The 288,358-nt window shown below is 41.2% G+C and overlaps 3 protein-coding genes and 1 long non-coding RNA gene across 7 annotated transcripts; 1 reads left to right on the top strand and 3 right to left on the bottom strand.

Moving 5' to 3' along the window:
• Positions 1-5,159: 5,159 nt before the first annotated feature.
• Positions 5,160-41,740, bottom strand: LOC132385313 (V-set and immunoglobulin domain-containing protein 2-like). The gene is made up of 7 exons (XM_059957333.1): positions 41,630-41,740; positions 28,725-28,888; positions 24,368-24,575; positions 23,123-23,278; positions 20,330-20,455; positions 12,244-12,379; positions 5,160-5,591 (listed from the first exon to the last, which is right to left on the bottom strand). The coding sequence occupies exons 1-7, from the start codon at positions 41,682-41,684 to the stop codon at positions 5,477-5,479; spliced, it is 960 nt and encodes a 319-aa protein (XP_059813316.1). The 5' UTR covers positions 41,685-41,740; the 3' UTR covers positions 5,160-5,476.
• Positions 41,741-65,688: 23,948 nt separating this feature from the next.
• LOC132385262 (endothelial cell-selective adhesion molecule-like) lies at positions 65,689-187,651 on the bottom strand. 3 transcript variants are annotated; one of them, XM_059957280.1, is made up of 7 exons: positions 187,192-187,651; positions 94,556-94,704; positions 91,008-91,209; positions 87,969-88,124; positions 77,879-78,001; positions 77,139-77,280; positions 65,689-74,172 (listed from the first exon to the last, which is right to left on the bottom strand). In XM_059957280.1, exons 1-7 carry the CDS (start codon positions 187,244-187,246, stop codon positions 73,788-73,790), a joined length of 1,212 nt encoding a protein of 403 aa, XP_059813263.1. In that variant the 5' UTR covers positions 187,247-187,651; the 3' UTR covers positions 65,689-73,787. The 3 variants fall into 3 exon arrangements, with proteins under 3 accessions (XP_059813263.1, XP_059813262.1, XP_059813264.1); XM_059957279.1 differs by lacking the exon at positions 187,192-187,651 and adding an exon at positions 158,463-158,653; XM_059957281.1 differs by lacking the exon at positions 187,192-187,651 and adding an exon at positions 157,250-157,449.
• Positions 187,652-202,056: 14,405 nt separating this feature from the next.
• On the bottom strand, positions 202,057-249,543 carry LOC132385260 (myb/SANT-like DNA-binding domain-containing protein 2). Of its 2 annotated transcripts, none has more exons than XM_059957277.1 (4): positions 249,159-249,543; positions 233,008-233,356; positions 212,530-212,590; positions 202,057-208,869 (listed from the first exon to the last, which is right to left on the bottom strand). In XM_059957277.1, exons 1-4 carry the CDS (start codon positions 249,528-249,530, stop codon positions 208,002-208,004), a joined length of 1,650 nt encoding a protein of 549 aa, XP_059813260.1. In that variant the 5' UTR covers positions 249,531-249,543; the 3' UTR covers positions 202,057-208,001. The 2 variants fall into 2 exon arrangements, with proteins under 2 accessions (XP_059813260.1, XP_059813261.1); XM_059957278.1 differs by having other exon boundaries at positions 212,530-212,587.
• A 186-nt stretch (positions 249,544-249,729) lies between these two features.
• On the top strand, positions 249,730-266,672 carry LOC132385261 (uncharacterized). Its single transcript, XR_009509126.1, has 3 exons — positions 249,730-249,897; positions 256,605-256,694; positions 266,144-266,672. It is a non-coding gene; the product is annotated as an uncharacterized LOC132385261 (long non-coding RNA).
• The last annotated feature ends 21,686 nt before the right edge of the window (positions 266,673-288,358 follow it).

The following is a 288,358-nucleotide window of genomic DNA, read 5'->3' as shown; positions in this document are numbered from 1 at the left end:
ATTTGGCTTTGTACAATTTATTCCCTACAGGTCCATGTTGATGTTTGCATGTTTGTTCCTTCCTGTTGCACATTTGTTTATGTTAGCTCGATCACCGCCCAGTGTCATCATCACAAGCTTTCACGTTTTCCTCACTTCGAAGAAAGGTACCAGTTAGACCATCAAATCTATCCAACAGTCAGAGTAATCCAATCAATTCCTCTTGCTTCCCTCTTTTGCAGTGACCTGTTCTCTCTCACATGCCCATCAACTCTTCCTCTCTCCAGTTATCACCCACATACACTGTGGGTAATCCACGGGTAATTTTAACGTAGCCAGTTAATCTAAAGGGTTTGGGGATATGGGAGATATAAGAGGACCTAGAGAAAATGAACAGGGTGGCAGGGTGGGGATACGTCTCTTCCAAAGGAGGCGTAAGGCACTCCTTCCCTCCGCTAACATGCAGATCACTCTTGGGCAAGGTGTAGCACCTGCTTACCTCCCCCCCCACCCCGACCAGGGTCATGTAAAGCCATGGGACCAGCATGAGCAAATGGTGCATATCACAAGTCCTGGTTATGCAACCAATGACACATAATTGATAATGGCTAAGGTCACCCGTCTTGTAAAGACGCTGCCGAAACGAAGGCAACAGTAAACCACTTCTGTGGTTTGGTCTGAAAAATTTGCTAAGGACAATCATGGTCATGGAAAGACCATGATCGTCTGCATCATGCGATGCAGCACATAGTGAATGACCAAGAGGAAATGAGCACAGTCATAGAGAGACCATGCAAATTGCATACAGTTGACTCCCAAGGTTAAAGTTGAACTGGAGTCCCTGGAGCCTTGAGACAGCAGCACTAACCACTGTTACCTATCTCCACAACACTCTGTCCTCTGAGCCTACCTCATCATTATTTCATTTGAATACCTATCAGAATCAAAGGTTATGGATTTAGCCATCAAAGTGAATGGTATAGAAGTTCAGTCATCATCTTATTGTTGTGCCTTTCAGGTTTTTAGCATTTTTTGTCTGTGTTTTTTATGAGGCCAAGTTGCTAGCTTGATGCTCAACCCAGCTCGGATCAAAAGCATTTAAGGAGCCGGCCAGATTCGAACCTGAGTCCACTTGCCTCGAAATCTATTTGTGGGTGCCACTACGCTACTTGCCGACAAGTCATCGTCTTATTGAAAGGCAAAGTGGGCTCAACAGTCTATGTGACCTTCCAACTACATCAATTTCTTGCCTTTTAATATCACCAGCTTACGATATATGCTGCTCTTTCATACTTCATGTCGGCATTCATGATGCAACTGTCTTTAATAATATATTATGTCTTCTTCATTTCATTTAAAACTAGCTGAAAAATAAAACAAATCAGATGTTTTGGGAAAAGATAATCATGTGAGTCCATTAAAAAAAAATAAACACTAGCCTTCGGCCAATGGAACCAGCATCTGTTTGATTGAATCAATGACTTTGTTACTCAGCTCTTCTTTGTGTGTGGACAATGTAGATAGAACCAAATCAGCTCAAAATCACTGAGGTGGCTCAGCTGCAGTCAACTAAAATTGCATATATTATTAATATATACTATAAGATGCAAGCACACAAGCATTAAAAGAAATTAAGTGTAGGAAATATTGCACAATATACTTTTGTGAATGTTTTATATAGATTGTTTTCTTGTCATTCATGAAATTATATAATTTTCTCAAACTTATAGTGCTCCTTTTAGAGACAAAAGGATAAATAAAGATATGCATTAGCTCAGGATAGACTGTTCCATTTCTCTTCCTTGTAATAACTTAAGGGCATTCACTGTCTTAATTTGCTGAACTTTCCCTAGCCACTCACACATTTTCATTCTACTACATTATAAAGTATACTGTCTTGCCATACATCATGTTGGCATTAATGACACAGTGATAGAGTTAATTATTTCTTCTCATTTTAGGCCCAGCTAGATAATAAAAGGAAATATTTGGGTGAAAGAAATGCACGTAAATACAGTATTAGGTCAAAACATCTCACAGCCAAGAAACAGGCATATCTTTATCTTGACTGAGCGAATGATTTTATTGTCTGTCACTCTTTGAAGGCAAGCATCCAGTTACCTTTTGGCCTTTGTGATCGATTTGTTATTAACTTCCACATGTTAGACAACTCTACTTTGTGCATAAAATATGTCTTACATCTCTCAGTTGTTGTTGACAATAGACAAAAGCAGAAGACTTCACCTGTCCAAACTTTGAGGCTGATATCTGCCAGCCATCCCCTGGACAGAACCAAGATCTTGATGTGAGGTTCAGTACAATTGCAGTCCCACTGAAAGGAAGTGTAAGTACCTGTACTTTTTAGTATTTGAACTGTTGATTAACCTGTAGTTACCTGGGGCAAATTATATAAGCCACTTGTCAACCCATGCATAGACTGGCTTGTCGACTGATAGTGTGTTTCATTATATTATGAGTGAAGAATGGAGCTGAGAGCTCTGAAACTATCAGCTAGTGACCTACCTCTCACCATATAAAAGAACGGAGATCATTCATGAAATAGCTGAAGGCAGACGATTCAAGAGCATTTTCTTTTTTAATTTCTTCTTTCTCAGCAACTGTGTTGACAGCAAAGCCGGTCTTTCTTCCCTTTGGAGTCCATGTACGTTTCCCTATCATTCTATTACTGAAGATCTCTAAATTGGTTCCCAGTGCTACAGCAATGATGTGTCAAAATCAAAAATTTGTGTAGCCCAGTCTGCGGTAAAATATCTCCCACCCACATTGCCTACAATGAACACAAGGCCCTGCTTTTAACCAAATGAATGGTCACTTCTTACTGTGCCTAGTTGAACAGCACATTTACAACATGTGGTGTATATTAAATGACTGATATAGTTCATAACTCGGTCATGTTTAAGATCAATTTCAAATGGAAACACAAGGGAAAACTTTAGGGAGTATGGAGTAGTGAGTTACAGCTACAATTTTCTATCTCCCTTTTCGATCTCCATTATTTATAGTTTTCAATTAGAACCAACCGGCACAGTAGAGAAGCTGCTTCAGAATGTATGCAAGATACTTCTGATCAGAGGCCAGGATATAAAATAAAAGAGATGGGAGAACTGTGTGACATTCCAATCACCACATTATGGGAAAGATCTGATTAACTGGAGAAAGTGCAGAGGAGATTCACGAGGATGCTGGCTGATATGGAACACTTCAGATATGAGGAGGGAATGGATGGGCTAGTTTTATTCCTTTTCTTGGAGAAAAGAAGTTGGAGGGAAGACATGACTGAAGTATACAAAATTACGCAGCAGGAAAACCGTGGTATAAAAGGCGACAGCCCACTGTTGGAAAATGGGATTCGTACAGACAGGTACCTGATGGCTAACGGTTTTCTGATTTTGTGGTAATTTAGTTCTAACATTCACAGAAGGAATATATCTAAATACTAACTCCCCAAAAGTCGACCTGATCACTCCCTCAGTATCCCCAGGACAACCAATCTTAGCAAGGAGCAACCCATGACGTCATCAGATGTTTATGTGGAAATGTATTGGGTATATTACTAGGTCTGAAAACTGAGGCTTTCACTCAAAAAGATGTGGAATCACTGCTCTCATCTCTTCTTCCAGCTTGGTGCATTTTCATATCTTTGGTGGCATCCGTTAGTCTCGTGAGACCATGGATCTGTGCCTGGAAAGTCTACTGGAGTCTCTTCTCCAGGGCACAGGCCTGGGCAAGGTTGTATGAGAGACCGGCAGCTGCCCATGCTCCAAGTCTCCCCTCTCCACGACACCGATGTTGTCCAAGGGAAGGGTAAGGGCCGATACAGCTTGGCACCAGTGACATCGCAGGAGTTGCCTGAACGAGGTTGAAGACAACATCAGGCTGCCTTAGGGACTCCAGCTCCGGATTTGTCCTCAGAGTTTACTCCCGAAGCCTTTCCCATGAGCCTACCACAAGGCTACAAAGGTTTGAAATCAGAGTTTTCCCTCTCTTAATTGGGCTGCCTTCCCAGGCTGACGAGCTCCATCTACCCGAAGCACTGGTTTTAAGGCACCAGGACCTGCCTTTGCCCCTTCTCCTGTCAATAGAAACAGTTCCGCTGGGCTTAGAGGCTAAGCCACACGAGAAGGCCAGGGTATAATATCTTTATATCAGAGTTTAAATAAAATGTGCAAGTGCAACATAGAAATGTGGTTTATTGTGATATTAACAAAAGCTCAGGTCAAACATACAAAGTTCCAAGAGCATATCAGTTAATGCTATTTCAATGATCTGTAGTCAGTACTGTGAGCGTATGTGTTTATGAACAAGGAAGATTTATTAATTGAAACCACAGGCTTCATAAATCATTTCATGAATCATACCTCCTAAACTAATGCAGGCACACATGGAAACTACTGAACCATTTGTGGACGAAGCAGAAGGGCCCTGTGGGTGACAAGGCTTTCTCATTAAAATGGCTGTGCAATAAGACAGAAAGCTTTGCCCTGATATTTCTAATGCATGGAATAAGAAGGAGAGCAGCGAGGTGAGGGTCACAGAGCAAGCTGATGGAGTTCCTGAGGGAAGCACTGGGGCAGGATAGTGATGAGCATTGCTGGAGGATCCAATGGTGTTACAGAGAGGAAAGATCTTAAGCACGATAGGAATTAGTCATTGTTTTGTACTGGTAAGCATGACAGGATGAAGTACTTATATTTCCTTTCCCACAATCCTTGAAGGGTGCTGATCTTTTTCCTTGTTTTGCATTTGTCGGGGCATTTTCCCTCTTCTCAAGGAATGTTTAGTCAACAAAAGGCCCAGAGAGATGAAATGCAGGAAGAAGGCAAAGAAATGCAGATGTTGCTATCAGTTTGTCCTATAGAGCAGGAGCTATGAGCTGGAGTATTGTCTACCCATGTCTTCCTTTTCACATTCAGTGCCTTTGACTGAAGTGAGTGGAAGTGATTATTCGATGGTATTGATTATCGATTGGTGAATATATTCCTACACAGGTAGAGTAAGGGCCCAGAGATGAATACTACCTCCAAAACCACACCATAAACTTAATTTCCAGAAGTTTTGGTAGGTTATATTTTATTACAGAAGTAGACATTTAAATAAAATATTTGCTAACTCTAACCTCCTTCAAAATGCTCCATCCTGTATAACAATAATGAGCTGAGAGTTACCTTCATTACCTGAAAGGAATTATGATCCTAAAGCTGATCACATGCAGATTTGTACAGTAGCAGGCAAAGCAAAGGACAAGTTCACAGATGGGTGATTTTTGGCCTTCATTCCTTAAGCAATGTATATTTAAATAATTGAGCAATTGTTAAAATCGGAGTCAAAAATCAGTTTTATAACAAGAAAAACAATGTATATGAAGACATTTGGTGGTGCAAAAACAAATATAAAAAGGCAATTAAGATATTGTTAAAAATTTCAACATCTTCATTTCTCAGTTTTGTGAAGTACAGTGCTGGAATTTCGAAAGAAGTCACACAACAATATTGTACTTTGAGTTCATGCTGTTTGGCCTGGTTCCTTCGTTGGGTGCAGATGATTCCAGTAAATGGGTGTTTGTTTCGTTACCTGGAGCCACCGCATCCTCTCTGAAAACAACAAAAGATTCAAGTACCACATATTTACAATAAGTACGAATGTTTCACAATGCCGGCCACACTCACTCTAGAGCTCTGGTGTTGTCTGTGTGGTGTTTGCATGTTCTCTCTGTTTCCCCAAGTGTTTTGGATTCTTCCCAAAGATGTTAGCTAACAGGTTACTGCAAATTGCCCCTAGTTTAGGGGGGGGGGGGGTTAATGAATCCAAGTGGAGCTGTTGGGCATGTGAGGGGAAAAGGTTTATAAAGACGTAAATTGGGAATGAGACTAATTGGATAAAAAAAAAGTGAATCCAACTAGGATGATTTGTTCTATTAGTCAAAAATAAAAGTAACAAACATGCTGAAGATTTGCTGATTAAATCTAAAATCCTCTATTACTTTTGGCTATCCTTTAAATCTTGTTTTCAATTTGATCTCTCTTATTGACTCTTATCAGAACCATTATTAATTTTGAACAAATCAATGAAATCCCTCTAACATTCTTTGGTCTATGCAGCAAATCCAGTCCTTCAGTCACTGAGGTGAAGCCCCTCATTTTGATAGAGCCCTTGTACATGCCTTCCAATATCTTGTAAATGCAATGACATTCTTAGTAAAGTGAATTGAATGTAACATTCCAAATGGCGTTTGTTGATTATTTTCTGTAATGATTCCATAGAGCTTCCTGCTTTTATAATCTATACTCTGTCAACAAAGCCACAGATTCCATTTCCTGCTCCAGCTTTCTGCTCCCTTCAAACACTTGTGTGCATGTCTATCTGTTCCTGTATGGCCTTTAGAATGTAGCATTGTTCAGATCGGTTCTGCTCATTCTGCTACCGAAATATATTACCTGTATTGGCATTGGAGAAGGTCCAGAGGAGGTTCATGAGAATGATCCTGGGAATGGAAGGGTTAACGGATGAGGCTCTGGACCTATACCTACAGGAGTTTAGATAAAATGGGGAAGGGGAGGTTGAGTGGAATCTCATTGAAACCTATAAGATATTGAAATGCCTAGATAGAATGAACGTGGAGAGGGTATTTCCAATAGTGGGGCAGTCAAGGACTAGGGAGGCACAGCCTCAGAATACAAGGATCTCCCTTTGGAACAGAGGTGCAGTGCAATTTCTTTAGCCAGAGCATGGTGAATGTGTGGAATTCATTGTCACGAATGCCTGTGGGGTTCAAGTCACTGGGTATGCTTAAAGCAGAGGTTGATAGGTTCTTGATTAGTAATGGTGTATAAGGTTACGGGGAGGCAGGAGAATGGGGTTGAGAGGGAAAATAAACCAGTCATGATGGAATGTTGGAGCAGACTCGATTGGGTGAATGGCCTAATTCTATTCCTATGTCTTATGGCCTTTTATTTCTCTGCATTGCATTTCACCTTCTTATTTTACGGTTCCATTATCCTCATTTTTAAATACATTACCGAGTGTTCTGTCATTTGCAAACTTTGAACTGTAAACCGGTTCTAACAAAAAGGATCTGAGATAGGAAAGAGGACTGTTTATTAGGGAACGTGGCTTAAAGAGGAGTATGAACAAATATCCACAGGACAATTAAATTTGAATGCAAATTCCAAGCTGATGGCATGAATATAGATTTCTCCTCCCAGTTAAAAAAAAATTCCCACCCCCTCCCCTTTTCTTCTATTCCCCACTTGAGCCCCTTACCTCTTCACACCTGCCTATCACCTCCTCCTGGGTTCCCTCCTCCTTCCCTTTCCCCCATTGTCCACTCTCCTCTCCTATTAGAGAGGACTTAAATGATGAATAGTCTCTTCCCATTGTTTATTAGACCCCAACTTTTAAAATACTTCCATTTGATGGAAGAATATGGTGGCTGGAAGATAGCAACAATAGCTCAAGAGATTTAATGTGCTGAAGTGCCTCATCTTCCAGCTGTTAGAAAGAGGGGCATATAGCTTGATATACTGATGCCCACTGTCAGCTCCACAGTTACGCTTCTGGTGAATGATACTCCCTCTGGGAAACTGTCAGCTCCTCAGTTATGCTTCTGTTAAGGAACAGCTGTGCACAGTTTGGTTTGTTTCTATGCACACCTAAAACTTATTATAAATATACAACACAAATGAAAATTTGTGTCAAGTTCAAGAAATGCCTGACCCCCATTCTTTACAAAATGTGCCATTCCATTTTTTTTCCAGACTGGTATTGTTCCCAAACAGACACTAAACATTTTGCACCAAGTTTCTGCAATGGTTGTTACAGGACTAAACTAATTCATGATAGTGCTCAATGCATTCAAACCTCAAAAAAAAAACAGCTCAAGGTTCAGTAGTCTAAAACAAGTTGTTACATGGATGATTTGTCCTGGGCACTGCACAAAGATGAAATCACAAGAGTCTTTACCTTCTTACAAGGTTCAGGAGGTTTCCCCTGTTATCAAGCACTAACTTCCACAGGTGTACTATTAAATGTACCCTGACTGGTTGCATCGTGGTCTGGTATGGCTCTCTGAATACACAGGAAGACAAGAAACTGTATAGAGAGTGGTGGATTTTGTCCAATACATCATTGTTGCTCACCTCCCCACCATCAGCAGTATTTACATGAGGCAGGCACTCCCCAAATAGGCAAGGCCCTCCATCAAAGACGCCCACCACCCAGGTTCTGCCATCTTCTCACACCTATTCTCACAGCAAGTCTGTTGGGGTCATCTACTGTATCCAGTGCTCCCAGTGTGGCCTCCTGTATATCAGTGAGACCCAAAGTAGATTGGAAGACCTCTTCTCCAAGCACCTATGCTACATCTGCCAGAAAAAGTAGGATCTCCCAGTAGCCACCATTTCAATTCTATTTCCCATCCTACAATTCTATTTCTGACATGTCATTCCATGGCCTCCTCTACAGCTGCGATGAGGCCAGACTCAGGTTAGAGGAGCAACACTTCATATTCCGTCTGGTTAGCCTCCAACCTGATGGCATGAACATTGATTTCTCTAACTTCTGGTAATTGCCATCCCCCCATCCTCTCTTTCACCATTCCCCATTCATGTTTCCCCCTCACACGTATCTCCTTACCTGCTCATCACCTCCCTCTGGTGCTCCTCCTCCTTTCCTTTCTCCCATGGCCTTCTGTCCCCTCTTATCAGATTCCCCCTTCTCCAGACCTTTATCTCTTTCATTAATCAATTTCCTAGCTCTTTACTTCACTTCTCCCCTGTACCAGTTTCAACTATCACCTACTATCTTGTATTTCTTCCTCCCCGCCCCCCTCAACTTCTTATTCTGACTTCCCCTCTTTCTTTCCAGTCCTGATTAACAGTCTCAGCTGGAAACATCGGCTGTTTACTTTTTCCCATAGATGCTGCCTGGCCTGCTGAGTTCCTCCAGCAATTTGTGTGTGTTGTTTCTCACAGCTATCATTGGCAGGAAGAACAGAAGCCTAAAATTCCACACCACCAGGTTCAAGGACAGTTACTTCCTTTCAACCATTCAGTTTTTGAACCAACATGCACAACCCTAATCACTACCTTAGTAACAAAACACTTCGCACTACAAGGACTTTGTGAGTTTTATATATAATTGTGTTCTTTCTTGTATAATTCATTAAATGATGTAATTTATATTGTAATGTAAATGTTCTAGAGTGATGGTAAGGTTTATTTCTGCTGAAACAGTTTCAATTACTGTGTTCAGTCATACAAAAATAGTTCATAGATTTTATTCCCATACAGCTAAGCTGTCTGCCATCAGTTAAATAAAATAAATGAATCCATTGGCAGAGGCCTAAAGCTGTGTTGCTTTGACAACCAACCTTTGCACTGCCTTGTCCACAAATAAAGTATTAGTTTTAACATATGACATTATGATAGGATCACACTTCACAGTAGAAGCTCATGTATATTATTATAGCTTGGCCAATCCCTTCCAGCGGCCATGAAATTAATCTCATACCTCTGTTTTCTCTATGTTCCCATGACAGTGTCAATTATCTTTTGAAGGCTGGGATTAAATCTGCTTTTCAGACATTGCATTTCACATCACAACAGCTCAGAGTATAGAGAGATACAGGACAGAAACAGAGAGTGGTGAATCTGTGGAATTCTCTGCCACAGGAAACAGTTGAGGGTGGTTCATTGGCTATACTTAAGAGGAAGTTAGATATGGCCCTTGTGGCTAAAGGGATCAGGGGGTATGGAGAGAAAGCAGGTACAGGGTTCTGAGTTGGATGATCAGCCATGATCATACTGAATGGCGGTGCAGGCTCGAAGGGCCAAATGGCCTACTCCTGCAACTATTTTCTATGTTTCTATGTTTCTAAACAGGCCCTTCTTCCCAAGGAGTGTGCACCAATCATCAAGCACTGATCCTTACCCCAAGCCTATTCTGATCTATTTTATTCTCTCCATATTCCCATCATCTCTCCTCAGATGTTACCATGCACCTTCACACCAGGGTAACATACTGTGACCGATTAACATTGGCATATGGGAGGAAACCAGTGCACCTGGAAGATATCTATGTGCCCAAAGGGAGTTTGTGAAAATTCCACAAAGAAAACACCAGAGATTAGGATAGAGCTCATCTCACTGGTCCACGAGGCAGCAGTTCTGCTAACTGTGTCAATACGTCACTCAGCTCATAACATTAAAAATAACTCAGCATCTTTAAAAAAAAATTGTATCTGAACCCTCCAGTTACTAGCAATTCTACTGATTCCACTGATGTTTTTTTCATAATTATATCAAAACCTTTATTTTTTAAAGAGATCAAAAGAACTACAACTCTTGATATTTCATTGAATTTGGTATTCTTCATGTTGGTTGAGATAGTGAGCATAAAGAGTGATCATTATTGTTCAAAGTAGTTCCCCACACTTTTTCTGGATATCAATAAAAACATTTAATGTTCATTGGGCATAAATCCATCAAGTATCGTCTTAAAGTCCCTGTCAGTTTCAAACAATTCACTTGCTTTACTCCATATCAGATGAATGGTTGTGTAAATTACTCCAGAAAAGGATTAATGTAAATCTTTCAATGGGCCAAATTTGCTGGCACAATAACACTGAGTTAAAATGGTGCTGTGTAAAGTGTCTGGCAGGCAAGAGCATGTCTGTGAGTTGTGCGTCAGTACAATTTATACGATGATTGGTGGCACCTTGCTGTTATCCTCACAACACAAGGTTTCCCAGTGTGTTTGAAGAAGTTGCTGGCTTTGCACCAAAAAGCACAAGGTAAACTTCCTGCAGAAATTTAGGGCTGATGCTAAATAAATTGAGAACTGAACAATATATAATTTAGAACATCAGAAAGCTATAAAGAAAATAATTAAAACTACAGAGCCAAATTTCTAGACATAACATATTTTTAATGTTACTATTTAATTTCTTTCTTCCACTTTCTAGTTCCTCATCCTTTCATTCTTTCACTTTTCGTTCACTTTTTGTTTTTCTTCTTTTGAATCTACCTTGAATTTAATTCAGCCTACTTCTTTTTTATGCACAAGACTTTTAGTTCTGTAAGTCTCCAAGGTCCTAGACCAGGGGTTGGCAACCTTTACCACTGAAAGAGCCATTTGGACCCATTTCCCACAGAAAAGAAAACACTGGGAGCCACAAAACCCGTTTGACATTTAAAATGAAATAACACTGCATGCAATGTTTTTTTTTGCCTTTATGCTATGTATAACAAACTATAATGTGTTGCATTTATGAAATTGATGAACTCCTGCAGAGAAAACGAAATTACATTTCTGCATGCAACAAAATCATTTTGAAATCCGAAAAAAAGATGTTGGGTTGAAGATTACTCCATAGTTAGCCTACCTTGGATCGAAAAATTAAAAGAAATTGCGCACTGGCGGATGTCAGGCATTGGCAGTGGTGACGTATATTAATAGCGATAAAAAACAAGTTGTAGCGGTGTGCTACACGCAGGGCTAAAATAACGACACTGCAGTCAAAGATAACTTTATTCGAACTAAACAGCCTTGCTTTAAAGCCTCCTTCAACCCGTCCCCCATGGGGGCGGATGCTCCAAAAGACACGTACTCACAAACCCCCGTAGGCAATCTCCCTTAGCCGGAATGGTGGCTAATCGTGAGCCGGTTCGGATGTGCCAAGAAATGGGGTCGCCACAACGTTTTATTTAGATTGTACAAGATCACCATAATCTTCAAATTTTGAATTACATTTCAAAAACTAACAAACTACGGGGAGCCGCAGCACAGAGATGAAAGAGCCGCGGGTTGCCGACCCCTGTCCTAGACTGATGGACTAGATGTGGAGATGATGTTTCTCCTGGCTATGTTATCTAGAACCAGAGGTCACTGTCTCAAAATAGGTATCAGCCATTCAGAACAAAAGTAAAAAGTTTCTTCACCCAAGTAATAGTGAATACTTCAAAGTTTCCATGAGAGGATTCTCAGCCATGGATTACATTCAAGAAAAAGATCAATACATGTTTAGATATTAAGAGAATTGATGCAGATAAGTGATACTGAAGTGGAAGATCTGTCTTGATTTTATTCAATGGTAGAACAGACTCAAGGGGGTGAATGGCCAACTTATTTTTACAGAGTATGTCACATAATGCCTTGCTGCAGCAATACCCATTCTGGCCTAGAGCAGAGTGGCTGCTCTCCCCTTCCTTAGCCGGAACAACTGAGAGCAAACATAAATGTCCAAACCTCAACTCGTGTCCAATCTGTAATTCCTTGGTCTTCTTCCCATGATGAAGTAAATAGTATGCAACAATGGCAATCAGAATGAGAGCCACAAGAATACCAAACAGGGCTCCAACAATCACTCCAACCTCATTGTTCACTGTAAGGAAAAGTAATCATTGCTCAGAAAGGTAGATCAGATAGTATGTTACCCACAACAATATATATGGTTCGGTTTCATCTCTGTTTGATCAGATCCCAGTCTCTTTTCTCACAGCTGGTGGGATAGTTCATTTTCAGGTACTCTAAAGATCGCAATCTACTTACAACAGAAGGCAATCATTCAGCCCATTTTAGTGCATATCAGAGTTTCAACAACAATATGCATTGCTCTGATGTCCCTCGTGACAGAAAAACCAAAGGAAGTTCAGAAGAGCAATATCAAAGATTGGCAACAAATCAGATCGGGAGATTTTGGGGTACATAACCACAAATTTGTTCAAATATTCAATCTGCAAGAGGTACTTTAAAGAAGGAAAGAAAGAAAGATGAGCAGAGGTGGTTGGGGAAGAAACTCTAGGCCTTCAGCCCTTCACAGCTAAAGGCTTGGACAAATGGTGGAGGACTAAAATCTCTGATAGCCAAGAGGCCAAACTTGAACATGCACAGGCATCTCAAAGGGTTAAGGAGCTAAAAACATGGCAAACATGGTGGAGTTAAGGTCATAAAATGTTTTGAAAATAGGACTGTTTCATTGCTTCAGTAAACACATTATGATGGTGAGCAGGACTTGAGTTAATGACAGGATTCTGTGGAGCAGCATGGAGGGACAGAGAGATCTTGGGACCCATGTAAGTAGATCTCTCAAAGTTGCCTAGCGAGTTGATAGGGTGGTCAAGGAGGCCTATGATATGTTGCCCTTCATTAGTCAGAGGATTGTGTTCAAGAGCTGCAAGGTAATGTTGCAGATCTATAAAACTCTGGTTAGACCATGATTGGAGTATTGTGTACAGTTCTTGTCACCTCATCATAGGAAGGATGTAAAAGCTTTAGAGAGGGTGCAGGGGAGATTTATCAGGAATTTGCCTGGATTAAAGGAAAGGCTAGGGCTTTTCATTTTCAAATGAAGGAGGATGAGAGGTGATTTGATAAAGGTGTATAAGATGATAAGAGGGTTAGACTGAGCTGACAGCCAGTGCCTTTTTCCCAGGGTGGAAATGGCTAATGTGAGGAGAGTAATTTTAAGTGATTTGAGAAAAATATAGGAGGGATGTAGAGGTAGGTGCTTTGTTTTTACAGAGTGGTGAGTGTGTGGTACATACTGCCAGGTAGAGACAAATACATTAGGGAGATATAAATGACTCTTGGATAAGGACATGAATGAAAGAAAATTTGAGGGCTATGTAGGATGGAAGCATTAGGAAGCTCTTGGAGTAGGATAAAAGGTTGATGCAATATCATCTGTTGTGTGCTATGTTCTGTGTTGTATTGTCTGACAAGATGTGGGCTGTGGGGAGTAGAACAAGGGAAGCAAGTTGAAGCAACAAAGGTAGGTTTCAGGTGCATGTGGGTAGAGACAGAGATACAGCAGACTAGGATAAAAGTTACACAGTTGGGAGCAGGTCCGGAGTGATGGCACATGCATGTGTTCAGAGTTGGATATGACAATTTGAATAATGTTCACTCTTTGTAGTTGACAGGAATATATGACTAGTCAATAATTAGGGCCTTGGACCTGACGCCAAGGCTGACTGTCCCACTATTTAGCAGCAAATATCTCCTCATCCAGTACAGGCTGTTTCATTGTTTAAAGACTCCGTCTGTCCAGACTGGAGTAGTGGGATTGAGGGGGAGGGAGGGGGTGGCATTAAACAACATGTCAACAGCTGCAGGAAGTGGTAGATACAGCCCATCACAGGCAAAGTCCTCCCGCCTATAGAGCACACTTACAAGGAACATTGCCGCAAGAAAGCAGTATCCATCATTAAGGACCCCCACCATCCAGGCCATGTTCTCTTCTCGCTACTACCATCGGGCAGGAGGTATAGGAGTCCTAGGCCACACACCACTAGATTCAGGAACAGTTATTACCCTACAACCATCAGGCTCCTGAACCAGCGTGGATACCTTCACTCACCTCAACACTGAACTGATTCCACAAACTCTAGACTCACTATGAAGGACCCGACAGCTCATGTTCTCAGCATTATTTATTTATTTGCACAATTTGCCTACTTTTACCCATTGGTTGTTTGTCAGTCTTTGGTTATGCATAGTTTTCAAAAATTCTATATTTTCCTGTAAATGCCTGCAAGAAAATGAATCTCAGAGTAGTATATGGTAACATATAGGTATTTTGATAATAAATTTACTTTGACTTTGAATAAATCTTGTGGAGACTGATACTGTAGATTTCAATGCTGTTGCTGATGAGCTGCTTATAGTAGAAAAATGAACCACTGGCGACAGCGGAGACAAGATTCAAGGTGTGTCCTAAAATTGACCTTGAAATTCCACTAGTGTAATGGGATAATGATGGGAGAGGGCTGGAGCAGGATGGTGTTATTAATTAAAAACAGAAACTGATGATGGGTAGTTCACCTTTATCATAGCCACATAGTCTGCCATTTTTAAAAGCTCTTCTTCTGTCAATGTGACTGAGGTGTAAACTTAAATGGAGGGCATTGACTAAGGAGCTCTGAAATTTGGGAGGCTTCTACACATTCCAGAACTAACTTTAGAGAGTAAAGTCTGGAGTTGAGTAATAGTTTACAAGATATGGATGAAACACGCGGGGTATTTACAGAGGGCTAATGATGGAAGCATTCATGAATGGAGACTGAGAAACAGTTTGTCATAATGAGGATGAGATCAAAGGTGCAGGAGGATGAAAAATAGGTAGCATGATTTGTAGGTTTACAGGTGACACCAAAATTGGTGATGTCACGTTCAGTAAAGAAGGTTGTACAAGGTTACAATCAGATCTAGATTAAATAGGATGGCAAGAGGATGGTTGATGGAATTTAATTCGGACAAGTGCAAAGTGATGCATTTTGGGAAGTTAAACCAATGTGGTATATACAGTGAATGACAAGGATGTCAGGTTTTATTGAACAATAGAACTTTGGACTTCAAATACATGGTTCTTTGAAAGTGGCAATACGGTTAGACAGGATGCGTATGATATGCACTCAGCCATAGCATTAAGTGCAGGGGACGAGCTGTCACAATTATACAAGTCATTAAGGCACCATAGGAAGGAAGTTTTTAAGCTAGAGAGGGTGCAGAAAAGATTCACAGGCATGTTGCGTGGACTGGAGGGATTGATTTATAAGGAGAGTTTGGACCGGCTGAGACTGATTTCTCTGAGGCAAAGGAAGATGAGGGGTGACATTAGAGAAGATCATAAAATTATGAAGAACATTGATGGGGTAGATAATCCAAGCTTTTTTCATGGGGCGGGGGGGGGGAGGTTTCTAAAATGAGATGGGAAAGATTGAAAGGAGTTCTAAAATGCAAGGTTTTCACACAGAGGAATATACGGAATGAGCAACCAAAGAAGAGGGTAGCAGTAGCTACAATTACATTTTTAAAGACATTTGGTCATAGATAGAAAAGGTACCACCTGATATCAATCCCCAAATTCTCTATCTTTAGTTTGAATCTTGTAGATTAAATAATAATGAATTTCTAGATTAGCTTTTTCTTCACCTAAATTCTGTCAATTATATATGGGCACAATCGCCTGTCAAATGCCTCTTCTCCAAATCGAACAATATAACATCTTATTGCTTTAAAATGTCCCCAAGAGGTGCAATTAGATGAAAATAAATGCTAATTGAAAATGCTAAATAAATAGGTTTTAGGAAGAACATAGAAATGATAAATTTATGTAATTTCTGCCTACTGATAGCTTTGCATTGAAAACACCCAGCTATTATGATGAAATGTGCAGTTAAAAACCTTTTTGCTTCACAGAAGAGCTTGCTTCCTATTGTCAAAGGCTAAGAGCAATCTGGAGGAGTGTAATAAAAGAAGACTTCAATGCCAAACAAGTAAAGCAATATGGGAAAATTATAGTCGGTTTTATGATACATTATTTGTTGTATCTCTGAAGTAGTTCAGACATAGTAGAGATTCTCAGGAAAGAACCAAACAAGAGAAGATCTGCAGAAGCTGGAAATCCAAGCAACACACACAAAAGGCTGAAAGAACACAACAGGCCAGGCAGCATCGACGGAAAACAGTGCAGTCGATGCTGCCTGGCTTGCTAAGTTCCTCCAGCATTTTGTGTGTGATTCTCAGGAAAGGTTTAGTTTTCTGTGTTCCATCGATGCTTGGACTATTATTGACTATGAGCAGTTATGGTGCTAGTTTCAAAATTCGGGTAACCTCTGTGGAAAGGTACATAAATCAGTTTTTATTAATACAATTTTTATTATTATTATTTCTTTTTTCTTTCTTTTTGTATTTGCACAGTCTGTTGTTTTTTTTTGCACGTTGGTTGTTTGTCTGTCCTGTTGGATGTGGCCTTTCATTGATTCTATTGTTGTATTTACTGTAATTGCCCCCCAAAAAATATATCTTGGGGTTGTACATGGTGACATAACATAATGTATATGTACTTTGATAATACATTTACTTTGAACTTTCTAACTTTGACTGTGGACTGCTCAAACTCCTCCTAAAGGTACAAAGAATAGTACAACTAACAGGGAATATTTCATTCAGGTATTTCTGGGCAATTCATGCAGTGGTTACCTCTGTGGGATAGGGCTCAGAGCTCTGTTACGTAATGTTTTGGGGAAGGTATAACAGGCAACCCAAGAAGGTCTAGAACTTTGGGCCAATGGTACGCCTACCTCCGATGAAACTATTCTAAATGGGTCTTCAGGTACAATGCAGTGTTAACTGGGCTAACTGATGAGCAATTCCTTCATAGACTCCGATTTCCAAGCCCCTCATCACACAATATATGTGACATTGTATGGAAGAAATTCCATCATATTCTTTTGCCTGGGTTGACCTCTCCATGGAGGTTGAGATCACAGTGTTTCATGAGGTTCCTGTTCACTGGATCATTCCAGGCAGTTGAAACTGATTTACACTCTATTTTCTCAGTGTCTGATGGGTTACCAAGTTTCTTTGATCAGGAAGGAATGACTTCATCTTATATTTGCTTTCAGTTAGTTTCCCAGACATTAGGATTTGCCATCATTGATGGCTTACCCCAAGTAGGGGCAAACTTCCTCTCCCCTCTTTCTCTCTCTCATCCTCTCACTCCTTCACTCACTTTCTTTCCCTCTAATTTTCTGTTCACACTTTTGTTGATGTCATCATCACCCCAAATAAAATTTCTATATCAAAAAGTAGTATTTTTAGTGGCTTATAGCTCACCCTGTGTGTCATGACACTTTTTCCACTTTGCTCCTTCATGCATGTCTTCCCACTTTTGGAGAGAAACTCAAGCCACCATCTGTAGCCAGGATATTTTGATGTTGGCCTTGTAGAAATTCTTGACCTTCCTCCTAGTATTTATCTCCTTGATGAGTAGTTTGTCAAAGTCCTAAATCTCTCTCCCTCTCCTCTGCAGCTTGTCTCTCCTCCCTAGCAACCATATTAGATTATGCCACTGTTTGGCTATCTTTAAGGGCTATTGTTCTCTAAAACAGACTCGCAAAATATTGGCAACTGCGTTAAGTTCAGCCTGGTTCCATTAAGCAACCTATTAAGACTCTGGTGCTGCATTCTTGCCTTTGGCCTTCATCAATGCATTACTGGTGTGGAAAGAGAGAGGAACAACTAACTCCAAAGGGATCTTCTGACAAAATGCTTAGAACTTATCATAAGGGAAATCCTGATAATGAGATCAACAATTAGAAGACCTCATGTCAACCCTAATACCTATTGGCTCTATAATTGGCCAAGCAAGGGAAAGATGTCCAAAACCAGCAATGCCTTCTCAAAATCATAGAATCATAGAAATCTTCAGCACATTACAGGCCCTTCAGCCCACAATGTTGTGCCTAGAAACTGCCTAGAATTACCCTACTGCAAGGCCTTCACTAGTGGACTAACTACCATCTGATCTGCTCTATTATCTCATCAACATGGGACCAAGTTATCAACATCAACAGACACATTTCTGCAAGAAGATCAATATTGAAGATCTCAAGGACCCCACAAGACAGCACCTTAATGTATAGCTCTTATAGTCTTAACTTCACTGAAGCTTTGACATCACTGATCAGGACAGACTCTGAAACATCCTCTTTAAATTCAGCTCTAAATTCATCTCTACTTTACATCCATTTCATGGCAATTTGCAATCCATGGTGCAATCAATGGGTCTACAACAGAACCGGTCTCTGTGAAGATCAATGTCAGCTAAGGCTGTGTCATAGCCCAACATCTTTCTTGGTCTTTTTTACAATTAGGTATCTCACTTTCACAATATCTAGTCTTCAGAACTATTGAGAAATGGTTTAATCGACAGCAACTACACAGCAGAACCATTGTTTGTGTAAAGGGGGTTTCTTCTTTTATTTCTTCTTTTTCTTTGTTACCGTGTATGTAATCAAAATGGCTTCTTTGCTTTGTTAAAAGCAGGAATGCTTCTTTGCTGCGAGAGAGTGCTGGAAGCTTGTTTGGGTTAAAATTTACTGATAACGAGAATTGTATTCCTTTGTAAACCAATTGGGATTCTTCTGAGTCTGTAAGCTATTGTTGGCGGGCTTTTGGGGAGATTGGCGTGAGGGGTCGAGAGAGAGGACGGAATGCTGTAAGCTGGGCGAGGAACGGACCCCAAACGGGGGTCCGAGGCCAGGAGGTACTCCAAGGAGAGGAGATGAAGCTAGATGTGCTTGGTTGACCACTCGGAGGGTCCTGAGCTGCGAGTCGAGGAGTTCGGAGGGTCCTGAGCTGCGAGTCGAGGAGTTCGGAAGGGAACGAATGGTGGCCAGAAGACTTCAGTAATTGAGCTCCAACGGTTGTGCACAAAGTGGTTTGGACTTTGATAAGTTTGGCGCCTTTTCTTTATGTTTTTTCCTTCATATATACTGTATCGTTATTAATCACTTAGTTATAGTAACCTTTATAAATTGTACTCATTTAATTGCATACGGTGTACTGTCTGTTTTTGGGCGAGGCGGGGACATCACACAGCATCCACACCAGCTGATTACCCAGTTTGGCGGGGCCGAAGGCTGCTCCCCCTAGACAAGAACGAGCTGAGCGAGCCTGAGGTGACCCAGGGGGTTACATTTGCCTCCCTGATGGGAGTGGGACAAACAGTTCATGATCAGGGTGGATAAGATCCTTCATGATATTGCCTTTTTCGGCACCTTTCTGTATATATGTCCTTGACGGCTGGTAGGCTGGTGCACTGGGTGGTTTTGACTACCTATTGTAAAGGTTTCCCGTCAGCTACAATGCAGTTTCCGTACCATGCAGTGATGCAGCATGTTAGGATTCTCTCTACAGTATATCTGTAGAATGAAGTGAGTATAGATGTGGATTGTCCACTTCTCATCATTCTCCTCAGCAAGTAGATGGCATTGAGAATCTGAGTCCATTCACTGGCAACTCACAGAAACTCTGTGTTAGTGGTGGAAAGAGTGCACCACATCACAGTCTACCCTTTCATCCACCCAGTGACGTTCCACTTGCCCAAAGTGCAGAAGAGTTTGTAATTCCTACATAAATGAACTAAGTCATCCTCAATCCTGAGGGACTGCTGAAGAAGATAGGAAAGCTAAACCAGCTGCAATATTTTGAGGAGACCTCAGATGCACTAATGTTAAACACAATGATGATTTATCAATCAAAAAAGCAAGTACTACTTGATTTCTAGATCATTCTCTGTTGGTTTATTTATTTTAATTACTAAAATCAATTTCCTATAATTCTGCTACATTGTTACTGAATCCCACGCACGTCATTCACAAGATGACTCAGGGCAGTGAAGCAAAGTTTTTCAAAACAAAGCAGGAAAATAATGTTGTAAATAAGTATAGCTTAATGCCATCTGTTGGTGTTTGCTCATATTATAACTAGGTCTGTTTCTAATAAAAGTTGGTGTCCAGACTGGAGAAAAGATTTGTCCTGTTACCTGTTACTGACAAGTCCAGCTGGCATGATTGTTCTCCAAGGACGTTTGATGACACACATTTGTACACTCCTGAGTCCACCACTGTAAGGTTCTTCAGAATCAACGTGCCCTTTCTGGAATCTACAGCTAGAAAAGAAGATTGAAATCAAATTTAAGATGCTTCCAATCAAGAAGCAATTGTATGAAGTAAATCAGTAAGCCATTGTTAATTGAGTTCAATAGTTTCAACAATAAATCGTATGATCTCCAAGCATGCATTGTAGTCTGACTGGAACATGAAGGAAAGATTAGTTAAAGAAATAAATATTGTTGTTTATAGGTAAATTAAACCTTGTTACTCCGTTTTACTTGCAGGTGTGATGAACACTGTAATATTAATGAAAATCAAAAAAACTACTGATGTTTGAAGTCTGAGAAAAAATAAGGTGCTGGAAACACTCAAAAGGTCAGGCAGCATCAATGAAAACAGCAATAGCATTCACATTCATGCCAGAGACCATATATTAAAACTAAAATATTAATTCTTATTTCTCTGTCTTCTGAAGGCTTTTATCCCTGCTAGGATATAGATCAGTTAAGTGACTTTGGATGCAATTATTTCTGTTGGACTGCCTGCCTTTGTTAGTTCCATAGGTTCTCCTTCCATGTTCACCATAAGTAGTGGATGATATACAATGACATGCAATGGTCCCATGTTGTGGGCTATCTTTGAATGTTGTTAGATCAATTGACATTCTGGAGAGCAGTGGTGGTACTCTAAGCGCCACATGGCAAGGTAGCATATTTATCTGACATAATTCCAGTTTGGATTTACATTCAATGACTCTTATTAGATCATTGCTAGGTGAGGACAGGATCTGTTCATAAAGGATGTCTTTCACTATTATATAACATTGTACCTTCTTGAAATTACACTTCACACAGCCAGGCCTAGGAATCAACACCTGGGCCTCTGTGCCTCCCTCTGCAAATGCATCCTTGACATCTTTGCTTTCTGCAGTGGGTTGTAAGCTGAGCCAGCTCCATCATGAACTCAAACATCGCCACCATCGAGGACATCTTCAAAAGGCAATGCCTCAAGAAAGTGGCACACAACATTAAGGACAGCTGCTACCCAGGACATCCTTTTTCTCATTACTACCATCAGGGAGGAGGTACAGGAACTCAATATTTTAGGAACAGCTTCTTCCCCTCCGCCGTTAGATTTCTGAATGGTCAATGAACCCATGAACACTACCATCAATTTCTCGAACTTCCGGTAATGCCCCCACTTCTCCATCCCCCATTCCCATTTCCCTCTCTCACCTTATCTCCTTATCTGCTTCTGCTGCTTTTCCCCCTTTTCTTTCTTCCATGACCTTCTGTCGTCTCCTACCAGACTCCCCCTTCTCCAGTCTTGTGTGTCTTTCATCAAACAGCTTCCCAGCTCTTTATTTCACCCATCGCGGTTTCACCTATCATGTGGTATTTCTTCCTCCTGTACCCCCCCCCCCAAATTCTTATTCTGACTCTTCATCTTTTTTTTCTCCTGTCCTGTTGAAAGGTCTTGGCCCAAGACATGGACTGTACTCTTTTCCATAGATGCAGCCTGGCCTGCTGAATTCCTCCAGCATTTTGTGTGGCTCTGTATTTTAGATCTCTTTTTGCACTAATTATTAGTTCTTCATTTATACATATTTCTTATTAAATTTTACAGTCTGTTTTATGTATTACACTGTACTTCTGCCACAAAACAACAAGTCACATGACAAATTCAGTGTTAATAAACTTGATTCTTATATAGGGTCATGCACATAAAAACTGGAAAAAAAGTGTGTTTTAACTTTTGCGAACAAGTGGCACAATTTAGTTCTTTTGACTTTTGCTAAGAAAGTCTGTTATAACCTTTTGCTTATTTTATATATTTATTGAGATACAGCGCAGAATAGGCCCTTCAAGCCACATCGCAAGTAACCCCCAACTTAACCCTAACCTAATTATGGGATAATTTACAATGACCAATTAACCTACCAACTGGTATGTCTTTGTGAGAGGACACCAGAGCAGCTGGAGAAAACCCACGTATTCCACAGGGAGGATGTAGAAACTCTTTACAGAGGACGCCGGAATTGAACTCCAAACTCTGACACCCCGTGCTATAATAGTGTTGCACTAACCGCAACACTACCATCACACCCACAGCATCATTTTCTCCCTCTCTAAAAAATGAAGCAAAGTTGTTCTATAGCTCTATTGTTCAAACTTCTGATACCATTATTTACTATCGTGGCTATGAACAACCTATGTACACAATGCCTTGCCTACTGGTTGCTGAAACCAATTAGAATATTCATTTAATTCAACATGAATCATATGCCGAGAGAACTTGTAATCAAATAACTATGCATACTGAAGGAGGGTGTGACACCTACAGCTATTATGAGAAATTCATTAGATATTGATGAATAGACTAGTACGTCTACGTTCCAAACAAACTGCTGGATGAACTCAATGGGCCAAGCAGCAACTGTGGGTGTGGGAGGGGTGGGGGGGGGGGGGAGAGAGAAATAGTTGTTTTCTTTTCCTCCACATATAATATTCGACCCACTGAGTTCCTCCAGCCATTTGCTTTTGCTCCAGATCCCAGCATCTGCAGTCACTGGTGACTCATCCATCTCAGTTCAAAACGAGTTGCATAATAGACACAGGGAACTACAGACACAGTAGGTGCACTTCTGCACTTGCAACTTTCATCAACTTCAAGTGCTTTGGGATTCTCGATAAATGCTCAACGAGAAGTACCGTCAGAGATACCTTTTCCTGTGATCCTTGGTGCAGCAGTGTCAGAACTGACCTCTGACCATTTGTACAAGGGTGCAGGGCGACCCTCTGTTGAGCTGCAGGACAAGGTAACATTGTTTCCTATGTATGGTTTTCCGATCACCTTACACTTTGGAATCGATGGTGGTACTGTTGAATAGAAAGAAATGACACACATCAGTACTGCTAACAAACTAGATTGCTGGACCTAATAATGAACTTAAGCAGTAATTATTCAATTCAAGATTAATGAGCGTGGAAAAACACAGAAATTCAAAGGGTTCAATACACCAGGAAACTATGTTAAATTCTCAATTACCTTTGTATTCTCATCTAAGATACACTGTAATTTAATGCCAGTTAATCATCAGTGCTATGCACATAGACTACGCCATTCCACTGCATTTTAAAGTGGATAACATACCCCTTTTATGGACGTATAGGAGAAGACCAATTACTCTCTGTAATTAACATCTCAGCAATAGCCTGTATCATCTCCTGACACTTTCTTGTGGCCAATTACTAGCCAGAAGATTGTTGACATTACTGGAATTTGGCCCCTCAGTGTTCTGAATCAAGTGGGGATCAGAGTGACAGTCAGACCAGCAAGCTCTAACGACTCTGGTCCTATTAGAGGAAATGGGCAGGAGAGGGAATTTGCAAGATCTGTAGGTAATACAGACAATGGCACAAAGTCCTCTGGGCCATTACTGTTTTAATTAACTCCACTACAGTGGCATATATGCTGGACCTGAGGTATTGGAACAAAGAAAATTGCAAAGAGAGATGTTGCAATGACAAAGCCTGCCTAACTTCAGTCTATAGTACATTAGAACTAGATCTGTGATTAACTTCATTAGGATCATGACCCACATGTCAGCACGTAGTAGAAGAATAGCAGATTTCTGAAAACTGACAGATTTGAGAAAGATTCTTCATAATCGCCCTTGGTGATTTTTTTAAAATTTGAATTAGGCACTAGTATATGCAGTATACTGGCATAATGGTAACAAAGTCCAACAATGAATGAATCATTTATGTGAGAAAGAATCTTTCAATCATCATTAAACCTTTTGTATCTACTTATTAACATTTAGCCTTAATAGTTACTTTGGTGCAATTTTGGCATTTTTATGATCTGCACATTCTTATGAAGACATATCTGTCATCTTTAAGTCTCTCTGATATGGGGAACAATAGCTTAGAACCAACAAGAAGAAAATTATTTCTCCTCCTTACCTTGCACTATTAAATTGACAAATGCCTCACTGATTCCAGTGAAGTCTGGAGGATTGTTGATATCACAGGAATACCTGCCAGTATCAGATGACTTGGTGTTTTCAATTATAATAGATGCATCTCCCGTGGTCGGCTCCTGATCAACCAGTCTGATTCTCTTGGCTTGAGGCCCAAGTTTATAAGTTTCTCCAGCAGTATAGTAAAGAATCTAAGAAGATAAAATTATGTTAAATAGAATCATGAGCTAGGATAACACAACTGTGAAGAACTTTGTTCCTTACCATTCCTCATTTGAGACCATGAATCTCTCAAAGGCTTCTGATTCAATGAAGCAAGTAGCTCACTGCTTGTTAATCCTTTCCCTCTGTGTGGATTTCAGCATGCAACTCGCAGTGCTTCACTTTGTAAACGTGCTTATTTTAGTTTAATAGCTAGTTCCTTCAATACCGCGTTCCTTCTAGACAAATGGGGCACTGTAGTTCAAACCCAACAATAAAAAAATAGTTTCTTCACCTTACCTCATGCTATTAATTGTTTAATTTCTCTGCTATTTTCTTGCTGTTTATCATAGGTTCTCCTGTAGCAAAAAACAAACAAACTGCTGAAGCAAGGTATTGGGTCAAGCATTATCTGTGAAGACAAAGAAATAGATGACGCTGCAACAGGTGTCCACAGATACAGCTTGACCCATGGAGTTCCTCCAGCAGTTTATATTTTGCTCCATATTCCAACATCTGCAGTCTCTTGTAACTCTAAACTTCTCCCATCTCTGTCTGTATTTGCCATTGCTACAAGACTATTGAATGAATCACTTATACGATAAGATGGATTCTTGATCTTCCAATCTACATCGTTATGTCCTTGCAACTTATTGTAAAAGTTCAAAGCAAATTTTTATCAAAGTACATATATGTTACCACATACAACCCTGAGGTCCATTTTCTTACGGTCATTCTCAATAAATCCAAAACTCATAATCAAATCAATGATGAACTGCATCAACAGGGCGGGCAAGCAGTGTGCAAAAGACAACAAACTTTGCAAATACAAACAGAAAGATAAACAAAAGAAATAATCATAGTAATAATAACAAATAAGCAATAAGTGTCAGGAACATGAGATGAAGAGTCCTTGAAAGTGAGTTCATAGGTTATGGGAACAGTTCAGTGATGGGACAAGATATAATGAACACTGTGCTGCACTGAATACGGACTTCTGATTTTGTATTTTTATACCCTGCGTTTTTGCTCATTCTTTCTTGCTGCTGTTCGTGCAATTTGTTTTATTGTGCAAGGGGAGGTTGATGTTCTTATTTTTCTTTTGCTTAATTTGTCTTTTTACGCAAGGAGGAGGTTGATGTTCTTGTTGTCATTTGCGTGATTTTCCTTTTTATGCAAGGGGGAGATTGATGTTGTCATTTGCGCAATTTGTTTTTTTGTGCATGAGGGAGGTTGATGTTCTTGTTGTCGTTTGCGCAATTTGCTTTATTGTGCAAGGAGAGGTTGATGCTCTTGTTGTCTTTTGCTTAATTTGTTTTTTTTTGCGCAAGGAGGAGGTTGATGTTCTTGTCATTTGCGTGATTTGCTTTTTTGTGCAAGGGAGAGGTTGATGCTCTTGTCGTTTGCACAATTTTTTTTTTGCACAAGGGGGAGGTTGATGTTCTTGTTTCCATTTGTGGGATTTGTATTTTTTTGCATGGGAAGAAGATGTTTTTCTTTGAATGGATTCTATAATTTTCTTTGTTTTGTGGCTGTCTGTGGAGAAGACAAATCTCAGGGTTGTATACTGCTTACATACTTTGATAATAAAAGTACTTTGAACCTTTGAATTCTTTGAAGTGAAGTTGAGTGAAGTTATCACCTCTGGTTCAGAAGCCTAGTGGTTGAGGGGGTAATACCTGTTCCTGAACCTAGTGGAGTGAGTCCCAAGACTCCTGTACCTTCTTCCTGATAGTAGCAATGAGAAGAGTTGGGGGTGTCTGAAGATGGATGCTGCTTTCCTGCGACAACACTTCATGTAGATGTACTCAATGGCGGGGAGGACTTTACCAATAATAGACTGGGCAGTATCCACTACTTTTTGCAGGCTTTTCCATTCAAGGGCATTGGTGTTTCCAGACCAGGCTGTGACTCAGCCAGTCAATATGCACTCCACCACACATCTATAGAAGTTTGCCAAAGTTTTAGATGTCGTGCTGAACCTTTGCAAACTCTTAAGAAAGTAGAGTCATTGCTGTGCTTTCTTCATAATTGCACACATGCTGGGCCCAGAGTAGAAACTCTGAAATGATAACACTGAGGAATTTAAAGTTGCTGATCTTCTCCACCTTTGATCCCCCAATGAGGACTGGCTCATGGACTTCCAGTTTCCTCCTCCTGAGTCAATAATCAGCTTCTAGGTCTTTCTGACATTAATTAAGAGGGTATTGTTGTGGCACCACTCAACCAGATTTTCAATCTCTCTCCTATATGCTGATTCATCACTATTTTTGATTCGGCCTTGACAGTGGTGTCATCAGCAAACTTAATTATGGCATTGGAGCTTTGTCACCCAGTCATAAGTGTAAAGTGAATAAAGCAGAGGGCTGAGTACACAGCCATGTGGCGCACCTGTGCTGATGGAGATTGTGGAGAAGATGTTGCTAATCCAAACTGACTGGGGTCTGCAAGTCAGGAAATCCAGGATCCAATTGCACAAGGAGGTATCGAGACCAAAGACTTGAAACTTATGGATTAGATTTGTGAGGAAGATGGCATTAAATACTGAGCTGCAGTCAATAAAAAGCATCCTAGTTATGCATCTTTGTTGTCTGGAGTTCCAGGGTTGAATAAAGAGACAATGAGATGGCATCTGCTGTGGCCCTGTTGGGGTAGTGGACAAATTGGAGCGGATCCAAGGCACTTCTCAGGCAGAAGTTGATATGTTTTCTCACCAACATCTCAAAATACTTCATCACTATGCACTGCACTGCACTTTCTCTCTAACTGCAAAATTATATTCTGTATTCTGCTATTGCTTTACGCTCTGTACCAACTCATGCCGATGTGATGAAATGATCTTAAAAGATGGCATAAGAAACAAAGATCTTCACTGTACCTTGGTATATGTGACAATAATAAACCAATTACCAGTTAATCATTCTGTTTCTTTCATAAATAAAAAAGCTATTAAAGTTTATTTTTATGCTTCTCACCAGTCTACTTTCATATCCCATCTTGGCTCTCCCTGTCAATTATTTGGTTCTCCTTTGTTGAATTCTAAAATGCTCCCAATCTTCAAGCCCACTCCTATTTCAGGCAATGTTATCAGCCTTCTCCTTAGATTTAATGCTAACTTCAATTTCTCTTGTCAGTGATGGATGAATGACTATTCATTGTGGGTTTTCATGTCCAGAAGGATATTTTGCAACTTATGCATTATTTCCTTCAATGTTGAGCTTTGCATGTCCACTGCCATAACTATTGGTGTATTCTCTCAATCAAATGTGGCCAATTCTCCTTTCATCCCTTCACTGTTTTCTTTGCTTTATTAAATCCCTAGATTCACACTGAACTACAGCACGTCCAAACTCAAAGTAAAATTTAGTTGTCAGCTGCTTAAATTTCTGAAGATCTCCCAAACAGCTGCTATGTAGGGCATCACTGACCTTTCCTCATAAATCTGGCCCAGTACCATGGGATCTTTTCCTTCCATCTTGATTTAACATCTCACCTGAAAGACAGCAGCGATGTCGCAACCAAAGTTTCATGCTCAAGTCTCCAGAGCTGTATTGAAGTGTCATAGAGTCATACCACATAGAAAAGTGAATAATGAGTCCATTTTTGCATTTTCACTCATCCTATTTGCTCACATTAGGACTAGACATTTCTACACCATATCCTGTTTAATTTTTTTCTCTAAATGCCTCTTAACATAATAATTGCATCTGATTTCTCCACCTCTTCTAACAGAGCATTCCAAATATCAGCCATTCCTTCTGTAAAAGTCTTACCTCTCAGATACCCTTTAAAACTTCTTCCTCTAGCCTTAAACCAATGCCGTTTTGTTTTGAATGCCTCTACCATGGAAATAGGTTATCCTACCTGACCTTATACACTACAATAAGGTCTCCCCTGAGCCCTCTGTACTCTTCAATAACAAGTGTAGCCTAGCCAATCTCTTGGCATAACTAAACTCCTCCAATCCAGAATACAGTGGGGCTACATGTACTGATGCTGCTGTGAGAGGACTATCAGCTGGATAGTTACTTTTGAGGGAGGGTACAACATGGCATTCCATTTTTCCCAGTCGTTTGACTAATGGTTGTGAGCCGGAGACATCTTAAGATATAGAGAAATAGGGCAGAACTAAGTCTTACCTTCTCAGCTAATGCATTTTCATTTGGGCCTGGTGTAAATCGCCATTCAAGGGTGAACTGGGAATCAATGAATGTTTTGTAACTGCAGTGAAGGGTAGCATTGTTGCCAATGTTTACTACCACATACGGCTGACTTGTTGTGACATATATTGATTGCACTGCATCTGGAAAAGTAAATTTGAGAGAATTATTTCCACAGGACCATTCCCTTCCAAAATTAATCCTTTTGGAACTCACTCTTCATATTCTAAGTGACATACCATAGAGAAGGCTATTTAGCCCATTGAGTCCAATGCCAGTAGATATGGTGATCCCATTCCCCACAGTAATTACGCCTGTAAGCTAATCAACTCCTCCTAGTTTCTACTACTCAGCTACACACTAGTGGCAATTAACCTAACAACCCACACATCCTGGTTTGTGGGTGAAAACTGAAGTACCCAGGGAAATCCATCTAGCCACAAGGAGATTGTGCAAACTCCACACAGACAGCATTCGAGGTCAGGATTGAACATGGATCACTCGAATTGTGAGGCAAGGGATCCACTAGATGAGTCACTTGCCATTTATTACCAATTCAGCTCACTTGAGATAGTCTTGAATAGTCTTATTCTTTCACAGAAGTCAGTGGTCAAGATGACAAACTTCATAGCACAGTAAAGGGACTGACCCATGGTCTTTATTAACAGCTTTCACGATGTTGGGATATGTTGTCATGTGAACAAAGTCACCACAAAGACACTGAAGCTAGTGGATATAGAAGTGTTTATTCAACAAAAGTGAGCAGCAGGCATTATATTGAGATGCTGTGAGAGGAAGAGGCCTCCTGACCCAATATTACATGATATTTTTTATATGCTAAAGATTAAAGGTAACAGCAGGACAGTTCTCGAGTTGCAATGCATCTACAATGCTTCCTTTGAATTACATACTGTATAGCTTTCACACACCTCCTTCTTCACTCTCAGGACAAGGCTATTCATTTGAGAACTGATGAGAGATTCTCCTTCTTCAAAGAAAGGGGCTTTCCTTCCTCCACCATCAATGCTGTCCTCACCCACATCTCTCCCATTTCACGCATGTCTGTCCATCACCCTTCCAGGGATAGGGGTCCTCTTCGCCTACTACCCCAGTAGCCTCTATGTCCTGCACATAATTCTTCGAAACTTCCGCCATCTCCAATGGAATCCCACCACCAAGCATATCTTTCGCTCCCCCTACTCCCTTGTCCATTCATCCTTCTCCACTGATATCCATCCTGGAATGTATCCTAATGCCACACCTGCCCCTACACCTCCTCCCTCACTACTATTCTGGGCCCCAAACAGTTCTTCCAGGTGGGGCGACACTTCACCTGTGAGTCTGTTAGGGTCATCTACTGTATCCTGAGCTCCCGGTGTGGCCTCCTGTATATTGGTGAGTCCTGACGTAGATTGGGAGACCACTTATGCTCCATCTACCAGAAAACGCCTTTCCCTTTTCATCCATGGCTTTCTGTTCTCTCCTATCAGATTCTCCTTCTCCAGCCCTTTATCTCTTTTAACTACCAGCTTCTCAGTTCTTCACTTCACCCCCTCCTCCTCTCCCAGTTTCACCTGCCACCTTGTACTTCTTCCTCCAATCCCCCACCTCCTTACTCTAAATTCTCATCCTTTTCCCCCAGTCCTGATGAAGGGTCTCGGCCCAAAATGTTGACTGTGTAGTCTTTCGTGTGTGTCACTTGGATTTCCAATATCTGCAAATTTTCTCATCCTTCTTCACACCCATTCTGCCAACACCAAAGATGAATATTAATCAGCATTGTCTCATTTGCAATCAACTCCGGTTCACAGCTCCAGGAAAACTATTGTTCAAGGCTGCATTTTAAATTCAATCTACAATCCACGTTCATATCTGAAGATTTGTTGTCGGTGAGATTAATATTTGCTATATACCCTAACTCCAGAATAGGCCCGAACAGGATCCATTGCTTAAATGGGGAACATCAATTGATTTAGCAGCATAATGTCAACTACATCCTTTTCATTCACCATCCGTCATCATTTTGTTGCATTAGCCAGATCAGCCTCCACTCATTATTCAAAGATGGTTACCAGGAATCAGGCAAACAGTCCTGATGAAGGATTGCAGAGAGACATTGATAGGATGCAGAAGTGGGCTGAGAAGTGGCAGATGGAGTTCAACCCGGAGAAGTGCGAGGTGGTACACTTTGCAAGGACAAACTCCAAGGCTGAGTGTGTGTAGGCCGCCGTTAGTCTCAATAGAGACATGGATTTGCACCTTGGAAAGTTTTCAGGGCACAAGCCTGGGCAAGGTTTTTTTTTATGGAGGACCGGAAGTTGCCCAAGCTGCAAGTCTCCCCTCTCCACACCACCAATGTTGTCCAAGGGAAGGACAATAGGATCCATACAGCTTGGCATCGGTGTCGTCACAGAGCAATGTGTGGTTAAGTGCCTTGCTCAAGGACACACACACAAGCCTCAGCCAAGGATCAAACTATCAACCTTCAGATAGCTAGACGAATGCCTTAACCACTTGGCCATGCGCCAAGGCAGAGTACAAAGTAAATGACAGGATACTTGGTAGTGTGGAAGAGCAGAGGGATCTGGGGGTACATGTCCACAGACCCCTGAAAGTTGCCTCACAGGTAGATAAGGTAGTTAAGAAAGCTTATGGGGTGTTAGCTTTCATAAGTCAAGGGATAGAGTTTAAGAGTTGCGAGGTAATAATGCAGCTCTATAAAACTCTGGTTCGCCACACTTGGAGTACTGTGTCCAGTTCTCATCGCCTCTCTATAGGAAGCATTGGAAAGGGTACAGAGAAGATTTACCAGGATGCTGCCTGGTTTAGAGAGTATGCATTATGATCAGAGATTAAGCGAGCTAGGGCTTTACTCTTTGGAGAGAAGGAGGGTGAGAGGAGACAAGGTAGAGGTATACAAGATATTAAGAGGAATAGATAGAGTGGACAGCCAGCGCCTCTTCCCCAGGGCACCACTGCTCGATACAACAGAACATGGCTTTAAGGTAAGGGGGTGGGAAGTTCAAAGGGGATATGAGAGGAAGGTTTTTAATCAGAGAGTGGTTGGTGTGTGGAATGCTCTGCCTGAGTCAGTGGTGAAGGCAGATACACTAATGAAATTTAAGAGACTACTAGACAGGTATATGGAGGAAGTTAAGGTGGGGGGTTATATGGGAGGCAGGGTTTAAGGATTGGCAGATCATTGTGGGCTGAAGGGCCTGTAATGTGCTGTACTATTCTATGTTCTATCTTGGCTCGAAACATCAACTGTTTACTCTTTTCCATAAATCTTGTCTGGCCGGCTGAGTTCCTCCAGCATTTTGTATGTAAACACATATTCATCTACTTAATTACAAGATGCTCCAGTGCCAAATATCAGACAGTTAGATGGACCAATGATAAGGAGAGGGACTGGGCTCAGATTGAATGTGCACAACAGCAAGCAACTAAGTGGGCAAACCATGTGTTGGCCTTTATAACAACAAAAAAGAGAACAAACATCAAGATGTCTTGCTCTGGTTAGACCAGAAATGGAATTCTGTGAAAAGATCAGATCTCCCTATTTAAATCAGGGTAGAAGAATAAAGTAAATTTTCCTTGTCTTGTGATGCTGGGCTTATGAGATACAGAGTGGTGAAGGCCTTTGGGCTAATACTGCCTAGCACGTAGATAACTGAGAATTGATTTTTTTTTCCCCTGACTGAGAATCTAGGAGTCACAGATTCAGAATAAAAAGCTAGTCAGGACAGAAATGAAGAAATATTTTCTTGCCAAAAGGGTGGTGAATCCTTGAAATCCTCCATCTAAGAGGGCCTTGTAGGCTTAGATGCCTAGAATAATCCAAATTAATAGATTTTAGATGTTAAGGAAATGGAGGAATATTGCAAGAAATTGGCATTAAGATAACAGTCATCCATAAATGATGTAATAATCACAAAGCGTCTAGAGGCCTACTCCCGTTTCTGTTCTTTTTATGCTCTTTTGAAGCAGAAACTGTGGCTGATTTAGGTTATTTAACATAGATATCACAACAATTTGCCAGTTGCAAGAATCCACTGTTGTGCTTTCAGTCTTCTAATGCCAAGCATCATTCCATTCCTTAGCAATGATTACTCAGCTGAGCTCATGAATTTGTACTTAGTTTTCATCAAAGAACAGAGAGATGTTTATTCTTCCAAAAACGTTCAAAAGCAGTAAAACATTGTCTTGTGAGAGTAAAATGGTTGAAAACGTTCCTAGTTAAATTTATTTGATAGTTTGCAGAATGTATTTGCATATTCATTGTGTTTTTGTATCATGAGTTTGCAAGATCAGATGACGAATCTTGGTAAATGTTTGCTCTTCCTTTTCACACTGTGTACTATGCCCGTTCCTCGTTCAGTGACAGTGAGTCTCTTGAAGCATTAGAGCCCTGGGTTACTACCTTCCAGAATTCCAACCCTTTCAGATAATATCACATCCAGATGAAGATGAATCCATTTAACTAGTCAAGTGGTAAATAGGAACAATCAAGTTAACAATATTTGAAAAGAATCTGTGGGAGGAAAGGAATCGTTGATATATCAGGTTGAAATGTTATTTCAGAACCCCTTATTCTGATTCCCATTGTATTGTAAATCAGGTGATCAAACTGACTAGACTGGAGTAGAAAAAAGCAACCTTCATTCCTGAACTCTTGAAGTGATTAATTTAGTGATCTGTCTCAATATAAGTATTTCTATACCATAAAAGTCATGTGATAAGATTATGAGAGTCCTGTGTATCAGCACAATCCAGATTTTTAGTTGAACAGTGGAGACAATTAAAAGTTGTAGATGCTAAAATTGGAAACAACACACAAACTGCTGGAGGAACAACATTTGTGGGGTAAAAGGAATTGTCGGCGTTCCGGGTTAAAATCCTGCACTAGGACCAAGTGTGAAAAGGGAAGAAGCCAGTATAAAAAGGAGAGAGGTAGGGGTGAAAAAGGGCCAGTGGATGACTAGTGGACAAAGGAGAGGTGAAGGATAATGGACTGATGGAGCCAAGTAGGGTAGGGGGAGGAGTGGATTTGGGATTTGGAGGCAGGGAGTAAATGGTGGAAACAGACAAGGCAGAAAAAAAAGTGAGATGGAGCCAGGTGCAGGTACCCTCTCTTTCTGGTATCAGGTTCCAATTCCTTTTTTCTCCTTCTCTGTCTGCTTCTGCCTATCACTCACCAACTTCACCCCTCTCCCTCCCCTACCTCGCTCCAACTGCACATCATTCTTCAGCCTCCCTCGGCCCACCAATCACCAGCTCTGCTCCTTCTCATCAGTATCTTGGCTATCTACCCTCTTCATTCTCAGTACAGATGCAGGGTCTTGACCCACAAAGTCAGCAGCTCCTTTCTCCCACAGATGCTGCTTTATCCACTGAGTTCTTCCAACGATATTTTTAATAGTATTTGCTTTGTACTGTAACCTCCTAAGAGCCTCTAACATTCTGCTGAGCCGATTAATTCCTGTAGCTTTAATTGTCTACATGAGTTTGATAACGTAATAGATATTATATCATAGAAAGGCTGTGCAAGGAATTTGAGGCTTTGTGTGGATCTTTCTGTGATTTTACAACTGCTGAATTTGGTCTTATTCTTGGATCAGTTAATCTATGAATTTATAAGTATCAATAAAATATGATCAAATTAATCATGTAGAAATAGTATTATTGAATTTCTTAGAGAAGTGTGGCTGTAATCTTAGAGATGCAGTGATGATGAATTTTGATCCAAGTTTTTTTGCATTATTCAGTCCCCTCAGTTTTGCAAGTTTTTCTCAGCCAACAAATATTCTATGTCACTCACACATTGCTGTGAGCTCACTTCTTTACAGTTATATCAAATGACCTTCAGGACTAACATTGCAAGCTCACTTTACTGATAAGTATGTACATAAAGCCCTATTTATACAGCAGAAGCATGTGACTAGTTCCAAACAGTGATAGACTGTTAATCACTACTCTCAATCCTTTCTCCTTTCACAAACAGAACCTCCCTGCAAAGTGTTGCAAAAGGTCATGTAACCACAGCTTGCTACGACAACAGTTCTACCTGTGAGCACAAGAAGGTCCACAGAGTTGTGGACACAGTTCAGCACATCTTGAAAACCAGCCTCCCCTCTGATACGGCTTACTGTCCCAGTAAAGAATTCAACGTAATCAAAGACTCCCCCCTCCCATCTTGGGCATTCTCACCTTGCCACTGCCTATCAAGCAGATCAAAAAAAAGCTTGAAAGCATGAAACACCATGATCAAGGACAGCTTCTATCCCACTGTTGTAAGACTATTTATTGAAAGGGCACTTTGTATGATAAAGTGGACACTTGATCACACACTCTACCTTATCATGGCTTTGCATCTTATTCCCTATCTGCTCTGTAACTATAAAACTTAATTCTGCATTCTGTTATTGCTGCCTTAGTGCATATGATAATACCTCACCAATTTACCAATTTATCAAATTACCAAACCTGGATAAAGTTCTATAAAATGCTATTCCCTGTAAACGTAGTTTGTCTTCCGTATATTTCAGTGAAAAGAAAGCCTGGCACTTGCAAGGGATAAATGTTGGATCGATTTAGTCTTAAGCCCAAGCCTGGATGTTGTTGTGGTCTTACAGCAAGTGCACAAGACCTTCAAATGGAATTGAGAACTTGTCTCTATATACTGGATGGAAGCACTTAAAGAGTCTGAGGATGGTTGACCCTGAGATTCTGTCCTGAAGAACTTCTGCAAGGATATTAGGCTAAGATACTGGCCTCCTACAACCACAACTACCTTCCCCTGTGCCAGTCTTCCGGAAGAAATTTCCACTGATTCCCAACACCTTGTAATTTATCGGATCTCCCTGGTGTCATGTTCGCTCAAATTCTGCTTAATTGTCATGGTCAACAGTTCCCTGTGCATCTTCTGGGACCACCTGTACTTTACTCAACATCAAGGCTGAGCACTAGTGACATGCAGAATCTTACTTTCACTGTTAGTACAGTGAGATCCCTGCTGAAATTGTTTCACTGTGTTTAGATGTAGTCCTCTGGTTAAGTATTGCTGCAAAGCAAATAAAGAGCAGAGCTGCTATCGAAATGAAGTGAATATGTTCTGCTCTCCACGACAGGATGTGCCCCAGATCTGCCAGGCAACGTTTATGTAAGAATTATTTATAGCAGTTCTCATTAAGCAGCGATATTTCCAAACCTCGGGGTTTTGGTTAACCATCATCGTTAGTGCGCAGGTAAACAACTAATAGTTTCAGGGTCGGCATAGTAAGATCCCCGATTCCCCGGGCTTAATTCAGAATCAGAAAGCATGGGTCATGAAAGAGAATATGAAATCACTCATTGGGAATTCATATTCGATGATCTATCTTTACTTCTGTGACTGTGATTGTAAAGGAAATTGAGCTTTTGGCCAGGCTCAGGCTGAAAGCTGTCCAGGTCAGACTGGAGCCCGATAAAAAGCATATGTACAAAAACATGACATTCATTCAAATGTTCAGCGTACAAGACCCCTGCCACCATTCCTGCTAACACCTAGTAGTTCAATGAATGGCTGCTCCCACCTCCATCCATGAACCACAGTCTATCTTAGGGTGAGCAACAACAAAAGAGAAGGGAGACATTTACAAACTCAACATCACCCTTTTCTGAATGTTTTCTGAGAAAGTGGGGAGCGAAAGCTTCTTGGCAGCATGTGTTTGTTCATGTGTTTGAAAATGTAATAAAAATGAAAATGTTTGAAACACTCAGCAGGCAGCATCTCTGAAGGGCGAAATGTCTAGGGACTGGAATGCAAAATGCACTGTTTTTAAAGCTACATGATCCAAAACTGATGTAACTCAAAGTGAGCTGTATTAGAGATTGCTTACTGGGGAAATGCACCAATTGGGAATTGCGCTGGGAATTTCAAGTCAAAATCCACAGACCCATATCCAACATTTTCCCAATGTCATGCATTCCATATGACATCAGTATTGCGCAGTATTGTGCTTTCAGGTAGATGGAGCTCATCAGCCTGGGAAGCCAGTCCATCTAAGAGAGGGAAAACTCTGATTTCAAACCTCCACTGCCTTGCGGCCATACCCACTCATGGGAAAGGCTTAGGGAGTAAACCCTGAGGACAAATCCAGAGCTGGAGTCCCTAAGGCAGTCCAACATTACCTTCAATCTCATTTTTGGCAACTCCTGCGACATCACTGGTGCCAAGCTATATCGGCCCTTACCCTTCCCTTGGACAACATCGGTGACGTGGAGAGGGGAGACCTGCTGCATGGGCAACTGCCGGTCTTCCATACAACCTTGCCCAGGCCTGCGCCCTGGAGAGGAGACTCCAGCGTTGCCTCACCGCGACAGCATGACTGAAGCAAGACTTTCTAGGCGCAGATCCATGGTCTCGCGAGACTAATGGATGCCATCACCAGTATTGTGCTGTTGGGGCTTCCCCGAGATAAACCGGAGCTCCCAGATGCAGAAAAATGACTGCTCACATCTGGATACTTCACAAGGCAACTCCAAAACTCACAGGAGAGACATGCCCATACCTTCAAATGTGCTTAGACTCTCCTAAATGTAGTAACGAACATGGCTCCACACACAAAATGCTGGAGGAACTCAGCAGGTCAAGCAGCATCTCTGGAAGTGAATAAACAGTTGCTGAGACCCTTCATCGGGACTGGAAAGGAAGGAAGAAGATGCCAGAGTAAGAAGGTGGGGCATGGGTAGGAGTTGAGGGGAGGGGGAATGAAGTAAGAAGATGGGAGGTGATAGGTGAAAAAGGTAAAGGGCTAGAGAAGAAGGAAGCTCATAGGAGAAGAGAGTGGTCTTTAGGAGAAAGGGAAGGGGAAGGGCATCAGGGAGATATGATAGGCACTTGAGGAGAAGAGACAAGAGAAAGATCAGAGTGGGGAACTGAAGAAGAGGCAAGGGGAAGGGGGAAAAATCTATCCAAAGCTAGAGAGATCAATGTTCATGCCATCAGGTTGGAGGCTACCCAGACAAAGTATTCGGTTTTGTTTCTCCAACCTAAGAGCGGAGTGAATGCGCTCGACAAAGCAGCCCGCCGGTCTATGTTGGGTCTCACTAATGTAGAGGGGGCTGCATCAAGAGCACCTGATACAATAGATGACACCAACAGATTCACAGGTGAATCTGGAAAGACTGTTTGGGATTCTGAATGGAGGTGAGGGAGGAGGTGAATGGGCAGTTGGAACACTTTGTCCATTTGCAGGGGTAAGTGCCAGGAGGGAGATTAGTGGGGAGGAGCAAGTGGCTAAGAGAAACGCAGAGGGAGTGCTCCCTGCGGAAAGTGGAGAGTAGAGGAGGTGGAGATAAAAATGTCTTTGGAGGTAGGGTCTTTTTGAAGATGGTGGAAATTATCTTCCCCCTTTCTTTCCAGTCCTGATGAAGGGTCTTGGCCCAAAATGTCAGCTGTTTATTCATTTCCATAGATGCTCCCTGACCTGCAGAGTTCCTCCAGCATTTTGTGTGTGTTGCTCTGGATTTCCAACATCTGCTGAATATCTGATGCTAAACAACATATCTTGTAGGATTAACAACTGAGGAACTCATTTGGTTCCTGGTATAGCCATCGACATTCCCCAAGAGAAAGATGACCCTTTCCTTCAACCTGGTGAAATGGTAGCAGGATAAAGACTCTGTTATGGATGGCTTCTCTCATAACCCTGGCAGTTTCACCATTAATAGAAGACAATGTAAATAACCTTTCCTGTTATGAGTTTGCAAGACATTTATGGATAGGAGCTTAATGAAGACCAACTATCTATGGAGCTGAGTAGTAGGTAATGAAGCGTGTGTGAGAGAGATAGCACATTTACTTTGACATATCTAGCACAGTTGTGATATTATACTTAATTTCTCACTCCATTTGTGCATCTTATTCATCAGCACTGCAACATCTCTCTCAGAGAACACTGATGCTGTTTCTCCTCCCGTCCCTCAATGGGGATGTAGACTGTGTGCCTTTAAGGACCGATCCCCTGTCTCTGAACACTGCGGAGTGTTGACAGTTGCCATAATTGGGAGCACTCCTTTGGGTCTCCTACAGGTCACAGTATTTGGCTGGAATCCCTGCTTAAGCTATTGCCCACTTGTTTGAAGCCAATTTCACAATCATTTTGGGGGACATGATTTGGCATTCACAGACTATACAAAAAGTAAGCCTCTATTTCAGGCAAAAGAGTTAATATTTCAGGTCTTTGACCTTTACTATAATTGGGGTGATTAAGAGTGCAGGTTAAATGATTATCAATCAAAGTACACACAAAATTATTGCATCTGGACTGATAATCTTGAGAAGTTCACAATTTTCTTGTCTCCTCCCTGTCCTCACAATTCTGTTTCAAGACTGACTTGCCTTAAAGTTGGTTCCACTTTGGACATTTTACATAGAACAGAGAATCCTATGTTTTCATTGGTATTGCATTCTCTTCTCTCTCTCCCTTCTGAGCTTTCTTGCAGATGCAGTTCCTCAGACACTGTGTCACTGTTCTAGATCGTGGAGTAAGCAAGCTCCCTTGGCAACTAGAATGGGTAGGAAATTTGGGATCCAATTTATGCCGTGAGTTCAGGCGCCTATATTTCTGATGAGCAATTTCAAACAAGATGAAGTTATGCTATCAGCATGATCATCTCTATCCTTACACCCTGGGTCAAGGCATATTCTCACAAAAAATCTGAGCATGTAGCTACTGCTAAAATTGTAACAATGCTCCAAGCAGACCTTTCAGTTTGATTGCCCTCTTTTTTTTTGACAGTGGAGTCATATGTTCAATTGGCTTGGTATTTTTCAAATTCAAAACTTTTTTTCTTGCAATCCACATTTGTCCTCGGTTCCAAGCAATTACACTGCATCATACAAGGTGCTGTTGGTGGGGTTCTAAATGAGGTGTGGATAAGAAGTTTACGTGAAGACAACAAATGCAATCCCTTGAAATCTCACTGCGCTTTCCTTTGTTTTACCCTGGCGCAGCAGTCACCTTCAGTGACATTCCATAAGGAAACCTTGACCAGATTGGAGGGATTCAGGTTTGTTTATTGGCATTTTTTTATGTGGATGCCGGCAACTGAACCTGGATTTACTGATTATTGAATGTTAGGCGCAACGTCTATCAAATAGAATGCACAGAGACTTCTAGAAAGAGCAGTTCAGTACCAAAGTTTCTGGTAGGGACTCCATGTTATTAACTGGGTCTTACAATAACCCTAACAGCAATTCACCAACACACACCCTAACAGCAAGGCTCGCCCTAAAGCTAAACACCAAATAATGTAGTCTTCATAGACATTATGATGTCATTGTTAATCCAAGCCCGCAGCATCAGCAGTAGTTGTCTAGTTAAAGGAAAAGTGTAACATTCATGACATGTTAATATCATATCAATGAGCTTACATGGAATCAGACTGAAATTATAACAGGCATTGATCAATCTATTCAATGCACTTTTGATTGATATTTCATGTAATGAATGTAAATAAAACATGCAAGAGAAAAAGAGCATCTAAACCATTTATCAACAATCACCTAATCCAACATTCAGAAAGATCATGACTGATCCATCCTTCAGTGATAAAGACTAATTACTTTTCTGCATAAAAACTGAAATGTTTACAGCCCTTGGGTGGAACATTTCAAAAATCACAAGCCATTGTAGAGAAATCTGACTGACCTTTTTCTTCAAAGCTGTGATTCTGATTTCTAACCTTCCCAACACCTATCCTTCCTTGTCCGTCGAGAATTTTACACTTCAGTAGGATCTGCTCTCATTAATCTAAACTGTTAAGGACAAAACCTTTCTCCACACAATTGCAAAATAAATGAAATGTGATTTGTGTAAGATGGATAATATATGCGATATTTGATAAGCATGATTTATGTCACATGCTCTTTGTCTCATACATTTGAAAAATGAAATCTATGTTAGCACATCAACATGATTCTGACAGTAATTTAAAACTAAATATTGGAGCAACTGCTTTCACTATCAGAGTGAGGTGGCTGTAACCATGGCAACTCTCTTGTTGGTTCCATTCAAAATGCAATGACTTAGAGGATAACTTATTTCTTCATTACAAAATGGAGGAAGTAAAATCAGATGGACGAGTACAGAAAGACAACCAAAATTTATAGGACAAAATAGCAAATTTAGGGCAGATTTCCTGAGAGATCATTTTGGAATCAAAGCAGAGCAGTAGAAAGAAGGACTCTGGTTTATTTTAAGTAATACCTGGAAGCTGTTCTGGGGCAATGATTGTGTTGCCGTCTGGAACAGTGAGGTCAGGTAAATCAGGATACTGCCGTCATCCAAACCTTTCATGTACTCCAATCATTAGCAAGGCTTAATCAACAGTGCTTATAAAAACCCTGCAGTTGCCCCACATTCATTTATTAAAACTCCTCAAAAGATAAAAGTCAAGCACATGAAACTACTGCCTGATTAAAAACCACCCTCTTGTCGGAATCACTCTCCAACTGCCAGCTTACCGGCAATAAAAATTTGTGGGCATTAACCTTGGGCACACTAAAATACTTCCCCCAGATTGTTTCTTTAGATTATCTTACTTTTACAGTGGAAGTAGAGGTGAGAAGAAAGAAGCCACAGCACATTGTAACATTGATAATGACGAATGGGACTACATCCCAAATGCCCAACACAGCCGATTGTAATACCAACACTGACCAAAGGGTCTGTGTGCAAGTTGCCCAGCACAGTACAGTCCAACACAAATGCAAGCTACTACATCTGCATCTGACCAAATGCCCAGCTGAAAGTGTGGCCCTCTTAGCTCTGCTTCACATCTCAACAACACTGCGGCCTTGTTGCTTGAGACATCACAAGATCCCAAAAGCCACTCACCAAAATATGGAGTGAATAGGAGAGAAGAGATGACGAGAGTAAGTCTCCACAGCATTCTGAGGGCACGTTTGATCTGAAGAGGACCTGCTCGTAAGCCTTTCCCTCCCACAGCTGTCCAAGGCAAAAGAGTGTACGTGGTTTGTTCTGTGTTAATGGACTTTATCTCTCCCAGGCCCTGAACAAACACTGCACTCAATGTTTTCATTAGTCTAACACAGTAGTCAAACAAATTGGAACCAATAGAGAAGCCAGTTACTCAGTCATCTTCTCTCAGATTGCAGAACTTTCTATTTTAAGAAATTATATATTTTCACAGAAATCTTGATTGAAATTATCTCAAAACCTCTAAAAATATTTATCACTTAAAACTTGCAAATAACAAACACAGCCTGGCTATAGTTTAAGCTGTTGTAATTATTGTTTATGTGATATGATTAATCTTTGTAAACAACAGAAGTGAGTGGGACTGAAACTCCTTTTTAGAACTGGGTAAAACCCTTCAGTGATTGCATTATCAGAGAGCAAGTTGAGTTTCGCTTCACCAAATGGAAGGTCATGCATTTCTCTTCCATGAAGTAATCTAGTTAGCTGAAATGAAACCAGAAAGTGCTAGAAACACTTAGCAGGTCAGGTAGCATTTGTGGAAATAGAAACAGTTAATGTTTCTGGTTTGGGACCATTCATCAGCGTTAATTATTTCCATTTTTACAAATGCCGGGTGCTTCCAGCATTTTCTGGTTTTATTTTAGATTTCTAGTATTTGCATTTTTCAATTTGTTATCTATTTATCTTGTGAATATTTTTTTATTTAAAATATTATAGGTTTAAAAGACCTGGCCACCACTTACTCCTTCCCAAAACTGCATATAAGAAAATCCTCAACATGTTCTCCACCTCTTCTTTTGAAACATCCCTCTTTTCAGTGGTCTTGCTTTGACAGAGAGCCATTCACCCCTTACTCCCGAAGGAACTCCTTCTCCTGTTGCCAACCTCCTTCTTCGTACTTTAAGTGCAACTTTTATTTGTTCATTTGTTTGGTTGAAGATTCGGCGCGGTAACCAGCCCTCCTGGCCCAATGAGCTCATGTCACCCAATTACATCCATATGACGAATTAACCTACTAACCCATACATTTTTGGAATGTGGGAGGAAACCAGAACACTCAGAGAAAACTCATGTGGTCATGGGGAGAACGTACAAACTTCTTACAGACAGCAGCAGCATTGAACCTGGGTCGTACCAACGCCTATTGTCTCTTTTTCAATCATCTGTGAACGGATACTGAGGCTTCTGTTCCATAGTTCACAAATGTAAAAAAAAAGTTCTTGGTGTCTCCCTCGAGTCATGTCAAGTCATTAAGTCAAATTTATTGTCAAGTGCACAAGAGCAGTAAGATAGAGTTACAATGAAAAACTTGTTTGCAGCAGCAACACAGGCACACAGCTACAGACAACACACAGAATATACACAAAATACATACATATGTTATATAAGACTGTGATGAGAACATAAAAAGACTGCGCAAAAAACACTATCAGAAGCAAGTTCATAGTATTGCAAAAGGTGGTCCATAGTGTTAGATTGCATGAATATAATTCCCAGCTGTTCCCAGAAATAAGTCCTGGCTTGAACAGCAAACACAAGGAAATCTGCAGATGCTGGAAATTAAAGCAACACACACAAAATGCTGATGGAACGCAACGGGCCACTGTTGACTCTTGACTGTTGGCCTGCTGCGTTCCACCAGCATTTTGTGTGTCTGGCTTGAACAGAGCAGCTTCGCGAAGCTTAAAGCAACATAGATTGGATAAACTAAAGCTTTTCTTGCTCTCAGTTCAAAGAGTGGGGACTGGGGTAGCTTCCGGAAGAGCCTGTGTGAGATGATCGCACTACTATAGGGTCCTTAATCAACACCAAAACTACCTGGCCCTGAAACTCTGAACTGAGAAAGCCATGTTGAAGGTATGAAGCAGCATTCAACAGTGTGTGTGCTGTTTGCAAGGTCCAACTACTGAAAATATCTAAAGCACATGCGGCCCAAGTTTTCCTGCAAATCCAGTGGCTGAGGAGCTCGAAAGCAAGTGGAGGATATAACGGCCCATCAGTGATTCAAAGCATGAGAAGACGTAGTTCACTCAGGTTCGCCAACTAAGTACATAAGGCATCGATTCCATAAGACCATAAGATATTGGAGCAGAATTAGGCCATTTGGCACATCATGTCTGGCCAGCTGATCCAATTTTCCTCCCAGCCCCGATTTCTTGCCTTCTCCCCATATCCCTTCATGCCCTGACCAATCAAGAATCTGTTAACCTCTGCCTTAGATATACATAAAGACTTGGCCTCCACAGTACTTGCGGAAAAGAATTCTACAGATTTACCACTCTCTGGCTAAAGAAATTCCTCCTCATCTCCGTTCTAAAAGGATGTCCCTCTATTCTGAGACTGTGTCCTCTAGTTTTAGACTCTCCCATCATAGGAAACATCCTCTCTACATCCACTCTTTTCACAGCAGTTTGGTGTCTTGAGCAACGGCTGATCAGAGATCGGGATTGACTAGCAAGAACAAATTAAAATAAGGCAGGACAAGCAGAGCGACCTTTGTTGGAGTGACCACTGTTGGAATGGATTATGTTAGAGTGAAGATGTTGAGGCTTTAGCTGTTCAAGGCTTCAGTGAGAGAAGGTGAAAAATCTGTAAGTAGATTTTTTTTCTGACAGTTTATTTGTTGTTTTTTTTATATTTACACAGTTAGAGCAGCAGAGATGCTAGGCAGGATAGTTAAATTCTCCATTTGCGGGATGTTGGAAGGCAGGGAGACCTCCAGTTTCCCTGACAACCATACCTGCCAGAAGTGTGTCCAGCTGCAGCTTCTAACAATCCACGTTAAGGAGTTGGAGCTGGAACTGGATAAACCCCAGATCATTCAGGAGGCAGAGGTGGTGACAGATAGGTAATATAGAGAGGAAGTTGGTGCAGAACAGGAGACTGAGTGACAGTCAGGAAGGGAAAAGGGTTAAACAGCTAGTTGGGAGTGCTCTTGTAGCCTTAACAGCTCAACAACAGGTATACCATTTTGGGTACTGTTGGGGGGGGGGAGTGGATAATCTAGTAGAGGAAAGTCACAGTGGTCAGGTCTCTGACACTACATCTGGCTCTGTGATTCAGAAGGGAAGGGAGGAGAAGAGGCGAGCTGTGCTGATAGGGGATGCATTAGTTAAAGGAATAGGAAGAAGGTTCTGTGGACAAGAACGAGATCCCTGGATGGTACATTGCATCCCAGGAGTCAAGGTCCAGCACATCTCAAATCAAGTCCTGAGCATTCTTAAGTGGGAGGTTGAGGAGCCAGATGTTGTGGTCCATGTAGGTACCAATGACATAGGTCAGAAGAGGGACGAGCTTCTGCAAAGTGAGTTCAGGGAGTTAGGTGCTAAGTTAAGGGGCAGGACATCCAGGGTTGTGATCTCAGAATTGCTACCTGTGCCACTTGTAGTGAGGCTAGAAATAGGACGATCATACAGTTTAACACATGGCTAAGAAGTTGGTGTAGGAGAGAGGACATTAGATTTTTAGATCACCGAGCTCTCTTCCAGGAAAGGTGGGACCTGAACAGAAGGGATGGCTTGCACCTGAACTGGAGGGTGACTAATATCCGAGCAGGAAAGTTACACGGGATGGGAGGGGGATATTTAAACTGGAGTTGCAGGGGGATGGGAAGCTGAACACCTGAACAGATGGCGGACAGGTTGTGGAGAAAGATGCTGTTAAGACTTCAGACAAAGCCAGGAATCAAAAGATCAAAAGGTTGAGCATGGTGCGACTAATGGCCTGAGATGCATGTAATTCAATGCAAAAAGTATTGTAGGAAAGGAAGATGAACTCAGGGCATGGATCAACATATGGAATTATGATATTGTAGCCACTAGTGATACTTGGTTGCAGGAGAGGCAGGACTGGCAGCTCAATAAACTGGAGTTCTATTGTTTTAGACGTGACAGAGTGGGAAGGATTAAAGTGGAAGGGGTGACATTACTAGTCAGGGACAATGTAACAGCAGTGCTCAGTTAGGACAGACTGGAGCACTTATCTAGTGAGGCCTTATAGGTGGAACTGAGTATGACCACATTAATGAGGCTATATTGTAGACCACCCAATAGTCAGTGGGATTTAGAGGAACAAATTTGTGGAGATCATAGACTGTTGCAAGAAACATAAGATTATGACAATAGGTGATTTTAATTTTTCAGATATTGACTGGGAATTCCATACTGTCAAAGGACTAGATGGGATAGATTTTGTCAAATGGGTTCAGAAAAGTTTCCTTCATCAGTGCATGGAAGTCTCAACAAGAGAATGTGTGATACTTGATCTCCTGTTAGGGAATGGGACAGGGCAAGTGACAGAAGTTTGTGTAGGGAAACACTTTGGACCATTCATTTCAAAATAAATATGGAAGCAGGTAGCTCTAGTCTGTGGGTTGTTATCCTAAACTGGAGAAAGGCCAATTTTGATGGTATCAAAAAGGATCTGGCAAGAGTGGGTTGGAGCAGACTGTTTTCTGGCAAAAGTGTACTTGGTAAGTGAAAGGTCTTCAAAAGCAAAATTTTGAGAGCACAAAGCTTGTATGTACCTATCAGGATAAAAACTAAAGATAACAAGTTTTGGGAAGATTGGTTTCCAAGAGATATTGAAACCTTGGTTTAAAAAAAAGGAGGTGCGCAGCAGGTATAGACAGATAGGAACAAATGAGGTGCTTATGAAATGCAAGAGAACACTTAAGGAAGAAATCAGGGAGCTAAAAGAAGGCATGAGGTCGCCCAAGCAGACAAGATGAAGGGGAATCCCAAGGTATCCTGGAGATAATATTAAGAACAAAAGGATTGCAAGGGACAAAATTGGTTCTCTGGAATGTCAGAATGGTAATGTATGTGTGGAGCCAAAAGAGGTGGGGGAGATCTTAAATTGATTTTTTGCATCTGTATTTACTCAGGAAATGGATACAGAGTCTACAGAGTGAGGTAAAGCAATAGAGAGGTCATGTACCCTATACAGATTACAGAGGAGGGGTGTTTGCTGTCTTCAGGCAAATCAGGGTATACAAATCCCCAGAGCTTGACAAGGTGTTCCCTTGGATCTTGTGGGAGGCAAGTCCGGAAATTGCCGGGGTCCTAGCAGAGATATTTAAGTCATCCTTAGCATCAGGCAAGGTACCGAAGGATTAAAGAATATATAATGTTGTTCCTCTGTTTAAGAAAAAATCTAAAAATAAACCAGAAAATTATAGGCTGGTGAGCCTGATGTCAGTGGGAAAATTATTGGAAGATATTTTAAGGGACTGGATATATGAGTATTTGGATAGACAGGGACGGATTAGGGATAGTCAACATGGTTCATGATGTCTAACCAATCTTATAGAGTTTTCCAAGGAAGCTACCAGCAAAGTTGATGAAGACAAGGTAGTGAATGTTGTCTATATGGACTTTAGCAAGATTTTTAACAAAGTCCTGCATGGAAGGTTGGTCAAGATTAAGTTCCTCAGCATTCAAGCTGAGGTAATAAATTGGATTAGACATTGGCTTTGTGGGAGAAGCCAGAGAGTGGTAGTAGATGGTTGCCTCTCTGACTGAAGGCCTGTGACTATTGGGGTGCCGCAGGGATTGGTGCTGGGTCCATTATTGTTTGTCATCTATATCAGTGATCTGGATGATAATGCAGTTAACTGGATCAGCAAAATTGTGGATGATACCAAGATTGGGGGTGTAGTGGAAGGTGAGAGAGACAATCAAAGCTTACAGTGGGACCTGGACCAGCTGAAAAATGGTAGATGGAATTTAATGCAGACAAGTGTGAGGTAGGACCAACTAGGGTAGGTCTTACACAGTGAACAATAGAGCACTGAAGAGTGTAGTAGAACAAAGAGATGTGGGAATACAAGTCCATAACTCATCGAACATGGCAGCACATGTAGACAAAGCTTTTTGCGCATTGGCCTTCATAACTCAAAGTACTGAGTCCAGGAGATGGGATGTTACATTGAAGTTGTCTAAGATGTTGGTGAGGCCTAATTTGGAGTATCATGTGCAGTTTTGGTCACCTACCTATAGGAAAGATGTAAATGAGGTTGAAAGAGTACAGAGAAAATTTACAAGGATGTTGCCGGGTCTGGAGGACCTGAATTATAAGGAAAGATTGAAGATTATAAGAAAGGTTTATTCCTTAGAACGTAGAAGATTGAGGGGAGATTTGATAGAGATATACAAAATTATGAGGGGTATAGATAAAGTAAATTCAAGTAGGCTTTTTCCACTGAGGTTGGATGGAACCACAACTATAGGTCATGGGTTGATGATGAAAGGTGAAATATTTAAGGAAAACATGAGGGGAAACTGCTTCACTCAGAGGGTCATGAGACTGTGAAATGAGCTGTCAGTGTAAATGGTGCATGTGAGTCCAATTTCAACATTTAAGAGAAGTTTGGATAGGTACATGGATGGTAGGGGTATGGAGGGCTATGGTCCCAGTGCAGATCGATGAGACCAAGTAATTTAAATGGTTCAGCATGCACTAGATGGGCTGAAGGGCTGATCTCTGTGCTGTACTTCTCTATGACCCTATGACTATGAAGATGGCCACAGAGTCAGAGAATTGTATAACATGGAAACAGGTCCAACTAGTCCACAACTAAGAATCCAGGGATGGGTTGATGGGTGGGGTTGAGATGTCACCTGGAAAAGGAAAGTTTGTGTCCATTCACCATCCTAAAGATTAATTCTCTCTACTGATACACATTGGATTCCCATGTTTAGGCCACCCCAACAGCCCCAGCCAAATCAGTGACCTCCATAGCAAAAATAAAGGGCTTTATGTGCATGAGACATGAGGTTCCCCTCCAAGTCACACACCATTCCAACATGGAAGGACGTCACTAATCCTTCATTATCCGCTGGGCTAATCCTCGATCTCCAGCAGCACTCCTGAGAACTGATATCTTCTTTGAACTTTCCTCATGGAATTTCCTTTCGGTTGCTGCTGTGGCATTTGGTGTAACAGAGGCTCCCTCTGGTGGATGAAACCCAAATTTATAGGTTACAACAGCACATGGCGCTGCCAAACTTAATTTACAGACAGGCCGTCAGTGTGTTAATTCTTCAGTGACAACAGTTCACTTCTGTTTTTCTCCTTTCACTGACCTCAGGCATCCTGGACTCCACCCACAGCCCGGGCTCATCACCTATAGTCCTAGAATGGATGTTGCTCTGTCTGGGGCCGAAGCAGTGGATTTACCCCCAAACCAGGGGAGACTCAGGAGGGACTGGATTTCATGTGGTCTCAGGCAACTGCAAGAAAATTGCTTCTCTGGAACTCTGATCAGCTGCTCCCTGCAGTTAATCAGTTAAGTATTTTTTCCCCTCTGTCATTGAATCCTAAGTGAGGATCCGAGGGCACAGCCTCAAAATAATCCCGTCAAGCCTAAGACAAGAAGGAATTTAAAAGGCAAACACGAGGAAATCTGCAGATGCTGGAAATTCAAGCAACACACACAAAATGCTGGTGGAACGCAGCAGGCCAGGCCGAGACCCTTCGTCTGGACTGATTTTGTGTGCGATAAAACGGAATTTCTTCGGCCAGAAGGTGGTGAATCTGTGTAATTCTTTGCCACAGTTGGCTGTGCAGAACACAGTATTTCATGTAATTTATTGGTAAGCAAATGTAGGGCTACCGGGAGAAGACAGGAGTGTGAGGTTGAAGAAGAATCAGCGGAATTAAATGGCGGAGCATACTCGATGGCCAAGTTCTGCTCCTGCACCGGATGGTATTTTAGTCATATGGACATTTGAAAACACTTCAAATACATTTGAATAATTTTGAAAATATAAGTGAAATAATTGCAAAATAGAAACAGACTAAAATGAAGTAAAATAACTCAAAACACTTGCCTGCAAAGAGTCAGTCAATGAGCAACCATCTGCATCTGAGCTAGCTGTAGTGTAAAATGCTTTGAATTTGTTACTTCCTCACTGCCAGACCCACTGATGAGTTCACCACTGGAGCAGGAGGTTCGTGGCACCAGTGTTTGACCTCCAGGTCAAATAGGATTTCCATGTTTGGCCGGATATCTAAATGAGCTGAAAGCGTTCTCTGTCTGTGGAACTGCCAGCTATCAGTTGCCTCAACTCAGTCTGTAGTTCATGTCATAAATCTGCACCTTTTATCATAGCAGGCAACAGTGGCCATTCACCATTGTGCATACAGGTTGGTTAAAGCCTCACACACTCTGCCTTGATTTGTGCATTCATCTATATTCAGTCCAGGAAATTGTGTGCCCAGAATCAACTGCTCCCAGTAACACTGTGAATTCTGCTTGGTTTGCCATGAATTATTAATGTAGCTGTCTCCACGGTCAGTTTCTCGCGGAGTGCCAACTTCAAGCATACGTAGAAGTAATTGATTCTCTCTAAGGTGGTTCAGCCATGGTGAGGCATTAAAGAGGTTTGTGCTATTTTTCAGATTCACATGTACACTGAAATGTACAGTGAAATGTGTCGTTCATGTCAACAACCAACACAAAGGATGTGCTGTGGGCAATCCGCAAGTGGCACTGCACATTCTGGTGCCAAAATGGTATAGCTACAATGTTCAGTAGAACAACCAAACAGCAATGACAATACTGTAGAACCAAAAAGATAACTACAGCAGATCAAGCCTTTCCCACTCCCTCAAACATACAGATAGGCTTCCCAAACTAGCACGGGGCATCTCCAGGCCTCCAGTCCTTGGCCCCAGACTCTCAGACTTGCAGATATTGGGCCTCCAACTTCCGGTCACTGGCCCGGACTCGTAGACTCAACCTTTGGGCCTTTACCTCCAGACAAACAAACTTTGGTCTTCAAGCTTCAGGCTTTCTAGATCTGGACTTACACAGCTCTGGACTTTGACGGCCCCAGGACTCACAGGTCTCGGGTTTGAGCACTGGGCCTTGGCTCCAGACTTGCCAACCCTGGGTTGGGATTTGAGGCAGGGAGAATGGTGATCCAGGGAAGCAGCATCTAGTCTGCAGGGGGGGGTTCTCAGGCAAGAGCCATCTCACAACAATGGCTACAGTGAGCCCGAGTCGCCACCTCTCGCAGAGGAGCGGGCCATGAAATGGAGGTTGTGTAGACCCTCGCAGTAACCAGTAGAGGGAAGTCTGTTTCATTGCTAGGCAGGGCTCAGCTAAAGTCTGTGACTCACCCCAACCAACCTCCAGATGATGCTTTCCAGCTTTCATGTTCTCTTACTGACCCTATTTCCCATTGGAAAGATTCCTCATGTATCCAGTCTAACCCTCTTCTGGTCAAGTGAAATGGCGCACAAGCATAGTGTTCTCTGCCACTCTCCTTCCTGGTGTTCCTTGAGCACAGTGATGACTATGACCTGGTTTGAAGTCATGGGGAAGCTTCAGTATTCTAGCAAGCTGCAATTCACAACATGAGGGAAAAAACTGATTTAACTTCAACTGACCCATGGATTTGGGTCCAGTTTGAGCTTCTCACTTTCACTGCTACATCGCCAAAAACATTCGATCGATTTCCTCTGTTGCCTCGAGCTGAAAACCAAGCCAAGAGAGAATGCAGTTTGCTGGTACTTTTTGCTGTGCATTCATTTGCAAGCATGCCTTTTGCCTGGCTGGGTCTCAAGAGAATCAGAATGGCAGGACAAGATTACAGATGATAATTTTAAAACAGAAATTCATTAGGTATCAGAGAAAATGAAAGTTGGCATTCACTGCAACATGGCCATCCTGAAAAACATTGTGCACAATCACTTCACCTCTTGAATTTATGATGAAGTGAGGAACTCATCAATAATTTAGTTGCTGACACCTGCCCTAAGGTAGAAGGAGATGAGTTATACAGCTCTCATTACATGTACATGTAGTTCAACTCTTTGAGTGATCATACAGAAAGTTTGAAGTTAATAACTCATCTCCTTCTACCTTAGGCCACAAACTTATCAATCACCCATCTGTGGACACTTTCTGGAGGTCCAAGCTCCATATGCTCCACGACCGCTGGACTAAGTAGGAGGGGACTATGTTGAAAAATGAATGTGCTAGGTTTTCTAAAATTGACTCCTTCTACCTTAGGCCATGAACTTATCAATCACCCCTCATAAAGTAGCTTCAGACCGGCTTCTGCGTTGGTGGGGATTTTAGGATTAGACCTTGATGAATCAATTATTTATGTCTTCAGGCTGGCTTCAGGCCCTTATTGTATATGTCTGTGAAATCCTAATTCTTAGTTGCATTTGTTTAAAATGCCTCTGTCTCAGGGACATGGCTGGGGATGAACCCAGGTGCAGGGCACAGGCACTCACCACTGCGAATGGAGAGCCAGCACCTCAAAGAGTCTTTATGCAGAGACAAGGTTCACATGGAGAATCCAGGAGACAAAGCAGAACCTAGAACTGACAGTCCTAAATAACTATGAAATGGGGTTACTCATACAAGAGTTGACCAATGAACTGGCAGTTCCTTGATATGTCTATCCATGGTCTCCTCTACTGTCAAGATGAAGCCACACTCAGGTTGTAGGAACTATACCTTATATACCGGCTGGCTGGCCTTCAACCTGATGGCATGAACATTGACTTCTCTAACTTCCGTTAATGCTCCTCCTCCCCCATCCCTGATATATTTAGGTTTTTTTTCCTCTCTCTGCCCATCGCTCTGCCTGTTCTCCATCTCCCTCTGGTGCTCCCCTCCCCCTTTCTTTCTCCCAAGGCCTCCCGTCCCATGATCCTTTCCCTTCTCCAGCTCTGTATCCCTTTTGCCAATCACCTTTCCAGCTCTCAGCTTCACCCCATCCCCTCTGGTCTTCTCCTATCATTTTGCATTTTCCTCTCCCCCTGCTACTTTCAAATCTCTTACTATCTCTCCTTTCAGTTAGTCCTGACAAAGGGTCTCGGCCCAAAACATTGACAGTGCTTCTCCCTATAGATGCTGCCTGGCCTGCTGTGTTCCACCAGCATTTTGTGTGTGTGTGTGTGTGTGTGTGTGTGTGTGTGTGTGTGTGTGTGTGTGTGTGTGTGTGTGTGTGTGTGTGTGTGTGTGTGTGTGTGTGTGTGTGTGTGTGTGTTGCTTGAATTTCCAGCATCTGCAGATTTCCTCATGTTGGCAGTTCCTTGCTGTGTTTCCAGTTTATCCTGCAGTTACTGATGGGAAGGAGGTGTGTGTAATTTGCTGAATTGGGAACGATTGAAAATCAGGCAAGGGGGTTAGGGCCCAATTAAAGAGGTAATGGGGAATTGCCAGATGGGACAATGTCAGCCTCAAGAGTAGATCTCAAATGAAAACTGTACACTGTTAATGACAAGACCTTTAATGATGCTAATGTCAGAGGGATCTTCATGTCCAAGTCCATAGCTCCCTGCAAGTAGCTGGACAAGTTGATAGGGTGGTAAAGAAAGCATGTGGCATGCTTGTCTTTGTTAGTCAAGGCAATGTGTTTACGAGTCAGGAAATGTGTGGTTAAACTGCATCAGTTCTGGTTGCCCCAATATAGGAAGAATGTGGAAGCTTTGGAGAAGGAGCAGGAGAGGTTTACCAGGATGTTGCCTGGTTTAGAGGGCATGTGCTATAAGGAGAGGTGGGGAAAATTGAGTTGATTTCTCTGGATTGGGTGGAGGCTGAGGATAAATCTGATAGCAGTTTAAAAGATTATGAGGGCCATAGACAGGGTAAACAGACAATATCTTTTGCCATGAGTCAAAAAGTCTAATACTAGAGGACATGAGAGGGGGTAAGAGGTATGCAGGGTAAGATTTTCACACTGAGAGTGCTGGGTGCCTGCAATGCACTGCCAGGGAGGCTGCTGGTGGCAAAAACTATAGAGGTGTTTGAGAACCACGTAGATAGGCAAATGAATGTGCAGAGAATGGAGGGATAGAGACATTCTATAGGCAGAAGTGATTAATTTAGTTAGGTGCTTAATTACTAGATTAATTAGTTTGGCAAAACGTTGAAAGTTTTCTTGAAGCAGGCCGAAGCCCCACTCTCTTCGAGGAAAGCACATCATCCAGAGCATTCCTTCTCCTCTGTGGTGAACTACATATACCTGTCTGGACACGCCCCCTGCTGACTGTTCCTGTGTCTCCTCCCACAGACCCCTGTATAAAGGCGATTGATGGTGAACTACATATACCTGTCTGGACACGCCCCCCTCACTGACTGCTCCTGTGGCTCCTCCCACAGACCCCGGTATAAAGGTGATTGATGGTGAACTACATATACCTGTCTGGACACCCCCCCCCCCCCCCCACTGACTGCTCCTGTGTCTCCTCCCACTGACCCCAGTATAAAGGTGATTGATGGTGAACTACATATACCTGTCTGGACACCCCCCCCCCCCCCCCCACTGACTGCTCCTGTGTCTCCTCCCACAGACCCCGGTATAAAGGTGATTGATGGTGAACTACATATACCTGTCTGGACACGCCCCTGCTGACTGCTCCTGTGGCTCCTCCCACAGACCCCTGTATAAAGGCGATCGAGGCCTGAGCCCGGCCTCTCAGTCTCCAGGATGTAGTATGGTGGTCACTCACTGCTTGTTCCTTCTTCCAGTCAATAAAAGCTGATATCTCGCCTTATGTCTCAGAGTGAGTTATTGATGGTGCATCATCCTCCCAGTTCTTGCCACCAACAAAACCCATCATACATCATCAGAGCACATGTTTTTGTTAGTAAGGACAAGCTGCTATTTAAAAAACAGTATTTCAGATATATATAGGTTATTTATTTATCTCTCTCTTTGAAATTCTGTTTTTTAAATAAAAGCACACACACACATACAGCAATCTTGCCCTCAGATACAAACTATTTATTACAAATTACTATAAATTACACATTGTACATTTCGATAGAGATATAACATAAAGATTCTTACTCCTCATGTATGTGAAGGATGTAAGTAATAAGGTCAATTCAATTCAAATCAACACTTGTGTTTGAAAACTGCTTCAATTGTCATTTTGTTGATGTTGCGCAGCTCTCATCCAGTAGCTCCCTCTAGTGGAGGACTGGAGATTGTGCTCATTACAAGACGAGAGACCGTGCACTGACTGCAGTAAATACAGAATCAGAATCAGGTTTAATATCATCGGCATATGTCATGAAACTTGTTAACTTTGCAGCAGCAGTACAATGCAAAGCATAATAATTTAAAAAAATCTGTGACCTACAGTATAAATATATATATATTAGATAGTTAAGTTAACTCAGTAGTGCAAAACAATGGAAATAAAAAAAGTAGTGAGGTAGTGTTAATAAAAACACAAAATGCTGGCAGAACTCAGCAGGCCAGACAGCATCAATGGGAGGAGGTAGTGATGACGTTTCGGGCCGAAACCCTTCATCAGGAGTGAAGTAACATGGGATGGTGGAGGGGGGGGATAAGAAGTGGGGGGAGGGATGAAGTAGAGAGCTGGGAAGTGATAGGCTGGAGGGAAATGGGCTAGGGGGAAGGTGGAGAATTATGGGAAATAAAAGAGAAAGAAAGGTAGGGCTGGGGGGAGATTGTAGTGAAGGGGGAAAAAGAGAGAGAAAGAGAACCAGACTAAAATTATAGATAGGGATGGGGTAAGGGGGGGGGGGGGCAGGGGTATCAACGGAGGTCTGTGAGTTGAATGTTCATGCCGGCAGGTAAGAGGCTACTTAGGCGGGAAATAAGGTATTCCTCCATCAACCTGCGTGTGGCCTCATCTTGATGGTAGAGGAGGCCATGGACAGACATGTCGGAGTGGGAGCGGTCTGTGGAATTGAAGTGTGTGTGCTGGAGGACCGAGTGCCGGTGTTCGGTGAAACGGTCTCCCAGTCTGCGGCGGGTCTCCCCAATGTATAAATGGCCACATCGGGAGCACCGGATACAGTATATCAACCCGGTTGACGTGAAGGTGAAGTGGTGCCTCACCTGAAAGGACTGTCTGGGGCCTAGGATGGTGGTGAGGGAAGAAGTGTGGGGGCAGGTGTAGCACTTCTTCCGTTTGCAGGGATAAGTGCCTGGAGGGAAGTCAGTGGGGAGGGATGGGGGGGGGGGAAGAATGTACAAGGGAGTCGGGTAGTGTTCATGTGTTCAATGTCCATTCAGAAATCAGATGTCCTGGATACTATGGAGGCTAGTGCCTCTGATGGAGCTGACTAATTTTACAACTCACTACAGCTTATTTTGATCCTGTACAGTAGCCCCCAGCCCCCGCCATACCAGACAGTGATGCAATCAGTTAGAATGCTCTCCATAGTACATCTGTAGAAACTTGAGAATGTTTTTGGTGACATACCAAATCCCAAACTCTGAATGAAATATAGCCACTGTCTTGCCTTCGTTATAGCTGCATCAATATGTTGAGACCAGGTTAGATCCTCAGAGATATTAACACCCAGGAACTTGAAATCTCTCACTCTTCCCACTTCCGATCCCTCTACGAGGACTGGTATGTGTTCTCTCGTCTTACCCTTCCTGAAGTCCACAATCAGCTTTTCTGTCTTACTGACACTGAGCACAAGGTTGTTGCTGCGACACCACTCCACTAGTTGGCATATCTCACTCCTGTACGCCCCCTTGTCTCCATCGAAGATTCTAACAACGGTTGTATCACCAGCAAGTCTATAGATGGTATTTGAGCTATGCCTCACCACACAGTCATGGGTATAGACAGAGTAGAGCAGTGGGCTAAGCACACACCCCTGAGGTGTGCCAGTGTTGATTGTCAGCGAGGTGGAGATGGAATTTCGGTATTGTGGTCTTCTGGTTAGGAGGTCGAGGATCCAATTGCAGAGGGAGCTACAGAGTTCTCAATCAGAACTGTAGGAATGATTGTGTGAAACGCTGAGCTGCAGTCAATAAACAGCATTCTAATGTAGGTGTTTCTATTTTCTAGGCGAACCAATGAGATCGTGTCTGCCGTAGACTTATTGTGGTGATAGGCAAATTGCAGTGGGTCCAGGTCCTTGCTGAGGCAGGAGTTCAGTCTAGTCATGACCAACCTCTCAAAACATTTCATCACCAAGCTCTTTTTCATTTTCAGGGCTGGAGAATCCCAGACTCAGTAAGGATCTTGCACTTTTTTTTCAGAGACCCGCAACACATCCTTTCTGACAAATCGCTTGTCATAACCAAATGTGTACGCTCAGACAACTTTAGCAGCATGGCACTCAAGAGTCGGTAACTTGACCGATTTTCTCACTTCTTGACCTTGAAAAGATAGCATTGAAATCAATGGTCAGTACTCAGATAATCTAGTTAATATGAGATTGCACTTAAGACCTTTGTTACAGTATCTCTTAAGACAAGGCAACCCAGGTATTAAATCCATAGGAATTTATTCTTGTTTTAAAACCACCTATATTTGCCAAAAAATATCATGTTTGCAGTCACCCTGCTAATTCTGCATAACTACTCCTTATAAGTTAACAAATTCAGATTCAGTTTATTGTCATTTAGAAACCACAAATGCAACGCAGTTAAAAAATGAGACAAAGTTCCTCCAGAATGATATCACAAAAGCATATGACAAAACAGACTACACCAGAAAATCCACATAACGTTTGGCAATCCCCAATCCAGAGCCCGGAGAGGCAGCTGCGCATTAATATCGCACTACCATCTTAGCGCGTTCCCCGGAAAGGAGCTCCAAATCCACCAGACAAAACAAGACCAAAAACTAAAGCTACAAGACCTGCACAAAACTATTGTTACAACATATAGTTACAACAGTGCAAACAATAGCATAATTGATTAAAAAAAACAGACCATGGGCACAGTAAAAATAGTCCAAAGATGCTAAAGGACTATAAGTTTGAAAGAAACCACCACACAGATTCCACAAGTCCTCAGGGATCTGATTTGACTCGCCATCCCATGCCGGCGGCAGAAGGGAATACCCCCGCTATGGATTTCCACAGCGCTGCCTGACTCAGCCTCGCAGACGCAGCACACAATGAAAACTCCTTCAAACCCAGCCTCGCAGACTCAGCACACAGTAAAAGCAACCTGACCGCAGCGGACTCCGAGTCTGTCCAAGCCTCCAACCATCCCCTCCGAGCCTCCAACCATCCCCTCCGAGCCTCCAACCATCCCCTCCTGCACAGCTTCTCCAAGCACCATCCTCTGCCGACCGTATTAAGATGGCCCCGCCAACGGCCGTCGGCAACGTGACCCTGAGGACTGGGGGCCTGTTCTTCCCAGCAGAGTCCCGGACCTCTCAGCAGCAGCAGCAATGAAGAAGGTCTTCCTGGAGATTTCCCAATGTTCCTCCATGCTCCCACGTCTGTTTCCAATCGATTATGATTGCGCACGGCACCCCGCTTCACAAATAACAGATTTCATGACACATGCTGGTGATATTAAACCTGGTAGTGATCCTGATTGTTTTACATCTGAGCTAAGATCCTGTTATGACTAATTACTGCTCAAGGTCATAACATTGACCTCTCTTGAAATGGCCAGCATGGTGCATAGAAACTTGGTGGAAGTCTTTTGGGATTTAGTTATGAGCCGATTCTTAAGTCTGCAACATGAATGCAAAGTGGTTGTTGAAAGTCTCATTTGTGGTTCAATGCACTTTCCCAAATATCTCTGTGGTTTTCTGCACTTGGTTGTTCACTGCTAGTTATCTCAGCATCATTTGTTATTTTAATAATACAAAGTGGCATTTAAGTAGAAATATTACATTTGTTTTGATTTGTGATTCTCAAACAAATTGGTAGTCCAGTAAGGTTAAGCAAGATTATCAGCTAATCTGCTGCCCTCATTTGAAGATTACCCACCTAGTGAAGGAAGTTAAAATTACCCCTGACATCCAAATCGCTCCATAAAACTAAGGAAGCTAAATTCAGAGAATCATTTATAACTTTGACAGAGTGACTAGATGTACTTTGTTGCAAAAGGTTAACTGTTTAACTGATGCCCTTTAGAGAAAGAAGTCAATGGTTGCACCCCAGGCCAATACCACCCACAATGTTTGATTCACTCTTCAGGGCTTTACCTTCGCTGTTGAAGCTGAAGTACACTATGCATCGAAAGACTCACTGAGGTAGTAAGGAAGGTCTTGAAGTACAATGTACCGATGCAAGATTTCAATGCAAAATGTTGACAGAAATGGTCCTTACACCCCACAGCTGCTGGTGGCCTGCTGAGTTCCTCCAACAGGTTGTTGCTTGCTCCAGATACCAGAATCTGCAGTTTTTTGTGTCTCTTACATTAGTGCCGATTCCACCTTGATACAGCAAGTGAAAATTCCAGTAATTGCTGCCCTTAGAATGGTCTTCATTCTTTTGAACAACTCTCACATTATGGTTCAAAGTATCTATTAAAACTGTTGAACATTTCCCTGCATGCTAATGTTGTAATTACTGATCTCACCAATTGGAACCTGCTGAAAAGCAGTCAGGAATGTATCAATTAGGAATGTGGGTGATACTTCTAAATGCATATTCATGCTCACCTGTAGCTGAAAAGTGACATATGAGACCATATTTGAAGAGGACTTTTGATGTGCATCAGTAATTCTGGGATAAATGAACAGGATTGTACCAATAACCTAAAACAATTTATTCCAGAAGTTCTCCATTGATCTTATTTAAAAGAAGTAGCTTCAGTAACACTGTGGATTCTGCTGGAAAACAGCAGGAGATAGAAGTGATTGGTCATGGGCTTACTAAAAGTCATTCTTAGTCTAGAATAAGAATGGGACTGGAAAATGAGGTGGAACATCACCAGCTTCTGGAGCAGAGAGATAGTGAGTAAGAGGGCAAGAACAGGAGTGGGGAGAAGGGCTTTAGATTTATATCTGACCATGGTGATCACCAATGATCATGGCTAAGTCTGGGAAGAAATTAAGGCAAAGGTGGATGGATGGGACCAAGTGACTAGAAGGGTCGTGGTAGGACCCTGGATATCACCATCTAGTTGAAGATCATTATTGAGAAGTCTTTCCCTGTGAGAGAGGAGTACTGAGGACTCATCAGGAAGTCCACCATTTGCACTCAGTCCTCAAGTAGAGCATGGCAAAGTTTGGGATGCAACACACACCACCATGAGGCAAGCACTAAACAGTGAAACAAGTGGAGTGAAAACAATCCATGGAAATGTAATGAATTAACAGCACTTCAAAGTGTGGAGCTACTTCCCTGGTACTTAAACTTTTGTTCTGGTGTTCCTTTACACTCTGGTACTAATGTAGAAAGCAATCTGAGGGTCAACAGCAGGCTAAGATTCTGAGGACAATTCCAATATTCTCTAGAGATGGTTACAAGAGCTATGATGGATCTACTTCAACCCACCTGGTTCACAGGTAACAATAAGGACGATGGTGGAAAAATGGAAGGCAACCACCCAGGGGAGAGAAGCCAGTAGTTTCCTGTTCCGTGATTCCCTGGGCATCATCAACATCAAGTCCCATTTCAGTCACCGCAGAGAACTGCTGGAAAACAGACTCCTCACCAGCTGGGATACTCCAACGGACTTTCCAGCGTAGACTAGATGGGCCAAAGGATCTGTTTCTGTGCTGTAGTGCTTTATGACCCCATGACCTTTTAAACCAAGGGGCCCAGAGGCAGCCCAGGAGATAAAGTTCCAGGACCTCCCTCATCATGACATGTAAATTCTCAGACAGGTTGTTCACTGCATTAACATAAGCTATGGAATCCACTTCAGAAGCTTGGCTTGTAGTTACTTTGTCTGTAAACTCAACAGGAAAAACTCTGAGCTTCAAAATTCAAGCACATAGCATTGCTTTTCAGCAGATGGAGAATTAGTTTTCTTCCCAGAGCAAGACCAAATACGGATCTCTTCCAGGTCACTCTGGAGCTTTGGCCCTGCACTTCCTGTCCTGAGTAGTCATCCTTTTGCACTCCCGATATGATTTGTGTATCAGAGCCAATGGCTGAATATGCAACACTCCTTCCGTAACCCCAAGCCATATTCCTGGTGGTACACCATGGAGAAATGTTAGTTGTCCCAGTGCAACTCTGTTGGCTTTGTCCTTTAATTACCATGTAAACTCACAGGCCTCTTGATCAACACTGCAGCAAACCCCCTCTCACCAGCCCCCAATGTTTCTGATAACCTCCATCAAGGCACAGGTCCCAACCCACTGATTGCCCCAACAAGTGATGGACCCCTTCAATTACCCAATATTCCTGGCCCATAGAATCCCTAAGATCCCCACTGAAAGCCCTGCTTCCAATATTGACCTCCTCTCCTCCCCTTCACACTATCTCACTATCAGCCCCAACCAAAGGACTAGCCATGACCATTCTTCCCCACCCCACTTCTTCACTGACTGCAACATTGAACCTAGGCACTGGTTCCAATACGACCAATGGCCACCAGTCATTCCTTCTCCTATCGATTCCGCAGTGCTGGCCTCGGCCCTGAGTCCAGCTGACACATTTTTGAATGCTAAGCCATTGCACTCATCTGGAGAACAGCTGATTCCTGCATAGGAGCTACAATGGTCTCTGCTGCCACCTTCAACCGCCATCTAACCCACCTATTTCCATGTTCCTCAGCGATGGTCTTCATTCCATCTTGACTACCCCTCGCCTCTGGTGCCTGATGCAATCCTGTAAAGTACTGTGTACCACCCTCCCTCTGTTACACATAAGCAATAAGAGCAGAATTAGATCATTCGGCCCATTGAGTCTACTCCACCATTCCATAATGGCTGGTTTATTTTGCCTTTCAACTCATGGCCTTTAACGCCCTTTCTAATCAAGAACCAATCAATCTGTGCAATAAATATATCCAAAGAATTAGCTTCGACAGCTGTCTGTGGCAATGAATTCCACAGAATCACCACCCTCTGGCTAAAGAAATTCCTCCCCGTCTCTTTTCTAAAGGGATATCCTTCTATTCCGAGGCTATGCCCCCTGGTCCTAGACTCCACCACTATAGGACACATCCTCCACGTGTCCACTTTCAGTATTTGTCAGGTTTCAATGAGAACCCCTTCATTCTGCTAAACTCCAACAAGTACAGGGCCAGTGCCATCACGCGTTAACCCTTTCATTCATGGGGCTATTCTTGTGAATCTCCTCTGGATCTTCTCCAACACCAGCACATCCTTTCTTAGATATGCTGGTGCCCACTTCCTCACTCTCCTCCACCTGCACAAGAGGAGTTGGATAACAAGATGCATCTTGCTCCTGATGCCCAGAATGATAATGTTAGATGGATTCAGGAGAAACTAGTATGACTACTGAAGGGTTCAATGAATCCAAGTAGAGTTTGGGAAGAATTAGTGATTAGGAATAAGGAATAGGTGTATGAGGACACAAGATATTCTGCAGCTGCTAGAAATCTTGAGCAATGTATACAAAATGCTGGAGAACCCATCAGATCAGGCAGCATTGCATCTATGGAGAGGAATCAATAGTCGAGATTTCAGGCCTTGACCCTTCTTAAGAATGGACATGAAGCCGGAATAAGAAGGTGGAGAAGGGGAAGGATACAAGTTGGCAGATGATAGGTGAGAGCAGGTGGGGGGGGAGGTGGGATGGATGTAAAAAGCTGGGAAGTGATAGGTGAAAGAGGTAAAAGGCTGAAGAAGAAGGAATGTGATAGGAGAGGACAGTGAACCATGGAAGAAAGGGAAGGAGAAGGGAAACCAAAGGGAGGTATGGGCAGGTGTGTAAGGAAGCTGGCGTCGACATAACATGAGCCATCGTGCAGTGTTGCCCACCGTGCCTTCCTGTGATGTGCCATAGTGGTTCTGCACACTTTTCATTTCTTTCCCTTTGTCAGCCACCCAGGCTTACCGTGGCAGTCTCTGTTACTGCATGGAGGTAGGGGAAATCTCCAGTGGAAATCTCTTTTTGAAGGTGTCCTTCCACTGTACATTGGGGACCTGGGGTGGAAGGTGTTACATTAGAGTACTATGCAACAGATCTTTAAGCAGGTTCACTGACACCCCGTCCATCTGTCCATTCTGTGGCCGGAAGGAGTCGGTGTACCATGTTTATATGGAATGTGAGAGGTCGCGGTCACTGTTTTAGTATCTGAAGGGGCTGCTCCTCAGGTTTGGGTTGCAATTCTGCCCCACGCACCTGATATATGGGTGCCCAGTATGGAAGAGGGCAAGTCGCTCAGTAGATCCACTGAGCGGATCTACTGGTGGGCTTTGCTCCTGGGCCTGGCCAAGATGGCCATCCACGGGTCCAGGCGACGGGCAGTCAAGAGCTCTGCCCAGGCCAACTGCTTGCACCTCTTCTGAGGATAAGTTTGTGCCCAGGTGACCTCGGAGAGGGAGCAGGCAGTCATGATGGGTACAGTGGGAGATTTCTGCAAACGGTGGACCCCTGTCGAGCAATTGACTGTTTTATAGTCAGTAACAATCATATTTTAATTTGAACTTGTTCACTGTTTTGTAAATACTTGATGTTTGTATTTTGTGTATTTTTCTGTGAATAAGCTTTAGTAGTTTTGTTTAAAAAAAGGAAGCTGGACTGACCACAGACCTTTGAGTGACATAGCCTCTGCTTTGTTCCTGGGTATGGAATCTCTCACTCCACTGTCAATCACTCCCATAATTGCTTCTCAGAAGAAGAGATAATTTGCACTGAAGTCCCATCCCTTCCTCCTCCTCCCCACCCCCATTAGGTCCCTCTGCTATTTGTTATTTTCTTAGGAAGACAACGGGTGGTGGTTGTGAATGAATTTATTGACATGAGTATCTGTGATTTCCCCCATGTAGCTAAAGGGTTCCAATATCTACAGTTCCCAAAGACAGTGGGTTCGTAGGTTTACTAGCCACTATAATTTACCCCTCATGTGGGTGCGTGGTCAAACCTCATGGGGCAGGGGAGGTCGATTGAAAGGGGGAGGAGAACTTGATAAGGTGTATATGGAGAACCAACTGGTACAGTATTGTGGTGAACTACATATACCTGTTTGGACATGCCCCCCCCCCCCCGCTGACCACTGACCGTGGCTCCTCCCACAGACCCCAGTATAAAGGCGATTGAGGCCTGAACCCTGCCCCCAGTCTCCAGGAGGTAGTATGGCGGTCAACCACTGCTTGTTCTTTCTTCCAGTCAATAAAAGCCGATATCTCGCCTCACATCTCAGAGAGTTATTGATGGTGCATCAAGTATAAGCATTCAAGTTTAGGTTTCAGGTTGTGGTGGAAATACAGAAATGTATTTGTGGAATGATATCTTACTTTGACTACTCATGTTAAAGTGTTACCTTTTTTTTGCAGCACAATATGTTCTGGGGTCATTTCTCACAGTTGTCATGTGCTGGTGGTGTTAGTTGCCCGGGTAACCAACTGTAACCATTCCATGCTCCACCTACACCCCACCCCCTCCATTCTATCTCTGTTGCCTTACCTCTTTACAGGTTTCCATTTTAGTACTTCCAGTACTCTGAGTGATCAGCAGTTAATCCTAAAATCCCAGGCTTAGCCAGAGTTTTAAACAAGCTTTTTCTTAACACAGATGGTGCCCACTTCCGTCCTCTCCCTGAAATTAGCACTCCTTCTCAGTCCATCGATGCGCTCAGACCAGTGAAACAGAAGCAATTAAATGCTGTCTTACTAGAGCCACCCATGACCGGGGAAACATGTCTTTAGATAACAGTCCCAGCCAAAGTTGAATGGGTGGGAGTTTCTGCTAATGCCTTTGCATTTGCTTAAACTTGACAAGTCCTCAAAATGTTCAGCAGCATAAATACAATTTTCAAATTATTTAAAGACTGAAAAGCTACTGAGTATTAACATTATGACAAGATTATAAAGGGGCAAGACTAGGCCACTTGGACTTGTTTTGATATTCAAAGAGCAAACACGAGGAAACCTGCAGATGCTGGAAATTCAAACAACACACACAAAATGCTGGCGGAACGCAGCGGGCCAGGAAGCATCTATAGGGAGAAGCACTGTCGACGTTTCGGAAGTTCTTGAAGGGTCTCCCTACAGATGCTGCCTGGTCTGTTGTGTTCCACCGGCATTTTGTGTGTGTTGTTTTGATATTGTTGTGTTGTTCTGCTGAACATTGTAGGCATGCTATTGGTGTTGGAATGTGTGGTGACACCTGCGGGCTGCCCACAGTACATTCTTAGGTTGTTAACACTTCACTGTGTTTTTATGTGCGTGTAATAAGGAAATTGATCTGAATCTGAATCTACGTAGATCTTTCGCATCTGCCTTGCCACTCAACATATTCATGGTTCATCTACACTGGCCTCAACTCCCTTAGACCTCAACTCTCCAATCTTTCAAAAGAGTATCTACCTCTACATTACTTCTAATAATCTGGGGTGGAAAATTCCTGAGATTCCCTGTTAAGTTTTTAAATGACTGGTCCCTTGTCTTGTAATTACTGTCCTTCAGTTAAGAACCCACCTCTGTGTAAAAACTCCTAGAATTATTTTGCAAGGAAAATTAGGATCTTTAGTTTTATATCATTAATTAAATAACCAAAGCTCTACATCAGTGGTTCCCAACCTTTTTTTTTTATAGCATGGCCCCCTACCATGAACTGAAGGGGTCTGTGGACCCTAGACTGGGAACCCCTGCAAAAATGGAAATTCGCCCATAGCTATTGTGGTCTCACATTTGTTCTAATATCCAAAAGGGAGAAGAACTATGGTGGATGAAGGATTCTGCCCATCCAGAGTTTCTACTGTTCCCCCTTCCTCACTCTCAAATAGTTTCAGATGTGTGTTCAGTGATTTAGTCTGTTTAATGATTCAACCATGTAATAATTTTGAGATGAACTGGAAACTCTGCTTGTACAGTAAGCAGTTGGCATGGTGAGATTAGAATCATAGATCACCGACACACATGAATGTCATTTGACTCATACTGTTTGTGCTGTTGTAGTTAATGATGAGGCAGTGGGCAAGAGAAGTATCAATGGTACAGTTTCCTAGAAATATGATTCATCTCCCAGTTGGTTGAAGAACTGAACAATGGTTCTGAAATCTGAGAGGAAATACCAGTCTGCAGTAAATAGTGGAGGTGGGATATTTTCCTGATCTCAACTCCAAAAAAATTGCTTCAAAAATACAATAAAAATCGTATTGGCATGTAGTTCAGAGTTTATTAATATAGACTGAACAAATAATCCAACCCGCGAATAAAATTCCAAAAAATGTTGATACAAATCATTCTTATCCATTTCTGGAGAGGCCTGGTAATGTCAGAATAACAAAGATGCATTCCTGTTGACTTCAGCCAGGTTGATCTAAAGTGTTTTCCATTAAATACAAGTATCAATACAAAAACAAAACTACTGATAAAAGCAGAATTACAATTTTAACACTCATTGCATGCAGTGTGAGGTAAAATCCATCCTTATCATATGTAATAATGTCATCAGGTATCAGTGTAAGCAGAGTGCATCAGATGTCAATCACTGTTCTGTGGTCACCCTCAGGTTAACAGTGTCATCCACGGGCTTGTTGGGCCAGGTTAGTCTTTCCCCGTCTCACGACCATGGCATTCCACAACCCACTCTGTTTGAACTGTACATATCATAAAGTTAGCCAGTCTGTTTGATCTAAAAAATGTTAGTCAGTAAACATACAGTAAATAGTTCTTTGGCTTCTTACAATTGTGGGACACGTCTTCCTTGATTCCTGGTTTTCTTCATTTTTGAAACTTGGCACAAAACACCCACATTAATTTACTTTATCCCTTTTCAAACTATCCTGTACCACAGATTTCATCCTTTGGTTTACAATTAAAATCCTTGTAAAGATTTTAGTCAGGGCCAAAGAAGCAATCTCTGGATCTATCAGTGTAGTCACAGAAACGAGACTCTGGCAGAGTCACAATTAGGATTCCTGCCTGTTTTGTTTGACTGGGATTAAGATATCAATTATATTAAAGTAACAAGTCCCTGGTCTTGTGGTACTAACAAACAAAAAGCATATTGTTGAATGATCTCATGATTAGCAATAAACATTACAATTTTCTACTGGAAAGCATAGTGATGTACAACAAAACTAACACAGTATGATGCTACTGTATCTGAATTAAAAGTCTTTCTCCAGAAATCTGGAAATATTCTGTCCCTCAGTACAGATGGATACTTCAATCTGGGTACTGTACATAGACCACTCATTTAAAAAATACTTGTTCTTGTCGATTGGTACCTAATCTCTGCTAGAATAGGAAATGAATGACAGCTTCCTGGAATCAGTCAAGCACATTCAGAGGCTTCAAAATAACATAGGTGATGAGTATTTATCACTGAAGTTAGTAAATAAAACAGGGGCCATGTCATCTATTAGATTATATAGGCAGTTGAAAGGAAAAGGAATGGAAAGATCTAGGAAATGTGGGAAGAGGAAAAGCAAGAAGCCTTAGAGAGCTACCCCATGTTAAAGACAAAACTACTACCTGGACTCATTTAGGCAACAGATGTCTCCAATGTAACTTCCATGTATGTAACTATAAGCACAAAGAGAAGCGAACGGTTCCACTCTACCAAGGCATATAACCCTGAAAATCATCTACTATTATATTGTCTTTAATTTCAAAATGCAAGAAAGCCCAAGCTCAGGATTAAAGAAAACAGAAGTTCTTTAGTATTGAACTTACCATTAGCAATTTGTTAATGGTAACCATTACTCATCACATTATCTGCAGGCATCTGCAGTTCACAATATTTACATACTTTTCTCCCCTCTACCATGAAAGTCTTGAATCTTGAATTTTGTTTCCTATAACAATATGCAGTCTGAAACGATAGTGGAATCTGATAAAACAGAACATTTAGAAAGTAACTTGTTTACACAGTATAATTAAATGGGAAGAATTAAATGCAGCATTGTGAATAGAGAGCGAGCAGCTCTTCGAAAAGGTATGATGGGCCCTGTGATCTTCTATAAACTGTAAGAGTCCATCATTTAAATTTAGAAGTGACAATTTTGATGGAGCTCATGGCCTCTAGAGACTCTTGTTCTTCATTATCCTGGCAGGTAAGCTTCTGCTTTAGCAAAAAGCAATTTTCAGAACTCTAGGGAACATGCTCTCTGCCTAACCAACTGTCAACTGAAATGCAGTCTTAGTTAACTAGACAGCAAAGTATTAGTCCTTCACAGTCACATTTAGTTAGTGCCCCTTTTAGAGACAGCAAACCATGCTAGGATAATGACTTTACATATTAATATTTAATAGCTTTGCATGTTAATGACAGAGTATATTAACACAGGTTGTTGGCGTCACATCTAGTAAGGACTTTTCATCCTATTAAATAGGGATTATCCTACCAAATAGGGATTATCCTCCTATTGGAATCATACAGGCCATTTAGCATTCATTATCTATCTTGCAAGAGTTAGTTAAAATAAATGCACAATATTCCAAATTCTCATAATCACTCCTCTCATCAAAAAATGTGTGCAGAACGTCCTTATCTCAGAATCAGACCAAAATGCTTTGCAAGTCTTTCCTTAATGTGCATGTTTTTTGGGCTGAGTTCAGTTTCTGAAGCCAACATTATACGCAAGGTGTATACACATATCTTAAAGTTAAACTTAAGCCCAAAAGAGCTACACATCTTAAACAAGTGATGGTATTTAGTAATTCAGATTTTCAATAAATTCTAACATCAGCTATCAGGAGACTCTTATAATTGTATTGTCCTTGGAGCCTGCTTCATAGCCATATAGAATTAAAGGGGAATTTCCTGCAATATGTTGAAGTTTGTACCTGTGAAGACATTCATGTGTCTTGGGGAGGTGGGTTATCGGTAGGATTAAGACTCTATTCTTGTCAAGAAGAGGCAAATAAGGAGATTGATTTATTTGGATACAGCATGATACAGGCCATTGGGGGCCTTGGAGCCACACCGCCCAGCAATCTCCCGATTTAATCCTGGCCTAATCAGGGGATAATTTACAATGACCTACCAACGGTTATGTCTTTGGACTGTGGGAGGAAACCAGCGCACCCGCAGGAAAACATAGGGAGAACATACAAACTCCTTATGCCGGCTCTCCTGTACTGTAAAGTGTTACGCTAACCACTACGCTACCATGCCACTCTTGAAGAGAGGGATTCTAAACATGAAGGTTTTAATTGATTTAAGGAAGCTGAGACAATTTTCATTAGTACAAGTGCTATGCTGAAGACATTGATTTTTAGCAAGCGGAGATATCTTAATTTCTTATATAATATAAATTCAGAAAGTTAGGTGGAATCAGATGTAACTGACTATTTTGAAAGACACTTGGACATCTGATCAAATGGGAAGATTTACAAGATTTTGGATAAAGACTATGAAGAGCACTTTCAAAAGAGACAAGTTACCATAGGAATGTTGTGAAGGCTTTGGAAAGGAGGCAGAAGGGGTTCTTCAGGATGTTGCTTAGAATGAAGTCTGTTAGATAAAAGGAGAGTTTGGCCAAGCCTGTGCTGTTTTCTGCTGAGCATCAGAGTTTGAGGGATGACCTGATAGGAGTACATAAAATTATGAGAGGCATTGCAACACAAACAAAATGCAGGACTGATGAAAGATCTCTCTTGATTTCTAGTATCCACAGAATCTTCTGTGTTTATGAGAGGCATAGGCAGGATGGATAGACAGAGTCTTTCTCGCATGGTGGAAATTTCAAATGCTAGAGGGCACTGCAGCATAGCAGTTGGTGCATCGCTTTACAGAACCAGCAAGCACCGATCAGGGTTCAATTCCCACTAGTGCCTGTAAGGAGTTTCTACATACACCCTGTGACCTTGTGGGGTTCCAGTTTCTTCCCTTACTCCAAGGATGTATGGGTTAGGGTTAGTAAGCTGTGGGCATGCAAAGTTGGTACCAGAAGTGTGCTGGCACTTGTGGGTTGCCCCCAGCACATCCTCAGATTGTCTTGGTCATTGACGCATAACAGCACATTAAACTGTATGTTTCGATGTTGCAAAGTATATGTGGCAAACGGAGATAGCCTTTAACATGAGAGAAAGTTCAAAGAAGATTTGAAATGCTTGCTTTTAAACACAGAAAGTGGTAGGTGCCAGAAACACACTGCCATGGATTGGAAGCAGACGCAATATTAACATTTAGGAGGCATTTAGACAGACACATGAACAGATAAGAAACAGGCAGGCAGATGGGATTAGTCCAATTTGGCATGATGGTTTGTGCATATGTAGTGTGACAAAGGTTCCTACGGTGTACTGTTCTACCTTCTAACAAAGGCATAGAATATGAAGTGCTGCTCCTCCAATTTGCCTCAGCCTGGTAGTGGATGAACCAAAGAACAGACAATGTGGGAATGGGAAAGGGAATTAAAATGGCTAGCAATCAGGATGTTTCATGTTGACCTATTTCAATGATTATACCTAACCACATCACCTTTCACCTTGGAAATCGTGTACTTAAGAAATTGGAGCATGAAATGATGTTGATATTTGGAAAACTATAGAGATTATACATCTGAATTTCTGATCTACACAGACACCGGACAAGGTTTGTGCTCCCCTTTGGTCTACTGCCCTCTCCTATCAGATTCCTTCTTCTTCAGCATATCACTTATCTCCTCTTCCCACCTATAACCTCCCAGCTTCTCATTTCATCCCCCACCCATGTCTCTAGCTTCTGACGGACCCTGACCTGTGACTTCACAAAAACATTTCTTGTTTAACAAAAAAAGTTTTAATAATTACTGGGCGCCTAGGGGAAATGGGAAATAGCAAGCCAAAAACATTCTAAAGGACAAATCAGATACCATGTAAAACACAATTATAAGTAATAAACAATCTCCAAACATACTGTAAATGCATAATTATTTTAAGATATTATTTGTTTGGCTGGGAAGCAAATCCCCATTGACTAGAAGAGCTGAGGAAATGCAGGAGATAAGCATCAGTACTGACACACTGTATATCCTGTCCTGTCATTAGCAAGAGATCAATGTGGCAATGTTCCTTAAATGTCAAGGCTTTCTCTAGTGGTGGAAATCATCTGAAAGGAATAAATGCAGCATTGGGATGAATGGATTTATCTATGCAAGTATTCAAATCTGGAAGGCTTCTGTCAGGTTCACTTACACAGACAAAGTGCTAAAGGAACTCAGCCGGTCAGGCAGAATCAATGGAGAGGAATAAACAGTTGACACTTTGGATTGAGACCCTATCTCAAGTCCTGAAACATTAGAGACCACAGATGCTGGAAATCTGGATCAACAGACATAAAATGCTGGAGGAACTCAATGGGTCAGGCATCATCTATGGAGGGAAATGAACTGTGAATATTCCAGGCTAAAACCCGTTAACAGGACTGGAAAGAGAGGGAATGGAACCTTGCCACGACCATAACTAAAGCACCTTCCAATAAAGATCAATGCACACATAATACACAAATATTCAACATATGAATACCATATGTATGAAAGTTTTTCAAGGCACAGTATTTATCCTGCAGTCCTGAGATCTCTGGAGTGGCTCCTGGGATGAAAAGGACGTAGCATCAGGTCTCAAGACTATTTACTTTCCTATTTGCTTTCTCTGTTTCAAATAAGAATGCTCCAAATCCATCTCAATCTCAATAAAACTTACTTTCCCACCAAGCTTTGTATCATTGCATTATAGTTGGGTTGTTCACAATAGTTTTTTAAATGGTTTAGGCCCAAGAATCGGTCCTTGAAGAAATTAGCTACTTTCACATTGCTATATTGTAATTCACCTTATTCTCTTAACCCTCTTTCCATTAACCAGTCCTTGTTTATATATTCCCCAACTCCCATGAGTCTTGTGTAGAAGTAGTAGCCATCGATCCCAGGGGATCATGGGTTTGCACCACTGGTGGACTGTGTCCAGGCAGGAAGATTTGAAGGACCGGCTGTTGCCCATGCAGCGGGAACCCCCTCTCCATGTCACTGATGTAGTCCAAGGGAAGGGCAAGCGCCGATACAGCTCGGCACCAGTGTCATCGCAGAGGGTGCCAGAGTGAAGTTGTAAACAACATCAAACTGCCTTAGGGACCCCAGCTCTGGATTTCTTCCTCGGGGTTTACTCCAGAAGCCTTTCCCATGGGTAGGTATGGCTGCAAGGCAGCAGAGTCTTGTGTAATAACCAATTATTGGCACATTAACAAAGTACTTCCCAAAAATTTGTTGGTTGTATCCCTATTAGTTTCATCCTCAAACAATGGGTAGATTTGTTAACTCAATTTCTTTTTCCATAATGGCAAGCTGATTCTGAATAATATATCGATTGCCTAAGTGCCATGAACCCATCTTAATAATGCATTCTGGTGTTAGTGTTCTCTCTTTGGTGATGTCAGACTAACTGGTTTATTACTCTCCATTGTTCTTTTCTCTCATTCCTTGAGCATTTGCTGCCTTCCAATTCATGGGGCCAACCTCGAGAAGCAAAATCAACGTAGCTGCTCTTTGTCTACTTAAACCCCTTGGATGTAAGACATCAAGACTAATGAATTTGTTGTTTGTAATTTGATTTTTTCCTTTCCTAATATTTATTATGTTATATTTCTCAGTCTCGTCAGATTTCTGACCCTCCATCCCACCCCCCGGCCACAATGATAAATTCTGTGCATTTTACTGTGAAAATTAATGCAATATACTTGCTTTAGTGTTTCTGCCATTTCCTTATTCCCTGTTGTCATTTTTCCTGCATCTGCCTTTTAATGTTAGCTTATGCTAATGACTTTCTGTTTATGTATTTGGATCATTTTATTCTAATTAATTTACCCTCAAGTTCTGTTTACTTCCTCTTATCTATTTCTTGATTCATCCGTGGATGATGTTTAAAATGTTCCCATTTATATAATTTTCCAGTGTTGCTTTTTTATTCCTTGTGGAAATACATTCATTAAGAATTGTCAGTTATTTCTTTAACTGTCACTGCATTTCATGAGTAATGGCAGATAAGCAATTTGCTATTCCAAACATCTCAAAATACTTCGTTTAATTGGACTAGCTGGGTCGACTATGCACTCTGCTTATACAAGATATTATATTTTCCAACACAGGCTGTGGTGTAGCTGAATAATTAAGTTCATGAAAACTTACATGAACCAACAAGGTAGTCCCAAGCCACAAGATGAAGCGTGACCAACGATCCACATTCCATGACTTTCTTGAGACTGATGTCAATATTCCATTTCATGCCCCGATTCCCAAAGTTTATACTTCCCTCTGAAGGCAGCCAATGCAATTGAAACAGGCTGTTCTCTACATTCAGATGGTTAAACTTCACAAGTGAGAACAGCACACCAATTAGTCCTCAAATGGACTTTACAGTTCAATTTGGTCCGAACCTGACCCCACTTTACCATTTTGCAACTACAATCAGCTAAACTCGGTTTTAAAAGATCAATTGCCCCAATGTACAGAGGTAGTTCCTGATTCATACACCTTTGTATGTCAAAGAACTTCCCAATTTGGCTTCAACAGTGAAATTATATTGCCTTGTTCTCAATTTCTACAGCAAGAAATAGCTTTTCCTTTAACTATACTGTAGGGTCTTCAACCCAATTTTTTAAAATCGCTTTGATCCAATCATCTCTCAGCTTTCTACAGCCAAGGATGGCTTCAACTCAAAGGTGAAGTGGCACTGACAAGTGCATTCTATCCTGGTTGTCATGCTGTGAATTCATAACATAGGACGAGAGAAATAATGTTACAAAGGAGAAAATGTTAACTGAATCAAAGAAAGAGACATTATGATGTAAAGCAGTAGCCGTGTCTTTCTTGTGTTAAGCCAGTCTGAATTCCTCCTCAATGAGGATTAGCAAATGCACTTTTTCAGTACCTTTTATGGGCAGAACTAAAATTGTGAACAAATTTTCTTTAAAACAAGCTATATATTGAATTGAGATGTTTTAGGAATACTAGTTAGGTGTCAGGATAAGATGAGAACAACCAGAACCAGAGCTAAGATTATAAAGATTCAGACTTGAGAAACTATTTTGTTTGAAATGTTAGTAGAATATCAAGGTAAAAATGTTCTCCTGTTCATCAATCGACTGAATGTTTTACTCCTGGATTCTTTAGATTACTAGTTGTAAAATTTTCAAAAAACAGTTGTAAGACTTCAGGTCATTGTTTACAATCTATATTGTACTGTAACATTTCTCCACAAATAGCTTTTATCTGAATCCTGTTCTTTGGTAATCAGAGGGAAATTACTGCAGCATTTCCATGCCAAGCTGCTCCTAGACCAGAGATCCGACTTGACTCTGGGCTGGCACCATCACTGGCACAGCCCCCATTCTGGCAAGATTGGATGAAGTCATCGAGGGCAGTGCGGGTTCCTGTTTTGGTGCCTGCAGCTGAGCTCTATTATCCCTAGCTGAAGGACTAGAGCGGTGAGAACTGGATGTCATTGCGTAATCTGACTTTTGGGGGTGCTTTGGACGGCTGCAACTTCCAGTGCTGCCAGCATCCAGTGCAGTGATAGTTGAAGCAGCATATGATGGTGGCTTGTTGGGGTAGGGTTTGTAGCTACGCATTGTGCTATTCGCAGAAGACAGGGTGCCATTTTTGGAGATTAGGTCATTCTTAATCCATATGTTTCCTACCGGTGACTGGGCGTCCTCTCTGTAAACAAAGCAAATGATAACCAAAATCAGTTGTAGCACTCCAGGTGTAAAACAGAAGATCATTTTCTCTGAATTATTTGCTTTCATAAAATCTAACTATAAGATTCCATGCTTATCTGTCTGGATGGAACAAGGTGAACAAGTATTACATATTCACGAGGAAATCTGCAGATGCTGGAAATTCAAGCAACACACACAAAATGCTGGTGGAACACAGCAGGCTAGGCAGCATCTATAGGGAGAAACACTGTCAACGTTTTGGGCCGAGACCCTTCATCAGGACTTACATATTATATATTAGTTTTACATATTATGTAGAGCTTTCCTCATATCTTATGATCACTGGGGATTTTCTTTTACTTTTGCCCAATGTGAAATTACTCTATATCAATACCCCTTGGCTCATTTTAATCTAATATGTGGGCTTCCACTATAGAACTGACCTAAGATTGACTCTGATAAAGTTGGTGAGATAATGCCATGGAGCATGTGTACACACACACACACACACACACACACACACACACACACACACACACACACACACACTTACTTTATCAAATTCTTCAGAAACAAAGGCAATGGTTTCTCAGGGCAGTTGAGGATCAGTCCAATTCCTGGATTAGTTAGCTGTTAATTTGCAGGCTGTTCTGCAAATCAACTAAATGTAAATCAGGTCTTTTTTTTTAAAGACTAGGTCAAAAGGATGTCTCCAGGCTACTTTTGTGTGTTTTGAACTAACAGTTTAAGAATTTCATTGGTTTAGTCTCAGAAACTGAGGCAGCTCTCAATGCTCTCAGTCATAACAGCCAATCAAAATCAGCACAGGATGAGCTCATGGGTCAAATCATGAACAGAGCCAGCAATCTCTTTATCTCCCTCTCTCTGGTCACAAAATTAAGGTTTGTTAGCTTATTTTAAGTACCTGACATTGAGTCAATTAGAAGAGTACGACTATAAGATCATAAGAGGGTAAAATTTACTCCATACCCATTCCACTATCAAGGCTATATTTTATACGTTTGGCTAAATGGCAGAATTAGCTGCATTCTCAGTTTTTTGACACCAACATTGATTTTCAGGCATTGATCTTATGATCCATTCAAGAAGAATAAAAAGGAATTTGCAACCTTCCTAACTTCTTGCCTCACTCTCAACCCACAAAGAAATCCCTTTAAAAAAAAAACAAACAATAGTAATATCAGGATGCAGTGGATGTAGTCTATATGGATTTCAGCAAAGCCTTTGACAAAGTTCCACATGGAAGGTTAGTTAAGAAGGTTCAGTCGTTAGGTATTAATGCTGGAGTAATAAAATGGATTCAACAGTGGCTAGATGGGAGATGCCAGAGAGTAGTGGTGGATAATTGTTTAACGGGATGGAGGCCGGTGACTAGCGGGGTGCCTCAGGGATCTGTTTTGGGCCCAATGTTGTTTGTAATATACATAAATGATCTGGATGATAGGGTGGTAAATTGGATTAGTAAGTATGCCGATGATACTAAGGTAGGAGGTGTTGTGGATAATGAGGTGGGTTTTCAAAGCTTGCAGGGAGATTTATGCCGGTTAGAAGAATGGGCTGAACGTTGGCAGATGGAGTTTAATGCTGAGAAGTGTGAGGTTCTACATTTTGGCAGGAATAATCCAAATAGAACATACAGGGTAAATGGTAAGGCATTGAGGAATGCAGAGGAACAGAGAGATCTAGGAATAATAGTGCGTAGTACCCTGAAGGTGGTCTCATGTAGATAGGGTGGTGAAGAAGGCTTTTGGAATGCTGGCCTTTATAAATCAAAGCATTGAGTACAGAAGTTGGGATGTAATGTTAAAATTGTACAAGGCATTGGTAAGGCCAAATTTGGAATATTGTGTGCAGTTCTGGTCACCGAATTATAGGAAAGATATCAATAAATTAGAGAGAGTGCAGAGACGATTTACTAGGATGTTACCTGGGTTTCAGCACTTAAGTTACAGAGAAAGGTTGAACAAGTTAGGTCTCTATTCATTGGAGCGTAGAAGGTTGAGGGGGGATTTGATCGAGGTATTTAAAATTTTGAGAGGGATAGATAGAGTTGACGTGAATAGGCTGTTTCCATTGAGATTCAAACGAGAGGACATGATTTGAGAGTTAGGGGGCAGAAGTTTAAGGGAAACATGAGGGGGTATCTATGGTTACAAATAAAACATTCACACAACAGAGAGAGTGATAGCTGTGTGGAATGAGCTTCCTGTAGAAGTAGTAGAGGCCAGTTCAGTTGTGTCATTTAAGGTAAAATTGGATAGGTATATGGACAGGAAAGGAGTGGAGGGTTATGGGCTGAGTGCGGGTAGGTGGGACTAGGTGAGATTAAGAGTTCGGCATGGACTAGGAGGGCCGAGATGGCCTGTTTCCGTGCTGTGATTGTTATATGGTTAATATCAAAATCAAACATAACCAATAAAGCAGACAGTCTCAGCAAACAGGTTCAGTTCATGTGACTCATAACTCAGTTCAGTTGAATTGCCTCAGAATCTCATTCAGATGTGAATAATGCATTTTTTGTCCACATTGGATAGACGTTAGCAACTGTGACACAGCCACTGTACCAGAATTAAAGTCCCAATTTTTTCTTTGCAGAACGTAGAACAAATGTTGTGTGAATGTTTTATTTGTAACCATAGTGTTATTATTAATACATCAACGAGGTTAAAACAGATGGCAAGCTTACTGCAAAATACCCTGATGTGTATGAAAGGATCAACAAATTTTTTAAACACTGTAATGTGTGTAGAGATCTGCAATCTTTAATAATTGAAATTAGAATAGTTAAATAGCTGCACATATTTACCATCTGTTTTTTTAAACTCTGTATCAATTTTTTTTTCTCATGAGCCCTTTGTAAGTTTCCCAATTAGTAGAAAATGCTGCTTCGGTTTTTTTTAAATCCTAGGCACCCGTAAACTTTGTGGAGAATCAGCTTCTTACCTTATCTCATTGGCTAGGTTTTCCTCCTTTTCTGGTGCCCTCTTGCTTTGATACGTGCAGTAGAAAACAATGATAGCGACCAGCAAACATGTTCCGAGGAGTGCCCCAATCACAGCCCCAGCGATGACCCATGCATTATTGGCTATGGAAAGGAGAAGCAAAATGAAGATGAATCATTTCTGACTGAAAACATTCACATTTCAAAAGAGAACAAGAGGAACCAGTTTTAACATGCTGAAAATTGGATTTGTACCTGGGAATTCTGTGAATACAAGAAGCATGCAAATGACTGTCTGCAATGTTATTCTGTGAATCGTGACTTTTCCAATTATGCTTGCTACCCAGTGTTTCTTACCCCAACACTACAGTTACCCAGCCTGGGGGAGTAGTGGGAGCTGAGAAGGAGTGGGGTTGGGTGGAAAGATATTCTTAATCATTGCAACGTGATGGGTAAGATTCTATCCTAAACCCTCCAGATCCCTTCACAGTGTACTAACTAGTATGTCATTAAATGTCTGGATTTTTGGGGAGAGTCAAGGACGGGGATTGAAGGATCAGGCCAAAACATGTAAGAGTGTGTTTAAAGAAAAAATACTGTGTATATGAATGGATAGGTTACATGACCAAAAGGGGGAAACTGCTATGTCTGCAGAATTGAGCACCAACGCTCATGGATAAGGATCAATTAAACAATAATTTCTCTGAGATTCAACATAGAGACCACTAAATTCTGTACTTACAAGTTATCACCTCCATCTGTATAGAGCATGATGCATTCCCCGCTAAATTTATGGATGAGCAAGTGTACAATCCAGACATCTCCTTGGTGATGTTCCTCAATATTAGAGTTCCCATTTGGGAATCTAGAAAATAAATATTTCATTAAGAAATTCAAAACAGAATTGAAATTCCAAGTCTTCAATCCACTGTATTAAGTCATAAATGCATCTCAATTGCCATTTCCTTCATGTTCACTATAATTAGATCAGAGAAAAAAAAACTTTGTTGCAATTTAGTCATTTCAGTCTGAAGTCTACAATATGAAATTCTGCCTTGAAGTGAAGTGCTTCTATTCAGGTCCATGGAAATTACCTTTCTTGGCCATAATCTGGTTAATCACCATCTCCTTGCCAAATCATTCTGGTAGGATATGGGCCAATTTAAAGGGGCAACATATCTTGAAGAGATGACCTTATAATAGCTAATGATGGTCTATATAAAACTTGATGGGGCCAACAAGCAGAGCTAAAACAATACTCCTTCCCTCGCTATGTAAAGCTGCAGTGAGCCTACAATTATTTTTATGGATCCAAACCTGTTCCATAACATAATGGTGTAGAAATCCATCCATTTACCTGAGACTTTCCCCAGATTATTTCCAAACATCTTCATTACATGGGAGGCCATTCAGCCCATTGAGCCTATGACAACTCACAGAGCAATTCCATTCCATCACAGTTTCACCCCATAATGCATTCTCCCTGCAATCCCATCAACTGTTCCAGATTCTTGGCCTGGTAACCCTTTCTGGCCAGATGCTTTCCATACCTGGACCATAGCCTTCCATACCCTTTCCATCCATGTACTTGACTAAACTTCTGTTAAATGTTGTAACCAAACATGCATTCTGATTCTGAGTCATCCACCACTTCCACTGGCAGCTCGTTCCACACACGCACCCTACCCCCTGAGTGAGCAAGATGTCCCTCAGGTTTCCCTGCAAAAAGTAGTGGATACAGCTCAGTCCATCATGGGTAATGCCTGCCCCACCATTGGCCACATCTACACAAAGCATTGTGCAGGAAAGCAGCATCCATCATCAGGAACCTGCACCATCCATGTCATGTCCTCTACATGCTACTGCCATCAGGAAGAAGGTACAAGAGCCTCAAGACCTGCACCACCAGGTTCAGGAACAGCCATTACACCAGGCTCTTGAATAAGAGGGAATAGATTCACCTGCCCCACCACTGAACTGTTCTCACAACCTATGGACACTAGCAACCCTTAAACACCTGAAATTCTGCAAATGCTGGAAATCCAAAGCAACACACACAAGATGCCAGAGGAACTCAGCAGGTCAGGCAGCATCCATGAACGTGAACAAACAGTCGATGTTTTGGGCCAACAGCCCCTTCAGGACTGGAAAGGAAGGGAGAAGACACTGAATTAAAAACATGGAGGGAGGGGAAGAACGATAGCTAGAAGAAGATAGGTGAAGCCAAGTGTGTGGAAGGATAAAGGGCTGGAGAAGAAGGAATCCAATAGGAGAGGAGAGTGGACCATAGAAGAAAAGGAACGAGGATGGGCACCAGGGGGAGGTGATAGGCAGGTGAGAACATATAAGAGGCGAGAGTAGGGAATATAAGAAGAGGGGAGGGGGAGAAAATTTTTTTTACCAGAAGGGAAAATCAATGTTCATGCCATCAGATTGGAGGGAACCCAGAGGAAATATAAGGTGTTGTTCCTACACCCTGAGGGTGGCCTCATTGTGGCACAAGGGGAGGCCATGGATGAACATATCGGAAAGGGAATAGGAATCAGAATTAAAATCTAACAGGTCTCACCAATATAGAGCAGGCGACATCGGGAGCACTGAATATAATAGACAACCCCAGTATATTCACAGGTGAAATGCTGTCTCACCTGGAAAGACTGTTTGGGGCCCTGAATGGAGGTGAAGGAGGAGGATAATGGACAGATGTAGCACTTTGGCAGCTTGCTGGGATAAGTGCCAGGAGGGAGACTAATGAGGAGAGATGAATGGACAAGGGAATCACCAAGGGAGTGATCCCTGCAGAAAGTGGAGAGCAGGAGGACACAAAGATGCATTTGGTGGTAGAATCCTTATGGACATGGCAGAAGCTGTGGAGAGTGATGGGTTGGATGTGGAGGCTCATAGAGTGGTAGGTACAGACAAGAGGAGCATCTAGTTGGAAACAGCAAACCTTTCCACAAGAATATTGGTACCCCTCCATTTCAGCTGCAAACCATCCCTTCTGTACAGGTCACATCTTCCCTGAAAAGGAGCCCAATGTTCCAAAAATCTGAAACCTTCCCTCCTGTATGATCTCCTTGGCCGCATGTTAAGCTGTACCTTCTTCCTATTTCTAATGTCGGTAATATGTAGCACGGGTAGCAATCCTGAGATCACCACCCTAAAGGTCCTGTCCTTTAACTTAGCACTGAACTCACTTTGTAGGGCTCTGTCACCCCTTCTACCTATGTCATTGTTACTGACATGGACCATGACCTCTGGGAACTCACACTCCCCTTCAAGAATGCTATGGAGTTGATTTGTGATGTCCTTGACCCTGGCAGCATCCTTTCCCCCCTGCCTCTCTGAGCCATAGAGTGCCAGAGACTGGACTTCTGCAGTATTTTTCTATTAGGTAGTCCTCCCTGACAGTATAGAGGGGAAGGGCCATTGGGGTACCCTGCACTGGCTGTCTACTTACTGCAGCCAATTAACCTATGCATCTTTAAGGAATCCTGTGTTGCCTGAGGCAACCCACACTGTCACAGGCAGAACATTCAAACTCCATATAAACCACTTTAGAGATCAGAAGTGAACCTTGTTCTCTAGCACAGTGAAGCAGCGACTCTAACAGCCGTGCCACTGAGCTACAGATTCTGTGCGGATTCAGCAAGCCATAGGGGCCATCTCCAGCTCGCTCCATGACACGGAGACACTCCGAGGTCCGAGAAACAAGTCTTGTTCTCTGCATTATTAATAATCAGGTCCACATTACAGAATCAGGAGAGATCTCTGTTTCAACAGTTCATGAAAATTGTAATAATTAACATGAAGAACACCTTTGGGGATTTTTCTGTCGATATTTTTTAAGGTACACCTGAAGAACAGCTTAAGAGCTCATTAGAAGAGTCTCAAGAGAAGACACTGAGTGCCAAGCTGTGAGAGATCTGGACCAACAGAAGGATCATTAAATATGAATACATCAGGATCAATTGGGTAACCTGATGCAGCTTTCACCCCATCAGGTTCTGAGTCAGTATCAACATCACATACATTTATAAACAATTCTAAAAATTACAGAAATAGAGAGAAGTATATGTTCGTCTCTAGGCTTGCTTTTATTAGTAGAAGTGGATAATGACGAGGAGAGTCTTCAGTCACTACATCAGAAGCATCATGCTGAAGTACAATATATCAGCACTAGCCGGTATAAATTAAAGAATCTTCTGAAATACATCAGTTATTGGATTGTAAACTGGAGGACCATCTGTGCATGTTTCAGAAGCAAATTAAGCTGCTTAATCTCACACTGTGTATATTTCTGCTTATCTATGAAGTCACTGCATCCAAAGTTATTCATTGCATGTGATGTGCTCAGTTGCAATAAGAAATGCAATAAGGCACAGTACTAATGCAATTTTTTTAGCCTTACAATACTGTAAATGCACTTTTATTTGTCTGCCCACAGGAGATTGAACTGTACAGTAGGCGGGTGACATTATTACAACGAGTTGTGTTGCAACAGTTGACACTCATTTGCGTGTCACAAACAGCAGGCAGTATCTTCTCATGTTGTGTAAACTAACATCACAATCCACAACTGATAATATTTGTTCAGATCATTTGTATTGGATTTGTCTTCAATCTTGTGCCTGGTGCATTGGTCACGGTATGGTTTAACAATCTAAGACGACTCAATTATCTCCCAGTTTTCTGTTATCTACCTACCAATCAGTTCCATGCTTCAAATTCACATTTCTTAACATTATTCTCTTTGAATTAAAGGAAAAATCCCTTTCTCAGGTCCAGTTGTGGTGACAAAAACCAAGGTGTCATGAAGTCCAAGAGTTATACAGCATGGAAGCAAGAGCTTTGGTCCAAATCATCCATGCTGACCAAGGTGCCTACCTGAGCAAATCCCATTTGCCTTCAATTGGCCCATATCGTCCAAACCATTCCTATCCATGGACCCAAATGTTACTTACACAACATAATTGTACTTGCCTGTACCACTTCCTCTGGCAGATCTTCCCATGTACTCATCATTCTCTGTGAGAAAGTTGCCCTTCAGATACCTTTCAAATCTTTCCCTTCTCACCTGAAATACATCCACTAGCCTTAGATTTCCTACCCTGGGAAAAAACTATGACCATCTGTCTCATCTACACCACTCAGATTTTATATAACTCTGTAAAATCACCCCTTATCCTCCTATGTTCCAGCCTATCTAGGCTCTCTTTATGATCCAAAGTGATTGAACTGAGCAATTTAAAGAAAGCTGAATGAATGCTTCCAACAGATTCCCTAGGTTTTGGTTTCCCCTCCTCCTTGATTGGATTTGTAATTTTCTCCATTAACATGTTTGATGAATCCACATGTTGGATATCTAATCTGGCAGATATGAGACTGTTAGGGCGTATTCTGGAGTTATGGACAAATAGATATATCAGGCAGATTTGATGGATCGCTATGTCTTCTCCCAACCACTGCTATTTTACATTCACATGCCTGAATTGCAAAGGACAGGAAAGAAATAATGATCAAATCTGCAGTTCTCCCAGGATCAGCCCACCCAGTGGACTTCACCTGTCTCTTGCAAAGTCTCCGCATGCAGATATTCAGTGACAACATTTGCAGTAATGAGGGACTGGTTGTCCAATCTCCCCTGAAATAGAAACTCATCAGAATAATCAGTTTCAAACTAAATGCTATTTACCATCCCCATTTTAGTAGTTATAGAAGAACCATAACATTAGGGGACATTCACTTGTGCCAGGTAAATTTTTATATTATATGGGTTTTAATCGACTCAAATACTGTTGGAAGGTACAGACTCATGCAAATTCTGGAAGGATGTTTTGTTTCTGTTAAACCTCAAAATATGATAAAGGACAACATGAACAAGATTGAAAATTATTTGTGGATCAATGCACAAGAATGACCATCCCTTGTGCCAGTCAAGATGGCACTGAGCTGTGGTCTCCATCAAAGTTGTGGTACAGACTTGATTTTTTTAGGTTTGTAGGAATGGTTTTTGGTACAGAGAGGGAAATTAGTGGTCCTATTAGAGTTTAGGGGCATGGTTGTGGAGGAGTTAGAGGTCAGGCTGGAGACTATGCCTCCAATTCTTGCTCAAAGGCCAGCGACATTGATGTGGGACGAAGGACATCTATGGTCAGATGTCAGGCTGGCAGACCAGCAAGGATGAAGGCTGATGGACACCCAGGTGAATGGGACACTGGCAGATTTTGGGATCAGATTTCTGTGTGGGAAGGTGACATGAGGGCTGGTCAGTGAGACTAGAGTTCAAAGCCTAGCATTTAAGGTTCCAGTCATCAGAGAGCCAGAGTTCACGGCCTGGCATTTGGGTTCCTCATTCGTTGTCCACGGCAAGTCCTGGGGTCGATAGCAAAGACCAAAGCCATTGGTTGATTGGAAGTTTGGAAGTCGAGGTCTGATGGTCAAAGCCCTGGATCTGTGAGACTCCAAGTTTACTGGGAAGTCAAAGGCTTAATGCCTGTGCTCGTCCACAAGTCCATGGGAAGCCGAAGGCCCAAAGACAGAGTGTCCTAGGATTGAAGGACTGTCTGTATGTGTGCGTGACTGAGTGGGTGTAGTGGGAATGGGGCTTGTTTTGCTGCTGCTGTTTTGTTGTCGTTGCCTGTATTGTTCTGCCAGCATGATGGGCTATGTTGGCACTGGAATTGGTAGCAACCATTAAAGGCTGTCCAACACATTCTTCAATTGTGCTGGCTGTTAATGCAAACAATGAATTTCACTGTATGCTTCGATGCAGATGCGATAAATAAATTAATCTGAATCTCTGCCCCTGCATACCATTTTAATCCTTTTCACCTGGTTTAAGTTAGCTTAACAGAAGGGCATTAGGCAGTCACTGCCCAGCATGCCAACCTGACAATTCAACAGCGTTTGAGGTGCTCATCACATGCTGCATTAGTCTGTGAGTTGCCCAGGGGCTTGGAGGGACTGCAAGAAAGAGAGGCCCAGGGAGCACACATCTGTAGAATGGAGAACTATACCTCTTTCCTCACCCACACTGGCAGCATGAAGGAATGAAATACACGTGAAACTTTATGTTCTCATGGCACTCTGTTAGATATCAACCTAAATCGTTTAATTACAGCTACAATGAGTTTTACATAGTAATTATCTAGTTATTATAAATGGGTTGTGTGGGTGAACCATTTGACTGAACTTTGAAAATCACTGATTTAAATGAGCATTATTCTGGAGTATGTAGGAAAAAAAATCTCTAACTTCAGTCTTGTTACAAAATGTTTGACTGGGGTTAGAATGAATTCTGCATCCTCTCCGTCATTGAGCACACCTACACGAAATGCTGTCGCAGGAAAGCAGCACCCCCACCACCCAGGACATACTGTCTTCTCACTGCTGCCATCAGGAAGGTATAGGAGCCTCAGGACTCACTCCACCAGGTTCAGGACTAGTTAGTACCACTCAACCATCAGGCTCATGAACTAAAGGGGATAATTTCACTCACCCCATCATTGCAATGTTCCCACAACCTATGGACTCACTTTCGAGGACTCTTCATCTCATGTTCTCAATATTTATTGCTTATCTATTTATTATTATTATTTATTTCTTTTTGTATTTGCACAGTATGTTGTCTTTTGTACACTGATTGAATGCCCAAGTTACTGCTGTCTTTCATTAATTCTGCTATGGTTATTATTCTATGGATTTATTGAGTATGCCCACAATGAATCTGGGGCCTCTGTACCTCCCTCTGCAAATGGATCCTCGACTTCCTAACTGGAAAATACCAATCTGTGCAGATTGGTAAGAACATCTCCTCCTCACTGACGATCAACACTGGCGCACCTCAGGGATGTGTGCTTAGCCCATTGCTTATCTATATACCCATCACTGTGTGACTAGGCATAGCTCAAATGCCACTTGTCAATTTGCTGACAATACAGCCACTATTGGTAGAATCTCAGATGGAGACAAGAGGACATACAGGAGCAAGATATACCAGCTAGTTAAGTGGTGTCGCAGCAACAACCTTGCACTTGAGATGAAAGAGCTGATTGTGGACTTCACAAAGGGTAGGACAAGGGAAAAACAAACCAATCTTCATAGAGGGATCAGAAGTGGAGAGAGTGAGCGGTTTCAGGTTCCTGGGTGTCAAGATCTCTGAGGATCTAAGCTGGTCCCACCCAACATATCCATGAAGTTATAAAGAAAGCAAGACAGCAGCTATATTTTATTAGGAGTTTGAAGAGATTTGGTATGTGACCTAAAACACTCAAAAACTTCTGCAGATGTACGTGGAGAGCATTCTGACAGGCTGCATCACTGTCTGGTATGAGGGCAGGTGCTACTGCACAGGATTGAAAGAAGCTACAGGAAGTTGTAAAATCAGTCAGCTCCATCTTGGGCACTAGTTTCTGTAGTATCCAAGATATCTTCAAGGAGTGATGCCTCAGAAAGGCGTCGTCTATTATTAAGGACCCCCAGTGCCCAGGGCATGCCCTTTTCTCACTGTTACCATCAGGTAGGAGATGCAGAAGCCTGAAGGCACACACTCAGTGATTCAGGAGCAGCTTTTTCCCTTCTGCCATCCATTTCATAAATGGACACTGAACCCATGAACACTACCTCACTTTTTAAAATTATTTCTGCTTTAACATTATTTAACTGTTAAATATACATATATATACTTACAGTAATTGATTTACTTTTCGATTTTTCTTCTACATTATGTATTGCATTGTACTGCTGACACTGAGTAAACAAACTTTACGATATATGCCGGTGATATTAAACCTGACTCTGATTCTGAACCTTGCTTCGAGGTTGCAGTTGGAACATGTACCAGGCCGAGGTGAGAAGCCTTGTATCCGACCTGTGACAATGCTGACCTTGGAGTGTATCATTCCACTACACATTGATGCACTTCCTTTCACCAGCCAGCTTTAGTGACACATTTTTCCTGGCAGTACCAACTGATGAAAAAAATGCCTCATTGCTGACAGAAGCGGAGTATTTCATTTGCTGGGGTCAACTTTACATTTAGACGTCCAGACTCAGCCAACAGCACCAAATGGAATACAGAGTAGATTTATATTTGTGGTTGAATGGTATTGAAACATGCAACTCCAAGAGAGTTGAAGCAATACATCATTGAAGATCAATTCACCCACTGGGCCCATGCAGCTAGCTTTTAAGCTGCTTGCTGCAATTTCTAGTTTTTTCCCCTGTAACCCTGCAAATATATATTTTTTCAAGGACTTGCCAATTTCTGTTTCTCAATTCTAGGATTAAATCTCTCCCCACATTTTCAAGCAATGAATTTCAGATCAAAGATATCTACTTTCTTGAAAAAGCAAATTTTCCAGCTCCCTTGCTACTTTTGTCATTCTTCTTCAATGTGTGAACTCTCAATCCTTCCAGCAGAGGGAAATATTTCTCTCTGTTTCTTTGGTCTAATTTCTTTATTATGCGGAATGCTTCTATCAAGTTGTTGTTACCGCATCATTATTCGGGTACTTTAGCTGCAGCCACCTTCTGCTTTTTTTTGCAAGGCATTGGGGTAACTTAAAAGTCTATCCTTCTCAAATGAAAGTGGCAAGAGTAGGAACAGGTGCTCGAGACGCAAGAAATTCTGGAGATGCCAGAAACACAGAAAAGGCGGGAGGATCTCGGGAAGTCAGGCAGCATCTATGGAGCAGAATGAGCAGTCGTTGTCTTGGGCCAAGACCGTGCATCAAGACTGGAAAGGAAGGGGCAGAAGCCAGAGTCAGAAGGTGGATGGGGAGTGGGAGAAGGGGAAATGTGCAAACTGGCAGAGGATAGGTGAGGGGGAAGAAGGATGAAGGTGAGAGGTGATAGGTGGAAGAAGTAAAGGGCTGAAGAAGAAATAACGTGTTGGGAGAGTGAATCTTATAGAATTGATTGCAATGATTGGGGCCAATTGATTGCTCAGTGAATTGACTGGGCATCCTATATGCAGGAGGGACTCTCTTTTGAGCACAGGCATAAGTGCTATGTTTTCATCTTGTTTGTAGCTCAGTTTATAGCTCCTGCACTGTAAGTTACCCAGTGTGTACAGTTACAAACATGACTCAGTAAAAACACTTTATCAGACTATTCCGTTGTCGTTCTTGCCACGCACATACATAATAGAGAAGATAGTTGACCATGGAATAAAGGGAAGGAGGGAGAGAGAAAGAGAGCCATGAGAGCAGAGGAGAAAAGGAGTGAGAGGATAACTTGAGAGATGAAGGAATCCAGGAGACACTAGCTCCTGTTCCACCATCACAGATACATCCAAATCTTCTGAAATTATTACACATACAAACATAAGACCATGAGACGTTGGAGCAGAATTAGGCCATTCAGCCCATTGAGTCTGCTCTGCCATTCATTTATGGCTGATTTTGTTTTCTTTTCTCAACTCCATTCTTCCACCTTCTCACAATAATCCTAACTCCCTTACCAATCAGGAACCTGTCAACTTCAGTCTTAAGTAGATCTAAACACTTAGCCTCTACGGCCTTGTGTGAACTCCATCAAGTACAGGCATCAACCATCAATCACTCTTCATATATTAAACTTTTCATTCTTGGGATCATTCTTGAGCACCTCCTCTGGACCCTCTCCAGGACCAGCACAGATTTCCTTAGATATGGCAGATAATGCCTTTCATAACATCAGGACATCTTAAAACAATCCATTGAAAATAAGTATATTTGAAATGTGTTCTCTGGCACATGGTATGAGGATCTTTTTTGTTTGTCCATGAGAATTCAGCTAAAGATAACAAAAGTTACACACTGAATGAAGAAACTGGTTTGTGTACTCACTGTGGATGGGGTGATTAAAAGACTGCGGCTTGGGACTGGTCCGTTGCCAAGTGTAGGTAGGGGCCGGTTTGCCATTTGATGAATGACAGGTCAGGGTCACATTATGACCAACAAATTTGCTTCCATTGATACTGCATTTTGGAGTGGAGGGTGGTACTAATTTGGAGAGAAGAGAGAAACAAATCAATGAGATAGATGCTTAAAATACGTGGAGCACATTGCATTTGCTACAATACTCAGAATGAATTCCATGGCGCGAGCCCAAGATCGACTCCACTGCTTCTCTCCGATTGAGGCATTGAGCAAAATTGAAGGCGATGAGGAGGAAGGCAGAAGACGTGCGAGTGTTTGGCGCCGTCCACCTGCGTTTGACCAGCCTTCCTCTCTCGCGCACTAGCTGCTGTCGGAGGAAAGTGCAGGAGTCTTGGGATCCACGTTGTAAGGATTGATCGGTGAAGCTGTGGACTCATTTTGGGAACTTTGAAGTTCATGTTTCACATTTTCCTGGATTCTGATTACTCTTTTTTTGCTGTTTTTAGGCTTTTTGATTGGGCGATCAATGCGGACTGGGATGCTTTGGCGAAGAATGGCTCTGCGGCCTGCAGTGGGCTAGCAGCGCTACTAAACTGAACTAAACTGAATACTACTGGACTCCTGGTTTGATATTCTATGCCTGACCGCTTGCTTTTTGCCATTTGCGCAGTTTGTTCTTTTTTCGCACGTTGGGTGTTTGATGTTTTCTTGAACGAGTTCCATGGTGCTTCTTTCTTTCATGACTGCCTGTGGGAGGACAAATCTCAGAGCTGTATTCTGTATACATACTTTGATCATAAATGTACTTTGAATTTTTGAATCTTTGAATGATCTTTCATTGAAACATAAGAATATCTGGCCAAAAGATTTGTTAATCAATATACAAGTTGTGGGTGTTGTAAGCAAGGTGAGAAGTTATTCCCCAAATCTATTTGAGCCTGCATACTGCATACCATCTGAATGAGGTATTCCCACAGTGCTCTTGTGTAGAGAGTTTGAGGATTTAGACATTGATGATGAACTTCCAAATCAAAATTTTATGAATCTTAAAGTACACTGCAGTGACTAAGATAGATAGAGGAGTGTCGGGGGGCTAATTAGAATGGTTGATCAATTAACTACCTGTGGGAAGATACTTTTAAGATGGTAGCATGAAGTTTTAGTATTAATAGCCCCGTAGCACTTTCCAAAAGGGAACTTTTGTAAAAGGCAACACACAGAGAATTCTGGAGGAACTCAGCAGGCCAGGCAGGATCTATGGCAAGGAGTAGTATCGACATTTCAGCCCCGGCCTGCTGAGTTCCTCCAGCATTTTGTGTGTGTCACTTGGATTTCCAGCATCTGCAGATTTTCTCTTGTTTGTGTTTTGTAAAAGGAAGTTTGCTCGGTGGGTAGAGTCTACAATGATTTTTTCCTGGTCATTTATTTACCCTGGGCACATGCAAGTCCTGCAGTGATGGTAGACTGCACGCAAATACCTTTTCTGGTGACCTGCTGCTTTTGCATATTGTGAGAGGATGTTGTGCCAAACCAGACAGTAGTGGTTGATGTGAGGATGCTCTCCCTAATGGTAGAATTGCACCAGTATGTTTTGGGGAAGATGGAATTTTACCAACTGCTGAAAGACTTTTTAGTTAATGAAGGAAATGTGGTTCTCCCACATGAGGTCCTGTGAACCAATGAAGCCCAGGAACCTGTACGTTGAAAGGTGCTAACTGTAGAGCTGTTATTATGAGTGGGTGGAGAGGACACTCATTTCTCCTGAAGTCGATATGCATCTCCACAGTTCTGAAGACATTCAGCTCCAAGTGCTTGTGATTGCACCAGGCTTATTTACTTTCTGATCGTATTTGGATTTACCATTAATTTTCAAAAATTTGTATTAACCATTAATAATTAATTTCATATAACTGGTATAATAGCATAATGGCTAAGCTACTTGATTAGTATCATAGACCATTGTCTTAGGGATGCAGGTCAAATCTTGCAATGGTAACTGAAGAAGTTTAATGCACATAATGAGAATTAAAAGCTAGAATTCCAATGCACTAAGAAAGCTCAATTCTCCTATGAATATGTCCCTCTTCTTTCCTTAAATATTCCTGTCTTAGTGGTGGATATTCCAACAGTGTGTAATGCAATCTGTCCTGTTATGTCACTCTGAAATTCAAACTTCTGAAAGGACAATGTGAATGATGACAGTAGAGTGTAAAATGATACACACTACATTTATTATCCTTAGTAACAGAGTACACCATCTGACAGTCTCAATATGCCAGACCACACAAAAAAAAACAAAAATAAATAGCCAATTCTCATATAAACAAAAAGGGCAAGTAATTTAAAGTTTGGGAATTCATTACTGAGTCAAGCAGGCTGCAATGTGTTCACACAGAAGGTAAGGTATAATTCATTTATCTTTCAATGGGCAAAATGCTCTAATTTTGTTCAATAATCTCTCCAGTGACACTTCATCAAAGGTCCTCTTGAAGTCCAAATGTCAACTTGTCCTCCCTTATCTGTGTTAGTTACAGTGTTAAAAATTGCAATAAATTTATCAAATACTGTTTCTCTTTCATTAGTCAGTGCTGGCCCTGCCTAATCTTAATATTATGTTCTAAGTGCCTTGCAACCAATTTCTTAATAATACATTCAAACATTTCCCCACTACTAATGTCAGGCTAACTGTCCACAATTTTCTATTTTTACTCTCCCATCTTTTCTATGAAATTATAACCACCTTCAAATTGTATTAGCCAACTCCGATAAATACTCTCTCCCAGTTTGCAACTGTAGCCTCTAAATACAGGAGTTCCTAAACTTTTTTCATGCTATCAGTACCATTAATGTTACCATTAACCAAGGGGTCTGGTCTGTGGACCTCAGCCTGGGACTCCTGCTCTCATTTGCCACTGGCTCAAAAGCTGGGGGAGTCATGCAGTACACTCTGGGAAATGAAGTCACTCAACTACAGAGTAGGCAGGCGGAGTAGATTGTAATACGTACTCAGCACGGACAAGTTGGTTATTCCGTTTTTCATTAACCCAGAATTTGCAGAGACTACAGTGCAAGTGTAGTGACCTGAATCATCTAACTTGGTGTTGTTGATATATATGGAGACATCCCTGGTTGGCTTTGAATGCAGGAAACTAACACGCTTTCGGTATTGAGGTTCTACTGAAATTTGGTTGCTGGAATACATCACGATCTGGAGAGAAGAAACAAAGTACATTTTAGAAAAGGAATGTTAACAGCATGCTGTACAAGTCAGTCAAACCAAATCACTATATTCCTTCATACTAATAGAATTTATATTGAATTTGATGTTAATTATGAATTTACATCAAGCGTCCTGCAGACAGTTCACAAAACTACTTTCGTTTATTTCAAATATAATTCTATTACTCAGCTGCGTACAGTTGGAGTCTGTGATTTACATTTTGATGTTCTGGGGCTGATTGAGCAGTCTGGCACTTGCTGTCTCCGTGGGAATTCGATGAGGCTTGGAGCGGAGTGTGCGGCCTGGACGCCTGGTAGCCTGGAGACAGGGCACGAGCCAGTGATCGACTCCATGTTGCTTCTCTCCGACTGAGGCATCGAGCAAGGTTGAAGTCGATGAGGACGAGCGCGGAGGACGGGCGGGTGTTTGACGCAGTCTTTGTGTGTTTGGCCGGTCCTCCTCTCCCTCTCACTAGTTGCTGTCGGAGGAAAGTGCAGGAGTCTTGGGATCCACATTGCAGGACTGATTGGCAAGGCCACGGACTTGTCTTGGGGGACTCTGAGGTGCATGTTGCACGTACTTCTGAAGTCTGGTTACTCTTTTTTTTTCTGTTTTTGAGCAGTTGGATTCAAGTGGGTGACGCGGACTGGGGCGCTTTGCCGAAGGATGGCCTTGTGGCCTGCATTGGCTAGCGGCGCAGCGCTGAACTGAACTAAACTGAATACCAATGGTTTGATGTTTGATATTTTATGTGTTGCCCATTTGCTTTTTGCCGTTTGCGCAGATTGTTCTTTTTTTGTGTGCTTTGAGAATTTGATATTTTCTTGAACAGGTTCAGTGGTGTTTATTTGTTTCATGGTCGATGAATCTCAGAGTTGTATTCTGTATACTAGTCGTCACCAACCTTTTTAAGCCCAAGGTCCCCTACCTCGGCCTTAATGAAAGGCGAGATCGACCCCAAATTGATTAGTTACATGCATGCGCACCGGGGCAGAAAAGACCAGAAGTAAAACCCCGCAACCCGGAAGTAGAAATAATGTATAAACACCAAGGGTACCCACCCTTTTTTGCACTGCGGACCTGTTTAACATTGACAATATTCTTACGGACCAGTCGACATTGGGGGGGCGGGGGGTGTTAAACAGAACCGGAATACACCGATACTCGAAGCAGGTTCCTTATATCCAGTCTATTCCGCAATTTAGTTTTCGCAGCTCTCGGCACTTAGCTTCTATCCCACTTGGTCACGTTTTTTCCGCTGAAAAATCTCAACGTGTTTGTCTTTAAGTGCGGGGTGCTTGGACTCAAGGTACCGAAGCAGTTTTGAGGGCTTCATTGCCTCATTAGACAGCCTCCCAGCCCGAACTCCAGCCTCCTACCCGCCCGCCGCCAGATGCCTTGGCCAGGTGTGGCTGGTCGTGGGTTGGGTAAGAGGACAAGGTCAGGGCCGGAGGTCCCCGTACCGGGGCCGCGGCGGTCTCAGTCCGGAGAGAGTGACCAACCGAGCAAGGAGTGCGACAGGACGCGCCTGCCCCCCTTGTAGGATCTATCGGCCGATAAAAGTTTGTTTCAGTAGAACAGCGCGGTAGCTGCTCTGAAACTTACGAAACGCTGAGCCTGAATTAGGTCGTCTACGAATATTTTAGCACTGGGTTCCTCACGACCATTCGGTGTGGTAAACAGGTTTAGAGGCGGCGCCCATCTGTCCGCGCTCCGGGTCAGTAGCAACGGCACTTCCTGCCGACCCCCCGAGGCCAACCAGTGATCCCTGCTGCAAGGGTATCACTGAGTTTAGGCGTCTGATGACCTCGCATGCGTTCAAGTTCAACAGTGGGCGTGACAGGGAATGAGGAAAGGTGCAGCTGACTCGTATTGTTTCCAGTGGTTGGGGACCACTGAATTACACTGTGCAGTGTGGGGGAGCTACACGCATGCACACTGGGCAGAAAGAACGGAACAAAAACCCCACAACCCGGAAACAATCTCTCAACGGTATTTGTGTATTTCTTTTTCTTTTCTTTTTTTTTGGGATCTACTGGGAAAGTCTCAAAGATTGACCAGTCAATCGCGATCGACGGGTTGGCAACCACATCTGTATATAGTACATACATTGATAATAGATGTACCTTGAATCTTTGAATTGGTGTTAATGCAGAACTCTACTAATTTGCAAGTACTTGGGCTAGTAGTTTACGGAGTTAGTCCCCAGATCCTTTCTCCAAAGGGTGCCTAATCTAAAGGTGCAAAGACCCAAATCCATTTTGTTGTATCCCCGTGTACCTCGTCTTGCACTTGGATTAAGCTAGCTGCAGGTGGTATGCAGCACGGTTATACAGTGCTTGCAACACACTATCCATGAGAGGGAATGAGGTCAGTCTCACACAGCACAGTCCAATCACTGTGCAGCAAGGAATCCCTAGGAAACTGGTAGAGAGCTTTCATAACAAAAACACCTAATCCCTTACCTAGATAGAAATCTCACAGGCTGGCAGACAACACCTCCACTTGCAAATCCTGCCCTATTTTCTGATGGGAAGCCAGGCAGAATGAAGGCCAACACTGCAGACACCAAAGCTTATGTAAATGGCCGAGATATGAAAAAAATATACAGTTCCTCAGTTCATCCTGGTCCAGAAAGCTTTCGCCCACATCTGATTCCATCCTGAGGGAAATGTAGATTCTCTAATCACAAATTAGGAAGCCCATCCAGTCTCTGCTGGCTCTGAACCATCCCACTCCCCAACTTTTTTGTCTCTCCAATGTGATTCTATTCTGCACCTTATTCTCCTGCCACCCATTTAGGGCTATTTGACATTAGGGCTAAACATCATTTGTTTGAGATGTGGGAGGGAACCTAGGGAGACCTATGTGGTTGCAGACTCCACACAGACAGCACGGAGGTCAGAATCGAACCTTGATCACAAGAGCTGTGCAACTGCAACAATGTTGCTGCATTCCTGTGGTGCCCACCATTGGCTGCATGTTTTTTTTGACCATATTGTAGTCTTTTTTTGGTGCCATCATGAATACAGTCTAAAACAATTTGGATTTTTAAAAGAATTTTCCTCAATGTTTCTGGATTTACCAAAACATTTCTAGGAGCCAATCACAAACATATCGACTTTTGGAATCCTTGAAGTCTGTACTGCTGTTGAATCCATCCTCTTAGTTCAGTGTTTTACCCTCTAGTAAAATCGCAATGGAAGCTACAGTGTAAAAATGTGGCTTAGGAAATGGAGCACCATCTTGCTGAATAACTTTAAGCTGGAGCTGGTTCAAAAGGGACTAAGTCGCCTCAGTGTACACACTAAATATTTGCTATGAAATCACTTACCACTCCTAACGTTTCTTTGGTCCAAATCACAGAGGTGATATTAAGGTATGCTGGGCCTGCGGTGATCCGGCTGGTCAAAACAACGGTATTGCCAATAGAGACCTGCTGTATTCTCGGCATCTCTAACTCAAATTCTTGTGATACCACATCTGCAAAAGACAACAGAAACTTTTTTTTGAATTCAGACAAACAAATTAAGAGCAGGCTTAGTACACTGCAAAAGGCGAAGAATGTAATCTTAACACAACATAACCATCAGTGCTCTCAACATCTGTCAGGATATTGTATATTCATTCAAGTCCCATCTTACTTTTCTAATATTCAGCAGATACAGGCCGAGATTGTCCAGCCTTTCCATAAGACTATAAGACATAGGAGCAGAATTAGGCCATCTGGCCTATTGAGTCTACTCCACCATTCAATCATGGCTGATTCTTTTTTCTATCTCCTCCTCAACCCCAGTACCCGGCCTTCTCCCCATAACCTTTGATGCCATGTCCAATCAAGAACCTATCAATCTCTGCCTTAAGTACACCCAACGACCTGGCCTCCACAGCTGCATGTGGCAACAAATTCCACAAATTCACCACCCTTTGGCTAAAGAAATTTCTCTGCATCTCTGTTTTGAAAGAGTGCCCCTCTATCCTGAGGCTGTGCCCTCTTGTCCTAGACTCTCCCACCATGGAAAACATCCTTTCCACATCTACTCTGCCTAGGCCTTTCAACAGTCGAAAGGTTTCAATGAGATCCCCCCTCATCCTTCTGAATTCATTAAGGCAACCAGACTATTTCATGGATGTGTCAGTGAACCTTTGCACTGCTTCCATGAACATTTTTCTTGAAATGAAGACACCAACAATGCACATTTAACTCAAGAATAGGCCTCATTAATGCTCTTTACAAAAAGAGAATAATCTATGTCTGCTTTCAACTTCCACAACAATAAATAATAACTTTCTATTAGCTTTTAAGTTACTTGCTCTATCTTCAGACTAGCCTAACTTTGTTAGGCAACAAATGGAGACTATTCAGGCTCCACAATGGTACTCAAAAGTGACTTTGGAACACTGTTTCTGAAACACAAGAATGTCAACACAGAAATCATCAAAAACAAGGTTCATACTTTAAAGATCAAACCTGGCGTCAAATCTGTCTAATGCAAACTACAGTGCAGGGGTTTCCAAACTTTTTTTTACGCCATTAACTGAAGGGTCTGTGGGCCCTAGATTGGGAACCCCAGAGACAAGCAAGGGAAAAAAAATTGTCAAATTTCTAAGGAAGGAAAGGATCAATGCTGAAGTTAATTCAATGAGTACCCTTGATAACGATGGTACTAAAGGCGAATAAGACAGTCGGGCTGGGCAACAAATTAAAACTAACTTCAATAAGGAAGGCAACGCTGAGCAATATCCTCTGTTACATCTCAAGACAGTACATTAAGTTGGCCAGAGCTTTGTAGGTTTTTCCTACCCTACGCTCAAATAGATGTGGATGAATTGTCAAAAGGATCTCACAATCAAACACACTGGAGTTTTTGTCCTCATACTAGGTTGTCACACTATCAGATCCTCTCCAAAGCTGAATCGTTATATTTAAAAGGCTGACCTAACCAACCTACAGCCAAGTTGTTGCAAATGGCAGTGTGGTGGAACCTCTTACTGTACCAAAGCCAAAACCATGCTGTTTCAGGCTGACGTGATAACGTAGCAGTTAGCACATTGCTTTACAGTCCCAGTGATCACTAATCGGCGTTCAATTCCCACCGCTGCCTGTAAGGAGTCTCCCCATCACCACAAGGGTTTCCTCCAGGTGCTCCGGTTTCCTCCCACATTCCAAATATATATAGTTAGGCTTAGTGAGTCGTGGATATACTACGGTGGCACCTGAAGTGTGGCACAAACAAAATACATTTCACTGTATGTTTTGATGAGTACATGACAAATAAAACTAATCTTTAATCCAATCCGAATTTCTCAAATGGAAAGTTCTGAGGGAGAATCACTCTGTCTTTTAGTCATGCTCTGACTATGACAGGAATGCCTGATTCAATGTTCAAAGATAAAAGTAGAGAAGTGTTTCATTTCCCTCAATCCTTCTCTGCATTAGCAGAAAGGTGAGACATTTTAGATGGTTACATATAATAAATTACTGAAAATTTATGTTGAAAACACATCCCACTTATAGATCAAGAGGGCAATTTAAACCAAATAGCCCATCAAGGGGAAAAAAAAGCAACATTACAGTAGGAGTTGCTTTAGAGAGAGCTAGAGCCAAAATATTTCTTTTTCTGCTGAAAGTAGTACAATACAATGTAAAAAGGTGTAATTAACTACAGTTAATTAGGCTGCTTCCATTGAAATAAAAAGCATCTCCCCTACATCATTAGCCCTGAACAGAATGAGTTCTGCGATAATGAACGGGAAGAACGAGCACCAAACTGATTCTTTATGTTATAAACAGAAGTGAACAGTTTTCATCTCAAATTCCTGTGGGTAACCCTCAGGGAGCTTTAATACGCCGTGAAAGACAGGAACAGTTCTAGCTTCTTTTGGCTCACACAGCCTTTCCCGTGTCCCTTAATGATGCAACCGCGGTCTTCATTGCTCCCATTCCACCACCACCACATCGCCACCCTCCCTTCACCCTCAACTTACTGCCTGCATTTACAGTCTGACGGCATTCAAGAGCGGTGGAGTTTTCACCATGAACATTTATTTCCCCCAAAAGGCAGCACTAAAGCAAAGGATGAGACCATTATCATGAAAGGAAGATTTGCATTTATATAGGATCTACCAATATGGCAGGATGCAGCACAGCACATGCAACCGATTACTGTACGACCTTGGTGATACCGCATTCATGACCCTGAACTTGACTGCACTGCAAAACTGGTTGCAACCCCCAGCAGTTGTGGAAAGATGCTATAAAAATGCAAATCTTACTTTCATGATCCATGAATAAGCTCTCACCGAATATCACCTTCCCAGTTATTTCATCCACACTTGTGCTACAGGTCTTGAGTATTTTTCTCAATTTTTACCCCCAGAATGACAGCCTTTTTCTATGGTTTGGTCATGTGGAGTCAGAACTTGAAATCCCAATTTCTAATTTTCGTCCATTTCAGATTGTTTTCTCAGTTATCATTGCTTGGCAAAATCAAATGCATTGATGATTAAGAAGTAAATTTAGCAAATAGATTGTGCTTTAATTTCTAAAACAAATAACTGTGCTGAAAATAAATAATATTTGTCCTATTAGCCACCCACATTTAATATAGAAGATAAAACATAGTGCAGAAGAATACAGGCCTTTCAGCCCATGATATTGTGCCAACCTTTTAAATGACTTCAAGATCACCACATAGCCATCCATTTTTCTTTCATCCATGTACCTATTTAAGAGTTGTTCAAATCTCCGTAAAGTATCTACCTCTATCACCAACCCTAGCAGTGAATTCTACATACCCACCACTCTCTGTGTACTAAAGCTTACCACTGCCACCTTCCCCTATATTCTCCAATCACACTAAAATGAGGCCCTCTCATATTAGCCATTGCCACCCTGGGAAAAAGGCACTGGCTGTCTACTCTTTCTATGCCTCTTAAACACCTTGATCAGGTCAGGTATCCTATCATTCTCTTTCACTCTAAAGAGAAAAACTTGTTCAACCTTTCCTCATACGACATGTTCAATAGTCCAGACAACATCCTGGTAAATCTCCTCTGCACCTTCTCTAAAGCTTCCACACCCTTCCTGTAATGAGTCAACAAGAAATGAACACACTACTCCAAGTTACTCAACCAGCTTCCCCACCCCCCCCATCAATATCGCTAATATATTTGGTGTCTGAAAACAAATGTGATGGTACCAAGTGCAATGGCAAAGCCTTGATTTTCTATATAATTTTGTGTCAGCCTGAAGTTATGAAATATGTTGTCAATGGAGATTTATCCAAATTTTTAGTAAGGTCTTAAGATGGCTTTTATCAGCATCAGTAAAAAAATAAAAAATTGGAGTTTATATGTTTTGTTTGATAATCAGAAAATAACCACTACCCAAAGGAGAACTCCATAGCTGCTCGTCTGGAGAATCCAGCAATCGTAACTAACTGCAACTAAACTCAGGAATTTCCCCATTCCGAAAGTGAGTCTCTTTAAAGGAATAGGCTATATTGGTACTTGAATACCATACCAAATTCCACACTTCTGATGAACAATGGGAGGTTAATAGTGATTCCAGATCTTGGCTGCACCTCCATAATATTCATTTTCATTCACAGTCACAGAGCTATACAGCATAGAAACAGGCCCTTTGGCCCTGCCCAGAATTGCCAAAGTGACAACATCAGCTCATTTCATTCGCTTGCATTTGGCCCATATGCCATTGGCACTTGCCTATCCATGTACTGCTCCAAATGCCTTTTAATTCCGTCCATTTCTACCACTTTCTCAAAGCTCATTCATACACTCATCACCTTCTGTGAAAAATTTGCCCCTCTGCTCCCTTTTAGATACTTCCTCTCTTATATTAAATCTGTGCCCTCGAGTTTAAAAGTTCCCCAGCCTAAGAAAAATACTGTGACTACCTACCCTATCAATGCCCTTCTATAAAGTTACCCTTCAGCTTCCTTTGCTAAAGCGAAAAAAGTCCCAGCCTGTCTAATTTCTCCTTATAACTCAAATCCTCTGGTCCTGCAACATCTTTGTGAATTTCCCTGCTCTGTTTCTAAATTAATCACATCCTTCCTATGGCGTGGAATCAAGAATTGCACAAGACATTTCAAATGCAATCAATCTCACTAACATTCTGTACAGCTGAAACACAATGTCCCAATTCTTGAACTCAATAAGTAAAAAGGAATTCAGAATATCTACACGCGCAGCTAGGACCAGATCTAGCAGTCACTAAAAGTAATTAATACCCAATATACCCATTGGAGAGAATTTTCATTTGCTGACTATTAATCATTTGTGTTAGATCAAAGTGGACATGATATAGACCCTACAAGAGATAGTGATGAATTGTGGTCTCAGGTAGAGTAAAATTTTAGAAAATGGAACATGGTTCAGGGCATCTCTCACCCTTATCATCCAGAAAAGAAAATGTGGGAAGGAATTGCACACTCTACCACAATAGAAATGCTGATGTGAAGTTATCTATAAGAGCCTAGTGTACAAGTCATTTTATACCCTAATACTTTGCCCAGATTTTTGCTCTTTATTATTATATTAATAACTGAAACAGTGACTATGTTGTGTGAGTTTTTTGAACCAGTTGTAAGGTTAATAAACAATTCATTCTTTTATTTTTTGTTGGTTCATGGGAACGTTGGCTTCGGCAGATGCTGAGAGGATGCCTTCTACAAATGCTATTCCAAATAAACTGGGAGGGAGAATCAGGGTTTAGAGTCCTATCTGAAACTCCTGGTTCAATTTTGATTTCAGATCCAGCTGTTTGCATCATTGATCAGTCATAAATTTATAGTCTGTTCATAACAAGATAAACTAAGTCTACATGCGTATGCCCTAAAGGGGCTGTATTCCAAAGGGGTAGAAATCACTCAGTTAATTTATCTTATAGAAAAGACAACTTACAGATCACTAGCGATTTTCTGAATTTGGGTCATAATAGACACTATGACAATGAAAACTTTGAAATTATGGAAATTATACAAATCTGTTTGACCCACTCAGCTGAAGCAATGGTTGTTGAAGTTTTTACAGCTTCATGTAAACCTTAAGGCTAGATTATTAATATGTTCTTGTAGTTGTTATTGGAAGGAATTACAGCTCAAGTATCCAAGCAATAAGGATTCATTCCTTTACATCAGAATAATCTTTTCTAATTCAAGCATAAATCAAAGTGAGAACATTTCTTCCAGCCAGCCACTGTATGAAATTTGTGTTATTTTTAATCTTTCCTGACTGAACAAATGGAAATTATTTTTTAACTCCCTTATTCAGATACACCAGAAACCCTGTAATTTTTCATAGATTGTCACTGAAATTTGTTCTTTTTCAGCAGCTGTACAGTGCAGTGCTCAAAAATTATAAGTTACAGTAATAAATACATAAGATTAAATAAATAATGCAAATATAAGGGGAAAAAGTGAGGTAGCATTCATGGTCCATTCAAAAATCTGATGGCAGAAGGAAGTTGCTGTTCCTAAAACATTGAGTGTGCATCTCCAGGCACTTCTATCTTCTCCTTGGTCGTAGCAATGGGAAACAGCCATTTCCTGGATGGTGAGAGTCCTCAATGGTGGATGCCTCCTCCTTTGAGGATGTCCTCGATTATGGAGTGGCTAGTACCCATGATGGAGCCACCTCCATACCGGACAGCGATGCAGCCAGACAGAATGCTCTCTGCTGTACATCTGTAGAAATTTGCTAGACTTTGCGACATTCCAAATTTCCTCAAACTCCTAACAAAACATGTCTGCTGATATGCTTTCTTCAGAACCGCATCAATATGCTGGGCCCGGGACAGAGCTTCAGAGAATTTGAAGCTACTCACCACTGACTCCTCAATGCGGGTTGGTGTGTGTTCTCCTGACTTCCTTTTCCCGAGTCCTTTCATCGCACTGACGTGGAGTGCAAAGTTGTTGTGACCTTACTCGACCAGCTGATCCATCTCACTCCTTTTCACCTCATCACCCTCTGAGATCCTGCCAGCAACAGTTGTATCATCAGCGAATTTACACATGGTACTTGAGCTGTGCCTAGCACACAGCCATGACTGTAGAGAGAGTAGGCCAGTGGGCTAAGCATCAACTTTTGAACACTATATTGGAAGAAATGTATGTAGATTGCGCTCTCAGCAGGGTTATGGATGGTGGGAACAGAATAGCTAAAATGACTGTTTTTTTTTACCCTTTGTGGTTGCAAGGTAACTGCTGGGAACTGTATTACCTTGATGTGCAATAGAAAATCACCAGTAATGCCAATTCGTGTGCATACTAATATATTTTCTGTATTCTCATTGTCACAGAGCTCTACAATCCAAAACAAGCAACAATAAAGACTCGTGTTCAGAATATTCAGATTATTTTCACTGCCAAAAAGAAAAAAAATCAAACATATGGATCGCATAAAATGAAGCCCTTGCTACCTTTGTTGGCAGATTTATATATATATCAAAATTGCTGATGAAAGCACTCTTAATTCCTTCCTGTGTCCCACAAATCGATTTAAATTCAAACAACCCTCTAGAAATAGGACGGCTGACTTAATTTTGCAAGCTTGACGAAGGAGGTTGTGCATCCTGGCTCCCTGATTACACCTGGACGACACAGAAGGAAAATCTATCTGCATATTTCTTTCACAGAGAAGCAGCTGAATAGTTGTGTTTCTCTGTCCATGACTACTTCAGAGATGTTAAATGAAGCTGCTCAATTAACTTAATCGCATTTCTTATTTCAATTAGCAGGCAGGTCTGTGATGAGGTAGTGTGGAACTGACGATATAATTTACAATACCCATGATAGACTGGCCAAAGGACCAGCAAATTTCTATGACATTCATTTTGCCCTACAGTAGCTGTTAAAGTACTTAAGTGGGTTACCACTACCACTAAAGTAATAAACAGAACAACCATATGGATACATAATAAGTTTTCAGCTCAAACCGGCCTCCTCTTAGAATTCAATGTTATTCACAACATTAAAATTAAATACGATGCAACAATGTAGCCTGATGTCCTTTATAGGTATAAACACATGAAAAAGTACAGCAGCAAATCTATTGAATCAAATGTTGAAGTCAGTTTTAAAAGAGTTTACGGATTCCAAATTGCAGCTATCACTGAGCACATTCTGCTTATATGTGACTCATTGACATTAAAAAATATCTAAAAGGGATTAGACTACAAAAATAGAAAAACACCAGTTTAAATTAAACCTCCCTTTCCCTTAAACCAAATCATTTTTGTCGTTGCTTCCTTAAACAGAATTGGCATTTTAAGCTCCGAAATATGATACAACAACATTTTTTTATTTACGTAGATTGGTTTGAGCTCTTAGCAAAATAAGGCGGTATCATCTAGGTTTCTTTCTGTCTGGGTTTCATCCATGCCCCACTCTTGATATTCTGCTCTGTTTAATAAAGCAGTCTGACCAATATCCTTGTTTGTACATGATCTCTATTTAATAAGAATTGCAAGGATTTATACCTTAGTCCTCTCCATTTCGAAACAAAAGTGAGCAGATATGGACCTCAGGAGGACTGGTTTACAGGTTTTTACAGGAAACAATTACCTTGAAGGATATACCACCCAACTTGACGAGGCCATTTTTAAGTCACAACCTCAGACAAATCTTGTGTGGCAAAGCTTTTTTTTTGTGCCCTTAAATTGATGGCAAGCAGAATTGGTGCACCAAATTTCAATTAATTCGCAATTGAGACAGACTCAACTAGAACAGCCCTTTCCAAACCCCAGTGCCAGCAATGGTAAAACAAATCAGCAAGATTTAGTGGGAATTAAATAACTGATGCAACATAACCAGCAGAGAAGATGTACAGATATAGATGGGATAAGGCCCCATGTCTTTTAATTGAACTGGAATAGTCAAGGAATCACAATAACGCAGTAACTGGTTTGTTGTGTCTGTTCCAGCTTTTTGCAGAGCCATCACTCAATCCTGTTCATAGAGTCATAGAGCACTACAGCATCGAAACAGGCCCTTTGACTGATCTGGTCTTCTGTCTATTTCTACCCATCTGCATCTGGACCATATCCTTCCAAACCCCTCCCATTCATGTGCCTATCCAAACATCTCTTAAAGGTTATAATTGAACAAACTTCTACTGCCAGTTTGTTCCACACTCATATCAACATCTGAGTGAAGTTTCCTCTCAGATTATACTTAAATATTTTACCTTTCACCCTTAACCTATGATCTCCAGTTCTAGTATCAGCCAACCTCAGAGGAAAAAGCCTGATTGCATTTACCCTATCTATACCCTCAATTTTGTCTACCTCAATCAAATCTCCCCTGGTTCTCCTATGTTCCCGGGATCAAGTCCTAACCTATTCAACCTTATAACTGAGATCCTAAAGTCCTGACACCATTCCTTATAAATTTTATCTGCACTGTTTCAAGCATATTGATACCTCTCCTGTAGATAACTGCTCAGACCCGCACACAATACTCTAGATTTGGTCTCGCCAATGTCTTATAAAACTTCAACGTAACATCCCAACTCCTGTACTCAGTGCCCAGATCAATGAAGGTCAATGTGCCAAAAGTTCTCTTTACAGCCCTATCCGCATGTGACGCCACTTTCAAGGAATTACGGATCTGTATTTCCAGATCCATTTGCTTTACTGTACACTTCAGAGCCCTACCATTACTTCCCAAGTCCTACCCTGGTTTGTCCTTCCAAAGAGCAACGCCTCACTTGTCTGCATCAAGTTCTATCTGCAATTTTTATCCTATTTTCTCAGCATGTCAAGATTACCCTGCAAGCTTTGGCAGCCTTCCTCGCTGTCCACTACACTCCCAATCTCGATGTTATTCACAAATTTGCTGATCCCGTTTTCTACATTGTCTCCTAAATCACTTATTAATGATTTAGTCAAGGAATTAGATGATTTAGATGATAAACAACAATGGACCCAGCACCAATCCCTCACCACACCACTAGTCACAGGCCTTCAGTCAGAGATTAACAGAGAAAATAATTCAGTCTTCCCCAACCGGAAGCCCTGGATGAACCATGAGATCCAAAATCTGCTGAGGGCCAGATCAACCATCAGGCTTTTGAACCAATGGAGATAACTTCACTTCCTCCATCATTGAAATGTTCCCACAACCTATGGACACATTTTCATGGACTCCTCACCTCTTCTTCTTGATATTCATTGCTTGTTTGTTTGTTTGTTTATTTATTTATTTTTCTTTTGTATTTGCACACTTTCTTGTCTTTTACACATTGGCTGTTTGCCTGTCCTACTTCATGCTGTATCTCAATAAATAAAATAAATAAACAACCCCCCCCTCCCATTCACTGCACTGCTTCCCTTTCCATAGAAACATATGGAACATGTTTTCCATGGTAATGACTAATATAAAATTCTTGTTAATTATTCCAGCCATGTCCTCCACTTCAATTGCCCCAAACCTCCCACAACCACTGTTGCCTCTAAGCTGCACAGTAACAGACATGCCCCTGTGCACATAGCCTTTCTTGCCACACAGCTGGAATTTTCTTTTATGTAATGTTATATTAAAGTGGCACGCAGTTTTCTGACTGTGTGAAAATTTCCTGTTCAAGCCAGATGATGGGACAACTCCAGAAAGAATAGCTCAGATCCTGGGCCCTCCACAGGATCTGCACAGCTGTTAAAAAAAAATTGAGGCAATATTGCCCACATCTCATACAGCTTTTATATAAACCCAAACTACTTTCACATTCTGTCTTTGCCAGTCTTACTTTCCTTACCAGCTCCCCGCTCAGCTGGTTCCGTTTGTCCAAGGTCTAATTTAGATTATTCTTCTTGCCTGTATTACTTACCTATTTTGTTTCTTTTTACTATGTTCACCATCACTTTACAGTGCAACATGTAGGGCCTATTAACTTAGTTCTGCTGTCTGGGTTGATAAACCATCCTAATACAAAATTAAAATCTTTAAACCAATGCAATCCAATATAACGATTCCAATTACTTTGCACTTGTCCCACCTGAGGTTTCACACTTCATCTACTGTTTGACAAAATTGGAAAATAAATAATTTCCCTGCATCCCACCAAAAAAATTGATCCTAGTGGAAACTGATTACCAGAAGCAAAAAAGGTCTTGGCCCAAAACCTCAACTGTTTGTTCATTTCCCACCTATTGAGTTCCTCCAGCATTTTGTATGCGACACTTCCAGAATGCTAAGAATAAAGTCCGAGGGCATTTGGTTCAACCACCAGGGGGCAGCATTGTGCAATTGATGTAAAATGTCATATTACCAAGGGAGTGTCACTTGGTTAATGTGACCATAGAAGGCACTTATATATAATACAAAGGGATATATACAAATATTTCAAAAAATAGAAGGGGGGTAGTGCTAGAGGCGAGTGTAACTACACCAGGCATATAAAATGTAACCCACAACTGCACTGCAAAGTCCTCTCAAGTTCTCTGTTAGAATAAGTAATCCAATGCTCATGTTCTCTCCCAAGACAACAACTCCCGCATGAAGGCTGTAAATGCATCCAGTCTACTTTTTTGGAGAGGTCATACACACGTCACCAATATGAGAGTCCCAAATAGACTCTCTGTTCTGTGCTCTATTGTGGGAGTCAGCTGAAGAGATTCAAATATATGGTGAAAGCTTCCTTGAATAAACCAGTAACGTCCTCACTGACTGTTGGAAATCCCTAACCCATACACTGCTCTAAATGGAAAGGAGTACTGAGGATGGGATTAAGTTCCTCGAGTTCATACATTGGGGGCCCTCCATGAAGGATAGAGCCACCTCACAAACTTCCAACTCCTCACATCCTCAGGTACCTCCTCTCCCTCCCATGGAACTCTCTGGTTCCCATTGGCCTAATCAATCATCTCAGAACCTACAAACCCAGAATGGAAGCAAGTTACCTTTGGTCCAAGTATGTGCCAAAGAAGTAATGTAAAAATTTAAGTACAATACAAGAGAAACTAAAACATAATTAATAAACAAACACCAACAAAACTACACCTACAAAGCCAAATAATAACAATAGAGTTGGAAGGGACTAACTAATCTGTTTTCTGATTGGCTGATAGCACATATATGGTTTGTTCATCTGGAACTGTATTTATAATCATGATCTTTGAACTACTATATCAATATTGACATTGTGGAAAACAAGAAAGGGAAAAGCTATCAGGACAGACCACAATAATGATTTCACTTTGTGTGGCATTTTGTAATACACGATATATATGGGTTCCGAGCAAATAACCTGCGCTTATCTGAATGTTTCTGTACAATGCTGGGTGCAGTTTCCATACAAGTATATGTCCAAAAAAGTGCTGCAAGCTTCTGCATTCTTCGTCTTTCTATTCAAACCTAATCTGTGATCAGCCTCCAGTTCAAGATCTTCAAGTGTTGTGACGAAATTAAATGAAGAGAGAGCTCAATGGCTTGAGAACAGATCGCATTAACTGGCAAAGAAACCATTAGGATAAATTATTTATGTAGAATTTTGTTGCGAACCACACTGTTTGCCGGAAAAAGCAGGAATCAGAATCATAAAACACCATCAAGAAGAAATCTACAAAATAATTGAAAGAAAATTTACAAGGCAATGGAGAGAGAACGGTGCAAGTTGTGCCTATCAGTGGCAAGAAGGCTGAATGCAGTTGTTCCATATTGTGTGGTAAAGTGATTTTGTTTTAAAAGGTACAGTATTGATATTAGTGATGTATCTGTCACTAGAAAGGCTGGAATTAATTAATTACTTTAGCAATACAGCAAAGAGTAGGCTCGTTGAGCCACGCTGCCTCGGCAACCCCCGCCAACACTGATTAACCCTAATCTAAGCACTGGTGAACTCACAATGACCAACTAACCTACCTGGTATGTCTTTGGACTGTGGGAGGAAATCCACACATTCCACGAGGAGGACGAACAGAGACTCCTTACAGACAGTGCTGGAACTGAGCTCTGAACTCTGATGCCCTGAGCTGTAATATTGTTGCACTAACCACTATGCTACCATGGCATACAGTGCTCTCTGTCACTAGGTGTCTTTGAATGAGTACAGGTGAGCTGCCTTCCTCCACTGCTGTAGTCCTTTTGATAAAGGTGCTGGATGGGAAGTCTGGAATTTAGATTCAGTGACAGTGATGTCCTTCCAATTAGTGTATGACTTGGAGGTAAACCTGTAGGCAAGATGGCAGCTTCTACAGGGTCAATCAAAGTTGTTGTTATATTTTTTATATGATCGCAAGACCCTGCTAAGCATTAAGAGTTTAAAGTACTGCAGGTCTAACACACCAGTGAGTTGCTTATTGGTGGACAAATTGAAGGAGCTGGACTTGTTGCGGGCCGTGATGCTGCCTACGTCGGAGATTCGGGGTCAGTGCAGTCTGACAGTGCGGGATCATCTTAGTCGCTTTTCTTGTGATTGTAAGACCCTGTTAGACATTGGTGGCGTGGAATGCTGGAAGTCCAATTCATTGGTTTATTAGTGAGTGGTGGGGGAGCTACGTGACCTCAGTTGTAGAGAGAACTAGGCCTCAAGCCGCAGCGACACCTGTTTTCAGCCGCCCAAGGTGGGGGAACTGCCGAGATGTGTGCTCCACCAGAGTACTGGAAGCCATGTGGCACGGCATCCATGCTGGAGTTGAGTGTTCCGCCAGAGTGCCAGTTGTAGGATGGTGTGGTGTTTTGATGGCGCTGGTGTTGGCCCCCCAATGCTCACTCATCAGAAGACAAGCTGTATTGTGTTCGACTGCAGACTGCTGCAACATTCATGGACTTTTCTTTATGTGACTGTATTTTGCTACTATCTTACCTGTGCAATATGTGCCTTGTGCTGTGTATGACTTTTGGTATTGTGTTTAGGACCTTGGCCCCAGAGCCCAGGAGTAACACTGCTTCATTTGGCTGTATTAATGGATATTCATGTATGGTTGAATGACAATTAAGCTTGAACTTGAATGTAATCCTGTTCCTATATGTTCACAGCCCTAATCCTTCTTGCTGACAGAGGTCAACAGTTTGAAATGTACTGTCAGAATAATCTAGGCAAACAAGATGTATTTTCTAAATGACAAACACTACATTACCCACTATAGCTACAGTTCATGGGGGTGTGGTGTAGAAGGAATATTCTACAGAGAAGTAGAAAGGCAAATCAGGTTGTTTTGACAGCGGCACAGCAAGCTTCTTGAGTGTGGTTGGATAAATCTTCATGTAAGCATTATTTCCTGGTCGACTAATTATGCATGGTTTCGTGGGAAGTAAGTCACTTGCCACAGGATACTCAATCTCCGACCTATTCTTATGGCTCTGGTGTTTATGTAGCTGGTCTCATTGTATTCTGTGATGAATACTCACTATCCAGGTCCAGGAGGATTTTTTTTAACCAAGCTCAACTTCCTACCATAGCAGCTGACACCTCTAGAGATCAAAATGTTGTTAACAAGAGTTAGGAAGTTAAACTTCCAACCAATATTTTTTGTTTAGCTTCTCGTCATAAATGGGAAGCAGTCTTCAATTCTTGATGTAAATTGCAAGCAATAAATCAGTCTGAAGTTAAAAGAGCAGCCTTGCAAACAAACAGCACTGTCAATAGAACACAGGATGCTGGCCCACTACATAGGCTGTCTTCTCAAGAGATGTAGTGCAAGACAATGGGGTTGTGTTCTGTAGACTTCTCTGTTCCTGGGCATTGGAGTTTCTATAGCAAGCCAGGATGCAACCAGGCAGGATACCCTTCACCACGTACATAGTCATAGAGTTATAGAACACTAGAGCACAGAAATAGCCCCTTTGGCTCATCAGTTTGTCCCAAACTATTACACTGTTTAATCCCATGGGCCTGCACCGGGACCATAGCCCTCCATACCCTTCCCATCCATATACCTATCCAAATTTCTCTTAAATGTTGAAATCAAACCTGTATCTACCACTTCCACTGGCTGCTTGTTTACCCTCTATGATCCTCTGAGTGAAGAAGTTCCCCCTCATATTCCCCTTAAAATTTTGACCTTTCACCCTTAACCCATGATCTCTAGTTCTAGTCTCACCCAACCTCACTGGAAAACCCTGCTTCCATTTACTTTCATAGTTTTGTACACCTCTATCAAATCTCCTCTCATTTTTCTATACTCTCAGGAATAAAGTTCTAATCTATTCACACTTTCCCTATAACTCAAATCCTGGTGGCATCTTTGTAAATTTTCTCTGCACTCTTTTAATCTTATTAGAAAGTAGGTGACCAAAACTACACACAATACTCCAAAAGTTAGACCTCACCAATGTTTTATACAACTTCAACTTAACATCCCAACTCATGTACTCAATACTTTGATTTATGAAGAACAATGTGCCAAAAGCTTTCTTTACGACCCTATCTGCCTGTGATGCCACTTTCAAGGAATTGTGGATCTGTTTTCCCAAATCCCTCTGTTCTACCGCACTCTTTAGTGCCCTATCGCTCACTGCCCAAGTCCTACCCTGGTTGGTCCTCACACTTGTCTGCATTAAATTCCATCTGCCTATTTTTCCAGCTGGTTCAGATCCTGCTGTAAGGCTTAACAATCTTCCTTGTCATCTACATATTTGCTCTATAGAATGTAGTATCTATAAAAGTTTGTCTAAATTTTAGATGACATGCCAAATCTACACAAACTTTGAAGAAAGTAGAGGTGCTGTCATGCCTTCTGTGTAATGGCTCTGGTGTGCTGTTCTCAGGACAGATTCTCTGATTTGGTAGCACCAGGAATTTGGCTAGGATATGCAATAAACACAACCATCTTCTTTTGTGTGAGACAGAACTCCAACGAGTGGACTGATTTCTCTTTGATGCCCAACGCACTTCAGTTTTTATCAAGTAATTGCCACATTCAATCAAATGGTGTCTTGACGTCAAGGGCAGTCACTCTCACTTCATCTATGAAATTCAGTTCTTTGATCCACACTTTGACTAAAGATACAGTAAGATCAGGAATTAAGTGAAATTCAACTTGGAAAATTCAATGTGGTTTATTTGTAAGTGCTCCTTTGTTGTACTGTCAAGAACATTATTCATCACTAAGTGATGAATAAGAATAGCCTGATTGGAAGGTAATTGTTTTGACCTATTTTTAGTGGACTGAACATACCCAGGAAACTTTCTACATTGTCACATAGGTGTCAGTGTTATAATTGTACTAGAAAGGGTTGGCTAGGAGCCTGGGTAATTCTGGAGGACACATCTTCAACTCTACTTCCAGGATATTAGCTGGTCCTATGTCCTCTGCATATCCAGTGTTCCTGTCCATTTCTTAACATTACATGGTTGTTAATTGAATTGGCTGGAAAATGGCTTCCATATCCTATCTCAGGAGAAGGAGGGAGCAAAGACAGGTGATCCACTTTTGACTGAAGATGTTTGTAGATGCTTTATCATGTGTTTGGTGCTCAGATCCTGAACTCCACCATCACTGAGGATAGGGATATTTCTGAAACTTTCTCCTCATCCTAGCTTTTTAAGTCTTCACCCCCTTTCTGGGCAGGGAAGACTATGAAGCTTTGACATGATCCTTTGGTTATGGGATAATTTAGTTTGGTGTGCTACACGCTGCCTTTCTCTGTAAGAGGTCAGATCACCATTAGTAGCCAGCTGTACGAGCCTCTGAGCTCAAGAGGATGCTGAGGTGTGGGGAAAACAACAGCATGGAACTCTGAGAGCTTCCGTGAGTGGCAAAGTGGCTCAGCAGATAATGCTGCCACCTCATGTCTCCGGTGGCCCAAGTTTAATCCTGGCCTTCGTTCATCTGCATGCAGTTTACAGGTTTACCCTGTGGCCACTAAAATTTCTTCCAGATGCTCCAATGTCCTTCCACGCTCCAAGAACTTGCTGATTCCCTTGTTAATTAGCTGCTGTGTAAGCAGGTGGCAGGAGCGTCAGGGTGGAGTTGATAAGCATGTGCGAGAGAGGAGGAAAAATTACGAATGAAGCAGGGGAATGGGATTAATGGGAATGCTTTGAGAGCTAGCATTAAGGTGCAGGCAAACCATCCCTCTCTGTGAATACATGGATCCTCCACAGAGAAAGCTCCTGGGAATTCACATCACAGATGACCTCACCTGGTCCCTTAATATCACCTCCCTGAACAAGAAGGCACAGCAGTGCCTCCATTTCCTAAGAAGATTGAGGCAAGCAAAGCTCCTCCCCCACCCCCATCTTCATTGTGTTTTACAGGAGCACCATTGGGAGTGTCCTGACAAGTTGCACCTCCATCAGGTATGGGAGCAGCCCAGCATTGGACTGGAAGTCCCTACAAAGGACTGTGAGAACAGTTGGGACGATCATAGTGGTCTCCCTACCATCCATCGGGGACATTTATCAGGAACGCTGATCAAGGATCCCACCCATCCATCCAGCATCCTCTTTGACTTTCTACCCTCAGGCAGGAGATTATGATGCATAAAAACAATAACAGTCAGGATAAGAAACTGTTTCTTCCCCCAGGCCATTAGGCTTCTGAACTCCCGGCCGCATCATATTCGAAGTGTCACTGGTTAATCTGTTCCATACCTTATGATATTTAATATTAATGCATTTTACTTTGTTATTTATGTGGGATTCATCTGTAGATTTTATCCTTACCTTCATTAGTTGTTGTGTGTTATGCGTACTACTAAACTTTACACCCTATTTCGAAGAAACGTAGTCTCACTTCTATATACATTTGATTATATACATTCATATAGTTAAATGACAGTAAACTTGACTTGTCACTTATCAATGGGCTGAATGGTTTCTTCACTGTTGTGAGATGATATGATAAATAAAGTATTGATTCCAGACTCCAGTTGCACAGGAAATACAAAGCTTGGGCGATTGCCATAATTAGTATTCAGCTTGATTGAAAGCATTGTACACAAGATCCAAGGTTGGCATATTCCACTAAACAAATGGCTCACTGTTCCTACATGAGCATGTCTTATCAGCAAAGCTCATTGAGGAATGTGATCTTCACAAGTTCCTGGGTCTCACTTTCACCACATTCAATCTGAACCATAGAGAAACAAAGAACACCTTCTCAGATAGTCTTCTGGCACTCTGGCTTTCACTTCCATTGAAGTGAAAAACACTCCTCCCAGGTTTAGCACAGTTACAGGATAAATTAGTCAGAGTCATCAGAATCAGGTTTAATATCACTGGGATATGTCGTGAAATTTGTTAACTTTGTGGCAGCAGTACAATGAAATAGATGGTAAATACAGCAAAAATCTGAATTAAAGTATATATACACACACATATGTGTGTGTGTATTAAATATTTAATTTAGATTTGTAGTGCAAAAGCAGAAATTAAAAAATATGAGGTATTGTTACAGAAACAGGCTCTTTGGCCCATCTAGTCCATGCTGAACTGTTAATCTGCATAATCCCATTGATCTGCACCCGACCTTAGCCCTCCACACCCAGAATCCTAGTTAGGATCCCAGTTTGTATCATCAAACCTTGTTTGTGAATAGTTGTTTAGTGGAGAATGGAAGCTCCCTTCGGGAAGTAGGTCTATGGTGCTGTGTACACGATAAATATTTGATTCTAGTTCATAATCATTACACTGTGTTATTCTGCAGCTCACAGACAACTCCTAAGTACCCCGGCAAACTTCCCTTTCTTGGAGCCACAGCCAGGGACAGTAACACATATTCAAGCCCTGATATTAAAAAAACAATATTTCTGTCTATAAATTCCATGGGAATAATTCCAAAAAATCACAGAGAGCTTGACCATGTAAATCTAATTTAAAGATGCACTGTCAGATTGATAGTACGTTTCCAAGAAGATCTGAGTTTAAAACCACATGTTCTGGTAAATTCTGCCTAACCCCACTATCCTCTTTCTCTCTCTTCCCATCCTAAGGTCAGTGACAGATGCTGGAGCACAGCCCCAGGAGTTCCAGTGTGTACCACACTCAAGTGTATGAACTTAGGTATAAGGTGACAGCAGGGTCTTCAATTCAGCCCAGAGTTAAAGCCAATGCCAACTGCATTGCCAAGCAACATGTCAGCAAAAAAAAAAACTGGTTTTATTACTGTATTTGGAGTATTGTGTGGAGTTCCACTCGTCAACCTACAGGAAACCTATCAATAAGCTTGAAAGAGTGCAGAGAAAATTCACAAGGATGTTACTGGGACTTTAGGACCTATGTTTTGGGGAAAGGTTGAATAAGTTAGGACTTTATTCTCTGGAGCACAAAAGAATGAGGGGAGATTTGATAGAAGTATACAAAATGATGAGGGGTGTAGATATAGGGTGAATGCAAGCATTCTTTTTCCCCTCAGGTTGGGTGAGACTAGAACCAATAGTCATACGTTTAGGGTGAAAGGTGAAATATTTAAGGGGACTCTAGGGTGAGGGAAACACTACTTCACTCAGAGGGTGGTGAAAATGTGGAATGAGCTGCCAGAGGAAGTGATAGATGCGGTTCAATTATAATATTTGGAGAAGTGGTTATAGGTACTGTACATCGATATGAAATGTAGCAAGGGCTGTGGTATGGGTAGATGGGAGTAGACAGAGAACAGACCAGCACAGACAGGATGAGCCATAGTGCTTTAGGACCCACACACACACACACACACACACACACCCACACCCATTTACAAATAGTCTCAAGTATCTTAAAACAGGACATTTTTCAGCCTACCTCATCTATATCAGATATAGGAGCAATCCCGTTAGTCCCATTCTCTCAGTCATTTCCCTATAACCTATTTGTTCTCACATGAACATCAACTTCTTTCTAACTCTTCTACCACCACCCATGTAGTGGACAATTAACCAACCAACCAACACACCTTTGGGATGTGGGGGAAAACCAGAACACCTGGAGGAAATGGGGAAAACATGCAAACTCCACCTAGACAGCACCGAAGGTGCTGCGCCACCTGCTGAACCTCTGTGCTTGATATAATACATTCATGTCAAGCCAACATTCTTTTAAGAATTTAGCGTGGGTGCACATTTCCACAATGTGAGATCCGCCATTCCTAACAGTGAAGACAAAAGATTTTGTGAAGGCTGACAGTCTACATGAGCAATTTAGCTCTACTGTCTCATGTTTAGTTTATTAAGAGGAACTGCAAATTAAAGCAAACTAATTTTAATTCAACCTCTAACAAGTTCAGTCCTAGTGAAAACCGCAATGTCAGGCTCATGAGATAGCAGGACTGAACTCCTGAGGTGAAGAGACAGTAACTGCCCTTGACATATAGGCAGTACCTGACTAAGTATGGCATTAAGGAGCACTGGCTAAAGTGGAGTCAATGGGAGTTGGGGAAAACCCTACACTGGTTGCAATCATACATAGCATAAAGGAAGATGATAGAAGTTATTAGAGGTCAATCCTCTCAGCCATAAGACATCTCTGCAGGTGTTCCTCAGAGTACTGTCCTTGGCCAAACCATCTTCAGCTACTTCATCAATGACCCTCCTTCAGTAAGGTCAGAAATGTTCAACAATGATCATCACCATTCATGAAAGCTCAGACAATGATCCACACTCACAAAATACTGGAGGAAGTCAGCAGGTCAGGCAACATCTAGGGATGGAAATGAACAGTCAATATCTCGGGCCAAGACCCTTCATCATTCTGACCTGCGGAGTTCTTCCAGCATTTTGTATGATGCAGATTTCCAGCATCTGTAGACCCTCTTGTGCCTCAGATAAAGGAACAGTTCACATCAAAATGCAGCAAGACCTGGACAATATCCAAGCCTAGGCTGATATGGCAAGTAACATTCCTGCCACAAAAGGACCACACAATGATGATAATCAACAAGAGAAAATCCAGCTCTCACCCCTTGACATTCAGTACCATTACCATCACTGAGTCCTCCACTATCAACACACTAGGGGTAAATTGACCAGAAACTAAACTGGGATAGTACAATAATACAATATAACTATCAGAACATGCCACAGGCTGGTAATCTTAGGTCAAATAGCTCACCTCCCCTAAGTCTCTCTGCCATCTTCAAGTCAGGACAGTGATGGAATACTCAAGCCATGCTTGGATGACGACTGCTTCAACAACACTCAAGAGGCTCGACAACATGCAAGACATAGTTGCCCACTTAATAGGGAACCCATCCACAACCATTTATGATCAACACTCAGTAGCATCAGTTTGTACCACTTTCCAGGATACACTGCAGCAACTCACCAAGACTTGTTTGAAAACACCTCTGCCAGTTAGGAGCACAGGAGAAGCAAAAGCCACACGGCATCCTGACTTGGAAATAGACCATCATTCCTTCACCTCAACTGGATCAAAATCCTGGAGCCTTCTCCTGAACAGCATTGTGGGTATACACACATCTCAAGGAAGAATGCAGTTCAGCATCACCTTCTCAAGGTCAATAAAAGAACACTAAAGATGGGAAGATAACTGCACATTAAACTCTGCACCAAATGTAGTTGCTATATTTATTTATTAATTTCAAATTGAAATTGGTTTATTATTGTCATGTGTACTGAGATACAGTGAAAAGTTTTCCTCGCATATTAGAAACAAAGAAAACATACAGCACAATACAGGCCCTTTGGCCCACAAAGCTGTGCCGAACATGTCCCTACCTTAGAACTACCCAGGCTTTACCCATAGCCCTCTATTTTTCTAAGCTCCATGTAGCCACCCAGAAGTCTCTTAAAAGACCCTATCGTTTCTGCCTCCACCACCGCCGCTGGCAGCCCATTCCACACACTCACCACTCTACGTAAAAAACTTACCCCTGACACCTCCTCTGTGACTACTTTCAAGCACCTTAAAACTATGCCCTCTCATGCTAGTCATTTCAGTCCTGGGGGAAAGTCTCTGACTATCCACATGATTAATGCCTCTCATTATCTTGTACATCTCACTTCTTATCAGATCACTTCTTATCCCATCGCTCCAAGGAGAAAAGGCCGAGTTCACTCAACCTATTCTCATAAGGCATGCTCCCCAATCCAGGCAACATCCTTGTAAATCTCCTCTGCACCCTTTCTATGGCTTCCACATCCTTCCTGTGGTGAGGCAACCAGAACTGATCACAGTACTCCAAGTGGGGTCCGACCAGGGTCCTACATAGCTGCAACATACAGATTGTTCATACAGATCAGGTCATTACACAGTGCGTTGAGGTAAAACAAGGTAAAACAATAACAGAGCATTGATTTTGCACCAATGCTATATGACATGAAAACAGAAAATGACGGAGATATTCAGCAGGTTAAGCAGCATATGCAGAGAATGATGCAGTTAACATATCAAGTTGGTGACCTTTCATTAAAAATGAAATTGTTTAAGAAAACGAGTATAGGTGAAGGCTGCATCCTGAGTCTTGGTGGACTACAATATTCTGCGCTTACTGTATTTTGTTTGCACTTACAGACTCATACAGTATTCCACTTTGTTGCAATGGAACCCAAATGTCTGCTCCCAATGGCTACAGCTGGCAAATTGGTTGGTCTTGGCAATGATAATGTAGCATTCTGATTTCCACATTCAAGTGACTTAAGCCCAATGATGCAGGCACCACTATTGTTGTATCATTTAGCTTACACACAGCACTCCCATCTGAATTCTGCACCACGCTATTGCAGCTTGGGGCGTCAAAGTTTGGAGTTCAATCCCAGCATTCTCTGTGAAGAATCTGTCCATCCTCCCCATGGCATGCATGGGTTTTCTCCGGGTGCTCTAATTTCCTCTCACAGTCGAAAGATGTACCAATTAGTTGGTTAATTGGTCATTGTAAATTGTCCTGTGATTAGGTCAGGGTTAAATCGGGGGTTGCTGGGTGGCGCAACTTGAAGGGTCGGAAGGGAATATTCCGCGCTGTATCTCTCAATAAATCTTGAAATTACAGTACCACAATAAATTCTTCAACATGGTGATATAAAGCATGACTCAGTCTCAAAGTTACAGCTTTCAGAATTTTCCAAGTGCTTGTCAAAGTGCCTGAGCAATATTTTGGCAACCTGATTGGATGAGTCATCTGGCTTTAATTCCCACTTTCCCAGTGTAGTGGATTTTGGGAGTAATTATGTTACCTGAGAAAGATCAGCTCAGATCAAATTATTTCCGCGTGCTTTCAGTTTTCATTAAGTTAGATATACTTATCACATGTACATTGAAACAGACAGTGAAGTACATCATTTGCATTAACCTAAGGATGTGCTGCGGGCAGCATGGAAGTTTTGCCAGATATTCCGGTGCCAACATAGCATGCCCACCATGCTTGGCGGAACAAAATACAGCCAACAGACAAGAAGCAATAACAACAAAACAAAATGAGACAGCCAAGTGGTCCATGCAAGCTCAATTTCAAAGCTTAAGAGAAGCTTGGATTGGTACATGGATAGTAGGGATATGGAGGGCTACGGTCCCAGCGCAAGTCATTGGGGGTAGGCAGTTCAAATGGCTTTGGCATGGACTAGATGGGCCGAAGGGCCTGTTTATGTGCTGTACTTCTCCATGAATATGACTCTAAGTAAGTCTCTTTCCTACCCTCCCATCCACGGAGTCAGGCCTCCGACCCAGAACAGGCTGTCTCCAGGTCACCGATCTCCAGTCCTTGGCCCAGGCCCCGTATTCACAGATTTTGGACCACCAACCTAGGGGCTTCCCTGGACTTGCTGACCCCGGATTTGATCTCCAGACTCACTGACCTCAGGGTTTTTGACACCACTACTTGCCAATCATGGCCCTCGATGTCAGAACCTGCCAGCTCAAGACTTTGACCACTGCCCTCGTCAACCTCTGAGTTTCAACCACAGGATTTTCCAATCATGGGCCTCCAAACTCTGGAGATGCCAACCTCTGGATTTCAATCTGCAGACTACAGACCTGTATCCTCAGAGGTCACTAGCCTCCGGCCAAGCAGCATTCCATTCAGAACACTGACCTCTGGCTCCTTCCCTAGCTCTCTATTTATTGTCCCTGACCCCTCACTCCCCTCATCTCTGGCCCTAAACCCTAATCTAACCCTTAACTTCCTACGCCATACCCTGAAACCATCCCTATGAACCTAAAAACGATCCCTGAGCTATGAACCCTGCAGACATTCGCAGCCTAGCACCATCTTGAACCATTAGTACTTTTGGTTTCACTGAGGTCTTCTGAAATTTTGCTACAGATGATATAGGCATCTGTTAATCTCGTGAGACCATGGATTTGCGCCTTGGAAGGTTTCCAGAGCACAGGCCTGGACAGGGTTATATGGGAGACTGGCAGTTGCCTAAGCTGAAAGCCTTCTCCTCTCCATGCCACCAAGGGAAGGGCACTAGGACCCAAGCAGCTTGGCACCGGTGTCATCGCAGAGCAATGTGTTGTTAAGTGCCTTGCTCAAGGACACAATGCATTCAAGGACAACACTCAACTGAGACTCGAACCAGTGACCTTCAGATCACTAGGCCTGATGCCTTATCCACTAGGCCACGCGTCAACACTACAGATGATATGAACTGTGCTAAATGGGAACATGGGGTATTTATTCCCAAAGCACTTTAAGGCTGAATATTCGAAGAATTCTATCTCAAGGCATGTGAGTGTGGTACCTATGTAGATGCTGGCATGTGGATTTGCTTACTGCTTGGAGTTGACCATGAGTTGAAGACATGCTTAACTCAAATTGTAGGGACCAACATCTAAGAGCACATTACATGGACCTAGTCTCTGGGACCATCATAAATTGTCCATTTTGTCTCCAAATGAGACCAAACAAGTATTCCATACCAATTGACAGCTATTCCAGCTGGTGTCAGCAGTGACATCCTACACCTTAGCCAAAAGACCATTGTTGGATTAGGGTCTAAATTGTTACCTTCCTTGTAGTTTAGCTTTCTTATGCTTATTTACATGTTCATCTGTGAATGCTCAGTGGACTTTCATTAATTTGTAGTGCAGCTGGATCTGTACTTCTGTGGTTCCTTTGTCTGTAAGCCTGAGATGTTAATGCAGCATAAATCAAAATTGCCCTTGTTGTCGAACAGTTTTTATAGAGAAGATCCCCTTATCTGTCCAGCTTGAACCAGTTTTCAGTATAAAGAAAGACTGCACTGTAGGTTCTTTGTTAGAGTGAGTTGGTGACAGTCAGTTTGTTACCTGCTATTGAGCTTTTCTGATTTATTTGTTATGAACATCTTCTAAAGCAGCTGTAACCATAAGACTTGTGCCTCATTCTTGACTTCCAAAGAACCTTCTGAACAATATCATCTCTAGATCCAACACCATTAATGGACTACAGTCAGTCTAATAGCCATGGGCTGACAGAAGTAACTTCATGCAAAGAGCCACAATTCCTTTCCAGACAATATGAGAAAAATGTGCCACAATGCCATAAAACCATGTGACCCTACTCCAATGGGGAGGTATAATGACCAGCTCAATCTATAAAGGAGGTTTTCAAGAAACAGTTGACGGAGAATATGTTGCAGAGTTCCATGCAGTATAGCGCTTTCCCATTGTCATGCTGAACGACACCACTCCACCACTTGGTATCCAGACTGAAATCCTCATGAGAGCCAGCTTAGAACGTCATTAATCTAGTGTAGCGAAACCAAAAGAGAAGATGGAGGAGGAAGTAGAGCCAAAGGACACTTAAGACAGAAAGACAGGTGGCAGGATGCGAATACTTACATCAATTACGTTGGAACAACATTCTGATGGGAAGTCACCCAAGTATTCAGAGACAATTATGCTTAGTGAAGATCAATGGGAAGTTCAGGAGAGTCTATGTCAAGCATTTACAATCTGCATATGATTCCTGAGCTGTTGAGAACCTAAGTCAATAGCTACGAGGTATGCAGGGAGAGATGTCACAACATGACATGAAAAAGCTACAGATCCCAGTAGTGATCCAGAGCCCAAGAGCAATCAGAGTGAATCCACAAATGCACAGTTAGTCAGCATCAAAAGCAGACATTAGAAAAAGACATCATGGAGAAGCACCTAGAGCAGAGGTTCCCAACCTTATTTATGACATGGAGCCTTACCATTAACCGAGAGCTTTGTGGACCCCTGGTTGGGAACCCTAGTCCTAGAGAGAGAGGTGGTCTCTGGTGTAGCTAAACTTCCAAATTTGAAAGCATACATCTGTAATGATCTGTAGCATTCTTTTCTGTTAAAAGAAGCACTGTGTTTTGTTGTATTGCTTGTAAAAGAATAATTGCTGTTTTAAGACTGCTAACTCTAATGTTAAAATGTTGACTGTTCTCTGGGTTATAAGCCTCTGTAGTCAGTTGAGAGAAGCAATTGGAACAATGGTTGGAGTCTCAGTGTTTGTTTGACATTTCACACCATAATCTTGCAGAGAACCAGACCACATACTCAAGATTCTGAGATATGTAATAAGGACTTGAAAGTTAGCAACAGACTGTTAGGTTTGCTGGGACATTAGACTTTCACAGCTGGAAGATGGGTTACAAAATGTGCTGGCAAGCAACTCAAACTGTAGAAGAACCACGTTTAGAGCAAACACACTCCTGCTATCTTCTCTACTCAGTCACTCCAGCAGCTGATTGGCCAAGTGAAGAAGTGGGTCCTGCAGGATAATATCAGGATGTGGGACCATTGACTGGACTGAACATGTGTTGACAATTTCCCACGCCACAAACACTGGTCATAACCTTTAGCTCAAAGACGCAAAAAGCTTCTGAAAAAAACTTATCTCAACAACAGGAACTGATTTCCTGTTTAACCCTCTGAGAATCTCCAGCAGCTCTATTATAACAGCTCAAATATTAACCTCAACATCCAATATTACAAAGACACATGCTGCAAGTCACATTTGTAAGTACAATTTGTTCAGAAATGCCTTTGAGTTTAGTGCGGACCCTTCCTTCTTTGCAGGAATGCCATGATGATGAACAGAAACAATTTTTTAACATCAGAAATTGTTTCTATTCATAATCATGGCTTTACTGGTGCACAGTTTAGCTTGCCAGAAGCATACTTATGAGTCTATATCAAAGCAGGACTGCAATCAGAAAACACACGCCAACTTTCCTTACAATTCTAATTAGAAATTCAGTTCACCAAAAGACATACAATTCGAATCAGACGGGAAAAATTGCTTTTATCAGTCATTCTGCCCAATGGAACCCAAAAGTGAAGAGGGATGTTATTTCCGATCTGCACTAACTGTGGTCTTCCAATGAAGAAGTCAAGGATCTAGATGCAGAGGGAGTTACGGAGGCCCAGGTTTTGGAGTTTGTTGATTGGAACTGAGGGCATGATTGTGTGGAACACTGAGCTGTAATCAATGGCCTGACATAATCCAAGGCCAAGTGGAGAGCCAATGAGATTCCATCTGCTGTAGACCTATTGTGGTAATAGGCAATTTGGCCATGACCATCCTCTCAAAGCACTTCATCACATTGGGCAATAGTTATTGAAGCAGCTCACCCTGCTCTTCTTGGGCACTGGTATGATTGTTGCCATTTTGAAGCAGGTGGGAACCTCTGAAAGCAACAGTAAGAGATTGAAGATGTCTTTGAACACTCCCACCAGTTGGTTGACACAGGTTTTTCCCTGCCCTTTCAGGGCCTGATGCCTTGTGTTCACCCACTTGAAAGATGTTCTGACTTCAGCTTCCAAGACAGAGATCACAGGATCATCAGATGCTGCAGAGATTCACACAGGTGTAGTTTTATTCAAAGCTTGCATAAAAGGCATTGAGTTCACTTGGGAATGAAGCATCACTGCCATTAATGATGTTATGTTCTGCTTTGTAGGAAGGAATTGCCTGCAACCTCTGCCAGAGCTGATGTGCATCCGATTCTGGCTCTAACTCCAATTGGAATTCTCTTCTCACTCTTAAAATAGTCTTCTGTATGTCGTACCTGGACTTCTTCTATAGTTCTGGATCACTGATCTTGAATGCCTCAGATCTAGCCCTCAGCATACTATGAATCTCCTGGTCCATCCATGGCTTTTGGTTTGGGTATGTTTTCGAACGCACACATTCATCCACACAGGTCTTGATCAATCAACAATGGCACACCTCAAGGATGTGTGCTTAGCCCACTGCCCTATTCTCTCTACACCCATGACTGTGTGGCTAGGCACAGCTCAAATGACAGCTATTAATGACACAACTATTGTTGGCAGAATTTTTGGTGGTGACAAGAAGGCACACAGGAGCAAGTCAGCTGGTTGACTGGTGTTGCTTTAACAACCTTGCGCTCAATGTCAGTAAGACCAAGGGATTGACTGTGGACTTCAGGAAGGGGAAGTTAGGAGAACATACACCAATCCTCAATGGGGTATCAGCAGTGGAAAGAGTGGGCAGTTTCAAGTTCTTGGGTGTCAACATCTCTGAAGATCTATCCTGGGCCCAACAGATTGATGCAATTACTAAGGCAGCACAAAAGCAGCTATATTTCATTAGGAGTTTGTGGGGGCTTGATACGTCATCAGAGATTCTTGCATATTTCCACAGATGTACCCTGGAGAGTATACTAACTGATTGCATCACCATCTGGTATGGAGGGGCCACAGCACAGGATCAGAAAAAGCTGCAGAAAATTGTAACTTCGGCCAACTCCATGATAGGCACTAGTCTCTCCAGCATCGAGGACACCTTCAAAAGGTGATGCCTCAGAAAGGTGGCATCCATTATTAAAGATCACCATCACCCAGAACATGCCCTCGTCTCATTGCTGTCATCAAGGAAGCGGTACCAAAGCCTGAAGGCAGACATTCAATGCATCAGCAACTGCCTCTTTCCCTCTGCCATCAGATTTCTGAATGAACAATGAACCCATGTACACTACCACACATTTTGTTTTCTTTTTACTTGCTTACTTTTCAATATATTTAATATAGATTTAACTTCGATGGGGTTTTAAAGTGTACAATAATTACCAGAACCACGCCATTTGTATGTAGGGCCAATAAGGAACGACATCCAAACTATGACACAGTTTAGAACTGCAAACCTAATGGCTTCTAAGCAACTGTGCAGATTCTGTGTATCAAGGAGCTCGTAAAGCAGCAGTTCACTGTTGGAAGCACCACTTCATGCAATGGGACTGATTGATATGTATGTGCTTCAGAGCAGCATTCTGCCTTTGAGAACAAGGAGGAGATACCTTCAACAGCCAATGGGCATTCTGCTGGAGGTGGGCACTTTCCCCTACATTGTTCCTCCCCAGCAACATTCTCCCCTCAGGAAAATCTATTTTCCATCCTCAGGAGAGGGTAAACAACCCATGATGCTTCAAGGCATCATTTCACTATTGGATTCCCTGCCCAAATCCTAGATCGGGCTGGCCTTTATAGGCTGGATCAAGTATCCAACTTTGACAAAGGCCTTCATCCAGTCTTTTCTGGGTGAAGATCTGCTCCTGGATTTAACACTCAGGCTATTCTTTAATCGCCTACACTCATTATAACATCACAACAGCATTGCCAGTGGAACCCCTATCGGAGTTACAAACATGGAGGACCTGGATACAATTTACCATTGTTGCAGATGACTGATTTTTAGAAAATGTTGGAACACACAACAGAATTAAAAGCCCGCAGATTGTCCCATCCAAAAGGCACAGGAAGTAGTAAAATAAAAGAAATTGCAACTTAGCCCCTTCATTGAGACTTGGACATGCAGAGTACAACTAATGAGAAGTGCACCTGGATTATTTCCCTCCTATTGTTTTGAAGAGTATCCTTCCTTAGTCCATATTATCCTGCCCCCAGCAATCATTCACAATGTTCTAATAGAATCCAGGGGTAGAAACTGTTACTTTCCACTTGCTATCACAAACACCATTCATGTAAGAGTGCCGCTTCGTGGTCAGTTCTTTTTATATTTATTGATAACAAACCTTCCATTCAAATTTGCATATAAGGGTCAGCCAATCAGAAAGCCATTATTCAAATAGTGCAGCACCAGGTAAGCTTCCAGAGCTTTCCAGAACCATACAAATTTTGGCCCATGGCCTCCTCTTTTGCCATGATGAAGCCACACTCAGGGTGGAGGAGCAATACATTGTCTCTCTAGGTAGCCTCCAACCTGATGGCATGGACATCAATTTTTTCTCCCGGTAATTTTTTTCCCTCTTCTTCTATTCCCCGCTCTGACCTCTTACCTCTTTTCCTCACCTGCCTATCACCTCCCTCTGGAGATCCTCCTTCTTCCCTTACTCCCATAGTCCACTCTCCTCTCTTATCAGATTCCTTCTCCTCCAGTCATAGAAACATAGAAACACAGAAAACATACAGCACAATACAGGCCCTTCAGCCCACAAAGCTGTGCCGAACATGTCCCTACCTTAGAACTACCTAGGCTTTACCCAAAGCCCTCTATTTTTCTAAGCTCCATGTAGCCATCCAGGAGTCTCTTAAAAGACCCTATCGTTTCCGCCTCCACCACCATCGCCGGCAGCCTATTCCACACACTCACCACTCTCTGCGTAAAAAACTTAACCCTGACATCTTCTCTGTACTTACCTCCAAGCACCTTAAGACTATGCCCTCTCATACTAGCCATTTCAGCCCTGGGGAAAAGTTTTCCTACCCACCTGGCTTTACCTATCACCTTCTAGCTATACTCCTTCCCCTTCCCCACCTTTTTATTCTGGTGTCTTTCCTCTTCCTTTCCAGTACTGAAGAAGTGCTTTGGCCTGAAATATTGACTGTTTATTCATTTCAATGGATGCTGCCTAACCTGCTGAGTTCCTCCAGAATTTTGTGTATGTTGCTCTGGATTTCTGGCATCTGCAGAATATCTTGTGCTTTATCTTCTTTTGTTAGCTGTAACTAGAATAGATTTCCTGTACTGCTTTCGTACTTTAAAGTGTATATTATGTATTATTTAAGTGTGAGCCACTGCGTTTTTTTTTTAAAGGCAGCTTCTTGAATGATGAGAGGTAATAAAAAGAAATCAGGGAAATACAATTTCATTAAAAGTTATTGGAAAACATTGTTTATCTTCTTGCCTGAATTCTCCTCAGAAAGCTTTCTGACAAATGAGAAGTTGGAGCAGTTATCACAAGGCAAAGAGGTAAATTGCAGGTATTAATGGAATTCCAAAGCAATTCAAGGTAGGGGAATTGAAACTAAGTTGAAACAAAAATGTTCATTGTACACATTCCAAGATCAGGTAACGCAATCTGAGTTAGAAAGTTTAATCTGAAATCTCACCCATTAAGAAATTGAGTTTGGAATAGTGTAGCAAACACAAATACAGTAGGTCAGGTAGCATTTATGGAGCAGAATAAATAGTCCATGTTTTGACCAAGACTATTTGACTATTTTAAATGAAATTTATTTTTAAGTCACACCTTGCCAGAATTAATTGAATATTAGCAAAATCTCTTAAGCTCTTGGCACCAGCGATTTATGTTCATAGATACAGTATCTCTATTGCCTGAAGTGGAGGGATCAGAGTTCAAGAAAATTATGTGCAGATCAAGTAAACAGTAACCAGCATACTATCCATCCAATCTTCACCAGGGAATTTATGTACTGCAAACGGGTCCTGAGACTTGTCTGCTGAGATACTGCTCCAACAAAAGAGAGAGCAAGTTCAGTGCAGGCTGTTTCTTTGCAATTTATTCCAACTCGGAAATTTCGAGATAATTTTCTACCAGTAGCACCATATGTGGTCCGACATCATTTAACCTGAGATAAATAAAACAGATTTCCTGTATAACAATAGATAAGATATGTTTGCTTTTTGGTGACAGGGTGTTCAAAACTAGGATTTTTAGTTGCTGCAGTAATGGAAGAGTCTCCCCAGCTTACTGAAAGAGAACTGTACAAGAGTGGCTGGGGAGAAGGCGGAACTCATTTTTGCAAGAAGGACACTAACCTATCTATTTAAGGTTATTAAATTTATTCTGAAAAGCATTGCTCTTTCCTCAACCTCCAGGCTTCCCGAAATCGTTTAGGAAAATGGTGGGAATATGTTGGGGCACCAGTGTGCTGTGGGAAAGAGTAATCAGATGCTCACACAAGGTCCAGTTGATCAGAGGGAGCAGAGCCCTAGGACAGGATTAATATACATTTGAACAATGAAGACTTAGTGTGGGAGATAAAATGAACATGAATTGGAAAGTACTTCAACTGTAAACCTCCAATGAGCACCCTGAGGATTAGAACAATGATGGGCAAATGCAAATCCATTTTACCCTTAGCTTTTGTTGGCGTTTAGAATTCCTCTTTGACGCAGGGTTTCAAACCAAAACATCAACAATTCCATTTCTGACACCTTTCACCCCTTTCCCAAACTCTCTGCCTCCATATCTAGAGACAAACCGTCTACTGACATCAATATAATCCTACCAGTTCCCATGGCTATCATGACTATACCTTTTTCCACCCTGTCTCCTGTAAAAATGCTGTTCCCTTTTCTCAGTTCCTTCATCTTTGCTACATCTGTTTCCAGGCTTTCCTTTCCAGGACATCAGACATGTCTTCCTTCTTCAAAGAACGGGGTTTCCCGTCCTCCACTATTAATGCTGCCCTCAACCGCATCTCATCTATTTCCCAGACATACACAGATTTATTTCTCCTTCTGGCAATTTTTTTTTATTTTCCCCTCCCCATTCACTCTTCTTCTATTCCCCACTCTGCCCTCCTCTCCTCACTTGCCTATTCCCCCCCCCCTTTCTTATCAGATTCCTTCATCTCTGACCCTTTACCTTTCCCACCCACTTGGCTTCATCTATCACCTTCTAGTTAGTCCTACATCCCCTCTCCTGCCTTTTTTATATTCTGATATCTTCTCCCTTCCTTTCCAATACTGAAGAAGGGCCTTGGCCTGAAATGTTGACTGCTTATTCACTTCCATAGATGCTGCCTAAACTGCTGAGTTCCTCCAGCATTTTGTGTGTACTGCTCTGGATTTCCAGCATCTGCAGAATCGCTTGTGTTTATCGACAATGCCTTTCCTCCCACAGATGCTGCTCGAACTGCTGAGTTCCTCCAGTAACCTGCTTGTTTCTCTACTTTGTGTAATGTTGGCCACAGATATAAAACAAGTAGAGTACAAATGCCAAGAGCGCCAACTACTTTCAAGACATGTTAAGACTACTGCCTATCACTTAAATGTGTTTACTTAAAAAGAGAGCCCAATTAAAGCAATAAACTTTTAACTCTGCCTTATCTCTGAGCTACAGACAGACTCAGGGGAATCTTGGGCGTTTTCTGTGCAGGGATGAATAGTAGTGACCAAAAGTTCTCCTTGGAGTACCAATTGATTGTTTACACAGAGCAGTAAACGGAAGGCAAGCCTCATCATTAACAGAGCTGGAAATAGTTGACACAATCTTCCTAAAATTGGTCTAAATTTTAATCTCAGGAAGCAGATTATTTTTCTCCCATTTCACACAGATATTTTAAGGATTTTTACTGTTTTCCCTTCAGTTCTGTTCTCTTTTGTCAAAGATAGATAGTGTCTATATACTCATCCTTCCTTCAATCCAGGCTTTAAGAAAAATCATTTCATTTTTTAAACATCTGTTGTTACTGAAAAACTTGCTACATCTAAATTGGCTGCTGCTTTTGCTGATGTAACTTTGGACACATCAATCTATTATTTAAGGAACACACAGGAAAACCATTAAAAATTAATAAAGAAAGATCTGTGCTTTTGTTTCCTCAACTCTACAGCCTTCAATAATTTCTCCAAATGATCATGCAATGATAACTTGCATTATATATAGCACCATTATATATAGATGTTAAAAAGAGCAAAAGGGATTTCATAGGAGCATTACTGAACAAAATTTGACAAAGTTACACTGAGGTTAGGTACTAAAAGAATTGTTGTAGCAAACTCATAGATATGGGTAGATCTAAAGAGGAAATGGTCAACAGGTCAGGTAACTGCGGAGAGAAAAACTGATATAGTGTTTCAGATCAATCACCTTTTGATAGGAAGGGAGTTTAGATCCTTGGCATCTGTATATTCCACTTGAGTGCATGAATTTTGGGTTGTTCAAAGGCTACAAACAGAGGATCACAGACAACTCAAAGGGTTTTAGGGCTGAAGGGGATTAAATCGATAGGAAAGCATTCTTTAAGAATAATGAGAGTTTTAAGAGTCAGATGTTATTAGACCAGCAGTCAACACATCAGTTAGATAGGGAACTGGGTAGAGCAAGTTGATATAGTGTTGGTATAGTGTTGAGTTGCTTCTATCGAAACAATCAAAACTCCAGGTGGTGGAATTCTGATCTTAAACCTGAATACTGAAAATACTCCAGCAGATCAGGCAATGGTGGAACAGAAACAAGGTTAATGTTTCACTTCAATAATCTTTCATCTATACTGTTGGAAAGGATTAATGCAAGATTCAAGATGGGAGCTTGATGAAGACAAGAATGACAAAGTATAATATTGAGGTTACAAAACATGGATGAAGATTTTTGCATCATTTTTCAGTGCAAGTGAACAGAACACAGAATATAGAACAGTACAAGCCCTTCAGCCCATGATGTGGAGCCAACCCTTTAACCTATTCTGAGGTCAATCTAACTCTTCTCTCCCACAAAACCCTCCATTTGTCAGTGACTTTGAAGGAGGAGGACATCCCTGATGTCCTGGAAATTAAAGCCTCATCTTGGGAACAGATGTTGCAGAGACAAAAGAACTGAAAAATGGGAATAGCATTTTTACAGGAAATTAGGTGGAAAGAGGTATAGTCAATGTAGCTCTGGGAACTGGTAGGTTTATAAAAGATGTAAGTAGACAGTTTGTTTTTCTCCAGAGATGGAGACAGAGAGATTGAGATCGGACTTATCTGCTTCCAACCCTTTGTCCACTAGGGCCTGGATTTTTCTCTTCAATCTCAACATTAGCCAGAGTTTGACTAGACCAAAACCCTGCCCATTTAATTGATTTGCCATTGATCCATTGGGCAAACATGCAAACTAAATGCAGCAACAAGAGCGCTCAAGTACTCTAGTTTGCTCAGCCTTTTGATAAAGCACAACTAATCTGACCTAAACTTCAACTCAACATTCCCGCCCATCCCGGCAACTATTGACTTTGCTTATTAAGAATCTGAATGCCTCTGTATTAGAGACGCAAACATGAGGAAATCTGCAGATGCTGGAAATTCAAGCAGCACACACAAAATGCTGGTGGAACACATCAGGCCAGGCAGCATCTAGAGGAAGGAGCACTGTCGACGTTTCGGGCCCAGACCCTTTGTCAGCACAAAGGGTCGTGGCCCGAAACACCGACAGTCCTTCTCCCTATAGTTGCTGCCTGGCCTGCTGTGTTCCACCAGCATTTTGTGTGTGTTGTTCTCTGTATTAGAGACTTTGTTTCCACCATTCATTGAGATAAGGAGTTCAAAAGACTCGTTGCTTTCAAAAAGGATACAAACTTTTGCAAAACACTTAGAAAGTCAACCACAGCCCCGATGCCAAGTTTTCAGCGCCTACAATGGCAATGTTGCTGGCTTACAAAAAGCACAGGGAGGTGAGACGATTTGGAACTGATTCAAATAGTATTGCATTGGCACAGTCAGATATGGTGGTTATAACAATCAGGAGCAACTGTTCACATGGACATTTAGTGTCACATAATGCCATTACCAGGTCAGGAAGAAAATGAGAACCTGTGACTCAGCTCTGGAGTGTCAAACTAGGAGGAACCTATTATAGATATGTGCTTTACTTATTTGCATAAGGCAAAAATAAGGCAAGTATCATTATACATCATCAGTAAAATTGTTATTACATAAAGATGATTTGCCTGAATGCATCACTGATGACCAGGAGCAGGAGCAGGCCACTCAGACCCTCAAAAGCCTGATACCCTATTCAATATGATCATGGCTAATGTACTGTACACTGTTTTCAACTCTTTTTCTATGTCATTTCTCCTTAGCCCTCAATTCTTCCATCTCTCAAATATTATCTACCTCCATCTTAATGATCTTAGCTCCACCACCCTCAGGGGCAGAGTAAAACTATAAGACCATAAGGCATAGGAGCAGAATTAGGCCATTCAGCTCATCAAGTCTGCTCTGCCATTCCATCATGGCTGATCCTGGATCCCATTCAACCCCATACAGCTGCCTTCTGGCCATAACCTTTGATGCCCTGACTGATGAGGAAACTCACTCCTGCTCCCTGACACTCACGGACCTCTGGCACACTGCTAGTGTCTTCCACAGTGAAGACAGAAGCAAAATACCCATTAAGTTCATCTGCCATTTTTTTGTCCTCCATTACTACTTCACCGACATCATTTCCCAGTGGCCCAATATCAACTCTCACCTCCCTTTTAGTCTTCATATAACCAAAACAACTTTTAGTATCCTGCTTTATATTGTTGGCTAGTTTGCCCTCATATTTCATCTTTTCCCTTTTTATAGCTTTTTTAGTTGTCTTTTGTTGAATTTTAAAAGTTTCCCAATAATCCAACTTCCCACTCACTTTTGCTACCTTATATACCCTTTCCTTGGCTTTTAAACAGTCCTTAACTCTCTTTGTCAGCCATGGTTGCCTACCCCTGCCATTTGAGAACTTCTTCCTCTATGGGACATATCGATCCTGCGCCTCGTGAGCTACTCCCAGAAACTTCAGCCACTTTTGCTCTGCCATCATCCCCACCAGTACCCTCCTCCAATCCACCAGGGCAAGCTCCTCTCCCATGTCTCTCTAATTCCCTTTATTCCATTGCGATACTGATTCTCCCTCTCAAATTGCAGTTTGAATTTTATGATCACTGCCTCCTAAGGGTTAATTTACATTAAGCTCCCTAATAAGATCTGGGTTGTTATACAACACCCAATCTAAAATAGCCTTTCTAAGTAGGCTCAAGCACGAGCTGCTCTAAAAAGCCATCTCATAGGCATTCAACAAATTCTCTCTCGTGATCTGACAACAACCTGATTTTCCCAATCCCCTTGCATATTGAAGTTCCCCATTACAATTGCGACATTAACCTGATTATATGCCTTTTCCAGCTCCCTTTACAATCTCAACCCCACATCTTAGCTACTGTTTGATTTCCACAATGATTCCTGTATATGATTCCCATAACGGTTTTTTCACCCTTGCAGTTTCTTAACTCCACTTACAAAGATTCAACATTCTCTGACCCTATGTCACCTCTTTCTAAAGATGTAATACCATCTCTTACCAACAGAGCCACACCACCACCTATACTTTATTCTAGTGATTTCCTACCTGTCAACCCTACCCTAAATAGCTGGCCTGTTATTTTGTAGCTCTGTCTCTAATTTATAGTTCTCCCATTAGTGGAAATTTCTCAACATCTCCCTGTCAAGCCATCCTAGGATGTTATGGCTTGAATAAGATCATGACACTTTCTTCTAAACTTCAAGGAATACAGACTCAAACTCTCTAGTCTTTCTTGATAGGACAACCCTCTCATCCCAAGGTTAAGGTGTGTGTTTGTTGCTTTTTTGCAAGCATGAGAAACATTTGATGCACACAGGAAAGGAACTAGAGAAGGAGGCAGCACTGATAATGCAGTGGCCAGTGCTGGCAATTTGACACGTGGGCTTTTCAGTAAAAAAGAAACAGGTTTACTTCATCCTCATCCACAGATTGGTGCTGCCCTCTTGCTGCTCCCACATCTGGCTGAGCGGCCTCCTCCTCACAACCCACAATAACATATAATAATTTAACTCACTCTCAAACAAACCTCAAGCATTTCAGAAATACATCTGACTTCAGCTCAAACAGGGATTCTCAGAATGAGGTCCACAGACCCATCAGTTAATGGTAAGGTTGATCAGCATAAAAAAGGTTGGGAAAGCCTGAGTTAAAGGACGAGTCTAGTATGAGAGAAATGTGCAAGTGACATCCGCCATGGGTATGGAAGTTATTCTTGTCTTTTAGGGAAGGACCTTGATGCATAAAATACCTTTGTAGCCATATTTCTTCACTTATCAAACTTTTAAGCTTGAGAAGTTTGAGGAAAGCTTTTCAAATTTGAGGAATGATGAAAATTTCAATGCCATGCTTGCAGTCTGCAAAACAAATTACTTTCTGCACCTTGCTTCACTCATCTTTTTCTCATCCCCTAGAAAACTCTTACAGGAGAAATATTCAATATGTTTAAGACATTCAATGTCAACGAGATTGCATGCATGAATGTGAACTACTGTTAAATTGACAGTGTGATAGTGCACACAAATACTTAACTCCGACAAGCACAATATAAGGTAGGTGAAGTGCAGCTGCTACATTCAGGAATGGATATCTGCAAGTGAGTGCCATGCCTTTATATTGTCTGTTTAGTCTAATTACCCTCAGTTTTCTTTCAAGTGTCAATACATGTTTTTTCCCCCTTTGAAAGCTACTTGTGGTAGCTTTAAAAGGAAACAATGACTTAAACAAAAACAAGAGAAAATCTGCAGATGCTGCAAATCCAAGCAACACGCACAAAATGCTGGAGGAGCTCAGCAGGGCAGGCAACATCTATGGAAAAGAGTACAGTCAACATTTTGGGCTGAGAGCTTTCATCAGGACTGGAGAAAAAAAGATGAGGAGTCAGACTAAGAAGTTGGGTAGGGGATGAAGAAACGTAAGGTGATATGTGAACCTGAGCAGTGGGGAGGGGTGAAGTAAAGAGCTGGGAAGTTGATTGGTGAAAGAGATACAGGGCTGGAGAAGGTGGAGTCTGATAGGAGAGGACAGAAGGCCATGGAAGAAAGAAAAGGTGGAGGAGCACCAGAGGGAGGCAATGGGCAGGTAAGGAGATAAAGTGAGAAAGGGAAAGGGGAATGGGGAATGGTAATGTGGGATGGTATTATCAGAAGTTCAAGAAATCGATGTTCATGCCATCAAGTTGGAGGCTACTCAGATGGAACATAGGGTGTTGCTCTTCCAACCTGAGAGTGGCCTCATTGCGACAATAGAGGAGGCCATGGACTGACATGTCGGAATGGGAAGTGGAATTAAAATGGCGGATTACTGGGCAATCCTGCTTTTTCTGGCGGATAGAGCGTTGGTGCTCGGTGAAGCAGTCTCCCAGTCTAAGTCGGGTCTCACCGATATTTTTGGCGGACAGAATGTAGGTGCTCAGCGAAGCGGTCTCCCAATCTATGTCAGATTTCACTGATATGACTTCATCAGTAAGTACTATTACCCCTACAGAAATAAAATACTGCAGATGGTGAATATCTGAAATAAACATTGAAAGTGTAGGAAGTTCCATATGGAGAGAGAAGCAGGGGTAATATTCCATATCATTAAGCTTTCATCAGAACTGGTAGAAGTTACAAATAAATCAGTTGAGTTCATCGCAATGGGAAAATTGCATTGACATGAATATTACACGGTTTCTGGGTCCACAGATGATGCTTCAACAGTTGAGTATTTCCATTTCTCCCCCAGAAACAGTGAAGTTGTTGATAAAGGAGTGGTAGGGGAAGAGGGAGTTGAAACTGTCCAATTTTCCATAAATTCTGTTTGGCAAAAGCTGAGCATGTTTCTCTTTTCACAAATCAACACCCAATTAAGGATTAACCCAATTAAGGACAAGTCATTAAGGATTTAATGATGTGAAATAAAATCAGTCATAATTATCATCAGCTCAGGGTAAATTACTGAGGTGGGATGCCATATTTTTACCCAGTAAATTAAAATTAGGAATGTGAAGAAATAAACCTGTGTTCCCATTCACAGGGCACTTTCTGTCAAGGGATTCTGATAAAAGGGGTTGAAACACTGATGAAGCTCCTCAGCCGCTCACTTCTCTTATCAAAACCATTCCTCCCACCCTGCCTCTCTACCCTCATTATCTTTTCAAATTGGTTCAGCTTTCATTTTCAATGGGATCTTTTTACATCTTGGTATTGCACAGAAACGTATCTTTCTTTTGCACCAATTTCTTTGTGCAGCCATTTTTTAAAGTATTACTTACGTGCCATTTTGATTAAACAATTATAAGTTGTCAAATTTCCTACTGCAAACAGGAGTGAGAAGTTGATTGAACGTAGTGAGCTTTACCTATAGATCCTTTATCTAACAATAGGTGCAATAACATAATAATTACACTCTACCATATGCTTTGCTAAAAAGCCGGAACATTTACCATGAGTTATTCACCCTCTGCCTTAACTATGTGCTTCAAGCTCATGCCACTCATCTTGATGCAATCCATCAAGCAGACTGCCCGAGTATAAAATGAGGACTGGTGACATGATAATGATCATGATGCTGATAATGAAATCCACTCTCATCACATGTTATGTTTTGTTTCAATAAACCAGCATCAAACTGCAATAAATATAACCAGAGGAAACACTTCTGTCATTTTGTTTTATGAAGGTTAACACAATACACTAATTTATGTGCTTTATGGCCCAGGGCAAAGTTTGAACAATATTGTTTCATAAAATATTAGAATTCCCAAATAATGAGCACTGATGTACAAATGATCTTATGCGATTGACAGTTCAGACATTCAGGTTAAATATGACTAAGTAAACAGGACTGCAAACCCCTAAAAGGCATGGCATTGGGAGAAAGCAAAACTACAAATCAATTTTGCCCATAAAACTCTTCCTTCCTTTCAACTGGTGTGCATGCTGCTGTGTGTGGGATGTTTTCTGATCCAATTTTGCCACTGAAGGCACTAACTTGTGTTGGGTTGATGCCTGATGGGGTTTCCCTAGTCCTCCAAGTGCAAGTGTAATTGGATAAGGATCAGTGGTACAAATCTGACCTTTTTAGTCCCCAGATTGAGACTATGATCAGCCCACTCACAGTTCCACTGCTGGGTGAACTCAGGTCAGTTAACACAGTGCAAGCTATGCTACTAAGCCTGCAGCTACCAGGTTGGTTGGATTTAGGATTACGTTGGATCATCCAGTTCGCATGGAATCGTAAAATGGTTGCAGCACAAGAGACAAATCAGCCCACTGAGTCTTACTTGTTCTTTGTAAAAGCAGTCCAGTTCATCGCAATTATCCACTCTCTCCCCATTGTCCTCAAGTTCTCAGATCCCAGCTCCTTTTTTTGTATGCTATCATTGAATTTGCCTCTGTTACTACTGCTGAAAGTGCATTCCAACCGTGAGCACCTGCCTTGCATAAAACCTTTCCCCAATGGCACTATCTGGTCTTTTGTCAATTACCTTCATTCCCTGCCTCTTGGCTCCTCAACTATTTGTCAACTGAGACAGTTTCTCTCTGGGAGCTGGGATCTGAGAATTTGAGGACAATGGGGAGAGAGTGGATAATTGCGATGAACTGGACTGCTTTTACAAAGAACAAGTGGGCCGATTTGTCTCTTGTACACATCATGGTTTTAAATATCCTGTCAGGTCTCGTCACAAACTCCTTGCAATCATTTTAGCATTTCTCTCTGCACCCTCTCCAAAGCCTTTACAATTTTTATTCTAAATTGCAATACCCAGTAAAGGAAAATTCTCCAGCTGTGCGAAAACCAGTGGCTGATGAAAGTTCATCATGACTCCCCTGCATTTATGCTCTTTGCCCCTGTTTATAAAGTCAAAGATGCTGCATGTTTTTTTTTAAGCACTTTCTCAATCTGGCCTGCCACTTGCCATGAACACATACACACATTAATTGCTTCTCCACTCTATATTATCTCTTCTTATTCTTCCCACCAAAATGTGATTCTTCATGTTTGTAGGTACTAAATTTCCAGCAGCTAATCTGGAATCAGAAGACCAATCTGCCTATAAATTCTACAACTAGTTTACCCATAGTTTTCTCGGTTTCCACATTTTGTGCAAAATTGGAAATAAAGTTCTGTGCACTCAAGCTGAAGTCACTGGTACAAAAAAAAGTGATCTCAGTATTTGTCTCTGGGAAACTCTGCTGTATGCTTTCCTCCAAAATTAACACTTTTCTCTATTATTTTTGTTATTTAGCCAATTTCTTGCCAATGCTGCTAAAGGCCTTTGTTTTCCATGGCCCTCCATCTTGATGTTGCCTGTCATGTGACATCTTATTAACCTCATGATAGAAAGCAATATGCTATCACATCAACCAGTTTTCCCTCACTGGTCTCTGTAACTTTTTTTTGTTAGATCTAGTCACAAAATCAATACAAGTTTTTCTGTTCGATCCAATTTGTTGAAGTGACTGCTAATACTGCCCTGGATTCTTTCTACAACTTTCCCAACACTGAAATTACACCAGCCTACATTATTTGGTTTATAGCTATTCCTTTTATAATCTTTTAAGGAGCTATAACAGTTCGGTTTTCTCATTAATCTTTTTTCACAGGAAGAGTGACTCAACTCACTTCCTACAAAAATCTTGCCCTAATGAACCAAACTGATAGCAAGAGCAGGAAACAGACACAAATTGCATTTATCTTGTTGTCATTAGTTGGACTAGGAAACCTAATAGTATTTAGTGCAGCAAAATACAACTATGATAAAAGTTGACACAAGTTAAAAGAATACAGAAAGTTGAACCACATTTACTTACTCTACAAAAGCTCTGTGTGTTTTTTTGAGGATATGCAAAAAATGAACTGCCCAGCAATATTTGTGGTTTTGACTCTCATTTGCCACCATTAACTTAATCTTTCCTGCAAAGTCTAAGTTGGTGTATGTGTCGATCATCCTGTCAGCAGTTCCACCACACCAAGACATATAGGTACAGTTTACACAGGCTGAGGAATTCCTCAACACCTTTTTGGTGTCATAAAATATCATGCATCTCCCTCTAATACTTTTTCAATGACCTGTACAATTGGTATTCTTATCTCTGACGTTACATTATTTCTGATACAGAGCATCACACAATCTCTTCCTTGACTCAAGATTACTCAGTCACTCCTAATCTGCAGATGATTCAGTATCGATACCAGGAACAGCTTCATGCTCATACATCACTCAGTGTATTCAGAGTATCCTTTGAAACACGTGAACTGTGACTGCTGTCTCTCAGCAATATAGTTGAATATGTCACTGATGAATATTTTTGGGTGTTGCATTACTGTTAAAAACACTTGAACAAGATCGACATTGAAAAAAAATGATAATAAACACTAAAATTGTCCAAAAATGAAAATCTGGATTAGAAGTGCCCAGAAACATGAGAAGAAATGCTTAACTTTCTGCATTTAATCAATTTCAGCTTTGTAATACTATTTTGAACCTCTGCAAAGACAAATTCTAGGCCAACTGTTTTTTTCCCTGAGTCTAACATACCTTGTCACCTGGGCTCCAAACATACACAGAGTTCTTTGACTTTATTCATTAACCCAAAGTCAACGAACAACAGCCAAATGTAGACACTGCCTAATACCCATAAGCAGTAGTTAGTCCAGGATCATGTGGTACAGTACACTTCACAGCTCTCCCACTACAATGATAGGTCACAGAGTTAGCATTACTTCAGGTGCTCTCTTGATAATCACCATATACTTAGGCAAGACTGATGTGGTTGCAATTCTAGAGCAACCTTTAGATCCAAACCAGCTACAGCCTCTTAATTCCATCCATGCTGAGCAGCTCCTTTCAACCATGTTGACTTTGCCACATCTGAATTCCCAGCTGCATCAGTTTGCACACTTCCTCCCCATTGCCATGTGTTGATCAGCTGCAGAGTTATAACTGAGGTTATAAACACTCTGAGAACACCAGCAGGTTCAGGAACAGTTATTATCCTACAATTGAACTATTATCCTGAACCGGCGTAGAGAACTTCACTCACCAAAACTCTGAACTGAATCCTAAACCTACTGACTAACTTTGAAGGACTCTAAAGCTCATGTGACCCCCATTTCCATCCAAGGGGTCAGTGTGGACATGGTGGAGGATTACAAATACCTGGGGATACAAATGGATGATAAACTGGACTGGTCAAAGATCACTGAGGCTGTCTACAAGAAGGGTCAGAGCCGTCTCTACTTCCTGAGGAGACTGAGGTCCTTTAACATCTGCTGGACGATGTTGAGGATGTTCTACGAGTCTGTGGTGGCCAGTGCTATCATGTTTGCTGTTGTGTGCTGGGGCAGCAGGCTGAGGGTAGCAGACACCAACAGAATCAACAAACTCATTCGTAAGGCTAGTGATGTTATGGGGGTGGAACTGGACTCACTGATGGTGATGTCTGAAAAGAGGATGCTGTCCAAGTTGCATGCCATCTTGGACAATGACTCCCATCCACTCCATAATGTACTGGTTAGGCACAGGAGTATATTCAGCCAGAGACTCATTCCAATGAGATGTAACACTGAGCATCATAGGAAGTCATTCCTACCTGTGGCCATCAAACTGGAGTCAGTCACCCTGTGCCAATAGGCTGGCCCTGGACTTATTTCCACTTGGCATGATTAACTAACTATTATTTAATTATTTATGGGTTTTATATTGCTATATTTCTTCACTATTCTTGGTTGGTGCGGCTGTAATGAAACCCAGTTTCCCTCGGAATCAATAAAGTATGTCTGTCTGTCTGTTCTCAGTATCTTTTTAAAAATTATTTCCACAATTTGTTTTCTTTCACACATTGTCAATCTTTATGTAGAGTTTTTCATAAATTCTATATTTCTTTATTTTCCTGTAAATGTCTGCAAGAAAATTAATTTCAAGGTAGTATATGGTGACATACAAGTACTTTAATAATAAATTTACTTTGACTTTGAATAGGAAGCCTCCCCACCCCACCCCCCCCCCCCCCCCCACCACCACCTATGTCACAATAGCATAGCTAGCAGAGCTGTTGCCTCATAGATCCAACGAGTTGGGTTCAATCCTTAACTCCGGGGCTGTCCATCTGGAGTTTGCATGTCCTCCCTGTGACTACATGGGTTTCCTTCAGGTGCTCCAGTTTCTTCCCACATGGCAAAGACAGGCAAGTCAGTAGGTAAACTGACCAGTGTTGCCCCTAAGTGCAATGGGTGTAGAAGCTTAAGAGACAAATAGAATAGGATTAGTCTAGAATTAGTGTAGATAATGCTTGTTAATCAATGCAGGTTTAATGGTGCAGAGAATCTTTTACAATGCTTTATGACTCTAACCCAAAACCTCTCATGACCATGATTGCCCTGCACACAAAGCCCACAGAAAGCTAGGGTGGGGAGGCATTCTGGCCCAAATTAGTCACCTCACTTTGCACTTCCACATGACAGGAGTGCATAGAAGGAACTGCAGAAACAACTTAAAACAATATCAACTCAGTTTTAATCACAGTACAAACACCCACACTCTTTGCAGGAACAATTATCCAACAAAATGTGATGACTGAAGGATTCTACAAGAGCTTTTTTTTTGTAAGTGTTTTAGTACAAAAGCAAGATAACAGGGTTAGGAAATTCAGGAAGGGAACGCCAAAGGAAGCCCAAGGAGCTGCATTCCGTGCTATCTAAAGGTACAGTGAGAAAAGAAACCTGGAAATGGAAAAGCAACAAGAACTTCGAAAGTTTTGGGATAGAATTTGCTTAGAATCATTTTATTACACTTTTTGTCTTTTTGCCCCTTTCATAAAAACATGGAGAAATAAGAGCTGGAGTAGGCCATTCAGCCCTTCGAACCTGCTCTGCCCATTGATGTATATACTGTATGTCTGATCATCTACCTCATTACCAGATTCTTCTTTTTTGTATCTAGACACTTATCTTTTGTAGACATATTCAGCTAGTTGGTCTCCACTGCATTCAGTTGAGTAGAGAATTCCACAAGTTCACTACCTCTGAATGATTTTTTTTTCTCTCATTACTGTTCTCAATGTCATGCAATGTATCCTGAGACTAGGACCACTAGTTCTAGACTCTCCATCCCAACGAGAGGAAATATCCAGCCTCTCGAGTCCTGTCACAATGTACACAGTATATCAGAAAGATCCCTTGCTGTTCTTCTCATCTCTGGTAAAACAGGCCTAGTCAATTTATTTTCTCATCAACAATAGTGCCACCATCCCAGGAATTAGTCTGATGACCCATCACTGCACTCCCTCTTTCAATATAAAGACCAAAACTGCATACAATACTCTTGCAGTCTCATCAAATCCCTGTATAATTGTAGCTCTTGTGCTCAAAACCTCTTGCAATGGAAGCCAATGTTCCATTTCCCTTTTACTCCTGCATGTTTACTCTCAGTGACTAATGTACAGTATGCTGTGTGCAATATTACATTACATTGAACTCCACCCTTCTAAATAGTATTACACCACAATATATATCCTTGAGCATTAAGCCCCTAGCTTCAGTCCATCATTCATTTCCATTACTACAAATAACACCTCTATTTCTGTCACTTTAATATTTTCCCTACTTTAATAATTACATATGGCTTGCCTTTGTTTCTGCTTCTATTTATTTTGCTTACTAATTTTCTAATTTCTGTTTCCAATTCGCTTTGTCTTTGTCATTCACCTTGACAATGAAGATGAGATAACCTGGGAGAAATACCACTGGGGATTAATGGACATGAAGGCATTGTCTGGTGGTCTGATTCTAGTATTGTACAGGGCCATGAAGACTTGTGTTAAGTATCTGTTGTCAAAATGTATCTTTAATGCATGAAAACAAAGATTCTTTCTTGGTCTGTGTTGTATTATTGCAATGACTACCCTATGGAGTGCAATGTATCCCAATTGTCTGCCCTTAGGGTTCGAAGGGTATTGACTTTTAGTTTAATTAGCATCTCTATCCCTAATGTGTTTCCAAAACCAATCCATTACTGTTGTCCCCTCACTTCCCTTCCCTCCCGAAGGCCATTTCTTTTCAACAACATTTGATGGATTATCCTCCTAATAATAACTGAGGAACTTCCACACCATAATAATTGAACTTCTATTTACAGATAAGCATTATTGCAGAAACACCACTCTGTTTAACCCATGGTACTGTTCAGCATTAAGAACGAAGACATTACATAAACTATGATGTCATGTAGCACTGGTCAGCATAACATCAAACACATATATTCACAGCAAATGTCATTCCATCTGGCTGGGTCACCCTGTACCCTGCTCTTTTGAGAAAGAACTTCAACATTTTCAATCTTTTCTGGCATCCACAGCATCCTCTGAATAGAATGATGTGAGTTATTCCAAGTTTAATCGAATCTAATCTTAGTTTTTACATCCATGTATTTTCCCTTAACATCAATTGATTTCTGAATAATTCTGCTGCAAGGATTGAGCACCAGATATAAGACTTTCCCTCTTTCCAGTCCTATCACAAATGAACATTTGTTTCCAGGTCAGCAATATTTCGGATGCAATTCATCCATTAATTATTGCCCTTCCCAATTGAAATGTAAAACCCGACTTCATCAAGTGACAGGATCAATTTTTGTGCTTACAGTCACGGTACTCAGCGCTGAGAACCCAATCATAAATGAATATCTTGTGATTTAAGGGCAGGTTGTAAAAATGTTTCTCTGTTAATGTTTGATCTCACTTCAACCATTAAACCTAGTATTTCAGAAATCCCTTGGTTAATATTCGGAGGATAATTCAAATGAAATTCAACATGAAATTTCAACTCTTTATATCTCTGTGGGGTGCTGCTCATTTCCTAGTGTTCACAGTGATTTCTGATTCAAATTGAGATTTCCAACATTTGCCATTTTGTTTGATTTTGGTAAGTTTTTCCACCCCATTCTGCCATCCTAATCATTCTCCCTCTTCATGACTCAGACTCAAATTGAGCACAATGAAGCCTACGGCCACTACAGCATTGCACCCCACCCTGCATACGAGAGTCCTCGCATTGAAGGTTGTGGGGATATTTCAGCCAGATGCTGTCCCAAAAAAAGCTGCAGGGAGTTGTAGACTTAGCCAGATCCATCATCAGAACAACCTTCTCCACATCAAGGCCATCTTCAAATGGCAGTGTTTCAAGAACTCAAGAATGCACGATCTATCATTAAGGACCCTCACCATCTGGACATGCCCTTTTCTTATTACAATCAGTGGGGGGGGGGGGGGAAAGAACAGGAAGACCCCACTCATTGTTTTAAGAACAGCTTCTTTCCTTCTACCATCAAAGTTATGGGTGGTCTTTGAACCCAGAAACACCATCACATATTCTGCTTACACACTATTTATTTATTTTTCACTGTACCACTGCCACATAAAAACAAATTTCACAACGTATCTCAGTGTACCATCTGATTCAGACAAGCACACATAGCAACTAGAAAGAGATTAAAGGATCAAAGACTTGAGATTTGCTGAGGTCAGTCACATTTACCATTGCCCTGAGAGCAGACAATGGACAAATGATCCATCTTGAAACCCAAAGCTCTGTTTTCTTTTTAGACTCACTGGCTAGCACCTTAGACAACCAATTCATCAAGGAATTAAACTGAATGAAAATCTAAAATAAAAACAGAAAACCATATGATGTGATTGACCTTTTTCCAAACCTATTCTCTCATTTTAATATATGCAGAGAGGTTCGGAGTTAATGACACTAATGGTTCTTTCTTTTTTGATGTTACAAACAGCCCATGTTGTTTTCTTTTTCTTAGTTTTTGGTTAGTATTGTTTAGATTAGTATTTTTTTTGGGGGGGTGGGTATATATATTTTTTCTTTTTGGATATGTTAATCCTTTCTTCTATGTATACCATATTTGTACTCAAACAATTTTGGTTGGTTTATTACCTTTGTATTGTATTATATACTTATATATGTTAACCATTAACAATGTAATCCTAATAATTGTATATTGTGTAGCAATATTATGTTATATCCACTATTTTGGTATTAATAAAAAGATTGAAAAGAAAACAGAAAATCACTGAAGAACATGGCAGGTCAGAACTCATCTGTGAACAGAGAAGGAACAATTACTGTTTCAGGCTGGGAGACCCTCCTTCAGAATCCAAGGAACTACACTCATTACAGATAAACAAAGTTTTGCCCAATTCTAAGTTTGCATCAAGTGGGAAGTCTCAATGCTACCAAAATTCTTTCATGCTGTAATCAATAGAATTTTATTATGCTTTATAAAGACCAAAATACATTAAATTATATTTTTAAATCAAATTAATTCAAAAATTTTTGTTCGGACACAGAAACAGAAGTACTTTAGAATACATATCCAGTGTCTCCTTTTTATCCTTTGCTTTTTTAGTTAATCACTAGGAAACAGCTGTATCCTTTAAATTCCAATGTTCAGTTAATTCTATATTTTCCTGCACTGTAACTTGCAATAGCAGGAAGGGCTGCCAATGGAAGATAAGCAGATCTTTAAAGATCAAACCAACAGAAGTCCAAACCATAATAAAACAAACACTGCTGATACTACATACAGCAAGCTCTGCAGGAAGTGGGATAAACCTGCTAATCTACAATGTAGATAAGTAGTAAACCTGCTTAGCTACAGTGTAGATAAGTAGGTTTAAAATTTTTAGGCTCCAATGTTCTCTCCACTGTTAATAATTTTGCAGCAGTCAGTTCAATTTTTATCAGCCAATCACTAGAAAATGCGGGAAAGTTACTCAGGATGGAGTCCTCATTTGTTTCTTTTTCCCCCTTAACTTTCACGTACGTCTGTTTGGGAGCATTAATTAGCAGATCCCATCTCTTCCACACTGTGGGAACACACTGCCCTCAGAATCAGAAGGCTCTGGGTTCATGTTCCCCGTGAGAGACAACCCACAGCAATTTAAGCTGACATCTCCTAAGAGAGTTATCATTAAACTGAAGCCATAACTTTTTAAGAATCTCTCATTATTATCACAAAACAGCGACTAATTTGCAGCAAATGCTTACAGAAAACTGTTATATTATCAAATCTATACTAGATATTATATTTTTATAATTATCATCATCATTATGTGCCGTGTCATATGACATGGGTGATCATGGTCTTTGACCATGACTGTTAGTGGCAAATAGTTTCTATGGAAGTGGTTTGCCATTGCCTTCTTCTGGGCAGTGTCTTCACAACACAGATGACCCCAGCTATTATCAACACTCTTCAGAGATTGTCTGCCTGGTGTCAGTGGTCGCATAATCAGGACTTGTGATATGCACCGGCTGCTCATAAGACCATCTACCACCTGCTCCATGGCTTCACGTGACCCTGATTGTTGGGGGTAAGCAGGTTCTACAGCTTGCCCAAGGGTGACTTTAAGACTAATATATATTTTTCATGTTACATTATGCTTATTGTTATCTTATATGTGCTTTATGTGCCTTGTGCTGTGTATGACTGTTGGTACTATGTTTTGCACCTTAGCTCCAGAGGAACACTGTTTCATTTGTCTGTGTCCTTGGGTATCATGTGAGGTTGAATGACAATTAAACTTGAACTTGATCTTGATAATGAACAGATATTCTGCTTTAGACACATTTACTGTATCTGGAGATACATACTGATCAGGTCACATTTCTTTGCTATTGATGACACCATGAGATTTTTTAATACTAAATATTTTGTAATGACTTCTGTCGGTGCAGCATTCCCTCAGTTTCATATTGGAATGTCAGCCTGGATTTTCATGCTCAAGACTCTGGATTTTGCATGTGCATTTTAATATTTGAATATTATCATTTTGTAATCAGAGATTTGGAAAAAATACCTGCGATGGATCTTACATCTCACAGGTTAAAAGTGTTCACACAATTCATGTGGTTATTTTATGGAACCACAGAAAGCATGAAGTTGGTTATAATGTAGTCTTTCCAAGTAGAAGATAGAACTTTGCGTCAGAGGGGAATGCAGTGGAATTCCTCCATGACGCAGTGTACAAAAGTGCACTCTGTGGCCGCTCTTTGAGGTACCTCTTGTACTGAATGAAGTGGCTGCTGAGTGTGTGTTTGTGGTCATCTGCTGCTCTAGCACATCCACTTCAAAGTTCAATGTGTTTTGAGTTCAGAGATGCTCTCCTGCACACCACTGTTGTAACGTGTGGTTACTTGAGTTACTGTTGCCTTCCAGTCAGCTTGAACCAGTCTGGCCATTCTCCTCTGACCTCTCTCATCAACAAGGCATTGACAAGGACTTCCGTCCACTGGATGCTTTTCTTTTTGTTTTCCACACCATTCTCTATAAACTCTAGAGACTGCTGTACATGAAAATCCCAGGAGAACAACAGCTTCTGAGATACTCAAACCACACCATCTGGCACCAACAATCACTTAGATCACATTTCTCCCCATTCTGATGCTTGGTCTGATTAACATCTGAACCTGTTAACTACGTCAGCATCATGTTTTTATGTACTGTGTTGCTGCCACATGATTGGCTGATTCAGTATTTGCATTAACGAGCAGGTGTGCCGTTGTACCAAATAAAGTGGTCATTGAGTGAATATAATGAGCAAACACGAGGAAATCGGCAGATGCTGGAAATTCAAACAACACACACAAAATGCTGGTGGAACACAGCAGGCCAGGCAGCATCTATAGGGAGAAGCAAGGTCAACGTTTCAGGGAGAAACCCTTCGTCAGGTCCTATTCCACTTTTCACTTTTTATCCTCCACACTCGTATCCCTTGAGTTATTTTATTTTACACTGTCAACATATCCTTTATTCCTCTCTCTAAGCAGACAAATGTCAATATCCACCACCATCAATATCCACATTGCAGCATCATGGAGTCATAGATTGTACTGAACACTAAGATGGACAAAAAAGATTAATTTATTGATGCCACCTACCTCCACCTCACCATCACCTACCTTGACTTCTCACTATGAGCCCTGATATAAAAAGTTTGTTGGAGAATCAGAGCTGAGTTGACAAGCATCTGAGAGACAATAGATGACAGGGAATAAGATTTTTGGGATTGCCTGAGGGGCAGCATAGGCTGACGGGACAGAATGGACTTCCCTGCTGTTGGTAAATATATAATGGAATCACAAATTCAGTGAATACAACTGGCTTTTGATACTCCCACGTCTGTATTCAGAGACTAAGAGATGTGGATCACACAAAATTAAGAAGGAATAAATACTACAATCCTAATTTAGGAACACTTCTACAATTTAATGCTTGGTCACTTATGAAGACTACAATTTTGCAGTGGCACGCCAAAGGGTGATGCTATGATGCCAGTAAGGATATAATAATCTCCTGCCATTAATTGGGGTCAGTCATTATTATTATATTGTTTGTCTTCTGTATTATGTATTGCATTGAACTGCTGCTGCAAATTAACAAATTTGCCGGTGATAATAAACCTGATTCTGATTCATAAAGAAATATTTTGTTCAAAATACAGCACTAGATAGGCAGAAACACTTCAAGATTTTGGCTGTCAGAAGCTCCAGTTTTGGTCCACCCATTCCATTTCTCTCCTTAGCATCCCACATATAGGATTTGTACATTATGACAAACTTGAGCAGGCCATTTCTAGAGACACTTTCTCTCAAACTTCAAAATGTCTTGCAGTCCTTTATCATGTCACTTTTTTCCCCCACACTAAAGGCTGGGATCCATCCAGAGCTCAGTCTTTAATCATAGTAAGACCCCATCATTCCAGCCATATGCTCTTTCTTTATGACTGACCCCAATTAATGTATCTACTAACAACAAGTCCATTCTGTCCCTTCAGCCTATGCTGGCTCTCAGGCAATCCCAACAATCTTATTCCCCGTCATTGATTATCTCCCAGATTCTTGTCAACTCAGCTCTGAATCTCCAACAAATTTTCTACACCAGGGGTCATTTACAGTAACCAATTAATCTACCAGCATCAAGTTCCACTCCCCATTCCTATTCTGACATGTCAGTCTATGGCCTCCTCTACAACCACGATGAGGCCATTCTCAGATTAGAAGAACACCTCCTCATGTTCCATCTTGGAAGCCTCCAACATGAACATCGATTGCTCCAAATTCTGATACTTCTTCACATTTCCCATTCTCTCCATTCCCACTCCCCTTTCTGGTTCTCCTTTTACCCCTTCACTTCTCCTCACCTACCTATCATCTCTCTCTGGTGCCCCTCCCCCTTCCCTTTCTCCCATGGTCCACTCTCCTATCAAATTTCTTCTTCATCAGCTCTTTACCTTTTCCACCTATCACCTCCCAATTCTCACTTCATCCTCTCTCCCCCTCTAGATTTCACCTATCACCTTCCAGCTTGTACTCCTTCCCCCTCTGCCACCTTCTTATTCTGGCTTCTTCTCCCTTCCTTTCCAAATGAAGGGTCTTGGTCCAAAACACCAACACTTCATTCCTTTCCATAGATGCTGCCTCTCCTGAGTTCCTCCAACATTCTGTGTGAGTCAGTCTGCACCTACATTATCCACAGAATCTCTTGGGTTTATGATAACCTACCAGCATGTCTGGAGGGAGAAAACTGGAGCTGTAACAGAGGGATCATGTACAAACACCATACAGATCAATGCACTTCCCTGATGCTCTGAATGCAAAGCATTACTTGAAGCATTATCCTCTATTTCCCAGGATGAAGCTTTCCATTCCAGGACATCAGAGATGTCCTCCTCATTCAAAGAGTGGGGCTCCCCTTCCTCCATCATTGATGCCGTCCTCACTCCCCTTTATTTCCTGGACATCTGTGCTCACCCCATCTTCCCACCACCTTAACAGTGACAGAATTCTTCTTGTCCTTACCTACCACCACGAGCCTCCGCATCCAACTCATCATCCTCCACAATGTCTGCCATCTCCAAATGGATCCTACCATCAAACATATCTTTACCTCCCCCGCTCACTCATCCGCTTTCTGCGGGGATTGCTCCCTCTGTGATTCCCTTGTCCATTCATCCCTCCCCAACAATCTCCCTCCCGGTACTTACCCCTGCAAGCAGCCAAAATGCTACACCTGCCCATTCACCTCCTCCTTCACCATTCAGGGCTCCAAACAGTCCTTCCAGGTGAGGCAGCACTTCACCTGCAAATCTGCTGGGGTCGCCTGTTGTGTCCGGTGCTCCTGATGCGGCCTCCTCGACATTGGTGAGGCACGTCATTGGGGACCGCTTCATCGAGCACCTTCGCTCCATCTACCGAAAGTGGAACATCCTGGTGGCCAAACATTTTAATTCCAATTCCTATTCCTGTTCTGACATGTTGATCCTTTTGTGCCCAGATGAGACCACCCTTGGGGTGGAAGAGCAACACTTTATATTCCATCTGAGTAGCCTCCAACATAATGGTATGAATATCAACTTCTCCTTCCAGTAAAAAAGAATTTCCCTCTCCTTCCTGTCTTCTTCTATTCCCCACTGTGAACTCTCACTTCCTCTCACCTGCCTATCACCTCCCCTTGGGTCCTCCCTCCTTCCCTTTCCTCTATGTCCACTCTCCTCTCCTATCAGATTCCTTCTTCTCCAGCCCTTTATCTTTCTTACCCACCTGGCTTCACCTGTTATCTTCTAGCTGTCTTCCTTCCCCCCCCCCCCCCAACCTTTTTTATTCTGGCATCTTCCCCCTTCCTTTCCAGCCCTGAAGAAAGGTCTTGGCATGAAACATAGACTGCTTATTCATTTCCATGGATGCTGCTTGACCTGCTGAGTTCCTCCAAAATTTTGTGTGTGTTTTAGTTTTTATATATACTTCTTCTTGTAATTTATAGTTGTTAATATTATGAATTTCAAGGTGTTGCTGCTGCAAAACAACAAATGTCATGACATGTGCCAGTGATATTAAACCTAATTCTGATGTGGGAACCACACACTCTGACGTGTGGAATGTTTCCAGTATTTTCTGTTTTTATTTCCTGTTTCTAGTATCTGTAGTTTTTGGTTGATTTTCAATTTTTTTTTAAATCTTTCTACATTGTTTCAGTGCCCTCCATAAAAGGGCATGAAATAACTTCATAAAAGTGGAGGGAGTCCAAACTAAATATTAACACCACTGCCTCTCACCAAATCACTCTATAAGGACATGCTGGACGGCGAATGGATGAACAAGGAGAGCTTTATTGCCATTTTACCCTTGACAGGGAAACAATAAGGAGTGAAACAAAAAAAAATGTGTAGGACACATTCATGCAGAGAAATATTTAAGTTAGAGAGACACAAGAGGCAACAAGTGCTAAAATCTGAAGGAACAAACAATCTGCTGGTAGAACTGAATGATTCGAGCATCATCTGTGGGAGGAAAGGAGATGTTGATGTTTTAAAACAAAACCCTGCATCTAGTCTTCTTTGTTAAATGCTAACCGAGTTGAACCCAGGTTGATTTCCAAATTACACAGTACTTTGTTCTATTTAGTTTTGAAGCCTGGCTATGGTTGGCACATCCACAGGGGAACAACTGCAGTTCAGACTTCAGTATGGAAGGAGGGTCCAGACTGATGAGTGGTCACTCCCTTCCAATGCTGGGTTCTACTGGTGGGGTCCAGTTTTGCTACAACTTTCCCCTTTCTCCCCACTACCTCATTCCCCCTCCCCACCCACAACCTTGTCCTAATGGACCTCTCCACCCTGGTCATTCTCTCTTCTCCCCTCTTTCTTCGGGAAGAAGATTCAAAAACTTGGGAGCACACACTATCAGACTCAATGACAACATCTATCCTGCTGTTATCATGCTCTCTTCTCACTACTACCATCGGGCAAGAGATACAGGAGCCTCAGATTCCATATAGCCAGGTTCAGGAACAGTTATGACATTGGAATCAACAGTCTCCTGAATAAACATGGATAACTGCACTCACCTCAACACTATTTGCATAATTGGTTGTTTATCAGCTTTTTTTATGTATATTTGTTCATAAATTCTGTTGTATTTATTTTGTCTCTGCCAGACATTTGAAAGTATCGGGGGGCAGAAGTGAGTGCAGCTGCTATTACTAAGGAGATGGTGCTTGGGAAGATGAAAGGTCTGAAGGTAGCTAAGTCACCTGGACCAGAAGGACTACATTTCAGGGTTCTGAAGGAGGTAGCCAAAGAGATTGTGGAGGCATTAGTAATGATTGTTCAAAAATCACTTGATTCTGGAATGGTTCCAGAAGACTGGAAAATTGCAGACGTCACCCCTGTCTTTTAGAAGGGAGGCAGGCAGAAGAAGGGAAATTATCGGCCAGTTGGCCTGACTTCACTGGTTTGATTATTTATTTATTGAGATACAGGGCAGAATAGGCCTTCTGATCCTTCAGCTGTGCCACCAAGCAACCTTGAATTAACCCTAGCTTAATAACAGGACAACTTAACCAATTAAACTACTGACCAGTACATCTTTAGACTGCGGGAGGAAACTGAAACATCTGGAGAAAATCCATGCATTCCATGGAGAGGACGTATAGATGACATTAAAACTGAACTCCAAACTCTAACTGCTTCAGTACCATGGCACCACTGTGGTTGGGAGATGTTGAAGTCCATTATTAAGGATGACATTTCAGGGTACTTGGAGGCACATGATAAAATAGGCCAAAGTCAACATGTTTTCCTTAAGGGGAAATCTTGTCTGACAAATCTGTTGGAATTCTTTGAAGAAATAACAAGCATGATAGACAAAGGACGGTCAATGGATGTTGTTCACTTGCATTTACAGAAGGCCTTTGACAAGGTGCTACGCATGAGGCTGCTTAACAAGATAAGAGCCTATGGTATTACAGGAAAGATACTAGCATGGATAGAAGATTGGCTGACTGGAAGGTGACAAAGAGTGGGAGTAGAGGGGAATTCTGATAACTTAGTGATGCTCTTCAAGGGTTGGTATTGGGGCTGCTCATTTTCACATGTGTCAACAATTCAGATGACGTTATTGATAGCTTTGTGGCCAAGTTTGCGGATGATACGAAGGTAGGTAGAGGTAAAGGTAGTGTTCAGGAACCAGGGAGACTTAGACAGATTGGGGGAATGGCCAAAGATTTGACATACGGATTATAGTGTAGGCATGTATGATCATACACTTGGGTAGAAGGAATACATTCTAAATGTGAAGAAAATTCAAAACTCTGAGTGGCAAAGGGACTTGGGTGTCCTTATGCAGGATTCCCTAAAGGTTAACTTCCAGTCAGTGGTAAGGATGGGAAATGCAATGTTAGCATTCATTTTGAGAGGACTAGAATATAAGAGCAAGAATGTTAAGCTGAGGTTTTATAGGGCATGGCTCAGACCACATTTGGAGTTTTGTGAGAAGCTTTGGGCCACTTATCTAAGAAAAAAAATGTGTTGGCATTGGAAAAGGTCCAAAGGAAGTTCACAAGAATGATTCCAGGAATGAAAGGGTTAACGTATGAGGGGCGTTTGATGACTCTGGGCCTGCACTCACTGGAGTTTAGAAGAATGTGGGAGGGATCTCATTGAAACCTAACAAAGATTGAAATGCTGAGATTGAGTGGTGTCAGTACCTCCAGCTAAATTCTGTCTTTTTGTGTGCCTCCCCCAGCCATCATTCTGTGGTTTTGTATTGCCATGTGCTCTTGTTTGTTTTCATGCCCCATGTGGTCCTGTCCCCACCCTTACTCGGCCCCTGTATCACCGAGTACTCCGTCTCTCATCTGCTTCTCATCATTACCTGTATCGCTGCCACCTGTGTCTCATTGTGCTCCACCTATCATCTGCCTGTTTATTGCTCAGTGTAGTTTAGTCCTGTGTTTTCACCTGTTTATTGCCAGATTGTGCCAGTTAGTTCTCCTGATTCTGGTTTTTGGATTTCTCTGGATGTTTTCATCTCTGCCTGAACTTTGATGTGAACTTTGTTTGCCCCTCGGGATTTGTTACTCAATTAATATCGCTGTGTGCACAGTACTGGGTCTGCGATTGGATCCCTGCTCCAGTGCCCTGACAGTATGGATGTGAAGAGGGTATTTCCTATAGTGGGTGAGTCTAGAATCAGAGGGTACAGCAACAGAATAGGATATCCCTATAGAACAGATGAGGAGGATTTTTTTTTAGCCAGAGGGTCATGAATCTGTGAAATTCTTGGTCACTGTGGAGACCAAGCCATTGAATATATTTAAGACAGAGGTTAATAAGTTCTTGATTAATCAAGGCATCAAAGGTTATGAGGAGAAGGCAGGAGAATGGGGATGAGGGGGATAACAAGTCAGCCGTGATGAAATAGTGGAACAAACTTGATGGGCTGAATGGCCTAATCATGCTCCTATATGCTCTTGCACTCTTGATCTCCCAGTCTACTTCTCATGGCCCTTGCACTTTATTTGTCTACCTGCACTGCACTTTCTCTGTAACTGCAACACCATGATCTGCATTGTTTTCTTTTTCCTACTTTGATGTGCTTATGCGATGATCTGGCTGGATGGTACTCAAACGATTACTTTTCACAGTATCTTAGTATGTGACAATAAAAAAACCAGCAAGACCACCCCATGCCCTCCCCATCCCTTGCAGCCTCTTCCTTTCTGCTCCCTAGCTTTATTCTGGGAATCTGCCACTCTGCTTTTGTGCCCAGAAGTTGGGATGGGATCAATAAAATAGGATTTTTTTGCCTGCAGAATGGGGAAGTGATTTCGCAAAGATGAGAAAACCTGCAGATGCTGGAAATCCAAACAACACACCATAAGACAAAGGAGCAGAAGTCGGCCATTCGGCCCATCGAGTCTGCTCTGCCATTTCATCATGAGCTGATCCAATATCCCCTTTAGTCCCATTCTCCTGCCTTCTCACCATAACCTTTGATGCCCTGACTACTCAGATACCTATCAATCTCTGCCTTAAATACACCCAATTACTTAGCCTCCACTGCTGCCCGTGGCAACAAGTTCCATAGATTCACCACACACAGTGCTGGAGGAACTCAGCAGGCCAGGCAGCATCTATGGAAAAGAGTCAACAGTCAACATTTTGGGCAGAGAACCTTCATCAGGACTGGGGAGGGGGGAGGAAGAAGTACAAGGTGATAGGTGAAACAGAGAGGGGGAGGGGTGAATTAAAGAGCTGGGAAGTTGGTTGGCAAAAGAGATAAAGGGCTGGAGAAGGGGGAATATGATAGGAGAGGACAGAAGGCCCTGGAAGATAGGGAAAGGGGAGAAGCATCACAGGGAGGTGATGGACAGGTAAGGAGATAAGGTGAAAGGGAAATGATAATAGAGAATCGTGAAGGGGGGGCAATTATCGGAAGTTTGAGAGATCAATGTTCATGCCATCAGGTTGGAGGCTACCCAGATGGAATATGAGAAGGCTATGGACTGACATGTTAGAACGGGAAGTAGAATTGAAATGGGTGGCTACTGGGAGATCACACTTTTTCTGGCGAATGAAGTGTAGGTGCTCAGTGCAGCGATCTCCCAATCTATATTGGGTAGTGATTTATTTTATTGAGAAACTCACACATAATGCTGCAGGAACTCAGAAGGTTAGACGGTATCTATGAAAAAGAGTAAACAGTCGATGTTTTAGGCTGATCATTGGGCCCAAAATGTCAAGTGTTCACCCGCCCCACCCCCCCCCCATCCATACTTCCTCACTTCCTGTGTTTCTCCAGCATTTTGCGTGAGTTTCTCAAGATTTCCAGCATTTTTATTGCTTTAATAATATTATTGACTTGTAATTAATCTTTTCTTTTAACTTGAATACTTCAGAATCAGGTTTATTCTCATGTACATATGTCATGAAATCTTTTGTTTTACAACAGTAGTACATGCAATGCATAACACTACTGCAATAAGAAATATATTTACATTCAGTGGCCACTTTATTAGGTATGCCTGTACACCTCATTAATGCAAATAAGTAATTAGTCAATCATGTGGCAGCAACTCAATTCATAAAAGCATACAGACAGGGTCAAGAAGTTCAATTGTTATTCAGGACAAACATCAGAATGGGCAGAAATGTGATCTAAATTGCTTTGATCATAGAATAATTGTTGGTGCCAGATGGGGTGGTTTGAGTATCTCAGAAACTTCTGATCTCTTGGCATTTTCATAAACAATATTCTCTAGAGTTTACAGAGAATGTTGTTTTTTTTTTGTTTTTAAAAAAAGGCAAAAAAAAGTCTAGTGAGCAGCCATTCTGTGGGTGAAAAGCCTTGTTAATGGGAAAGGTCAGAAGAGATAGGCCAGACTGGTTCAAGCAGACAGGAAGATGACAGTAACTCAAATAACTACATGTTACAGCTGCGGTGTGCAGAAGAGCATCTCTGAAAGTGCGGCATGTTGATCTTGGGCTACTGCAGAAGACCACACTGGGTTCCACTCTTGTAGCCATTTTATTAAGTACACTCCTGTAAATGGAGGAGGAATTGAGGATGGCACTGGAGATGATTTGGAACAAGGGCTGTTCTATGCAGCCAAGAAAAAGTCAGGCATAACTGAGCCCATGGCTACACCTTTGATTAGTCAAAAGTGAGAGAAGTTAAAGTTGTTCAGGGTAAGATCAAGTTCAGCCAAGCAAATGATAGTGTTGGTGTTGGGAAACTAATTGGACCTTTGTTGAAGAAAGAAATAAGGGCTCTTAAAGTAAATCCAAAAGGTTTCTACAGTTATATTAAAAGCAAGAGGATAGTGAGGGATAAAATTGGCCCCTTAGAGAATCAGAGTGGTCAGCTATGTGTGGAGCCGAGGGAGATGGGAGAGATTTTGAACAATTTCTTCTCTTCGGTATTCACTAAGGAGAAGGATATTGAATTGTGTAAGGTGTGGGAAACAAGTAAGGAAGTTATGGAACCTATGACAATTAAAGAGGTGGAAGTACTGGCACTTTTAAGAAATTTAAAAGTGGATATATCGCCGGGTCCTAACAGGATATTCCCTAGGACCTTGAGGGAAGTTTGTGTAGAAATAGCAGGAGTTCTGACGGAGATCTTTAAGATGTCATTAGAAACGGGGATTGTGCCGGAGGATTGACGTATTGCTCATGTGGTTCCATTGTTTAAAAAGGGTTCTAGAAGTAAGCCTAGCAATTATAGACCTGTCAGTTTGACATCAGTGGTGGGTAAATTAATGGAAAGTATTCTTAGAGATAGTATTAATAATTATCTGGATAGACAGGATCTGATTAGGAGTAGCCAGCATGGATTTGTGCGTGGAAGGTCATGTTTGACAAACCTTATTGAATTTTTTGAAGAAGTTATGAGGAATGTTGACGACGGTAAGGCAGTGGATGTAGTCTATATGGACTTCAGCAAAGCCTTTGACAAATTTCCACATGGAAGGTTAGTTAAGAAGGTTCAGTCATTAGGTATTAATGCTGGAGTAATAAAATGGATTCAACCGTGGCTAGATGGGAGATGCCAGAGAGTAGTGGTGGATAATTGTTTATCGGGATGGAGGCCGGTGACTAGCGGAGTGCCTCAGCGATCTGTTTTGGGCCCAATGTTGTTTGTAATATACATAAATGATCTGGATGATGGGGTGGTAAATTGGATTAGTAAGTATGCCGATGATACTAAGGTAGGAGGTGTTGTGGATAATGAGGTGGGTTTTCAAAGCTTGCAGGGAGATTTATGCCGGTTAGAAGAATGGGCTGAACGTTGGCAGATGGAGTTTAATGCTGAGAAGTGTGAGGTTCTACATATTGGCAGGAATAATCCAAATAGAACATACAGGGTAAATGGTAGGGCATTGAGGAATGCAGTGGAACAGAGAGATCTAGGAATAACAGTGAAGGTGGAGTCTCATGTAGATAGGGTGGTGAAGAAGGCTTTTGGAACGCTGGCCTTTATAAATCAAAGCATTGAGTACAGAAGTTGGGATGTAATGTTAAAATTGTACAAGGCATTGGCAAGGCCAAATTTGGAATATTGTGTGCAGTTCTGGTCACCGAATTATAGGAAAGGTATCAATAAATTAGAGAGTGCAGAGACGATTTACTAAGATGTTACCTGGTTTCAGCACTTAAGTTACAGAGAAAGGTTGAACAAGTTAGGTCTCTATTCATTGGAGCGTAGAAGGTTGAGGGGGGATTTGATCGAGGTATTTAAAATTTTGAGAGGGATAGATAGAGTTGACGTGAATAGGCTGTTTCCATTGAGAGTAGGGGAGATTCAAACGAGAGGACATGATTTAAGAGTTAGGGGGCAGAAGTTTAAGGGAAACACGAGGGGGTATTTCTTTACTCAAAGAGTGATAGCTGTGTGGAATGAGCTTCCTGTAGAAGTAGTAGAGGCCAGTTCAGTTGTGTCATTTAAGGTAAAATTGGATAGGTATATGGACAGGAAAGGAGTGGGGGGTTATGGGCTGAGTGCAGGTAGGTGGGACTAGGTGAGATTAAGAGTTCGGCACGGACTAGGAGGGCCAAGATGGCCTGTTTCCATGCTGTGATTGTTATATGGTTATATGGTTATTCTTCATGAGTGATTAGAGATGTATAAAGAGTGGACATCCATAGTGAGGATGAGGCATTAAGGGTTGGAAAATGGTGTCATAACCTCAGTTTGAAAAAGTAAACCTTGCAATTATGTTCAGAACAGTGCTGATCTTTATACATTTACTTTGCAAATAGATAGCTGTTGAGCAAATTTAAGTTTTAGTCCTTCTAATGATTACAATTGAAGATAAATAATCACCATATTAAATGCTGCTGCAGTGAACTTGTTTGCCCTTGCTTTCACAGACATGCAATTGTGTAGATGATACAGTAAATCAGAGATTGTGTAATCATAGGTGCACCATGCATAGCCATATAAAAAGACCAGGTTGCGTGTCTTGGTACACTGCAAATATTTGGATTTTAAAAGATGGTCCACTTGTTTGAGGGAATACAATGCACTTCCTTCAGGTTATGAAAAATGTACTTCTTGGAAGAGGTTCCCAAAACTCCTGGTTGAAATAATTGATTTAAATTTGGCAAATTGGAACTTGGATTTTTCATCTGCTATCAGCCGTTGCAAGATTTTAAGCTGGTGTGTCACAGGGGCCTGAAGATCTACTGTAGCTGCTCTCAGTGTAAAGTTCTCAGAGGTGCTGAACCAGATGATCCATCTGATCTCTCAGGTGGACATAAAAGATCTCATAGGCTCACTTTCAAAAACAACAAGGAAGTTCTTCCTGATTTTCTAAGCGATATTTATCCCTCAATTAGCGTTGCAAGAAACTGCTTATCTGGAGTCATCGCCTTGCTGTTTGTGTGACTTTACTTGGCCCCAATTAGCTACCATGCTCCTTCATGATGCATAAGACTTTGGACGATTTTGTTTATATCTTTTTTTAAGATCTCTTGGCAGTACAGCTCACCAACTTTGCTTACGGGAAAATAGCCCAAGAGTGCGAGACTACATGTGATTTTGATAACACTTGATTCACTTACCATATTAGGAGAATCCATCTACCAAAGAGTGACTTGTTGGGATGATATAGAATACACCTTCATTTCCTGTATCTTCTTCTGCAACTGGATCCTTGGCTTCGTCATTGGGAGATCAGTCAGTGCAGATCAGAAATAATATCTCCACCTCGCTGACTATCAACACTGGCACACCTCAAGGATGCGTGCTTAGCTCACTGCTCTACTCTACACCCACAACTGTGCAGTTAGGCACAGCTCAAATGCCATCTCTAAATTTGTCAATGACACAACTATTGGCTGAATTTCAGACTATCAGGGGGCATACAAGAGCGAGATCAGTCAGAAGGTCGAGTGCACCCTGCATTCAATGCCAGAAAGACCAAGGAATTGATTGTGGACTTTAGGAAGGGAAAGTCGATGAAACACACATCAGTCCTCAAAAAGGAATCAGCAGTGGAAAGGGTGAGTAGTTTCAAGTTCCTGAGTGTCAACATCGCTGAAGATCTATGGTGGGGCCCAACATATGCAATTACAAAGAAGGCACAACAGCTGCTATATTTTAGGAGTTTGAGGAGACTTGGCATATCTGCAAAAACTCCAGCAAATTCCTACATATGTACTGGTTGGATCACCATCTGACGTGGACGGAACACTACACAGGATCGGAAAAAGCTGCAGAAAGTTGCAAGCTCAGCCAATTCCATCATGGGCATTCACCTCCGCAGGAAGTGCTTCTGGAAATACAGAGCAACATACAAAATTCTAGAGACTATTGTGAACAGGTTCTAACAAACGTCAATCATGTGTGCTTGTGTGGCAGTTAAACGCACAGTGCTTAGGATGAACAGCTTTTAAATAGCATCAGTTGCATGTGTTTTTGCTCAAAAAATAGTGATTTTTGTCACTGATAGTTGCCAAAAAAAATTAGTAAGGCAATTCAGAACTATTTAGTTCACTGCAGTTTCAAGCGTTCAGGCTTGGAAATGCCAGAAACAACTGGGAGTTAAAATGAAATGATTTCACCACTCAACAACAACTATGAAAAATTTGAAGATATCAACATTCAAGATGATTGACACCTTTGGTCCCCACCCAACGCTCAGCTCTCACCTGTGACTGGAAGCAGATCTTTGCATGTGACAGTGGCCACAGCCCGGCACACCGCTTTGAAAGGCAGGCTAAACCAGTTGAGGGTAATCAGTAGGCCTCGTACCCTGCTGAAATAGGAACATACCTGGCTGAGCGTGGGAAGTCAGTTCCAGCGGACTGAGTGGATGAGATCTACAGTGAGATCGAATGAGCAGGAAGGGGGCTCTGCAACGTTCCATAGACAGCAAAGGGCATGATGAGACACGGAACTCGAGGTTATCCACTGCAACAAAGGAAGACCCCAATTGTGACGTCTACTCATACCACTGGACCCGGGTTTCCGAGGTTGAGAGAGTGGAACAGCCTAGTCCCAGTGCAATGGCTATTCCTCTTTCCCGTAAACATCGTTGGATGTAACAGAAAACCACCAGTAATATTGGTAATGTTCTAAATCATTCTGTGTTTGATTGAAATATCTAACTTGGTACTCAGCTAAGCAGTAGTTGTTTTTTTTTTATATATCTTTTTAACTATTTCCATGAAACTTCGAATTGGGGCAGCCACTTAATTGGGTCAAAATGTACTGGTCCCAATTAACCAGCATCCACTATATGTGCTAGTTCACAAGTGAAATGGCCACTGTAAATCAGCAATGAAGCCTCAAGTTGGGTATAATTAATAGGAACGTGAAGAGTATAAAATGAGTTTGGTCAACTAGATTTTTTTATGTGCACAGTATGGTGAGGTACCAGAACAGTGGAAAACTTGCTTGCAGCAGTATCACAGACACAGAGATTCAAACAAAACTTAGGATATAAATTATGTACTTGTATTCTATACAAAATGAAGTAAACGACTGTGCAAAAAAAAACACCATGAGAAGCAAGTCCATGGTAGTGCAAGAAACACAATGTTCTGTTGCTGAGGAAGTGTTAGCGTTGTGCAGGTCAGCTCATTAACCTGATTGGTTGTAGGAAAGTAGCTGTCCCTGAACCTAGTGGCATGAGACGTCAAGTTTCTGTCCAACTAATACTGCATCAGCCTATGACTGTCCTGTTCAAGTTTTCCCAAGTGTGTTGATTCCAATAATTTGGAAACAAAACTATCTTTTGTTTTCAGCTCAATATTTGACTGCTTTATCTATATAAAGGATTGTTGAAGATGAAACGAATCCACAGAAATAATTTCATGATAAGAACACATATTATTTCAGTGACTTTCACATAAAGAAAATTTTGCCACTGGTAGGGATGCAAGTGGGAGGGATCATGTCATGGGAAAGCACAATCTGAAAGGCTGTCATTCGTTGCCCACTGAAATTGAGGTCAATAGCTGTGGGACCAAACCTCCCCTGAGAGCAGCTCTTGGCTAGGTGTCAAGTCACAGAACTACATCACTAACCTCATCCTTCTCAAAATGCAAACTTCAGTCCTGCATCTCCCCTGAGAATACTGAAGAATCCTACAATCTATGACCAGATTAACCTCCTGCTGAAACAACTGTACAAAAAATGTACAATGAACATAATGAGGCGTTCATGTGAAATATCTCTATCAACTGCACAACAGGTATCAATTACTTAACATGGTATGAATTATAGACAAGAAAACATTTTTTCTGATAATACTCCACAGTAGCCACAGCGAGTGAGATTACAAAATGGCTGTCATCAAACCAACTTCAGAAACCTGAAATTGATGCAAATCCATCAAGACTACCCACACCCTGTCCGTCCGATAGGATTTGGGGAATAAATATAATCAGCAAAACAACAAATTGCCTTTTCTAATTGAAAACACCGTTCTGAAAGTGAGGGGGAAGCAAATACCACACTACTTTTCAGACGGGAATTGTTGGAAAGATGGAAAATGCATTGCCGCTTTATCGGGATAAAAAGCAAAGGATAGCACAGGCATGACAGGCTGAATGGAATTGCTTTGGTTTCTATGACAACATCGGAACGGCTTTGTAACCCTTCATTTTGTTTTCACTCAGTGCTGTAGCTCTGGCATAAAAATATATTTTGTATTTCAAGATATTTGTTGTGTGTTGTAGATTCAGCCATCATACTCTCACACATTCCCGGTTAGAAGTTATCTTCCAGTTAGTGAGATTAACTTAGTTTCATGTTTATCTATTCCAAATACATACAGCTTTAAAATGTATAAAAATATAGAAATGTTTACAAATCTCAGAGCAAATGACTTCGAATATTTAGTAGAACCTCATAGGAACTGTTGGACCATGGATGTCTATGGTGTGGATTACCACTGGGTGAGTGTCCAGACTGCAGTAAATAGAAACACCAAGGCTCACAAACACTATATGATGTGAAAATTCTGTTCATTTTCGGTGACTTCATGTAATTTGATTATTATCATAGAATTCCATCATTCTGGGAATGCTCATGCTATTAAGAAGCAGTCTGAAGAATTACAATGGATATTTTTAACTTCCTGGGAAAGAAGCATGAGGATTTTACAGACATTAAAGGGGCAAGAATTCCCCTGGAAAATCAAAATAAATTACTTAAATACAGCTGTGGTTTGACGTTGACAGGAAGTAGCATTGTAGTGACACTGTCCCATTTCTGATCGCCTGTGAGTTTGTAACTACACTGCAACAAGTTGAGAGGCAAATCCAGAATTGTGAGCCCAATCTGACCCAGACTAAGAGGCTGATTGTGTTCTGCAAGAAGCTACCATGCATAACCTCTATTAACATACAACTCCAGTGCAATGTGGAAGCTAAGTGCAGAAAGAGTTTGGGGGGTGGTCCATCCAACTGTAAGCACCACTTGTTATATCAAAAGGGGTGAGAAAAATGGACATTGATTCTCAAGGTTACTTGCCAAGAACAAATCCCTGCAGATGGGGGTTGGAGCATTATTTGTAGCCTCCAATATAACTAGAGTACAGCAGCCGTGTACAATGTAAGATGCAAGAAGATCAAGCTAGAACACAATTACGAAAGGGCAGTACAATGCAAAAGGCAGTCAACCAAGTCCTCAAAATAAAGTTACCCCTTATTCCCTGCATTTTCCAAGAACACAGCACAGAAACATCCTTCAAACCACCAAGTGCACACTAACCATCAAGCATTCATCTGTATATAGATCCCATTTTTTAAATTCTTCTCCACATGCCCATCAATCTCCCTCCTCCCTCAGATTCTTCTACTTACTCATACACCAGGGGCAATTTACAGGTACTACCTAACCTACAAACCCGCACTTCTTCGGGATGTGGCGAGAAACTGGAGCGCCCGGGAGAAACTCATAGTCGCAAGGAGAATGGGCAAACTCCGCACTGGACAGCGCCAGAGGTGAGAATTGAATCTTCGTGCTGAAAATGCGAGGCAGCAGTTCTACTAGCTGTGTGCCATCCTCCTGAAATACTCAGATACAGCCCAAGAAATACCTATACAGCCACTCTGGTCTGTTCCACTATTTAATAATCATGGCTGATCTTCATACTTATTCACCTTCATACCCAACCTCCATTACCCCTCATGGGATTAATATCAAGAAACCTATTCCTCTCAGCTTTGTATATGCCTTGTATACCCACAACCCTCTGGAGATACAGATGTGCAGCCTGTACAAAGGAATTTCTAATCTCAATCCCAGCTAGTTGAATCCTTATCCTTTGATTATGCCCCTCATCCTAGAGTCTCCAACTGGAGAGAGAGGAACGAATCCTACTGTGCTCTCTTGCACACCTCAAGTGAGGTCACCTTTCATTCTTCTAAGGTTTGTTCCTGTTCCACCACTTCTCAGCCAATTGGTCTCTTTTGCTGATTGTCTTAAACCTGCCTGAAGCCTGCAACCTTTGGAAACGGTTTCTCCTTACTTTGTTATGGACTCTCATAACCTTGAGGACCTCTGCTGAACTTCCTGTTAAAGGTCTCTGCTCTAAGGAGAATTCCAGCTTCTCATCCCATTAAGTGCACCAAGAATGAAAAGAAAATAAAGTAGCAACATTGCTAAGAAATAAAGAAGTTGAACTATACAGATGGGAAGAACATTATTTATTTGAATGGCTAAGGGAAGAAACACGCCTAATTAACTAATTGTTGAGTACTTCACTCAGGCTGCAATCTTAGTTACACCCATGTGTTCTTCACCATAGAAGGAAGTGAATTTCAATCAGCCCTGCGTGCCACAAACCAATCAATCAAACAGCTTCCACAAGCAGCAAGATGAAACGTACCAACTCAAAATTTCTATAATAGTACCTTTGAAACCTTACTGCCAGAACAGAAGGTGGCCAACAGACCACCATCTGCAAGTTGCCAAATCACATCCACTTGAAAATATACCGGTAACCATTCAAAATCCTGGCACTCCCTACTCAATTGTGCTATGCAAGTACCTTCACTCCACCAACTACAGCACTCTGGGCCAACAGATTGCCAACTCATTTATGGATGGATTATTAATTCCAGCAAGGTGAACTGAGCTGAAATCAACACAGACACAAGAACTGAGGGGCGGCACATGGCTTACTTAATGTGACGAGCAGCTGGAATTCTCCTTAGAGCAGAGACCTTCAACGGTCTGTGGCCCAACACTTTATAGTTCACAGTTGAACCCAGGTTCGATTCCAACAACTGCCTGTAAGAAATGCTCCCCTTGACTGCGTGGGCTTTCTCTGGATATTCCGGTTTTCTCCCACAGTCCAAAGCCATACCATTTGATAGGTTAATTGGTTATTATAAATTGTCCCATGATTAGGCTAGGATTAAATCCAGGACGATTGCTGGGCGGCATGACTCAAAGAGGCAGAAGGGCTTATTCTGCGCTATTATTTAATAAGCTAAATTAATAAATTATGCAGATGCCTGAAATCCAAAGAAACATATACAAAATGTTGGAGGAACTTAGCAGGTCAAGCAGCATCCATGGAGATGAAGAAATAGTCGACATTTCAGGCTGACACCCTTCTTCAGGACTGGAAAGGAAGAGGGAAGATGCCAAAATAAAAAGTTGAGGGGAGGGGAAGGAAGATAGCTGGAAGGTGATTGGTGAAGCCAGATGTATGGAAAAGGTAAAGGACTGGAGAAGGAACCTGATTGGACAGGAGAGTGGACCACAGGAGAAAGGGTGGAAGGAGGGGCACCAGGGGGAGGTGATAGGCGGATGAGGAGAGGTAAGAGGCCAAGAAGGAGGGAGGGGGAGGGTGTTTTTTTTTCACTGAAAAGAGAAATCAGTATTCATACCATCAACACATAGATGTCCTCCTAGAGGACCACAGCCTTGTCATAGGGTTTGGAGGCTTACATGCCTCAATGACCTGGAGAGCTATGTTGGCTGGAGTCAGGGCATGACTGACATTAGTGAAAACCGAGAGGAAGCGACTGACCCGATGAAGGGAGCCCTGAACACGGCTGGAGATGGAGGACCTTCATTGCTGCCCTAAACGCCAACAACATAACAGGCAGTAAGAACAACACATAGATGTGTGTAATGCCAAAAAAAAACTATTTACCAAGTAAATCCCATTAAGGTACAGGACTGTTAAAAGGGTGAGACGATGACGAGAAAGATTAAGATGATCAGATTAATTTAGAGATCACAGCCAACAAATTCTGCCATTGCTCATCTGTCAACTTGACACTGAGACAAACCTTTGCAGCTGAATGGAAAGACAGCTGGTTTGATAAAAAGAACAGAGTTGTCCTCAACTGGATAATCAATGCTGGCTCACTGTTGCAATCATTACCTCTCAGGCAAAATATTTTTGTCCAAGCCTAGCCTAAAACTAATGGTGGTACACCAGTACAGGATCGAGGAACTGTTGCACTATCTATGGTAATCCCTTGAATTAAATACAAAGCAAAGCTCCAATTGTCCATATCCTGGCTTAGATTTAGCCCTCAACTAACATCCCTAATAAATGAGAGAGACCTGTTGCGCAGGTTGACTCTGTGGTTAAGTCGCCATACAGTGCATTCGCCTTCATCAATCATGGGATTGAGTTTAAGAGCCGAGAGGTAATATTGCAGCTATATAGGACCCTGGTCAGACCCCACTTGGAGTACTGTGCTCAATTCTGGTCGCCTCACTACAGGAAGGATGTGGAAGCCATAGAAAGGGTGCAGAGGAGACTTACAAGGATGTTGCCTGGATTGGGGAGCATGCCTTATGAGAATAGGTTGAGTGAATTCAGCCTTTTCTCCTTGGAGCGACAGAGGATGAGAGGTGACCTGATAGAGGTGTATAAGATGACGAGAGGCATTGATTGTGTAGATAGTCAGAGGCTTTTTTTTTCCCTAGGGCTGAAACGGCTAGCACGAGAGGGCACAGTTTTAAGGTGCTTGGAAGTAGGTACAGAGGAGATGTCGGGGTAAGTTTTTTTTTTAAAAACGCAGAGAGTGGTGAGTGTGTGGAATGGGCTGCCGGCGATGGTGGTGGAGGCGGATACAATAGGGTCTTTTAAGAGGCTCCTGGATAGGTACATGGAGCTTAGAAAAATAGAGGGCTAGGGGTAACCCTAGGTAATTTCTGAGGTAACAACATATTCAGCACATCTTTGTGGACCAAAGGGCCTGTATTGTGCTGTAGGTTTTCTGTGTTTCTGAATATTGTGAATTATGTGGTTACATATTTCCTTGTTCTCTGCATGATCTTGCTGTGCACAGATTGACTACTCCATCCAAATAATACAGACAATTGCTGTAAAGAACTTTGGAACACTCTGAAGATATGAATGCTGTTAAATCAAAACACCTTTCAGTTCACATCAGTATATCCTTCCTGCCTCATGTACTTATTTAGTCTTCTTAAACACACCTAACCAATTCCCTCAACTACTTCACCTGACAGCAAATATCCCTTTCCAATCTTTGGGTGAAGAATTATCATCCAAATCTACACCAGACTCCTAATTATAATCTTCTATTTAGGACCTCATTTCCTGTTTTACTCACAAATGGAAATATCATTAGATCTATGACCCTTAAAAATTCTATTAGGTCACCCATGAGGGTTTCTTTCCTCAAAAAGAGTCCTAGCCAATTCAGTATTCCCTGTTTTTCAATTCCATCAATGCAGGAATAAACCCAAACCCTTTTGAATACCAAATGTACTTGCTGCATCAAATGGTGGTTATTTACTCTCTAAGCTTCTCAATTATTTTCAACAATATTCAGAAGTATATGGTCTCCTTATTAAACCTCGCAAAGTGTTAACCTCCCACTTCAATGCATTGAAATTAATTTTTTAATTAAATCTCTTTCTATGTTTATTGATGGTATGTTAATGTCACTGTACCTTTTTTTAATTAAATAAACCCTTCTAAACATGTTATCTGTAAGTTTGAAATTGTACTTCCAATTCCACAGGCAAATTAGTTTACATAAAGTGAGGCTTTGTGCTATTTACCATTCTCAATAATTATTTTGACACTTTTTTTGGTCCACTTGTAGCCAACTTACTATACATCTTCTTACATATATCTTACTGTACATCCATTCCCTTTCCTTCAGCTCCCAACATTCATAAGACTACTATGCAGCCCCAAACATTATTTCTTTAAAAAGCTGAAACTATATTACAACTACCATATTGTCTACCATTTCTATATTATTTAAGATTGTTCAGGTTGTTATAGCCGGGGATGGTAGTGAGGATAAGCTCCCACTCCCTATTAAATGCTCCCAATGGTGTGTGCCTCAAATAGCCTCTGACAACCAAGTCCAGTTCCTGGCTTTCATGTGTGGCTCACCTACTAAGCTTGGTGGAACCGTTTCTACTGACAGGAGAAGGGGCAAAGGATGGTTACTGCCCCATAAAACCACTTGCTTTGGGCAGATGGGGCTCGTCAGCTGTGATAGGCCGCTCATCTAGGAGAAGGAAAACTGATCTCAAACCTCCGCTGCCTTGAGGCTGTACCCACTCACGGGGAAGGCTTTGGGAGTAAACCCCAAGGGAAAATTCCAGAGCTGGAGTCCCTAAGGCATTCCTACATTGAGTTCAATGCTGACTGGCAACTCCTGCGATGCTGCTGGTACCGAACTGTATCGGTCTCTGCCGTTCCTTTGGGTTCATCAGATGCATGGAGAGGGTGAGCTTGCTCTCCACATTGTACTGCCCTGGCTTGCGTATCTAGACAGCTAGGATGCAATGAGCATGGTTGACCCTAACCGAGGAAGGCCTCACTCACTCACATTTTATAATATGGACTCCACTGTAATGCAACAGTATTACAGCTGGGGGCGATCCAGAATTCAGAGTTCACTTCTGGTGCCATTCTGTCTTACAGTATATCGTCCCCAAGGAATGCGTGAGTTTTCCCTGGGTAGGTTAATTGGTCATTGCTAATTGTCCCGTGATTAGGTTAGGGTTAATTGGGGTTGTGGGTGTTGCTGGGACAGCATGGCTTGAAGGGCCAGAAGGGCCTACTCCAAGCTGTATCACTAAATAAAATAATTTTTCCACATGTCCTTCTACCTCTATTGATTTACAAAGTTATAAAACCTAACAAAAAAGTTACCATCCTAATGTTCTGCTTCCACCCTCCATTTAGGGGGTACTTGTATTAGAATTAGCCTCGGCTAGTTTGTCTTATTCCAAACGGGTCAAAAGGCTCTTGTGGAGATCTTGATGCTACCTAGATCTTTAGAAATCTTGGCTGATGTTTTGGAAGGCAGCTTTGCACTAATGTAGACCATGATTCAGAATGGGCGCAATTAACAGGAAAATTATTCTGGGAGCAGTCATTGCATAAGTAAGAATGTCTGAAAAGCATATGTAATTTTTTGTCCTTCTATGGATGTACAGCAAATAGATCACCACTCTGCTACTCTGGCAGGTATGAGTGTTGAACCATCCCTGAATGAATGCTTCAACTCAATCATATGTGGAAGTCTGCTTTTGTGTGCATGGAAAATGGAAAATATGAAAGCCAAATTTAATTCAGAGCTGCATGGATTGTGATCAAATAAAAAGCATTTTGTATGTGTGAATTATGTATGTTGGCCTCTCGTCCACATTGAAGAAAGGGTCTGTTTTCAATAGGTTTGATGGCAAATCTGCCAAGTGAATATGAAGGAAATCTACATTCCCAAATCAACATATAGTTACCCATCAAAAGAGGTCTTGATTATTTTTTCCTTCACACGGCAAAAATGTAAAATAAATTTAAAAGCAGAGGCAATTATTATAACTCACCCATTTGTAACTCGGACTGATGCCCGTCACTAGAATCAGACACAGGGTTTTGAAGCTACTTAAGCATGTAGCCACTTCAGTTTATACTTCGCCACGCCATCAAAAAATGTTATGCCATCAGTTTTTTTTTCCAAAAACAGTTCTGATTTTATGCCATAAGTTAACATTTGAGTTGGTGCGGGAATATTTACGACGTTATACTTTAAACATGTCAGGAAGTATATGGCAGGGAAAGAGAAGGCTAGGATTGGCTGGTTCAGGCCAGCTGGTTTGATGAGTGAACAAGGGGGCTGAGGACAAGGACTGAGGATGAGAACTAGGATTAAATAGACTGCAGGTGATGAGAGTGGGACGAGCAGCAGATCAATCCTTTTAGCTGGGTGGAGAATGGAATGTGCCCACATGTGCACGCTGGGAGGTGTCAGCGGGAGCAGGCCTGACAAAATGTTCCTCATTGGCCACCAAAGGCTTTGGGATATCCCAAAGGAGTGGTAAAAGGTGCTATGTTTATGTTAATCCTTCCTTTCCCGGTGACTTTGAAACTGAAGATGACAATTTTGTGACACTGTATCATCTAAACTTGGAAAGTACAAGATTTGATGCTCATGTCCATATGTGGATAGCTCCATGGCAGATTTGGCAAAGCAGGTTCAAGAACCAAATGGCCTACACCTGCTCCTAACTCCTACCTTTCTATGTACTGGCAAGAGTGGTGAGCTTGAGCAACCACCTTCTATAGGAGGCTGTGCTCTATGACTATGACCAGAAAAGTCCTCTCAGCTTCCTTGTCCCTTCTGGCAATTTTGTCAATTTTATCAGTGATTCAATAGCCCTTTGACACTCCTCATGTACAAAGAATAGCCAGCAGTTAGAATGAATCTTAACTGTTTGTCTGGAAAATAGTTAAGGCTTCCATTCAAAGGTTTGAGAAAAATATTCACATTGAAAGATTGAATAACAAGTTCTAAGCCCTTCTTCATATGGACATGATCTGTAAACTATTTATATTATTGGAAATTGTCAGCAGTTTTCAACCTGTGCGGTCTTGTTACCGTCACCCATTAAATATCATATGAGGGGTGATTGATAAGTTTGTGGCCTAAGGTAGAAGGAGTCAATTTTAGAAAACCTAGCACATTTGTTTTTCAACATAGTCCCCTCCCCTACATTTACACACTTAGTCCAGCGGTCATGGACCATACGGATCTTGGACCTTCAGAGAGTGTCTACAGTGGGGGGAGGGGGGGGGGTGGGGGGTGATTGATAAGTTTGTGGCCTAAGGTGGAAGGAGAGGAGTTATACAGCTCTCGTTACATGCATGTACAGTTCAACTCTTTCAGTGATTATGCATAAAGTTTGAAGTTAATAACTCATCTCCTTCTACTTTAGGCCACGAACATCAATCACCCCTGCTGTGGATGTCCAAGACACTGACTTCTACAAAGAAGGGATCCACATGACCACTGGACTAAGTGTGTAAATGTAGGAGGGGACTATGTTGAAAAATAAATGTGCCAGGTTTTCTAAAATTCACTCCTTCTACCTTTGGCCACAAACTTATCAATCACCCCTCATATATCACCAGAAGCACATAAATCACTTCTGGAGACGAGGGGAAAATACTCTAGGCGTGATGATTAATTTAAAGGTGCAAGCATGCTGTATTTAAGAGTAATTGAGTAGCAGGACAGTGCCTATTATGCTGCAATGACTGCAAGTTGCTCAAGTAAATTTAAATTCTATAAGGATGGGGTGAAAAATCACAGAAATCCACACCAAAAGCAAGCTAGAATTAGCTACCATTGTTTGACAGTAAAATGTTGATATCACCCATCAATCTGCAAGGATTAGTTCCAAATGTAATTACAATGTACTCGCCCTATTTCAGTCAATACACTTTAATCCATGAACTAAATGTTTTTCCAATGTTTATTTCAATAAAATTATCTATGCGGCTGTGAAAATTCAGCAGTCTCCACTTTATCCCTTGAAATTAATCTTTACCAAGTTGGAATATGGGTGATGAGATAGGTTCAGGAAAAAAAATGTGGGATTAGGAATCATCCTGGGATATGCTCTTTCAATATCCTTAGGACTGAGTAATAAATACCGACTCTCCATAGAGAGAAACCAGAAACTCGCTGATAGTGTCAATAACCAATGTTTGAAATGTAAAATATGCAGAGCAAGTGTGGAGCCAATAATGATGTCTGCTTTGAAGTAGCAATGTAATAAAAAGCAGGCTGAACAGTTCGTAGACTTTTCACAGGCTCATGTTATGTTAAATCCACTAAACTAGAATTTGACCGAGTGTCAGATGAAGAAAAATATGACACAAAGTGAATGTACAGACATTTTTATTTCTCATTTCTTAATTTTTCGTACCCTCACGATGTCCCAGATCAGAAGTGGAGGCAAGCAGCAGAAACACGTCTTGCAGCCTGTCCCACAGGCGGTGGTGAGGTGCTATCAGTCTGTGGCTAAACACTTGCAGAATACCAGGAGTGATGAGGTAATGAATCCCCCTCCCTGTTTAAAGAAGTGGGCACCTCCTGGTACTCTGCAAACATTAGATATTTAGCCAAAACTGACTGCAAGGAGTTTCACTATATAGCATAACAGTCAGTAAAGAAACAGTGCTACCATTAAAGTCAGGAAGTGTTAATCTGTTGCCAAGTGAGTTCGGCTTCAGTTTCTGCACACTTAAGCCGCATTCTGAGTGATTCATTCTTAATAAGAAATGTTCAGGGATGGTTCATTGAGTGTTCTAGGTTTGGGGTGGAGCGGGAAGGGTGCAAGGAGAAAAGACTTCCATTCCCAAACAGCAGCTTGACTAAGCATTAGGGTTGGGGAAGGAAACTTCCCCAATTTCTTAGTGACTCTGTGCAGAAAGGTGCAAATAAGGACATCAGACCGTGGCAGGATTAGGTTTATCAGTGGTGCGCCTGTAGGATTGATCTCTTCCTTTGCACCTTCTCCTCCCCCCCCCCCCCCCATTTACAATGGGCAAGAGATCAAATATTATGATCACTACATAGTCTGTGGGCATCCTTAACCAAAATAATGGCAATTACAAAGGCAGCTCTTTCACAATGCTCAACATAAATATACCCCTGGGAATTAAGAACAGAAACAAGGAATTGGCAAATAATTTACACCAATAATTTGTACTATTCTTCACAATACCTTACAAATATCCCAAGAAAGACAGATGGGCTTGTTTCAAATAGCACTGAGGAACCATAAAGTTCATATCATGAGGGACAAAATGTCAGAAAAACTAATGGGACTAAAGGCAGACAGGTTACCAGGATCCAATTGCCTTTGCACAAGCGTTTGAAAGGAAATAGCAGCAGATAGAGTAAAACCTTTGGTTGATGGTTTTTAAAACTCACTCATTTTCAGACACAAGAGATTCTGCAGATGCTGGAACTCATGAGCCACACACACAGAATGCTGGAGGAACTCAGCAGATCAGCCATCTTTTATGGAGGGGAATAAAGAGAACATTTCTGGCTGAGACCCTTCATCAGATCTGAAAAGGAAATGGGCGGAAGGCTGAATAAGAAGGCGGGTGGAAATGGAGGAGTACAAGCTGCCAGGTGATAGGGAAGGCCTGGAGGTGTGTTGATGGGGGAAGGGGGATAAGGCTAGAGGCTGGGAGGTGAGAAGTATAAGAGCTAAAGGCCTCATTTCCAAGAGGGTTACAGTGGACATGACTCACTTGTTCAAGTGAGGGAGATAAAAAGGAAGAGATGTTCGATGAGCATCTATTGTTGCTAAGATGCCAGAGTCTATAAGTCTAGGAAGAAGTAAGTAGTCATTTAGAGCTTAGCCATTTGTGAGATGGGCTTGAATGGGGGAGGGGGGGCATAACTACAAAATAAGGGACAGTCATTTAAAACTTGTGGTGAATCTTTTTATATCTCTACCCCAGAGAGTTGTGAAGTTGAGATTATTGGGGATACTTAAAGAGACAGAAGATATTTTTTTGAAATGTCAGGGAATTGAGGCCTGTATGGAATTTGCAGTGAAACGGAGTTGCAGCCTGGATGCAACTATGAATTGTTGGACAAAGCTTGAGGGGCCGGGTGGCCTAGTCCTGCTCCTGTTTTCTTGCGTACTGTACAATGGCATGTCCCCACTAAAGTAAGCACAAATAACCACTCTGCTCCTGCAGATATGATTCCACACTTTACAGAGTCTGTTGATGTGAAAAGTATGAAACACAGGCACTTCCATATTACTGTTTGACTAACTAAATACGCCAACTGCAGGAGATAGCACCAACATTTTTGCTATTATGCTGTATACAATTCTCTAATCTTTGTTCCTGGTAGTTTTTCAATGTCTAAATAAACACAAAACTCTACTGATTTTTTACTTCATTGCAAAGAAATGGCTATTTTACTGTCTCTTTACCTACTCCTCCCTCCTGCATCATTACTCATGACATGAGGAAAAAACAGAATCCAGGATATGCACCTCATCCCTGTATATTTGTATCATGCCTTCAGTGTGGTATAACGTTGAGATCATATTTTAAGGATTTCAGACATTTAATGTCTAAGTAACCAAACTAGGAATGAAAGTCACATGCATATCACACAAGTAAATACAACTTGGTCACATCTTCCACTTTATTCACAATATCTTGAAAATAAGTCGAGTAAAACACCCGTCAATCTTCCAGAGTTTTCAGGTTCCTCAATCAGCTCGTTAATGGGCCTAAACTGCTTTAACATAAAACATTGCATAGTTCAAGAGCATTTTGAAAACTGGGCAATTAAGATGCTCAGACAAGACCTAAACTGGAAATTAGACCATAAGGATTGCCATTTGTGCTCTTTTGAAAATATTTAAGCAATTTTGTGCAATGTCCAAATAACTTAAAGTTAACCATTCAGTAAAGTTGTAGCTTAACTAATTGTCAAGTAACTGGTTAAAAATTAAACTGGATATTGTCAAAAGTAACTCCTGATAGTTTCATATCATTGGTCAGTGTCAAAAGAAGGTTAAAACTGAATCTTAAAAAGGTCCATAATTAGACCTACTTTCCCTGATCATTAATTTACATCAATTGGCAGCTGAAATCTAAATAGGAAACACTTTGTGCAATTCAATGCAGTTTAAATCGATCCCTTTTAAAACCTTTGACTGAAGTAATGTTAATTTACCAAATTCAATGCCATAAGCTTTGATAAATGGTATTTGGACACAGTTATTTGATCAGTACAAGGAATAATTCTGTCGATCATTCCAGCATTGTGTGGAGCTATTAACAGATTTTAACAGTGCGGGGTAAAGTTCAATATAACATGGTGTCACGTTAATCAATGAGGGATGGGCAAGTGTGGAGGAAAAGGGTTAATAAGCTACATGATTAGGAACAGCACATAGCTGAGGTCGTCGTTGTTATGTGCTGTGTCGTATGACATAAGCAATCATGATCTTTCAATGACCATGATTGTTCTTGGCAAATTTTTCTACAGAAGTGATTTGCTATTGCCTTCTTCTGGGCAGTGTCTTTCCAAGACAGGTGACCCCAGCCATGATTAATACTCTTCAGAGATTGTGTGCCTGGTATCAGTGGTTGCATAACCAGGAATTGTGATCTGCACCAGCTACTCATACGGCCATTCACCACCTGCTCCCATGGCTTCATGTGACCCTGATCAGGGGGCAAGCAGGTCCTATACCTTGCCCAAGGGTGACCTGCAGGCTAGTGGAGGGAAGGAGCACCTTACACCTTTTTTTGGTAGAGATGCATCTCCACCCCGCCACCCATAGAAAATAGAATGCAAAATGTTGTGTTGCAGTTACAGAGAAAGTGCAGTACTCATAGGCAAATCACCTGCAAGGACAGCGATGAGGAAACCCGGCAGATCAAAAGTTCAGGAGTTCATCTTTTAGTGTATTAATACAGACCTTGGTTAGGTGCTATCGGACACTGAATAATTGATTGAAAAGGCATGGTGACTCTCCTTTGAGCAGAAGTCTCTAAAACAACAAGAAATTAGGGACAGGAGAAAGCCATTTGACCCCTCAAAGCCCTCGGATTCAGATTTCCCCTAGTCCATTGTCCTGTCCTTTCCTCATATCTTTCAATTCCCTTATTGCTTAAAAATCTATCTCATCCTTAGAGCCTGAATGATCTGATTCTTCATCTGATATGTTAAACCGAGGCTTGCAAGTGAACATGAAATATCATTCAGTATTATAGAACATGGAAATTTACAGCACATTACAGGCCCTTCGGCCCAAATATTGTGCCAACCATGTAACCTACTCTAGAGACTGCCTAGATTTACCCTAGCACATAGCCCTCTATTTTTCTAAGCCCCATGTACCCGTCTAAGAGGCTCTTAAAAGACCCTATTGTATCCGCTTCCACCACCACCACTGGCAATGCATTCCACACACCCACTCCTTAGAGTCTTACCAATATCCAGAAAAAAAAACAGGTAAACTGGTTCTCATCTGGTTGTATAACCTTGCTGTAGGCAAATTGGGTTCTGCCCTTCCTACCTGAACCTTGATTCGCAGCAAGACTATTTAATTTGTCAAACTGCATTGGTTTAAAACAGTGAATATGAAAAATGTAAATATTAGCAGATTGGTCCTGCTTTTTTTTTCCTGCAATTCTGATCAACATTGAGGTGCTTTGTTACTTTTATTAATATATTCCATAAGAGACATCTTGGCTAAGCCCTATTCAAATAAAAGTCTTCAATTCACCAAGACTAAAAACATTAGTTACTAAAGATGCCACAAAATGCAATTTTAAAATTTATGTTCTTAAAATGTTCAAGAATTAACCTAGATAAAATGTCAACTAGGAGACAGAATGGAACTGCTTGTACCTTGTATCTTGTTGCACCATTGATATTAGTCCAACCACCTCAATTAATTAGTTTCAGTGTAGTGCCTATTGGAATTTAAACAAACTTACTTGATCTCAGCTCAAAGAATCCAGCCATGCATATGAAGTTTGGTACAAAATATCCTGGTCTGGCTCAATGTGTCCTGCACTTTACTGGACCAGCTCATAATTTTAGTCCAGTCGGTTTCACTCAGTTTCAACGGTATCACCTAGGTCCATGGCCAGGCAGTGAGAAAAGAGTGTTCCTCAGGATCAGAGAGCACTTTCCCAGTGGTCAGCTTCAAGGCAGCCTTGATGTAGAGTCATGCATTAACACCCACCACACGTCTCTCCTGGCAGACGACACCAAATTTGACTGAGAGCTGGTGTCTGTGTAGGATATTCTACAAATAAGACTTTAAAACATAGGAGCAAAATTAGGCCACTCAGCCCATCAAGTCTGCTCCACCATTCCATCATAGCTGATTTATTAACCCTTTCAACCACATTCTCTTGCCTTCTTCTGTATCCTTTGATATCATTACTAATTAAGAACGCATCAACCTCTGCTTTAAATATATCAAAGACTTGACCTCCACAGTCATCTATGGCAATGAATTCCACAGGTTCACCACCCCCGGCTAAAGAAATACCTCCTCATCTTTGTTCTAAAGGGACGTCCTTTTATTCTGAGGGTGTGCCCTCTGAATACACTCCTACTATTGGAAACATTGTCTCCAAATCCACTCTAACTGTCTAGGCCTTTCAATATTTGATAGGTTTCAATGAACTTCTCCCTCAGTCTTCTAAACTTCACTGAGTCAGGGCCTAGAGCCATCAAATGCTCCTCATAGGTTAACTGTTTAATTGCCATGATCATTCTTGTGAACCTCCTTTGGACTCTCTCCAATGCCAGCACATCTTTTCTTAGAAAAGGGGCCTAAAACTGCTCACAATACTTCAAGTACAGTCTGACTGATGCCTTATAAAGCCTCAGTATTACATCCTTGCTTTTATACTCTAGTCCTCTCAAAATGAATGCTAACATTGCATTTGCCTTCCTTACCACCAACTCAACCTGCAAGTTAACCTTTGGGAGTATTCATGCAGGATTCCCTAAGTCCCTTTGCACCTCTGATTTCTGAAGTTCTTTCCCTGTTCAGGAAATAGTCTACACCTTTATTCCTTCTACCAAAGTACATGAACATACACTTCCCTATACTATATACTATCTGGCACTTCTTTGCCCATCCTCCTAATCTGTTTAAGTCCTTCTGCAGACTCCCTGCTTCCTCAACACTATCTGCCCCTCCACCTATCTTCATATCATGCATAAGCTTGGCCACATAATGTATAATGCAAAAAGAAGTGATCCCAACACCGAGCACTGCAGAACACCACTAGATACCAGCAGGCAAACAGAAAAGGCCCCTTTGTTCCAACTCTCTCTCTTGACAGTCAGCTATTCTGCTATCCATACTAGTATCTATCCCAAAATGCCATGCATGGGCTCTTATCTTATTTAGCAGCCTTGTCAAAGGCCTTCTGAACATCCAAGTAAAGGAAGTCCTGCCTGTTATTTCCTCAAAGAATTTCAACAGAATTGTCAGGCAAGATTTCCCTTGAGGAAACCGTGCTGACTTCAAACCATGCTTGGTGCCTCCAAGTACCCTAAAATACCATCCTTAATAATGGACTCCAACATCTGAAGTTGGTCTAACTGGCCTATAGGCTCCTGACCATTGCTTCCCTCCCTTCTTCAAGAGAAGCATGACATTTGCCTCCAGGTTGTTTTGGGATAGAAAAATATACCAGGTCTGCAAGCCTGGGTTTTAATTTTTATTCTCAAGCAGACTTTGAAACCTTGTAGTTATTCTTTGGGTGAGGCAACTTCTGGCTGTTTTCAAGTGGTTATTGTTAAAGTACCAGGAGGATTACAGGCAGTCCTTGTAACTGCATTAAATTATTAAACAAATACAGTGTGTATTTATGCTGGTAGGTGATTATATTCATTGTTTTATAAACATCAGCACAAAAAAATGCTCATTTATCTCACTGCCGGTTTCACCACAGAATGGTTACTAATACAACAAATAATTCAAAAGTGGATGGTGTGAAATACTTTTGAGATGAACAACCACCTAATAAATGACAATACAAATGAAGAATAATTGTATTGCTTTGGACCATGGAAGCCAACTGTTCAATATAACCAAAAAGGCTCTCCAGGTAATTGGGGTGTGCAGGCCTCCAAACCCAATGACAAGGTTGTGGTCATCCTCCCTTCAGGAGAACTAGATGTATTGTAGCAATTCATTTTCATACTGTGAGTATAATCTCAAATCAGTGACGTTGATTGATCTTGGGGTTCTGAGGCAATGCCAACAGTCAAGGGTCCTTTATCAGCCACAACATTTGAGAGAGGAGCAAAGCTGCAAGGAGCACAGGGACAAATGAAGACTGCTTGGGCTCTGAACAATATACACGATAATGCATTCCTGGTACAGGCAGAGTATATAACATACAATAGAGTGCATGCTTATTGTTTAGCTTCCTTCTTTTGAATTCACACAACAAATTTCCAGTTTAAATTATACTATAGATTACTTTTGGGCTGGGAATTTCCTGAATTTAAACTTCCCCAGCAGGCTCCCTACACCCGTCTTATTAGTCACGCTCACATTGATAGGGAATACTAGTAAACAGAAGTTTTAAACTTCCTGCCATTGCAAGGAGAAAGAGAGCTAAAGCCTTTAAATTCAAAGGAGAATCATGACAAACTCACTAACTTGATGAGATCACAGCATTGCTCATCGTCTATCTGGCTACCACCAAGGGCAGCCGTCGCTTAACCTTCATCTTCCACTGGGACTTGCTGAGAGTAAGCACATAGACACGTTCTCATCTTTGCAGTCATATCCCTTGTCATCTGCCACTTTGTTTGCCCCCTGTCGACAGGGGAAAGTGTGTGGGTGCATAACCTGACAATGTGCTAATCCCTCACTGATGGATGAGCTTTGTTATCTGTTGTTCACAGACATTCAGATACAAAATGGGAATGATCACAGGGTGGATGCACACCCAGGGCCTGAGCCACCTAATTGGTCATTAGGAAACAGAGACAGAGAGAGAACACATAAGACTGCTGTTAAAGGTGCAGTAGGGTACCTGTCTAGAGAACTTCACCTGGCAAACTATAAAGGCCATGAAATCAGAAGAAAGAAAGAAAGAAAGAAAGAAAGAGGCTAAAGCAGAAGTATTTGTTGATTGTCATTTAAATAAAGGGGAAAATACTGTACTCAAATTCAGATCATTAAAAAGTTTAAATATGTCAATATGTCTGGTTTCTTTCTGCCTCACTTGATAAATGGTGGAACACTTCATTCAGGCCAGAGCAATTTCACCTTAGCAGCCCATATTAAACCTAAGTATTAGTCAAGCATCAGAGAAGTGGTAAAAGGGATGCTACTATTTTATTGGTATACCTGCACAAAAGAAGGGAAACCAGGGTTTGTAGAATCCATCTCTAGACCCTCATTCAAAATATACATGTGTGGACAGAAAAAGATGTATCCATCCCCCTTAGTAATCAAAAAGATACCCTTCATATGCTGAAAAGTAACCATTGGTGAGATAAGAGTCTGCAGGACTCAAAGTGACTGATGTCAATTGAGGCAAAGTAATGTCCTCCAGCTCCCCGCTGAATGAACAATTTCTTAGAAGAGTCTTTCTGAAAATAGAAAGCCTCGCCAAGTTCAAATGCCAAGCACAAAGTCCTTATCACAAGAGTTTGGGCTCATACTTTCCTCTTGAATCTAGCTTAGTTTTTCTTGAGAATTCTCCAGAGTTAGCAACATCAAGCCTAGCCACCATCAGCAATAGCATAATGATTCAGTAAGCAGGACAAGGTAGACAATCCATCCATTTGATGAAAGAATTCTAGCTGCATCAAATGATGTTGAACTGCCAAACTCTACCGTATAATACCCAAGGTCACATTCAGGCCAAATTATATGTTCCTCACTTAGATATGAATCTGAAATTTGTGACGTTGCATTTGCATTGAGGGAACACCTTACCCAGTTTAGGTCGGCATTTCCTTTCCAAGTGTTTACTATGTCTTTTCTTTCTCTCTCCCATACAATTTGCTTCCTTTCATTGTCTGGTGGACAGACTGCTGATGAAATGCACAGCCATGGCAGACGCTGTGACCTCATTTGTAGCTTTTCTTCATGCAGAAAAGCAGATCGTGCAGGCAAACAAACTGACCTTGAAAAGGGCAGCTGGTTTGAGCCTGATTAAGCCATTTCCCCCCTCCCCCCCCCACTCACATCCTTGCACAATACAATGGGAAAACAGGGAATGGCAGTCAGGTGCAGGAATTCTGATAGCTTTGTTCTCTTCACACACAGCTGACTGGAGCTCCTCCAGATCCCTTTGAAAACAAACCAATCTCAAGACACAGGCCCACAGCTTTTTTTAAAATTCTACTTGATTGAGCTCTTGTTTGATAACATAGGAAATATCACATATCACACTCATATTATTGATGTGAAAAATGAATACATTTCTGACCTTAACCCTCAGACTACACATTATGCCATTTGTTCCACTCCTTTTGAAAATGATACAAAGAGTCATAAAGCATGGAGACAGGCCTTTCTGCCCACTACGACCATCATGTACCCATTTATGTTCATTTATAGAAGATAGAACAGTACAACACAGGAAAAGCTCATTCAGCCCATGATGAATGCTGAACTAATCAAGCTAATGATGCCCAATTGAATTAATCCTTTCTGCCTGCACATGGTCCATATCCCTCCATTCTCTGCCTATCCAAGTGCCCCTTATATGACTCACGCATTCCCAATTTATTTTCCTCACATTCTCATCACCATCTCCCTACCCACCTCAAGATTTTACCACTATGCATATTAATTTACAGCTGCCAATTCACCTAGCAACCTGCACATGTTTGCGATGTAGGAAAAAACCAAGGAGAAACCAGCACTTTAACAGAAGGAGTACGCAGACTCTGCCCCTTATTCTCTGGATGATGCAAGTACTACATGCAATTTGTGACTGGTCCCCAAAATAACCCGTTAATATTTAGTTAAGAATACTTGACTAATTCACAAGAAAGCAGCATCACTCTTCGACCCTCACCACCCAGCCCATGCTCTCTTCTCTCCGCTGCCATAAGAAAGAAGGTACAGGAGCCTCAGGACTCACACCACCAGGTTCAGAAATAGTTATTACCTCTCAACCAACAGGCTCTTGAACCAGAGGGGATAACTTCACTCACCTCAAAAATGAACTGTTCCCACGACTCACTTTCCAGTATTCTTAATCTCATGTTCTTGATATTTATTTCTTTTTCTCCCCATTTGTATTGGCACATTGGTTGCTTGTCCATCCTGTTAATTGCGGTCTTTCATTATTCTACTGTTTCTTGAATTTACTGTGTATGCCCACAAGAAAATGAATCTCCGGGTGGCATATATGCACTTTGATAAACAAGTCGTCTTTGAACTTTAAATTGGACTGCCTGATGAATGGGTTCTGAGGAGAACTTGGAAGGAGAAGCTGAATGCAAGGTACTCAATAAGTCACACGTCTGGAAGATGTTTTAGACCCAGGTATGTTTGTTTTGATATAAACTTAAATTAGCTATTCACTCCTTTAAACATGAAGCACTGGGACTATATTTGGGGTTGAGTAGTGCAGTATCAAAATACTGTACAGTGTACACATAACTGAAACCAACAAATCTGAATGCCACGACAGTGACTGGAACCTTTCAATAAATTTGACATAAGTTTAAGGTAAGAGGAGAAATACTTAAAAGAGTGTTGATGGGCAAATTTATCAGAGAGGATGATGGGTATATGGAACAAGCCATTACAGGTGGTGGTAGAGACAGGTACAATTACAGTGATTAAAAACATTTGGACAGGAAAGGAATGGAAGGATATGGGCCAAATGTGGAAAAGTTGGATTATCATAGGTAGCTTCCGGTTGGATTAAGATAAATAGGTATCTCATTCAGCATAAACAGGTTGGCCCAAATGGCCAACTTATCTGTACAACGGCATGAAAATCAACTCAGATATTAGTCTCAGCAATGATGGCTATGAAGCACCTAGGAACTCACATATCCTTCCAGGAGGAAACTGGCTGTCCTTCATTGGTCAACCAAGATGTGACTTCACAGCCACCTATGTGCTGAACTCTTAATTATCCTGGGAAGCAATTAACAAACAATCAATACTTTGTCAGTGATACCCATGTTCCATGAATGAATAAGTGAGTAATGGAATCTGAAGTACTGTTTAGGACATATGTCAGATTAATAACCTCGATCATACTGTCCATAAACCACACATTCACACTATGTTAGCTATTTTAACTTGTAACATGACTTTGCTTCATGTAATGGGAGCAGGTTCTTTGTGCTGCTTTGAAGGGTATTTAGTTTCACATTTCCCATCTATGTTAGGCTCCTGCATTATCCTTTTCTTTTATGATGCTTTATGGATATTGTGACTTCTCCAAGCACTGCTCTGGCAGCCTTCCCAGACTAGGATAAGAACTACATTGGCAGGTTCATGGTTCCTCGGGAAGGAGTCAGGTTCAAACTACGCTCAACATCAAAGCTGCAACTAATGGTCTCAGAATTGTGTAAGGGTCGAGGCAGCGGCTTTGGAGCATCATTGGAGGTTGGGATAATTTGCTGCTGAAGTCACAACTCCAGAGACTCGGTTTAGTTTTTGCGTGGTCTCCCTGTGATCATGTGCGTTCCCCATTGGTGTTCTGGTTTCTTACAACATGCCAGATACATGCGGCTTGGTGGCTAAATGACCACTGGAATTTGTTCCCAGTGTGTAGCTGAGTGGTAGGTTCTGAGGGGAGTTGATGTGGGGCAGGAAGAGAATGGAATTAGCCTAGAATTGTACAAATGGATGCCTGAAGGTTGGTATGGACTATGTGGGCCAAGAGACCTGCTTTTTAGGCTTGAATAACCTCTGAATTCTATGACTCTAAAATTCTCTAGCATGTTGTGTAATGCACTGAGGATCAGGATGTAGGCAATGGTGCTGCTGTTATAAACCTGAAAATGCTCACTCACTGTTAGATTGACTGTTCCACAAAGCATCAGAAAGCTGCCATTGTGGGTTCATTCCATTGCAAGACTTTTTTTTAAAATAAGAGATGCAGTAAAATAAGCTCCTCAATTCAAATTGCTTCATAATTATGTTGTTATTACCAAAATCCATCTTTATTTTATTTCTGTTTAATGTAAGTTATTGGGTCCCTCTTAAAATAAAAAATAATTACTTTTCTAAATCTCAGAACAATATTTAGCAACAGACTTAAGGGAACTCTATTATAGAACAAAGTGAAATGAGATTAATATGATACGATCATCTATGGGTCTGTGACAAACACTGGTCTTTTGAGGGTTAATTAAGGAGGTGGTCACTTCTTCTAATGTCACTTTATATACAGTAATGTTATTTTTTTTATATTTTTCTTTAGTAAAATGCTGCCTCATTGCCCCAGGGTCGTGAGAAAAACAGTGGGCAAGTTTCCCAACAGTAACAGAACTCACATCAGTACAAAAAGCAAACATACCAGTGTCAAGCAGTAAGTTTCCATAATATGTCACAAGTATGTGGTGGAGGCACGCAGTAGTTTGACTGTCCCCAACCTCAGTTATCCCAGATACACTTCTTCAGGAATATTTATACACACACACACACACACACACACACACTATAACATATACTTTGGATTCCGGTTAATTGGGACACATCAGGACAAATACATTTTGGCCCAACTAAGTGACTGTCGATTAGCCAAACTTTCATGGAAATAGTTAAAAAGCATATATGGAAAAAAAAGTTTAACTGAGTAACAAATGATGCATATAAATGGATGCAGAACAAACTAGGACAAAATCAACACTACTTCAGTACTATAAAACTGTGCTTTAATTCCTAATAGTTATTATTGGAGGAATTCATGAAGTGTACTTTGATTGACTGTAAATAAACAAAAGCAATGCAGCCAGCTAGTGCAGATAATGGACTGCCTTCATACAATGCTTTCAACTATTTTATCCTACAAATCTTAATCTTCATTGTAACATTCAAGATGATTGTCACTACCTTGAAATTCTTCATAGTTCCTAACTTGGTTAAGTAGTGAAATCATTTCACTTTCACAACCTGGCCAATTTTAGCGTCTCCAAGCCTGAACGCTTGAAACCATGGTGAGCAAAACAGTTCTGAATTGTCTTACTGTCAGTAACAAAAAAAAATCACTGTTTTTTTTTAAAACACACGCAACTGGTGCTATTTAAAAATTGTTCACTCGAAGGCAGACACTCAATATTTCAGGAATAGTTTCTTCTCCTCTGCCATCTGATTTCTGAATGGGCATTGAACCCATGAACACAACCTCACTGTTTTTTTTATTTCTATTTTTGCACTACTTACTTAAATATACATACACACATACTTACTGGAATTCATGTTTTTCTTATCTATTATGTATTGCATTGTACTGGCACTGCAAAGACAACAATTTTCACAACATAAGCTGGTGATATTAAACCCAATTCTGATTCACATTTCAGATCGAGCTTCTCTAACTGCAGGAGGTATTGTGCACCCTCATGGATGAGGTGTTGAGGGTGTGCCCAGAGTTATGAATTCCAACTAAAAGCAGCTCTTTTCCAACAGAGTGCATTTAGAAATACACCAGAGTTATTAGTGCACGCTTTGCATGAAATGCATCCCACTCAGGTTCAAGCAGGAAAGGAGGCAGAATGTCTGATCTAAATCAAGATGGGTGATAATTTTAATCTATCTCTCAGCTTCAGAAATACTTCAGCAAAGGTAATTTCCTGATTGTGGAAACAAAGGAGCACAATGATAGTTTGAAATGCTGTGAGGAAGTGGACTGGACAATGAGATCAGTGGTTTAGCGCTGAGCTGTTACAAAGCTAGGAAGGGGAAAGGGATGTAGGAATGGTTCTTGTTCCTGACACTGTCTCAAGGATTTGAACAGTTGGTTTCTCCTCTGATCCTAATGGTAGATCTACAGATCAGGGCTGTCCAAAATAGTCCAGTGTATGAAGGTCACTAGTTGTGGGTAAAGGGTTGAGGATAATGAAAGAAAGTGAAATAAAATGGGAAATAATTAAATCAATGACTTGCCATAAATTGTAACATATTCACATAGACATCCTATGTGTCATGACATAAATACTACATGGTACAAATTCTAAAACAAAATCCCAATTGCTGAACATACCCATCAGATCAGGCAGTATCCACGGAGATAGAAACTGTTTCAATTCAATGAATTTTATTGTAAGTTTAAAATTTCAGACACAAATCTTTTTTTTAAATGCAGGAAATCTGGGGCAAGGAAGACTGGGAAGGTATATGGTAGGATGGAAAGCTGGATTGCTTATTGATAAAGGAAAATATGGCAGAAAGGTGTGTAATAGCACAAGAAACAAATATTTAATCAAAAGTATGTAAACAGAAATACCAGAATAATTATCAGAAACTCTTCAACTCAGTGTTAAGTCTAAGAGATTTTATGTAAATGCTGTTATTCCAAATCATGCACATTTTAAAACAGGAAAAAAAAATTCGGCAAGAATAAAGAAAAACAGCTGCTTTTTCTTCAAGATGATGCAACCTGAAAAAGTTCCAAACTTCATAAAATACTTCAACCTTGGTGAATAAAAATAGTATGCTATTTCCATCTTATTCACTTGATTTCCTAATAAAGTAATCTGCAAGTGTTTTCCTCTGAAATGAGTAATATTAATCATTTTAAAGGATTCCATTTAGTCAATATCACTTCTGTTTAATGACACTGGAGAATAGCCATTTTATAAAATGATTTTGGAGGTCAATAAACTTTAACTTGTGAATTTATAATGTTTTCTGGAATAGCTGTGTCAATGTTTAAAATAAACTTTAACAAATACACATTCTGATTTTAGTATCCCAGCACTAGTATAATTTTCTCACGGTGGGAGTTCCCTGGAGCCAAGGACAATCAGCTGGCCACCATTCCAGTTCTTGCGATGCCTCATTATATAAAACATAGAACATAGATCAACAAAGTATAGATGGACAGGTGCTTTGGCCCACAATGTTATTCCAAACTCATTAAATAGGTAATCAAATGCCCAACTAAACTAATTCCTACTGCCTACAAAATGCCTTTCCCTTTTCAGCACACTTATTTCAGAGACTCTGGGATGCCTCTATCATATTTGCTTCCACCATTACCCCAGGCAGTGCATTCCAGACATCCACTACGTTCTTTGTGGAAATAAAACTTGCCCTACACATCTCATTTGAACTTGCCCCCTCTCATTTTAAATGCATGCCCTCTGGTATTAGCCATTTCAACCCTGGGGAAAAGACACTGGCTGTCTATCGATCTATGCCTCTCATTATCTAATAAACCTATATTGGATCTCCCTTCAGCCTATGTCAGTCCAAAGAAAACAATTCAATTTTGTCCAACTTCTACTTATACTGTAGCTCATGCCCCCTCATCCAGGGTGCATTCTAGTAAATCTCTTTTGCACCTTTCCAAAACCTCAACAATTTTCCTATAATGGAGTGCACTCCAGATGTGGCCAAACTAGAGTTATAAAGCTGCAACATTACTTCCCGATTCTTGAACACAATTCCTCGACTAACAAAGGTAAGCATGCCATGTTCCTTCTTTACCGTCCTATCAACTTGTTTAGCCACTTTGAAGGAGCTATAGACCACAAGATAACACTGTTAAGGGTATTGTCATTAACAGTAGACTATCCCTCGACATTTGATCTCCCAAAGTGCAACACCTCACATTTGGCAGGGTTAAACTCCATCTGCCATTTCTCTGCCCATATCTGCAACTGATCTATAATCAAGCTATATCCTTTGCCAGTCCTCTAATTCACTCACAACATTACCAATTTTTGTGTTGTATTCAAACTTAGTAACCTAACACTCTACTTTTTCAGCCAGGTTTTTTATATATATATACATCTGAGAGATTAGAGTGAGAGATATATTACCTTGTGCTTGCCTGAGTTTGTTTTTCCCACCACAGCCTTCAGCCAAATGATTCCTGCAGTTTACACTCAAATACTTTAAAATAAACCCTGGGGATTGGGTAACCAGTCTTAATGTTTTCCACCTTCAGTTTTGAGATTTGAAACATAATAAAACATTTTACTACAATACCATGATAAATGCAAGTTGTAACTGTACACAAAACACTGGACACATTCAACACGTCAGGTAGCATCTGTGGAAAGAGAAAGAGAGCCTATACTTCAGGCTGAAAATTCTTTGTTAGATTTGACCTGAAAATGCAAATTCTCTCTCCACATATGCTGCCTGACCTGCTGAGTGTTTACAACTTTCTCCATATATTATATATACACCTGGCATCTACTGCTTTTTAAATTTTCATTTACTTTTGCTGGAAAGGGTTACTTAAACAAATTGTTACTAAAATTTATTACTGAATAGGTATCTTCAGTACCGATATTTCGTTCTTAATCTTTGGGCTATCTTGCACAGTACATGTCCCAACAGCAACTTTTCTGCCCCTACTCTCAGTGCGACCTCTCCCTGGGAACTCCTCCCAAGGCATCACCTTAAACAGCTTCACCAAAATACTTCCCTATTATCACCTTGCTGTACGTTAATTGGCTACCGTGATTCCCGTCTTACAAACGTGACTATACTTAGAAACTATTTCACAAATCCCATTAGATCACTCTGGTCATGAAAATTCCAAGTCTCCTTCCCAAAAATTTAATCACAGTTACATGAAATTTAAGGCAAAACTAACAATTTGCTCCCAGAGAAACGTACGCAATCGAATAGAATATATTGGGACCCAGCCTAATTGTTATAGGAGGTTAAACTGTCAGCTCTCGTCCAAGATTCGAGAGCTTTTGATCTTAAGCCAGTTCTGTTTTTAAGCCGATCATTTACAACAAAGAACGATTGCCAGGCAGTGGCAATATTAAGGTGGCAAATTTATATCGCTCGCTTAAATGGTGAAACCAAGATATGGTACTCTATCTTAAAACAAAATCTAAGCCCCTGGTTGTATTTGTGTTTAACAGCTGTTTTGTTTTAAAAAAAAATATGCTTCATAGTTCAATCCGTTTGCGGTAGTTGTGAGATGACTGGGACGTCCCCAGTGGGAGATTACAGAGAACCCGCAGAAGAGTTCGTGGCTCATCGAAGACAGCAGTATGTGTACGGAACCCTACCTTCAAAAACTCCGTTTTGCGAGGGCCACCAGGGAAATAAAGCGCTTCGGAAGCGGGTTTTTTTTTTACGTTCAAATTTTTCTTTGCAAAAAAAAAGGCATTTAAAAAGGGAGTTGTTTGCAAATATTCGTCCTTGATTACTCATAGACCCAGTCGCCACGAGCTCCTCCACTCCGAAATCCACCTGTAGCATTCCTTCACTGAAAGGTAGCCTGAAGCCAATTCACACCGACGACCCGACAGGTAGAGTGAATTTTACTTTAAAGGCTAATAGCCAGGGAAATCCCTCGTTTACTTTGTTTAAAAAAAATGCAGACAGCTCTTTAGGGACGACTTGAAATGTAGGATTAAACATAATGATGCGATGCATATTTTCTGAGCAGTAATTACAAACTATTATTGAAAGTAAAAATCGTATAGATAAAGAAAAATCTAAAATTTGGCGCAGATAAACCTGTTTCTATGAATAAAGTAAGTTCCCTCCTTCTAGTAATTAAATTAAAGAAGAATGTTCTTACCGTCACTTATAGTTACCGTCACTAGGAACAAGAGTGTCAATTTCATTACATCCATGGCGATTCCTCGGATTTAATATCTTAATGTCTCAGAGGAACAAACAGGCAGCTTCGTATTAGTTTCCTGCAAGGTAATCGCTTGGTGAAGAAGCTTGCAAATAACACGGCTTGTATTAATTCGGGACCTCGGGTAACTTGCACTGATGCAATTAAACCAGGCTGAGAGCGAGGATGCCTAACATCAGCTCTGCCTCTGATGCCCCAGAGCAATGGTTGCAGCCTCCAATTGCCGGCAGACGATTGTCAATCAAACCCCTACCTGCCGGACTACGCGCCGCCCGAAAGCCACTTGTTAATCAACACAGGCAGCGAGGGATTGGCTGTGCGGCGGACCCTTGATCTGTCACTCTCCGTGCACCTGCAAACTGAGAAGAACCGGGACTGCTTGCTTCCCGGTGGTTAACTTTGCAAAGATTTGTATTTGCGTGCTGTTGCATCCTGCCCGTGAGATAAATTTTCCGGTACAGCTAGTCATTTCCCGTACAGCAAGGTCAGGTTTTAATATAGAAACTTGAACTACAGTACGCCGCTTCCATCTTCAAGTCACCCCAATTTCAGTCGTTAAACCCAGTGACTCTAATCGAGAGACTAAGTCATCGAAGCATTGGAGAGGATGACCTTACCCAAAAAAAAAATTAACGTAGAGCTGACACAAGAGAGTGTAGGTGCGGGAAAGGGAGCAACAATCTGTTGGAAGAACTCAGCGGGTTGAGCAGCATCTACGGGACGGTGCAGGGTTTTGACCGATTATGTGGATAATTCCTAACCCCCCACAGATGTTGCCGAGCCTGCTGAGCTTTTCCAGCAGATTGTTGCTTGCAATAGAAAGTCCCGTTCCGCTGACAATGAATGAGCCAAGGAAGGGCCTCTGAAACACGGACCTCTTCCCATTTCTCAGGAGCCATCTGGCAAGAAGGCAGACAAGATGGATGAAGTTAGACATCATCTTCAGTGCACCAGCACAACCTTTGATCAATCAGGCAGGAGGTACAGAAGCCTGAGGGGACACCACCTCCAGGTTCAAAAACAGCTACTTCGCTTCAGCTATTTGCTTATTTAACTAAACTACGCAGCCCCAATCACTATCAGCCAATATAGCAACACAATGACCATTTTTGTCACTTTGCATTACAATGGGCTTGCTTTCTTTTTTGTTCTAAGTCTATTCTTTCTGTGTATGATTTGTGTTGAATTCCCGTCTTTCTTGTGAAATCTGCTTATCTGATGCTGAGTGCCTGTGATGCTGCTGCATGTTTGTCATTGCACCTGTGCATGCTTGACAATAAACTCATCCTCTTCTTTGATGCGGTTTGAAAATATAAACATTAAGGGTCTTTAAATTGGCCATTATCCATTTGAATTTAAACCACTAAAATTAACCTTAATTTGCTAAGCACAATTACTTATTGTTGTAATTTCTTTTAAGTATTCAAAAACTTTTAAAAATGCTTCTATTTATTCACTGCCCATAAAATTCGATCTGAAGTGCCTCCACATTACATGTGGTTATGTGGCAGTACCGAACCTCGTGTAATAAGAAATGGCTTCAAACTATGACACCCCCATAGTGCTTTACAGGCAATGAAAACCATGAGACCATAAGACATAGGAGCAGAATTAGGCCATTCAGCCCATCAAGTCTGTTCAGCCATTCCACATTGGCTGATTTATGTTCCCTCTCAACCCCATTCTCCTGTATTCTCCCTGTAACCTTTGACAACATTACTAATCAAGAACCTATCAACCTCTGTTTTAAATATACCCAATGATTTGGCCTCCACGGATATCCGTGGCAATGAATTCCACAGATTCACACCCTCTAGCTAAAGATATTCCCTTTCATCTCTGTTTGCAAGGGATGCCCATTAAATTCTGAGGCTGTGCCCGCTCGTTTTAGACTCTCCCACTATTGAAAACTCCTCTCCACATCCACCTTATTTATACCTTTCAATATTCAATAGGTTTAAATGAAATTCCCCCCCCCCCATTCTTCTAAAATCCAGCAAGTACTGGCAAAGAGCCATCAAATGCTTTTCATACGCAAACCCCTCCAGTTTTGGGAACATTCTCATGAACAATTCCTTCATTACTACATGATGAAAGCTATAACTCCCAATTAAGGATATAGGCAGGTTAAAGTGCAGATTAATTACAATGAAGATTTTTAAGCTATTGTTAAAATTGGCAAAAACATCATTTCTGGCTTCAGCGTAAAATTCCAGAGTGTTTCAAACTGGCACGTTTATGGCAAATCTACAGGAAGCAAGAGTAACAATCAGCATCAGTAGAATTAAAGTTCCTAAATGACAAGAAATTCTATTTTTGCTAAATTGGAACTCACAGCTAGATTGGGCCACTTGCTTCCATAAATTCCATATTTCCTTACCACATAGAAAGAAAGCATTTCAGTCCATTAAGTCTACGCTAGTTCACAACTATTTTTTCCTTTTACCTATTTTCCCCACATTCATATCAATCCCACCAAGACGCCACCTCTCAGCTAAATTAGGGGCTATTTATGGTAACCAATTAACCAACTGACCTGCATGTTTTTGGATGCAGGGAGAAACCAGAGAACTCACGTGGTCACAGACAGAACACAGAAACTTAGCACACACGGCACCAGAGGTTAGGATCAAACCCAGATTGTTGGAAGGTGAGACAGCAGCTCCTCTTGCTTTCCTCCCTTTCCATCTTTCGGATCCTATTCCTCGATGCAGTAAAACTCCAATGATCAAGCAGCCTCGGGAATTTGGAGAAGTCAGCTGAGCTGATTTTATGGACAATTGGATGTAATTCCTATCAGATTAACAAATATTTCCAGTACTTTAGAAAACTGAAGCATAGGAAGTGAGAGGTTAGATCTGAGGATGACAAAAGTGGCCAGAATTATAGCTCAGAGAGTTGTAAAACTGGTAGAGAGTGGTTACACGGAGGGCCACAAACAAGGGTGATAATGTTAATGTTAATTTTGCATTGGTGAGAAACAATAGTATTCAACAATAAAGACATGATGTGAGTCAGGACAGAGAAGTCAGATTTTCTGGACCCATTGTTATTCAGCATTTATATAAACAATTTACATGAGCATGTACAAGATATGGTTAGTAAGTTTGTAGATGTACTAAAATAGGTGGTATTGTAGATAGTGAAGAACAATATTAAAAATATGAAAACTCCATACAGCACCATAGAAAGTATCTGATCTGGATGCACAAGGGCTTGATATGGCAATTACTCTGCATGTGACTTGACTGCAAGAAACTGCAGAGAGTTGTGGACACAGCTCAACCCATCACAGAAACCAGCCTCCCCTCTCTGAACACTGTCTATACTTCTCACTGCCTCAGTAAAGCAGTCAGCATAATCAAAGACCCATTGACCCTGGGCATTCTCTCTTTTCCCCTCTTCCTTCAGGCAGAAGATACAAATCTCTGAAAGCATGTACCACTAGGCTCAAGGACATTTTCTATCCTGCTATTATCAGACTATTAAATAGTTTCCTTGTATGATAAGATGGACTCTTGACCTTGCTATCAACTTCCTGGGCATTATTGTTTACCTGTAATACTTTCTCTGTAGCTATTCCACTTTATTCTGCATTCTATTATTGTTTTACCTCAATGCACTGTGTAATCAACTGATCTGTATGAACTGTACGCAAGACAAAATTTTCATAGTACCTTGGTACATTTGACAATAGTAAACCAATTCTAATTATAAAGCAACACACACAAAATGTTGGAGGAACTCAGCAGGCCAGGAAGCATCTATGTTAAAGAGTACAGTCGACATCTCAGTCCAAAGCATCGACTGTACTCTTGTCCATAGATGCTGCCTGGCCTGCCGAGCTCCTCCAGCATTTTGTGTGTGTTGCTCGGATTTCCAGCATCTGCAGATTTTCTTGTTTCTAATTACAAAGATCAGAATTAAGCCCAGATACTGGAGCTATGATTTGACTTCACTACCTGCTGTCTTGAAGTTTGTGAAAATGCCATATCTTATGAAAGGTTAGCTTGCAGATTGAGTTGGTGGCAAGGAAGGCAAATGCAAAGTTAACACTGATTTTGAGAGACATGAAGTATAAAAGGAAGGATGTAATACTGAGGCTTTATAATGCATTGGTCAGAGCACACTTGAAGTACTGTGAACAGTTCTGGGTCCTTTATCTAAGAAAAGATATGCTGGCTTTGGAGATTGCCCAGAGGAGATTCACAAGAATGATACCAGGAATGAATGGGTTGATGCACAAGGAGTATTTGATGGTTCTTCTGGGCCTGTACTCACTGGCGTTTAGAAGAATGTCACCACCTAAAATTCTGCCAATAATAGTGGTGTCATCAGCAAATTTATAGATGGCATTGAACTGTGCCTAGCAATACATTCAAGAGTGTGAGATAGTAGAGCAGTGGGCTAAGCACACATCCCTGAGGTGTGCCAATGTTGATTATCAATGAGGTCGAGATGTTATTTCTAATCCACACAGACTGGTCTTCCAGTGAGGAAGTCAAGGATCCAGTTGCAGAGGGAGGTAGAGAGGCCCAGTCTTGGAGCTTTTTAAATCAGAATTATAGGAATGATTGTGTAAACAGCTAAGCTGCAGTCAATAAACAGCAGCCAGACATAAGTACTAGTATTATCCAGGTGATCAAATGCCACATGAAGAACCAATGAGATTGCATCCACTGTAGACATATTGTGGCGATAGGGGAATTACAGTGGGTCCAGATCCTTGCTGAGACAGGAATCTTATCCACTCTCCAATAAATTCAACTTATTGTTAACCCTTCACTGGAATTTGCCAAATGGCAGGCACTTGAAAACAGCAAAAACATGGGGGAATCAAGCCCTGAGCACAAACACTAGGCTGTATTTCTAGGTTCAGTTCCGAGTTTGAGTGCTGTCTCTGTGGAATTTGTGTGTTCGCCCTGTGACCACATAGGTTTCGTCATGTAGGTTCCTCATTTGTTAAATAATTAGCCACTGTAACTTGTCCCCAGTGTGTAGGTAAATGCAAGCTGGAGAGAGTTGAGGGAAGTGTGTGGGGGGGGGGGGGAATGAGATTATTTTAGATGGGTGCTTGATAGGTGCTATGGACTCAATCCCTTCATCCAAGATATCTCTAAAAATAAAGATTTCAAACCACAGAAATAAACCCAAGGACTTTGCCTGAGTATAAAGGAGCTTCAAAGCTAAAGAGAAGTCAACAACTTAGGCAGGGAATTAATGCAAACATGACTTCAGACATCTGCAACATATACAGACATTTGTTAATTGTGTGTGTGAATAGATTGATCATCCCATATACTTAAATAAGTTTGTAGATGGATTATTATTGTCAATGAACCATATTCATATTGTAATTTGTTCACATTGAGATAAAGTGATGGCACAGTACTAGAAAGGTTAGACAGCCCCTCCGCAGCACCTTCTTCCCATTCCAGCACCCGTAACTCTAAAGGGACTCACACAAACCACAGGGTGGGGGTAGACAAGAACAACTGAAAATGAAGTTACAGCAACAGGCCCAGGAGGGGATGAGAGGGGAGGTGCAGCAGTGTTGGATGAATTGGAAAGAGGTGATAGGTGAGCCAGGAAATTCAAACATCAAACTTTTTAATTATTTAAATGACACCATGGTAACTCACCAAAATCACTAAAACACCCTGTACTGTGGGTGTGACAAAGACTCTCCTTATGAGCAGTCTGCTGCCCTTTCCACAGTTGTCTACACATTCCTCCCTTGTCCCCTTGTCCATCAGGAACAACAGTTCCATTCTCCCCATCTAGTTGGTGCTATGAATCACCAGCAACAGCTTCTCCCATCCTTGCACTATTATCACTGGTATCTTCAGCCATTGGTTCTTCCTGGACCTCATAACTGCTCCTTGGCAACACAATTTAATAACCACAGGTTGAGTGCCCACATGTTACATACCTTGGTATACTTAGTCTCTAAAAATCCAGCAAAATATTGGGAAGCTCAGTGTCAGCATCTTCAGTGAGACAGACACACCAATCATTGTTTCAGTGCTTCTACTTGGCAACTCCCCCTATCTTCACAAGCCTGCTGCATACTCCATTTCAAAGTGAGTTTCTGATCACTTGACAATGTCTCACCTGGATAAGCTCCATTTTCCTACATGATTTTGTCCAAATCAGTTGATGACCTGGGTTATCTGTTGCCAAAACTCTCATCCATGCCATTAATTCCAGTTTTCCGATGCTCTCCTAACCAGGCTACTAAATCCAACCTCTGTCTCTGCATTGTCCTGTTTGTCCCTGAGCATTGCATTTATTGGCCAACATTGACTTCCACAGAAGTCATGCTTCAATGCTAAATTTTCATCTGCTCATCCTTAATCTCTCAAGTCAGCTGTGCTTTTGCCTGTGTTCTTCCCCACTCAGAATCCTATTAGATATGCATTTAGCACTCTTGACCCTCGTTCAATCTCCCTGCAGTGGCACTACAAGCCAGTTGAATTGCTGTACAACTCCAGTGAGCCAGGTTTGATCCTGGTCTTGGGTACTGTTTGTGTGGAGTTTCCACGTTCTCTCTACAACCACATTGGTTGCTTTGGCTTCCTCCAGTGTCCCAAAGGATGTGCAAGATGGCAGGCTATCTGGTTGTTGTAACTTGTACTTAGTTTGTGGATGAGTAGGGGGTAATCTTTATGGAGCTGAAGGGCTTAAGAGGAAAATAAAATGGGTCAGTGTAGGATTAGTCCAAGTAGGCAGTTGATTGTCAGCTTTCACCCAGTGGGCTGCAGGGTCTGTTTCCATTAGGCATGACTCTATAAAAGGCTCAATGTCCCTTCTGACTTGAACTACACAATTCCCATACACTAAGCACAACATATGTACTCTCCACTCTAATGGAATGCCCTGGGGAAGGAATTGAAGATTCAATTCGACGAGGAAACAGGCCAATTAGGGAAAATAAATCACAAAAAAAAAAATTCTCTTCAATCTTTTAAGCATAAAAATAGCCCTAATTCCGACTCTTTTAAATATATCGTTGCATTGCATTATTCACTAGAGTGCAAACCACCACAAACATTTTGGGGTCAATTCACTAAGGACTGGGTCGGAAGTTCTGTGCGATATACAGAGCAGTCTGATTCAATGCTGCCCTCGTGTGGCTCAGCATTAAGTTACACTGCAAGTCACCAGATTTATTTTCATTTCCCCAACTCGCAGAGAACAGCCACAAGTCAAAACTCAATGCTGCATTTAAAAAAATTGAGAGTTCTCAGTGACGCACGGGGCTTGCTTTTGAGGGAAGCAGCAATCCTTTTTGTTTTTAAGCCTAACAATGTGAGGACGACACAAAATGCGGCAGTATTGTGAAATTAGTGGTAATTTGCAGCAAGATATTAATAAGGGTGGAGCACTGGGCAAATTTGAGGCAGCTGAATATGAGGCAGATTAATGTCAAGAAATATGATGCAATGCATATTAGTAGTAAGAATGAAGGGCAAATATAGAATAAAGAACACTGTTTTGAAAAGAAAAGAAGCACCAGGTCTGTGTGTGCACAAGTCAATAAAAGTGGCAGGTTAGGTTGGGAAAATGTTAACAAGGCATACACAATATTGTGCTTCCTCAACAGAGGCACCACGTCCAAAAGGAAGTAACATTGTACCTTTATAAAGACGTGTCTGGCCTCAGCTCCAGCATTGTGCTCAGTTGGGGTCACATCATATTGCGCTTACAGGTTTCGCTGTGAGTTCAAAGGAGATGAATGCACATGGCGCTTTGGATAATGAACTCATTACCTAAAATTATTGGAGAGCATGGGCCTGTTTTCTTTGAACAAGGCTGATGGAAAAATATTCAATGATGCAGGGTCTTTTTATGGTGGATAGAGGCAGGCTGTTCCCATTGGTGGACAGTTCAAGGACTAGAGACCACAAGCATAAAATTTCATTGAAGAGAATTAACAGGAATGTAAGGAAATCATTTACAAAGCATGTGGTTTGAATCTGGAACTCTGCCCACAGATGTGATGGAACAGGTTCCCTTGCAGTCTTCAGGAGGTAACTGGATAAACCCACGGCAAGGTAACATTTTTAACACCAGAGGAGCCAAAAGTTAGAATTAACAAGTTGCTTGCTCTTAGAAAGCCTCTGCAGGAATGATGGGTTAAATTGGCCACCTTCATTCTATAAAGGTTGCAAATTTACAGCTTAATATTGTGGTGATGGGATAGAATATGATTACCATCCAGAATGTATTTTAAATGTTAACGTTGATCAATGCAACATAAGCAGGGAATCCAAATTTTAAAGAATACTGATTGTCTTTGGATCATACGAGGTGAATGATAAACATTTAATTGAAACTAAGATGAACATGCTAATGAGTGATTGTCAAGGGCAACTCTACATTACAATAGCATTAGATTGGAATCTGTGGGATCATTTTAATGTAACTTGAATTTTTATAATTATGTACTGTGCCTTGAAACCAATAATAAAAAAATGACAAGGAGCTTTTGGCCAGTCTATTTTCCAATGAATAATTTCTTCTGTAACAAACACCTGGCTCTAACAAGGAAACCGTAATCCCCAGGGAAATCTTTCAGAAACATTATTCCTGTTATAACTTCATTGTTTTGACATCAGCAAGATGTGCCTGCTCAGAGCTCTGCTAATGCTAGAGTCTGCACAGACAGCTCGTGTAATTGCAAGAAACAGTAGTTGAAGTTACACAAGGAAAGTACTGTAAATGGACTGTAGTTTTCCCAATTCATTTTCCTGATTTCCTATGGCGACCCACACACATGGTTGTGGAATAACCTGTCTAAACCTCGCCATGCTCTCTACTTTCTATTGTTACACTGTTAACAGTCTAGAACCCTGCCACATCTCCTTCGCCAAACTCTTGGGCCTGTCCTAATTATTGTCTCACGTGGCCTGATGTTAACAATTTGTTAATCATGTGAAACTACTTAAAGGAACTATATAAATCAATGTTTTATTTGTTCAATTAACAGATTGATATTAATTGAACCATGATGAGAATATTAAATCTTCAAACCAGCGTGCAAGCGTGTCTTCAGGCTGAGGTCCTGGATTCTGTGAAGATCCAGCTAGTGTTCGACCAACACCAGGAAGGGCCAATGCCATTGAACTAGACAGAAAATTATGGTTCAGGACTGATGCTTTGCTTTGTGGGCTGCTAACTCTACTGGATTTACCAGTCATAGTTACTGAACAGGGTTAGTGCTGGACTCAGTGTTGATGTCGCTACGGGTTGAAGAGCTAGTCAATGTTTACAATTAGCATTCAACAAATGGGTGGTAAAAGGAAAATGGCAAGTTAGGAAGATATAAAAAAAAGCCAGTGAACTCAGGGTTGCATAGTGATCATACAAATCTTCAAGCCAGTTTATCTGATTATTTGTACTGGATTTATTAGATGGAAAGAGCCATGTTGCTGGCATTGACCATACTCACTGGGATAACAGTGAGACAAAATTAAAAACAGAATTAAAATAAATATGAAATACAAAATTTTGCAGATGCTGGAAATCTTGAGCAGCGTATACAAAATGCTGGCAGAATTTAGTAAGTCAGGCAGCATCCATGGAGTGGAATAAACAGTCAATGTTTTCGGCCAATATTTGAATGACGTTCCCTCAAATCTTTGGGGATTATCTTTATGGGGTGTTGACCACTGAAAAGACAGACTCATCCACATACAAACCTAAACAGAGATAGAAAGGAACAAAATAGATAAATCTGGTAACATATTTAAAAGGATTTGATTGACATGACCAAACAGTAACTCTGCTCTGAACACACTCCAAAATCCTGTTCCTGAAAGGATCTCTCTAGCAGTCTGTTGGAGTTTTTCTTGTTTATTAAACAGAAGCTTCTGCTGTCATACCGTACATGTTCCTACCCTATTTTCTCAAGGCCAGTTGGTAGAAGGGTTGGAACAGAAGCAAGTCTTCCAGCCTTGAACCGGCAATTCACCCTCAGCACTTCAACTAGTTAACAATTGATTTGCAGCTTAACTCCACATCATGTGAACAGCACTATCAAAAAATCCATTGTAATATTGTTAACAAATTCCTAATGGAATTGTCTCTGGGGAGGAGTGTTTTAGATTCCTACCACCCTTCAACATGAAGCTATATTTAAGATCAACCCTTGAATGGCCAGGTGTTGATTTCATATACCACAAACACTATTTTTCTATCAACTACTGTACATCAATTCTCCTAATCATCTCAGATACCTAATTACATTAACAGCCAAACATTGAAGGGAATAAGTTTAATCTGTGCAATAACCTGTCTCTTCAGCATCTGAACGTATCAAGGTAAGTCTGTGCTCCACTCACGTCCAAAGCTCACCATCCCTTTTATGGCGTGCAGAGCCAAGCAATGATAAGTTGGAAAGGATGTATAGTTGTGCTTGGCTTTGTGAGCTTTTTACTTTGGTTTCATCTAATTCAAAGAGAAGCTGAAGCACTTGGTAATTATTTTCACACACATTTCAAAGAAATAAATAACAACAAAAAGAATTTGGAATGATAGCCTTCAATTTCAGATGATGCTGAAATCAGTCTGTTCTGAGATCAGATAACACTAAAGCAGCAAGATCAACAGTTCAGCTTAGCAATTTTCAGTTTCCTTCGCTAGAAAGTAGGTTTAGTGTTTACAGAGATTCCTTCAACGTGACTCTTCAATTCTCTCAATTGCCTACTGACTGTAGCTTAAAGCACATCTATTAAAGACAGCAGCCACCTGCAATCAGACACAGCTAGCTACATCTCACATGTGGTCCTAGTGAACGCAGGAATCTCACTTGGCAGAGTTGCAATCCAAATTTTACCCTTGTATATCCACCCAAATATTCCAACATAATTCACTAGATCTACTCCAGCATCTTCAAACCCATGGATCTTTTAGGGTCAAGTGGCATGCTGCACGTGTCTTTAGTTCATCTAGGCAACATTTCTGCTACTAATGAACACAATAATGAACTTTAAAATTAACATAACCGATCTTGTCTGAACCAGGATATCAATGCTTTCTGAACAACAAGTTTGTAAAGACTCGGTTATGCAGGTGTCATGAAGGGTGTTACTGTTAGTATTTCTTCAGGATTCCAACATAGCAGCTCATTTAAACAAATAACACTGGTGCACATTTGTACTGCAGTGTGATTCTATGAATGCTTTCCTAGTTTTTCATTAGAGAGAATCGATTGCTTCATTATTCCTTGTCTTAATTACTTATCATATGAAAAGTCACTTGCCCATCAGTTCTTCATTGCTGTAGGTAGTTTGTTCTCGACCTGAGGCAGAGGCTTCAATAAGTTACAACTTTACCACCTCAACACACGTATTCAATATTGGATTCACCTTCCCCATTCCTCCCACCACTATTTTTACTGTATCTTGCTGTGGTTAAGCAAGTGAACCATTAAATCAAAACCACCAGTTTTCATGTCTATCTGGGCCAAAAGCTTCAGCAGCCTGCTTTATTACAGGGAGCAGTACAACACCAGCCAACCTGATATGTATTATGCAGTCAACATTCATCAGTGATCTCTGTAGGATTTCTGAGTGATAAGAAGGCAAGGAGCAATGTGACCATTGCTCAAGCTGAGGTTTTCATCATTAGAATAATTAGACTGGGATAACTGATCCTATCACTTCTATTCCAACAATAGCTACTCTGTAGCTTTTTTTTATCCTTTGAGTGTAAAAATCAACAAAATCAACTCCAGTATCAAATTTACAATTCAGTTCAGATGATTTAATCTGTGAAAACTAAAAATATAATCCAAGACACATTTTGACTATACTTGTACACCAAGTTGTCCAATGTCATGCAATACATTTTACCAAATTTTGAAAAAGTTATGAACCCTCATAACAGTGCTCCTCTCACACACATTTTCAGAAACAATCTTAAAGAAGTTTCTTCCCCAGTGCCCAAGCCAATGCTTAACCCACACCCAACTACATTAAATGCCTTTTATATACGACTCCTGCTATGACTAATCAGGAAATCTTATCTTCAGTTGCCAAGAGTTTCCTGTGGGACCACTGGACATTGTGGAATGCTGTCTGAACTTCTTTGAGCCATTTAGAGTTAAAAGGTGTCCTACAGCAGAGTAATAAACTAGGATTGACCAACAATTTAGTGGGAAATGAATATTTTCTCAATTGTGACTTTATTGAATTTGGTGTCAAGTTTGACAGGAAGAGAGGTGAAGTTATTTTAAGTTTAACATTGTGACTTTAAATAGACAAGGCATAGGTTTTTCCACCACAAATTAGCCAGAAATACTGCTTTTGATCAATGGCAGACATTCCAGAAACTTCTTGGTACAACACCATTTTCATGCTCTCAGTGTTGCAGCTCTGTTGGAGGAATAAGCTTTGTAATGAAAACTGAAATTCATCAAGGTTACAAAATTAAACGTGACTAAATCTTTGACCATTTAAAGGATTTTCAAGTACAGACACACAAAGTGGTGCAAAATATAAGTGTGCAAAGAGTGTGCAAATTTGCATGCTCTATGGAACTCCACTTGGGAGCTCAAGTTTCCTTTGAAACTGAAAGAGGAGCTTGGCTGTCTGATTAATTACCTACCCTCTGTAGGTGGATGGCAAGACAATCAGAGTGAAGTTGATTAAGATGGGGAGCAGAGAATTGGGACTGATGGGAGCATTGTGAGATCTATCATAAAATCAGTAGACTGAGTAGCCTTCCATGCAATTGACAACAAGTAGTCAACATGCTGCATAACTTGAATTTCCATGGAAAAGGAGAAAGGTGCTACAGGTGAAACACGATAAACATAGGGAAATTCTACAACTTCATGCAATTTAATTGTAAAAAAAAATGGAAAAAGAATTAAACTAAAGACTGCAAAACCTGCCAGACACAATTTCCACCATAGGTCATTGAAATTGGGATGACAAAATTGAGGAAACTTTAGAGATGATCTTCCACAGCTCTCAATTCAATGCATTGGATTCAATAACACTGGACAACAAACATTTTGCCTCCTCAATATTGTGGGTGTATCTTATGGATTTCAGCTGCTGATCATGAAAATTCACTATCACATTTTCATACCACACACCATTGTCATGAAATCCCCAATATTTGTTATTTCAATTCATAATTCAAGAGAGAATAACTGATTCCAAGATTAAGGAAGGCATTTTTGTTGGTGCACAAATCAAACGGGTCATCAATGAAAGGCAATTCAAAGAACTTCTGGTGGGATATAAAAAAGACCGCATGGAAGACATTCAAGAATGTTGATGAAATTTTTATTGGCAACTACAGAGCACCCAACTACGTGCAGCTGGTTGGCAATGTGCTTCAAGAACACAAAACCAGGAAGTGCAACATGCTGCTCAAGATTCATTTTCTGCATTCCCATTTAGACTTCTTCCCTGAAAACCTTGGTGTTCTCAGTAGCAGGCTTGGTAAAGGATTTCACCAGGACATTTCAGTCATGGTGAAACTGTATCTGGGCAACTGGAATCCATCAATGATGGCTGATTATCGCTGCACACTTCTGCGACAAGCTTCAAACACAAAGTATACACAAAGTGCATATTTAGGTATAATAAATATATTTAAGCAACTGAATATCTGTCTTGCTAATGTGAAAATATGCTTGAGTTTTGAATGACTGAACCTTGGATAAACGTGAACCATCATAGATCTGTGAAACACAAGGCATGCAACTCACCCATTTGATATTTTTCCGCTTTACTAATTTGAAAGCAGCAATAATGGATTTAGATGGATTTCCTGAAGACTTGGCAGGCTGTTAGTAAAAATGGAAGTCACAGATTAGTGGAAAGGGTATACAGACAAACCATCAGGAATCTACAGCACAGGAGGAGGCATTCTTATTGATTGTGTTCTATTAAAATGTATCCATATAACCCAGCATCTTCTCCTTCACTATTTATCATTGATTCTGATTCATTACTTAAAGATTATACACTCAACAGCAACAGTCACTACCTAAAAATATCCTTTTTAAATAATATTTTTTAATCTTTGATATTTATTATAAATTATTATCTCTGATTACTACCAATGTTGCCCTTGTAAAGAACCAAACTTATTCAAGATACTAACACCACTGTCATTTAGCCCTTGAACTTTCACTGTCTGAACCATTTTCTCTGGTCCATGGAACTGAAGTCTTTTTTTTCTCCCAATATCTGGTACCATTCTACTTAATGCCAAGGCTTGACATTCTTAATGTCCAAACATGATTTGGAGGTACAAGAGTAGGTGTAATGGTCACAAAATATTAGCTGCCAGTAACAATAAGATTTTAAAATATAAATTAAATCAAAACTATAATTAGAAAACATATGCAATACAAAACAGAAAGGGCTAAAAGCAGGATTAAAAGAAAAAGGAAAGTGATATTTGCTATATTGTTATAACAAAGCTGTGACACTGCGTTTCAAGGTGAATGATTAAGAGCTGTTTAATCAATGCATTCCACTTGGAGGACATACAGAGATGCCTTAAAGAATGGTGCTGGAACTTCTGAATGCCCCAAGCCAGGAAAGTGTTGCTACCGTGGCTCCCCTGGCCATGGGATTGGTTACGGCTTCTCCTCAAGGTCCATGTCCACTATTTGGTCATTGGCAGCTCTTCGGGGAACTTCCATTCAACTCTGTGACTTTGTGCTCAAGCTATTCGGAGCGCACATTGTAATAAGCTTAATGTTTCCTTTTCACAAGCATGCAATCTGAAAGGTATTGCTTCAGTAGACAAAGTATCAACACACACAGATAATAAAGTCATAATGATCTTTAATATCTAATAATTTATAGCTTAATGCTGCATCAAGAGAATACAAGACATATCTCACTAAAACAGCCCAGAGTTGCCAGGAGTTTCCATTGAAAATAATGGAAAATCCCCAAAGTTCTTTAGTAGGGGCAGTGAGTGAGGATAATATTGTGAATCAAAAGACCGTGTCTTGATCACTTGGAACCAACATTCTAATCCATTTTTATTTTTCAGTCACAAGCATTTGCTAGTCAGCAGTGATGCTATTTTTTTTTTTCCTTAAAGGATAAATCATTTCATAAAGTATTACAATATAATCGATAACAGCAGGGATAAATACCACATAATATTTCAGTTAAGAAAAAAAATGGAAAACATGTTCATGTTTCTGTTGCCATTGTGATTACTTTCAAAAATTCAAAGTTAGCTTTTAATACCACCACAAAATGTGGTTACTTGGACGGATCAGCCACCTGCTGAGGAAATGTCTTCATACTTTGCCCTGATCCAGCCGTCATACTATTCATGTGCACCATCGGTCAGCTAAACAAGAGGAATGGCTGCCCAGTTTAAAATTAAAGCTTTACACTGCTTAATTACAGAAAAACAAAACCTGACATAAAACTTTGGAAAAATCAGAACACAAGAATGTAAAAATACACTTTGATTTTCTTTAAGTTTACTTCTAGCCATATCTTCATCTTTATATGATCAACAGTGTCTATACTAAGAATGGTACAGTTCAGCCTACCTGGTCAGTCAATGCTCAGAACAGTAGCTTGCTCTGGGTATTTTCTCCAGTGATTTGGGTTTTGTTTTGCTGACTGTTTCATTTGGTCTTCAATTATGTGGGAATTGTAATCCTAAGTAAATTAGGGAGTGCTTAAAACGGATATATTTCAATGTTTGCTCAACACAACCTTAATGTTGCACCTGGGCAAGTTTCCAAACAGTGTACACTCTGGCAACCTGACAGGACAAAGAAAGATGCAGTCTGTAATTGCAGATTCGGGAGTCTTTATCAGTATTGGCTGGTACAAAACCACATACAGAACAGTCCAGCACTTTGTAGTGTGGTTGGAATGTTTCCCAGATGCCCAAGTTGTAGATACATGAAACTTCTCAGCAGCATTTTACGATTAGGATGCAGATGCACATTCACTCAAATGTCTTCCTTAGGGTCACAGACTGAGTTCAAAGTTTACAGGATGGCTGATGAAGAGAGCAAAATTAATCATTTACCGGTTTCCAGTGGAAGAAAAGTGGAGGGATCTTCTTGAAAATCTAAAGTGGAAGCTGCCCCAATAATCTTGTGGGTAAGGACATCATCCAGTACAATGCTAAACTTTACACACAAAAAAATTCCTGAGTTGTATTTTATTGGCCAATATCCTGGGCAAAAGCAGTTATAATTTGTTTCAACGTCTGCGCAACGAGATGACAGGTGTTGGTGATCATTATACAGAACAACCAAGAGAGGCAAGGACGCCATTAATGGTGGGAATTTTGGAAACACTCACCATGTTGTCAACATTCAATGTTTCGGATCATAAGCCAAAATTATGTGATCTACAGGAAGGCTACTTCATCTGCAGAACCATACTCAAAGTAACAGTTGGCAGAGGACTCTTGGAAAGAAACTGGAAGAGAGATATGCTGCTTTGAGCAAAACTGTTTCAGAAAGAAAGCTCATTTTAATTGAACGATAGGTGTATTTCTTTCAGTAGTAACAAGTTGGGAGTCAAACTGTAATTAAAAGATCAGTGTGAATCTAAAACTTTGCATAGTTTCCAAGATCTATGTTCAAACATTGATCTTAACTGTACAACTTGTAGTTATGTCAGTTTCAATTCAATAACAAAATTCTGAACATAATTAGATCCCTCAATAGTATATTTGAAGATATGGAAATTCATGTTTAGGGAAAGTGACATTTTGAAACTTAAATACTGACCAATGCAAAATTAAAAATTAAATAACCTAATTGTCTGTAAGACCTGTGACATTATTTTATATTAGGTGTTGAAATAATGTGAAGTTTTTTTTTTTAAATCACAAATATGTCAGGGTACAAATAGCAATCTGCACTGACTGTGCCCAAAACCACAGACAACGGAGAGTTTTCAAAGTGCACCTCAAGTTTAATATTATTTCCATTATTCAAAATGCAATTTTATTTTTGTTGGGACCAGGATTTACACTTGGAATAGTCTTAATGGTGCCCACACATCCACAAAGATGAGGTTGTCTTGCAATGTTACTGGAAAACTTCCCCAAACTATATATTCTGAGTGAAAGACAATTAGTTCGAATGGATTGGATGAATGTTTTTGTGTGTATCAAGAGAAAAGTCAACACCCCAAATTCTTCAAAATGCTTCATTCTGTTTAGAGGCAAAATTAACTAATCAGCTTGAGACTGTGATTAATACCAAAATACTTTGTGTGGCACTATCGGATTACCTTTAGATTGCAATTAATAAATTAGTTTACTGAAAAGTTTAGGAAGGAATCATTGTGACATGCTGACGCAGAAAACAAAAATGTAACCTTTTCATAAAGAGTAAAGTAGTGAAGTTGGGCTAGGTTGCAACAATTGCTGCTTATGGAAATTACATTTTGTAACTTCGAGTGCCTTGTCCCTTTCTTTTACTGTACGAGATACTTCAAATGTCGCACCCCAAGTAGTACCAGCAATATCACCAGAGAACTTCCAATCAGCAGCTTTCAATCAAAGCCACTCAAGTTATGTGTTTCTGGGGGAGTTTTCTGGGAGACACCACAAGATATGATGTTAATACATACCACATCTTTTAGTGGAGGGAAACACCAAGGGAAAAGTGCTCTCATGAAACTTGAAGCACACCCCCCACCCATCCCCAATGACAGCTTTTATTGTATTTTAAAAGTTACATTTTACTACTATGTAGTAGTGCTTGCAAAAAGCATCACATCGGGAAATTAAAGCCAGATAAATGAGAATAAAGAACAGATTTCATGTTGCATTTGTGTCGCACTAGCCGACAGACCATAGAACAGGGGTTCTCAACCTGGAGTCCACAGACCCTTCAGTTAATGGCAGGGGTCCATGACAAAACAAGTTTGGGAACCCCTGCCATAGAGGGATGAAATTAATCATTTGGACTCCTTACAGTGTCCCGGAGCACAGGAATGATCTCTTGCTACTTTGCATCCCATAATCCAGATAACAATTATTCAAAGACAAATTCTGCTGCCCTGCCAAAACATCTATGTTCTCAAACTAAATTGCTGAAATAGTTTTCTGCTGTATTCTTCTGCCTCCTGTCAAAGGAATCAGTTCATGAAATGCAACTCAAGTCAGGACAACCTCTATATGATCTTGTCAGATAGTGTACAGGCCCAGACAGTAAGTGGTAGCTCACACAAGGGGAGGAGGAAACAAGTTTGAAATATCCTGGCCTTGTCTGAACAAGTTATTGCACCAGATCCAATGGTATATCCTGTCAACCAAAGATTGGATTCCCAACAGCAAAAAGAAATAGGGTGCCTGATACTTTATTCACTTCAATGCTCAAAGCTATGTTCCTGCTATCTTCCATTATCATTGTAAAGTCACAGACAGCAGAAGAAATCTGGGAATTTTCTCGTCTATTTAGCTGTGCCTTTGAATCTATAGAAGCATAACTAGCTCCCAGTGATAATTAAACACAAGAGATTCTTCAGATGTTGGAAATCTGCATTTCCATTCATTTTCTGTGTGTTGCTCTGTGGCTTTGCAGGATTTCTTGTGTATGTTGCTCAGTGAAATCTATTGTCAACTTAAAAGCTTCATTTTTTTATTGGACTGAGAAATAAAGCTTTGCAATGTCTGTTTCACTAGTTGCCAGAAAGAAATAAACTTTAATAACTGGATTTAAAAAAAAAATAACATTTTTTCCACTTAGGCTCTTGTTTGGCATGGGTTGTCAATACCAAATGTACATCTGAAATTTTAAAAGACACTCTAGCATTAAATCTATTGAATAGCCATTGGGAATTTTACAGTGAAGTTTTGGATTCCCAACATTTTCAGATCAGGGAGAATATATTCAAAGTAAGATGACACTGTATTTAACAAACTAGGATTAAGCTTCAATATATTCATAGCTTATTCTTATTAAAATAGTTAGCTTAAAAGGACTGAAGAGCAACAGCAGCATTTTCCCTCACTTCGTCTCCAAGGTCTTAAAATATCCTCACAATGTCAAAAGCTCTCCACAAAAGATGTTTCAAGTCATTCATGTTTCATTAACAATTCAACAGATGTGGACACTACAACTTAAACGTGAAAAACAATGAAAAGGCGCAAACGGCCATTATTTCAAAAAACTTGGAATATTAACTCTGAAACAAAGGTTTAATTGGACCCATTTTGCATAGGAAAAACTTAGCCCGTAATTTGTACTAAGTCCTATCTATAGAAATAAAGTGCCCCCATTTCACACAAATGTCACAAGTGTTATAACATAGCACATTGCAACACTGAAGTCCTAACTTCCAACATCTGGCCTGTGCACTGACTGGTAGTTAAAATATATTCGAAATGCTCAAAACCCTGATAGATTGTGCAAATCCACAAACCCAGTCAAAGACCGGACTGTTTGATGTAACTGACTGTGGAAGACCACTCTGGGGTGAAACTGACTGCTGCTAACATGGTATTTTCCTTCTGACTGTATAGGGAGAACACCAAGTCAAACAAATAAGTTGAGGTTATATTCAACTATTATTGAAGGTAGAAATCATTCACAGAAGCTTTGCACTGAATCTCATTCAAAGGGTGCTGCTTGCACTCATTCGTAAAGTCAGTAAATCATACCAGTCCCTGTCTAGGGTGAAGCAGACTACTGACTTAGAAATAATCCAGGTAGAAATTGTCAAGAAACAAACTGCTGGAGAATCTCTTCAGGTCAACGCAAATTATCCGAGATCAATACACAGACCATAAAGTAGTATGAACTAGGACTCAACTCATTAAGGGTTTCAATGCACATTTGCAATACACCACAGAGCAAAACTTTCAAATTTTTCTTTGCCCATCTGCTTCCACTGCATTTACCCCAACCTAGCCAAACTGCTCAGTACGTGCTCATAAAACACACAACATTTTCCAGGCACTATGCACTTGAGTTTAAGTGCCAGGAAATTTGCAGCCGAACAGTTTGGAGCTTGGTCATGACCATAACAAAATCAGGTTCTTGGGATTGTGTTTCAGTTAACAATCAGGTCATATTTTATCAAAAGGAGAAAAATTAGATTAACACTTTGGCCAACTGAGGCTACTCCAGAGCAGCTTCCAAACAATGGAAAAAGAACCAGAGGTTTTTTCCTCGCAAGTTCAGTGGAAAAGGCATGCATGCAGATACATTTCATTTCAATTCCATCTTTCCCTTTCTCTATTTTTGGATTTGCACCCAACTAAATCGGTTGCATGGCCCGTAACCCAGTGAAATCACCACAAAAGTCACTGGTGGGTTTGAATGTGGGCAATGCTAAAAACCACAGAATGCAAGTAATGAAAACATCTCAATATACCACCACTTCAGTGTAACACTTAGATGCTCTCACGACCTGCATTCTTGCCCTAAACTGATTAGCCTGTAACTCAACTCAACTGTAACCAAGACATTAGACCTTTCAGTGTACTGGGGCTCCAACAATCACTTTCAAGAGATGAACTTTAAATCCACAGAGCAGACCAACTCCAAACTACATGTCTGGCATTTCAGCTACTGTCTTGCACTTTGTTTTGAGCAAAGTGACTCAATTTCTTGTTTTACTCTCTTAGCCGTAATAGTATTGAAACCCTTCAAGTACAGTAAATGTGGGAAGCTTTTAAATCTAAACCCTGATGTTATTGCAGTTCTAAATGTGACCAGGCAGAAATCTTTGTACATCACAACTGAATACATTGGCTATGGTTGGAATTTACTTTGTGAACCGTAAAGAATACCCCATGGCTTTTTCCAAACACTCTTGCACACAGCCTGAAGAGAGATACTCTTTTTCTACTTCTATAAATTTGATGTAAATAGATCTGGAGATGGCTCCTGCCTGGCAGTTTTCAGAGAGGAAGCTGTTGATTGAACATGTCTCCATGCCCAGCATCTTGACTGGTGGTTGAAAGTGTTGCAGTATGCACTGGCGAATGGTTTGCTCCTCTGCCACGCCTAGATAACAGTAACGAATTTTTGACTTCACTTCACTGGCATCACTAACTTCATTTTCCAAAAGCGATGGTCCTGCAGTAGTACCACTAGAGTCCCGTTGTACGGACACCCTTGGCAGCACCCGAATGCCATAATCTCGCCGTGGGGAAAGATTCTCGCCCTCTGCCTCTTCACAACCAATGACATATAGGCCATTAGTATCCGGGATCCCGCCCGGAAGCAAATATTGTACAGTGTTGTCACTGGCTGCACGGGAAAGTGCGATGGGTATCCATTCAAAAGCAAAGTGTAGCTCAAGACAACGTGCCTCACTTTTTGTGATCTCAAATAGCTTGTAATAGACTTTCTTCCAGTTCATTTTTTGACGCTTAATGGCGATCACTTTGCCTTCTGGTTTATCTGGATTAAAATATTCCTTCAGTCTCTTTCCAACCGGCACCTGTGAGCTGATTTCTGCATAATGATATCGTATGTCCTCAACCCATCTCGTATTATAACCAACAGCAAAGATACCAAGTTTATTTGCAAAGTACGTACTGCCGAGGTCGTCATAACTTTGGAAATCCTGCCACCGTGGGTGAACTGAGTCCAAAAGTGCCGTGAGGGCTTGCAGAATCTCTGGTTTCCTTGAAAAGAGCAAATAGTAGAGAATCAGAAAACACTACAAACTGGACACAGGCAGTAACTCACAAACAGCAAAAGAGTCAGAAGGCAAGTCATTTGGTAGATTATTCCAACTAGACACGCTCTGTAGTTCCTTAACTACAGTCCTGATTTTTTTTCTTTAAAATGTACACGCAGTTTCTCCATTGAAAGATAGGAAGCATCCTGGCAGGACAGTCCAAATCATGAAGATATGCAAATTTGCAAGTTATCATCTCACATTTCTTGTTTGTCCCCCCAATTTATCTTAAATCTGTGTCTTCCACCCCAGCATTTAATGGAAAACATTTATAATTTGTTATATTCAGAGAAGCTGGCACAATGTATTTCAAAGATGTACTGCAGTCTGATTGAGGATACAATTCATGTACAGGCCTCTGCTGCCAAAGTGAAACTGTCGCATGCCAGCAATCTCTTCTCAAAGTTTACAGAATGGTTGAAGCATTAGTCTCATTACTCAAACAGTCGTTGCAGTTCTTCCTCACTAGATGGAGTATAGCATTAAGACGATGATGACAACTCTTGGATTTGGCAGGACAGTTCAATGGGCAATTATGACTGTGGTCAAATATTAAACAAGATTGGTCACATCAGTAAATGAATGTGGCTCTTCAGAGCAGGGAGAAGTGGAAAGAAGTAGAAGGCTCTTAAGAGTCTAGGGAGGAATGGTGGAGGTTGAAAGAAAATAAGGTGCATGTAGAAGCCATTCTCTATCTGTACTGTACACAGTCTTGCACGTTTATTATGGTAACTCATCACATGAGTAGAGACACGGTAAAAGCAAAGGGAATAATGCTCTGCTCATTGCAATTTGTAGCAGCTGGGGACCGGTGGATTTCCTGTCTTTTGCTGACCACTCAGTTATCCTCAACTTACACATGTGTATCCTTAAGTTTCATTGCTCCAAGATTGTATGTTTGCCAATTGCTAAGAATTCAAAACATATCCTTGACTTTTGGAACAATCATTATATCATGCAAATATAACATATCCAGCAGCGGCAATTGTTTTGGTTTGGCTGTTACAATGCCAAGGTGGTCAAATTAAGATGATCAGACATGATGCCATCACCAGTTCTTCACTGATAATTCCTTCAAAAGCACAAGTCAAGTTTTTTTTTCTTCGTCAATAATTAGAATGCGATATGAAGACCTACTTTGTTTACATGAACTATCCACATTTTCATGTTTCCATTATTGGACATAGCATTTAGGATTCATACCCCAAGGAAGTCCTTTAACCACACAGAATCTGGGCTAAACCTCTAGTTCAATGGAATTTATGCAGTAACTAAAATATTTACAAACAGGATTGAGCAGCTTGTGAGTTTGGGCTGGATATCTAAAGTTTGAGCCATATATCACGCCCTTAATACACCAAGTTAACAGAACGGGCAAACAGTCAACAGGAGGTACATTCACTGAACTTTCTGCCAACTAATTTAGGTGCAATATTTTCAACTTCATTTCATCGAAGGTGGTACTCCTGTTCATTATACTATTTTAAATATTGAGCAATAACAGAACATTCCCTAAAGCTGTGGAGTTGGATTGTTTAAAAAATAAAAACTGCCAATCAACTGAAAATTAATTGGGAAATCTGAGTGTACAAAAATATCTATCACTGTCAGTGCCTTCCCTTATTCAGTCTGAAAGTTACTTGTTTGCAGAAGTATACTTAAAAATTCCACTTAATGATCTATTAGATTAACAGATCTCATGTTAAGTAAGGTCCTATTCACACCTTGGTCAGCAATGGGGAGTTATCAAACTTCTGTGTTCGAGGATTTGCCAACAGCACAACAAGGACCATCACCTAACTATGCCATTGTGAATGTATTCACAACTGTACAGTATTTACATTAACACATACAGTGCCTATAAAAAGTAATCATCACCCCCTAGAAGTTTTCATGTTTTATTGAATTACAACATCGAATCACTGTGGATTTAATTTGTGTTTTTTTTATATATACACTGATCAACAGAAGACTTCATGTCAAAGTGAAAACAGGTCTCTACAAAGTAATCTGAATCAATTACAAATGTAAAACAAAATAATTGATTGCATAAGCATCAACACACCCCCTCCCCTACCTTTAATATGACACACCAAATCATCACTGGTGCAGCCAACTGGTTTTAGAAGTCACATAATTGGTTAAATGGAAATCTGTTTTTGGAGTCATGTGCAGTCAAGGCGTTTCAATTAACTGTGATTAAAAAAAAATACATCTGTATCTGGAAGGGCCAAGTGCTCGTGGAGTCAGTATCCTGGCAAAAACTACACCATGAAGACAAATGAACACTCCAAGCAACTCTGCAAAAAGGTTTTTGAAAAGCAAAAGTCAGGACATAGATATAAATTTCCAAGTCACTGAATATATTGGAGTACTGTCCAGTCAATCATCAAATGGAAAGCATATGGCGCAGCTGTAAATCTCCCTAGAGTAGGGCATCCTCAAAAACTGAGTGACTGTGCAAGAAGGGAACAAATGAGGGAGAGTGCACATACAACTGTTGGCCGGAAGCCTCTCCAGTCACAGCTTTATGGGAGAATGGCAAAGAGAACATCGCTATTGAAAAAAACTTGCATGAAATCTCAACTAGAGTTTGCCAGAAGGCATGTGGGAGACTCTGAAGTCAGCTGGAAGAAGATTCTACGTCTTATGAAACCAAAATTGAGCTTTGTGACCATCAGAATAAAGGTTATGTCTGCTGTAAGCCAAACACCACACGTCATCAAAAACACACCATCCCTACTGTGAAGCATGGTGAAGGCTGCATCATACTGTGGTGATGCTTCGCTGCAGCAGGCCCTGGAAGGCTTGTGAAGGTAAATAGCAAAATTACTGCAGAAAGATACAGGGAAATCCTGGAGAAAAACTTAATGCAATCTGCAAGAGAGCTGCAACTTGGGAGATGATTTGCTTTCCAGTAAGATAATGCCCCCAAGTACAAAGCCAAAGCTACACAGGAATAGCTTAAAAACAACTAAGTTAATGTCCTGGAGTGGCCAAGTCAGAGTTCTCACCTCAATTGAGAATTGAGAATTGTGAATTGTGGCTGGACTTGAAAAGGGCTGTTCACTCACAATCCTCATGCAATCTAACAGAGCTTGAGCAGTTTTGTAAAGAAGAATGGGGAAAATTGCAGTGTCCAGATGTACAAAGCTGATAGAGACCTTTCCACACAGACTCAAGGCTATAATTGTTGCCAAAAGGTGCATCTACAAAATACTGAATTAAAGGGATGAATGTTTATGCAATCAGTTATTTTGTTTTATATTTGTAATTAATTTAGATCACTTTGCTGAGATCGGTTTTCACTTTGACACAAGAGTCTTTTTCTGTTGATCACTGTCAAAAAAACAAGTACATTTTGTAGGTACTGTACATCATACTCAGCAACAATCACCTAAGCGTGAATACTGACTGGTTTTCAGATTCTCCAGATCAGTAATCAGTGATGCCCCAGCATCAGGAATGGAACCAGACACTTGAAAATCTCAATTGCACACCTGCAGAATGAAATTGATTATATATTATGGCTCAGGCAAAATGATTTGAAATCCACTGTTGTAACATGCAAGGATTACTTTTAAACTTTTGAGAGATGACTTACTGCATGTTTTCTGTGGATTCACGTCGCGCTGGTGGTTTCTTCTTTACTAAATTCATTTCTTCTAGGAAAAGAAATTAATTGATTAAGAAGAGTTGGCTAATTTGATGAATTATTGTTTGAGAACAGTAATATTTGCACAATAGTCCTAAGAACACTCATTTAACAGGCACCATCACCTTATTCATGATGTGTTTGGTACATGCCCAAGAGTTATACCATATGTTACAAAACTATTCTGATCTAGCCAAAGTGCAAGGCAGTCCCCACAAGAACAACCTGACTGGACTTCAACACATTTAATCATAGACCAAATGCAACTAAGAGAACAGAAGCATGTTAATTTGTACATGTTGTAATCAAATGAAGGGTTTTACTATTAGATACAGGAGTAAGTGAAATATTTAGTTTGCTCTCTGAGAAACTTAAACAGATCATGAGATCTCTTTTCCTATCTGCTCTTACCCATGAGAGGCTGGCCTTTATCTGAAAGGACAGTTCTTGCTCTTCTCTTAAAATCCAGAAGGCTAGAATATCAAAATAAGCTATACAGAGATTTAAAATAAACATGCCCTCACAGGCAAATTAAAAATTAACTAATCAGGGGGCATTCACTTTTGTAAAATTTCAGTTACGTTTAGAGCCATGATAAAGACTGAGGGATTAGTGACCTTTATTCCCCATTGCCAGATTAGATAAGAGTACAAAGATAGAAAATAATTTGCACATTTCACAAACCATATGACTAGATTAATATTTCTTTTAAAAGGACACATGTCCCTCCACTTACCCAAGTTTAAATTGTTTTTTGCCTCTCTCCTCAGATACTTTCCCCCAAATAGCTACAGTCCTCCTTCAAGTGTGTTTGTGTGTACTTTAGTTAGTTTGCATAGCAGAAAGGCAAGTATATACTCAGTTGCCACTTTATTCGGTACACCTGTACATCTGCTTGTTTATACAAACATCCAATTAGCTAATCATGTAGCAGCAACTTGATGCATAACAACGTAAGCAAGAGGTTCGTTCAGATATTTCAAAGCAAACATCAAAATGGGGAAGTAGTGCAATCTAAGTGACTTTGACCATGGAATGATTGTTGGTGCCACATGGGGTGGTTTGAGTATCTTAAAAATTGATCTCATGCACAACAGTCTCTGGAGTTTATTGAGAATGATGCATGCATGCATGCATAAACAAATAAATAAATCGATAAATAAGATGAATCCAGGGAGCAGCAGCTCTGTGGGCAAAAATACCTTGTTAATGAGAGGTCAGAGGAGAATGGCCAGACTAGTTCAAGCTGACAGGAAGGTGACAGTAACTCAAATAAGCACGTGTTACAACAGTGGTGGGCAGAAGAGCAACTCTGAATGCACAATATGTTAAAACTTGCTGTGGATCAGCTATAGTAGCAGAAGACCACAAACATGCACCTAGTGGCCATTTTATTAGGTATATGAGGTACCTAATAAAGTGGCCACGAAGTGTATGAACCAGTTTACTATACAGAAGTGTGTTTCTTTGGATGGTGAGAAAATTCAATTAAAAATTATACACTTTCAAAATTGCATTCATCTGGGGAGCAGATATGTTGATGTGATGTCAGTGCCACCCTTAATGAGAAACAAAGCAACCTTCAAGAGGGGATTCTTTATTACATCGCTACTACCAGTTAAATATGTAGTTTACAGCATTGACAATGTAATTATGCTGCTTGATTTCAATGAAAGTGGTTGAGATTCAATGTAAAGTTCTTATAAGAGAAGAACTTTAAACCTGTAATCCAGAAAACGTATCAGGAGTTTAGTTTCTGCTTCACAAGGGCCTAAAAAGTTGCATACACACCTTCCAAGTGTTCTCTCCAAATGGAAATCACATTTCCACGGACAATAGTAATAGTCCATGCTCTATTCCCCCCAACCTCCTCTCTCATCATAAGCACCAACATATTGTATTTCTGGAATTCCAACAGGGCAGCACAAATTTCCACAGCTTTCCTCGTCTTATTAGGAAAATATATTTGTTAAACTCGTAGAATTGTTCCACTGAAATGAATGAGTGAAAAGGTCACCTCTTTGAAAAGTCAGAAGTTTACTAGGTTAGTTTAAATGATTTTAAGTGTGTGCCCCTTGTGATCAAATATATAAAACTTCTAAACAAATATTAGACAATTACTTTTAAACAGGTTTCAAACGTCACAAAGGTTTGGAATTTACAAACATTCAACAGCGGTTACAGCTTTGTTAGCTGGTGAACCAGGGACACGGCCTCTCGAACAGAGACATCCCAGGAGTGCAGATAGCTCTTAAACTGCAAGACACCATGCTGACGTGCTGGGAGGAAAAGTAGCAGAAGACTGCACCATCCAATGTTGGAAGAAACAGGCCCAAGCCACTTGGTCAACAATTTCAGAAAAAGCAAGACCTGCCATATTACTGACCTAAAGATCTGTTTAACGCAAATTCAATTCCAGTGGATGACATGCTTCAAATCTATTTTAATTTACAAGCAATCTGTCATTATCATTTGGATCTAGCATTCAAATCTAGAGGACACAGAACTCTTTGGCAGAAGTGATTAAATTAACATCCTATCTTATTCTGAAGTTCCTGCAACATGTCAGGCAAATAAAGTTAATGTTTTAACCTATTATGACAGACAATTCATTTTCTGTTCCTCTACAGGCAGCAAAGAAATGGCATTCTTTCTGTATTTTCCCCAGCTTGTTCATGAAGAAAATAAACTGAAATCTCCAAGCCCTCCACACTCAGTTTAAAAGGCAACATGGTAGTGTAGTGGCTGGCATGATGCTTTACAGCACCAACTACTCTGGTTCAAATCCCACCGTCACTTGTAAGGAGTCTGTACATTCTCCCTGTGACTGCGTGGGTTTCCTCTGGGTGCACCAGTTTCCACCCATTGTCTGGTGGGTTAATTGGTCTTTGTAAACTGTCCCCAATTAGGCTGGGATTAAACCAGGGACAGCTGGGCAGCGTGGCTCAAAGGACTGAAAGGGCCTATACCATGCTGTAATGGAATACAAGTGACTTTAATGATGGTTCTCTCAACCCTCAAAACAATGCCACTGGTTTTTCAAGTTGGAAATCAGGTTGGGTTTTAGCTTAATATCACCTGTAAAGTACTTCAATAACTTAAGCTCAACCAGCTAGAGAACAAGCTTGGACAGAGTAGCACACAGGTGTGGAGAGTCATGAAGAACATCACTGGCTTCAATCAGCCTAGCTATACAGCCTTGGAATGCAGCCATGAATAGGCTAATAAGTTAAACCCATTCTTCAATAGGTTTGGTAATTGCCCTCCTGTTCACACCCCCCTCAACACACCAGCCCAGATGCACAGGCACCCAAAGCTCCCTTAGCACCAACCCTACCCCTCCTCCCCACTTCAGTTCAACCCATGGATGAATAACACAGACTATCACTGTCCACATCCCCTCCCTGATCTGCACCTAGCATCCACACCTCCACATACCAACCGCTATTGTCCTGATCTTCAACTCCCCAGTCATCATGGACTCACCTTCACTACTGAGCAGGTGAGAAGGGCTCTGGGGAAACTTGGACACTGCAAAACATTGGGGCCAGATGGTGTGAACCCCATGGTCCTGAAGGAGTGTGCTGAGCAGCCGTGTGGAGTTCTCCAGCACATTTTCAGTCTGAGTCTCAAGCAGGAAAGGGTCCTGACTGTGTGGAAAACATATTGTGTGGTCCCAGTACCAAAGAAGGGCCAACTAAAGTCTTGAATAACTACCATCCAGTGGCCCTGACCTCACACATCATGAAGGCCCTCGAGAGGCTTGTCCTGGCTCACTTCCGACCCCAGTCAGATCAGCCCTCGATCCCTTGCAATTTGCCTACCAGGAGCAGTGGTGTTGACGATGCCACCATCTACCTGCTGAACAGAGCCTACTCCTATTTGGATAAGCAGGGCAGCACTGAGGATCATGTTGTTTGATTTCTCAAGTGCCTTCAATACCATACAGCAGTCCTCATTGCTGGGGAAAAAGCTCTGTTCAATGCAGGTTGGCACTTCCACTGTGCCCTGGATGATGGTCTACCAGATTGCTACACCACTGCTTGTGCAGCTTCAGAGCTGTGTGTCACGTGCTCTAAGCAGCACAGGGGTCCCTGAGGAGACTGCACTGGCTCCCTTCCTGTTTACCCTGTATACCTCAAACTTTAGAAGCAACACTGAGTCGTGTCATCTGCAGAAATTCTCTGATGACTCAGTGATAGTTGGGTGTACAAAGGGAGGACATGAGGCCGAATACAGGGCCCTGGTGGAGGACTTTGTCAAATAGTGCAAGCTGAATCATCTGCAGCTCAACATCAGTAAGACAAAGGAGATAGTGATAACTTTAGGACAACCAAGTCTGCACCACTCCCTGTTACTATTGATGGCAAGGACATGGATGAGGTGAGGACCTACAAGTACCTGGGGGTGCACCTGGACAATAGACCTGAGTGGAGCACCAACAGAGGCTGTGTACAAGCCAGAGTCACCACTACTTCCTGCGGAGACCAAGGTCCTTTAGAGTATGAAGGCCTCTCCTTCATACGTTCTACCAGTCTACTGTCACCTGTACAATCTTCTATGTGGTGATGTGCTGGGACAATGGCATTAACACTGGAGATGCCAAAAGGCTCAATAAATTGATTAGAAAGGCTGGCTCTGTAATAGGAGTCAAACTGGACATTTTAGACTCCTTTTTTCCTGTTATTAATTTGTTTACCACACCTTGCTATCACAGACACCCTGTGCAATACTATCATGACTTCTTATCTGGACCACGTGAATGTGCACCCATTACTGTATAACATCATTGTAATTCTTGCACTACCATCTTATCAGTGAGAACTTGGAAATCTTGTGCATCTTATTTTTAGGCAACTCATTTTTTTTTATTTTTTCTTACTTTTTTTCTCCCCCCCCCCCCTGAATATTTGTATCTCTTTTGCATTTGTAATGCTACTGTGACACTGTAATTTCCTTTGGGATCAATAAAGTTTCTATCTTCTAAGGTGTCCAAGTTATTATTCAAGTGGAAACCATGTGACTCAATGGCAAAAGTATTACCAACAGCACAACAGAAAAATGTTGTCTTCTGTTATTGCTGACAAATCCACTCTCCAACTCTACAAATGAAGTTGCCTCTTCAGCATTTGAAGCAGATGCTTCCACATCTCACATTTGCTTTTAAGACACTTTGCTCTTCTTCCCCCATCTACTGCCCGATCTCAATGACTGGGACCTTTAAAATAATTTCCTGCCTCTCACTCCCTCAAGCTTCACTTATAGCCATGTTAACCTATTGACACATCTCGATTTGCTACCTCACACTTTCCAAAAGGTACTCAGTTTACATTTCTAGATATTAACATGCTAGTTTGATCTTTTATTATATTTAAAAGTTTTGAGGTCCATTTGGGCTCATAATTTTGCTTTTAAGCAACAAGGAATGGCTGATTTGAAAGAAGTAGGAAATTGCTATCTCCCCTGGTCACCCCATTCTTAAAGGGAAGCAATGCATAGATTAGATTATTTAATATGCATCAGTATAAAATGTAGTCTTAATAACTGCACACTATGATGCAGTAATCTCTATAATCTAAATTGCTTAATGGTGTTGATTCAATTAAGTACATATCTCTTCCATTTTGAGCCATTTAATTGTCAGATAATTTAAGCTTTGCAATAAAACAATTTAGAATAAATAAATATGAAGACTCATCTCATAAACAAAATTAACAAAGAAATCAACAAAAAATTGAATGCTAGCCACTGTTAGAAGGGAAATGAAGCAGAAATATTTTGCAACAAAACTATGACCAGACCATAGCTTGAGTATCATGCAAACACACAAAATGCTGGAGGGACTTAGCAGCATCTATGGAAAATGAATAAACAAGTCGATGTTTTGGGCAGAGACCCTTCTTCAGGATTGGAAAGCAAGGGGGAAAGACACCAGAATAAGAAAGTGGGGGGGGGGGGGGTGGAGGGGTGGGAAGGAGGATAGCTAAAAGGTGAGAGACGCTTGCTGCTACTTATGCAGGGGAGTGGAAGAGGGGTCTTTGGGGTTTGAAAGTTCTGTCGTTCATTCTTTTGGGGTTCTTCTGTTTTGCGTGGGTATCTGCAAAGACAAGTCTTTCAGATTGCATACTGTATATATTCTGATAATAAACAGAACCATTTGAAAAGGATAATACTCCGGTAGGTTGCTCTTCATCTGCATCTCCTGTTTCCTGTACTTCTCTCACCCCACCTCTCCAAACAGAACAAATGTCGAATTCCTTTGGTCTGCACCTTCATCCTTCACAGTTTCTGCTTCCAACGCATTTCTATCAGCTGATATATAATCCCACTGCTAGTCACATCTTGCAGGGACTGCAAGTCTAATTCCACAGGGTCAGACTCGCCCCACCACTCTTATGATCCACTCTACACCTGCTTCTCCCCATCCGCTGGTACTTACACTGGCAACCACAAGAGCAACACCTGTTCCCACACTTCACTGCTCACCATAACCCTAGGTCTAACTGAAGCAGAGATTGAAATGCACTCTCTCCAACTTTATCTATTCCATTTGGTATTTACAATATGGCCTCCTTTACATCGTCAACATCACGGCTCACTCAGTAACTGGTTTGCCGAGCATGCAAACCAAGTCTCTGATATCCTTTGAGCACCCAGTTGCCTTTCAACTCCTTCTCATTTCCACACTGATCTGCCTGCTCTTGGCCATCTCCACCATCAAGGTGAGAGGTATTACCCCTCAATAGGCTATGACTTAATGGAATGAACATTGAATTTTTCTATTTCAGGTATACCCCAGTACATGTTGCTTTCTCTCCCTTTCTGATTCACCCAGGTTTTCTCAACTACCACCCAGCACTAATCCCCAACTCCATTAAGTTTCTTTCCCTTCTCCTACAAGGTACCATCTACCTATCACCCACATTTAATCTGCCCAATGCACTTCCCTGACCCTAGTTCCACTTATTACTCAGATTCCACAATCCACAGCCCTATACTATCTCCATCTCAATCCTCCCCTTTCCCTACCTGGTTCCACCTATCATTTCCCAGCTCCTGCCTCACCTTTATATACTGGCCAACTGCTCTCTACACAGTCCTGACACAGAATCTTGACCTGAAATGCTAACTATCCCTCTGTCTCCACAGATGCTGCTTGACCTGCTTTAGTTCCTCCAGTAGTTCTCCCCCCACCCCTGCCGATGGGATTTCCTGATTTCAAAATGTCCCACTCTCCATTAAGCACCAGAATCATTGAGTCAAGATGATCTTGTTACAGAAATTGAGGATTTTGTGATAATATAGATTGAGATGAAAAGCATAGCAGCCTCATTAGGCTATTTATAAAATTAAGAGAACAATCCAACTGACAAAAACAGTCCATGTTTAGGAGATCTCCACCTGGGTAGCAGTAACAGGACTTGGCTTAGCCACATACACCCAAGATAAAATTAGTGAACAATCTTGCTTTCCCTCACAAAAATGCATCCAACTAATTCTGATTTAGCTGTAATCCTCTGAATTGAATAAGCCTGTAGAAATTAAGTTCAAATGAAATGGCCACTGTTGTCAATGCAGTTACAGTCAGGGCTTCGGTAACCACACTTCAATTCGTGGATACACTTCCAGGAGTTTAAAAAAAAACAAGAATTATTTCTTCACACAGCAAGCTTGACAACTAAAAACAGATTTCAGAAACCCTGCAATAGGTCTGTTCGCTCAGATCTTTGTTCCAGATTTTAACATATATGCCTGCCATGTAAATATGTATCGCCAATTCCAAACTGACTGCATAGTTTTGACTGTCAAGTCAAACTTTTTAAACAGCTGCTCAAGTCATGAACAAATCTATGCAGTTACACCATGAGAATCCTTCAGTTCAGAATTCTAAAGGTACAGATTCACAGTTAAATACAGAACACAGCACAGAAGGAAACCAATGGAGTTATTGGATGCATACTGGCTCCCTGCAAAAACAACAAACTAGTTGCAGACTCCTACTCTCTCCCCAAAGCCTTGCAAATTACTTTATTTCATGCATTATTGAACACTATTAAATCTGCCTCCACTTAACCCAGACCATAATCGCTTGCTGTGTACAAAAATTTTGCCTGGTACTACTACACTTTTTTTTTGATTCAGCTTCATTTTATGCCTTGAGCTTCCTAAGCACACTAGCAATGGGAACAATTTTTCCTCCAGTACATTGTTCATCTTATGATTTTAAATACCCGTTAGATCCCCTCACAACCATGTTCACAGGGGAACAGCCCCAGTGTCAGTGGTCAGTACACACACATAACCAGAGCTCTTTAATCTCTAGACTCATTAGTAAATGCACTCTTCACCTTTTAAAGCCTTTAACTTTTAAACATGATGCCCAGACTAGTCACAATACTCTAGTTGTGGCAAAACAAGTGTTTTTCACTTACCTTTTTCAGCAAGCTTCAACTATGAAACTCAAAAGATTCTTTTTGCCTGTGAGAAATACTGCATAGGCTGGTTGATTAATGCAATAATGGATTTCAAAATTGGACATACCAACAACTTCTGCTAGTTTTTGAGGAGTTTCTAAGGGGTGGGGGATAATTATTAACTAGATGACAGAGTGATTGTTGAATTAGTAAAGATATAAATCTTGCATACACAAACAACACCCTATGTTCCTAAGGAGACAATCGATCAACGTTAATAGTACACCATTTAATCAACTTTTTCTGTGGGGGAAAAATATCAGACCTCTCCATGCCAAAAGAGTAAAAAAATCTGCAACACTTAAAAAGAACAACGGGCCATGTCCGCTGAAACATTTTCTTGTAGATGAAAACTTTATTTAGGTTTCATTTGTCAGGCTTGGGAAATTGTTACGATGATGACATCTGACAAGCAAATTATTGAATCCAGGATGTGTACAAAAAGATCAACAGAATAAGTTGACAAGGGTCAGAGTACATGGAACAAACATAGTTATACCTCTACATTATACTTCACCTGTATTTCATCTGCTTATAGCACTGTTTATATCATACAGTAAATTTAAAATTGAACCAATTGTTTTCTGAGCCAGTTATCTGCTTTTGAATTCAATATATTCACACCGCTAGCCAGATTTAAACTGTGATTGAAGACAGTAATATACCATTTTGGTTCCAGATGTGATAAAGTGAGGGACAAACATCTGCAAACCAATAATTCAGAAATAACACTGGCTGGATAAACTGCTGCTTTCCACCCTTTGTACAACTTCAAATGTAATATTCACTCTCTCAATGATAGCTATTAAGGAGTGATCATAATGAGTCTACTTCTCATGCTCTTGACATATGCAGGAGAAAAAACCTTACATGATCCAAGACTGTACCATTTCTCCACCATCTCCTCAAATAAGTAAAACAATATTAGGAGTATTTTAAAAGTAGAAATGTTACAAACAGATGGATCTTAGCTAATCCCTCTCACACAGCTAAACTCACTAGTTCCTCCAGAGTTTCCTGTTATTTGGCTTGTTTAGAGAAAATAAGAAAATATTTGTGAAAGTATGATGTACTCAATATAATCCTAACATAATGGCAAATCAGTATTCATCAGCCCTCCAGTTTTACATTTTCATACTGGCTCTCAAAAACTAGTATTCAATAAACTATTAGTATCTGCCACCAAGTAGAAGGCTTATCAAGTCAATGAATAGGATGCTTCTAAACAAGAGTAAAACTAAATGGTAACAGTGACTGCTGAGATGCAGTTTCTTACAGATTAATATAACATACATATGCATAGGGTATGGGATTGATACAGGTACATATGCTCCCATGGGATGCCATGTTAGCGCAGTAGTTGGCGCAACACTTTTTACAGCTCAGGCTGTTCCAGAGTTCACAGTTCAAAGACACTGTCTATAAGAAGTTTGTACATTCTCCCAATGACTGTGTGGGTTTCCTCCAGGTATTCCAGTTCCCTCCCACAGTCCAAATGTGTAACATTTGTAGGTTAATTGCTCTTTTTAAGTTTGCCTATGATCAGGTTAGTGTTAAACAGGTGTGTTGCTTGGCAGTGCAGCTCATTGGGCTAGAAGGGCCTGCTCTGCATCTCCAAGTAAACAAATAAATATGCAATTGTTTAAGGATCTTTCCACGTTCCAGTTATGCCAAAATCCTTTACATTGGCTGGTGAAGAAATTCTCTTAGGATAGAAATCTGCTGAGCAACTCAATACTTGAGGGTCTGCTCTAGGTACAGATTACCTTTGCCCAAAGAGCAAAACTGAATCTCTCCCAAATGAAGTGTACATTCATGAGTTATGGACATCATCCAATTCATTCAAATGTCATACATCAATGATCCATTTGTTCCCTATCTACATCTTTGGACTTGCATGAATATTATTTTATCCTGTACTTGCAAAAAAAAAAAGCAGAAGCCTACAATTAGTTGACATGCCCCGCTGAAATAATAGAGTTTTCCCATTCTTGCCATCTCAGCAAATTAGGCAAGGGTAGTCAGCGAAAATAAGAAATTTTGCAATTATCCTCCTGAGATAATGAAGGGAGAACAGGATTGACACACACATTGCAACAAAAGTAACAACTTTTGTTGCATCCAAAATATAGATGATCTTTGAGAATATCTACTAACCCACAAGACATTAAATACCGAGGAGAAAAACGCCATACATTTTAAATTGTAAAGCAACCATTGGGATCTGGTATGGTACAGTCCAGATAGCACTGTGTTAGTGGTATTCAGCAGCAAAATCTAGTGCAAGGTGATGTTTTTTGAAAAAATGTTTTATACTTGCTATGTTTTTATTAATCTGCCACAACCACAGGGATGGACATTCACCACCATTTTCTCACACACACCTCTAGACACAAACAAAATACAAAAGTACAAATTCTGTAGAGGTACTGAACACTGGAGAGCTTCCAGAAATTCAAGTGAGCAATGACAAATTTCTCATTTTCTAATCTCCGAGTACTGCAACAATTTATCAGTAACCACATTCTGGCCTCTTGATTCTCATAAAATTTGTTTTCCAATGAACAAAGGAACCCTGCCTTCATCCAAGGACCCAAGCTCTGGAATAACTTCTGATTTTTCCTCTCTCTCGGCCTCCTTTTAAAGTGGGCTTTTTTTGTGTGTGTGCCGTACGTTACCAGAGCCTCAGCAACTACTTATTTTTTTCAAGTGGTTGTCTTGGAAGAAGGACTGAGTGGTCTCCCATGTCCTTCTCACAGCACAGTGGGTTTTTTTAAAAACGAGGCCGAGTTGCCAGCTCGACACTCAACCCAGCACGCATGGAAAGCGTGTCTGGGAGCAGCCCGACTGGATTCGATCTTGGGAACCTTCGCTCCAGAGTCCGGCACTGATGTCACTGCACCACCAGCGGGCTTTTAGGATTCTCATTAATGAAAATATATTCCTCTATTAAAATCTTGTGACTTGATGTCAAATGTGGCTATGGCACGCCTCTACAATGTTTTTGCGATATTTTACAACATAAAAAGCACTACTATATAAAGCATACTGGGGCATTTTGAACATACAATGGTGCTAGAAAGTTTGTGAACCCTACAGAATTTTCCCTATTCCTGCATGAATATGATCTAAAGTGTGATCAGATCTTCACCCAAGTCCTAAAACTAGATAAGGAGAACCTAATTTAATAAATAACACAAAAACATTATACTTGTTCATTTATTTATTAAGAATGATCCAATATTACATGTATTTGTTGGAAAAAGTATGTGAAACTCTAGGATTATCAGTTCATTTTAAAGAGGAAATTGGAGTTAGTGTTTCAATCCATGGGATGACAATCAGGTGTAAGTGTAGGAGGCCCTACCCTATTTAAAGAACATAAACCTGGGTCTTCACTATCAAAGTTTGATCTTCACCACACAGGTTTTTGGAATTGTGCTTTGCCTCGATCAAAGGAGATTTCTGAGGATCCCAGGGAAAAAAGGTTTTGATACTCACCAGGCTGGGAAAGGATATAAAACCTTTTCTGAAGAGTTTGGGCTCCACCAATAATAGTCAGGTAGATGGCATACAAATAAAGAAAAGTCAACACCGTTGTTACTCTCCCCAGGAGTGGTTGACCAACAAAACTCACTCCAAGAGCAAGTCATGCAATATTCTGGGAGGTCAGAAAGAACCCCAGGATAACATCTAAAGAGCTACAGGCCTCTATTGCATTTGCTAATGTCAGTGTTCACAAATCTACCATCAGGCAAATACTGAACAATGATGTACATGGCAGGATTGCAAGGAGAAAGTCACTGCTCTCCAAGAAGAACATTGCTGCCTGTCTAAAGTTTGCTAAAGATAAGCTAGAAGGCTATCCAAAGAATGTTCTGTGGACAAATGAGTCCAAAATAGAACTTCTTGGCTTAAATGAGAAGCATTGTTTGGCGAATGGCAACACATTGCATTCCCGCACAAGAACCTCATTCCATCTGTGAAACATGGTGGTTGCAGTGCTATGGTTTGGGCCTGCTTTGCTGCCTCCAGACCAGGACAGTTTGCCATCATTGATGAAACTATGAATTCTGAATCGCATCAGCAAATTCTACAGGAAAATGTCAGGGTATCTGTCTGCGTACTGGAGCTCAAGAGAAAGTGGGTCATGCAGCACGATAATGACCCTAAACACAGAAGTCAGTCTATCAAAAAAAAAAGAATGGTTAAAGCAGAAGAAATTTCATGTTTCGGAATGGCGAAGTCAAAGTCCTGACCTTAATTCCAGAGAAATGTCGTGGAATGACCCGAGACAAATAGTTCATGCTAGGAAGCCCACCAACATGCCAGAGTTGAAGCAGTTTTATAAGGAGGAATGGTCTAAAATTCCTCCAAGCCAATGTGCAGCACTGATCAACAGTTACCAGAAATGTTTGGTTTAAGTTATTGCTGTACAAGGGGGGAGGTGGGGGGTCACACCAGTTACTGAAAGCAAAGGTTTACACAATTTTTTCCAACAAATACATGTAATATGGATCATTATTCTCAATAAATAAATGAACAAGTATAATTTTGTGTTATTTAACTAGTTCTCTTTAACTAGTTTAAGACTTGTGTAAAGATCTGATCACATTTTAGGTCATATTTATGCAGAAGCAGAGAAAATTCTAAAGGGCTCACAAACTTTCTAGCACCACTGTGGAAGTTACTGGACTATTGATCAGAAGATAAATTCAATTATCTCCAAGGAAACTTTTCAATTAAAAATGCTGTACCAGTACCACATAATGATAACCAGGAAACAGACTGGAGGATCATAAAACAAGAGGTTTGATTAATTTAATGACTTTAAGGATAGAAAAACGGCCATCTTTATCTACCCTAAAGGATTGTTAATTGAACCTGGATCCATCACTGTTTGGTTCTTAAGTATCTTCTAAAATGGCCTAACAAGTCAAGGGGGAATTTACAGATGGATGACAAATGTGACTCAGAGCAGCATCCACATGCCATGGGTGATTCAACATAAACAGCAGCTAAATCTTAAACATTAGAAAATCTGCAGATGCTATAAATCCAAAGCAACACGCACGAAATGCTGGAGGAACTTATCAGGTCAGGTAGCATCTATGGGGGTAAAAAAAGTGAAACAGTCGATGTTTCAGGCTGAGACCCTCGACCCGAAACATCGACTGGTTACTCTTTTCCATTGATACTGCCTGGCCTGCTGAGTTCCTCCAGCATATTGTATGCGCTGCAGCAGTAAAATCATGCTCATTTGTAGAATTTTGCTCTGGCATATTAAATCTAAAATTTAGGAACTGATATTAAAACATTTATGATTTTATTTCAGATTTTCATATCAATTTTTTAAAAAATCATTACTGTGGAAATATTGACTTTTTTGGGATGATGAATTAAGCTCACAGCACACAGTTACTAAATGAAGAATATGACTGGTTCATATATTCCAATTAAAAAAAAGTGAAATGAAAGCTACCTACTGATAAATTATTAGGGGTTTTCTTAAAAGCCAATAGAAAATATTACTTCTGTGGACTGACAAAACCACGCCAATATTGTGACCTTATAAAAGAGAAACTAGCTTGGCCTGATTCTGATTTTCTTTATGATTAAAGGTTGCTCAGCTTTCATACAAATGAATCCACATTCTGGAAACAATGCAAAGTTTCAATTTTTGAATTAAAATTACTTGACTTAGAAAATTACCCAAGTAATGGAAACAAAAATTGTACAAGTCGTTCTGCTTATAATGTATATTCCTTAACACAAATTGCTTATAACTTGATTGATAGGATAGGGAACACTATTTGCTACGTTGGTTATGGTGTGACTACAAAACAGGCAACTGCAGCCTGTTATAACACTGGTTTTTAAGGGTGGTTTCTTATGGATGAAACTATTGTGTTAACTGCTGATTTGGATGTCAATTTCCACAGCCTTTCCTTCAGCAGCAGAAGGAAAGCAATTTTGTAACTTCAAGAATGGTGGCAATACAGTGGATTCAAGTTAAGTGGGCCATTGGTTAATCGGGGCAGCCACTTATTTGGGACAACTCTTAGATAACAAAAACTAATTGAGAAAATAGCCGGGATTCCCTTGTTGCTGAATTGCGACAGGACTCTGTTGTCAAACAGTTTCTAACTGGCGTCAGACACGTACATTGATTTCCTCCTTCGATAACTATTAGGAACTATTATCAACAAAGATGTCTTAATGCATTTAATCGAACTACCGCTGCTTAAAATTGACGGAAACACTGGCCGTTGAGGGAAGCATCCACGGAGGAAGCGTGGCTGCAGATCAGGGAGACAAGTGCGTTTAAGGAAACAGTTTCAAACTCCCAATACTGACTGCCTTGCTGGCAAAAGTGCAGTCTTTGGTGAATGAAATCGATGATCTCAGAGCCAGGGTGCTGAACCAGAGGGTCATTAGGACCATGTGTCCTTTGTTTCACGGTATCACGGTATCTTGATTAACCCCCCCCACCCCCCGGTAAAGGATGCAGCGATTCAGATCGCCAAGTTTACGACACATCATCAGGATAGATCGATAGCAGTGATTCTCAACCTTTTTTTGGCCACAGCCCCCTTAGGAGCTCTTCTCAGGTTCCAGGGCCCCCCTTTCAAACAGGGATACAACACAAACAGATAGACAGAAAATCATTTATTATTGAACACTAAGAAAACTTGAACATTCTGACATACTGGACAAAACTTTAAAAAGACTGTATGAAATTAAACATCTATCAGGCCTAATGCGATCCTTGAGCTTGGTGCTTTTCCAGAAGTTTCATGATATTGGGCTCCAAATTAGACAATGACAGTCGGAGGTCTCTTCTTGTTGCAGTATCAATTCTGTTCCTGGATTTTGTCAAGGAAACTACCTTACAGAATCCGCTCTCAACCAAATATGTTGAGGGAAAGAGAATAAAAAAATCTTTGGGCTCCCCCCACCCCCCCCCCCCACAGTGTTGTAAATTTATTTGGCAGACCACACTTGATCCAAAAATCTTTTTGAAACTGACTGAACTGACAACGTGCAATTATATCACTCTGAAGAGCAATCAAACTCTTGAATTTCTGCCTCACCTTGGGTGGATTGTACTTCAAATGGATTCAAAATCCAATCCGGGATACCGAGGTTTAACAGGTCATTAAATCTTTCTTGCATATCCTTGTGTATCTGCTTGAGATGTTTCACATAAACTGTAAGGTCATCGTCCTTCAGTGCCTCTGCGATCGTCTCTGCGGTGTGCCGAATTCAAACGGTGTGTTGGAAAGATATTATAAATCTGAGGGAAACTATTGACTCCAATGAAGGTTGCTGCTTGGGTATTTCATCGGTTCAGTTACCAGGGCCCCCATAAACACTTGGGACTCCCCTTCTCACAGTTTCCAGTCGGCGGCCCCCTTCAAATGTGCCAGGGCCCCCGTTGAGAATGGCTGATCTATAGAGTCTCTTAAAAGCAGAGGTGGAGGAGTATGCCTCATGATCAACTCTTTTTGGTGCACAAATACATCAGTAATGTCCCAAATCTGTTTACCAGACCTAGAGTATCTAACAGTAAGTGCAGTCCTTTTTACCTACCACGGGAGTTCTCCAGGGTCATTTTGGTAGCAGTTTACATTCCACCTCAGGCCAATGTCAATCAGGCTTTAGATGATCTGAGCAATGGGATCAACATGCACGAAACAGCGCATCCTACCACCTTCACCATTGTTTTGGGAGATTTTAACCAGGCCAGTCTGAAAAAAAAACACTAAGCAATTACCATCAACAGATCACTTGCAATACTAGAGGAAACAACACACTGGACCATAGCTACACCACCATCAAGAATGTCTACCGTGCTATTCCACGCTTTCACTTCAGGAAGTCTGATCATCTGTCTGTACTTCTACATCTTGAGTATAGGCAGAAACTGAAGACTGCAGCACTAGTAGTGAGGACCAAGAAGGTATGGGTAAGGGAAGCAAAGGAGTGTTTACAGGACTGCTTTGAATCAGTGGACTGGACTGTATTCAGGGATTCATCTTCAAACCTGGACAAGTATGCTGCAGTTGTTACCGACTTCAGTAAAACCTGTGTGGATGAGTGTGTGCCTACAAAGACTTGCTGTACATTCCCAAACCAAAAGCCGTGGATGAACCAGGAGGTACGTCATCTGCTGAAGGCTAGATCTGTGGCATTCAAGTCTGGCAACCCAGGCCTATACCAGAAAAGCAAGTATGATTTGCGGAGTGCTTTTTCAAGGGCAAAGAGACAATTTTGAATTAGGTTGGAGACGACATCGGATGTATGACAACTCTGGCAGGGTTTGCAAGACATTACTTTCTACAAAGCGAAACTCAATACAGTAGCATGAATGGCAGGGATGCTTCACTACCAGATGAACTCTACGCCTTTTATGCCTGCTTTGAAAGGGAGAACACAACTACAGCTGTGAAGGTCCCTGCTACACCTGAAGATTCTGTGATCTCTGTCTTAAAAGCCAATATTAGGCTGTCTTTAAAGACAGTGAACCCTTGCAAGGCGGAAGGTCCCGATGGAGTACCTGGTAGGGCTCTGAAAACCTGTGCCAACCAACTGGCCATAGTATTCATGCACACTTTCAACCTCTCACTGCTACAGGCACAAGTTCCCACTTGCTTCAAAGAGACAACAATTATACCACTACCCAAGAAGAATAATGTAAGCTGCCTTAATGACTATCACCCATTAGCACTCACATCTATAGTGATGAAATGTTTTGAGAGGTTAGTCACGACTAGACTAAACTCCTGCCTCAACAAGGACCTGGACCCATTGCAATCTGCCTATCACCACAATAGGTGAATGACAGATGCAATCTCAATGGCTCTCCACACAGCTTTAAACCACCTGAACAACACAAACACATATGTCAGGATGCTGCTCAACAACTATAGCTCAGCATTTAATACCATTATTCCCAGAATCCTGATTGAGAAGTTGCAGAACCTGGGCCTCTGTACCTCCCTCTGCAATGAGATCTTCTACTTCCTAACTGGAAGACCAGAATCTGTGCGGATTGATTCAACATCTCCTCCTCGCTGACGATCAACACTGGTGCATCTCAGCAATGTGTGCTTAGCCCACTGCTCTACTCTCTATATACCCATGACTGCGTGGCTAGGCATAGCTCAAATGCCATCAATAAGTTTGCTGATGATACAACCATTGTTGATAGAATCTCTGGAGGTGACGAGAGGGCGTAAAGGAGTGAGATATGCCGACTAATGGAGTGCTGTCACAGCAACAACCTGGCACTCAATTTCAGTAAGACGAAAGAGATGATGGTAGACTTCAGGAAGGGTAAGACGAAGGAACACACACCAATCCTCAGAGGGATCAGAAGTGCAGAGAGTGAGCGGTTTCAAGTTCCCGGGTGTCAAGATCTCTGAGAATCTAACCTGGTCCCAACATATCAATGCAGTTATAAAGAAGGCAAGACAGCGACTTTACTTTATTAGGAATTTCAAGAGATTTGTATGTCAACAAATAAAACTTCTATAGGTATAGCATGAAGAGCATTCCGACAGGCTGCATCAGTGTCTGGTATTGGTGGGGGGAGGGGGGGGAAGCTACTGCACAGGACCGAAAGAAGCTGCAGGGGGTTGTAAATTTAGTTGGCTCCATCTTGGGTACTGACCTACAAAGTACCCAGCACATACTTAAGGAGTAGTGTCACAGAAAGGAAGCGTCCATTATTAAGGACCTCCAGCACCCAGGGCATGCCCTTTTCTCACTGTTACCATCAGGTAGGAGGTACAGAAGCCTGAAGGCACACACACAGCGATTCAGGAACAGTTTCTTCCCCTCTGCTATCAGATTCCTAAATGAACATTAAACTCTTGGACACTACTTCATTATTTAAAATATATATTATTGCTGTTTTTGGCACAATTTCTAATCTATTCAATGTACTTATACTGTAATTGATTTACTTAATTATTTAATTTTCTCTTATATTATGCATTGCATTGAACTGCTGCTAAGTTAACAAATTACATGACATGCTGGTGATAATAAATCTGATTCTAATACAGTTTCATGTTGTAATATTAATGGTGTTCCAATTTGTTCTTATTCAATTTAAATACATAATTTGTTACTCAGTTTATACCACTATTTTCAAGAAACTCTGGCTAATTGGGACAGCTGCTTAATTGGGCCAAAATGCACCAGTTCCAATGTGTCCCAATTAATCAGAATCAACTGTATCTGCACTATTGACCTGCTTTAATCAACCATGAAGTAGTGAAAAAAAGATTGAGATACATTTCATTGGGACAGATAACATGCAAGATCCCCAAAATCTTACTTCTTTGAACTAAATTCCACTCTAATCCTCCATAGAAGAAATGAAACTGGGACAATGAATGTTTTCAACCATCCACCAAGATGTGGTCAAGTTCTGTTAACATCTTACCATAATGCATTTGTTACGGAAACCACAACCTTTCTGCACATAAAATTAACACCACTTGTTTTCTCATGTGGCTGGTAGTGTTGGGCAAGTGGAAGACTGAAAAGTTAAGAATCCTCATTTTATAAAATAGTGAAAGTTCTACCTTTAATTATGTTTAAATCAACAATCTAACAAAGGAATAGACTACGCTTCAGAGCCAGCTGCCATTCAAGTATGCTATTGTCTGATTATCTTTATTCCTAGTAGAAATGTGTGGTCTGAGCAAAGCTCAGGAAACTATCAGTGTGTTGTAATTATCCTCAATGATCTAGGACTATTAATGGAATGGGGTGGGAGTTTGGAGAAGATGAAAGAAAAATAGGACAGAAAGAAACTGCACTTATCCTCTCTTGATTTTTGCACAAGATAAAATTTCACATTGGTGGCTGCCAGTGCTGGCTTTCACTGCTTCAATAGGTTAGGAAGGAAGAGCGATCAAGTAGCATGCAGCAATCTTAAAGGTGCTAATTACTAAACCAGTGAAATCTCACACACAAAATCCATTAAGCATAATGATGGACAGCCAATTATGATATTAATTACTTTTTGAAATGGTGTTAGAGGCAAAGTACTGTATAGCCAGAACTAGGTTAGAGTTGTGACTTGCAGCTGTCTCAAAGAGGAACTTAATGGTGTATCTAAATTAAGTTAGACCATAGAGACAATTGGTCATTCAATAACAGAAGACTACAATTGCATCTTGATTTTGGTAAGAAAAGAGACAGTGTCCACAAGATTAATGAAGATTTAAATAGATCAACCTGAATATCTGATTGATGAATTTTAGAACACAACATTAATAAGGCACAGCAATCAAAGGGTAGCTTTAGGTTGGTCATTGAAAACAATCAGGCTCAAAGTCTGACAAATGCATTGGTCAGCTTAGCAATATATCAGAACTCACTGACTGCATCTCATTTTGTATGGTCTTAACATTTTGCAAACATGTTAAAAAAGCTATCACTAAAGGTTGAATGAATCTGTACCAATTATATCCCAATAATTCCCATAAACAATTTGCAGCAAGAATAAAGAGATAATTGGACATTCAAATCACATTATTTTTTGTATGTGAACTTTCACAGATGGGAACAAGATCACATTTTAGTTAAATCACAAAATGCTTAGATAGCTGATCTCAATAACGACAGCAAGCTCTAACACTAATATTTTATATAAAAATGACACTGATAGGGTCACTGATGCTATAGGTGACCCAAGTGTTCAGAGCTATGGATAATTATTTACATCCATGGACAATTATTGGATGTCACTGGAAAAAAAAATGCATGACTGCAGTATTTTTTCCCCTCATGAAAATCCCATTAGTTTATTCATCATGATTCTTTGCCATACAAGACCATTAAATCTACCACAAAGACCATTTCAAATGCCAGAGATCCCACAGATGCAAGATTTTCTAGTTATTCTAAAGTACAAAGCCAACAAGTTGCTCACCCACATCCTCATCTGCATCCTGGTATACAGAGAGATCCTGCCTCTGGTAGGACTGCAGTTCCTGCTTCTGGTTCATGAGCAGCTCCTGCTTGATGAGCAAGTCTTGTTTTTGGTTTCCCCAATCTTCCAACTCGGTTGGCTGCACCTCCCGGCTTTCTTCCAGATTAATAGTGCCTGGTTTTGCGTCCTGGTAGAGTCCACTGCTGTCAATAAGAACAGGCTGATAGGCGTGTTGCTCCCACACAACAGGCACACGTCCGAAGACCTGCTCCAGCTGCTGAAATGTATAGTTACAGGTTCTCTTACCCCGACCTCGTTCCTTCACTCGACTATAGCATCTCTTTAGAGTCTGTATAGGAATGAAAATAAGTCAGACCTTAAAAGCAGTGTTAAAGTAACGTGCAGAAACTAAATTGAAATCTCATCTCTCTCAGAACTCCAGAACTGAAGGATTTTAAAACAATATTTTGAGATACAGCACAGTAACAGGCCCTTCCAGCCCAATAAGTTCCCACCCCCACACCACTGACACCCAATTACACCCATGTGACCAATTAACTACTAATAAACACAAGTCTGCAGATGCTGAAAATCCAAAGCAACACACACACAATGCTGGAGGAATTCAGCAGGTCAGGAAGCATCTATAGAAATTAATAAGCAGTCTATATTTCAGGCTGAGACTCTTTAGCAGGACTGGAAAGGAAGGGGAAAGACGCCAGAATAAAAAGGTGGCGAGAGGAAAAGGTGGACAGCTAGAAGTGACAGGTGAAGCCAGGTGGGTAGGAAAGATAAAGGGCTGGAGAGGAAGTAATCTGATAGGAGAGGAGAGGGAGAAGGGCGGTGGAAGAAGAGACCTAGAGGGAGATGATAGGCAGGTGAGACGAGTTAAGGGGACAGAGTGGGGAATAGAAAAAGAGGAGGGGGAAGTAAAACTTATTTTTAATGGAGGAAATTGATATTAATGCCATCGGGTTGGAAGCTACCCAGACGGAATACAAAGTGTTGCTCCTCCACCCTGATGGTAGCCTCATCTTGGTACAAAAGAGGCCATAGACCAACATGCTGGAACAGGAATGGGAATGGAACTGAAAATATTTGGCCCCACACACACACTCCCCTTTGGAATGTGGGAGGAAGCCAACGCAGAGGACATGGTCAAACTCTTTATAACGTACAAATAGTAGCAGAATTGAACATAGGTTGCTTGCGCTCTATAGCGTTACATTAGCCACCATGCTACTGTGCTGCCCTTATTTTTCTTCTTCCCACTGAGCTCAAATCCAAAAAAAACATTATACTTGATCACCCAATCACCAATTCTTGATCAAGAGTGCCTTCCTTGTTCTTGGTTTATAACAATTGCAACCTACCCCTCAGATCCTTTTTTTAAAAAAACAAACTTGATTCAGTCAAATCACTTTTGCTTATATAATGCAGAGCAAACAAAAACAAAAAGAAAATTTTCCTGTGACCATCACACCTACCACAGTGCTATACCATGGCAGACAATCACTTGCATAAGTGACAGAAGAGCTCCAAGCACGGAACAGAACTTAGTTTGTTTCTCCAAGTGCAGTAGTGGGAGCTTATTTATTGAGAGCAAAAAGTAAGTACTTACTGGTTATTTGCCTTTCTCAAGAATTGACTCAGTACTGATAACATAACTATGTATTCAAAGTTATGAGCAACTCATCTCAACATACATACATTTTTAATGCAAAAGCCCTTCAGACACTGTGCCGGGAAAGATCACATTATAAAAAGGGTATAGGTATCCCCCACTTTACGGAAGTTCACTTTACGCCACTTTGCTTTTACGAAAGACCTACATTAGTACCTGTTTTCGCTAACCGAAAGAAATCTGGAGGATTTTCGCTTTTATGAAAAAAGGCAAAAAGCAAAAATAGCGCTCAGCGTTTGTTTTGCAGCGCGCCGTTACAGAGGCAGCTCGCACCCCGAGCAGCAAGAATGGTGAAAAGCGAAAATAGCGCTCAGCGTTTGTTTTGCAGCGCGCCGTTAGAGGCAGCTCACACCCTGAGCAGCAAGAATGGTGAAAAGCGAAAATAGCGCTCAGCGTTTGTTTTGAAACGAGCCGTTATAGAGGCAGCTCGCACCCCGAGCAACGAGAGTGGCAAAAAGCAAAAATAACGTTCAGCGTTTGCTTTGCAGCGAGCCGTTACAGAGGCAGCGCGCACTCCGAGCAGCTGAGTGGCACCGCCAAGCTCCTTCCCCAGGAACTACACTCAGCATGAAGCCGCCACAGCTTTGAACTGCGTGAGATTTTCACTACGATTGACAGTGCTGCAATGATTGCAGAGAAGTATGACTTTAATTTTGAAAGGGCGCGTAGGTTTAGGGCAGGTTTGCAGGATGTTTGGCGTGCTTACGAAGAACTGTATGATAGAAAAATGCATGAACCTTCCAGTGTGCTCGCTGTCTTCCCGATTCTGGTAAGTGAAACTACACTATACATACATTATTTCTACTTTATGTAGGCTGTGTATTTATCATATCATTCCTGCTTTTACTAAATGTTAGTGTTATTTTAGGTTTTGTGTGTTATTTGGTATGATTTGGTAGGTTATTTTTCAGGTCCGGGAACACTCAAAAATTTTACCCATATAAATTAATGGTAATTGCTTCTTCGCTTTACACCATTTAGACTTACGAAAGGTTTCATAGGAGCGTTCTACTTTCGGATAGTGGGGGAAACCTGTACTCTTATTGGCATATTTCTGAGAAAGCTATTGTGGATTTGAAGCCAGTAGAACTAAGTAGCCAGGTTCCAGACTTCCAACTAGCAAAAACAGATGTTTACTTCAAAGATGTGTGATATTTGGAGAGCTACTAAATAGAATTTGCCGTTATTATATAGAGCAGGATACCACAAATGGATCTGATCAATGCAACAGCTAGTTCCTGTACTCAATGCCTCAGAAAATGCTGACCAAGGCCCACCATGACTTCAAAGACAAAAGGCCAGGAAACATTTCAAGTGCAGAGCTCTGTACTTCCACATACAAAAACATACCTGTCTTTACTCTAATAACGCTTAGATGATTTGTCTCTGTAGTGTAAACATTGCAATATAATTGTTCGTATGTAGGTTTTTATGAAAAGCTTCCTCATCTCTGTTCAAAAGAAAATGAGTAGAGAGAAATTTCGAAGAGACATGCCAACATTCTCTGGTACGCTACTAGTGCAAGTATTTTTAAATTGATTCAATGTATTCACAAAGAATACTTTAAATATATAACTGTAGGTGATGTAGCAATTAGTGACTTCAAAGTCTGTTATGCACATTAGCTAAATATGTTGATATTTTCAGTTTACATGTGGTTACACAGAACACTATACGTCCACTAACAAAACAGACTTCTTAAGTAATACATAAAATGTATAAAAAGTATGACGTTACATCATATATAGCAAGGCCTAGGGAATTGATTCCTTCCAGTGTGCCAAAAAATGGCAATCTAAAAAAAGTAACAAGAAAAGTGATGGTAAATAGTACTCAATGACACACTATTGATTCTTGCTCTTCACTCGCATTCTACCTGAGATCATCTTAGGACCACCAAGGTAGGATTCAACCTCGCACCGATTTATTACTTCAGTTATCTACCCAAATGAACAGGATGGCTATTATCATACCCAATTGTTACCACCACTGTCTGTGTCAGTGGTGCAGTGGTATCTGCACCCAGACATTGGAACGAGAGGTCCCGGGATTGAATTTGGCTGGCTCCTTGCACGAGTTCCACCTGTGCTGGGTTGAGTGTCAAGAAATGGCAAGGTTGCTGCCCGAGGCACCAAATAAAGCATGGGGAGCAACTTACTTATTACCACTACATTGTTTTGATTACAGCTGATATGGCGAAAGTGCCCCCTTTATTATACTTTTATCTCGAAATTCATGACTCTTTCCACAGTCTTATTCCACCCCCCCACCAAAAAAAATTACAGTGTCCTTTCAAATACATACCAATTTCCAGCTGGCCAAAAATTGAGCAACTTCAAATGCATTCTAGCTTTTCTTACCTTCAAATTACATAGTCAGGATTTCAAAAGTAGATGCTCCATGCTGATTTACGAGCTATGATACTATAGATATTGAAATATTGGATGAGGATTGCAGTATGTGGATTAATGATACAGAGATTACAAGTTCAAATCCCAATGACAACTAGAAATTTAAAAATAATTAAACAAAATAGAATAAAAAGTTAGTAAAACCATGAAACTAACAGATTAAAACATTCACCTGGCACACCAACATCCTTCAGACAAAGAGGTTGGTCATCCCTTGCCATTTGACCAAGATGTGATCACTTTAGAGGGACTGATTATTTATTGTAGTAGTTACATTACAATAATTTTTAACTGAAAAAAGAGCAATTGTTTTCGAGGGAGCTCTTGGGCTGGTGTGGTTCACGCAATACAGAAAGTAAACATGCAGCTACACAAGGAATTGGAATGGACCATGGTAGTTGGCACTTACAGAAGTGAGAAAGTCTTGCTGAGATTGCATGGTGCTTTAGTAAGCACTCATTGGTGTATCATTTTAATCTATAAACCTAAAGAATATACTTGCACTGAATCTGTGGAACTTAGAATAATTAACAGTTGGGGTAGGGGACTATCCTATAAAATAGACAAACTATCTTCACTGGAATTTAGAAGAATGAGAAGCCCGCATTGATTACAAGAAAGAATGGCAGGGCAAGATACTGAGATACCATTTCTACTCACTGGGAAATCAGTACTACATGCATTACCTCAAGGCATGGAATAATCATTAGATCCAAAATGAGAATTTTTTTTGTTTTACAGAAGGCAGCAATTCCTTGGAACTCTCTACCCAACAGGGTTGTGGCTCTACTATTAATAGATATTAAAGGACAAGAGAAAAAGACATTTTAAATACAAAGGGAATCACCAGTTTATGGGAACAAGCAACAAAATGGATTAGACAGACATGATACTGAATGCCAAAGCTGGACTAGGTGACATGGTCTCTCCTTGGTTCCATTTGTAGGGCAATGCTTTTAACTAGAATTTAGCAATAATTGCCAGACTTTGCCTCCTCATGCCATGAATGAATCAAATTTAATACTAATGGTAGGGCTCCACACTGTTGAGATGCAGGCTATTTTTAGATAGCATTTTGCTTGTAAATCAGTTTTTTTTATTATGGTACTTACTGAGACACAAGGTAGCAGCTGCTGGCTTAATTGTTAACATGGCTCCACTGGTACCTGCCTTGGAATGTGCAGGTTCAAAAAGAGCCCAGAGAGCATTGTTCAGTTAGTTGTCTTTTTTTTATTCAGAAATGCAAGCAAGGCCTACAACTTTTTAAATCAAAGCATTTTTTTCCAGGAAGTTCAGGATTTAACACCGCTAGGTAGAAAATGTTCTGGTATATTCAGCACTATTATCCTCTCAAAACTAATTAATAAGCTCCAAAACCTTGGCTTCAATAGCCCCTAATGCAATTGGATCCTTGACTTCCTCACTTGTAGACCATAGTTCAGATAGCAAAACATCTCCTCCTCAATCACCACACAGGCGCACTACTAGGTTGTTTGCTTAACCCTCTGCTCTACTTGTTTTACACATGACTGTAAGGTTCAGTATAGCTTCATTGACATATTAACGTCATTGCCATATATTATGTTTGCTGATGACACCACTATCATTGGCAGAACTGAAGGTGATATGAATCAGCATACTGGGGGAAGATTGAAAATCTAGTTGAGTGGTGCCACAACAACCTTTCAATGTCAGCAAGACCAAGGAGCCGATTATTAACTACAGCAGGAGGAAACCCGAAGTTCATGAGTCAGTTCTAATCAGGGGATCAGAGGTGGGGAGGTCAGCAACTCCCCAGCATTATTTCAGAAGATCTGTTCTGGGTCCTGCACGCAAGTGACATTATACAGCAGTGCCTCTAGTTTTAGAGGTTTGCGCAGATTTGGCATGTCATGTAAAACTTTGACAACTTCTACAGATACTCAGTGGAGAGTATACTGACTGGTTGCATCACAGCCTGGTATGGGAGCACCGATGTTCTTGAATGGAAAAGCCTACAAAAAGTAGTGGATACAGCCCAGTAAAGCTCTCCCCATCATTGAGCACATTTACAAGGAACGCTGTCTCAGGAAAGCAGCATCCATCATCAAAAACCCCCATCTCAGCCATGCTCTCTTCTCACTACCACCATCAGGAGGGAGTTACAGGAGCCTCAAGTCCCACACCATTAGGTTTAGGAACAGCTATTACCCCTCAACCATCAGGCTCTTGAACCTGAGGGGATAACGCCATTCACCCCAACACAACTAATTTCAATACCTATGAAGTCACTTATAAGAACTTTACAACTCGTTATTTGTTTTTCCTTTCTTGGATTTGAACAGTTTGTCGTTGTTCGTCGGTCTTTGTTGTGTGCAGTTTTTCTTTAATTCTACCATGTTTTTTGTATTTATTGTGAATACCTACAAGAAAATAAATATCTTGGTAGCATATGGTGACATACATGTACTTTGATAATAAATTTACTTCAAATATTTCCCCTACATTCTCTCTCCACACAACAAACCACCCCATTTCTTCAGGTCTTAATGCGTAGTTTTTGAAAGTGATCCTACACCAAGACACCAACCCTGGTTAATTTAAGCAAGCTTTCATAAGTAGTACAACAACACAGACACAAGAACAGGCACCCGATTACCCTCACACATGGTGATCACCAGTAACAGTATGCCAATACACCATCACCTTCTTCACATCCCTCTTTGCTGCGCCTCATTCCATGTCTTCTAAACCACAGCATCCGTTTGGCCCAAACATGACCCTCCCATCACTATGCACATAGCACCTTCCAAACAGGCAGCCTCAAATGGGGTTTTATGTACATGGGAAGACCATCAAATGTACATTTCCCTCCAAGTTGTATATCATCCCAACTTGGAAAAATGTCACCATTTCATCATCACCATCACTATTCCCTCCCATCACTTGTGGGAGTACCATCACCAAAAAGACAGTACCATTTCAAGAGGCAACATCTAGTCATGAAACACTAGGCAATGGTTCCAAGGCAGCCTAACTCAACAAATTCTTGACATTTCATGGCAATACCATCTCCAAGTTCCACAAAATCAATATCCTGGGGAATCACCAGATTACCAACAGCAGTTTAAAGTGGGACTTTTCAGCAAAACTCCCACCTGAAAAATAGTCTACAGCATCCAGCTCCACGGCAATATGCACAAGTTTGATCATGGTACTACATGACAACAGAAGTTACAGATTCCACAGTCGTGCACTGCTGGCTTGGATCCACCAACTTCTGCCACAAAACACAACTTGCTGCCACCCAGCTGTTCATGTCACCTGTTGCCATGACCTTTGAGTCTGTTATGACACTAAGTGATGTGCAATCAGTAAATTGCTATATCAAATGTTGGCATGGCCAGTGAATTGCCCATATATCCACGGATTAACTATCAGTTCTTCCTTAGGATGACTAATTTCATGCTCCCACCTCTGCAGCTTTAGCAGTTGTCAATCAAGCAGGTAGTTTAGATTGCTTCATAGAAACATAGAAAATAAGTGCAGGAGTAGGCCATTTGGCCCTTCGAACCTGCACCGCCATTCAGTATGATCATGGCTATTCATCCAACTCAGAACCCTGTACCTGCTTTCTCTCCATACCCCCTGATCCCTTTAGCCACAAGGGCCATATCTAACTCCCTCTTAAATATAGCCAATGAACTGGCCTCAACTGTTTCCTGTGGCAGAGAATTCCACAGATTCACCACTCTCCGTGTGAAGAAGTTTTTCCTCATCTCGATCCTAAAAGGCTTCCCCTTTATCCTTAAACTGTGACCCCTCGTTCTGGACTTCCCCAACATCGGAAACAATCTTCCTGCATCTAGTCTGTCCAATCCCTTTAGAATTTTATACGTTTCAATAAGATCCCCCCTCAATCTTCTAAATTCCAGTGAGTATAAGTCTAGTCAATCCAGTCTTTCTTCCACTCATGACAAGATACTACAATCTTAAGTTAGGCCAGCACCATCCTTTATGGTAACCTGCCACCTGCTTCATATTCAAAGAACACTCATTCATCAATTTGGATGCAGCTATGAGGACAACATGATATAAAATTAATTGCAACAAGCACAAGATGCTGAAGGAACTCGGCAGGTCAGGCAGCATCTGCTGAGAAGAATAAACGGTTGACATTTCAAGCCCAGACCAGAGGGATTAACTCCTAATGAAGAGTCGCGGCCCACAACAGTGAATGTTTACTCCTGTCCATAGATGCTGCCTGGCATGTTGAGTTCCTCTGACATTTTGTGCATGTTGCTCTAGATTTCCAGGATCTGCAAAATCTTTTGTGTTTGTAAAATAAGTTGGTCAAGTAACAGCTTATGGAATATTTGCACTGAGAGAATACAGACAGCTTGAAATACTGAACCACTCTGATGCTGATTGGAGGCCCAGAAATTTTGGCATCTAGCATTACTTGACTTTGGAGATTACTATTTTTGGAGGGGATAATATAACAATCATTAACAGGCAGACTGTAATATGGCAGGAGTACCTCTGTGGAGCTATGAATGCCTCCATGCCATTGCTCACGGGTCTTGGGGCCCAGGTCCCAAAGAGATCAACATGTACTGTTCATGTTATTTGCAGAGTAGTCAGAAACCTGGCCCCACTTTGGTACTTGTGGTGAGGGAATATTCATGTTGATGATTGAGTAAGCACCCAGGAAAGGGAAGACATTTCAAAATGAGAATACTGCATTTTTTTGTTCATCTTGATTCTATAGTAAAAAGCAATAGATGTTCATTCCATTCTCAGACACAGCTTTCATGTAGTTCTACAATTCGTGCCATACAAGATTATGTGGCTAGGCACAAGCATAATCTATAAGTTTGTTGATGATACAACAGTTGTCAACAGAATCTCAGATAATGACAAGGAGGCGTACATGAGTAAGATAGATGGCTGGTTAAATGGTGTCACAACAATAACCTTGCACTCAATGTCAGTAAGACCAAAGAACTGACTGCAGACTTCAAGGAGGGGGAAATTTAGGGGACATGAACCAGTCCTCATCGAGGAGTCAACAATGGAAGGGTGAGCAGCTTCAAGCTCCTGGGTGGCAACATACCTGAAGGTCTACCCTGGGTTCAACATATTGTTGCAATTATGAAGGTGGCACACCAAGGACTACATTTCATTAGGAGTTTGAAGAAATTTAGTATGTCACCAAAGACTAACAAATTTCTACAAATGTACCACAGAGAGCATTCTAACTGGTTGCATCACCATCTGGTTTGGAAGGGCCAGTGCAAAGGATCAGAAAAAGCTGCAGAGGGTTGAAAACTCAGCCATTCTATCATTGGCACTAGTCTCCACACCACTGAGGACATCTTCAAAAGGCTATACCTCAAAGGCAGTAACCATCATTAAATGCCCTCATCACCTAGGACATGCCTACATCTCATTAGTACCATCTGAGAGGTGGTACAGGAGCCTGAAGACACACACTCAACATTTTGGGAACAGCTTCTTCCTCTCCGCTATCAGATTTCTGAATGGACAATGAACCCATGAACATTACCTCACTATTTTTGCTCTCTTTTTGCACTACTTCATTTGTTATCTTTATTATAATTTATGTATTGCATTGTACTACTACTGCAAAACAAATTTCACTAAATATGGCTGATAACAAACGTGATTCTGATTCAATTCAGCTAAAAATTGATACATGCACATTCCAAGATTTTAAATATCTCCCTCTTCCAGTGTAGAGTGCCCTCCTTCTTCAAAACATCCACCATTGTCCCTGAGCCTAAAAAGGCCAAAGCAAATATGCCTGAACTACTGGCGTCCTGTCACACTCATCTCAATAATAAGCAAATGCTTTGAGAGGCTGGTCAAGAACTACACCTGCAGCATGCTGGCTCCCACACTGGACCCCCTACAATTTGCCTACTGACACAACCAATCGACAGATGACACAAAAGCCACAGCTCTGCACAAGGTCCTTAGACATCTGGAGAAGAGGGATGCTTATGTGAGAATGTTGTTCTTGGACTACAGTTCAGCTTTCAACTCCGTAATTCCACCCAGACTCGACAAGAAGCTCAGTGAACTTAGCCTCTACCATGCCTTGTGCAGCGAGATCTTGGACTATCTGTCAGATCGCCAGCAGGGTGGTAAGAGCGTGCTCCCTCACCACTGCCCCTCAGGGCTAGATCCTAAGCCCTCTCCTTTACCCTCTGTATAACCATGTCTGTGTCGCCACCCACAGTTCTAATCTGCTAATTAAACTTGCTGATATTACACTGATTGGCCTAATTTCAAATAATAATAAGATAGCCTTCAGAGCAAAATTCATCACCCTGACACAGTGGTGTCAAGAAAACTAAAACAAAAGGAGCTGGTTGTGGACTACAGGAAGAATGGAGATGGAGTAACCCCAATTGACATCAATGGATCTGGGGTTGAGAGGGTGAAAAGCTATTAGTTCCTTGGCATACACATCACCGAGGATCTCACATGGTCTGTACATATTGGCTGTTGGGTGAAATAAAAAGGAACAACAGCACCTCTTTCACTCCAACAGTTGAGGAAGTTTGGTATGGGTCTCCAAATCCTACAGACTTTCTATAGGGCACAATTGAAAACATCCTGACTGGCTGCATCACCGCCTGATATGGGAACTGTACTTCCCTCAATCACAGGACTCTGCAGAGAATGGTGCAGACAGCCCAGCACATCTGTAGATGTGAATTTCCCATTATTCAGGACATTTACAAAGACAGGTGTGTAAAAAGGGCCCCACTGGGGACCCAAGTCACCCCAACCACAAACTGGTCCAGCTGCTACCATTCAGAAAATGGTACCGCAGCACAAAAGTCAGGACCAACAGGCTCCGGTTCAGCTTCTTCCACCAGGCCATCAGACTGATTAATTCATGCTGATACAATTCTATTTCTATGTTATATTGACTGTCCTGTTGTAAATACTATTTACTACAAATTACTATTAGTTGCACATTTAGACGGAGATGCAACATAAAGGTTTTTACTTGTGTGTGGGTGTGAAGGATGTAAGTAATAAGACAATTCATTCAATGTCAGACTGCAGTGCAAAAACAGGAGAATTCAGCACAGCGACCGTCACTGCTGTGGGTGTTTTATGACAAAGAACTTTCCCCCAAATCTATACCCAGCAGATATCCAAATTGCTTCATATGGTAAGCTGAGCCTTTCACGGTGTCTCCAATAAGCTTTCACACCCACGATATACATCAGCACAGGTGCAACCCAAGGCTATGTGCTTAGCCCCCTGCTCTATTCGCTTTACACTTTTGACTGTGAGGCTAAGCAAAGCTCCAATGCCATATTTGTTTGCTGATGGCACCATTGCCATTAGGTGAATCAAAGCTGGTGTTGATTCAGCATACAGAAGGGAGATTGAAAATTTGGCTGACTCATGCCACAACAACAGTCTTGCCTTCAATGTCAGCAAGACCAAGGAGCTGATTATTGTCTTCAGAAGGACACTGGAGGTCCATGAGTCCGTCCTCATTCGGGGATCAGAGGTGGAGAGGGTCAGCCACTTTTAATTCCTTGGTGTTAACATTTCAGAGGATCTGTGCTGGGTCCAGCAAGCCTCGTGCCATTATGAAGAAAGCATGGCAGTGCCTCTACTTTCTTAGAAGTCTACAAAGGTTGGCACGTCGCCTAAAACTTTGATAAACTTCTATAAATATGTGATGGACAGTATATTGATTGGTTACATTATAGCCTGGTATGGAAACACCAATGTTCCTGAATGGAAAATCCTACAAAAACTAGCGGATACAGCCCAAACCATCATGGGTAAAGCCCTCCCCACCACTGAGCACAGACGCAGGAAAGCAGCATTCATCATCAGGGACCCCAGCATCCAGGTCATGCTCTCTTCTTACTGTTGCATCAGGAGCCTCAGGACTCATATCACCAGGATAAGGAACAATTTTAACACTCAACCATCAGGCTTTTAAATTAGAGGGGATAACTTCACTCACCCCATCACTGAACTGTTTCCACAGCTACTGACTCACTTTCAAGGACTCTTCATCTCATGTTCTCGATACTTATTTTTTCATCTTTCTCTTTGTATTTGCACATTAGTTGTTTGTCCATCTTGTTGGGAGCGATCTTTCATTGATTCTATTGTGTTTCTTGTATTCACTGTGAATACCCGCAAGAAAATGAATCTCAGGGTTGTATATCGTGACATACATGTACTTTGATAATAAATTTACTTCGAACTTTGGCCTCTTCCAGCAAGTCTTTGTTCAATGGTAACCTGCATCCCACCTCTATTGCTGATAGAGGAATGGGCAAAATATTGAAACTTTCATGATGACAATGCTCACTACTAGTCATTACAATCACAACTACTCTTCATCTCTTCAGTTTAATTAGTTACAAGACCCTGTTGCACTTAGCACTGGACGAATTCAATGTGACCAAACATGCAGGAACAGGGTTCTAAGGTGAACATACAGGGTATTATAGCAAATCAATGGAAACCATTTTGTCAGTATTTATTGCCTTCTTTCTCCTACTCCTATTATTGTTGCACATGGGAAGGTGTGAGGGGTCCACAGACCCCTCAGTTAATGGTAGGGGTCCACAGCATAAGAAAGGTTAGGAACCCGATCTAAATAAAACTGTCCATTAAGCTTTTGGTGTCTCCATACCCGAGATTGCAATTGTTTCTGTAGCATATCCAGGAGCAAAGAATGCAATGGGATGACCAATAAAGACCAGAGACCTGATCTCCAACAGATATTCTCCTGTCTAAAATGAAACATTGGGCACAGCAAACTTCCTCAGCTGAAACTGCGAAGGAACTGAAAGCACAGAATTAACCATGATGACTTGTGTTGGCACACATAAACCCATACATTCAGGGACTGATAACCCTTGTGGTTCAACCCTGAAGCAACAAGCTCTCTTCCAAATCAACCGCCACCCTACAAATAACTGCTTCCTTTACAAAGCACAGCTGTAGGGCTTCTCCTGCTGGTCATACTCATCCATTGTGTGATCCATTGTGGTTACAAGTTATTTTGTCATTGCTTTATGCATGGACAGTTAAAGGCTTCATTGTACTTTACCCAATCCAGACTGTAGATCAATTAATAACTTACACTTAAAAGGCATGCTGCATAGTTGAATTTCTCATCAACATACAGGTAATTTTCCTAGACGTCAGATTGTGCTGCATATCCTAATGTATATCTACATTACAACAATGACCTCATACATACAGGGCATCGGTGAAATACTTTTGGGTGCATCAAGATGCTACAGGAGTACAAGTTTACCTTCCATTCAGCCACTTGTTTGAGAACAGAATGAAACATACATACTGGATAAAGTTGTAATTTGCACTTTTATAGTTATAACTTCAAAACTTTAGTAAGACAAGATATTAATTATTTGACTATTGAGATGATATACGAGCTGTTCATTGTTGGCTCTTAGCTAATGATCCTTTCATTTCAAATAAAAGGACTAAAATGCCTTTAGTTATCAGATCCTAATAATCATCTATTAAATTACCAAATGTCACACTCAAGGAATCCATCATACTTGATTTCTTCTTTTGTGAAATGGACCTCAATGAAAATTTAAAATCCTGAGCTGAAAAAAGAATGGAACTGAACTAATTTAACATTTGCCTATAAATATTAAACTTGCTAGTTAAACATTAACATCACTATGTTTTATGATAAACCTAAAAAATTCCCAAAGTATGAATTTAATTTTCTTTATAGATGCTGACTGACCAGCTGAACACCGTGTTTTTTTTATTGCTCCTGAGCTCTGCAAGTTCGAAATACTATTTTTAAAAACGCTTAAGATGTTTGAATATACAAAAGTAAAAGCCTTGCACTTTCATCTACATTGTTGCTTGTATTTGAAGGCCCTATCCATAAAAGGTCTATTCACAAGATTATACAGTGGCTAATTAATCCATTATGAATAACCATTTAATAGCTGATACATATTGGTACAAACTCTCATGTTTCACCTATATTTAATTTAAAGAAGGGTACAGGTTCTCTAAAATATCATTTACGGTAAAAATGAAAAGTACAATTTGGAAGAAAAAATGAATTTATATTTCATCTTTGATCTCAGTACACCAATTGCTTCAGAACTATTAGATACCACAAAAAGATTGCCTCTATTGAAAGGCAAAAAAAATTGACAAGTGGAAAATGTGTTAACCAAATCACTGACAAATACAGAACAGTGAAATGGAGCACTCACATTTCTCTAAATTTCTTGGTTGACATGTTATTCAAACATTTCCCTCAGAAAACATTACAGTCCTGTATTACAGTATCATTGGTTTCACCTGTATCTGCTTGCATTCCTGGAATAGGCCTTACTTTCCAGCTAACAGACTGACATCAAGATGCAAAATAATCCGAACTCAATACCTCAAATGGCAAATGCATCACCATTAAATAAAAAAAACTTGGCATTTAAAATACTTTCTAGCTTGCTGTGCCCATGAGATTCTTCTTGAAACAATAGCCTTGAATTTTAAAAAAAGCAAATTAACTGCTTGAAATCACAGATAATACTAAAATATGAAAAATACAGGCAAATACTTAGGAACTACATGAGCTGGATAAAGTATAACTGGGTAGATTTAACAAATATTTTAAAATTATACCATTATAAAATAGAAACAAACTGTACTGAAATAACCAAATAAAGATGGGAGAAATTTGTCTAATGACAGAATGGCAACATTCAAGTAAAATATTATGCAAACATATAGCTTAAACAATTGAGAATAACTTGGAAGATGACTTTCCCAAGCTGCACAACACGCCACAGACCACACCTTGAATACTGCAGTCAGTTCTGGAGACAGCCATAAGAATCACTCAAGACCTGGACACATTCCAGAGGGGATAAATGTGCAAGGCTGATCAGCAGTGTCAAATGAACTACAAAGATTAAAAACAAGTTTTAAAAAAGTCAGTCTTGGGTGAAGATAACAATTACATTACTTTCTTGAAATTAATCGCTGTGGTGATGTATTTGCTTGTGAAGCTACAAACTTAGCTTCAATTTCAAATGCATGGGGGCTTTGAAAATTGGGAATGAGATCACTTGAAGACACTGATGACAAAATAGGGAAGTGAAGTAAACTGCAACAAAAAAATCCTGACACAAAGAATAAGCTAAGGGTTTCAGTCTACAACCTAGTGATTAGAAATTACTCCATAATAAAAGGGAATAATTTATGATTGAGGAAAACTTTAAATCCACTGGCAACAGAACTATAGGACACTGAGAATGCGTAGATAAATCATGCTAGGCTCTGGCATTTGTGAGTATAAATTAAGTCAGCTGTAAGCTCAGAATGGGGAAAAAGTAGCATAATGTTAGACTGTAAGATGTGGATTATTGATTCGCAGGTTTGTATTCTATTAAAACACATATGTAATTTAAATTCCAGGGATTAAAATAGATCTGGAATAAAAAGCTAGTATTAATGGTAACCATGAAGCTAGGTTCAAGAGCCGAACCGCTGTTGAATAGTGTTAGTATCAACTTGATGAACTGAAAACAACCTATATTGTAACATCTCTGTGGAATAAACAAGTTTATTGATCGTTTTGGTTTGTGCCATTTCCAGAACAAATGCAACATAACCGTTTATGAGAATACAAAATTGAAAAAGGGATCTTGCAAATTGTCAAACTAGATCATTAAAAATGATAATCATGGTTCAAGCTGCAAGGATTAATTAGTTTTGGATGCTACTTGAAGAAACAGAGGTGTGCCCGATTTACTTCATTACTACTTACAAGGTACCTTGAAGACACTGGTTATAGGTTACTCAAGAGATTCTGCGGACACTGGAAATCTTGAGCAACACACAGAAAAAAAGCTGGAGGTACACAGCAGGTCAGGCAGCATCTATGGAGGGAAACGAACAGTCGACATTTGGGAACCGAAACACCTCATCAGGATTGGAAGAGGATTACTGTTATGTGTGCGCTAGTTAGTTTTACTCGTCAGGAGACTTGGTACCTTGATACGCTCCTTGCACTGGTTGGCGCTTCTCTCGTAACCCATTTCACGAAGGGCCTGCGAGATCCTGTCGAAGATGTGAGAGTTGCGCAGGTTGCCCTCCAGCACGTCCTGCAGCCGTTCGTCACCCCACACCGCGATCAGCGCGTTGGTTTCGGCCGGAGTCCAGGAGATACCGCGGCAGGCGGGCGGCCGGCTAGGGCTGGGCGCGGGGTTTTCAACCACCACGCTGGTCCAACTAGGGGTCGGGGGTTCGCTGACTGGATCACCCACTACCTCTGACCAGGTGGGGGCTACTATTTCCAGTGGGGTATCAGCCGCCGCGCTCGGCCAGCTCCGACTCGGAGAGTCCGCTGCCCTGGGCGCCGCCATCCTCCACCGTCCACATCCGGGCACCCACCCGGGAATTATGGGACACATAGGGGCAACGCCAGAGGCACCGCCCACACAATCAGATTACTCAGGCTATGAGGCTTCCAATAACATGTCTCTTAAAGGCTTCGCACCAGAACGGATTGAAACGTTACTCTGCAAACTGAAAACTCCAAACCTTAAATACTGCTAAGGCAATTCCTTGAGCAAGTATCCCATGCCCCGCAGAAAGATGACGGGCATCCTGACGCGAAGAGAATTGTGGGATTGGCCTGGCTCTCGCGCCCCTCTGAGAGATGGCGAACGATCAGGTCACTTTAGTTTTAACGGCGTTGGAGGGCCGTTCACAAACGTAAAGTGGTCCCAAGTAGGTGAAAGAGTAACGACGATTACTTACTGGGAGTTTTCTACCTGTTCTAGGTAGCAGTGCCATCCCGCATGACAGGAGTTGGTAGAGTGTACTGAGTGACTTGTGCCCCACTCAAAGATGGCACCTTTAATTGTTATCATTCAGAAATTTCTGTCTCTAAATTGACATAATCTAAGCGAAGGCGCCCCCGGAGACAAAATCAACGAGAAGGGCTAGGGCTGTGGTCTGTCTGTGAGACGGAAATCCCCGGGATTTGTTCACGGAGCCCCCCCCCCCCCCCGGGCAGGAGGCCACTGCCCCCCACAAAGATGGAGTCGGTATCGCCGGCCTTTCTACCTCGTTTCAGACGGGCAGGCTACTCTCCGTTCCGTAACCAACTCCCTAATAGAATCGTGCCGAACAAATACATCTTAGCCTGTAAATTTACCCCGCTACGCTTCATCCCTGTATGTTATTTGAAAATAAAATGTACGTACTTCAGATTTTAAGATAGCAGGTCATTTGGGTCGAGGCTCTTGCCCCTTTTAAAGATGGCGCCGGCGACTTCCACTATGTGTATTCTGGGATAACAGACCAGTCCCCACACCCCCCTCCACTCCCAAGACGGTGCCAACAACTACTTCAATTGGTGGCAAAGTGTTTTTGAACTATATTTCACCAATGTTACATAATCATAAGTAGTTGCTATTATGAATATTTTTAAAGAGACTACGTAAATTTTATTGTGGCAGAACTGATAGTGCTATTTTGGTCATAACTACAAGGAAGCTGATCTCCTGCCCCAAACAAAGATGGCGTTAGTCATGGTACCATCAGGAAGGATCATAGGACAAAAAACGGCTTAATCAAGCTTCACCAACAACCCTTGAAAGAGGAACCTATCCGAAGAGATGCTGAACATATAACGTTCTGACAAATTATGAGGCAGTATTTTTCTTTTTGGAGCCTAATTATACATATATTAGAATTGTATTTGGTATTCTAGCCCCCAGTGATACTGTTACAACTTTAGGGGGTGCAACACTTGTCCCTACACCTATTATCTCACTACTGTCCAGGGACTTAAACAGCCCTTCCAGGTGAGGCAGCTACTCATGTGTATCTCCACCAATTTTGTCTATTGCATTCATGTTCTCAATGTGGCCATCTCAGTATCAGTGAAACCAAATGTGATACTAGTTTATTATTGTCATGTTTACCAAGACACAATCAAATGATTGTCTTGCATATTGTTCACACGGGGTTAAATCATTGTACAATGCATTGAGCTAGAATATGGTAAAACAATAAAAAGCTACCAAAAAAAAAACAGTGCAGTGCAGGTAAACAATAAAGTGCAAGATCATAACAAGGTAGATTGTGAGGCCAAGAGTCCATCTCGAGAGGTCCTCTCAAGAGTCTGATAACAGAGGGATGGAAACTGTCCATGAAACTGGTGCTACATGCTCTCGGACTTTTGGAGAGAGAAGATAGAACATACAGGGTGAGAGGGTGTTTGATTATGCTGGCTGCTTTACTGAGGCAGTGAGACTGGATAAAGTCCCTAGAAGGGGTGGGGTTGGCTGGTTCCTGTGATAAGCTGAGTTGTGTCCACAACTGCAGTTTCTTTCAGCCACAGGCGAGGCAATTGCTACACCAAGCTGTGATGCATCCAGATAGAATGCTCTCTGTGGTGCATTGATAAGGATTGATGGATTTCTTCAGCCTCCTAAGGAAGTAGAGGTGTTTGTGAGCTTTCTTGGCTGTGGCATCAACATGGTTGAACCAGACAGGCTATTGGTGATATTCATACCGAGGAACTTAAAGCCGCTGTTTTGCAGAACACCAGTTCTCTTTCCCTCTGGTAATTTTGAACCACCAGTTGCTATTTCAGTTCTCGTACCCACACTGACTTGTTGGAATTCAGCCTTCTTCACCGCCTTGGTGAGGCCAATTACAAACTATAAGAACACCATCTCATACACCTGCTTGAGTAGCCTACAACCCGACATTGAATTTTCCAATAATCCTAACCTGGTCTTTTCCTCTCCCTACCCATGTTCTCACTTCACACTTTCCTGCCACCTGCAGAATCTGTGTTGTGAAATGTGTTGTGTGACAGCAGTACAGTCCAAGACATAAAAATTAATATAATTAACAAAATAAAATAAATAGTGTAAAATATAAATAGCTGGCTGCTGTTCATCAATTCATCAAATGTTCAAAAACCTAATGGTGGAGAATAAGAAGCTGTTCTTAAAACATTGGTCATCAATATGGGTCTTCAGGCTCTCGTACCTCTGCCTCAACACGAAGAGGGCATGTTCAAGATGCCTATCCAATTTTCACATTCTAGACTCTATCTTGACCTTAGAGACAACAGGGACTTCAAGTGCTGGAGTCTGGAGCAAAAAAAAAACAAACATCTGAACTCTGCATCAGTCCTATCTGCTTGCACTTATCACCAACCATCCTCTTTCTCAAACTCCCCCCTTCCCTCCCCTTCACCGTCCAAGCTCTGTCTGCCCATCATCCCCCACATCATCTGGCTTCACCTATCATCTCCCAATCTCCATCTGACCTCTCCTCAGCTTTTAATACTGGCTTTCTTCACGTACTATCTTCATGTAGGTTCTTGACCAAAATCGTTGCCCCTCCCTTTGCCTCCACAGATGCTGCTTGACATGCTAAGTTCCTCCATTGGTGTTTATTTTGCTCCAGAATCTGAAGCCTCTTCGGTCTCTTTCTGCACTGATTCCTGCAATTCAATGGAAATCTATAAAGATGTTAAACAGCAGGGTTCTTGCTCCATTTTACATTTGAATTGGGGTAGTGGTTAGTTCTCGATTGCTATCAAAACCTATACCAACATGCTACTGGAAGTCTACAGATTACTACAAAATGTTGTCCTTTACTGAAATAAAAATTATGGAGGAAACGTGCTTTGAGAGTTGGAAATCACACAGAGTCATTTACCTCAAACAGCAGTTTTCCACACATGGTATCTTATCTGCTGAGTATTTCCAGCATTTTCTTCTTTTTCCTTGATATTGTTGTCAATATGTGTTCTCCTTTCACATCTTCAAGCTGTGCTAAAGCACATTACAGCTTTTAAGTACCTTTTAAAGAGTAGTTACTGTCATAGAATTGGAAACCCAGCAGCCAAATGTTCATTCAATGAAAGTAATGGACCAAGGCAATTTAACTGCTGGATGAGAAATATATGCCAGCTAGCACATTGGGAGAACTAACCAGTTTGTCTGTGAGAAGAAGAAAAAACTGTAATTTGCAACCTTGGTTTAATCTAGTGTAAAAACAGGCCATTTATAATTCCTAATTGAAATCCTTCTCTAGCAGAAATGCAAATGAGTGCAAGAATTTAATTTACCTTTTGTAGCAAGAATAAAGGCTGAGATTGCCAATAGGGTTTAAATAGCTATTGGAATAATGTTGAAATATGCAGCAGTTAATAACATCATAGTCTATTCAAGTGTTATTATTTATTGCTGGACAGAGGGTATTTAGTTGTCAAACACTTCCTTGATTAAATCTAGCCATTATTTCTCAGTTCTTCCCCTTTTTATGTTTGCGAATTAAAGCCCTACTGTTTCTACTTTAGCAACTGTGAAACCTCATGAGAATCATACTCTTGGAGCTGTCCTGTTACAGTAACACACGTATAGCCATCTTGGGACCTCTTGCACCTCAGCTCCTGTGAATTAAACCACTGCCATACTCTGGAAATTATGCCATCTCCAAAGGAATCCTTCCACCAAACAAATATTTACCTCACCCCGCCCCCCCCCCCACCACTTTCCGCAGGGATCAATCCCTTTGTGATTCCCTTGTTCATTCAAGTGAGGGGACACTTCACCTGAGAATCTGCTGGGGTTGTCTATTGTGTCCTGTGCTCCTGATGCAGCCTCATCTATGTTGGTGAGACCCATCGAAAAATAGAAGACCACTTCATGGAGTATCTTTGCTCCATCCACCAAAAGTGGAAATTCCCAGTAGCCAAACATTTTAATTCCCATTCCCATTCCCGTAAAAATAATCCCTTATGTTCTCCTCTTCTTCTTTTCCCCACTTCTCACCTGCTCCTGGGTCCCCTCCTCCCTCCCTTTCCCCTATGATCCACTCTCCTCTCCTATCAGATTCCTTCCTCTTCAGCCCTTTATCTTTCCTACCCACCTAGCTTCACCTATCACCTAGCTATCCTCCTTTCCGGTCCTGAAGAAGGTCCTTGGCCCCAAACGTTTACTACTTGTTCACTTTCATAGATGCTGCCTGACCTGCTGAGTTCCTCCAGCATTTTGTGTGTGTTGCTCTGGGTTTTCAGCATCTGCAGACTTTCTCATGTTTATGATTTGCCATTTTAATTGTCTCTACCAATTTGTTTGAGGTGGTGTAAAACAAAATCAGACTGATCACTCTAGGATGACACACAGCAGAAAAGTAAAATTGAATTGTAAAGTCATGGGAATTATATCCTGGAGTATTGTCCAGCACTTACTAGAAAGAGAGTGCAGCAAATATTTATTATATTGCTTCAAGAGATGGCGGGTTTGCCATTTCAAGAGAGATTGAGTGGACTGCGACTGTATCCTTACAGTGTAGAAAATGACAGCAAGTCTGATCAAAGATTTCCAAATACTGACCAGATGTAGCAACTGTGTAAGACAGGTGACATAGACTGATAAGAAGGCAGAGACTGTTTAAGACAGCAATAAGGAGAAATCTCTTCACCTGGAAACATAAGAGTATACAGCACAGAAACAGGCCCTTTCAAACCACATTATTCATGCTGGCCATGGGGCATATCTATGCTGATAGAGAGTGGTGAACCTTGAAATGTTCTACCCGGAGGGCTTTAAAGCCCTGTTGTTGTATTCATTCAAATGGACAGATTTTTGAATATTAAATGGATCAAGAGCTTTAGCGATGGTGCTGAGGTAGAAAGTCAGCTATAATGAATGGCAGAGCAGTCTTGATAGGCCTGTTCATCTACAGCAACTTTTTCTGGCAACATTTAGAAAATGTTTCGGCCACTGTGTCCAATTTGGCCATTAAAAGCTATCTGAATCCGTACAACTCGCAAAGACTTTAAATGTAGCTTCACCTTTAAACGCCTGTTTTTCCGATTGGAGGCTTGTGACCATGGTGTGGTGCAGGGATTGGCGCTGGGTCCTCCATCAGTCGAAGTTCTGTCCCAAGCCTTTATGGCTCATCAGGCTGGTGCTTATGCCGGTTGACCCCAGGCATTTTTTTTCCGGTACCCATTTTTCAGCTGGGTAGACTGGAGCACTGTGTGGTTAAGTGCCTTGCGCAAGGACACAAACGGTGCCTCGGCTGGGCTCGAACTCACGACCTTCAGATCGCTAGTCGAACTCCCTAACCACTTGGCCACATGACACACGGGTCTTCCATTGTTTGGATGGATATTCATGATTTGAATATGATTTGCAGGTGTCATGGTTGGTATGTTTCCAAAATATGGACAGTGAAGAAGATTATTTAAGGCTACAGTGAGGTATAGAAAAACTGAAAAAGTGAATAAAAGATGAGCAGATGGGATTTAATTCAGACAAGTGCAATGTGCTGCATTTTGGAAAGGTACCGCAGACCTGGATGTACATAGTGAATAACAGAGGTCTGGGGAGTGTTGCTGGACAAAAAGACCTAGGGGTACAAGTAAACACAAAATCTGCAGATGCTGTAAATTCAAACAACACACACAAAATGCTGGTGGAACACAGCAGGCCTGGCAGCATCTATAGGAAGAAGTGCTGTCGATGTTTCGGTCTGAGACCCTTCGTAGGGATACGAGTATGTAGTTCCCTGAAAGCAGCAACATAGATAGGGTGATGAGGAAGGTGTATTCATTGCCTGTAGCACTGAGTATAAAATTTAATACATCATGTTACAATTGTACAAAACATAGTTTTTGTTGTACTTGGGGTATTGTATGGAGTTCTGGGCAACAGTCTACAGAAAAGATGTGATTAAATTAGAGAGGAAAGATTCACAAAGCTGTTGCTTGGATTGGAGGGGTTGGAGGACAGGCTGGGTGCTTTTCCCTGAAGCAAAAAAGGCTGAAATGTGATAAGATTGAGGTATGTAACATTATGTGAGAAATAGAGAGGATAGATAGCTAGTATCTGTGACCCTTGGTAGAAGTGTATAAAAGTAGAGAGCGTAGGTTTAGGGTGAGGGAGAGGATGTAAGAGGATCTGAAGGGTAAATTTTTCAGCAGTTGGTATCTAGAAGAGCTGACAGAAGATAGGGTGGAAGCAACCACAGTAACAAAAGTTAAAGGGCATCTGGACAGCTATTTGAATGAGCAAGGAATAGAGGGATATGATTAGTAGAGATAGGCTTGGTGTTTGGCACAGATACAGTGGGCCAAATGGCCTTTCTCTGTGCTGTACAACTTGATGACTCTTTGACTATGATCCTGATGCCTTCTGCTATGTGTGACAAAAATGATGGTTACAAGAGAATGATAAGTAAAGAGGGACAGTTAATTCAATCATCTGAAAGGATCCTGAAGTGCAAACTCTAAATTCTGAATCTCTCATTCAGAAATTTCTCTAAATTTCTTTATTTTCTTACATGGGTAAGTAAAGAACAGCATTGCAGCTACCATGAAAAGTTAACACTGCTTTTCACATCCAAGCTGCTGGCTGATCATCTAAGTATTTACAATGTTTTCTGCTGTTTTGCAGCTTCTCCACCTGTACTTTCTGCTGAGAAACCAAGAGGACTGCAAGGAGGCAGATGGATTACAATAAGGGAAAATGCAAGATTATTCAGTGGTAGGATTTTTTCATATTCATTTCACTATTTCAAAGTGGCATATTCTGAAATGGCAGGAATACTGAATGTTATTAAGCGGAGACATCTTGGTGTGAGGTTCACTGTGCAGAAAGCATGCAAGCAATGGCTGTAAACAGACAGTTGTCTGACATTGGGATACTTCATAGAGCAAGCTGTTACACCAGACTCTTCATCTATTGAGTGAAATACATGATTGGAGAAAAATATTAGTTGCATCACATTCCTCAGAGTTCGTAGAGTGTGATGTAACTATTTTATACAGCATTTATTTCATTCAATACTTCCATCAGTGTTAACTTTTCACCAGGGGCTCTCTACTTGCAAAAGTGGGGCTTCTATGTGATTTCAGTGAGGATACACCAGCTAGTTGAGTGGAGTCACAGCAACAACCTTGCACTCATCGTCAATAAGACCAAAGAGGTGATTGTGGACTTCAGAAAGGGTAAGATGAGAGAACATGAACTAATCCTCAAAGAGGGATTAGAAGTGGAGAAAAAGAGCAATTTCAGTTTCCTGGGTGTCAAAGTCTCTGAGGATCTAACGCTACACAAACTGAATCATTTATAGTGTAGCCTCCAGTTCATGTCGCTTTTCTTGGAGAGGCTGCTGGTTCGAGTCACTGCCCTCGAACCTGTTGGTTCAAGCTGCTGGCGTCAGAGGGGGCTCTGGTTTGAGATGCTGCCCTCAGATAGGTCCTGATGTTCTCGGAGATGTTATTGAAATTCTGAGATTTCTGAATTGGACTGTAGTTCATAATGGCCTCTTTCTGGTCTGTTTTTTTTTGTATTCTTGCTTACTCTTTCTTGTTGCGGTTTGGTGGGCTGGGGGTTGGGTGTGTTTAGGGTTTGTGAGTTTTTGTTGCTTTTACTTTTCATCTGTGGGGGGTGGAATTCATGTCTTTCATTCAACTACTTCTATGGTTTTCTGTATTCTATGGCTATCTGGAGAAGATAAATTTCTGCGTACGTACTTTGCCAAATAAAATGGAACCCTTTGAACCTTGAAAGATACACACAGCAGAACTGATGAAATATCAGCACAGGGGGACCATTTTTCACTCAGCTCATAATGGTTGGATCTGGTCAATGCGGAGTCCCCTGTTCCTGCACAAGCACTTCTCTCAGATGAGTTCTTACTATTCCTGCCACTTTCGATTCCCAGTATGAAAAGAGGGTCCTCAAGAATGAGCAACACAGCAAAGTTTTCAATTGTGTCAGATAACCTTACTCGCATTTCTTAGCATTTGGTAGGAGACTCTGAGATACAAGATTATCTGTAAGCTGTAGATAGAGTGGATAGCCAGTGTCTTTTTCCCAAGACGGCAATGAATAGTAATACCAGAGGATATCCATTTAAGGTGGAGGAATGTTTAGAGGAGATGGCAAAAGTAGGTTTTATACACTGGAAGTGGAAGTGCCTGGAATGCACTGCATGGGTGGTGGCAGGGGCTGGTACATTAGGGACGTTTAAGACACTTCTGGTGGCCATGCCAAAATCAAAACAATTGCCACTGCTGGCAACCCTAAGGGTTTGTTATATTTGCATGACGCGCCCTCCAATAATGATTGTTCCAAAAGTCAAAGATGTGTATTTTGTCCTTTATTAGCAATTGTCAAAAATACAATCTTGGAGCAATGAAACTTAAGCATACACATGTGTAAGTTGAGGATAACTGAGTGGTCAGCAAAAGACAGGAGATCCACCGGTCCCCAGCTGCTACAAATTGCAATGAGCAGAGCATTATTCCCTTTGCTTTTACCGTGTCCCTACTCATGTGATGAATTACCATTATAAACGCGCAAGACTGTGTACAGTACAGATAGAGAAGCCTGCATGGCTTCTACATGCACCTTATTTTCTTTCAACCTCCACCATTCCTCCCTAGACTCTAAGAGCCTTCTACTTCTTCCCACTTCTCCCTGCTCTGAAGAGCCACATTCATTTACTGATGTGAGCAATCTTGTTTAATATTTGACCACAGTCATAATTGCCCATTGAACTGTCCTGCCAAATCCAAGAGTCATCATCATCGTCTTGATGTTATACTCCATCTAGTGAGGAAGAACTGCAATGACTGCTTGAGTAATGGGGAGTTCAGAACTGCAATAATGTCAGGGTTTTGATTTTAAAGCTTCCCACATTTACTGTACTTGAAGGGTTTCAATACTATTACGGCTGAGAGAGTAAAACAAGAAATTGAGTCACTTTGCTCAAAACAAAGTGCAAGACAGTAGCTGAAATGCCAGACATGTAGTTTGGAGTTGGTCTGCTCTGTGGATTTAAAGTTCATCTCTTGAAAGTGATTGTTGGAGCCCCAGTACACTGAAAGGTCTAATGTCTTGGTTACAGTTGAGTTGAGTTACAGGCTAATCAGTTTAGGGCAAGAATGCAGGTCGTGAGAGCATCTAAGTGTTACACTGAAGTGGTGGTATATTGAGATGTTTTCATTACTTGCATTCTGTGGTTTTTAGCATTGCCCACATTCAAACCCACCAGTGACTTTTGTGGTGATTTCACTGGGTTACGGGCCATGCAACCGATTTAGTTGGGTGCAAATCCAAAAATAGAGAAAGGGAAAGATGGAATTGAAATGAAATGTATCTGCATGCATGCCTTTTCCACTGAACTTGCGAGGAAAAAATCTCTGGTTCTTTTTCCAATGTTTGGAAGCTGCTCTGGAGTAGCCTCAGTTGGCCAAAGTGTTAATCTAATTTTTCTCCTTTTGATAAAATATGACCGGATTGTTAACTGAAACACAATCCCAAGAACCTGATTTTGTTATGGTCATGACCAAGCTCCAAACTGTTCGGCTGCAAATTTCCTGGCACTTAAACTCAAGTGCATAGTGCCTGGAAAATGTTGTGTGTTTTATGAGCACGTACTGAGCAGTTTGGCTAGGTTGGGGTAAATGCAGTGGAAGCAGATGGGCAAAGAAAAATTTGAAAGTTTTGCTCTGTGGTGTATTGCAAATGTGCATCGAAACCCTTAATGAGTTGAGTCCTAGTTCATACTACTTTATGGTCTGTGTATTGATCTCGGATAATTTGCGTTGACCTGAAGAGATTCTCCAGCAGTTTGTTTCTTGACAATTTCTACCTGGATTATTTCTAAGTCAGTAGTCTGCTTCACCCTAGACAGGGACTGGTATGATTTACTGACTTTACGAATGAGTGCAAGCAGCACCCTTTGAATGAGATTCAGTGCAAAGCTTCTGTGAATGATTTCTACCTTCAATAATAGTTGAATATAACCTCAACTTATTTGTTTGACTTGGTGTTCTCCCTATACAGTCAGAAGGAAAATACCATGTTAGCAGCAGTCAGTTTCACCCCAGAGTGGTCTTCCACAGTCAGTTACATCAAACAGTCCTGTCTTTGACTGGGTTTGTGGATTTGCACAATCTATCAGGGTTTTGAGCATTTCGAATATATTTTAACTACCAGTCAGTGCACAGGTCAGATGTTGGAAGTTAGGACTTCAGTGTTGCAATGTGCTATGTTATAACACTTGTGACATTTGTGTGAAATGGGGGCACTTTATTTCTATAGATAGGACTTAGTACAAATTACAGGCTAAGTTTTTCCTATGCAAAATGGGTCCAATTAAACCTTTGTTTCAGAGTTAATATTCCAAGTTTTTTGAAATAATGGCCGTTTGCGCCTTTTCATTGTTTTTCACGTTTAAGTTGTAGTGTCCACATCTGTTGAATTGTTAATGAAACATGAATGACTTGAAACATCTTTTGTGGAGAGCTTTTGACATTGTGAGGATACTTTTTAAGACCTTGGAGACGAAGTGAGGGAAAATGCTGCTGTTGCTCTTCAGTCCTTTTAAGCTAACTATTTTAATAAGAATAAGCTATGAATATATTGAAGCTTAATCCTAGTTTGTTAAATACAGTGTCATCTTACTTTGAATATATTCTCCCTGATCTGAAAATGTTGGGCATCCAAAACTTCACTGTAAAATTCCCAATGGCTATTCAATAGATTTAATGCTAGAGTGTCTTTTAAAATTTCAGATGTACATTTGGTATTGACAACCCATGCCAAACAAGAGCCAAAGTGGAAAAAATGTTATTTTTTTTTTAAATCCAGTTATTAAAGTTTATTTCTTTCTGGCAACTAGTGAAACAGACATTGCAAAGCTCTATTTCTCAGTCCAATAAAAAAATGAAGCTTTTAAGTTGACAATAGATTTCACTGAGCAACATACACAAGAAATCCTGCAAAGCCACAGAGCAACACACAGAAAATGAATGGAAATGCAGATTTCCAACATCTGAAGAATCTCTTGTGTTTAATTATCACTGGGAGCTAGTTATGCTTCTATAGATTCAAAGGCACAGCTAAATAGACGAGAAAATTCCCAGATTTCTTCTGCTGTCTGTGACTTTACAATGATAATGGAAGATAGCAGGAACATAGCTTTGAGCATTGAAGTGAATAAAGTATCAGGCACCCTATTTCTTTTTGCTGTTGGGAATCCAATCTTTGGTTGACAGGATATACCATTGGATCTGGTGCAATAACTTGTTCAGACAAGGCCAGGATATTTCAAACTTGTTTCCTCCTCCCCTTGTGTGAGCTACCATTTACTGTCTGGGCCTGTACACTATCTGACAAGATCATATAGAGGTTGTCCTGACTTGAGTTGCATTTCATGAACTGATTCCTTTGACAGGAGGCAGAAGAATACAGCAGAAAACTAGTGTGAGAACATAGATGTTTTGGCAGGGCAGCAGAATTTGTCTTTGAATAATTGTTATCTGGATTATGGGATGCAAAGTAGCAAGAGATCATTCCTGTGCTCCGGGACACTGTAAGGAGTCCAAATGATTAATTTCATCCCTCTATGGCAGGGGTTCCCAAACTTGTTTTGTCATGGACCCCTGCCATTAACTGAAGGGTCTGTGGACTCCAGGTTGAGAACCCCTGTTCTATGGTCTGTCGGCTAGTGCGACACAAATGCAACATGAAATCTGTTCTTTATTCTCATTTATCTGGCTTTAATTTCCCGATGTGATGCTTTTTGCAAGCACTACTACATAGTAGTAAAATGTAACTTTTAAAATACAATAAAAGCTGTCATTGGGGATGGGTGGGGGGTGTGCTTCAAGTTTCATGAGAGCACTTTTCCCTTGGTGTTTCCCTCCACTAAAAGATGTGGTATGTATTAACATCATATCTTGTGGTGTCTCCCAGAAAACTCCCCCAGAAACACATAACTTGAGTCGCTTTGATTGAAAGCTGCTGATTGGAAGTTCTCTGGTGATATTGCTGGTACTACTTGGGGTGCGACATTTGAAGTATCTCGTACAGTAAAAGAAAGGGACAAGGCACTCGAAGTTACAAAATGTAATTTCCATAAGCAGCAATTGTTGCAACCTAGCCCAACTTCACTACTTTACTCTTTATGAAAAGGTTACATTTTTGTTTTCTGGGTCAACATGTCACAATGATTCCTTCCTAAACTTTTCAGTAAACTAATTTATTAATTGCAATCTAAAGGTAATCCGATAGTGCCACACAAAATATTTTGGTATTAATCACAGTCTCAAGCTGATTAGTTAATTTTGCCTCTGAACAGAATGAAGCATTTTGAAGAATTTGGGGTGTTGACCTTATCCTCGATACTCGCAAAAACATTCATCCAATCCAATCCGAACTAATTGTCTTTAGTTTGGGGAAGGTGTTTTCCAGTAACATTACAAGACAACCACATCTTTGTGGATGTGTGGGCACCATTAAGACTATTCCGAGGGTAAATCCTAGTCCCAACAAAAATAAAATTGTATTTTGAATACCAGAAATAATATTAAACTTGAGGTACATTTCGAAAAATCTCCCTTGTCTGTGGTTTTCGGCACAGACAGTGCAAATTGCTATTTGTACCCTGACATATTTGTGATTTTAATTTAAAAAAAACAACTTGGTAGGATTATTTCAATACCTAACATGCAATAATGTCACAGGTCTTATGGACAATTAGGTTATTTAATTTTTAATTTTCTATTGGTCAGTATTTAAATTTTGAAATGAATGTCACTTTCCCTAAACATGAATTTCCATATCTTCAAATATACTATTGTGAGGGATCTAATTATTTTCAGAATTTTGTTATTGAATTGAAACTGATGTATAACTAACTACAAGTTGTACAGTTAAGATCAATGTTTAAACATAGATCTTGGAAACTATTAAGTTTTAGATTCACACTGATCTTTTAATTATGGTTTGCCTCCGGACTTGTTTATCCTGAAGAAGTACACCGATTGTTCAATTAAAATGAGCTTTCTTTCTGAAACAGTTTTGCTCAAAGCAGCATATCTCTCTTCTAGTTTCTTTCTGAGAGTCCTCTGCCAACTGTTACTTTGAGTATGGTTCTGCAGATGAAGTAGCCTTCCTGTAGATCACATAATTTTGGCTTATGATCCAAAACATTGAATGTTGACAACATGGTGAGTGTTTCCAAAATTCCCACCATTAATGGCGTCCTTGCTCTCTCTTGGTTGTTCTGTATAATGATCACCAACACCTGTCATCTCGTTGCGCAGACGTTGAAACAAATTATAACTGCTTTTGCCCAGGATATTGGCCAATAAAATACAACTCAGGAATTTTTTTGTGTGTGAAGTTTAGCATTGTACTGGATGATGTCCTTAGCCACAAGATTATTGGGGCAGCTTCCACTTTAGATTTTCAAGAAGATCCCTCCACTTTTCTTCCACTGGAAACCAGTAAATGATTAATTTTGCTCTCTTCATCAGCCATCCTGTAAACTTTGAACTCAGTCTGTGACCCTAAGGAAGACATTGAGTGAATGTGCATCTGCATCCTAATCGTAAAATGCTGCTGAGAAGTTTCATGTATCTACAACTTGGGCATCTGGGAAACATTCCAACCGCACTACAAAGTGCTGGACTGTTCTGTATGTGGTTTTGTACCAGCCAATACTGATAAGACATTTGAAATGTCAATCAAATCCTTTTAAATATGCTACCAGATTTATCTATTTTGTTCCTATCTATCTCTGTTTAGGTTTGTATGTGGATGAGTCTGTCTTTTCAGTGGTCAACACCCCTCAAAGGTAATCCATACAGATCTGAGGGAACGTCATTCAAATATTGGTTTTTATAATGGGTCTTTGCCCAAAACATTGACTGTTTATTTCACCCCAATGATGCTGCCTTACTTGCTAAATTCTGCCAGCATTTTGTGTATGTTGCTCAAGAATTCCAGCATCTGCAGAATCTTGTATTTCTTTTAACCATATATAATTTTAAAATTTTGTGTCTTTCATTATCCCTCACTGTTATCCCAGTGAATCGTTGGAATTTTAGTATCTGGTCAATGCCAGAAACATGGCTCTTTCCATCTAACAAATCCAATACAAATAGGTTAAATAAATTGTCTTGAAACTTTGTATGGGCACATGAGGGAAGAAGTTAGAAGCTAGAGTGGGGAATTGAAGAAGAGGGAAGTGGAGGGGGAGAAGATCCCCAGAAGTTGGATAAAATCGATGTTCGTGCGATCGGGTTGGAGGCTACATCGTTGGAATATAGGTGTTGCTCTTCCAACCTGGGGGTGGCCTCATCATGGCAGAAGAGGAGGCCATGGACAAAAATGTCAGAATGAAAAAGGGAATAGGAATTAAAATAGTTGGCCAAAGGGAATCCTGCTTTTGGCCGATGGAACGGAGGTGCTCAACAAAGTGGTTCTCCAAAATACATCGGGTCTCACCAATATAGAGGAGGCCGCATTGGAAGCACCGGGTACAGTTGACAGCATACTCATGTGGTAGCACTTAGAACACATTGCTTCACTGTCTGGATCAGGAGCTGAGCTTCTCATAGACCCCCTGTATGGGTCATTGCTCCTTGATGTCTTCACTGTAACCCCTGGAGTCAGATCTCTGCACCATTCCTAAAGTTGTGCATGAGGGGATAATTTCATTTGTGCTTTGTATCTGCTTGAATTGGAAAGCAACCTTCTCACGTGTATCCCATTGATCACGGGGAGAATCAACCCTGTTGACCTGCAACATCTCTGTCCTTGCACAGCGCATCCTTACTCCTGGAGGACCCCAAGTGGCATCATTGCTGATTGAAGAAGCCAGAAAACCAAGTAGGCAGAGTTGGAGAAGGAATGGAGCTGCTGACATACTGAAAAGCTTCATGTTTCTTCTCTGTGGCAATGATCAGACCCTGAGCCAGAGCAAAATGTGATTGCTTTTCCCAAGTCCACACAACCTCAACCATAGAGTGAACATGGTGCCCTCCTTGTTATCTTGTGAATTCAGTCAGTCTGGCCCGACAACATGACAACCATCTTGTTTTGCATCAGCAGTAGCCTTGGCAGGAAAGACTCCTAATCATGGCCTTCCTTTTGAGTTCCCTTGAGTATCGGAGATGTGTGGACCTCTCCACCTTGGAGCTCCTGTACCAGATTACCTGTGCCATTCTTCAGTATGCTGTACCCTGGTACATCTCTCCATGACACACATCATTTCCCACAGCGCTGGCCTCTGGGTGACAGGTGCAATGACACATTTAAGTGATCATTATTTTCATCACCTCTTTCTCTTCCTTTCACTCTACTCTTCTGTTTCTCTCTCTTCTTCTGCTTAGCTCCCTGGCATTCTAGCCATCAAAAAATGTCGGACTTCTCATATCCCACTGAGGCAAATTCGTGATTGCACTAAATACACTGGGTAATGTAGATCGTTTCACAGAGGATGTGGCAATTGAGAGAGAACATGATTAATTTCCCATTGTGGCTGTCCATGCAGCAGTTTATTCTCTGTGGCACCTAAGTAGAAAGATTGTCTGCTCCAGCTGGTATTGGGTCGACTTCAAGAGGACCTCTTTTGTTGGTAGGCTCTTTTCTATTCCTTGCTGTTATAACCTAAATTGAGGAGATGAAGGGCAAGCAAGCCATTTAATGAGCGGCATAGTGGTGGAACAGGTGGTGTTGCTGCCTCACACCTCCACTGGCTTGGGTTCAATCCTGTTCTCCTTGTGAGCTTGAGGGTTTTCTTCAGGTCTTCTAGTTTCCTTCCAAATTCCAAAGACGTGGGTTGGTGACCACCATATAAGCCGTCATTTTGAGTACGTGAATAGTTGAATCTGCGTAGAATTGAAGGAAATAAAGGGAGAGAAATGTCACAGGGGAAATTAGTTGAGGAATATGATTACTGTTGGAGCTGGTGACTGGTAAATTCTCAAAGGGTGAAATAGCCTGAGTAAAGATATATAGAAATTTCATTATCATGCAATCCAAGTCTTCATTTCAGTGTGTGTGTGCACGCTTCTGTGTCTGAGTGTACCCCAGTGAGAAAGCAGAATGAGAAGTGACATGCAACTCACTTTGAAATCTTGTGAATTTTTTTGTTTTTGTGAAATTGTCCTTTTGTGTTCTCACTGCAGAGAGAAAGAACTGGAGCCACCTCTTGCATTACCTGATCTGATCTCCTGCATCCTTTTGCACAGATTACTGTGTACTGAAACTGAATTGAACGAGACCCCATTCTGAACCTCTAAATCAGGGGTCGGCAACCCGCAGCTCCGGAGCCGCATGCGCCTCTTTCATCTCTGTGCTGCGGCTCCCCGTGGTTTGTTAGTTTTTGAAATGTAATTCGAAATTTGAAGATTATGGTGATCTTGTACAATCTAAAAACGTTGTGGAGACCCCATTTCCTGGCACATCCGAACCGGCTCACAATTAGCCGCCGTTCCGGCTAAGGGAGATAGCCTACGGAGGTTTGTGAGTATGTGTCTTTTGGAGCATCCGCGCCCACGGGGACGGGTTGAGGGAGGCTTTAAAGCAAGGCTGTTTAGTTTGAATAAAGTTACCTTTGACTGCAGTGTCTTTATTTTAGCGCTGCGTGTAGCGCTACACCGCTACAACGTGTTTTTTATCGCTATTAATATACATCACCACTGCCAATGCCTGACACCCGCCAGTGCGCACTTTCTTTTAATTCTTCGATCCAAGGTAGGCTAACTATGGAGTAACCTTCAACCCAACATCTTTTTTTCGGAGTTCAAAATGTTTTTGTTGCATGCAGAAATGTAATTTCGTTTTCTCTGCAGGAGTTCATCAATTTCATAAATGCAACACATTAATAGTTTGTTTATACATAGCATAAAGGCAAAAAAAACCGTTGTATGCAGTGTTATTTCATTTTAAATGTCAAACGGGTTTTGTGGCTCCCAGTGTTTTCTTTTCTGTGGGAAATGGGTCCATATTGGCTCTTTCAGTGGTAAACGTTGCCGACCCCTGCTCTAAATGCTCTTTAAAACGTATTTTTTTTTAGCAGCCACACTTGAAGGAAAATCGTTTTGCTTCAATTGCTCAACAATAATTTAGCATCCAAAAAAAAGTGAAACACAATATTTTGGTTTGAACTTTTAACAAGTGAAGTTGGATAGTTTGAGAAATTAGTTGGAAGTTAATATTTAATATTTTCACTAAATATACATTTAATTGAGAGATTGAGGCATATGGTGACTTACACTCTCATGTTCCAGAGAGGTGAATACAAGGAGATTGATTGTAGTGACTGGAATTTCCAGAATTCCCCTGAGTAAATCTGGGGGCGACAACATGAGGCAACAGGTAGTGCCCCATGTGTTGTTCACTGTGACCGTGATACTCTTGACCTCCGGTATTGTGCGTGTGCAGATTTTGCACCTTCTGCCTATGACTGCATGGGTTTTTGCTGGATATTCGTGTTTCTTCCTGCATTCCAAGATGTGCTGCTCAAGTTGCCACGAGTGTGTCAGAAAATGGTAGGACGATCAGAGAAAAGGTTTGGGCATCTGAGAGAGAATAAGTTGTAGGGAAGTAAGTGGCTTAATGGTATTGCTCAGAGAGTCTATATATGAGTCAAACAGTTTCCTTATATGTCATAAGGAAATTGGAAGACCCTTCCAATTTCCTTATGACATATGCATTGGTTTAGTCCTTTCCTACCTACAACCCTCAATACTTATCATGCTCTCAATCATATCACTAACTTTCAATCCCCTGGCCCTGACCACCTTATTTTCACCATGGATGTCCACTCCCTATACACTTCTATCCCCCATCAAGAAGGCTTTAACTCTCTCCAGTTCTTTCTCAAGTAAAGAACAAACCAGTTTCAACACCATCATACCCCAGAAACTGGTGGGGAAACTGTCCTCACTGGATCTCAACACCTCCCTCTGCAATTGCATTCTAGACTTCTTAACAGTAAGGCCACCGTCAGTCTGCGTGGGCAGCAATGTCTCTCATCCCTTTACGCTGAGCACTGGCACTCCCCAGGGCTGTGTGCTCAGCCCACCGCTGTTCACACTGCAGACGCATGACTGTGTCGCAGGATCCAGCTCAAACCGTGCCATCAGATTTGCAGATGACACAACAGTGGTTGGCCTTATCGAGAATGATGGCGAGATGGAGAACAAAGAGGAAGTGGAGTGGCTGGTGGAATAATTGTGAGAAGAACAACCTAAATCTGAACATGGAGAAGACAAAGGAAATCATTGTGGAGTTCAGGAAGGTGCAGAAAAACCATCACCCTTTGTGTATACATGGTTAAATATCACTTCCCTGAACAAGAAGGCTCAGCAGCACCTCCACTTCCTAAGAAGATTGAGGTAAGTAAGGCTCCCCCCCCCCCAACTCCAACCATCTTAACTGTGTTTTACAGGAGCAGTATTGAGAGCGTCCTGACAAGTTGCATCTACACCTGATATGGGAGCAGTCGAGCATCAGACCAGAATTCCCTACAAAGGACTGTGAGAACAGCTGAGAGGATCATAGGGGTCTCCCTACCATCCATCTGGGACATTTATCAGGAACACTGCGCACGCAGGTCCCTTAGTATTATTAAGGATCCCACCCATCCATCCAGCATCCTCTTTGTCTTTCTACCATCAGGCAGGAGATTACGATGCATAAAAACAAGAACAGTCAGGATGAGAAACCGTTTCTTTCCCCAGGCCATTAGGCTTCTGAATTCCTGCCCACATCATATTCGAAGTGTCACTGGTTAATTTGTTCTGTACCTTATGATATTTAATATTAATGCACTTTAGTTTGTGATTCATCTGTAGATTTTATCCTTACCTTCATATTATCATGTGTGATGTGTACTACTGTGCTTTACACCCTGATTCAAAGTAAAGTTGTCTCATTTCTATATACATTATATGGTTATATACATTATATATATGTATATAGTTAAATGACAATAAACCTGACTTGACTTCCCTCCATCACCACTCTCCTCTGTCTGGCAAAACTGGTACTCACCCTCAACAGTTTTTCCACCGTATCCTCCCACTTTCTCTAGACTTTGCATAGGCCCCAGCTACGTCTGTCTTTTTGTTAGCCATTTAGAACAGTCCATGTTCCAAGCCTTTCCCGGTCATGCTTCTCAGCTCTTCCTGCGCTACATTGATGACTGCATTGGTGTTGCTTCATGCACTCATGCTGAGCTCATCAAATTCATCAACTTTGCCTCCAACTTTCATCCTGCCCTTAACTTCACTTGGTCCATTTCCAACACCTCCCTCTCCCTTTCTTGATCTCTCTTTCTGCATTTCTGGAGATAAACTGTCATTTGACTTCTTTTATAAACCTACTGATTGCAATAGTTATGTCGATTATACCTCTTCCAACCCTATCTCCTGTAAAAATGCTGTCCTCTTTTTTCCGTTCCTTTGCCTTCACCGCATCTGTTCCCAGGATGCAGCTTTTCTTTCCAGGACATCAGAGATGTCCTCTTTCTTCAAAGAATGGGATTCCATTCCTCTACCATTGATGCTGCCCTCACCCGCATTTCCTCCATTTCTTGAACATCCGCGCTTACCCCGTCTTCCTGCCACCTTACCTACCACCCCATGAGCAATGTTCTCTCTAATTTGTAAGGACAACTGTGCGTGAAAATCTTGTGCTGTGCAATTTTTTTGCCCAGTGGCAACAGCATGTGTGTACTGAATAATTTCTTCAATAAAAACAGTATATATAAGCCAGTTCTAAAATCTGCAGACAAATCATTGCAAATTCCACGTTGTCAACACCGTGCACATCAGAAACTGGAAAAAGAAGTGTGATTGTGTATGATCATGAAATATAATTAACATGCCAATGAGGTAGAGGGTGACAACTTTTGTGTGCAGTTTAAACTCCTTTGTGCGGTAGTAACAAAAGATGTGTGCACAAGCATACCTTAGAGGGAACATTGCCCATGAGCCTTCGCATCCAACACACCATTCTCTTCAGTGTCCACCATCTCTAAAGGGATCCTACTACCAAACGCACCTTTACCTCCTTCTCTGCTTTCCAGAGGGATCCATGATTCCCTTGTCTATTCGTCCCTTCCCAGTTGGGAGTCCCCACTGATCTCCCTTCTGGCACCTATCCTTGCAAGTGACCACAGTGCCACCCCTGCCCATTCAACTCTTCCCTCACCTCCATTCAGGAACCCAAGCAGCCTTTCCAGGTGAGGCAACATTTCACTTGTGAATCTGCTGGTCTATTGCGTCTGATGCTCCCGATGTGGCCTCCTCTACATTTAGGAGACCCGTCGTAAATCGGGGGATCGCTTTGTCTAGCACCTCTGCTCCATCCACCAGAAGTGGAACTTCTCAGTGGTCAACGTTTTAATTCTGATTCTCATTCCATTCTGACATGTTGGTCCTAGGCCTTCTCTGTGCTCGAGTGAGACACAGCGAGGAGGAGCAACACCTTACATTCCATCTGGGTAGCCTCCAATCTGATGGCATGAACATTGATTTCTCCTTACAGTAAAAAAAATCCCTCCCTTTCCCCTCTTCTTCTATTCCCCACTCTGGCTTCTTACCTCTTCTCTCCTGCTTATCGCCTCTCTCAGTGCCCCTTCTCCTTCTCTTTCTCCAATGGTCCACTCTCCTCTCCCTCTCCTATCGGATTCCTTCTTCTCCAACCCTTGACCTTTCCTACTCACCTGGCTTCACCTATCCTTCCAGCTAGCCTCCTTCCCATCCTCCCGTAGCTTTATATTCAGGTGTCTTCCCCCTTCCTATCCAGCCTTAATGAATGGTCTCGGCCTGAAATATTGACTGTTTGTTCATTTCCGTGGATGCTGCCTGACCTGCTGAGTTCCTCCAGCATTTTGTGTGTGTTGAATTGGAAAACAACTAATCTTGTAGGGGAAAACTGCAAGATCACATGGAGTTGCTGTTTGAAATAACAGGTGATTTACTAAAAACTGATGCACACCAGGAGACCAGTCAACGCTGATCTACCTGAGCATGAACTTGGTAAAGTTCTGACATTCTCAGTTGATGAGATTACCAGTAAAACACATTTTGATAACATAACGGTGGCTGCAGGAACACTTAAGTAATGGACTAGATCCTGATTACTCAGTAAAATGATTGCCTACAGGTCTAATGGTAAATCCAATTTTCTATTACAACAATGGTGTATGCTATAACTTAATTAACCAAACTACTGAACTTGGACGTCATCACTGCTGCATCCCATGCTTCTACTTCTAGGCTTTGTCTGTGGTTCCCTGTTACCACATTAGCTAATCCACATCCCTATTTACTAGCTACCAGCCCTCACTATTCCTTTTCCTGCAACAGTCCCACCTCTAGGCTCTTGGCCTAAACTTACTAATAGGGCCTAAAGCTTAGATCCCTAACAGAACTCTTATTTGGCCAACTAAATGACAATCCCCTTACGCTAACGCTTTACCTTCTGTCATAGTACACACATTTAAATACTAATGGTCATTAAACCAATCAGCTGTACGACAATAATATGAGAGATAACTCGAATCATGGGGTGGATTTGTATGTTCAAACCCAAATTCCAAATACTGTCCCAAAAGGAGGGATTCTCTGATACCGCCTCAGCTCCATTCTCATGATCTGTTATCCTTTCTATCACTGCATCTCATTCCTTGACGACTTCCCTATCCCTTCGGTGATCTTCTGCCAATCAGCAGTGAAGTGTGCAGTGGGTGGTAGTTCTGTGGCTACACGCTTGAGTAATCCTTTGTCTGCGTCACCACCATAAATATAAACTCCAGCTCCAGTGTCCTTTCTGCAGGTGGCTTAGGCAAGTTCTGCCCCGCAATCATTCGTTCGGTTGAGATGTCACTGATTGCCACATTATAGCCAATCAGAATACACTGCAACCGCCCCTTGTAAAATGCCCTTGCTGATGTTGCAATCTAATAGATGTTGTTTGCCAAAGTATGCTTCAGAAGGGTTTTGTTATAAACTGGCAATATGGACAGTGAACGGTTATCATATGTAGCAAAACCACATTCCATCAGGCTTCTTCCTACAACCCCCTCTGGACGTGCCTAATGCCCCCCCCCCCCCCAATTTGGTGACATTGCATCAAGTTCACCTCCCTCTCAGACTTGTGCAACTCGATTGCATAGGGCGGCGGATTGCTTAGAGATACCTTCGTTCCCTCATGGTATTTTCTGACATTATGCACTCTCATAAGACTGTACATCTGATGGTCAACATGTCGTGGTATGTGGAAGACTGTTACAACATATAGTGGACTCCGCTAATTTTCGCAGCCTCCCAGGACATGCTTAGTCACAGTGAGATCTCAAATGTGGCACACAGGGGCATCTTCACTCACTGATTCTTTCAGCTGGTTGGCTGATATCCCGTGACCTTCCAACTGCAGAATGTTTGTCCCTACTACAGACAAAAGCCAGGCAGCATACAGTACTCTGCAAAAAGTCTGAGGCATATACATATATACAGTATCTATAGCTAGGGTGCCTTAGACTTTTGCACAGTACTGCAGTAATTTTATGTATTGCACTGTACTGCTGCCACAACTAAAGCAAATTTCATGGCATATGTGAGTGATGCTGATTCTGATATGGGTCTCTATCATGGACTGAGAGTGAGAAGGGGGCAGGGAGAGGGGAATTATGGTTGGGAAAAAGGGGAAGGCAGAGGGGAAGGAGCAGGAAACACCAGAGAAACATTCTGTAATGATCAATAAACCAACTGTTTGGGATCAAGTGACCTTGCCTGGTGTCTCAGGGCTGGGTGCATCTGCACCTGTGCCACCCCCGCCCTTGGCACTCTTTCTCTGCCACCTGTCCCACACCCCTCCCACAGTGCTCCACCCTTGCCATTTCCATCATCCTTTGTTTCTGCTGGATTTACAAATTTGCTCTCTGCTCAACGTTGATAAATACAATACTGTGCAAAAGTCTTAGGCACCCTATATATGTGCCTAAGACTTTTGTACAGTACTGTATGTTGTACAGATTGCATTTTTTATAGTGTCAGGTGGCATTGTTCACTCTATCAATAACCTTATTATATTCTTTAACTGGATAGTTTCCAACTCCACTTATGCGCCTTCCCTATTCTACTAGTTTGTCGCAGGTCATAATTTTGTGGTATGATCTCCTTCAACTTCTGCCACAGAGGACTAACTGTGTATTTATTTCTGCTATATTTAAAGTATTCACTGTGGACCGCTGTTCGCTCTAAGCTGTGTGGGTGCGTGGCCAGGCAGTAACTGAAATGCCCCCGTGCGCATAGCCTTTGTTGTCACACAGCTGGAATTTTATATAATGTTTTATTAAAGTGCTGTACAGTTTTCAGGCCATGTAAAAATTACCTGCTCAGAACAACAGCTGGTCTGTGCAGCTGTAAAAAAAATTAGAGTGAACATTGATGGAGACCCCTGCTGAAAATCCTACTCCTAACAATTCTATCAAGTCCCTTTTCCTTCTCTGCCCTTCTATCCTAAACTCAGTATGACTAACTTACCTGTAAGAGTAAGTATTGGAAAAGGTGATTCATATTGTTCTTGCAAAACCTAGGAAGCTGTGAAGATTAAAAACTAAAGATTATCTGCACGTGTCTGTAGCCTGATACTAGAGTAGCCTTTTCGCCCATATCTTCCAATGCTAACCCTATACCCCAGTGACCTGTTGGCTCTCACTACACTGTGGTGCTCCTGTGGTAATAGGGAATCCTGCAGTAATCAATCCCTGAAGGAGCAGCTCTGTCAAATATTATACAAGTTTCACTGTCGCATTTAAGTGTGATTGGTTTGTTCATCCCATACTCATCAGCTGCATCAGCCAAATCATCCCAATCTACATCATGTTTAGCAGGTGTGCGTGGACTTGCACTACCTGCCATTTGCCCTCAAATCAGAAGGGTTCTGAGCTTGTTTGGCAAGCGCTATTCTGTGGTGATTGTACAATAATGCTGTTAGTATTACTGTGACCTTTTTATGTTTGGCCTTCTCTTGTCCCTTCCACCAAGCAATTTGTTCAGGGATTGTTCCATCTGGATTGTAACACTTCTTTACCATTTTTTGTATCCCAGTCAACATTGAGAGGCATTGCTCGTGTGGATAGCCAGAAGCTTTTTCCCAGGGGTGAAATGGCTAACACAAGGGGACATAGTTTTAAAGTGCTTGGAAGTAGGTACAGAGGGGATGTCAGGGGTAAGTTTCTCACACAAAGTGGCGGGTACGTGGAATGCACTGCTGGCGACGGTAGTAGAAGCAGGTACAACAGGGTCTTTTAAGAAACTCTTAGATAGGGTTATGGAGTTTAGAAAAATAGAGGGCTATGGGATAGGGAAATCCTAGGCAACTTCTAAAGTATGGTTGGCACAACATTGTGGGCTGAAGGGCCTGTAATGTGCGGTGGATGTCTATGTATCAACTTACAGTTATGGTGCCCTATCATCAGAATGAGAGATCCTTCCAATCCCCACACTACTTTCTTGGTTTCCTCCAGCTTCCTTTTTTCCGCCATGGCCATATCTTACAGTGTCTGCAATTCTGTCTTCCTGAGCCTATGCTTCAAACAAAGTTGGTTAGTCAATCGATTTCTCAAATTAATTGCAACCCATAATCACCTGGACCCTGGTCCTCAAAATAACGGGTGATTTATTAAAATCTGGTGCACAGTCAAAGCTGAACTACCCAGACAAGAATTTGGTATGGCTTTTACATTCCCAGTTGATGGGATTACCAGGAAAACTATATTTTGATAGCAGAATGGTGGTGACAGGATGACTTAAGTAAGTAAGACTTGATCCTGATTACAGAGTAAAATTATGTCCACTGGTCTAACAGTAAATTCAATTTTTATTACAACAATGGGTGCATGCTATAACATAATTAATGAAACTCTTCAACCTCGGATATCATCAATGCTACATCCCATGTCTCTACTTTTAGGATTTGTCTACAGTTATTTGTTAGCACATTAGCACAATCCACATCCCAATGCACTGACTGCTGATCCTTTCTCATTTTCCCTGACCCTTCCCACTTTCCCTGCAAATTAAACTTGTTTCATCTCTAAGTTTTCCCAGTTCCTTCAAAGGGTGATCAGCCTGAAACAGCAACTCTCTCCATGGATGCTGCCTGACAGGCCGTATTTCAAATATTTTCTGCTTTTATTTCTGATGTCCAGCATCAGTCATATTTTCCTTTTATAGTCAAGAGTGTTTTGGAATTCACTTTCGAGTGAATGACAGCAACAGGATAATTAAATCAGTAAATCTGATTTCAAAGTCAAAAGTAAAATTTATTATCAGACTACACACATGTCACCACATACAACCCTGAGGTTTTATTTGCTGTGGGCAAACTTAGCAAATCTATAGAACAGTAACTGTAAACAGGATCAATGGACAATAAACTGTGCAAATGCATATGTAAGTAAATAACAATAAATAATGAGCATGAAATAACAAGATAAAAGAGTCCATAAATAAGCATAGTTATCCCCTTTTGTTCTAGAGCCTAATGGTTGAGGGGTAGTAACTGTTCTTGAATGTGGTAGTGTGAGTCCTAAGGCTCTTGTACCTTTTACCTGATAGCAGCAGCAAGGAAAGAGCATGGCCTGGGTGGTGAGGATCTCTGTTTCTCTATGGCAATGTTTCATGTAGATGTGCTCAATGGTGGGAGGGTTTTATCTATGATGTACTGGGCTGAGTCCACATTTTATGCAGGATTTTCCACTCAAAGGCATTGGTGTTCCCATACCAGGCCATAATGCAGCCAGTCAGCACACTTTCCACTGCACATCTATAGAAGTTTTCCAAGGACTTTGATGACATGCTGAATCTCCGCAGACTCCTAAGGAATAGAGGCATTGCTGTGCTTTCTTCACAATTATATTTATTGGATGGGTCTCGGACAGGTTCTCTGAGACAGGGACGCACAGGAATTTAAAGTTACTGATCCTCTGATTTTTTCTGGTTCATGGACCTCTGGTTTCCCACTCCTGAAGTCTACAATCAGTTCCTAGTTCTTATTGACATCGAGAGAGAGGTTGTTATGACACCACTCAGCCAAATTTTCAATCTCCCTCCTCTACGCTGATTCATCTGATAGGACCCACAACAGTGGTGTCATTAGCAAACTTGTACATGGTGTTGGAGCTGTGCTTAGCTTCACAGTCATAGGTGTAAAGCGAGTAGAGCAGGGGGCTAAGCACACATCCCTGTGGTGCTCCTGTGCTAATGGAGTTCGTGGAGATGTTCTTGCTGATCCAAACTGACTGGGGCCTACAAGTGAGGAAATCCAGGATCCAAGATGCTTTGAAGTGGGTACAGAGGAGATATCAGGAGTAAGTTTTTTTATGCAGAGAGTGGTGAATGCATGGAATGGGCTGCCGGCGATGGTGGTGGAGGTGGATATGATAGGGTCTTTTAAGAGACTCCGGACAGGTACGTGGAACTCAGAAAGATAGAGGACTATAGGTAACCCTATGTAATTTCTAAGGTAAGGATATGTTCGGCACAGCTTTGTGGGCTGAAGGGCCTGTATTGTGCTTTAGGTTTTTTATCTTTCTATGTTTCTAATTGCACAAGTGGGTATTGAGGCCAAGGTCCTGGAGTTTGCTGATTAGTTTTGAGAGGATGATGATGTTAAATGCTGAGCTGTAATCAATAAAGAGCATACTGATTATGCATCTTTGCTGTTCAGATGTTCCAGGTCTGTGTGAAGAGCCAACAAGATAGCATCTGCTGTAGACCTGTTGCTTCAGTAGGCAAATTGGACTGGATCAAAGTCACCTCTCAGACAGGAGCTGATATGCTTAAACACCAGCCCTCAAAACATTTCATCTTTGTGGATGTAAATGCCACTGGGCGATAGTCACTTAGACAGGTTACCATACTCTTCTTGGGCACTGGTACGATTGTAGCCTGCTTGAAGCAAATAGGTACCACACACTGCCAGAGGAGAAGTTGAAATAATCCATGAATACACCAGTCAGTTGGTCAGCACAGGTCTTCAGTACTCGGCCAGGTATTCCGTCTGGACCAGATTCACTTTCTTGAAGGCGGCCTACACATATTCTTCAGATAGTGAAACCAATGGATCATCAGGAGATGTGGGGTGTATGATGGTTTCTCCCTATTCAGGTGGTCAAAACAAGCATGGACGTCACTGAGCTCATCTGGAAGCAAAGCTCCAGTGTCTCTTATGTGGCAAGACTTAACTTTGTAGGAGGTTATGGCATTCAAACCCTGCCCCAGTTGTCGAGCATCCCTTGTTGATTCCAGTCTAGTTTGGAATCTCAATTTCACCTGTGATTTCCAGAGATCATACCTGCACCTTTTGTAGCATTTTTGAGCTCCTGATCTGAATGCCTCTGATCTGGCTCTCAGCAGATTCTGGATTTCACTGTTCATCCAGGGCTTCTGATTGGGGAAAACACTGAATGATTTCATGGGGGCACACTCAACTACAGCTGTTTTAATAAAGTCAATAATGGCCCCGCTGTAGTCATACAGGTCCTCCGATGAGTTCTTGAACACAGTTTAGTCCACTGACGCAAGGCAATCCTGTAACTGTTCCTCAGCCTCTCGCAACCACCTCTTAGTTGTCTTGATCTCTGGAGCCTTGCTCTTTCGGCTCTGTCTGTACACAGGTAGTAGGAGTACAGCCAATTAATCTGACTTGCCAAAATGCAGTCCTGGGAAGGAACGATAGACATTCCTTGTTGTAGTGTAGCAGTGGTCTTGTGTGTTAGGACCTCTGGTGCAACAGGTTACATGCTGGTGATAATTGGACCAGGTTTTCTTCTAACAGGCCTGGTTAAAGACACTGACTATAATTTGAAATGAGTCGGGATGGGCTTTTTTTTCTAGCAGAAAACATCATGCAGGTAAAGGGAGATATGTATGACAAGTCAATCAAAATATTTGAAGATATAACTGATAGGGTAGATAAAGGCAAACCAGTGGATGAACTATAATTTGGATTTTCAAAAAATACAGGAACAAATCTGCCAAAATAAGGCCAGAAAGGATTAATAGACTAAGATGGGAAGAAAAAAAGAAAACAGAAGGTAGGACTGGTAGACTGGTTGGCAGTTGGTTGCTCGTGCAACTGTCACGAGGATCACTGCAAGCAATGAACAAGCCTTGTTTCTCCTTCCCACCCAGGCACATACACAGGGTAGGCCTCCAGCCTCTCATGGACCTGGACTCGGGCCTGCAGACACCAGGCTTTGATCTCCCCAGTGGACTCGCATAGCTTCGCAGACTCAGCTCTGGCCAACAGGCCTCAACTTCCGACATCTGATTCATTCTCTGTCCTTGATCCTCAGCATTTATCCTAGGACACGCTGATCACTGAGTTTGAGGCCTGGTGTTAGAGGCCAATTCATGAACCCAGGGTGTCATCGGTACTCCAACTCCAGAACAGCCAACTACTTGCTGAACTGGGGGGGAGGGGGGGGCATTGTCTACTCTCTCTGCCAATCTGACTTCCAACTGCTGGTGTCCCATGTCCATATTGTTGGTCTTTGAACGCAGAGCCGAGACTTCGACTCAAACTTGACCTCTAATTCCCTCACATCCCTAATCATAACCCTATCTGTCCCATAACTCCCCCCTCTGTTCCCAAAACCATCCTTACAAACCTAAAAAAAAAATTAAATATTAAACAATTAAAAAATGACTAAATCTGAGCTGCAACTCAATGGAGATCGCAGTTCGGTGCCATCTTGGGCATTGATCTAGATATGTGAGTTCGAATCTCACTGTTACCATTGCAGAATTTAAAAGCAATAAACCAAATCTCCCTGGGTGTTTTTTTTAAAAATAAAAACAGCGTCAACAGTGCAGACATGGATCTATAAGACTGTACATTAAAACCATTTGGTTCATTGGTCCCCATCAGGGAAGACATATTTTTATCCATGCCTTGCCTGGCCTCTGTGTGATTACAGGCCAACTAAAGTGGTTGATCTTAAAGTGCCTCCTCAGTTCAGGGAACTATGGATGGACAATAAATGCCAGCATTGCTAGTGATATCACATGCGGAGACCGAATAAAGAAAGGAACATGCTGGGCTCTGCCTCTTCCTTCCATTAGCTGTTTACCCATCCATCCCATTCAAGATCCAGTGAGGCAGGATTGCAGAATTTTCATCTGATCCATCAATTGCAAAATTTGTCATATCTTACACTGGGTAAAAGGTACACGTCCTAACCTCAGGTTTCACATAGTATGAGCCTCATTTTAAAGAATGCTTGGTGCTCCCGGTGTAGTGTTCCACAATCGTCATTAATTATTTGTTGGTCCCCTGCCTCTTTACTAATTATAGGGTGAGAGATGTGATGACGCGTGAGATTACAGATTGTGATTAAATATGGTTCTCCTACTGGAGGCCTGGTTTAATTTGCCAAATCTTTTTCAATTAGCACAACATTAAAGTCAACAGAGAGTATCCTCTGTGTACCCTCAGTCCCTCCTAATCTGTCATGAGCAGAAATGTCTGTAACAAATACAGTAGAGGTTTGGGGGCAAGATCAAGTCGGTTTATCCTTTGTGTTCATTCACTCACTGCCTGCTGCTGGGCAAACCTGTAGCTGTGCTACTCACAACTCTGCCAGCTTGCTGCCAAGCCACTCTTGGTGATGGACACTGAAGTTTCCCTCACATTCTATGCCCGTTGCCCACTCACTGCTTCTTCCAAGTGTTGTTTAACATGGACAAACAGTGATACATCAAATAAGGCAAGAATTTATCTTTGACCACAATGCCTTGATAACATGAGACTTTAAGGAGTTGGGGTCAACACTGAAGACTCAAGTTCCCCTTCTCAGCTGTACTGTCATCTATGCGGGGTAATTCCTAAAAGATGGAGATTTAGAGCAGCACCAAAGTTACTTAATATAAATTTTGTCATGCAGATATCAAACATTTTTATGATAGATTCAAATTTAACACTGGAGCAAAATGTAAATAAGTCAAGGTGTTTGATTAATGTGTTGGTGCTCTCACATTCCCTTATATTATTCTTATAGAACACTGGGTGGCAGTATTGGTGCTGAGTTTAGCTGGAACCAAGTGACTGTCCAACTGAGTAATTATCTCTGAATTCCAAGTTTTCTTTTTGTTCTGTATTCTGTTCAAATATTTGACTGAAATCAGCTGTGAGCTTTTCCAAACTAAGGACAACATTCTTTAGGTATTTGCTCAGCAGTATAATTTTGAGAAGAACAAATAATAAATATAACTCTAGAAATAATAAAAAAAACTCATGTATTTGTTAATGTAAGTGATGGTGAGGGAATTCCCCAATCTGCAATGTACATTCAAGAGTACTGATTCTACACTAGTTATACATTGCCTTATGGTTAATGATTAATCCAGAATTAAATATTATTGAATGAGATTTACATTCTTTTATAAAATGGAAAAAAATAGAGTAAAATTCATTGGAAGAAGCCCAGTGGAGTTGGGTTATTATGGAAGAATTGGTATATGTTGATTTTCTGTGTGTTTTTGAAGGGGATTATAAATTATGGGGAGTTAAATACTTGTATATTATTGTGACTGGCTTATATCAGATAAAATTAGGTGTGGTAGAATTAAAGGCATTTTTCAAACCACTGCTTACTGAGGTCTGTATTTTCACATTTGGATTGTTTTGTTAAACTTATTTGAAGCAATAAAATGAAACCTAACCATAGTGCATTATATTGTCCTAAACTTTTGGGTTTGTTTTCTTCTCGAAGTTAAAATAACTAAAATAGCTTACTTAGTTCAATAAACTAAAAATACCATGAAGTCCCAAGTATGGGGAGTCATATACATCAGAGGATTTTATGCACTGATTTCTGTGATAAATCAATGAATAATAGGACAGGACTGAGGGATTTAAAGGGGTCCTCCTGTTAGTACTTTCAAAAGTTTCCTGTCAAGTGAGATAGCAACCATATACTACATCCCAGGATTGTAGAGGCCAACAGATATAGTGAATTCTTGTTGGTCAAATCAATGGTACTGTTGGTCATTGTAATTATAGCATTACCTTTGATAGCTTGAAAACAGAAACACTGGAAACATCTAGCAGTCAGGCAGTGTATTTGGAGAGAAAAAGAGTGTCTATATGTAACACAGACTACATTTTCATATAGCCCTCATTCAATATCTTCACTGTCAGACTATGCAGAAACTTTCTCCATTTATATAGTGGGATCCCGTTATCAGTGTCTATCACAAAGTTCATTCCATCTTCAACATCTGTCCAAAATTGGATTACCAAGATCTGCCACCTTGATGTTATGTTTAGTGTTGAACTAGGTCTCAGGTTTGAGATCCACGTTGTTAACACTTATTTCCACCACATTATATTGCCTGCCTTCTCTCCAGCCTCTCACTTTTGCTGAAACCCTCATTCATGCCTGTGTTACCTTCATTGCGTTCCTGGTTGGTCTTTGCCATTCTATTCAATGTAAACTTCATCCAAGACCATGCTGCCCATGTCCTAACTCATGCTAGCATGGTTGCCATTACCCTAGTTCTTGCTGACTTATGGGGTCTCCTGGTTAAATCTCAAGGCCTTGCCTTATGATCTATATAATCTCCACAAACTCAATAAATTTCTGAAATACCTGATACTCTAATTTTGACTTCTTGAGAATCCACACACCCAATCACACCATCAATTATATTCATGTCTTCATCTCACAAAGCCCCTAAATTCTGAAATTACAACCTAAAATATCTACCACAATACCCTTTTTCCTGAAGGTATCATTTAAAACCAAGCTTGATCAAGCTTTTGTTTTTCTGTCCCGTTAATTCTGAATATGGTTCAGCACCTATGAAATGCCTTGGTAAACACTAAAGGTGCTATATGAATGGAATATTTTGCCCACCAGAAGTTGGGAAAGAAAAAAGATTTAATGTAACAAGTTCTGCTTTAACATTGTATAACTGAGACTGCATGGTGATAGAAATAATACTATGTGTAGATAAGTCTACCACCGGCCATCAATTATAAAGGACTTTGTGGAGCAGAGCTTCTTTCCAGTGGTACAAGTTATCCATTGTCACTGCTGAAAGACAACCTGAACTTGGTAAACCAAGAACCTTCCCTTCGCACGTAGACCTGTAATCAATCTTTCCCTGCTTTATTGACTATTTTGCTTTCAAAACTGTTCTTTTTAAACAAAAATTAAAGACTTTAAGTTGCATTCCACACTTTGCAACATCAGGATGCATAAAAAATCTTTTACAGCTATTGATATGTTCTTGAGGATTAGCCATTGAAGTTACGTATGAAACATCCCAGACAATTGATAGACAGCAAACTCCATCGGCAATATCTTGGCAAGTTAAGACCAGGATAGTGGAAAGCTCCCCTGAGCCATGACCAGTGTACATTATTGCTGTGGTGCTAATTAATACTTTTGTCTTTATTTTTTTTTCTCTCAGTTCTTTCTCTGAAATGATTATTTCTCATGGCATGTAGAGGAGGCTTGACCCAAAAGCATAGCAGCAGAACTTAACTTTAGCAATAGACTGCAAAATAACAAGCCACAAGGGGGCACAAATCAAGACAGAACAGGTACCAAGCATGAGAGAACAGGTATGAAACACACCTGACACCATGGTAACTGAAGGCTATGAACAATTGGTTGAGGCTGGCTATTTTGGTGAGTGAACAAGGATTGTGGATGAGAGGTGGTGTTAAATAGGCTGCTGGCGATGAGTTAGAAATGGATGGCAGGTGACTCCTATTAGCTGGGTGGAGACTGGGAGGTGCCTGCCTGTGCAGGCCTGATATGAGCTCCCTCCCATCCTAGGGCCAACCCCTAACAGCTCAGGACCAGTGGAACTCTTTGATGAGCAATTAACCCAAGATGTAACTGGATGGTGTCCAAGACCTCTCCTCCAGGCTGCACCCTTGTCTACAAGGAACTGCACACCCCGTCCACAAAGCCATTAATCCATCAACTAGCAAACCGTATACACCGGACCACTTTCCACCATCCTTGGTTCCAGAGGTGCGGGCTTGGGTGGGTTGAGTGGTCCGTGGACAATGGGCTTGAGACAGGGCACGTGGAAGGTAGGTGTGATCTTGAGGGATGGTGGCAGCAGACAGCAATAGGTGCATTTGGCAGCTTAGATGGCCCTCCATATCCTCTTCCAAACATTCTGGCAGCAGTAAACCAGAGCCCTGAGGGATGGGACCTCCACTTTTGGCTCCTCTGTGGTGAACAATGGGGTTTGTTAGCCAAGAAGCACTTCAAAGAGTGACATATCCCGGTAGAGGAAATGTATAGCTTGTGGGACAGCTCAACCCAGAGCAGATGCTTCTTCCATGTTGAAGGGTTAGAAGTGGCAAAGCCTCACAGAAACTTCTTCAATTGCTGATTGGCTCTTTCTGACTGATCCCTGATCTGCAGATAATAGTCAGAAGACAAACTCACTGAGGTGTGGTTGGGGGAACAGAACGCTCTCCAGAAGTGGGTGACTGTGGAGGTGAACTACATATTGGAGAACCAGGTCCACTGTCTCAGTGGCTGATGGATGCTTGGAGAGGCCAATGAAGTAGGCCCCACTGGAGAACCAGTCCACCACTCTCAAGATCACTGGCGCCCCATTGGAAAGTGGCAAATGCATGATGAAATATTTGGTGATGTGGGACCATAGATGTCAAGGGACCAGTAGGGGTTGCAGGAGCCCAGAGGGCCACTGGTTGGGGGATTTGGACTGGGCAAATTGAGGGCAGGCATCAACAAACTGATGTACATCTGTGATCATGGTAGGCCATCAGATCTGGCATTGCAGAAAATCTGGAGTCTGTCATCCGCCTGAATGGCTGGAGAGAGATGAGGATTTGGCTGACTGGAGTTCCTCAGAACACATGGCTGCCAGCATGTACATGGTGTTGTCAGGTTTGTCAGCTAGAGCCAGTTCATGCTGTAGGGCCTGTGGATCTGGTTCTCAAGGTACCAGATGATCGAGGAGTGGATCTGAGAGGATGGAATGATGGGCTGAGGGTTGATGTCCATTGCAGCTGGGTCAAATCGTCATGATACGGTGTCCACCTTACTGTTCTTGGCGCTGGGTAGGGAGGAGATGGTGAAGTTCAATTGTTCAAAGAAAAAGACCCAACAAGCCTGATGTGGGTTGAGTTGGTGGGTTTGTTGGATGGATATGAGGTTCTGGTGGTCAGTCCAGATCAGGAAGGGTTCAGTGTTCCTCATCAGCCAATGTCTCCATTCCTCCAAGGCTCATTTAATAGCAAGTAGCCCCTGGCTCCTACTCCATTATGGTGTTGTGTAGAGTTGAACTTGCATTAGAAGGCACAAGGGTGTGTCTTCTCTTCACATCCTCATTAGGGAGGATGGCTTTGGCACCCATGTCAGATGTGTCCAGTTCTACCACAAAAAGTCTGGAGGGGTTTAGATGGCAGAGAATGGGAGCAGTGGTGAAGCATCTTTTGAGCTCCTTGAAAACGTAGTCCACAGCAGAGGACCAGGTTATCCATGAGGTAGGTGACGTGGTGAGGGCCTCGAGCGGAACGGCGTTTTGGCTGAAGTTTCTGATGAACCAGCAGTAGAAGTTGGAGAAGCCCAAGAAGCATTCTAGCTGTTTGAGGGAGCATGGGCAGAACCATTCAACAACTGTGTGCACTTTCTTTGGGTCCATGGTTATGCCTTGGGGTGAAAGAATGTAACTGAGGAAGGAACTAACTGGGGTGTGGAAATGGCATTTTCTAACTTGCACTACAGTCAGTTTTCAAGGAGATACTGAAGGATTGAATTGACGTGACGGATGTGGTCTTGGGGTCCTGGTAGAAGATGAGGATGTCGTCGAGGTAGATGAACACATACCTGTGTAGCATGTCTCAGAGGATCTTGTGAATGAAGGACTTGAAAATGGCTGGAATGTTGGAAAGTCCAAAAGGAATCACCAAGTATTCATTGTGGCCAGAGGGTGTTATGAATGTCGTCTTCCACTTAACCCTTGGCGGAAGTGGATCAGATTGTACATGCTCCGTAGATCCAGTTTGGTGAAGATCAGAAGTTTCAAATGTGCTATCCATCATGGGCAGAGAGTAACAGCTTTAATGGTGATTTTGTTAAATCCACAATAGTCAATGCAGGGATGAAAACCCCCCATCTTTCTTTTAGATGAAATAGAATCCTGCAGTGGCTGGGGACTGAATAGTTGAGTGAAGCCATGCTGTGTCGCTTCGGCAATGTAGACATTCATGGCTTGGGTCTGAGGAGGAGAGAGGGAGAAGAGGTGGATCACACAGTTGTGTGGTCCGTGAGGCAGCTGGGTGCTGGCTTTACTTTTACTGAAGATGATGGCTAAGACATGGAATTCCTGTGGGAGTTTGGTGAGGTTGAGGGCTTCCTCTGTCTCCAAAATCTACGGTGTGAAGCCAATTGAAGTTCTGGGTCCCCAGAAGCCAATTGAGCATCTGGGTCCCCAACTCAACAGTGAACTGGATGACCAAGTGGAGTGAGAATCATGAATGGAGAGCCAGGGGTGACCCAAGATGAGAGGAATGTTGGGTGCGTTGATCAGGAGGGATTGGATGGACTCGTGGTGCTCTCCAGTGTTCATGTGCACGGATCATGTATGTGCTCTGACCATCTCGGATCCCACGGGATGTCCATTAACAGCCGTGATGTAGAAGGGCTGAGAGATAGGCATGTAGGGAGTACAATCTGCACACACAGAGTCGGGTCCATAAAGTTGACTGCTGTGCCAGAATCCACCTGAGCGTCTTGTGCACGTGGAGCCGTCGGGGTGTGGAGGAGGACAAAGCGTGACGCAGACTATGGTGCTGGAATTAGGGGCCGGAGAGAGCTTACCAGATAAAAGGCCCCTCATCTGTACTTGTTGCCATCATTTCCCGGACGCAGTGGCCATTTGATGCTTTGGTGAACCCACAATAAGCACACGAGTTGTTTATCCAAAGACACTCATGCTGTGGGTTGGGGTGGGGGGGGGCATGTTGTTAAGAGAGCTCTCCCTAACTGCATGGTTTCTGAAGGCATTACTGATGAGGGTCCTGCAGCGTGAAATGGTTCTGGGTAAGGAACTGGGTCTCTGGCTGATGATCTAGAGGGTAAGACACTTGTCAACACAGAGGGTCAGAATGATGAGTTTTTCTCAGTTGATGGGCATCTCGTGGGGCCACAGCTCATCTTTCAAGCACTTGAGAGGCCATGATGGTAATAGGCCAGCAATGCTTCTGCAATTCCCGTCACACTCTGCCGTGAGGGTCTTGAATTCCATGGTGTTTTTTTTATTATAATTTTTTTTATTGAAATTTCAAATGGTTACAGAAGGAAAAAAAATTATCAACCCTTCCCCCTCCCCCCTAACATATCCCTGTAGAAAGAGAAAAAAAGAAAAAAATAGAAAGAAAGAAAGAATGCCTGGATATCGGAAGATCCCCACATGCTCCATGGAGTTCATAATAGCTTTAGTATATATATATATATTTATTTATTTATTTATTTATTTCCCCAAATAACTAATAATTTTATCTTCGGAGCACCTATATATTTAATCCTATCTTTTGTAAATAAGGGCGCCAAATTTTCAGAAATATTTCATATTTATCTCTTAAATTATGTAATTTTTTCAAATGGAATGCAGCTAAAAGCTATATCTATTTTCATTTTCTTAATGTACATTAAAATTATTTTTCTTCTCACCGGTCCATTAAGCCCATTAACATTAAAACTTTAAAAATTCAGTGAATTAGTCATTATTTTTAACAGGATTACTCCAGTCTGTAGTAATATCTAACTTTTCAACTTTCGTACTACTTGTGGGAATCTTTTTAAAATTCTCTGTGTTGCTATGTGTCTTCCCCCTGATTGTCCAGACAAAGAAAGAAAGATAGTAGAAAAATAGATTATAAAGAAAAAAATAACAAAATACCCCCCTACTAATGTTGTGAATAAAAAAAAACACAATTTCCCCCAGCTCCCCGTAACATAAAAAAGCATATATAAGAGAAGAAAAAATAATATCACTACTCTCGATTAATATTTCTCAAATTTTTACCTTTCTCCCCCTGTATCATATAATTTAGAATATATTTAAATATTCTTCTGTACTTAAACATCCATCAACTCCATTCACTGTCCCTGTCTTCACCTTTAATCCGTTTCACTTTTAAATCTTTGGCTGTGGTTAGCAAATATTTGGGAGTTCTTGTGCAAATTCTTCCATATCCTGAAAATCAGTAAAAGATCTTCTTTTTCCGTCATCCAAAAAAATTATCAGGGTTGCCGGGTGGCGCAATATAAATTTATAATCCTTTTCCCATAAAGATTTTTTGTTGGGTTAAATTCTTTCTTTCTCTTCCAAAGGTCATAACTTATATCAGGATAGAAAAGAACTGTTTTCCCTTCTATCATCAATGGCCCGTTTCTCTTTCTGGCACGTTGGGCCTTCAAGATCTTTTCTTTATCTTGATATCTTAAGCAATTTATCAAGATTGATCGTGGGTTTTGATCAACTTGAGGTCTTGATCTTAAGGCTCCATGAGCCCTTTCAATTTCAATTAACTGGGTTCCTTCTTCCATTTCCAAAATTTCCAGAATCCATTTTTGAAAAAAATTTATTGGATCCTCTCCCTCTATACCTTCTTTAAGTCCAACTATCTTAATAATATTTCATCTGCTGAAACTTTCAAGTACATCCACTTTTTCCAACAACCATTTTCTTTCTGATGTCCAGGCAGAAATATTATCTTCCATTTTATTCACTCTATCAATGGTGTCTCCCGTTGTTTCTTCCAAGTTTTCAATTTTCTTGTCAATTTTATCCTGTCTTTTCATCATTTTATCAAACATAATCTTCGTATTTTTAATATCTTTTTTTATTACTTTTAATGTTTTTAATTCATGCATTATTTGCACCAAAGATTTTTTAATGTCTCCAATATCACTTCCAACCTCTTCCTGTTGCTCTTCTTTGTTTGTCTCTTCATCTTCGTCTGATTTATCCAGAGAATCTGATTCCACCTCATGTTCACTTTCACTGTCAGTTCCGATCATAGCTGGGATTTGTAGTTTGGGTTGCTCGTGTTTGCGCATGCCCCTTCCATCACGCATGCGCAATTCCTGTTGCTCTTTTTTTTGGAAACGGTTGACGTTGCCGCAGTTTCCTGTTCCGTATCGCCAAAGGTAAAATGCACTTGAGCCCGAGGCTCTTTCATGGCGGCCAGCCTTGATTCTTTTCCAACTTGTGTTGTCTTCAAAATAGTAGTTTTCTTCTGCTTCTGTTTAGGAGACATATCTTAAGACAATCCTGAGTAGTTTATAAGTAATTTTTAAAAAGTATTTACTAACT

Source organism: Hypanus sabinus, chromosome X2, assembly GCF_030144855.1.
Source record: "Hypanus sabinus isolate sHypSab1 chromosome X2, sHypSab1.hap1, whole genome shotgun sequence".
Lineage (NCBI taxonomy): Eukaryota > Metazoa > Chordata > Chondrichthyes > Myliobatiformes > Dasyatidae > Hypanus > Hypanus sabinus.
This window is presented reverse-complemented; position numbering and strand designations above follow the sequence as displayed.

Bases quoted from the DNA above. Each gene is read 5' to 3' on its own strand.
- LOC132385260 (XM_059957277.1), bottom strand. From the start codon at position 249,530: ATGGCGGCGCCCAGGGCAGCGGACTCTCCGAGTCGGAGCTGGCCGAGC. The intron at 233,357-249,158 runs GTACCAAGTCTC...ATTCCTATACAG, and splicing joins AGTGCAAGGAGCGTATCAAG to ACTCTAAAGAGATGCTATAG. The intron at 212,591-233,007 runs GTGAGCAACTTG...TTCTTTTCCTAG, and splicing joins GGATGCAGATGAGGATGTGG to AAGAAATGAATTTAGTAAAG.
- LOC132385262 (XM_059957279.1), bottom strand. From the start codon at position 158,556: ATGGAACGTTGCAGAGCCCCCTTCCTGCTCATTCGATCTCACTGTAGA. The intron at 94,705-158,462 runs GTATGTTCCTAT...TGTCTTTTGCAG, and splicing joins GACTTCCCACGCTCAGCCAG to ATGTGGTATCACAAGAATTT. The intron at 78,002-87,968 runs GTGAGTACACAA...TTTATTTTCTAG, and splicing joins TTTTAATCACCCCATCCACA to ATTCCCAAATGGGAACTCTA.
- LOC132385313 (XM_059957333.1), bottom strand. From the start codon at position 41,684: ATGCTGTGGAGACTTACTCTCGTCATCTCTTCTCTCCTATTCACTCCA. The intron at 28,889-41,629 runs GTGAGTGGCTTT...TTACTTTTCCAG, and splicing joins CCTATTCACTCCATATTTTG to ATGCAGTGCAATCAATATAT. The intron at 23,279-24,367 runs GTAAGGAGGAGA...TCTATTCAACAG, and splicing joins TGTCAATTTAATAGTGCAAG to TACCACCATCGATTCCAAAG.